Source organism: Juglans microcarpa x Juglans regia, chromosome 4D (genome assembly GCF_004785595.1).
Source record: "Juglans microcarpa x Juglans regia isolate MS1-56 chromosome 4D, Jm3101_v1.0, whole genome shotgun sequence".
NCBI classification, from domain to species: Eukaryota; Viridiplantae; Streptophyta; class Magnoliopsida; order Fagales; family Juglandaceae; genus Juglans; species Juglans microcarpa x Juglans regia.
Window position 1 is genome coordinate 25,859,126 of NC_054600.1, and position 223,203 is coordinate 26,082,328.

The 223,203-nt window shown below is 35.5% G+C and overlaps 22 protein-coding genes, 4 long non-coding RNA genes, 3 other non-coding genes and 2 pseudogenes across 33 annotated transcripts; 13 read left to right on the forward strand and 18 right to left on the reverse strand.

Moving 5' to 3' along the window:
• Positions 1–6,659: 6,659 nt before the first annotated feature.
• Positions 6,660–10,522, forward strand: LOC121260014 (SWI/SNF complex subunit SWI3B; the record flags this gene model as incomplete). Its single annotated transcript, XM_041161871.1, has 6 exons — positions 6,660–6,825; positions 6,941–7,371; positions 8,113–8,520; positions 9,165–9,303; positions 9,738–9,865; positions 10,091–10,522. Coding segments are annotated over 6 exons (1,458 nt in total), but the record flags the coding sequence as incomplete, so codon positions are not given.
• A 593-nt stretch (positions 10,523–11,115) lies between these two features.
• LOC121260016 (psbP domain-containing protein 3, chloroplastic) lies at positions 11,116–13,767 on the reverse strand. Its single transcript, XM_041161872.1, has 9 exons — positions 13,489–13,767; positions 13,277–13,386; positions 13,134–13,199; positions 12,542–12,622; positions 12,378–12,460; positions 12,216–12,291; positions 11,898–12,016; positions 11,744–11,788; positions 11,116–11,348 (listed from the first exon to the last, which is right to left on the reverse strand). The coding sequence occupies exons 1-9, from the start codon at positions 13,713–13,715 to the stop codon at positions 11,322–11,324; spliced, it is 834 nt and encodes a 277-aa protein (XP_041017806.1). The 5' UTR covers positions 13,716–13,767; the 3' UTR covers positions 11,116–11,321.
• Positions 13,768–16,318: 2,551 nt separating this feature from the next.
• On the forward strand, positions 16,319–21,790 carry LOC121260002 (AT-hook motif nuclear-localized protein 10). 2 transcript variants are annotated; one of them, XM_041161854.1, is made up of 6 exons: positions 16,319–16,481; positions 17,064–17,611; positions 18,483–18,535; positions 19,899–20,030; positions 20,751–20,912; positions 21,192–21,790. In XM_041161854.1, exons 2-6 carry the CDS (start codon positions 17,095–17,097, stop codon positions 21,432–21,434), a joined length of 1,107 nt encoding a protein of 368 aa, XP_041017788.1. In that variant the 5' UTR covers positions 16,319–16,481; positions 17,064–17,094; the 3' UTR covers positions 21,435–21,790. The 2 variants fall into 2 exon arrangements, with proteins under 2 accessions (XP_041017788.1, XP_041017789.1); XM_041161855.1 differs by lacking the exon at positions 16,319–16,481 and adding an exon at positions 16,817–16,973.
• A 418-nt stretch (positions 21,791–22,208) lies between these two features.
• Positions 22,209–25,280, reverse strand: LOC121259983 (short-chain dehydrogenase/reductase family 42E member 1). Its single transcript, XM_041161825.1, has 5 exons — positions 24,995–25,280; positions 24,253–24,595; positions 23,550–23,821; positions 23,125–23,321; positions 22,209–22,723 (listed from the first exon to the last, which is right to left on the reverse strand). Exons 1-5 carry the CDS (start codon positions 25,182–25,184, stop codon positions 22,289–22,291), a joined length of 1,437 nt encoding a protein of 478 aa, XP_041017759.1. The 5' UTR covers positions 25,185–25,280; the 3' UTR covers positions 22,209–22,288.
• Positions 25,281–26,718: 1,438 nt separating this feature from the next.
• LOC121260036 (heavy metal-associated isoprenylated plant protein 28-like) lies at positions 26,719–28,021 on the reverse strand. The gene is made up of 3 exons (XM_041161898.1): positions 27,715–28,021; positions 27,350–27,422; positions 26,719–27,133 (listed from the first exon to the last, which is right to left on the reverse strand). The coding sequence occupies exons 1-3, from the start codon at positions 27,718–27,720 to the stop codon at positions 26,937–26,939; spliced, it is 276 nt and encodes a 91-aa protein (XP_041017832.1). The 5' UTR covers positions 27,721–28,021; the 3' UTR covers positions 26,719–26,936.
• A 2,238-nt stretch (positions 28,022–30,259) lies between these two features.
• Positions 30,260–34,235, forward strand: LOC121260029 (increased DNA methylation 3-like). The gene is made up of 3 exons (XM_041161889.1): positions 30,260–30,492; positions 31,693–32,649; positions 33,558–34,235. Exons 2-3 carry the CDS (start codon positions 32,382–32,384, stop codon positions 33,779–33,781), a joined length of 492 nt encoding a protein of 163 aa, XP_041017823.1. The 5' UTR covers positions 30,260–30,492; positions 31,693–32,381; the 3' UTR covers positions 33,782–34,235.
• An 8,537-nt stretch (positions 34,236–42,772) lies between these two features.
• On the forward strand, positions 42,773–46,466 carry LOC121260032 (increased DNA methylation 3-like). Of its 2 annotated transcripts, none has more exons than XM_041161892.1 (3): positions 42,773–43,300; positions 45,452–45,679; positions 45,913–46,466. In XM_041161892.1, the coding sequence occupies exons 2-3, from the start codon at positions 45,511–45,513 to the stop codon at positions 46,182–46,184; spliced, it is 441 nt and encodes a 146-aa protein (XP_041017826.1). In that variant the 5' UTR covers positions 42,773–43,300; positions 45,452–45,510; the 3' UTR covers positions 46,185–46,466. The 2 variants fall into 2 exon arrangements, with proteins under 2 accessions (XP_041017826.1, XP_041017827.1); XM_041161893.1 differs by having other exon boundaries at positions 45,916–46,466.
• A 16,182-nt stretch (positions 46,467–62,648) lies between these two features.
• On the forward strand, positions 62,649–64,986 carry LOC121259977 (probable inorganic phosphate transporter 1-8). Its single transcript, XM_041161819.1, is given in 3 exon segments — positions 62,649–63,167; positions 63,170–63,389; positions 63,819–64,986. Coding segments are annotated over 3 exon segments (1,605 nt in total). The 5' UTR covers positions 62,649–62,686; the 3' UTR covers positions 64,723–64,986.
• Positions 64,987–71,303: 6,317 nt separating this feature from the next.
• LOC121260045 lies at positions 71,304–71,528 on the reverse strand. Its single transcript, XR_005939676.1, has 2 exons — positions 71,444–71,528; positions 71,304–71,360 (listed from the first exon to the last, which is right to left on the reverse strand). It is a non-coding gene; the product is annotated as an uncharacterized LOC121260045 (long non-coding RNA).
• A 1,607-nt stretch (positions 71,529–73,135) lies between these two features.
• Positions 73,136–73,860, reverse strand: LOC121260042. Its single transcript, XR_005939673.1, has 2 exons — positions 73,784–73,860; positions 73,136–73,333 (listed from the first exon to the last, which is right to left on the reverse strand). It is a non-coding gene; the product is annotated as an uncharacterized LOC121260042 (long non-coding RNA).
• Positions 73,861–75,352: 1,492 nt separating this feature from the next.
• LOC121260043 lies at positions 75,353–77,248 on the reverse strand. The gene is made up of 3 exons (XR_005939674.1): positions 77,102–77,248; positions 76,930–76,998; positions 75,353–76,125 (listed from the first exon to the last, which is right to left on the reverse strand). It is a non-coding gene; the product is annotated as an uncharacterized LOC121260043 (long non-coding RNA).
• A 3,903-nt stretch (positions 77,249–81,151) lies between these two features.
• LOC121260245 lies at positions 81,152–84,275 on the forward strand (annotated as a pseudogene).
• Positions 84,276–108,421: 24,146 nt separating this feature from the next.
• LOC121260001 (protein CUP-SHAPED COTYLEDON 3) lies at positions 108,422–111,360 on the forward strand. Its single transcript, XM_041161853.1, has 3 exons — positions 108,422–108,973; positions 109,645–109,919; positions 110,427–111,360. Exons 1-3 carry the CDS (start codon positions 108,772–108,774, stop codon positions 111,069–111,071), a joined length of 1,122 nt encoding a protein of 373 aa, XP_041017787.1. The 5' UTR covers positions 108,422–108,771; the 3' UTR covers positions 111,072–111,360.
• Positions 111,361–113,002: 1,642 nt separating this feature from the next.
• LOC121260039 lies at positions 113,003–114,857 on the reverse strand. Its single transcript, XR_005939671.1, has 2 exons — positions 114,547–114,857; positions 113,003–113,155 (listed from the first exon to the last, which is right to left on the reverse strand). It is a non-coding gene; the product is annotated as an uncharacterized LOC121260039 (long non-coding RNA).
• Positions 114,858–121,376: 6,519 nt separating this feature from the next.
• On the reverse strand, positions 121,377–123,446 carry LOC121260246. Its single transcript, XM_041162076.1, has 3 exons — positions 122,929–123,446; positions 122,093–122,342; positions 121,377–121,523 (listed from the first exon to the last, which is right to left on the reverse strand). The coding sequence occupies exons 1-3, from the start codon at positions 123,444–123,446 to the stop codon at positions 121,377–121,379; spliced, it is 915 nt and encodes a 304-aa protein (XP_041018010.1).
• A 6,614-nt stretch (positions 123,447–130,060) lies between these two features.
• On the forward strand, positions 130,061–133,113 carry LOC121259954 (protein PLASTID MOVEMENT IMPAIRED 1). The gene has a single exon (XM_041161793.1). It carries the CDS (start codon positions 130,298–130,300, stop codon positions 132,893–132,895), a length of 2,598 nt encoding a protein of 865 aa, XP_041017727.1. The 5' UTR covers positions 130,061–130,297; the 3' UTR covers positions 132,896–133,113.
• A 2,318-nt stretch (positions 133,114–135,431) lies between these two features.
• LOC121260003 (protein MULTIPLE CHLOROPLAST DIVISION SITE 1) lies at positions 135,432–138,214 on the reverse strand. The gene is made up of 5 exons (XM_041161856.1): positions 138,038–138,214; positions 137,665–137,931; positions 136,896–137,062; positions 136,275–136,662; positions 135,432–135,845 (listed from the first exon to the last, which is right to left on the reverse strand). The coding sequence occupies exons 1-5, from the start codon at positions 138,080–138,082 to the stop codon at positions 135,645–135,647; spliced, it is 1,068 nt and encodes a 355-aa protein (XP_041017790.1). The 5' UTR covers positions 138,083–138,214; the 3' UTR covers positions 135,432–135,644.
• Positions 138,215–138,306: 92 nt separating this feature from the next.
• On the forward strand, positions 138,307–138,378 carry TRNAW-CCA. The gene has a single exon. It is a non-coding gene; the product is annotated as a tRNA-Trp (tRNA).
• Positions 138,379–141,616: 3,238 nt separating this feature from the next.
• Positions 141,617–142,506, reverse strand: LOC121260025 (RING-H2 finger protein ATL80). The gene has a single exon (XM_041161884.1). It carries the CDS (start codon positions 142,378–142,380, stop codon positions 141,784–141,786), a length of 597 nt encoding a protein of 198 aa, XP_041017818.1. The 5' UTR covers positions 142,381–142,506; the 3' UTR covers positions 141,617–141,783.
• A 2,481-nt stretch (positions 142,507–144,987) lies between these two features.
• On the reverse strand, positions 144,988–147,048 carry LOC121260028 (outer envelope pore protein 21, chloroplastic-like). Its single transcript, XM_041161888.1, has 5 exons — positions 146,797–147,048; positions 146,242–146,316; positions 145,979–146,131; positions 145,703–145,801; positions 144,988–145,192 (listed from the first exon to the last, which is right to left on the reverse strand). The coding sequence occupies exons 1-5, from the start codon at positions 146,887–146,889 to the stop codon at positions 145,109–145,111; spliced, it is 504 nt and encodes a 167-aa protein (XP_041017822.1). The 5' UTR covers positions 146,890–147,048; the 3' UTR covers positions 144,988–145,108.
• Positions 147,049–147,538: 490 nt separating this feature from the next.
• Positions 147,539–159,070, reverse strand: LOC121260038 (dolichyl-diphosphooligosaccharide--protein glycosyltransferase subunit 1A-like). Its single transcript, XM_041161900.1, is given in 10 exon segments — positions 147,539–147,993; positions 148,305–148,529; positions 148,653–148,811; positions 150,012–150,101; positions 150,252–150,320; positions 156,526–156,702; positions 156,781–156,956; positions 157,019–157,652; positions 157,954–157,998; positions 158,924–159,070. Coding segments are annotated over 10 exon segments (1,860 nt in total). The 5' UTR covers positions 159,017–159,070; the 3' UTR covers positions 147,539–147,801.
• Positions 159,071–161,259: 2,189 nt separating this feature from the next.
• Positions 161,260–164,056, reverse strand: LOC121260021 (annotated as a pseudogene).
• A 714-nt stretch (positions 164,057–164,770) lies between these two features.
• Positions 164,771–170,875, reverse strand: LOC121259976 (MLO-like protein 9). Its single transcript, XM_041161818.1, is given in 16 exon segments — positions 164,771–165,440; positions 165,714–165,774; positions 165,880–165,947; positions 166,030–166,065; positions 166,273–166,446; positions 166,518–166,558; positions 166,693–166,742; positions 166,893–166,981; positions 167,063–167,137; positions 167,458–167,546; positions 167,679–167,736; positions 167,995–168,111; positions 169,045–169,064; positions 169,067–169,282; positions 169,423–169,480; positions 170,186–170,875. Coding segments are annotated over 16 exon segments (1,629 nt in total). The 5' UTR covers positions 170,348–170,875; the 3' UTR covers positions 164,771–165,125.
• Positions 170,876–170,962: 87 nt separating this feature from the next.
• Positions 170,963–171,034, reverse strand: TRNAD-GUC. The gene has a single exon. It is a non-coding gene; the product is annotated as a tRNA-Asp (tRNA).
• Positions 171,035–174,060: 3,026 nt separating this feature from the next.
• Positions 174,061–174,132, reverse strand: TRNAD-GUC. The gene has a single exon. It is a non-coding gene; the product is annotated as a tRNA-Asp (tRNA).
• A 2,018-nt stretch (positions 174,133–176,150) lies between these two features.
• On the reverse strand, positions 176,151–182,868 carry LOC121259966 (protein S-acyltransferase 21-like). Its single transcript, XM_041161807.1, has 10 exons — positions 182,373–182,868; positions 181,725–181,838; positions 181,517–181,637; positions 180,830–181,032; positions 179,307–179,375; positions 179,026–179,097; positions 178,765–178,893; positions 177,859–177,939; positions 177,570–177,776; positions 176,151–177,345 (listed from the first exon to the last, which is right to left on the reverse strand). Exons 1-10 carry the CDS (start codon positions 182,415–182,417, stop codon positions 176,449–176,451), a joined length of 1,938 nt encoding a protein of 645 aa, XP_041017741.1. The 5' UTR covers positions 182,418–182,868; the 3' UTR covers positions 176,151–176,448.
• Positions 182,869–188,708: 5,840 nt separating this feature from the next.
• Positions 188,709–196,762, forward strand: LOC121260027. The gene is made up of 5 exons (XM_041161887.1): positions 188,709–188,915; positions 195,338–195,470; positions 195,676–195,772; positions 195,937–196,023; positions 196,329–196,762. The coding sequence occupies exons 1-5, from the start codon at positions 188,855–188,857 to the stop codon at positions 196,461–196,463; spliced, it is 513 nt and encodes a 170-aa protein (XP_041017821.1). The 5' UTR covers positions 188,709–188,854; the 3' UTR covers positions 196,464–196,762.
• Positions 196,763–198,454: 1,692 nt separating this feature from the next.
• On the forward strand, positions 198,455–201,503 carry LOC121259990 (glyceraldehyde-3-phosphate dehydrogenase B, chloroplastic). Its single transcript, XM_041161834.1, has 9 exons — positions 198,455–198,704; positions 198,814–198,927; positions 199,378–199,539; positions 199,646–199,813; positions 199,954–200,114; positions 200,254–200,315; positions 200,434–200,483; positions 200,583–200,989; positions 201,133–201,503. Exons 1-9 carry the CDS (start codon positions 198,606–198,608, stop codon positions 201,266–201,268), a joined length of 1,359 nt encoding a protein of 452 aa, XP_041017768.1. The 5' UTR covers positions 198,455–198,605; the 3' UTR covers positions 201,269–201,503.
• Positions 201,504–205,303: 3,800 nt separating this feature from the next.
• Positions 205,304–210,968, forward strand: LOC121259950 (serine/threonine-protein kinase/endoribonuclease IRE1b). Of its 2 annotated transcripts, XM_041161784.1 has the most exons (7): positions 205,304–205,561; positions 205,749–205,983; positions 206,227–207,169; positions 207,215–207,692; positions 209,294–209,466; positions 209,749–209,995; positions 210,371–210,968. In XM_041161784.1, exons 1-7 carry the CDS (start codon positions 205,401–205,403, stop codon positions 210,819–210,821), a joined length of 2,688 nt encoding a protein of 895 aa, XP_041017718.1. In that variant the 5' UTR covers positions 205,304–205,400; the 3' UTR covers positions 210,822–210,968. The 2 variants fall into 2 exon arrangements, with proteins under 2 accessions (XP_041017718.1, XP_041017717.1); XM_041161783.1 differs by having other exon boundaries at positions 206,227–207,692.
• A 2,648-nt stretch (positions 210,969–213,616) lies between these two features.
• On the forward strand, positions 213,617–215,558 carry LOC121259984 (glucan endo-1,3-beta-D-glucosidase-like). The gene is made up of 2 exons (XM_041161826.1): positions 213,617–215,087; positions 215,373–215,558. Exons 1-2 carry the CDS (start codon positions 213,725–213,727, stop codon positions 215,402–215,404), a joined length of 1,395 nt encoding a protein of 464 aa, XP_041017760.1. The 5' UTR covers positions 213,617–213,724; the 3' UTR covers positions 215,405–215,558.
• A 955-nt stretch (positions 215,559–216,513) lies between these two features.
• On the reverse strand, positions 216,514–221,633 carry LOC121259949 (glutamate receptor 3.3-like). 2 transcript variants are annotated; one of them, XM_041161781.1, is made up of 7 exons: positions 221,476–221,633; positions 220,435–220,885; positions 218,969–220,311; positions 218,608–218,885; positions 217,882–217,913; positions 217,394–217,797; positions 216,514–217,237 (listed from the first exon to the last, which is right to left on the reverse strand). In XM_041161781.1, the coding sequence occupies exons 2-7, from the start codon at positions 220,694–220,696 to the stop codon at positions 216,764–216,766; spliced, it is 2,793 nt and encodes a 930-aa protein (XP_041017715.1). In that variant the 5' UTR covers positions 220,697–220,885; positions 221,476–221,633; the 3' UTR covers positions 216,514–216,763. The 2 variants fall into 2 exon arrangements, with proteins under 2 accessions (XP_041017715.1, XP_041017716.1); XM_041161782.1 differs by having other exon boundaries at positions 220,435–220,824; positions 221,476–221,631.
• Positions 221,634–223,203: the final 1,570 nt, after the last annotated feature.

Genomic DNA, 223,203 nt, shown 5'->3' on the forward strand with positions numbered 1-223,203 from the left:
GAATTGGAGTCGGAGTTCGACTCCGATCGGAGGTTCCGACCTCCTATCGGAGCTCCGACATAAGATCGGAGCTTGACGTGCGCTCGACGTGGCGCTCGAGCGGAACTCTTTCAGAGATGTTCGCTCGACTTCCGCTCGACATGTCGCTCGAGCGAACCTCTCGCTTGACTTCCGCTCGATATGTCGATCGAGCCAATATTCAATACAACGTGTGCTCGACTTGCGCTTGACACCTCGCTCGAGCGCAAGTGTACAGTAAAAAAAATTTCGGAGTCGGAATCGGAGCTTCTTGGAGCTCCGACTCCGACTCTGACTCTGTATAGATATTCGGAGCTACTCCGAATTTCGACTCCGAATTTCGATGACTCCGACAAAGTCGGAGTCGGAGCGGAAGTCGGAATTTTCAGAATTTTGCACACCCCTATGTTAAATTACGTAATAGTTATTTTTATCAGATTACAGTTGTGGTCTGCACTTGGTGCGAAGAGCTATATGCTTGATTCATGTTCCTTAATTTGAATTATGTATTTAAATGTAGATTCGTCTACATAAGTTTAAGGTACTGTTTGAATAGTGAGTTGAAATGAGATAAATTGATATGAAAGTTGAAAGTTGAATGAAATATAGTTAGAATATTATTTTTAATATTATTATTGTTTTTGCATTTGAAAAAATTGAATTGATTATTATATTTTGTGTGTGAATTTGGATAAGTTGTAACGATGAGATAAAATGAGATGAAATACTTTTATTATCCAAATGAGGCTTAAGTTGATCTTTGAGGTTTGATCCCTATGAGAGCCAAACTATAACATAATGTGAATGTGGAGTTATTTCAATACTCACCTTATCATTATAAAATGAGAGTTCCTCTTTGGGTCGGTCCGGCTGACGTTAGGCGTTTAACAACCTCCAATCACAATATGCCACGTATAAAGTTTTACATTAGAGGTAATAAATATGATTTCATCCAATTAAATCACATTATCAGTAAGAAACGAGTGCCTTCCTTCTTTTTATTTGAAACTCAGACCACCATTGCCGTACCAAACCAGGTTCGTCGCCGACACAGCCGGACAACGTCGTCGCACCCACTAATTTTCATCGTCCCCACGAAGCTGTTTCTCTCCCATTTTTGTCCATTAGTGATGCTTGTTGCACTTACTCCTCCTCGATTCCTTCATATTTTTCTTGCAAATCTCTTCTGCATGGCTTCTCTGCCATGTCTTTTATTCTCAAATATTGCTAAATCGCTTCGAGAGATACACATCGGCAGCTTCAAGAGGTTGAACTGATTGACTCTGCAAAATATTTGGTTTGACTATCTCTAGCTTGGGAATCTTCATTCTGAGAGATTTGATTGAAGGCTTGGGAATCTTTATTTTTCTTGTTTTTTCCAGATCTTTCGAGTAATCGCTTCACTTTTGAAGGCTTGGAAATGTTTCCTCTCTATTTGGTCTTATTTGACTTTGAAAATTGTAAAATTCAAGAGGAGATGTGAATGTAGGGACGTCAATATTTTTTAATACCAGACATGGTGGTCCCAAAAGACATCAACAACTTTACTTTCAACTATAAAGCATTTTGAACCTTGTTTTCTCCAGAAATACCATGGCTTCAACTCAACTTTGCAGGTATACTGGCTTTCTCCGTTTGGACCCTGCATTGAAACTGAGAGGCCATGGAGTAGCAAGTTTTTGCACCATGTAATTATGATTAAGTAGCACTGATCCGCGATCTTTGTACAGTACATGGACATGAAAACACTAACCAGACCTGGTTACAATCGTGTGTTCATCTGATATTTTCTGGCTGGATGAGAAGCAAGCAGGAATTCTAATAGCGTCTTGCATGGTTGTTGAGAGATGATCGATTTCAATGGGTGAGGGTGAGATCTTTAACTAGTAAATGTTCTGGGAGAGGGGCTCCGTCGTCAACGGGAGAGGTGGAGGGTGGGCTTTGGTGGAAGAGGGAGAGGGGAAGGGATTTTTTGCACGGAAGGGAGGTGGACTTTCACAACATTATCAGCTGTAGGCAGCCATATTGAATGTGAAATAGAAGAGCTACGTGGCACAAATTTATTGATGGGTTGTTATTTGAGGAATAACAATCGGACCGGTGGGAAGTTTTTCTCATATACTGATAAATGAGTTCAACGGCGGGAATTCAAAGATTATTAAGGCCCCGTTTGGATGCATAAACACTCAACTCATCTTATCTTATCTCATCATTACAACTTTCTCAAATTTTCATACAAAATACAATAAACAATTTAACTTTTTCAAATTTTTCAAATTTTAAAACAATAATAATATTAAAAAAATAATATTTTATTCAAATCATCTAAAATCATCTTATTCATCTCATATAATCTCATTATCTAAATCAGCCTTCAAAAAACAAAAGCATTTGGCCATCTTGCGATATGTATATAAATTAGGGGTGCTACCCGCCCACACATGGGCGGGGTAGCCCTTTCCCCACACCCCTCCATTGGGATGCGAGGGTAGGGTCTCCCACCCTAGTGCCAGGGGGTTGGGGCAGACTCCTCATTCGCCCCGCCCCTACCCACTCCAATAGTACTTATGGCCCACTGGACTCAAAAATTATTCTTAGGTTCAAAAATAACCAAAAAATATTTTTTTACCCAAATTGTAAATTTAAACTTGTAAATATGATCATAATTTAAAAACTAATAACATATTTTTCAAATTTTATAATGCATATTTTATGCAAGTTATAGTACGGCATAGTGTGACCTTTATATAGGAAGAGATTAAGGCAATACAAGTGTCTCACTTAAGTAATGTGGGATTCTTGTCTTGCTTTGACATAGTATGTATATCACATTACTTAAGTGAGATACTTGTATTGCCTTGATCTCTTCCTATATAAAGGTCACACTATGCCACACTATAACTTGCACAAATCATTAAGTAAAAATTATACTTAATACATATTACTATATTTATATATAGTAAAACTAGGGGTGTAAATTTACATCGAAAAACCGGTCCGAACTGAGACCGGTTCGTGTATTAGGAAAATTGGCTGGAACAGGTCCGGTTCAGGTTTTACGCTTTCCCGGACCGGACCAGTTGGAGAAATATATATATATATATAAATTAATATTTTATATATAAATTTTATACAAAATTAATATTATACAAAATGTTTTTTATATATAATTATATATATAATATATAATTATATGTGAAAGTTGTATATATAATATATATATATAATTATATATCATATATGAAATAATTTCATATTATAATTTTATAAATTATAAGTTATAATATAAAATGTTAATCTTAAATATGAACATTTGTAATTTGTTTGATCATATGTTATTAATATAATTATATATAAGATAATGTTATATAATTTATAAAATAAAAGTTTAATCTTAAAGATGAAAATTTAATTGATCATATACTTTAAACATAAAAATATATATTAAATTATATTGTATATAGTCTAATATATTATATAGTTATACGAATATATAACTAATACTAATAGTCTAATATTAATACAATTATATAGTCTAATATATTCTATAGCTATACTAATATATAACTAATACTAATAGACTATAGTTATACTTATACTAATATAGTTATACTAAATCACTACAACTAATACTAATATCATTATAATATATTAGAGTTATAGCATTATATATATATATATATATATATATATATATATAATAGACTAATAGTATTAAGTTCACTATAAGTCTACTATATATAATATGGATGTCAGTATTAATATTAGTATAGTCTATAGTTATTTAGTATAAAGTAATTACAAATATTAATGTAATTAACTAAATGTAATCATATACAAAATGTGAAAACTAAGAAGCTTAATATATTGACAATTAACATAGATTCATAATATTAATACATTGACATACTCTAACTCTAACTTAGTAACAAATTAGCAATTAATATCATAAATATAATTATAATTAACATAGATTCATAATATTAATACATTGACATACTCTAACAGTAAGTTAGTAACAAATTAGCAATTAACATCATAAATATAATTATAATTAATTACTTTTTTAATCATTTAATTAAATAATCCACATTGAATAGTGTACTTAATTTTAATTTTAGTAATTTAAATAATTTTTTTAATTAAATTATGTGCTAAAAAAATAAAAAAATAACACTATACCTCATCTGCCAAACACACAACGACAACCCCGTTTAGTATAAAACAGGACCTAAACGATGCCGTTTAAGTCCGCGGGGGGGGGGGGGGGGGGGGGGGGGGGGGGGGGGGACGAACCTGAGTTGCGTGAAATGGCGTCGTTTCATGCAGCTCAGTTTTTTTTTTTAAAGAATAAGCCGTCTGTTGAAACGGCGCCGTTTGGGTCTAATTTTAATCGGCCTGAATTTCAGCCTGTACCGGCCGATATTTCGGACTATTTTTTTTTTTTTTCGTTTTTTCAAACCACAAGCTTATTTTTTAATCCTCAATTTAGACTAGACTATTTATAATTTATATATATATGTATTTATATATAGATTATTATTTTGAAATATAATTTTTATATATATAATTTATTCATATATCGACTATCCCGAAACGTTATCCCGAAACTCTATCCCGAAACGGTACCGGTACCGAAATATTTCGTTCCAGTGCCTTGACCGGTACGGCGTCCGGTACGGTATTCAAAACATTGCCTCCAACCCCTACGACACCTCCGTGACTACGTCGAAGTTCTCTCTGCAGATGGTGCCTGTCTCTCAGACTCTCTACCTCACTCTCTCATCTCTCTGCCTCACTCTCTTGTCTTTGTCTCTCTGTCCCCTCACCGGCCGTTGCACATAACTTAGTCACAGAACCGCAGCCTACCACTCACAGACCCTCGGCCTCACCTCACCCTCTCTGTCTTCGATTCCTCACGGACCCACGGTAATTTATTTTTGTGTTTTTTAAATTACTTTGAAATCTGGTAGAACTGTAAATGGTATTTGTTTTATTAGAGTTTTTGAATCTAAAATTTAAGATTTTTGTGATTGTGTTTGTGATTGTGTCTGTGTTATCAGGGTTTTGTGATTGGGTTTGTGTTATTAGGATTTTATGATTGAGTTTATAACTTAAAGAAAATGGGATAATTGCATCTGATTTATATATATATATATATATATATATTGTCAATATGTTGTAAATTACAATTAAATGGCATCCAATTGACAAATATTTCGAACATGGTACATACTTCCTGTTTATTTAGCAGTGCCCAGGAAATTATTGTTTTGATTGAACCACGTTGTAACATTTTTCATCATAATCACTATCTGTATAAACAGAATCATCTCTAAGTTTAAATAGGTAACGACAACTGAAACATCTTTAAATGTAGCTCAAAACTATCAAAATCAATTAAGAATCATATAGTAATTTGCATGCACTGACAGATGACAAACTGCCAAACTTTCATTTTAAAAAAACTGAAAAATTGGACTGGACTGGACTGGTAAAGCTGGAAGTATAAGTTTAGGAGGGTAATCGGTGCATAATCGGTTTCGAAAATATAAAATCGGTACATATTGATTCGGTCATAAGTTTTGTTCAAAACTGGACCGATTACACCCCTAGGTAAAACACTAAAACTATTAACATATATATTTATATAAAATATATGTAAGTAGGCGGAGCAAAGGGTGGTGCTGCCCACATCTGATATAAATTTTATATAAGTTTTAAGTTTATCTGGGATTCATATTATTTTAAGCTTGAAGGTTGAAGAATTATATGAATATTAAACAAATACCCAATTTGTTAAAGGTCTTGTTTGGTTACATATATGAGATAATAAATTTGTGAGTAATAGTAAAATAATTTGTGAATAGTAATGAAATGGTTTGAGTTAAAATATTTTATAAAGTTTTAAAAAATTAGAGAGGAAGAGTTAAATAAAAATATTATAAAATTTAAAATAATTAATTTTAAAATATTACAAAATAATTTTATAATATTATTTTGTTTTAAGATTTGAAAAAATTAAATTATTTTTTATATTTTGTTTGAAAGTTTTGAAAAATTGTAATGATTAGATGAAAAAATTAAAAAGTACTTGCATTTGAATGGTATTTGGATGTTGAGATGAGATGAGACGTGTTAAGACCATCTAATCATATTTTTTTATTTAATCATTACAACGTTTTCAAGTTTACATGTAAAATACAAAATAAATTCAACTTTTTTAAATTCTAAAATAAAAATTATATTTTAATAATATTTTAATTTTATAATATTTTTTTCTCATTTTCTAAAATTCAATAAAAATCTTAATTCAAAATATTTTACAATTATTCATTAATTATTTCACTCGTATTCGTAAATTATTTGACTTACTTAGATATTGGTTAATTCAGAAGAGGTCGGTGGCTGAGCCAATTGCCGTACAGATCTAACCTTGGATCCCAATTCCAATTTCCAAGGTCCGTTTCTTTGCCCAGTTGAAAACCCCCTCGCTCTCTCTCTCTGATGGCGGAGGCTAAGACAATGGCGGCCATTTCACCACCGAAAGAGCCCCTCGGCCCCTCCGATGGAACTCCATACAAACCTCCCCTTTCCTCCCAAACCCACTTCACCACCGCAGCCACTACGCCGCCTGTTAAGCCCGAGACGCCCACCACCCCAACACCAACCCCAACCCCCACAACTACATCTCCCGAGAAACCCCTCCTGCTACCACCACCACCACCACCACCTCTTCGAAGCCTCCTGATCCACTGCCTCCGACATCCTCCGATGCCGACGTCGTTCACGTTCCCAGCTACTCCCGTAAGTCCCCACCTTGCCCAACGCAAAAAAAAAAGCTAAAAGAGTTTTCGCCTTGTGAATGTCTTGTATGATTAGGCTGATTTTTATTTGGTTCTGGCTAATTATCGGATCTCAGGTTGGTTTTCATGGCAAAAAATCCACGACTGCGAGGTCCGGTTCCTCCCGGAGTTCTTCGACTCTCTCTCTCGCTCCAAGAACCCTGGGGTTTACATGTACTACAGGAACTCCATCGTCAAGCAGTTCAGGGAGAACCCCTTAAGGAAGCTCACCTTCACGGACGCCAGGAAGACGCTGGTCGGCGACGTGGGCTCAATTCGGAGGGTCTTTGATTTCCTTGAGGCTTGGGGTCTGGTCAACTACTCCCCCTCCGCGCACAACAAGCCGCTCAGGTGGGATGACAAGGAGACCAAGTTCGAATCTAAAAGCGGCGGCGGCAGTGGTGCGCCGCTCGACTCTTCCACGGCAGGTCCCAATAGAGAGAGTTCCAAGGTGGTGTGCAGTGGGTGCAAGCTCGTTTGCAGTATTGCTTGCTTTGCTTGTGATAAGGTGAGTATATGTGCAGCTTTTAATTTACTAGCAATGAGAAAGTGTTCTGCTTTCAATCACTAATGTGCTTTTATCGTTGCGAATTTCATACATAGACGGTAAAAGCTTTATCTAGGAGGAGTTGGATCTCAATCAATCGTTGGCTACTCGTAATGCATCTGTAATTGACCTAAGTTTGATCCTTTCTTGGTGAGGTAGGGTACTCGAGAAGTGTGAAGGTTGTTGATTTCTTGGTGGAGGTTCAGAAGTCATTGTTTACAAATGAACCACTACTATTAATTAGATTTTTCTAAACTGAATATTGATTCTAATTACAGTAGATTTGTAACACTTCGCTGATAGTTGGTGTATACCTACATGCATATTAAGTATGCTTAATTGTGTCTGATGATTCCTTACTACAGCCTCCGGCCACTTTAGGTGGAACCTAAGTGATCTTGTCCCCCCAAGAAAAGGGTTCAGAACAGCATAAAATGTAGATCATTGTCATATGTGGCTTGTAGTGTAAGGTTGGGCCATAATGTTGCAAGAATACGGTGACCCTAGTTGATGCAAAGCATAAAGTTGTGGATGCACGAGATCCTGCTTGCTACTGATCTTTACCGTTCCTTTCTGTTCAGTCAGATTTGTTATGTATCTGTTCACTAATATTGTTCTGTTTTTAAGGGTTTTTCCCCCTTTTAACTGTTTCATGGAATGGCACCAAGTTTGCTGATCCTAAAATATCCCTTTGTTGAGCAGTATGACCTGACTCTTTGTGCAAGATGCTATGTTCGTGGGAACTACCGGGTTGGTGTCAACTCCTCAGATTTCAGACGGGTTGAGATCAGTGAAGATATGAAGGCAGATTGGTCCGAAAAAGAAACTTTGCATCTTCTGGAAGCTATAATGCATTATGGTGATGACTGGAAGAGAGTTGCAAAACATGTTGGTGGCAGAAGCGAGAAGGAATGTGTCAATCAGTTCATTAAGCTTCCTTTTGGGGAGGAATATCTTAAATATCCGGATTCTGGGGATGTTGACAACAAGTACAATCCAGTGAAGGATCAAGTTGCTGAATGTGCATTAGAAAGTTCTGGTGCTTCATGCAACAATAAAAGAACGCGTCTCACACCCCTTGCAGATGCAAGCAACCCAATTATGGCTCAGGTACATTAGTTAAAAAAATGATATGAGGTTTTCTAGAAGTTCAGCCTTGGGTATGGGGTTATTCTTTCAAAGATTTGGTTACAACTCAAATAAACAGGACCTGAGGATTAGCAATTTGGGTCACAGCACCCATAACGAGGGTAACTTTTTCCATGAGCATTGAAGCAAAGTCTTGTCCCTGAGGACATTTCCTTTAGTTGGGTCATTCTGCTATAGGTTTTTTCTCATGAAAGTTCTCTAACAATTAACAATGATAAGGTTTTCATTATGACCCTTATCTGCAGCATGGCATGGGTGCACCTGGGGTTCACTTCTAGTCTACCTATGTTAGTATTATGTCCTGAAGTCTAGATGGATGATCCCTTACTTCATCAGATGGATTGAGATGATGGCTTTTTGAATGAGTGATTTTCTTTAGTTTATGGCTATCTGTTGATATTGAGTCAATCAATACAAGTAGAGGGTTTAATCAAAGATTCAGAATCATCTCTCAAGCCTCCTTGGAGAGACATAAACATTTATATTGATGTTACTTGTGCTTATCCAAGTCAATGAGTTTTGCAGTAGAATGCTTTCTTTACTTCTTTTTGACCAATGTTCTTATAAGGGTCAGTTTTGATATTTATACTTGGAACATATATCAGGCTGCATTTCTGTCAACTTTGGCGGGTGTGGACATTGCAGAAGCTGCTGCTCGTGCGGCAGTTAGGAGTCTCTCGCAGGTGGACCATGGAGCAAGTAGAGAGCATCTTGGTACCCTTGCCAGGAATACAGAATTGCAAGGTATAAGTGGTTCTTTTCAGGAACTTGTCTCAAGCATTTTTTAATTGAATTTACTTATCTGGCTGCATAGGAGTTGGATTGGTCATAATATATGTTAGTGTGTTTCCTTTGTAATTGACATGAAGTAGACCATTTTCCAATTGGTGTTTTTTAAGGGTTTCATTTGGTGTTCAAAAGGTGTTAGCCAAGTGATTTGTGAAATAAGTCGACTGGTCATTTGGAATTATGTTCTGGTTTTTACTAGTATGCACTATATAGCAACATTCAAGGTGTTGGGGTTCTCTAAGGATTACGAAATTTTTGAGACACCTGTTTCCTTTGGTGTATGTGTTGAGCCAAATATCGTGAAGTGTTACTGGGAACCCAAGTTGGGGAATATCCCAATGCTAAGACCAACCAACATTCAGAAGATTAATGGCTTATTTGTACTGTAGAAGCTGATGTTGCATCTAATGGTGATGCCGTACGGAATGCATCAGAAGGAGCTTATGTAGAAGCAAATTCACAACTTCAGAAGGAAGAGCTAAACGTGGAGAGAGTGGTTTCTGGGATTACTCTGCAGGTTTGTATGCTTCTAGATTGTTGTTTGTTTATACACAACTAGCTTTAAAAAATAATAATTATTTTTAGTTTTGAACTATTGATTGTCAGATAATGTGTTTGAATTAAAGTAAAAAAAATTATTTTAAATGCTAGTTGTGTATGAGTTGTACCTATCATTGCTCTTCTTGTTTTACGTTCCTGTAACTAAATTTTCCAATATGTTAAAAATTATGTGTTTATGCAGATGAAAGAGATACAAGATAAGCTTGTTCATTTTGAGGAGCTAGATCTACAGATGGAGAAAGAATGGCAACAGTTGGAGCAAATGAAGAACATGCTCTTTGTTGATCAGCTCACCCTCTTATTTCATAGAAGTTCTGCACCAAAAACTGATGAACGAATGGAACAAAAGAATATAAGAACTGATTGATGTTACATGATTTGTGTTGTCTGTATACATTTTTTACTTCCCCCGGCCAGGCTCTAGCTGCCTATTTATCTGGAAATAGAGCTGCCAAACTTACTTACAAAATCAAATTAGTTTAATTGAAGTAGTTGCAAAGCCTTTTCCCCTGTCCTTGTCCATTTTTAGTGCGGGTGGCAGATGTTTACCCAAAAACCGAAATGTGTAATAAACTGCCCATTGAGATGAAAATGGACTTAGGTGTTTGCTTTCTGTCTTCGCATCTTCCTTTGTTCGGATTATGGGTAGTCTTGCGTGCAGGGGCATTACATAAATCATTTGATATTTATTTTTTCAAGTGTATAAATTATTATTATTATTATTATTATTATTTATAATTCTCTTTGTAGACTTGGGCTCATTAGCTTAGATAGATAAGTTAAAAATTGAATAAAATATTATTTTTTAATATTATTTTTATTTTAAAATTTAAAAAAATTAAATTGTTTATTATATTTTGTGTGAGAGCTTGAAAAATGAAAAAATTGTAATGATTATATGAAATGGATTGGATAACCTAGCTACGACTCAGAGTATCCCTTAATTATTTGTGTAATAATTCGGCACAATGATACTTTCAACCAGTTTTCTTCACTTCTGTTATATGTATATTACTATTTTTCTACTGAGATACAACCGCTAGGATTCATTATTTACGCACTAAAATATTTGGAAGTTGAACTGTTCGTTTGATCAAATTCCAAAAGGTTTTGTTGTTTGTGAATTATATCGAGTGTGCACTACTCGTGTTCTGTTCCAACCGCAAATGGAGTTCTTCGTCTGGTGTAACTGCTTCAGGTATGCAATATTGCAAATCAAGGATCACTTGCATACCAATAGCAATTTGTACACAAATTGAGTCAACATCATTCACTGTTACCAATTAAAAATATATATATATATATATATATATATATATATATATATATAATTTGGTGTTGACATGTTTGATATACAAAGCCAGGGAGCCAGAACTTAGAACCAAAACTTGTTCGTTCTGGCACATATCTTTTCAAATGAACCTGAAGGATCCTACTGCCTGCAAAACCAAAATAATAAGAGATGCATTTCAGTTGTTAATAATAAAGCCACTTTCGCGGATGATGCCTCTGCCCACAGGGTCTAAATGCTTAGACTTTATGTAACTAATATTTGGCAACAGTTTCATCTTATCTCCGAAGCGGTTCGTCATTCCAAAAGCTTCAACAAAAATTCCGTTGAACATTAGGAAAAAATTTGGTTATGGTATGCCAAAACTTTCAGAAATGCTCCCAGATACTTTGGGATGGCTTGATCTAAGTTTCCCTGAGCCACATCCAGCATTGCTGGGCCACGATACAGGCTTTCTTTTCAAGAACAAAAGCCTTAAACCTACTAAGTAAAAACAGGAAAACAATGTGATGTATAGGGAGCTATAGGTCTACATTACTTCACCTTCTCAATTGTGGAGCTGTATTTCTCTGTTTCTTCCTCCAAGAACTGCAGAAAAATATTGAAATATCAGTACTTGGTGTTGACTGTTGAGTGTGCCCTGTGTTCTTTACCGCCAGCTCCATAGAAACAAAAACTACAATGTATCCAGATCTACCTGTCCTGTCACAGTGTATAGTCTGTTGTACCAGCCATTGGATGCCATCCCAATAGCTGTAAACAAATGTCTCCGACTTTCGCCAGGATTTTGTAGTGAATATTCAATGTAATATATACCTGTTTTTGAATGAGATTAAGAAATAAAATCACTACATTAATGTAAGCAATGATGTGTAGTATGTGTGCACAATTGTGTCTAGATGTTGTCGATAACACCATTGGTCTAATCGACCATTAACCAAGTGTAGAAGAGTAATGATACATATAAATTGCAGGATGGAAATCCACCTTTGGCTGCAAAAGGATTAATAATTACCATTTGCAGCTTTACAGTCTATGAGTTTTGCAGCCACACCTGGAGGCCTTTGCCAGCTTCTATCCAATCCATTAACCTGTTAAACACATTTAGGCTGTAAAAGTTGGCAAGTGAGCTGCACAAGCTTTCTACTTCAGTAAATTAGATCATGTGAAATCCCACCAGAGTCTCAGCAAAAGCATCGACTTTGCCCAAAGATTCCATCTGGGTAAAATCTGCTCCAAGACCCGTAATTACGACGCTGACTGCAGCAACCCATAAAGCAATTACAATATAGAGGGATAAAATTCTCAATGATGGATCCATCAGGAAACTCTCGTGTATACCATTTGAATTGGAGGTATCCTCCGGGTAGAAAGCAGTAATTGATTTAAAACCATTAGGCTCTCCTGCACCTACTTGCCAATCTGCATAACCGATATTTCATCCACCATTATGCTAAAATTTGCTCTTATTGCCTTAACGATAAAACAAATTTACCACAAGTATAATTTATGTAGCGCCATTTTTCTCACATAAATCTGATAAAAACTACAATGTTATCATCAAACCATAATCTGTGAAGGAGATGAACCTTTGTGAGCCCTTGACATATCCAAAACTTAAACTTTTGGTCTATTTATATTTTAATCCCTCACATCTTTGCCTTTATATACTCCTGGTCTATTCACACGAGCAATGTCAAGCATAATTATCATTTGGAGCGATGTCCGCTCTATCATTGTCTCCATAAGAGAGAAATTGAAGATTGCAATCTCTTGACTAAAATGATACACGTGAGAGGGAGACCCGGGCCAATGATAGAGGTTAGCATATATCTTGAGGACAAAGAAAACACAGTATTATTCAAGCAATATCAGCAGCAATCATTATTCACACTTATAATATTCTTAGCTCAATTAACAGTGACAAATTCACCTTGGGGAATCAGTATCTTGAACTTGTTCACATCGTCCGTAAAAACGCGAAAATTCTCCGGTACATCTGAAACCCATATTAGATTGAACTTGAAAAACAATTTAGTATCAGGTAGAGATTTAAGAGAAAGAAAGGAACTTTACCGCTCTCAGCCAATGCATGCGAAATGATCGCTGGAAAAGAAAATGCAGTAACTGTTATCTGAAGCACAAACTCTCTTCTTTTAGCACCGCATCGTTCTTGAACCCGAAAACTAAGAAAAACAAACATAAATACAGACAAAATTAAAACCCAGTGAGATGACAAAAACAAACGTGGTTTGAAAAAGAAACAAGTTTTTTTTTTTTTTTTTTACCACGGTTCTTGTTTTTGATGTTGTTCTTCACTGTTCTTGCAACAAAGCACATTATGCTTTGTGCCTGAAGAAACCGAAGTAGGAACCTCAGAAGCTCTGCCTCGTACCAGACCAAGTAAATTAGTAACAGGGTTCGGATTTCGTGGATCTTTCTTGTACGATGAAGCTGTCCAGTGGGAGATGGAAGGTCGCAGGGGCAAAGAATATTGTGAGAAAACAGACGCCATGCCTTTTAGATGGGCTTCTGTTGGCACTTCCCTTTTTTCTTTTTCTTTTTCTTATTGGCTATTTTGTTTTAATTTTGTATGGATCTCTTTCTTTGGATATATTAATATTATTATTTCTTTTTACAGTCTATGGTTAGGGATGCTACCCGCCCTATGGGGCGGGGCCACCCCTTTCCAGCATGGGGTGTTCCCCCGTTCTCTGCTCTCGGGATGCAGGGGTGGGGTGCGGGATGTGGGGCAGATTTTCAATCTATTACACTTCCATCTATTTAAAAAAAATTATTACATTTTATTTGGTTTAAAAATTATTTATATGTTTAAAAGTAATTAAAAAAATATTTTTAGACCTAAATTATAAATTTAAATTTTATAAATATGACTATAATTTAAAAACTATGTAATTTTTAAATTTGTTAGTGTATATTTTATATAAATTGTAGTATATTAGTTTTTAAACTATATAGTTTTAAAATTTGTCTGTGCATATTTTGTGAACAAGTCTAACAAATTGTAATATATATTTATATACACAATTTGTAAAATATAAATATATATTTATGTTTATATATATATATAAATGTAAGCGGGAGCTAGGCTGGGGAAATGCGGGCCGGAGCCGGGCCCTCCCCGCCACCCGCCCCTGCTAGGGGCCCTATGCGGGGTGGGGTGGATGGGGCGGCGCCCTGCTGCCCACCCCTAACCACGGGAGCTCTTGAAGTACCGTTAGTTATATTATCATTTTTTTTATTTATATATATATTTTTTAACACTTTAAAATATTTTTTAAACAAATAAAAAATTTATAATATTATTAAAATATATTTTTTTAATCATTAAGTGAAAAATAAATAAAAAATCACAGCGATAACTCCAAACGGTAAGAATAAGTGATAAAACTAGTATTTTTCTTTGAATTATCCGGACATGTCATTGTGGGCATTTTCTGAACCAAAACAAATAAGACTAATGCTATATATTATTTTAAGATATGCAAATTCCACACATTTTTATTAAAAAAAATGAGGTATACTATTAATAAAGAATTTATTTCATATAAATTGTAGATTTATCAACGTTTTACAGAAGAGTAGTGCTACATCTCCCGAGAGATGTAGCCCGAAAGTCCACCGAACAAGTAAAAGTATTTTTTTATTTTTTATTTATTTTATTTTATGTATTTTTTTAATCATTATAAAAATTTATAAAAAAAATAAAAAATTTACAATATTATTAAAAAATATTTTCTTAATCACTAAGTAAAAAAAAAAAAAAAAATTCCGGAACACATCTTCGGACTATATCTTCTGGACATTTAGCATTTCTGTTTACAGAATGAGTGCAGAGGCTGGTTTGCTTGCATAACTAGAATGATACAAATTATTTTCTAACAAATAATGACTTATCGATTACTCATGTCTCAAATTTCTTTATTTTATTATTTTAAGGAAAAAGCACATTTCCTTCCGAAGTGGATTGAAGCCTAAAGAGTAATTAAAAGTCATATTGTCCATTACTTGTGTCTTCCTCCTGCCTACTAAAAGATTCCACTGTAATCATGACATAAAATAAAACATTAGCTGACCTCAATTTCTTCTGGTCTTTAATTGCAATCACTTGTCCATGGGAAAATCTTTTTCACTTATCGGAAATCCACTCTTTTAATGCATTTTCCAAAAGAAGTATGATTCATTTTTCAAACAAAACCTCTAATTTTGTAATTTACAAACATTGAAAAAAAAAATACGTAGAAAAACTTCTAATTATGACATGTCATATCATAATTAATTCACAATTAAAATTTTTATATTTTACTTTTTTAAATTTTCTATAAATTTACTTTTCTATTTTTTTTTGTTGATAATTATCAAGCGTCAGTGATGTTAAATCTGTTGATAATAATTAATAAAATAATTTTTCTCATCAGTCACTATTTATTATATTATATTTTATATTTTATTAAAAAAAATATCAGATATAAAATGTAAAAATAAATAGTAACTTATGTACAGTAAAATTTTAACCGGTAAGTCAATATAAGTATAGGATGTTAACAACTTTTCTCAGCCTACGATTTTATTATTTGCCTACTGATATTTATGTCCTTTTATGCACCAACTACCCATCACCAACCCCCTATCTATTATTATTATTATTCTGAATACTCCTATAGTTTTTCAATCTCTTTAAATAGGAAAATAATTTTTAAATTTTTTTTTTTTGATGAAATAATTTTTTAAATTGATATTCTAATTCGAAATTTTAACATTTATTTATTTTTATGAAGATAGCTTAGAATGTTAAAAAAAACAGAGAAAAAGCCCAATTGACATAAATCCCATCAATCCATACAGAACTGCGCCTACAGAAAATTTAATACTCGCTCTGGGAGGATGAGACGTGTAGTTCTATCCGATGTCTCGAGCTTATCCCAAACGTGGCACTGACAGCAAGCGAGTATGTTAAAGCAGTACTTATATGGGAGTAGAATTAAAATGAATATTTTATTTTATTTGTTTTGTCCGAAAGCAAATTAGGGGTGGGGGAGGCTGCTTTTTACCTGCCCGTTTTAAATTAAAGCTTCCCTAAGAAGAGGCACAAAAAAAGAAATAAATAAAAATAAATATTCAGAATTCTCGCATTTCCATTTAGAAAAAGCCCTCCGGAGCTCCTTCCTCTTCGTTTCCGTTCAGGAACGCCCTGGAATTTCATCCTCTCTCTCCAATTTTCGATCTGTGCTGTTTTTAATTTTCTCGGAATTATTGGTGAGTTACAGTGATTTTTCCAGTTATTTTTAGGGATTCCTTCATTTTCTCTGTATTTTTTTTTTCTTGCGACTCTTTTAACTTCTGAATTATGAAAATATTTTTTATTTTGCATTTTTATTTTCTCAAAAATAGCTTCTTCCCGCATTATGTCCAATTATTCTTTGCTTTAATCTTTAATTTGAAATAAAATTTTTTCGATCCAGGTTGAAAAAAATTCGAGTGTTTAAAAAAAAAAAAAAAAAAAAAAACCCTTCAGTCCCTAAAATTTATGCTAGTTTTGCAGTAATTATGAGGATATTTTCGTTGTAGCTTTCACTAGATTTTCTCTAAGGTTCTCGTCCAGGATTTTAATGGCGGAGCTCAGTTTGAGCTTTACATTCTTAATCTTACAATTAAAGATCAGTACTTTAACGTTCCCCCACCACTTTCTCTGGTTTAAATTCACTCACAGGACAGGAGTGTGAATTTTATTCACTTATAATGATTATTATCGGTGTGAATCATCCTTATCTTGGTAAATTAGGGTTTTCTCTTTTAATAACCTAACAATAATTTGCAATGTTCATCTCCTTCTGTTTTGCAGTTAGGGTTTGCAGGCAGTATTGTATGGAAAGATGTCAGGATCAGAGGCAGGAGTGATGACGAGTAGGGAGGCCTTCAGCGTCGGGCTTCAGCAGAAGACTCAACCGCTCGTACAGAACATGCGGTTGGCGTTCAGTACCGACGGCGCTGCCTTCTATAATGCAGTAGGCGCCGCAACGTCAGCAACGCCCTCAGTCTCAGCCTCGACCTCGCCCACTTACCAACCCTCCTCCGGCGACGGTGGGTCCGCCCCTGCCGTAACTGCTGTTGGGGCGTTGATGAATGTGAACGTGGGGAGCATGGGCGGTAGTGGTGAACCCGTGAAGAGAAAGAGAGGGAGGCCCAGGAAGTACGGGCCAGATGGCACCATGTCAGTGGGTCTGGCCCCTGCGCCTCAGTCTGTCACCGGAACCCAGTCAAGCGGAGGCTTTTCTCCTCCTGCTCTTCCTGCTCCACCTCCTTCTGGAGGGTCAGCCTCGCCCTCTTCGTTCAAGAAAGCTAGGGGCAGACCGCCTGGTTCTAGCAAGAAGCAACAGTTGGAAGCTCTGGGTAAGCGTTATTTTCTCTGGGAATCTAGATGGGATTTGCTTTGAACTTATGCTGGTTTTTGTTGGGTTTGGTTTCTTTTGCAGTTTATTGGTCTTTCATTTGGTCGGTGTACCTGATCCTTTTGACTTGCTCTCTCATGCTTAATTTGATTATCTGAGTGCTTTACTTCGTTTTTATCCGCCTCAGCTGGCTTTGGTTGGATTTCTGACAGGGAATGAAATGGTTGGTGCTGGTATTGTAAAGGGCACACGACTCTCTAAAAAAAAAAAAAGAAAAATGGTAAACAATGGTCCAATATAGTTATGCTGGAGCTTGGGATCTGTTCTCAATTCAAAATTACTCATATGCCCCTGTGTGGTGTTTGCCGTTTGCTACCCTTGGCTATTGGAATTTTCTTGATTTCCTGTTAATTTCCGTGTCATGTGAGAGATATATTTGTGAGTCGTAATATTTTTAAAATTAATGTTCTTTAATTGCAAAAATTTCTGTTAGATCATTTCTTATATTGCTTTTGAGTATGTTCAGTATATGACGCCATTTTGAGTTTAGTCAAACTTTCTTCTCTGAAAAATCTCTCTCCCAAACCAAAATAATAATAATAATAATAACAACAACAAAAACAACAAAAACAATAATAATAAATAAATAAGGACAGAAGATGCTCTCTAATATTTATACAGGAATATAATATGTCAAACAAAAAACAACAGAAAATAAGGAATCTTTGTTTGTCTAATGGGTTCTTTTTGTGCAATGTATTGAAATTCCCCTTTATTGGTTTCATATTTAGTGCAATGTAGTTTTTATGTGCTATTGGGCTATTAAATTACTGTGTCATATTAAATATTTCATTTAGATTTTCTGTTTGCAGGATCAGCAGGTGTTGGGTTTACTCCCCATGTTATCACTGTGAAAACTGGAGAGGTCTGTTCATCTGTTTTTATCTTTTCCTACGTTTTTTACCTATAAAAAAAATCTTTTCCTACGTTTTCATAGATCTTTACATTCTTTTTTATGTTTCATTCGAGCATCATTGAAGTATGGTCTTTGATTATTAAGTTGCATTGGAGTATGTATGTTGCCCTGTGCCATTTAACTAACTGTTATATGCATCTTGATATGTTTCTTCTAGTAGCTCAGTCATCTTAATTACATCATGATTACTCAACATGAGTTGTAGATGAAGGCTTAATTTATGTGTCTTTTATTTTTTGGAACTAGCACTGACTATATGGAAATGAAGTGATGTGGTTAATACTTGCCCCCCTCCCCCCCCCCCCCCCCCCCCCCCCCCCCACCCCCACCAAAAAAAAAAAAAAAAAGAAAAAAAAGAAATGCAGTGTGGTGAATTGTTTATTTAGTTATTTAGAGTGTTATGTCTTATAGAGTAGGTTGGACTGATAAATATGAGGTGGATCTTGGCAACTTTGAGCAAATTTTCTGTGTACAAATACCAATAAGAAGAAGAAGGAAACACCAGAATACCATTCTGTTGTATCTAGGAATAGTGCAAATTCAGTGTGTAAGTTTCTTTGTATGAGTGGACTATGGTCCAGGACAACTCCTGTTTTGAATCCTTTATAGATTCAACTAGCTCTTGCTTCCCTAACTTTCCTTATATTAGGCTTTCCCTTCTGAATGCCTCCAGTGTACTTGGGTTGTGCCCCTAATGCTTTACTAATAAGTGGTGTTGTTACTTATGGAGAAAAAGTACCATAAAAGTTCTCTCAAATTTTCTCTCTGTATTTGCCACAGTTTCCATGACAGAAAAAAAAAAAAAAAAACTTGCTCAAACACAATTTTAGGAGACCCCACCACTTTTTCTAAAACCAAAATAACATTTCTCAGAAAAAAGAATGTCTCAAAATTTTGCTCTTACAAACCTATTTTCTACAGGTCCCACTGCTTCTACAAATGAATCTAGATGCTGCTAGTTCATGAATATTAGGACCAGTTTTACTAATGCTGGAACCAAGCAAAAGAAGAAACTTGAACCATTCTCTTTGTTCTATCATTAAGGGTATGGTGTTGGTGATGTGATGACCAGATTCCAGTGGCAAGTTGTTCTTGTTCAAGTGTTAGGTGCAAAAATAAATGGGTTTTCCCTAACACATGATGCTTCTTTACATTTCAGAATTTCTTTACTATGCTGCTTGAGTAATTAGATCATACTTCTTCATATATTCCAACTTTTACGGTGCTTGCATTTTGTAGATTTATATATACTTATATTCCTGAAAGATTAATCAATTAGAGGGAATTCAACATTGCATATTTTGGTTTCCAGGATGTATCATCGAAAATAATGTCATTTTCTCAGCATGGTCCGAGGGCTGTCTGCATTCTGTCAGCAAATGGAGCCATATCCAATGTGACGCTCCGCCAACCGGCCACTTCTGGTGGAACTGTAACGTACGAGGTTTGCGAGCTATCTAACAACCTATCTGCTGGCATTTCCCTTAATACGAGGCGGACTTGTGATTTTTAAGTGCCAGCATCTAGACCTGCCAACTATTTCTAGAAGTGACATGAAAATCCTAATATTGATGGGGGTTGGCAATTGCATTGGTATTTATGCTATTGATGACCGGCAAAAAAAAATTAAGGTATTGATGGGGAGAAAGATATAAGACAAAATACATCTCCAAGAGCAGTTTTATCATCAAACCCATTGCTTCTATAACCAAGCATGTTTTACCTGGTAACAATATTCCTCGGTGGTTTTCTATGTGATGTAGATTAGTGTATAGTAGAGGAAAACTTGAAGACAGAGAATTACGTAATATGGTAAAGCACATTTTACCTGGTAACAATCTTTTTTTTTTCAATAACAATCTTCCTTGGGAAGGGTCGCATAGGTTTCTCTGGAAATTCTTGAATACTGTTAAATGAAAATAGAGCACCTATTTTTTTTTTTAGTTTTTTTTAAAGACTCTTTCCCTCATTTTGGGTCCTTCCTGGAATCAAGGTTGAAGTATAATCTTTGATCTGATCTGTTCTACTTAATTGGTACTTTTTTTTTTGGTGGGCTTTTTTTTTTTTTTTTTCTTTTTGGGGGGGGGGGGGGGGGGGGGGGGGGGGTCATATGGCTAGATGAATAGCTTCATATCTTTTGAATATTTTGTTTTGTACCACGCAGGGGCGATTTGAAATTCTGTCCCTCTCCGGTTCATTCTTGTTATCTGAAAATGGTGGTCACCGGAGCAGAACTGGGGGTTTGAGTGTGTCTTTATCTGGCCCTGATGGGCGTGTTTTAGGTGGTGGCGTGGCAGGCCTTCTTACGGCTGCATCACCTGTTCAGGTGCATTATATTTTTGTTTCATTTATTCATTTGTTTCTTAATTCTCAATTGTTGGGGATACTTTGTAAGAAATACTAATGCGGTGCCAACTGTTTTTTAATCTCATTTTGCAAATCATGTGAGACACAAATAACAAATGAGATGATTTTTTATGCTATGCTAATTTGAAGAATTCACACCATTAATAGTTTCTCTCGTTCTATGTGCCCTTATGTACTTTAAGCATATAAGGTCTTTCACTATAAAGGAACCAGTGATATTAAGCCTTTCCCATTGCAGGTAGTTGTGGGGAGTTTTATTGCAGATGGTCGGAAGGAATCAAAGTCGTCAAACCAGATGGAACCCTTGAATGCCCCATCAAAGCTTGCCCCTGGTGGTGGTGGGCCTACTGGGGCTAGCAGCCCACCATCGCGTGGGACTCTCAGCGAATCCTCTGGTGGACCTGGTAGTCCTCATAACCATAGTACAGGAGCTTGCAATAACAGTAACACGCAGGGCATGTCTAACTTGCCATGGAAGTAAGCATCCTTTGTAACTCTCGTATTTCCACTGATTTGTGTAGTAAGCACTAAGCATGGACCCTAATGTTGTGTTTAATTTACTTTTAGGCCTTTAGACCCCAGGCCTTGTGTAGTAAGTTTGGTAGAATAAGGACTGTAGAATGGTTTCTAGCATGGCATCGTTGGCTTTTGCCAGTGCCATCCAGTTAGTGACAGGTGCCCTTTGCACTTTGAGGTTGTAAGTTAGAAATTAGAGGGAAGCTCCTTCTGCTTTTAGGAATTTCTAGGTTAATGTAGTTGTTTGTTGGCCGTAAGTTGTAATTGACTTTCCAGGTGTTTCGTTATTATGGTTATAAAATTGTACCCATTTTCTCGATCTGAACGTGGCTTAGACTCTGCTTTTTATTTGCCTGTCCTTTTGTTTGTGGGTTTGGTCCACGAGTTGCTCGCATCTAATACAGAAGCCTGGCACACAACCACTCTCTACACCATAAATGATGTGTTTGCATTTCAGTTTGTTTTAAGTAGCAGAACTCAATTCAGAACAATTCTATCTGCGCTTATGTGGGAGATAAAACATGCACGTGTCACGAGAATGTACAGGATTTTTCTCCAAAATAGGTAGGAGGAAACTCCCTTCAAATAATCTATTTGTTTAAATTGTCGAAGTGTTCCTTCGTTAAAAAAACATGTGATTCTCACATATTAAAAAGGCATGTCAAATTCCTATAAAAAAAAAAAAAAAAGAGGCATGTCAAATTTTGATGCTGCAACTTTTAAATGTATGTCAATCACGAGAGGATCACATTTGTTTCTATTATGTTTAAAACTAAAGATGTTGTCCATAACCATACGATAACACAATTAAAGTGCTCTTTATTTCCTAGCTCTCTTCAGCAGAAAACGCAATGAAAAGATCCCTAGTACAAAAGTCTGCCAAAACCACCCTCTAGAATTTGCGGGATCCACCCTTTTTGCAAGGTACCATGCGTATATGGCCTCACCGACGTGTGCTGCTGCCGAGAGAAGAAATACCAACCTTACTGTCCTCATTGACCGGAAGAAGGTAAGACTGATAGCTCTGAAGAGTGGCACAGGTCCTATGTCTGGTAGGAAAGCAGCACAGAACAGTGTGCTCATTCCAATAACACAGAATAGCCACGTATATATGGAAGGCCCATCAAGAGTTTTCTTCTTTCTCTCTTGCCAATAAGATATGGTTGCAGACATGCCCTCTCGAGGAGTAACCATTGGAACATAGCCAAGCTCCTCCTTTGCTTTAAGGAAGGAGAAATAATGGGTAACACCAACCTGTCAATGGGCGACAGATTCAGCAAATATGTCAAAATAATATATACAGGCACAGTAACCAAATTCATCATTACTTACTAAACCAAAAAGAAAGGAACTCCATGATATCTTTACAGTTACATATTGAAGAAGGATAATGATATAAACTACCAACATTCAATAGCAATCGATTCATCCAGGCTAGCATAGAATGATGGCCATCTTAAATGCTATACTGAAACAAACTCCTAATCTAGATTCTACCGCATTATGCTTTTATCAACTATATGACCTACAAAGGGAGCCAAAGATGAAGCCTGGACTAAAGAATAGTCAGATCTCATGAAAAGAGTACGACTAGAATACAACATTGGACCCATATACGAACCAGAATTTGAGTACGCAAGAAAGATGGAACAAACCTTGTATACTTCAGCAGGAAGGATCAATGGCTGAGGAAGCCACCATCGATGCAACCATGGATACAATATCGTATAGACTGCCCAGAAAATCTTCCCTAGCCGAAGTGCATGGGAAACAGACAAGGAAGCTTTTGGCAGGTCATAATCCAAACTTCTGAGCAGAGGTTGGAGGAATTCAAAAGTGTTCACCGGAGACCCTGTGAAAAGAGTTCTTCCGTTCACAGTTTAAGCATCGTTCTCATGATCTATAAAACTTAAAGATGCAGTTAAAAAAAAGAAAAAGAAAAAAGAAAAGCTTCTTTAATTGCCAGCTTATGAGAAATTTTCCCAAGGATAAAGCGCTAGTTTACCACTAGTTCTAATTCAGGTGTTGGAGGAACAAAGGAAAAAAGCTTTGAAAGCATAATTGGGTTCTTAGTTCTTACCATCAGATACGAAGTATGGCTGACCAGCAGCAACAGGATGTCTTTCTTTCCCCGGGATGTCATCCAACAGTCCCATGCTTGCCAATATTAGTGCAAGTACAAGGTTATCCACATAAATCCAGTCTGTTTTTACTCTTGCTTCACCAATTTTGAATGGCAGCAGACCTAACTTTGCTAAGGATACTATCCTTGGCAGGTGTCTTTCTTCACCTGGTCCATAGATAGCAGCTGGACGAATGGCACAGGTATAAAGACAATTTCCGTCCTTTTTCCTACACATAAAAAAAACCGCTACTAAGATAAAAGGCTCAATTTAATTGAAGGAATAACCCACAAATGGTAGTAAACATCACATGATATTGCAGAATACTAGCAATGCTACAATACAAATTCTCTCAATTGTTACCATGTTTCTTTCCTACAAATCGATCCACAGCGATATCATCAGTTGATAATTGTATCACCACAGAGTATGCACATTACTTTATAGAGTAATGCTACTTGTAATGCCACCAGGGTAATAGCCAAGTAACACCACTATTGTGACAGGTGTGCATTATCCATAAAAATCTTGAAATGAATATGGCTCTGAAAGTGGTCACATGCCTGCCCGATAGCAACATCTAAATCAAAGAAGCCACACCCATGCACAACTCATGAGGATGTCGGAGAGAGAATTCAAGCATAAAAAAACAAAACTTACTTAAAAGGACGACCATTGTTCTTCAAAACAAACTGTTCTGCAATTGATTTACTACGTCCATATGGATCAACGTGATCATCCAATGGGAAATAAGGTAAGGCCTCATTGCCATTCACAATCTCCTTTCCCCCGAATACAACGTTGTACGTGCTCACATAAACAAGCCTTTTGATCCCATACTCGAGGCAAGCGTCCAAGATATGACAGGTTCCATTTATGTTGACCTCATCGACCCGACCAAATTGTAGCATTTCTTTCCCGGACATGCCGTATGAAGCCAGGTGGAAAACGCAATCCGCACCACGCAGAGCTCTATCAACATCCTTCTTTCGGACAACATCCCCTACATTACCATTATAAACATTTTGGGTCAAATTGAATCGCAAAGACCATAGAGCTATTATTTCATTCAAGTTCAAGAAAACAAACTGTAATCAATTCAGCTTAAAATCATCTAGAAATCTCAAGATAACTCCAATAATTAAAATTAATTAACTCGAAGGTTCAGGTTTTGCTACCCCAACATACAACTTAATCCATATCTTCCTGAATTTTATGAAGTCAAATATAGCCCAGATCTGAAGCATTTAATACCTATCCCGTAATTTTTATTTTTCAAAAAATCGACAAGACGTAAATTTCAAAGCAGTCACTAGTCAATCAACACAGGGCCCCAAAGGACAATTGACGGATAAAGCTTACAGAGAAAAGAACAAGAACAAGAAAAGGCAGAGGATCGGACCCTGGATGCAGTGGACGCCACGGTTGATGAGATGCTGGGACCAAGGGGATGAGGTGCGGAGGTCAAAGGCTCGGACCTGGCGAGCACCTCTTCTCACAAGCTCCAAGCAGAGCGCGGACCCCACGAATCCGAGCCCACCGGTCACCACGAAGGTGTTTCCTTCGATTCCTTCATTCTCGCTCAAATGCATTCTCTCTCTCTCTCTCTCTCTCTCTCTCTGCGAGTTCCGTTTACTCACTCAGAGTGACGGTCTCTGTCTTTCGCTTGTAGACGTGACAAATGGGGGAGCCAGCTGTTGTGTTGTAGACATGCGGCGCCACCTGGCTACTTGCCACCTTTGAAAAGTCGTCCTGGTTGTAGATTTTCGAGTCGAAGTATTAAAATGAGAAAGATAAACGCAACCTTTGGAACAGAAATTCAGCTAAACTAATGAGATTTATCTTATTAATTTTTTATAAAATATTAAATTTATCTTAATTAATTTCATAATTTAAACATATATTTTAATTTATTTATATTTAAATATATTTTAATAAAACTTATAAAATACTATTATTTATTGATCAACTCAAATCATCTGAGATCATATGCATTTAAACGGCAAATGCAGCAAAAATTTATTTAGATCAAAAGTCTTATTTTTACATATTAAAAGGACTACATATTAGTTATGCTAAAAAATATTAACGTTATATTTTTTTTAATTATAATAAGTCATACCATAAGTTATGTATTAATACACTAACTTGTACCTAAACTCAAATAAAAAACTAGTTGCTCAGTTTTAATATTTACAAAAAACAAAAGACTAATTTTACGTTTAATCCTAATGGTCTTATTAGAGTTATTACACAAGAAGAGGGATAGTATGGAGATAAGATTATTATTTCCTTCTTTTGTTAGTCTCGTTTCATCTTTTAAAATGCTTTCTTTGGTATTTTCTTTACTTTTTATTTAATTTTAGAGTAATGTAAATCTCGTTCACTTTCGTAAAAAAAAAGTGAAGTCTATTATTAAAAAATAATTTTTTTTATAAATTTTAAATTTATTCACTTTTTTAAAAAAGAGTGTCATACTAGACTTACATACCATAAAGATTGTTTAATTTAATCTTAATTAAGAAATCTGATAGTTTCTCAAAATGGATATAATTAATCCACAAAATTAAGAATTGTGTCTATTCAAACGAAAGAAGGGACATATTGTATAGGAAAATGTTAGTATAATTTTCAAATGTGCTCACTCATATATTTTAGTTATTTATTTATTTATTTATTTTTTTTTAATGATTAATGATGTTTAAAAAACACTTAAAAGAAAAAGAAAAAAAAAAAGAAAAAAATCATTTGCACTAGTGCACATACTTAGAGTGGATGGTTTGGATAATGAATTGAGATGAAAATTAAAAATTAAATAAATTTTGTTAAAATGTTATTTTTTTAATTTTTAATTTTTAATTTTTAATTATTTATTATATTTTATTTAAAAATTTTAAAAAATTATAATACTGATGATATGACTTCGCATAGTATATATGCATGAGAAAGCAGTCCTCGAAGAACCGGAGGCTGGAGAGGCCAGAGAAAAGGTTGTCCTACGGAAATCTTCTTTTCATGTCTATTCATAATAAAATAAAATAAAATAAATAAAAAATACCTCAATTCCCAGTACATAATTCAAAAGGCTTTTTAATTTAATACCATATCAGGTCTACATCACTTGGCAAAGCAGCAAAACTTGAAGACTTCCATTTCACTCTTACGTATGTATCTTCATTGAACATGGGACAGTTCTTTTGTAAAAGAAAAAGATGACAGATATTTAGAAGAAAAAATGGAAAAACGAAGACATGACAGATAGACATGACCTTGGTATATGATCCAACAAAGAGTATAGAAAAGAAAAGAAACGAAAAGAAAGGAAAATGGGGAATAAAAAACTTCTAAAACAAGTTGAAGTTGTTGAATCTCAAGCTTCCATAACTGGCACTGGCATAAGCACTGAGAAGCTCATTTTGGGCAGACCAGAAGTCAGCTTTCAGACCACCTCTCCTTACTGCTTTAAGGATTTTGTTCCGATGTGCGTATCCTGTGACCACCACCTTATGACTGTTTGCATCAACTTCCACCTTCTCTATACCTATTATTCACATGATCACCAATCAATCAAGCACACGACCCAGATCATTTGATGAACAAAAAACAAAATGGGCAATTAATGATTCATGAAACCAATGCTCGTGGGACTTGTTCTGCTAAATCAAGACTGCAATCTTGAATAAAATGATTGCCATGCAGTTTGATTATCTGCATGATTTGGCTGTTTTCAAAACGCTTTACTGAATAATATACGTACCTTTCAATTTTGACAAGCATTTCCTCAATCTTTTCTCATGTATGCCGACCATATCCACCTTCAATTCTACAGTCTGCATGCAAAGCAATGCATTAGGCTAAACTTGGGCATGCTACAGACACAACAATTGTAAAGGGTATTTAATGCAGTGGAACGTAATTCAAATCAGTGTATGCAAGACCATAATGGCCACTGCAAAGTCTTGAGTGGAGTGACAACAGAAAAAAGTGCATCTACTTGCAAATATGAAGGGAAAATCAAGGAAAACGCTCCTTTCACACACTAGTTTCGCATCCTAGCTTGTATTACATGCATGTAAACTGTGACATAAAATGCTGTGAAACTCCACTTTTGCAATAATTTACCTCCATTCAAAACTCTAGATTGGAAATATGGTAAGTCGATGAGATACTGCAGATGGGAGTGGAGCAATAAAGTGAAACAAAGACAAGGGATTAGGCTTAGGTGGGGAATTAATGAATGAGACAGACAGGGAATGCCAGGGACTTATATACATATAGCAGAGAAGACAAAGGAGTTAAAGTAGTTGGAGTAAACAATAAAGTCGGTCCTGGTTTTGGGGTCTGCTACTAGAAGTCTAGAACTAGGAGAAATCATCTGCTTTGTCTGCTTTGCTTTTTCAAAGAGTGAATGAATCACAACCAGACACAAAAACCAGAAAACAAGAAAACGGTTAACATGGAGAGAGGGTTTAGTAGTACTTGTGAGAGCCCAAGCTTCAAGGCTTTCGCGTCTGCGCAAAGCAATGTGAGTCTCAAGCATTTGAAATGATTGGCTTTGACGGGTCCAACTTCACTTTTTCTTGGCCGGGATCTTTGTCATGGGTTGGGAATTTAGGATTCTTTGTAGGAAAAATGTAAACAAGTATAAACCCACATCTAGATCAGATGCTTCATTCCTGATCAGATGATCTAATCCCTACATTTTAAGCCAACAGATTGGAAAAGTTGCGACTAAGTCATGAAATATGGCACGTCTTCACCGTTCTTTTTGTGATAAAGTGAACTCTTTCCTTGTTGGGTTACACTCAGCGTATGACACACAGTGAATCAGTGATCGTCCACATTGCAAAATGGAAAAAAGGAAAAGGGCAAATCATGAAAAGGAAAAGAGAATAAAAACTTCAACAAGCTCAAGAAATAATAAACTGCACAGCAAGTTTGGTATTTTTGGGTATTGTATGAGTATCCTTAGAAAGCAATGATGAACAGAAGATGATCTCTGGCTCTCTGCATTAATCCCAATGAGAAATAGTCATTCAAACACAGATTGCTTCTTAAAAGTCAGGAACTAAAGACACTGCGCGCATGTACTTGACAACTTGTGTGGGGGATTACTCTTTGGTCTAAGTAACCCTACAACAATCATCGATCAACCTGATAAAATATATGTCATTTCCAGCTACGGCTCGGGATAATATTGATCATCAGAAACATATAAAAAGCTGGATGGATAGGGCCCGACAAAGATTCAAATCCCGAATGCTTGGGAGTTTGGGATCAACAAGAAGAATGAAGGAGTACTTGCTTTAATTTAGAATGAATCTGCGTCTCGAACTTCTATATATACCGACATTTCTTGAGAATCACATCGCATGCATCATCATCATATCATGTTGGTCATACCTTGTGCTTTTTTGAAACGACTTGCTGTCGACACGCCGCATTCTGATCTATTGTGGGGAATGCAGACGAGTGTGATGCACTCCTAAACGAACTAGTTGTAGACAAACGTGGGACAAATTCTTGTAGACGGAAGTCATGAGGTTTGAATATTTCCCGGCGATAAAAGCAATGAGGGTCTAAAGTTTCAATTACACAGTATAGAAAGATTATAATACAAGATAAATTCAAATCCCGGGCGTTCTCGTCAAAGTTTCGTCATGGTTCATGTTGTATGATAATGTAATGATATTTTAAGACCTAAAGGTATTACATTTCCAACGTGTTGAGTCGTTGACAGATGGTCAAGGGTATTATATTGGGTACATTAATGGATGGGCGTTACAGTTTCTTAAAGTTTACCATGTTTCCTAACTCAACTCAATGTGCTTTGAACCAGATATTGGGAACTAACGCTGTCTTCAATTCTATACTCAAATTTGATATTCTAATTCAATGAGAGATGTAAAATACTGGGGGTTGTTTGGATTGTCAGAGCCTCTCGACTCATTTTATCTAATTCTTACAATTTTTTTCAACTTCTACACAAAATACAATAAATAACTCAATATTTTTAAATCTCAAAACAAAAATAATATTTTAACAATATTTTATTCAACTTTCGACTTTTATATCATCTTATCTCATGTCGTCTCAACTCATTATCCAAACCTCTCATAAGGCCTCGTTTGGTTACACAAATCATTTCAACTCATGTCATCTAATTTAATTATTATAATTTTTTCAAACTCTACACACAATAAATAATTCAACATTTTCAAATTCTAAAAAAAAAATTATATTAAAAAATTATATTCTAACAATATTTTATTTAATTTTTAACTTTCATCTCATCTCATATGTGTAACCAAAAGAGATTTAAATAATCTTATAGAATCTAATATTATTAAAAGATATTGTCTATTTGCAAGTCGTGTGGATAACAAGTTTTAATTTGTAATAAAAATTTATTTTTAAGCCGTTTTGAATAACACATAATAAAATACTTACATGAAATAATTTGATTTAAAAAAAATTAAGATTTGAATCTTATAAAGTAATTAATCTAATTATTTAAATAATGTGGATGATATGCTTTGCAAATAACTCATTTGTAAGATATTTTATTTTTAACTTTTTTATAAATTAAAATCATATCATCGACGATGCGTCCTCTGGACCGATTGATGTAAAACTTAGAATAAAATGTTAATCTTTTTCTGTAGACCCGATGGTGAAAACCGCTAGTGGACCGCATGAGGCTCATATGGTCGTGAGTCGTGACAAACCCCACTCGGAAACCCAACTCGTATAGCCTCTGGAGAGACCAAAATCTGTTTGATTCTCGCAGTAAAACAAGCAAACACCCAAGCTTCCCCTTCCAACTTAGCAGCGGGACGAAGACAAAACCGTTCTGAGCCCATTCCGTGAATGCAAAACCAAATACTCACCAATTTTCAGGTTTTCGCGCTATAGATACGGTAAATTTAAGGTTACATATCTCAATTTTAATAATTTTGTACGGTTCTTTTTTATGGTTTAGTTTTGAAATTCCGTTTTATCACTGCAATGCATGGATGTATAGCTAAATGTTGAATTGAAAAGGTTGAGCCCGTTTCCTCTGAGAACTTCTTCAGTTAGTGTACGTACTATTTTGTGTTGGAAAATATGTCTTTTGTATACGGAATTGTGGTCTGTGAAGGGAGACTATAACTTTGACTAGGGAGTTTGGCTTCCACTGAGTTTAGTGCAGAGCATTGTGAAAGCACAACTTGACACTGCCAAGTGAGATAGATTTGTGATAGTTTTATAGACTTGACTAGGTTCATAAGAAACTGGGTTTTTGGTAGGCCAACAGGTGTGTCTTTTAGAAGAAGAGAGGGAGCTGACACTAACATCTGCCCCTATTTGGTAAATTGGTTTGAGTATATAGTATATGGATTTTCATAAAGGAAAAGCCTAAACAGCTAGTGTACCACAATTCATCTTCATCATGGTGAGATTTTATCTAAAGATTACTTATCCATAAAAAGGGAGAGATTTGATCTACGAATCTTAGACTAAGATCATGAAGTTAGTGCAGATTTTACTTCTTAGTGAGACACACAAAAGGGATTGACTTGTTCAAGCCCAGGGCAGAGGATGATGATGATCACAACCATCAAGCACTGGGGGGTAGCTGGTTTTCCCAATCCTAAATTAGCTCCTCTGGCAAGACTTTCATATGTTAAGTACCATCACTATTGTAGGTGGGATCTCACATGGATGGCTGACATTGATTTTCTTAATTCTTATATAAGCGACTACTTACCTGCCTAGGACTGATTGGTTTCTTGCTTGAAACAATAGTAGTACTTACGTATGGGCTAACAGGTCACACTTAGGCCCATGGTTGATACCAAACTTCCCTCTCACCTGGTTGACAATATAACATTTCTTCCATAATTGCAAGATTGCATTCAGTAAACCTAGAGGAATCATTTATGTTAAAGGAGACAAAGATAATCTGCTAGATTTTTGCTGCATTTCAGTTAACAATAATGACAGTCAGAGTCAACATAATATTGACATATCTTGACCAGAAATTGTAATCTTGTGCTTCTTGTCAGGAAAAAAAATACTGATCTTGCTTCTTTGTTTACGTGTTTCACAACCATACAGGAGGTTAGTTCAAAGAATGGGCTTGGAAGAGAAAAATGGAAGTTGTGAAAGCTCAGTCCAACCATCATTCGATGACCAGCACTTTGTGCTTAACTTCATAATGAGCACTTGCTTTGGCCCAGATGTCAAGTCTGATAACCCAAGCTGCTGATTAATCAAAGGTTTAGCACCATATACATTGAGTGATCTGGGTGCTTCATATGCCAGCATTTCTCTATTAGAGAGGTTATATTATTATATCCTGAGGAATGCTAATCCTGGCCTGGTCTTAAAACAATATGTTGCATATGTATATAAAGGGCAACCTTCCTTCATTAAGTCCTGGGTCAATAGAGGAACGGAAGCACTTCACAAGTATTTTTCCTTTGAATCTTCATAAACAAATATGGTTCCCAGCCAGCTTCAGGATTGTGAAAGGAATTGTACTTATTAATGATCCTATTGTAGTACATATGAAAGAGGAGGATCTGGAAAGGTTCAAATACTTATCAGGTTTACATAATTTGAAGATAGATATGGATGAAGCCTTGTGTTACAAATACGAGTACCAAGCTGGCAATGGCAATGGTGAGCAGAATTGCATGAATGGTATGGAGGCAGCCTCAGAATAAGCTACAAAGGGCAATGGTGATTCACCAGTAAGATTTCAACAAAAATGCAAGAGAAGGCACTGCTGTGACCCTCGGTCAATGCCAGCATTTCCCCACGTAATTCCCATATCAAAACATCAAAGTAAAAGAGGAACTCTCCAGAGGACTTATAAACTAGATGGGCCTGTCATGATGCCTCTTCTCTCTATTCCAAATGTAGAAGATTGCAACTCCCCTGCTGCTATTGTTTTGACTGGGACTGCTAGAGGAGGGATGGTTGGGCCACCTGTTGGTACCGTGGACATTGGTACCAGCAAAGATGCTTATTTATTCCGAGTTGCTCTACCAGGGGTCAAGAAGGACAATTGTATGATTGTCTTCTCTCCTCATAGCCCTTTAATTATTCCTGGAAAGATTTAATAATTATGATAGGGGGTAATTTGTATGGGCATTATGTTTGTGGTCATCCTAACAGGGGACCTCCTCTGAACTTATGGGTAAGGGAAAGCCAAAATAATCTCTAAGTGCACCTAGTATAACTCGGGTGCATCAGTGAGGAATTCTTTTTATCCACCATATAGCAATTTAAATCACCTGCTTTCTGTTTCTGCACATTATTTGTTTGATAAATTATGGATCCCTGTGGTTGTCCTGGTGGAGACGTCCTCTGAGGACTCAGAAGGCGAGATGGGACTTGCACCCAATATGTGCAGAGGCTACATTCTAGATTAGTCTGTGTATCCTGGTCAGTGATGCTTATAGTTTGTGGTCAGCATTTCCTCTCAAGTGTTTCTTTTTAATAGAAGAATAAAACATCCTATGGTCAGTCCAATAATGTCATGGGGTTCATATCTAAATATAAAAATCAATAAAAAATAGTCTTTAGTTCGTGACAAGCCCTGAGGGTTTAAGAGGCCTTGCGGGCTTGAACACAGACCTCACCTGTCTCTCATCCCCACACTTGGTGTGAAGAAAAGGAAAGCTATTGCTGATTTTCAATGGATAGGTGTTGTGTGCCTTGTTTCCAGCAGGGTATGGGTGGTATTTTAAACACAACAATTCCTTTTTATGTTGACCATCGTACTGACACATTTCCCTTAATGTTACTACAGCAAGGTGCTTGATGACTCTTCTCAATTCTATTTATTTCCTCTCTTTTACACAATTTCTCAGATTTACTAAGTGAGAATAAAATATTGCCTAGGAGATGAGGAACAGCAGTCCCTGCTCCCATTTCTGTCATGCAGATGCGATTAATATCATTTGTTGTAGCAGGTCAGTTCAGCTGTGAGATTGAATCTAATGGGAAGGTTCACCTCCGAGGGATAACATCGGGTGGAAGAACTATAAAGAAATGCTGCCGTGTTTTCCAGATGGAATTCCAGCAACTATGCCCGCCTGGACCATTCACGCTCTCATTCAGTCTTCCAGGACCTGTTGACCCAAGGCTTTTGCTCCTAACTTCAGATCCGATGGCATTTTTGAAGCTGTTATTTTAAAACAAGAGTGATGCCATGGTTTTAGGTACATGCTTTAGCTCCTGTGGTTTGTGTGCCATAGGAAGATAGAGGTTGCTCGAGTTTTGTTCTCATGTGTAATTACTCAAAGGTATGCTGATCATAGCATGCAAAGTTGCATGGGGACATTGGTTTCAAGAAGGTGAAGCAAAAATATGGAGATTTATTAAAATGCAGAGTGTGCTTACAAAGCCAACCGTAGGTAGTTTGCTATTTTGCATATGATGCAGAAGTTGTAACTTTTCAGTTTTTGCATACTAGTTAGTTATTCGATTATCTCATGGAGATTTTGGGTAAATTGATTTCAACATTTGTGTATCCTTAACTATACCTTGTACTTCTGTTACTGGCTGAACACCTTTGTAAAATTGAAAACGTCACCGTTTTGGTGATTGCCTTGGGAAGTCCACAGCTACAACACGGCCATGATTTTCGACTTGACATGAGTCACATGACATTATCCATAATTAATGTGTACTTCATATTAAATATGGTGACAAAATCTTCTTGATTGTTTGTCGAATTCTAAAGTTTAATTTTAAATAAGATAAGTGTTCTAGCGATTTTATAAAAGTATATTCGTAATTTGATTATTTTTTATGTGATCTGTTAGATCTACTTTATAGTAAAAATAATGTTATAATCTAACGTAGTATACTAAATTATGTCAGTTTGTGAGTTTACTTTTGTGAAATAGTATTTCTATTTAAATAATTGCTACAATATTTAATAATTAAATTTATAATTTTTAAGACAATATTAATTTTGACATGAATATTTTAATAATTTCTTGGTCCATTGAAGCTATTTCATTTTAGAGTTTATAAAAAATATTACATTTCATTCACACACCACAAACTAACATATAATTTATCATTTTTATCCTTCTATTAAACACGCGTACTTACACAAAAATAATAAATTACATATTGGTGCGTGGTGTAGGGCACACTATCCATATAGAGCACACTATCTAAGTCGTTGTATAGAGTACATTATCCATATCACTTATATTGTAAGATTTGATTTATAAGATTCAAATTTTAGAATTTATATTTCAAATAAAATTATATCATGTAAACATTTTACTAAATATACTCTACACACCACTTAAGAATATAAATTTTCTTGGTCTTATCAACAATTAGAGTAACCTCAATTCTAAATATTGTGCTACAAAGTTGTTGGGTGGGTAAAACATCAATTAATTTAATTTGTGGTGATCACTTCCCACCAAGTAGCATCTTTGCTTTGTAAGAATCAAATTTTAAAATCTATATTTCAAATCAAATTATATCATGCAAATATTTTACTAAATATACTCTACACACCACTTAAGAATATAATTTTTCTTAGTCTTATCAACAATTAGAATAACATCAATTCTAAATATTGTGCTACAAAGTTGTTGGGTGGGTAAAATATCAGTTAATTTAATTTGCAGAGATCACTTCCTGCCAAGTAGCATCTTTGGTTTGTAAGAATCAAATTTTAGAATTTATATTTCATATCAAATTATATCATGTGAACATTTTACTAAATATACTCTACACACTACTTAAAAATATAATTTTTCTTGATCTTATCAACAATTAGAGTAACCTCAATATTGTGCTACAAAGTCGTTGGGTGGGTAAAACATCAGTTAATTTAATTTGTGGAGATCACTTCTCGCCAAGTAGCATCAGAGAGACAGACTTTGACGTGGCAAACACTGATTTGTGTTAAGTCCATCCGCTAGAGCTGCACTGACCTATGTAATTTCTCTCCAACAACCCATACTCCTCTCGCGCGCGCACACCTAAGAGATCGTCAATCGGTAACGCAATCGTTTTACCCTCATGCCTTACTCGCCAGTAATATTTGTGACTATCATAATTACTTGTATACGATTCTTCGACCTTCTTTACTTGTCATCATGACCTGCTTTATATTCTCGTTTCTTTGTTTTATTTTAATAAATAACTCAAACAGACCTAGGGTTTCGGTTATATCAAAGCTACTAAATTTAAAGATAAGTGATATTTGTAATCATAGAGTGAATAAGCATCTCATATTTTTTTTAAAAAGTGAGTAATATAGGATCCGCATAAAAAAAATTAAATTTTTAATAATGAATCTACTCTTTTTAAAAGGAATGTACAATACTTATACAATCTTAATTATATTTAACATTACTCAAACCTAAATATGAAATATTTAGAGTATATTTTTATACAATTCCGCTACCTATAGAGGAACTGGCGCACTTTGCGCACCATAGCTGACGTCGGCTTGTTTTATTAAAAAAAAAACAAACAAAAGAAAACACGAAAACTCTTTTTTCCTTTGGGTTTCGTGCTCAGCGACTTCAGCAAAGCTCTTACTACGCCTCCTTCCAGTATTGCTTGAGGCTTCATCAAGACCCCATCCCTTTAATCGAAATAAATAAAAATCAAGCCTTTGAATTGAAACCGAAGCAAACTCCAGAAAGGAAACCCAGAACGAAGCAAGCATACAGCTAATAAGCGTGAAGAGAACGATGGAGTCGTGATCCATGAATAAGAGCAAACAAAACCGAGAGAACGGTATGGTTGGAGAATTGGATTAGAACATAGTTGTTGAATCCAATATTTCAAATTTCTTATAATTATATATCTACATATAAATTTTGATGATAACAAATGAATTTAAGTATAAAGAAATCTTAAGTTCAAGTTATCTACACAATGGAGCCAAGCACATCAATGAATCAAGCATGAATAAGAAATAGAACAAGCTTATAAATAAAGCTCTTAGAGTAATTTTGTACATCTCTTGATAAAATTCGAAATTGGATTAAGGCTCAAAATTAATATTTTCTCATAAAATATCAAATTACATTTTCCACATGTGCATAATTAAAAATATGAAATTTGAATTTTTGAAAGATTATTGATTATCATATTTCACATGTGTATCATGATTAAAAGTTTAAATTTTGAAAATTTAAAAAATGATTGATTGTCATCTTTCACATGTGTATGATTTATTTGAAAATTTTGAAAAGTAATTGATACTTTTTTTTACATATATAAAAGATAGATGATTTTGTTTAAAGATTTTGAAAAGTGATTGATATTCTGTTTGATATATGCAAAAGGTTAAAGGTAGATGGTTTTGTTTGAAAATTTTAAAAAGTAAATAATGCTCATTTTGTCATATGCAAAAAGTAAAAGATTAGATTTGAAAATTTTGAAAAGTTAGTGGTGCTCCTTTTTGACATGTGAATTTTTTTAAATTTGAAAATGAAATCTCATATGCCTATAAATAGCTCAATTAAAATATTCAAATTAACAACAAGAGCATACACACATCAATTGCAAGTTTTACAACATTCATTCAAAGTTTTCAATCTCTATTCTCTAAACATTGAGCTTTAACCTTTATTCATTTTGAGAGAGATATAGTTTGTGCTGTATTATTCTTATTTCACTTATTGAGGAGTATTTTCTGATAACCTACTCACTATCAGCTCTTGTATTAGTAAACGAATGCGTATAACTCTTGTGCGTGTAGAAGGTGCTCTATACATGGAATAGTTAATGTGAGATCTCTAGTTTCACTTGATTTTTAATCCTTATTATTTTGAGGTGTTATTTTATTTTAATGTGTTAATTAAATATGTTATTTGTTTTGGTATTTTATTTTAATTTAATTTAGAGAATGTTATTTTAATTATTTGTATTGTTTTTATTTTTGGACTTGTGTTTATTTTTGGGCTTTTTATTTGCTTGATTATTTATTGGGCTGTGTGTGTGTTTTTCTCTGTGGGCTGTGGGTGTGTGTGTGCATTTTTGGTGACCCGAAATCCGACCCAGCCCAGCAGGGGGCCCAGGCCTTGTGCGGAACACGGCCCAGCCGTGCGGCCCGTGAGAACCCAGTCTCTTCATTGTGAAACGGTGTCGTTTTGATGGAGCCTTAGCTCCATCTTATTTCCTTCTCTCGCGCCGCACTCTGCTACCTTTCTTCCCGATTCTTCTTCTTCTTTTTTCTTCTTCATTTCTACTTCTCCCACCGGATCTTCACGCAGCTGCTGCCGAAAATAGATCCCAGTCGAGAACCACCTCCACCTACGTCTCACTCTCTCGTGTCGTTCGGCATGCACCCCGAAGGTTTGCTGTCAACCTGTGGCATCGCACGGTCACTTGCTCTTCCGCAAGCTCCTCGGTGGCGATGGGCATGGCTTCCGTGAGTGCCGCTGTGCCACGCGTCCGCGAGAGGACTTCTTTTTCTCCACGGCATGTTGCCGTTATTTCCTTCCTCCACCGTGCGACACGCACGCCATGCGAACCGCCATTTTTGGCCTATAAGTAGACCACGGCTTCTCATGGTTTGGGGATCTCCATTGGAGTGTGCTTGGTTTTGCTTTGGATAAATTAATCGGGATTTTTGGTGTGATCCGAGAACAATTTTCTCTTGAAATTTTTGGGTTTTTGGTTTGTAAATCCGTGAGGTGTTGGGATGTTTGCCGAGCTCTTTGTGCTTTCAAAATCTTGTATTTTGGTTGGGTTGTTGTTGAGTTTTCATCTGGTTTAGTTACAACCCGTGAGTTGAGAGAAACGGTTTTCAGCCGTGAGACGCCGTCGCCACTGTTGGCAGCACTTCCTTTCTCGTGATCTTCCAGATTTTTATCAATTTCATCGTGTGTATGTAATTTTCTCTTTATTTAAATATTATTTGTAATTTCTCAATTTTATAAATAAATTGTTGTATTTATTGGCTTTATAAACTGTTGTTTATTTGTACATTATTGGTTTGATGAAAATGTATTGTATTTGTTGAAGTATTGGGCTTTAAATGGTATTGTGGAAAAATGGGCCTTGGGCCGTCAAAGTTGTTGGGATTTTAAATGTAATTGGGCCTTGGGCCGGATTAGCGGATGGGACTATGCGTGTATTTATGAAATTGTGTTTCGGCGTTTATTGAGAACTTGTAAAATGAATTATTTAAATGCGTATTCTAATAAACTGTTGAAAAGCATAAATTATCATTTTGTTAAAATTATGCGGTAATGTCACGAAGTCTGTTGCATATTGATACTGTTGCATGGGTGCGTGTATTTCACGACCCCAAGCCGAGATGAGGCATTATCTCGGTGGAGCTTCTCTGGTCACTCGGAAGCGTAACAGACTAACGTGACATCCTCTGAGTTGTCGCAGGGCGACGACGGGAACGGACGAGACGGTAACGCTCTCGTACCGATTCCGTGACCTTTGGCTGGCGAGGTTAGAGGATGCTTGGCCATGTACGCGCTGGGAGCGGAACTGAGCATCGCTCGTTACGAAGTCTCATGCACGGACGTTACCCGTAATGTGACGAAGAGAGCCAGGGTGTGCGGACGGTCCATAGGGGAGACCGTGGTGCATGCGTGAATTCATAATAAATATGAATGAGACAAAAATAGAATTTTTGAGTGAAAGAATAAAAATGATATTTTTGAGAAAGAAATGTAAGTTGTTATTTGTCCGCATGGGAACACGTGTTTGTATAAATATGTTTTAAATCTCTTGGATGTTATTTTGGTTAATTACTTGCTGAGATGTCATAATCTCATAGTGGTGTTTACCCTACGGTTCCGTTTTATGGTGCCGTAGAGTTTGACGCAGAGCCCGAGTATGAACCTGAAGGACCGACTCTGCCAGAAGCTTAAGTCGCTGTTATGTTGTTCAGCGTTTTGGGACTTGTTTCTATTATGTTATTTGCTTTCTTTAAATTATCTGATGGAAGACTGTAAAATATTTGTAAAGTTATTTTGCTGTTTTATGAACAATTCTGGTACTTAATAAAGAAAGACCCTTTTATTTTCACCGCTGTGAAAATTACTGTACATTTTATGTATGTTGTACACACTTTGAGCACTGAGAGTTATTGGGGTGCGTGATCCGTGTGGTCATCATCCCGGTGTCACGAACTCCATAAAAATAACACGTGGGGGTTGAGGGCGCCACAGTTAAATCTCCACGTGCAATGTGATTGCAAGTATAGAAGGTGTTCTACACGTATTCTTTGTAGTGGTACCGCTCAAAAGTATAATATGTTTCTATCTCCACCTGAAGGAGGTTAAATAGTGAATTCGGAAATCCTCAAGGGATAACTTGAGACGAAGACGTAGGCAGTATGACCGAACCTCGTTAAAATACTGAGTTTGCTTTGTTAAGATATAAAATAAATAATAAAATTTACATTTTTTCATTAGTTTAAACTTTTAGAACAAATAGTGATTTTACATTGTATATAGGTCTTAAGTTGGACCACACGTGAGGAGAGTGTTAAGATAAAATAAATAATATAATCTACATTTTTCCATCAGTTAAAGTTTTTGAGACAAGTAGAGATCTTACATGCTTCTCTCTTACCCGTACTATTTATATTTATTACTGCTTCATATTTTATATTGTGTATTTGATTTATAATTGTCAATTTTTTAATACAACCAAATTGAGGCTCTCTTGTATTAGTCATTTGGGCAACAATAGTGAAGAAAAATAAATATGAATATGTGTCCGTGTACGAGAAACAGGGCAAATCAAGAATACAAGCTATAGAGAAGAGGGGAAACTAAAGTCAAGAGAATAAGATTGGAAAAACGAAGTTAAGTAAAGGCTATTCTTTGAAGACGCGCGTGACGGAGATTTTGTGGGGAGAGGGAAAGTGAAACACTAGGAAAAAGTTTGTGATGGAGCAAAAGAAGGATTTGCTCGAACGCTCACTGAACTGGGCGCTAGCCTTGCAGAGTTTGCTCGTTCATTGGAGTCACTGTTTTGCTTTGCTCGAACTGCAAAATGTTATTCTCGATTCAATAAATATTGTTGTATTCAGATAAAGACTTTGTGACCTCAAAGTCGTAGGAAGACGAGGGAAGGTTCGGCTACGGGAAAACGGACGCGGTTCAGAGATTGGAGAGGGCATGGTTCAGAGATCAGTCCCACGCCAAAATGCAAAGTGCAGCGTTTAATTTTTGAGTAATGTTATGTACAGTCGTGGAATACGCAAGCAACGTGCAATTATTTTAAAAAAGAGTGAGTTTTACTATTAAAAAATTATTATTATTTTTTCATATAAATCTTGTATATATTCATTTTCTTTAAAGTGATTGAGCGGTGCTTGCATACTCACGACTGCAACTGTCATTTCTCTTAATTTTTTTGTTTTGCCAGGTCACATTTCGTGCACAAGGGGTGCGCGAAAATGCTTGTATTTAGACTTTTTCATTTTTGTATTCTTGATAAGTCTTTTACCAAGTATCTTCTTCTGGTCACATATTATGTGAATACAAAAATACTAATCGGTCAAGGGTTAAGTACGTTGAAATTTTATAAATCCCCAATTAATATCAACAATATAATCCGTTTATCATTGCTTTAAGTTAATTATGTGCAATGGTAAGTTATGGTTATCTTTGCATTAAAATTCAGAATTACATTAATTATAGGATATCCTTTTTGTTAAGGTCTCTTTCACTTGTATTTGTTGCTGTTTTCCACCCTTTTGCCACTATCAATTCAAATATTGTATTCTGGAAAAATGAAGTGTATTGCGAAAAGGACTTCAGATTAATCCATATTGTTGTGATGGTCTAATGTTTTAATGCTGACATGATATGTGGTTTGGAGGGTGGGATGAGACACAAAATTCTCATATCATTACATATTTTTTAAATCTCCATACAAAATATAATAAACAATTTAATTTTTTCAAATTCTAAAATAATAATAATATTAAAACATAATATTTTAAACTTTTAAACAAAACACAAAATCTTTGTACGGATACCTAAAACCCATAATTTCTTAAATTTTAACAAAAAAAAAAAAGACTTTTTTACAAAAATCCCTCTCCATCCGATTTTGGGATGTAAACAGTGGCTCATAAATATGAGGAGCCACTATTCATCCATAAATTATTTTTTATAAATATTTTATTCTAATAAATAAAATAAATTCTTATTCCAATTATATGTAATTTCTCTAATACTCATATTTGTTATAATTTTAAGTAATAATTTTAATAATTAAAAAATGTAAAAAAATTATTGTACCCATAAAAAATTAATTTAAATTTTTGTTTAAAATATTCGCTAGAAGTTAATAGTTGAAAACATAAGAAAAAAATAAAATAGTGAGTAGTTAATTTTGTAAATGGAAGTGAGAGAAAAAAATAATAAAGAAATAATAAAAAAATATTATTTTAATAGAATAGAGAAAATGTAGGAAATGAGATATATGAAATTTTTAAAAAAAGAATTTAAGAAGTGTGTTTTTTAACCAAATTTTAAGAAAACTTATGAGGAATCTAAACAGTTAATTTATTATTGTGTTGGGCCGTTGGCTCATTCGACTTGAATATAACCAACCTAGAGTAAATCCAATCCGTTAGAGCACTGGCACTAGCCTATCCAAATTTCAGTTAAATCTAAATTTTAGTTTTTTTGAGTTAAAACTTTTGTATTGGACTAGTTAAATATATATTTGTAAAATTTTGAGTTACAATAATTTAGGATCTCTAGTCATATTTAGAGAGTTATTCATATTTAGAGAGTTATTGTCGAATGACCAAATCAATATTTTATAATTTTTTCATCTAACTACCTCTCTCTCTCTTCTCTCTATCTGTGCTTCCATCCAGTTTTTCTCTCCAGTTACGTTTCACCTCAACTCAAACATTGTTTCCTCTAGGCTTTGTTGTAATTTGGTGTTCGCAAAACCGGTATTGTGTACAATGTGGATTAAATATTAAATTTTAATATTAATACAAAATATTAAATATTAAATATAAGTATATTTATAAAATATTAATTTTTTTAAATATTATTAAAATATATAATATTATATCATTATTTTAACTTTATAATAATTAATCTAATATAAATTAACCTCTTTAAAATTTTTAATTATAATCAAAACCTAAAATTCTAGTAAAACTTTAGACTTAGCCATTGCCACTGCTAGAGGAAAAAGACAGAGTCCAACGCACCGTTTGGACTTAGGGTTCGGTTTTCCCCCTTTTTTTCCCCTACCGGCTACCGCAGGCCTCTCTGTCTCTGTCTCTGTCTCTCTCTCTCTCTCTCTCTCAGCTTGCTCACTCTCCATAACTGCTCTCTCACTCTCCCCACAGATCCCCTCTCTCTCATCTCTTAATCTCTCTCTCGTCTCTACGTCTCCTTGGCTTCCCACCTGTGCGCCACCCAAACCGGCGACACTGTGATGCTTCATAGCACCAGGTCATCGCCATGCTCTTCCGCCGCCACTTCGTCACGCCGTTCGTCTAGCCCCTTTGCCTGGTCCGTCGGCCGGCGCCGCCCATACCGTTTCCAATACTCAGTATCTTCCCTACCGTTGCCTCCGTTCATGCCTTGTACTCCGTCTGGCCAACACGTCGCTGCCAGTCCCTCCGGACCCCAGTGTCGGTAAGTACGACAACGTTCCATCCCGCACCGTTCCATCACCAAGTCCAGTTGAACATCGCTTCAAGCTTAGTGAGGTATCCTCTCTGCCCGTATACATGTCATTTCATCTGTGGTTAGTTTGGCGCTGTTGATTAATTAGACTGTTCTTGGAGTGTGTGATTGAGCTGAACGTGTTATTGGTTTGCTTAATATTGTGGGTTGATTGGTGGTGAGGAGGTCGGTTTTAAGTGTATCCGGACAAGAGGGAAAATGAATTTGTTGGATTGTTGATATTTGGCAAAAATCTGAGGAATTAGCACTGTTGGGAGGGATTTCAGGTGATTGAATGTGTAGTGGCAGTTGTGAATATGTGTAGTTGGGCTATTGTTAAGTTGATGTTTTGGTTGAGCAAGCGTTGAGGATTTTAGTAGTTGTTTGATAGGGTTGAAAATGGTATCAAAGTCTATTCTAACCCAAAATGTGGGACTTGAGTCGTGCCGCCTATGATAGATTGGCCCGAGGAGGACTTCGGGAATATAAGAATGGGAGATTGTGATATCCCATTCTGATAAGTGGGTAGGTGGTGTATGGCCACATTGCTTGGGAATGATAAATTCTTACTCTTTATAATGTTCTAATGTGGCTCTAATTATATTATTGACTAGTCTTTTTAGAGTATAGGCAATGTGGTTTGGACATTCAATTGGGACGTTACAAATGGTATTAGAGCCAGATTTGAGCTGACAACGGACTGGCCCGACGAGGATGTTGGGAATATAAGGGGGAGAGATTTTGATATCCCATTTTGATAATTGGGTAGGTGGTGTATGAGATCCCCCATTGCTAGAGAAAGATAGATTCTTGCTATTTATAATGGTCCAATGTGGCTTCAGTTGTATTATTGACTAATCTTTTTGGAGTATTGGCCATTTGACTTGGATCTTCCATTGGGGCGATACAGTTTTTGTCTCTGTGTTTGTGTCATAAATGTTGTAGGCACCTAAACATCAAATTTATGCTCATTACATGCTAATCCCATCCTCCTTGTACATCACCATGCGACAAGTCTATATGAAGCTAATTTCTCCTTGAAAATTCTCATTCCCATTGATTTGTTTTTGTAGTTGTCTTTAATAGCTAGTATTTTCCCTCTGTCATCTCTTCTTGCAATGGCAATAGCGGTTGCAGCGATGAGGAAATTTGCGCAATTTCTTTCTATCCTATTTGGTAGATATTAGATTAGGAAGGTTAAAGTTTTGCATTTTCCTCTATAGTATATAAAAATCAGTAGAAAAATAAAACATGAAATTATGCACTTATGTACCAAAACGTATTTGCTATAATTCATCCCTGTTTGAATGGGTGGGTATGGTCATTGGACTTATCCTATGGCCCTCCTCCCAATGCTCTCTCCCTAGGTCCAATTGAGGTCAAATAAGGGGGAATCGAATAAAAATCTCCAAACACAATTAAGTTGTGACATCTGTGAATGTGGACTGGATATAGATTAGCGACTGGGACGGATAGCTTGAATCTTCTTGACATCACTGCTGTTGAATATGATGTCTGAATTGTTTGGGTTCTCCATGTGTCAGCTATTTAGATGCAGTGTTTCTGGAACTGGGTTTTTTTCCTAATATTCTTACACTGTTTCTGGAACTCGAGCTGTTCCTAATATTTGGAGATCTCATATTTGACAAGTCTTTGATTGACCTAGCCCTTGCACCCAAACATGATGACTGATTAGTGAATTTTTAATCCTGTCCAATTTGTTGTTACATGGAACGTATAACATAATTAAGAATGGCTTGTGTGAGGCTAAAGTCATATTTAATGTGGTTTACCTATGAGATGAATTGCAAAGTTTTGCTCTCTATTTATTGAGATATTTATTACTGGCATGTCTTTTTCATTGTGCAAGTTATTACTAAAGCAAACTTTTTTCCTGACATATTGTTTATTGGCAAAAACAAAAACTGAATTAAGTTTTTGCACTACTGTGTGAACTTTAAATTTGAAAAGATACTTCAATTTTTTTAAAATGAAAATGATACCATTTCTTATACATGTATTTGAAAAATTAAGATGTTTTACAAAGCTCTTGGAGAACTGCTTGTATATTTTTGAGGGTATGGTAACCATTTGCCAATCTATATAATCGATTGCTTTCTTCTTCTTCTTCTTCTTTAATTTTTACTATTTCCTACTTTTTTGGATTCTTACAATTCACTTACTTTCATCTACAGTTAACAAGTAGATCTTGAGAGAAGAGCTGAAAAGTACAAGAGCTGCTAAATTTGGCAGCATGAATGTACAAGGTTTTGTTGATCATTCACAAATGAAGCCATCTGTTGTTCTAACTGGAACAGCAAAGGAAGGTAGTAATGCGCCTCCCGTTGGTCTTGTTGACATTGGCACAAGTGAAGGGGCCTACCTTTTTCGAGTTGCACTTCCTGGAGTTCGAAAGGATCAATGTAAGTTTCCTTCTTTTTCATTTTTCATGCATAGCTTTTGCCATGCATGTGAAACAAGCAAATCACCATTAATGAAAATCATATTTTTTATGCGTCAGTAAAAGCATTATGAAAACTTACGAGTGCTGCTGTTGAAAAAAAATACATTAGAGCTACTGCATGGCACAAACTCCATTTTTCTCATAAAATAATGTATAAGATAAAGATGACAAACTAGATGATGCTTGCTCTAGCAGGCAAATTAAAATGCGAAATCCAACGTGATGGTCGGGTTCATATAGAAGGAGTAATAACACGTGCAGGAGTTTTGAAAGACACGTCAACTGTATACCAGATGAAAGTCCAGGAATTATGCCCATCCGGACCATTCACCATTTCTTTTAATCTGCCTGGACCGGTGGACCCCCGATTGTCTTCTCCAACTTTCCGGCCTGATGGCATCCTGGAAGTAGTAGTTTTTAAACAAAGAACACCTGCAACAGATGGCAGGTTCCCACCTCCGTGACCTTTATACAAAGAGCTGCATTCTTTTTGCTCTGGGAGGACTGCATAGCACTTAGGTATGGTTTACTTCCGTATTGAGTATTGAAAATTGAAGAAACCATGGGTATCGACATCCACTCTTGTTTTAAGTGGGCGTTCAATTAAAAGCTAATTGAATGACTGGTCAGTGGTATCTGTTATGCATTATTGCTCCAACAATTGTGCTCAAAACGTCATGGATTTGGCTTGTGGTTGTGATGTCAAAGATGATAATTAAGTTCAGATACAGTATAATTTATGATCACTTGTTAGCAGTTTTGGCTTCGATTGGAAGCCAAATTCATCTCAACTTCAACTCATCATTACAACTTTTTCAAATTTTAACACAAAATATAATAAACAATTTAACTTTTTCAAATTCTAAAATAATAATAATATTAAAAAATAATATTTTAACAATATTTTATCATCTCAATTCAACTTAATTCAACTCAGTTCAACATCCAAACGCAATCTTATTAGACTCATTAAAAGTAGTCATTGCACTAAATCATTGTCTTGTAGGAAATTGAAAGTCCAGGTGCTCAATTACTTTTATTAACACACTTTAGGAAGTTTAGTCAATCTTTGGTTGGAAATTCAGCAGTTCAAGGCTTCACAAATTCAAAGTCTGTTAAAGACAACATAAGATTCCTCTAACTCAACGTGATTTGGAAATTTTAGGAAGCACCAAATAAGTTTCCCATTACTCAGTTGGCTCAATTGAAGACATGGGTTTCTCTTAAGTTTATTTTTCAGTTTTATACTTTACATGGGAAAGTCGTAGTTTAATTCAACAAAGTCGGCACAATAAGGATCACATTTTTTCTTCAGAGAAAGGGGAAAGAAAAAGGAAGAAAAAAAGGAGAGAAAAATACAATAGTCGAGCTTACAGTGAGTTTCTAGGGAGTTTGTAGAAGTAATCGAACAAATTTAACACTTAACTAGCAGGGAAACATTTTCATTGCCTAGTGTTAAAACTCGAGTCCAAAAGACGTCTCATTGGGTCTGTTGGTACAGGGAGGGTGGTCTCCACTCGTTCTACCTATAAAATTGACAGCTCCGCATTCCACGTGGATTGCATCATCCTATGTAAGGGTGTGCAACCGGACTGGTTTTTTTTTTCAGTCCCTTCCGGAACCCGGAAATTCAAGTGCATCCGAGCGGTTGTCTGCCTATATCACACCCGGGCAGGTGAGAAGAATCTGGATCCAGTTATGGATCTGGTTCTATCAAATTTTAAAACAAAACTGATATGGTCCATCTCTTAGAAAACGACGCCGTTAGCCCTCAGAAGTCTTTATGTTTATTTTATTTATTTTTTATTATTATTTTTCCTAATCGAGCCCTCATTCTCTAACTCTCAGAAGTCTTCACTGAAGATTGAATCACTCTCGTCACCCGACTACACTCTCAAATCCTCCACCTCAGAAGTCTCAAGTCTCTCGAATCACTATCGTTGCTCGACACCGTCTCACCCTGTCTCTTGAATCCTTGATCATTTTGTTGCCACCGGTGAGAGTTTCCCTATCACTCTCTCCCTCTCTGTCTCTCTCAAATGTCGCTACTATCAGAATGATCATCTCTCTCTCTCTACTCTGTCTTGGTCTTTGGATTTTGTTTGTAAACAATGGGTGTTTAGAGATTTTGTGTTAGAGTTTGGTTGTGATTTTTGGGTGTTTTAGGATTTTTGTGGTTCTGATTGTTGATTGTTCATTTTTTAAGATTGGGAACTGGAATATGTTCAAAAGAAGGAAATTGAAGAGGTGGGAATGACTTTCTACTCTGAAATTACTTTTTACCTTGCAAGTTAGGATCAGAGCTTTAGTGGTAATAGACATTCAGTGGTAATAGCATGCATCGATGTTGCATAGAATTGAGTTTGATTGCTTCTAAGTATATAAAACATGTAGATGTTCTTGAATTGAGTGGTCATCAATAACAAACATGACTTAGAATAGAGCTAGTTGTGATGAAAAAAAAAAAAAAAAAAAACCTCAAAAAATCCTAAAAAACCATACCAACATATGTATCCTTTTTGTGAAGGAGAGATATATATATATATATATATATATATATATTTTCCACTTGTGGTCGCCATAAATTAATGAATAAGGAACTATTTTCCTCTTTATGCCTGCCAAACCCACCCCCCCCCCCCCCCCCCACCCCCCCCCCCCCCCCCCCCCCCCCCCCCCGTCTCCTTCCTTCGGCTTCTCTCTTTCTATTGTTCTTCCGGGTTTGGCTTTTGCTTTTGAGCTATTCAATTCCTATGTTCTTTTGATATGTGAACTAGCAATCATTTCATAGTGATATATTGAAACAAATATTATGGTATTCAGACAGAGAGAGAAAAAAAAAACAAAGGACCACTTTGAATATAACTTTAGTTTTTCTATTTTTTTATTATTGTTGGTGTTTGAAGATGCTGAAGCATATACATTATATTAGTGCTGTAACATATACTTATTCTGAAGCATATACATTATTGTTGGTGGATCTGCTCATATTTCATCTTGTGCTGGAAATGTTTTTTTTATTTGTTGAGCCATGATAAACTCATCTCGTGCTTGAAATGATGAATGAATTTTATATTTTTTTAGTTGTCATTGGTTGACTATGTTAGTTATTGATTTTATTTTTATTATATTTCTTATGTTTAAAACAGATGGAATGTAGTTTTAGTGGTAATGTTGGTGGTTCTGGTTAAGCTTATATTTAATTAGATATGGAGGAAGACACTAGTCCTTTAGTGTCTTCTTTCATGAATACCCCAAACCCCATGCCCTCACCATCTTTCCCCCCAAAGTCAAAAAGAGCCAAGAAGACTACCAACCAATCTCATGTATGAGATCATTTGACAAGGGTTGAACATGTTGATTTCATTGCACCTAAAGCTCAATGCAATTATTGCTTCAAGATTTATGGATGTTATTATAAAAATAGTACTTCATCAGTGTCACACCACCTAGGATATGCTTGTCCGAACTCTCCCATTAGAGAGAATAAAAATCTTGGGAATGATAAATCACCATCATGCACTAGAGTTAGGATAAATGGTAAAAGATCTAATCCTTAAGTGTTAGGACAATATGATCGTGAAAAACTAAAGGTGATGATTTCCAATTTGTTTATCCAGTGTGAATTTCCATTAAAGGTTATAGAAACTTTTGAGTTATTTAGAGCCAAGATACACATTGTCATCCCGAACCACCTTCCCAAAATAGTGTATTGGTTTATACAAGGAGGAGAAGTAAATGTTGAAGGCTTTGTTGAGCAATCAAAGAGTTTGTTTGACCACCGATATATGAATATCGGTGCAAAATAAGAATTATATTTGTGTCATGTGCCATTATATTGATCAAAGTTGGGTATTATACAATAAAATCATAATGTTTTTCAAGATTCCTAATCATAGGGATGAAACCATTGTTTTGATGTTCGAGTCTTGTTTAGCGGATCGGGAGATTAATCGCCTTTGTACTATTGCTGTGGATAATGCTTCCTCTAATGATGTCACAATTGATTATGTGAGGATGAACATAAGAGATAAAACATTCACAATTTTGGGATGCGAGTTTATACATGTGCGATGTTCTGCACATATTTTAAAGCTCATTGTATGTGATGGTTTAAAAATTATATATGATGTTGTAAATAAGATTAGAGAAGCAATAAGATCTGTGAGGTCATCACCGACAAAGCTTGATATGTTTAAAACATGTGCAAATGAGCTGAATATTGTGTGAAAAAATTGTGTCTAGATGTTCCTACTAGATGGAACTCAACATACCTAATACTTAGTGTTGCTGAAAAATACGAAAGAGCTTTTGTGCTAATGGGAGTGAAGGAGTCACAATTTTTGGCGCCTCCGTTTGAAGTTGGCAAATGGCTTGAATTTTTATTAAGTTTCTAAAAGTTTTTTATGATGCCACTTTGAAAATCTCCCGCTCATTGTATATGACCTCTGATATAATTATTTCAACAAATTTGTACAATTAAGAATACTTTGAACAACATAGGTCAAAGTGAGGATGGTATGTTGATGAAGATGACGTCTACTATGAAACTTAAGTTTGATAAATATTGGGGGAACATAGATAGGATGAACATGATTGTTTATGTAGCTTTTGTTCTTAATCGTTGATATAAGATTACAGCCTTGTTATATTGGTTAAAAAGGTGCAAAGGGGATGAATGCGGAGATAGAATTGAGGCCAACGTAAGATTTCTCACGAATTGTTTGATTGGGCAATACCACAAGTTTAATGGGCTAGGTAGTGGAAGATCAAATATGGCCCATAGAGGTTCCTCAAGTATTATTGGTGATGACCCGAATTGTAAAGATTTTGATACAGCTCTAGAGCAATATCTTGCAAAGCAAAAAAGTTCGGTACTTAGCTCGAACATGGATAGGTATTTGTCAGATGTGATTGAACTAAAAGTATCCGAGTTTGATATTTTGGATTGGTGGAAGAAGAACTCATTTAGATAATCACATCCTTGCGGAGATCGCACGTGATGTATTGGTCATCTCTATTTCCACCGTCGCATTCGAGTCTGCTTTTAGCACCAGCGGACGAGTAATTGACCCATACCGAAGCTCATTAGTGCCGGAGATTGTCCAAGCACTAATTTGCATGCAAAATTGGTTGAATTGTGAACCACTTAGTTCTTGGGAGGTAGAGGAGCATGTAGAAGACGTTGAATTCAGCCCGCCAATAGATAAAAATGAAGATACAAATAAAGACCTGCTTGCATTTACTCAGATTTTAGAACACTCCAATTTTGACGCAGAGTTGAGAACATCAATATTGTTACAAAGAGCATTTATTTTAATTCAGATATTGGTACTAACACTAATTTCATGTCCTTCTACAATACAAGTTATACCCATTAAATATTAATCTCCCTTTCAATAATACTTACTTGATCTTCCAAATTCTACTTTGCAGTTTTCGCATCAAGAGTTGTATGACATACAATATTGCACATCTTGGGTTCTCTCATTTTAAACTAAAACAAACAAATTCGGTTAGAAGCTTAGCAATCAAACATAAGAGACTAAACAAGAGGACCTGTAAATTGCCTAAAAAGTCTAACTTATTGCATAAGGAAAGTTTTCAATGCATAGGGTGGGAGTCCATATGTTTAAGTTGAAGGAAGAGAGTTACCTTAAGCAGAAAAAAATGTAGAGGTTAAGTTAAATAGATAAATTAGTAATAAAAAATCAAAATTAACAAATAAAAGTATTTACCTTCGATGTCAACGCCTTCTACATGCTCATCCACCTCCTAAGAATTAAGCGGTTTTCAAGTCAACCAATTTTGTTTGCAGATTAGTGATTGGACAGTCTCCGGCACTAATGAGCTTCGGTATGAGTATATTACACGTCCGCCGGTGCTGAATGCGAACTTGGATGCGACAGTGGAAATAAGGATGACGAATACATCATGTGTGATCTCTGCAAGGATGAAATATCTAAATGAGTTTTTCTTCCACCAATCCAAAATATCTATCTCGAGTACTTTTGGTTTAATCACATCCGACAAATACCTATCCATGTTCGAGCTAAATACTGAACTGTTTTGCTTCGCAAGATATTGCTTTAGAGTTGTATCAAAATCTTCACAGTTCGAGTCATCACCAACAATACTTGAGGAACTTTTATGGGTCATATTTGATCTTCCACTACCTAGCCCATGAAAATTGTGATATTGCTCAATCAAACGATTCATGAGCAATCTTATGTTGGCTTCAATTCTAACTCTGCATTTATCTCCTTTGCACATTTTTAACCAATATGACAAGGCTGTAATTTTATATCAAGGGTCAAGGACAAAAGCTACATAAACAATCATTTCCATTCTATTTGTGTTCCCCTAATATTTATCAAACTTAAGTTTCATAGTAGACGTCATCCTCATCAACATACCATTCTCACTCTGACCCATGTTGTTCACACTGTTCTCAATTGTACAATTTTGTTAAAATAACATATTAGATGTCACATACAATGAGTCGGAGATTCTCAAAGTGGCATCATAAAAAACTTTTAGAAACTTAATAAGAATGCGAGCCATTTGCCAATTTTCAAACGGAGGTGCCAAAAGCTTTGACTCCCATTAGCAGAAAAGTCTTTTCGTATTTTTCAGCAACACTAAGCATTCGGTATGTTGAGTTCCATCTAGTAGGAACATTTAGACAATTTTTCCACACAATATTCAGCTCATTTGCACATGTTTTAAACATATCAAGCCTTGTCGGTACAGACTTCACAAATCTTATTACTTTTCTAATCTTATTTACATCATATATAATTTTTAAACCATCACATATAATGAGCTTTAAAATATGTGCAGCATGTTGCACATGTATAAACTCACCTCCCAAAATTGTGAATTCTTTATCTCTTATGTTTCTCATCACATGATATCCATAATGATTGTACAAAGACGGTTAATTTTTCAATCCGTCAAATAAGACTCTTAACATTCAAGCAATAGTCCCACCCCTATGATAAGGAATCTTGAAAAACATTATGATTTTCTTGTGTAATACCCAACTTTGATCAATATAATGACACGTGATACAAATATAATTTTTGTTTTGTATCGATGTCCATATATCGGTGGTCAAACAAACTCTTTGCCTGGTCAACAAAGTCTTCAACCTTTGCTTCTCCTCCTTGTATAAACTAATACACTTTTTAGAATGTGATTTGGCATGTCAATCTGTGCCTAGGCTCTAAATAATCCAAAAGTTTTAATAAACGTCGGATGCTCTATAACTTTGCTTGGCAATTCATATTGGATAAACAAATTGGAAATCTTCATCTCTAATTTTTCATGATCATATTGTCCTAACACTTGAAGACTAGATCCTATACCATTCATCCTAACTCCAGTCTTATCACCCCAGTCTGATGGTGATTTATCTTTCTTAAGATTTTTATTCTCTAACGGGAGAGTTCGGACAAACATATCCTAGGTGGTGTGACATTGATGAAGTACCATTTTTATAATGGTATCCATAAATTTTGAAACAATAATTGTATTGAGTTTTAGGTGCAATGAGATTAAGGTTGTGTTTGGATGTTGACGTGAGTTGAGTTAAGATGATAAAATATTGTTAGAATATTATTTTTTAATATTATTATTATTTTAGGATTTGAAAAAGTTGAATTGTTTATTATATTTTGTATTGGAATTTGAAAAAGTTGTAATGATGAGTTGATGATCCAAACGAAGCCTAACATGTTCAAACCTTGTAAAATGATCCCATACATGAAATTGGTTGGTAGCATTTTTGACTCTTTTTTACTTTGGGGGGAGAGATGGTGCGGGTTTGGGGTATTCATGGAGGAAGGCACTAAAGGACTAGTGTCTTCCTCCATGTCTAATGAAATATGAGCTGAACTAGAATCACCAACACTACCACTAAAATTACATTCTATCTGTTTTAAATAAAAGAAATATAATAAAAATAAAATCAATAGCTAACGTAGTCGACTAGTGACAACCAAAAAAATATAAAAGCCATGTAACATTTCCAGCACGAGATGAAATATGCGCTGATCCATCAACAATAATGCATATGCTTCAGCACAAGTATATGTTATAGCTCTAACATAATGTATATGCTTCATCATCTTCAAACACCAACAATAATAGAAAAACTAAAGGTATATTCAATGCAGTCCTTTATGTTTTTTATCTCTCTTTTTGAATGCCATAATATTTGTTTCAATATATCACTACTATGAAATGATTGTTATACTAAAAATCCATGGCAACAAATGTAAATTTTTTGTGAACAAGGAAAGATTTGTTGCCATGGATTTTTAGGATATGTTGAGGGTTTTTATTTTTATTTTTATCACAACTAACTCTATTCTGAATCATGTTTGTTATTAGTGACCACTTAATTCAAGAACAACTACATGTTTTATATACTTAGAAGCAATCAAACTCAATTCTATGTAGTCTATTATCACTGAAGTTACGATCCTAACTTGCAAGGTAAAAAGTAATTTCAGAGTAGAGAGTCATTCCCACCTTTTCAATGTCCTTTTTAATATATTCCGATTCCCAATTTTAAGAAATGAACAATCAGCAATTAGAACCACAAAAATCCTAAAACACAAAATCCCCAAACACCCATCGTTTACAAACAAAATCCAAAAACCAAGATAGAGTAGAGAGAGATGTTATTTCGATAGTAGCGACATTTGAGAGGGCAAAGTGTCGTGAGATAGAGAGTGAAGTGATTGGCAAACTCTCACCGACAACAACGAAATGATCGAGGATTTGAGAGAACGGTGTTGAGTGACGAGAGTGATTCGAGAGACTTGAGACTTCTGGGATGGAGGATTCGAGAGTATAGTTGAGTGACGAGAGTGATTCAGGCTGCATTTGGATGTTGAGCTGAGTTTAGTTTTTTATGAGTAGTAGTGAGTTGAGTAGTGAAGGGAGTTATGTGGAGCCCATCTAAAGTGTGTTTGGATGTTAATATGAGTTTAATGAATTTCACTATTTTCAAAAGTTTGAAAAATCCCTTAATGCAACGTTTATTGCTATCATTCCTAATAAACATGGAGCTTTGAATATTGAGGATTTCTGCCCTATAAGCCTGGTTAGTGGTGTTTTTAAGATTATTTCAAATGTTCTAACCAACAGGTTAAGCCATGTGCTGGAACATATTATCTCCAAGCCTCAGAACGCTTTTTTTCGTGGGAGATAAATTCTTGATTCAGTGCTTATTGCAAATGAATGCTTGGACCATAGATTGCGGGAGGGAGGTTCAGGTATTCTTTGCAAGCTTGATATGGAAAAGACGTATGATCATGTGAATTGAGAATCTCTCTTATACTTGCTTGAGAGGTGTGGCATTGGGGATTAGTGGATTTCTTGGATGCGTCATTGTATTTCAACCGTCAGGTTCTCAGTTCTAGTTAATGGTACACTGATTGGTTTTTTTATAGTTCCCGGGGTTTAAGGCAGGGAGATCCTCTTTCTCCTCTTTTGTTTGTCATAGTTATGGAGGCCTTAAGTCGGATGGTGCAGGCTGCTGTTGGTGGAGGTTTCTTATCTGGTTTTTAGGTGGGCAGTGGGTTTGATGGCCCTATCACCACTTCACACCTTTTTGCAGATGACACCTTAGTCTTTTGTGAAGCGGATAATAACCAGATCCAAACCTTACGGGCATTGTTACTTTGCTTTGAAGCAATGTCAGGACTTAAAATGAATCTTGGTAAGTTCGAGATGGTTCCGGTGGGTGCGGTCTCAAATATCCTTAGTTTATTGGATTGTAAGATGTCCTCTTTACTAATGAAATATTTGGGTCTTCCGTTGGGTGCAACTTTCAAGGCTAGAACTATATGGGATGGGGGTGATGGAAAAGATAGAGACAAAAGTTGGCTGGTTGGAAACGAGTGTATTTATCGAAAGGGGGTCGTCTCACTCTTATCAAGAGTACCCTTATTAACCTCCCCACTTATTTCTTATCTCTGTTTCCTATGCCTGCAGGGGTGGTGAATAGGATCGAGAAACCTTTTAGGGCATTCTTATTGAGGGGGTATGGGGGAGGAGAATAAGTTTCATTTGGTTAGTTGGAAGACAGTATGTGCCCCAGTTGTATATGGGGGATTGAGAGTGTGTAATTTGAAAACTTTTGACAAAACTTTATTGGGGAAATGGCTATGGAGATATCACTCAAAAGGAGGATCATTGTGGAAGGAGATTATCGACGCTAGATATGGTACTGCTTGGGGGGCTGGTGTAACACCCCGTATTTTAGTGTATTTTTATTGAAGGATTATTTTTATTAATTCAAAAATTTATTCTCTTGTTTTAAAATTATCGGATATTTTTAAATAGTTTATTTTATGATCTTTAAATTATGAAAATTAATTTGTTATGTTTTCTTAATATTTATTATTGTGATGTATTTAAATTGTTCTTTATTTTAAATTAATTGATTGTTAGATTTAATTATTTTATTTTCATTGTATCATTACGTTTAAATTATTTTATTGTACTTGTTGTTTTGAAATCGTTTCCGTTGGATCATTTTTGTGACCCAAGATGTGAGGACTGAACCTCATTTCTTTTCCTTTATTTTCTCTTTCCTCTCTTTTTTCTTTTTTTCTTTTCCTTTCGTTCTTTTTTTCTTTCTTCCCCTGCTTCCCGCGCGCGTCCCTCTCCTTCTCTCTTCCCGTGCATTTTTCTCCTCCACCCAACCCGCCGCCCGTGACCGACACCGCCCACCGCCACAAGTTCCCCTCCCGCCGGCCATCATCCCCCACCAAGCTCGGCCCCTATCTCGCCGGCGTTCTCCTCCACGCACGGCTTGAAGCCGAGGCGTTCCTTGAGCCCGCGCGCCGCCGTTGCGCCACCTCCGGCCAACATTTCTTCACCACTTCATCCTCGACCTCCCAGCTACCCAATGCACCCAACCCCAGCTCCGATCCGTCACCGGTGAAGCACAACCAACCCCATTTCTGATTTGGGTATTTTTGGTCTTCAACCACCATTTGCGCCGCCACCTACGGCAAACCACCATCACCGCTAGCTTCACCGACATCCCTAAGCCCTACCTTATCAATTTCGGGTCTTCGATTGTCTCCGTTTAAAAATGAGTTTTTGAGACCCATGACCATAGTGTATTTTACACTGTTAAGTTGCTGTGTCCCCACCTTTTACACCTCCGTGATCCTTCAGAAATTATTATATAGCACTGTAAGTATTTTTTCAAAGAACTATCGTGATTTAAATATATTTTTGCACTAACTCATATTCTTGTGATCTGGTTAGACATGCCGGACTGAGTCCGAGGAGTTAGGGTGTCGGATGGATTATGGACGAAGTTGTGTGTTTGGTTTGGATTGTTGGATTGTTGATATGGTGTTGTTCATGTACATGGCATATTGCACGCATGATTTTGTTTGTAAAGGAAACTGGATTTTCGTGTACATGCATTCATGTTCATGTGTTTCATGAAAACTGAATTTTCATGTATTAAATGATTTTGAGTGCGTGTGTATCACGACCCCAAGCCGAGATAGAGCATTATCTCGGTGGAGCTCCTCTAGTCACTCGGGAGCGGAATATACTGAGTAACATCTCCCGGGTTGTCGTTGGGCGACAACGAGATCGGACGAGATGGTCTCGTGCCGACTCCGTGGCCCCTCTGCTAGCGGGGGCTAGAGGATGCTTGGCCACTAACGCGCTGGGCGCATAACTGGGCATCGCTCGTTGGGTAGTGGGTGCTTGGCCACGAACGAGTTGGGCGCGTAACTGAGCATCACTACAAAGTCAGGACGTGCGGATGATCCCTATGGGAGATCATGGTGCATTGGTTAATGGATTAATGGGCTGTTTTCTGAAAAAATAGTGTGTGTTGAGTAAAATGATTTTATGTGATTCATTTTCTGGGAAAATGATGTTTTATTGATTTGGGTCATTTTTTAGAAAAATGACGGGTTATTATCTTTGGGCCAAAATGAGATTTTGGCGTGTGTTGAAAAATATCTATTTTCAGGAAAAATGATATTTTTGGATCTAATGTATATTTCATCATATGCATGCATATTAGTTGCATTAATATGTTTTTATCTCGTGGTTATTTGGTTTATACTTACCTGCGGTACCGTTTTATGGTAACGCAGATTTTGATGCAGATGAGGATGAGGGTGAGCCTGAGGATTCGACTCTACCCGAGGAGTGATGATGATCACTCGTTTATGGTTTGAGACTCGTATATATTTTATTTGGGATAACTGTATAACTTTTTAAAGATGCTTTGTTTTGAATATTTGTATTAAAATTTTGGTACTTAGTTGACTTGTTAAATTTATCCACTGCGTTGTTTATTGTACACTGTTACATGTACACACACTTGGCGCTATCGTTGGGATGCGTGACCATATTGTCATCATCCTGACGTCACGATTCCCATGTTTTTTTTGTACGTGAGAGTCGGGGCGTCACAGCTGGTATTCCAATGAAATGAGAGGAGGGGTATGGTGTGGGTTTGTGGAAGTTTATAAGGAAGGGCTGGTCTTGTTTCGAAAAACAAATTCGTTTTGTAGCTGGTGAGGGCAATCGTATTAGTTTTTGGCGGGATGTATGGTGTGCTGATCATGCATTGGAAAGGGCTTTTTCGGCGCTCTATCGTATTGCAGCTAATATGAAGGCTTCAGTGGCGGATATGCGGTTATTTGTTCATGGTTCTCATCAGTGGAATATTCTCTTTATTAGGAATTTTCATGATTGAGAACTATCTCTTGTCTCAGATTTTTTTAGTCTATTATATTCCATGGGAACTCCTCTGGCACAGTGTGATAGTTTGAAGTGGAGGTCTAATAATCACAAAAAATGTACTGTTAAGGCGTATTATAACATTTTGGTTATATAGGACCATAATCTGTTTCCTTGGAAGAATATTTGGAGGTCTTGTGTGCCTTCTAAAGTAGCATTTTTTGTATGGAACGCCGCTCTTGGGAAGATCTTGACTACGGACAATCTGTGGAAGAGAGGATGTGTAGTGATAGATTGGTGTTGTATGTGCAAAAAGAATGGAGAATATGTGGACCATCTCTCTTACTACATTGTGAAATAACAAGGGTGTTGTGGGATAAAATCTTCCAAATGATTGATGTTGCTTGGGTTATATACCTTTAAGGGTGGTGGATTTGTTGGGTTGTTGGAGGAAGATGCAAGGCTGTCAGCAAGTGGCAGTATTGTGGAAGATGATCCTATTGTGCATCATGTGGTGTACTTAGACGGAAAGGAATGCACGCGGCTTTGAAGATAAGGAATGCTCAATAATTGAGTTGAAGAATTTCTTTATTGACACCGTAATGCTTTGGTTTTCTGCTATTGTATTAAACGGGACAATGTCCATGATTTCTTGTCTTTAATTTATCGTACTTAGAATGTTTTTAGGTGTTCTTCTATATACTTTTTGTGTACATGACCTATGCCTATTTCATTCATATCAATAATATTATTTATTACTTGTCACAAAAAAAAAAAATATGAGTTAAGTATTTTTTTTGGGAAGTTGAAAAATATTGTGAGTCCGACGTGTAAGGAGGTTTTGAGTTTAGTAATTTGAGAGTTGAGTGTTTGGATGTTAGACTCAACTTAAAATTGGATTGAGCTTAGTTAAGTTTTGTAACAAAACGCAGCCTCCGTCTTTAGTGAAGACTTCTGATAATCAGAGGGTGAGGGCTCGATTAGAAAAAAGAAAGAAAGAAGACTTCTGAGGGCTAACGGCGTCGTTTTCTGAGAGATGGGCCGTATCAATTTTATTTTAAAATTTGACCCGTTTATGGATAACCGGATCCGGATTCTTCTTAGTTTGGGTGTAATCCAGGCGGATAACTGTCCGGATGCACCTGGACTTTCGGATTTTGGACTGGACCAAAAAAAAAAAAAAAATGATATAACTCAATATTGATAGTAGAATGTTCAACTTGTGAAAATACATCTCTTTTTTTTTTTTTTTTTTTCTCTTTAAAATTGCTTCAATATTTTTTCTCTTTGCCCATATCGTTCAGCCTAAATCTTTCAAAAAAAAACAAAAAAACAAAAAGAAGCCCCCATTAACAACTGATCATTACAGAGATTATATGAACACAAACAAAATCTATAAAAAGAGTCTTGCCAACTATTAAAATATGAAAAAGTAAAAGAGAAATATTTAAATAATTCAATCATCCGTACTTTCAAAATTAGGAACTTGTGTTCTTAATCTACATAATTTTTTTAATTTTTTCTTATTTTGTTTATGATGATTTACTGTTAAATACCGAGTCCCAAAAAAAAATATAAAGTGACAATGCAGAAAAATCAGCAGAAACAAAAGAAAATAAAATCTAAACCCCAAGATTGCGACATATATAAAAGAGTAATGTCATAAGTTGTGTAAGTTCTGCTTAATCTTTTTAAAAGAGTGAGGTCTACTACTAAAGAATTAAAAAATATATACATATATATGGTATTTCTATCATGTTGCAAGATACATATTGTTAAAAATTAGTGCTTATGTAAACAATTTTAATAATATGATGTTTTATGATAAAATGAGAATGTCATATCATTCGTGATTAGAGGATATCTAATAATTTTTCCATATAACAACTTGTTGTCCCACCACCAAAGTTGATGGATCTATAGTTTTTTTAGTTACTCCCATATGATTTGGTATGTACTAAATCTTAAGTTTGAGTTCGAATATAAGTACGCATGAGACTATTAGTATCAGTCGCCTAAAAATTTATTGAATTACCTAGTGAAATTAGGATCTAAACTATAATTCAAACTCGACTTAAGAGAGCGCTGGTGGCTTTCCACCAACTAATTAATAAGCTTCTCCTATTCAATTTCTAGCAAGTAAAGTGCTACTATGACACATCCAGCTAGAGAGACCATCTATAATTGCCCCCAGCCATTCCTACCCCTTTTTCTCGCTTAAGAAAAATCTCTGAGAGAAAGGGAACACAACGACCTCCTATAAGTGTCAAATTATGAATAGAGTGATATGTGATGAGAGCCATCCAAAAATCCAACACCTTCAACAAATAGAAGCAAAGCAACTGCTACAAGAAATACGAGAAATGAATAAAAAAAATAAAAAAAAAAGGCCAAATAGCCTTAACGGGACCGGTGTAGCTGTAGCATGACTATATATACACACAGGATGCCAATGAAATAGAGCCATGCTACAGCTACCGACATCCTCACTGAGGATGCTTATCAAGAAGGCAATTTTGTTTTTTTTTTTTTTAAATATTTTTTTAGACCCTTCAAAAATTTTAGAAAATAAAATAAAAATAAAAAATTATTTAAAAATACTTACTTAATCATTAAGTAAAAAAAATTAAAAAATTAATAAAAAGCAAATCCATAGAAATCCTCCTAACATTATATCGGTGACTACAGCATTTTCTATAGAAAAAATCTGATTGTAAACGATTATGTGCACTAATACGCACACTAATTTAATATAATTGGTCAAAAAGTAAATTTTATTGAAAACAATGTTAATTTAAATTTAAAATATAAAGGCAACAATATTAATACGCAGATTGGTATGTAAATTTGTTTGCATAGCAAAACTCTTCAAAAAATCCCTCAATAGTCACCACTAACCATATATCCGTACTCCCAAAATTCAGTGGACAACTATCATCCGGGCACCAAACTTCTCTAATAATGTTAAGTATAAACCTTATATAGTAAGTTTAAAATTCTTTGTAAAAATGTGAGTCTTAATAAAAAAATAAAAAACTTTTTTACATTTTTTTAAAGTAGAGTCTATGCACATAATTTATTTATTTGAAGATTGAACGAATCGTTTTTCAACTTCTACAAATAGAATGTTAATTCTTATAAAGTTTTTAGAAAATTATATTAAATCACAATGTCTACATAAAATGAATACGTATATGAGATATGCAATTAAGATGCGCTTTAGATATTGAGTTGATATGAGATGAGTTAAGATAAAAATTTAAATTTAAATAAAATATTATTAAAATATTATTTTTTAATATTATTATTATTTTGAGATTTAAAAATTTTAAATTATTTGTTATCTTTTATATAAAAATTTTAAAAAATTATAATGATGAGATGAGATTTATAAAATTTACAAGGCGTCACAATTTTCTATTTAATATAAATCTTATCAACTTATTATTAAAAAAAATTGACCAAATGCTATCTTATAATACAAAAAAAGGACGTCATATCTGTACTTTGAAAATGATTGCTACCATTTTCTGTTATTTCGTATGATGCAGTACAAAATCGATCATAACGCCATTTGATTCTAAAAGACATGACTAATTGGTCTCCAAAATTTTTATCAGAAAAAATTAAAATTTAAAGGTTTTTCAGGATTATAACAAGTTAACAACGCAAACGAAAATAAAATGAAATAAAAAATTAAAAATATACCCTCAAAACCCAAATTCTGAAATTCATATCATAACAATAAAGAGGAAACATGGGTTCGGTGCGCGCAGTTTGATCTGTTTCTTCTGCCCCTGGCACCAAAACTACGATTCAAAACATTATTAAATATTCATTAAACATTATGAATATTTAATTTTTTAAATATTTAAATGTATTGATTTATTTTTTAATTTTTTAAAAATATTTAAATCTATTCAAAAATGTAAATAAAAAAAATTAAAAAGAATTTTGAAAAGCAATAAACGGTAAAATTGAGCAGAGTAGCCCGACTTAAACATTATTAGAAAAAAAAAACATTATTAAATATGGCAACATGGTTTTTCGATCCGCATCTTCATGGAATCATCGACACAGAGAGTCAATAATCCATATAGATGTGTATATATATATATATATATATATATATAGATTCAACTCCAAACCGACGATGCATTTTTCTTCTTATATATGTAGACAGTCTAGTTAAGCCCGTTGAGCTTTTTTGTTAAAATCTCCAACAATGGCGTTAAAAGTTCTGTCTGCGCTCGACACTGCGAGAACTCAGTTGTACCATTTCAAGGCGATCATCATAGCCGGCATGGGCCTCTTCACCGACTCCTTGGACCTCTTCTGCATCCCTCTGATCATGAACCACATCGGACGGGTGCACTACGAGAACGAGGTCGAGTCCGACGTCGAGAAGTACAGGGTCCCCCCCGCCGTGGCCTCGACCATGGTGGCCATCGCTCTTCTGGGAACAGCAATCGGGCAACTGGTCTTCGGTAGGCTCGGCGACCTAGTCGGGAGGCGCCGCGTGTACGGGCTCGAGTTGACGATCATGGTGCTCAGCTCCATCGGATGCGGGTTCTCCTTCTGCACGACGAAGAGCTGCGTGCTGGTTAGTCTGGGGCTGTTCAGGTTCGCTCTGGGGCTGGGGATCGGTGGGGACTATCCCCTGTCGGCGACCATCATGTCGGAGTTCGCGAACAAGAAGACACGTGGAGCTTCATAGCGGCCGTGTTCTCAATGCAGGGATTTGGGATTTTGGCCGCTTCGACGGTCATGATAGTGGTGTGTGCCATATTTGACCGTGCATCCAATATATTGCCGGAAGATCGAACGCCGCGAGACGCCGATATTGCATGGAGGATAATACTGATGCTGGGTGCGGTTCCCGCTGCTTTTACTTTTTACTGGAGTATGTCCATGCCTGTAACTGCCAGGTACATCAATTAATTAATTAATTAATTAGTTGTCATTTATATTTCATTTTATGTTTTTGTTTTCGTCCAAACTGTTATTATCAACAGAATTATGCCAATTTATAAGATAATATATAATTTTTTTTTATCAGAACATTCCTCTTTATATATATATATATTTCTCTCATATCCCAGAATAATCATAACGCACTAAAATCTCACAATTTTAGCAGTAGAATTAGCAAAGTTTAAAAATGCCAAAGTTTGAGAGTTATTCAACTTGAGCAAAGTACAATAAGTTATAAGAAGAGAAATGTTCAACGGCTCGTGACCTGTTTGACATGTTTTGCTTCAAGATTGAAAAGGGGTCGGGATATGGAGACTCAGATATTATTTAAATCAATGGATAATTGGTAATCTCTTCCAGTTATGTATTTGTTTATCTCCCAGATATACAGCTTTGGTGGAGCAGAATGTGCATCAAGCAGCCAGGGACATGGAGAAAGTGTTGGAAATTTCAATGAATGAGATTTTCGAAGAGAACCCACCGCTCCCAACTCCACCACCATATCCCCTCTTCTCCAAGCAATTCTTTCGTCGCCATGGCCGTGATTTAATGGCTTGCTCCTTGTCATGGTTTCTTCTGGACATTGTTTTCTACAGCAGCAACCTCTTCCAGTCTCAGATATACGAACACCATCTCCCCAGAAAGAAAGATGTTAATGCCTATAGAGATGCTTTTGATGTTGCAAAACTCCAAGCAATCATCGCAATCTGTTCCACCATTCCAGGATACTGGTTCACCGTCTATTTCATTGATATCATTGGAAGAGTCAGAATCCATGCAATGGGTTTTTTCTGCATGGCATTGGTTTATTTAGCAATTGGGATACCCTATGAGAAACACTGGAGGAACGACGCAAATGCAGGTTTCATGATCCTCTATGGCCTCACCTTTTTCTTCGCAAATTTCGGACCAAACACAACTACCTTTATAGTCCCCGCGGAGCTTTTCCCAGCAAGATTTAGATCCACCTGTCGTGGAATTTCTGGGGCTGCAGGGAAGCTGGGGGCGATTATTGGTTCTGTTGGATTTTTGTGGGCTTCACATGACCAAAAAGAGCATGGTTATCCTCGAGCAATTGGAATGACTCCCTCATTGATAATACTTTCCGGAGTTTGTCTTGTGGGATTGGTGGTGACATTGCTTTCCACACGTGAGACAATGGGAAGATCATTAGAGGAGAACGAGAACGATGATGATCTTATAAATGAGATGCCTTTGGGCAGATCTCATTCGGGTACAAGTTTTCGGTCACATGAAGCTCTGAACGAAGCTACTCATGTTGCCTAGAGAGCAAGAAGCTTTAACTGGGGTGTGTGTTTTATCATTGTACGCCAAAAAGTAAAAAAAAAAAAAACGTTCGTTAGGACTCTCTATCATCTGTCATGGTAAAATGATTTGTGTGAAAGGAGCTATAGCTAGCTGAAGTGCTAGAAACTCTCTTTAGAATCGAGCTTCCTGACTGGAGAAAACCTGTTGTTTTGTGTGCAGACAGGAAATTCATGTATACCATCTGGAGTTCCTCGGCCAATGAAATCACTTCGTACGTTTGTGAAACCAATAGTCATTGAATAATTTTAGAACTGTTATGTGCCAATGAATGTCCACCAAGAGATGTAAGCGCGCAAGAGATCAAGATCCTTATCACATATGATCACAGATTAATCTAAATGATACAATTTATCAATGTTGATATATATGAGCTCTCATACTATGATATCTTTCCTGCAGCCTGACTACTCTATTTATAGCAAGTGAATTAAAATCCACACAGATTTTATAATTCTAAAAAAGAGAGATGGTTTGACTTATATTGTTCAAGACAGACTATCCAAAGCCCAATAAGTAAACGATTAAATAATGCATCAAAATAAAATCAAGTCTTTCGCTGTTCCTTCTTTTACTAGTTTTTAGCCAGATTGGGTTATTAGAAGGCATTCTGTTCAGTCCCCAAAGCTCTCCAGGCTTCCAAGGATTTCTATTCACTCTTATATGGCCATTTTAGATTCCTCATTTTAGACCCCACGAATCCTTCAAAATGATGTAACCCAAACTCTTTGATGCTAAGGGCCATCAGATATGCCCTGCAAAGTCATAATTATCTCTTCTATTCTGATACCAAGTTGCCGAATGTGGAGGAGAAAAATCCACTAGTCTATAAATTGGGCCCAGCCCATCAAGATATCACTAGGGACAAAAGAAGCGGACAAGAGAGATATAGGGGCTATGAATGTCAGAGGGAGATAAGAAGAGATCAAGGAGAGCAAGTCAAACATGCCAATAGGACAAGTCATATCAAGGCAGGGAGTTTCAGAGCATGCCAGAAAGAAAGTAGGCCAAAGAAGGAAGCTGACACACACAACAAATGGATATATATATATATATAAAGCATACAGCCAGATGAAAAGAGATAGACTAATGAACGACTTCTACTTCTCAAAGGGACCGAGCTCTCCTTTAATAAGATCTTCTTCTTCAAGCAATCCCTCAAGGAAGACATCGCCCACAACAAGAAGAGCTTTAACCTTCTATATACTGTGAGATATGAGGATCCGTGAGTGATTGTAAACTGATATATTATATTGGATACTTTTCTCCCCAAACCCCCGTGGACGTAGACATATTGTCGAACCACGTAAATCTTGGTATCATCTATTTTTACTTTCACAGCACTTATTTTCCATTCACTGTCATGGATGTACAAAACGCCACCGTACAGCCACACCAGAAGACTGCCGGAGGCTCCAAATAATTCACATCGCGGCACCAGGGGTGTGGATTTGCCCAAGCCCGCGAAACATGACATCAACATTGACATTGTTCAACCGTGTTTGAGAGTTGAGGAGCTACAATGCTGCCATGATTGACTGGTGCTACAGTTACTGACTGGATTATTTGGGATGGTATATATATATATATATATATATATATATATAGAGAGAGAGAGAGAGAGAGAGAGAGAGAGAGAGAGAGAGAGAGAGAGAGATTTTGCATGAGTTCCTGAATTGGACTATTTGGAATGGTAATCAAAGCTGCAACTGATTCCAAATTTAGAGCATAATTGTATGGGATATCATGATTTCTCCTAAAATATAAAATAAAATTAAAATGATTCAAAAATTCAATAAGAAATTAATTACAACGTAAACATAATAAACGTAGAATTTTTCATCAAAAAATTCATGCTAAAAACTTAAAATCATGATCATTTATACATATGCTCATGGCATGCATGACTTATCATAAATTATTTGACTTATCATACTTATCTCACTGACCAACACACTTAACCTTAAATGTGAAGTTCTGCATCGGCCCCAGATCCTATGGCCACAAGGGGAACCGCTAATAGTATTCTACACTACAAGAAATTTAATTTTTAGGGACGAAATTTATTTGGGACAAATGAAATTTCTTCCCTAAAAGTAATTATTGTTACATTTCGTCTAAAAAAATGTCTGAGTTTTTAAATTCCTTCGAACAGATAAATATCCATTTAAACAAGATATTTTGGAACGAATAAAATCGTCTCAAAAAAGCAAAACCGTTCGGATGGAAAAAAATAGATTCGAACAGGGAATTAATGTATGTTCGAATAGTATATAATCTGTTTGAATAATAATCTTGACGGGAAATTAATTTATTTTTCCAGGGAAAAGTTTATAACCATTAGAACTTTAATTTATTTATTCGAACGGACTAGATTTGGTGGGAAAATGTGGCGGCAAGGTTGCTTTACCGTTTGAACAAAAAAAATATCGTTCGAACTAGTTCAAACACCATATTTATTCATTCAAACGACTAATTTAGTTGGAAATTATGTAAAAATTGTTTCTCATAATTGATTTGTGCGTATATTTTTTCTATTACAGTAATAAATATTTTTTCTATTAATTTTTTATCATTTTCAAAGTATAAAAATATTATATATTATGATTTACGGTGAGTTAAAATTTGATATTATATATTATGATTTCAAAATTTGATAGTGATTTGTTTTATGTTACATTTATATAAATATAACTTTAAAGATAGTGTCATTTTTTATATTATCACGAACGGTAAGTAAAATGAAAAAAATAAATAAGGTAGCAAACACGAAAAAAAAACCATACATTAATTACATCTCAAATATATAATGTTCAATACAACATAAAAAAATAAACTAATAACTAAAACTATCTACTTGTTAACTAGATCAAAATCCTCTTGTAACATTTTAATGCGTTCATCAAGATCCCTAAATTTCTCTATGATGGGCTTAACGAACTCCATAAATAGAGCTCGTACTTGATCAAAAGTAGCTTTAAGAGGCTGTCTCTCAACACCGACATTACAACTAGAAGTTGGATCGGTTTGTGTGCCACTAGGTTGTTCTGGTGCAATCTTTCGCAAGTGCCCCTTACTCTTGCTGAATGTGATCTTGTTAGGGGTCCCATCTGTGGTGACCTCTGCTCAGTCCCCGACATTGTAACCCCCGATCGGAGTAGAATGTTAGATATCAGCAGTGCAAATGGTAAACTACCTCAACTGGAATAGTGTGACTCCGATCGAATGTGGAGGAAGAAATACAATGACAGATCAATGGGGTCCCCTCGTGCTATTCGCAACAAAAATCTGGCTCGATCGATCCCGAAAACAGTCTTGTGTTTTGTTGGATCGATGTTATACCTAACAATCAAATTAAGCATTCTGAAAAATGTTATATAGTCGGCATGTTGGATCATCATCAACATCATATTTAAGGGGCCTAGGACGTTGTGTAAAGCCATCATCAACATCATCATCATCATCTCGAGCCAGATTGAATGACAACAAGACTAAGGAATTGAAGGAAGCAACACTTGAGATAAAACGATTGATGTCCAAGGAAAAAGAGTTGCTGACCCGATTAGATCAAGCAACGAATTTAGAGGCGAGATTAGAAGAGAGGCTGCAGTTGAATAACTAAAAAATGTTTGAACAATTCCAGTCAATGATGTCCTAAAATTCTATGCCACCACCACAATCTTAAAATTTATTTTTTCTTTAATTGTCTTTATATTATGATATTCTAAAATATTTGAACAATTGATATTTGAATTACAATTTGTGTAATATTAGAATGATATTATTAATTAAATTCTGTTATGTATGATTAATACTGTTTGAACGGTAAATAACCAGTTCGAACAGTAAATAACCATTTATAAATTCATTTGAACAAAAACAGACCCATTCGAACGACAACTAAGAAATACAGTTCGTACGACCATTCGAACAATCGAACAACATTAATATGCAAAACCATGTTCGAACGGATATAATTTCTGAAAATAAAATGTCTGTTCAAACGGACAAAATTTATGTTTAAATACAAGTACCATGCATTTAATTGGTCATCATATAAAACTTATATTATCTTACACTTGATCATAAGAAAGCTTACATAATTTGATCATAAAAAGCTTACGTATCTTATGCACATGAGATTCATGACATAATATATCTATAATTATAATTTATGAATCTAAATAAGATGCAGAATGACATGATCGTGTGCTATGCTGGATGACATGTTTGCATAAATCGTGACATACGTGGTATGTAAAAATGGCTATCAAGAATTGGCTGTAATAATAATTTATCTAAGCTAACATATGATGATCCTAATTTGTGATCAAATTACTTACCTCGCTGCGATGCTTTCTGAATCTCACTTCGTAACTCGTCACGGCCTATACGAAGTATTTAAACGTCACTAAATCTATCTAAGAAAATGTGTCCTAATATCCTACTTAATTAAATTCATATCGTATAAAATAATCTAATAAATATTCTGTTTAACACGAAAATAAATGAATGATGACATTTTAAATTATTTAAATCATATCATAATTTAGTACAATATTTTGACTATTTTAAATTCTAGTAAAATACGTTGTGAAAGCCTCAATTCTTAAATAGGTTTACTTTCTTATAATTAACATAATTATTCGATTTTACAAGAAATCTAATAAACACTAATATCATTTAAAGATCCTTAACATATTTCTTCATTTTCACTTCACAATTTAGTAACATAATTATAACAAAATCTATCAAAGTAAATAGCAGAATTTTGTTTAATAAAATAGACTTAATCAGATTAAAGCGTTCAAAATAAAATTAAACACTTACTATTTATTACTGAAATTTAAATACTAATATAATATCTAATCTTTCAAATATTGTTAAATATATATTGTTATCTAAAATTATAAAATAGCTGACTAAATATTTAGTTCATAAAATAGATTTATATTAAAATTCTTGAAGACTATTACTATAGTTTAATCATGATTTAATACTTAATAACATATTTTAAACCACTTATGTATTTTAGGTAAAACTAAGTTTATGGGAAACTATATTTATTTAATTAAAACCAAGCTCATGTAAAACATAATATAATGAAGTTTTTCTAAAAATATAATCTAGCTCAAGGTAAAATACACATTTAACGCCTCATTTGTTTTCATAACCATTCTTTCTTTCCTTTTTTTTTTTTTTTTTTAAATATGTCGGGGAACTTCTCCAAGGCAGGGCCCTTCGGACTCACCCCTGCAAAGTAAACCTCGGTCCCGTGCAGTTTTCTCAACCATTCTCGTCTCACCTCATTTAATAATTACAACTTTCATAAATTCTCACACAAGATAAAATAAACAATTAAAATTTTTTTAATCTTAAAATAAAAATAATATTAAAAAATATATTATAACAATATTTTATCAAATTTTAAATTTTTATCTCAACTCATTTCATTTTATCTCTTCTTATTTGTAAAAAATTCACCTAACATAAACCCAACTTAAAACACAATTTCAATTAAAGACCAAGCCCAGCCCAACGATAAAGGCCCATGTAAATCACAGGCTGATAGAATCAATCCCAACCTAAAATACAAGGCCCACGTAAAAACCACAAATCAACATAAAGTATTCTTTCAAAAGAAACGTATTCTGTTTGGCAATTAACTAAGGGCATCATTGTAATTACCTTAGAAAAACCTACCCTTCTCTTGTAACCGACTGCTCCGTTTGATAGTCTACAATTTTTCTAAAAACAAAGCAAGTATCTTGAAGGAACAAAGGCTGAGCGACATATCCTTATTGAGGCATGCGACGGGGACGGTGGCCAAGGCAAGAACCATGGCGGCGCTACTGGGCTTCCCACATGTGGGGTGGAGGATCTTTGAGGAAAGAGAGAGAGAAGTTGTTTTGTGTGGTTAATAGAGGTAGCGCTGGGGTAAAGGGATGAGTAAGGGGACCTTGGCGTGGGCTTACCACCACTACAAGAAATTAGGTCTTTTTCATCGCTTAAAATCGTCGCAAATACTCTCAATAATCGCTACATTTCATCATTTGCGGCGATGTTTAATTTGCTGCATTTTTGAATAAATAAAAATGCCATTTTTGACAAATTTCAGTGACTAGAAAAAATTGTCGCAAAAACTACTATTTGTAGCGATTTTCTTCGTCGCAATTGTCTAAAAAATTGACAGAAATAACCTTTCTGTTTACCATCAAAATCGTTGTAAAAAGTCATTTCCGGCAATATAATTCGTCGCAAAATGTTAAAAAAGCGCCGCAAATAGCTCATTATTTTTTGTAACGATTTTTAATTATCAATGCGATTATTTATTTCCAGCGGATACTTTTCGCCGCAAATAATATTTTCCGGCGACATTATATCGCCGAAAATGTATTTATGCGATGAAAAATTATTTTCGAGGAATTTTACTCGCCGGAAAATATTATTCAGAAAATTAAAAAAAAAAGCACAAAAAGAGAAAAAATATAATATACATCCAAATTATATGTTCTTGCAAAAAAAAAAAAAAATTACACAAATGGGAAACACAAAACTAGACTTACAAATAATCTAAAAACCAATGACTCTTCTCCAACCTAGGGAAATCATGTGAACAAAGATAAAAATTAAAGGAATATGTTAAAGTAGCAAAAGAAACAAAAGAAAAGAATGAGCTAACCCTCTTAGCTTTAAGAACTTGCTCCCTTCTGGTAGGTTCTATTCCTAATCCTGTGCATGAAACTAGGACAAAGTCTGTTTCTTACCCAGTCTGCATACATCAGTTATCATATTAAAAAACTGAAAATATAGCTATAAGTCATTCTCCAAATATGAAGCTAGCACAAAAAGCTCTCATTGCAACTAATTCTTTTGAGAGATTTCACAAATATAGCTAAACACATCCTCAACTCATGACAAATGGTATAAAAGCCAGCTTAATAACTCCATGTGGCTTAGGGTGCACACAATGATCATTCAACATATGATCCACTAAGCATACATCCAACCTCCAAGCCTCTAGGGAAGCAAAATGAAAGAAGATCTTTGTATTGAGAGGCAGCTCCTTTTCTAGAGGGTACTTACCCAACACCCTGCATTGACATATATTAACTTAGAAACTGGAAGCATAAAGGAAAAAAATGGAACTTTGATTATCTACTTTGGTGAACAACTAATATTCCCATCAACAAATCTATAGGGCACCATTTTCTGCATAATTCAATAAATTAAGGACATTCATTCAATAATTAAGCCACACGTAATGTTATAACAGATTCGAGCACACTACTATCATTCAAATAAGTACTAAGTTCTGCTCCTCTATTTAAGCATGATGCTAGGCAGCTAATGGTAGGACAGACAATTACCTTAATGTTATAGTCATCTCTCAGTAATTTGCTGCAAAAGATGTTGGTTTTGATTCTGCATATGATGAATTCTACATATCATCATATGCTTGTCCAATTGACTGAAGAAAAATCAGAACAATAATTATATCAATTTCATGATTGTTAATGGCCTTGTTGAACACCACATTAGATAACATAATTTTTTTTTGATAAGTGAAAAAAAAAAACAGAAAACTAGCCTCAATTTCATATAAGTAAGCCCCATTTTCTTCATTTTTGGATTTTAGAACATCACTTATCCTAGAGGTATTCCTAATCAAAGATGTAAACAATACACTTGGTAAGAACTTTTACGCCATTATCGAGTTTAAACAATCACCACCTAATGCTTCAATATCAGCCTGCAGGTTAATATAAAGCACCATAGATCATTATGATGCTAAATGATAAAAAAAAAATTCATTAAGTCTTCACACAGAATACCAACCAGGCTTAGTAAACTTAGAAATATACAGGAGAACTAAACTCAACAAGAGAATGGGAAAACTCCTGAATCTAGTCCCCAAAAAGTATACGAAAAATATGCTTGATATAATCATCCAATCAAAGGGCTATATTTGAGATCTTTGAAATTGAAGGTTAAGTTTGATCCCTAAAAGATCAACAACCTTAACATTCTAATATCAGCTCATGGTATTCTTCACAACAAAGCTACATTCCAAGCCTTTCCAATTGACAATATATCGATACCCAACCAGTGCACCATCCCATACATCCCTAAATGAAGTTGAAAGGGAAAAACCAACTAATAGGTAGAGCTTCCCAGAAAAACCAACAAACCAATCAACAACTTCTTAAGCTTAGTACAATTGCAGCTGTCTGCGCACTCAAGCAGATTCATAGAAGCCACTTGAATTGAAAATAAACATTAAAAATCATCTCAGATCAACAGTAGCATCAGGTTAAAATAAAATTTTTCAACATGTTCTGTCAAAGTAAATCAAACCTTTTGGAAGCTTCTAATTTCTGCCTCAGCCTAACAATCTCAGCTTTTGCTGTAGCAAGCCTTTGTTGGGATATGGCCTCAGCTTCATTTGCAATCTTGACTCGCAATTCCAAGTTGCTCTCATCAAGAGAGGATTTCAAAGTTTGAACTTGGGCCCAAGCCTTATATTCTTAGTCTCTGGCTTCCATGACATCCTTGCAGATCTTATAAACTTCTAAGAACAGGGACATCATAACACTAAACAAACTAATATATATCACATCATGTGAGCAACCATTAAAAATAATGGAATTGAATGTGCAAAACTTATTTATTTTTATGCAAAATTTAGTTGTAGCATCATATTGACACTACAGAACCAGAACCACATTATGTAGGTGTTATAAAAGAAGATAACAGCATCTTGCAATTTGTGGAACACCATTTATCCATCTAAGAGATTTGGTGGTTTATTTACGTTTAATTACGACAAAAAAGCACACACATTTATCCATTCAAATGTGATGATTGTAGAAAGATTCCTCTTGGCGCATTTAACAACTTTGGACAATACCCAATGGGCCTTTAACAAAGTATATCAAATTAGTAGTTTTTTTTTAAGGTAAAGATACCAATATCATTAGAAATGTGGACAAGGAAAAACAAAGTGTGCAGATTCTCTAACCTTGAATCAGTAAATTCACGTCTATACATTTCCAAAATCAACTTTAACTCCATATCACTTTCCTTCCAATGATGGACCTGCAAGTGAAAACAACCAAACATAATAAAGCCAAATTATTGATAGATTCACTATTTCAATGATAAAGAACATGCAAATTGGACCCTTTCTGAACAAAGATACGATCGATGACCAAGATGCATCCAATATATTTCTCAAGAAAAGAACTCTATTCATGGCATGCAGGCAGGCAGTGGGCGAGCATGTGTGTAACAGGAGATTGCATCAATACAGATAAAAGAACAGAAGGAAAATACATCAATGAAACACACAACCGGGCTTTATATTCTTTTTTTAACAAACCAGGAATATAACCACTTGAGCAGCAAAAAAATAAAAGAAAAAATAATAGAGCTGGAAACTCTGGATTGGCAGGGAACAAAGATCAGGAAAAATCAATTATCATTATATATTATATAATATATCAGGAGTTTGGTAAACCCCATTAATCAAAAACCTCTGTAGCAAGCCAACATTTTCATAAAAATCAACTAGAAAGACTATCAAAAATAAGAGCAGGCAATCATCAAATTAACAAGTCAACTAGTAACAGATCCATATGCAAAATGTTTTCATCGCACACGGTATACACATCTTTTAGGCTCCCAAATAAGGATAGAATCTAATCAAGTAAAAGATAACTAATTCCAAAATTTTCAATGACCATTTTTTTAATAATTGAGCATGAAAAGGGCTTAATGTTTAAATCAATCACAAGTATACCAGAGGTTCATCTCAATCATTTGGAAAATACTGTAACAAGTAGCCATAACAATGATATAAGAACAAATAAATAAGCCACGACTATAATAAGCCATCTGATGAGAATATTCTTCTTTTAGTCCAAGAGAACAAAAGACTCACAAAATCCAAGAAATGCCAAAAAGAGCATGACAACTGCAACAATGATAAGAGCCAGTCTTCTGCATAGCAGAATAGCAATAGCAGAGACAGATAATGGAGAAGGTTAGACCAAAAAGCACAAACCAAACGCAAGGGTTCCTCAGTCATTCATTAAAATAAATAAAAAATTATACAACTATGAGCTAGTACTAGTATGTAAAAATTTGGCATTTCCCAAAAATTATACAACAGTTCTAGGTACTCCTAAAATGGATTTGCTTTGCAAATACATACACATTTTCTCAGAGAAACCAGTATACAATTCACACTTTACAATGGGGGAGACTTTCACCTTGCAAATTGTAGTATTCAGCACTTAAAATGTAACTGACATACTACCATAGTAACACTAGCATGTTGATCTTTTTTTGTTTATGGTGTGTGTGTGTGTGTGTGTGTGTGTGTGTGTGTATTGATAAGTTTGTTATGGTTATTTCAGTACAACTTATAATTGAACAAACATAATCTATAAAATAAGAATTGAAATGATAAATTCTTTTCTTTGATTGATTAATAATAATTTTATTGATGGTAGAAAGTAGGCATAGCCCATGTAAGGAGAATTATTAAACAGTGGTAATGGTTGACAAGCCAAATGAGGCTCGATTGATGTATGAGAAGTTTCAATCTCACCCAAATGTGTAAGTAAGTAAGAACACAAGACAATTCATGTTCAGCTTTCAGGTAACTACTGATTTTCTGTCTGTATTTATGGGTGAAGAGTCAAAGTTACTGAAAGGTTTAAATCTAGCATGGCAATGTGAATAATGAAAGGTTCAAAGTTACTTATGTCAATGCCTAAGAATTATATTTTGTGTGGGCATTTTCTTTTCCTAATCATGGCAAGATTATAGTTTTTAAGTTTAAATTTCCCACCACCAATTAGAAATAGTTGTAGACATAATATGAGGATTTTCTAGAATTGATCACACATAACAAGGTATATTCATTTTTCTTCTTTCCTGTTTCTATCTAATAGTCATTGTCAAATTACAACTCTAACAGGCCATGGAGATGATGAAGTTCACAACAAGCACGCATTTTTAATCAAGAGCCTCTGTATTAGCATAAGGTTCAACCAAATGCACTCGAACAATGTCCACTTATCTTCAAAACTTACTGCGAGGTCGTACATCACAATATGAAAAATTGAAAAACCCCCCAAGGCATTCACAAACTGAAAAATCCATGTAAGCACACAAGAATTTGATGCAACATTTAAGGAAGCACAACCAAATGTTGCCTTACCTTCATTTTACAACTATAGGGATCTAAATAATTTAAGCAATTGTCATATATTAGTGTATCTAGTTTACCTTTGGACCATAGAGCTCGAGCAAGCACTTTTGTCTGCAGATCCTCACCTCTATTTGAAGGCAACGCTGATTTCAAAAAACTAACACATAAGTTATCTATTCTAAAAGATTGACTAGATATAACTTATAATCCGCAAAATGTATTTAAAAAAAATACAAAGCAGAACAACTTTTTGTATGGAGATCTCATAGCAGATAGTCTATGAATGCTTTATATATATATATATATATATATATATATATATATATATAGTAGTTTAATCTATCAATACTTGGAGAAAACTTCTGGAATTTTTTTTAAAAAGTAAATTGCATGTTGGTGGATCACAAAATGGAAAATAAAGCTGGTAAAAATATGTGAAAAAAGATGTAGCAGCAGGACCCAAATTTTAAACCAACCACCCCACCAACTTTTGAACCCTAAAGAAACTCAATTTCACCAATCCAGAACCACAACTCATATGCACAAAACAGACTCACAACACAGATGCACTAAAAAGACTCACAACTCAGATGCACAAAAAAAGAACCACAACTGTCTTCTGTACTAAAATGCCACATCACTAAAACAGAACCACATAACAGTCTCAGTTTGTAGTGTGTGCAGTCACAAAGGCTAGTAGAATGCACAAAACACAAGCTGAAGAGCACTTCTCTTTCTTTTATATTTTCTTTTATAAGTTTTACTAATTTGAAATATAAAATAGATGTTAAACACATGTAGAGCAACTGAAGGCATGAACCTTATTGTTAAAAAAAAGAAAAATGCACTAAACACAAAGAGCAATTACGATCTATGATGAGTGAATCTATGAGTGAAAAAATGAAGTGAGTGTTGCATGAGCAGAGGATAAATGGGAGGGAGATTACCGCTGTGAGAGATTCTCAGCAGCAAACCAAAATCACACAAAACGTAGGAAAAATCCCTAAAACCACGAACTGCACAAGTGAAATTTATTTCACAGAAATTTCATGGGAGTGGCATTAACTTGAAGTGAATGTGGGTGTGTTCGTGAGAAGTAGAGAAGGAGAAGGGCTTTACCACCGATCGGCAACTCAGAACTCCAAGAACTCCCACAAACGCTCACAGCACCAAACCCACAAGAAATCTACAGTTGAGAGAGAGAGAGAGAGTCTACTGTCAAGGCCTTGGGGTTCGAAGCGAGTAAGAGAGAGAGAGAGAGAGGAAGATGAGAACCGTGCGAGAGAGGAAGACAAGATGAGTCTGATTCGGGGGGTGGGGGGGAATAAAACATTTCGTGGGTTTTGCCGCCCCAGACCAAGTAGCGACGATTTTTAGCCCATTGCAAGATTTTTTTTTTTTTTTTTTTTTTGCGGCGAAACAAATCGCCGTAATATAGTTAAAAATCATTGTAAATTAGTCTAACTCCATTCAAATCATAAGTCGCAGTTAAAATGTCGCGACGAATTTCTTTTCGCTGTAAAATGTGACTTGTTGCAGCGATTTTATTTGCAACAAAATAAAAATCGCCGCAATAGGTTCTTTTTCTTGTAGTGCGCAACGGCACAAGGCTAAAGGAGAGTGAACCGGCAACACTTTATTTTCTTGATGGTTTCCGGCGAGGTGGTGGTCGAACCGAGCTTCGGCTTCATGGCTCCCTAACGGGAACTGCCGTGCGTGGGGATCTTTTGGTGCGGCGAAGTGGTGCTCTGGCTTCTAGTGCGTGGGGAGGTTCACGGTGGCTGCATGGCCTCGGCTTGCTTTGTACTATCCGCTAGCAGTTGGCGTGACGATGATTGTAGGTTTGCGTGAAGGAGCATCATGCGGTGGAGGAGAGAGGACGTGCGACGGTTGCTGGGTGAGATGTGGATTGAGGTGAGGCTTGACTATGGCAGGGCTGCTCGTTAGTGAGAGGCTTGCTACTTTGTTTTGATGAGCAAGAACATCAGAGACTTGTGTTCCACGTTGATGGTACATGTAGTGGATTTCACGTTGCTGTTTGGATGAGGTTCACGGCAGGGAGAGGTGCTCCTCCGTGGTGGGGTTTCATAATGACGTCGATCAGGCTGAGGGTTGCTCTATTTCGGTATCGTAAAACTGAGAACGTGGGCGAGGCTTGTGTAGTCCTACACTGACGTGGCTCTCGGTGGATAGATGTGGAGGCCGTTTCACGGTGGTGAGTATGAGTCTCTTGCCGTGATCATGAGGGAGAGGGAATTGGAGGTGCATTGTCGTGAGAGTGTAGTTGCTCGGTTTGTTATGGGTGAGAGGACGGTGCTGCATGATGATGGAGAGAGTGTTGCCGCGAGTATAACTGCGGCAGTTTTTGGTTAATTTCTAGAGAGGAAGGAGAGTTTTAAAAGAAAATGTTGGGTATTAAGAATTGAGAAGTGTTGAGAATGTTTGTGAATAGTAGTGAAAAAGTAATAATTAAATATTAAATAGTAGTAAAAAGTAATAAATAATAGAAAAGTAGGTAAAAAATAATAAAAAAATAAAAAATAATAGTAAAAATACTTGAGATACTCTCACTTGCCAAACAAGCCCTCAGTATATCCGCGAGGACAGTGAAAACGTGGGAGTTAAAAATATTTCACTATACTCAACCTAACAATGAATAAAAGTAACAATAGTAAGAATAATAATATAATATTAATAATAGTATAAAAACATTTGCATTCAATTTTTAATAATATTTTAATCAAGTTGTTAGATCCAACTAGAGAGACCATCAATAATTGCCCCCAGCCATTCCTACCCTTTTTTCTCGCTTAAGAAAAATATCGGAGAGAAAGGGAAAGCCACGACATCCAATAAGTTTGTCATCATAATTATTTTTAATTTATTTTATTTCATCTAATTATTATAATTTTTTTAGATTCACACACAAAATAAAATAACCAATTCAATTTTTTCAAATTTTAAAACAAAAATAATATTATAAAAAAATTCTAATAGTATTTTATTCAACTTTTAATTTTAATCTCAACTCATCTCATATATAAAAACAAACGAGGCCATCATATAGACGCAAAGCAACTACTACAAGAAATACGAGCTATAATAATATATAGAGTAAGTTTATACATCTGCCTCGTAGTTCTCCAACACCACACACCGGTGATATGGCATTTTTTTTTTCAAGTAAAACGTTTGTTTTACCTGAATGTCCTCCACCCAAATGCCATTTGAATTTTTCCCCTCCCTCGCATCACCCCTCTCCTGCGTTGCTGCTCTACCCTCCTTCGCCCAACTTGTACTTCGTTCATCACCGTGTTGTGCCACTGTCAACGCCGACCGACCAAACAAACTCCAATCGTCCGCCACCATCTCACAGGTGACATTTCTCTCTCTCAATGTACATGGTTGGATTATTTTTAGAGTTATTGTCATCAAGAACAGGCCTTGCAAGGTTCTCACTATTTTTCTTTTTTCTTTTTCTTTTTTTTTTTGTTTAATTTGAAGAATTCTTATATGGGCTTATGTTATTCTACCTGATATTTGGTGGGTTTGTTCTAGTCTAATGATATTTAGTGCTTTATCAGTTGTTGGGTACACGACAAATGTATCAAAGAACTCATTCTCTTTATGTAAGAATAAATTTCTGGTTAGCTAATAAACTTGTGGGCTTTTGGTTTAAATGAAGTGATCATGTGGGCTCGTTTCTAGAATCTTTTTCTTAAATCATAGATTTTTATGTCAAAATTTGGTAAAAACATATCTGAGCAGATTTGTACATGAGTCTTTGGGTCGTTAGTGACCATATTCGAGGCTTAAAGGAGATTCCTATGTCTACTTCATATCAAATGTGGTAATTGTGAATGGAGTCTTGAAGGTGTGAGCTTTGCATGTTGAACAAGTTTGATGGTTCAAGTCTTTTTGAAAGACACATGCGTATGACTTTTGTATATTATCTAGCTTAGTCTTTCATGTTTTATTCTTTCACATTTGAGATGGAAGTATTATTTAATAGTCAACCTTTTTTAAGTGTACATGATTTGAATTTACTAGTGGTGAGATAATCAGTTTTAACATTTCCTATTATCTGGGTTTCTAAAACTTCATTATGTGAATTAGGACCCCACCCCCCGCCCCCGCTCCACATATATAATTTTTTTTATTTATATATAAAAATAAATATATTGTATATAGATATATACAATTTATTAAATACTTAAAATTATATTCAAGTCATCGGATTGCCTTAGCCTCCTAGGCCAACCTTTATATAGGAGGCCAAGGTAATATAATAATCATTCTTAAGCAATGTGAGACTTACTACTAAGTCCCACATTTCTTAAAAATAACTATTGTATTGCCTTGGCCTCTTATATAAATATTGGTCTAGGAGGCCAAATCAATCCAAAATTTAACTCTAATGAGTTTAAGTTTTTTTTATATTTATAAATTTTAATTTATTATTTAAATTATATTATAATTTGAGTCTAAAAAAATATTTTTTTAAACACAATATAGTGGCCTAGGCGGGGGGCGGGGCGGATGGGGTGGGTACCCCTGCCTCGCACCATGCTGGTATCACCCCTAATTATAATAACGCAAACGAAAATAAAAATAAAATAAAATGAAATAAAAATGCCCAGATTCTAAAATTCATATCGTAACAGTTTGATTGCGCATATCAAATTATCTTATCTTATCTCATTTTATATAATTATTATAATTTTTTTAAATTTTAATTTTAAATATAATAAATAATTTAATTTTTTAAAATTTTAAAATAAAAAATATATTATAATAATATTTTATTTAAATTTCAAACCTCGTCTCATTTCATTCGGAGGAAACAAGGGTTCGGTGCGTTCTGTTTGATCTGTTTCTTCAGCCTGGCACCAAAGCTGCAATTCAAAACATTATTAAATATGGCAACATGGTTTTTCAATCCGCATCTTCTTGGAATCATCGACACAGAGAGTCAATAGTCCGGTCTTCGTCAGCCATCGCCGAAACTACAAGACTCCATCTTCTGCTAATTTGTTTCTGCGAACCCTACAATACATATAGATGTATATATATATATATATAGATTCAACCTCAAACCCACGATGCATTTTTCTTCTTATGTAGATGGTCTAGTTAAGCCCGTCGAGCTTTTTTCTAAAATCCCCAACAATGGCGTTAGAAGTTGTGTCTGCGTTCGACACTGCGAGAACTCAGTTGTACCATTTCAAGGCGATCATCATAACCGGCATGGGCCTCTTCATCGACTCCTACGACATCTTCTGCATCCCTCCGATCATGAACCTCATCGGACGGGTGTACTACGAGAAAGAGATCGAGTCCGACAACGAGTACAGAGTCCCCCCCCGCCGTGGCCTCGAACATGGTGGCCTCCAAAATGGTGGCCATCGCTCTCCTGGGAACAGCAATCGGGCAATTGGTCTTCGGTAGGCTCGGCGACCTAGTCGGGAGGCGACGCGTGTACGGGCTCGCGTTGACGTTCATGGTGCTCAGGTCCATCGGATGCAGGTTCTCCTTCTGCACGAGCAAGAGCTGCGTGCTGGTGACTCTGGGGCTGTTCAGGTTCGCTCTGGGGCTGGGGGTCGGTGGGGACAATCCCCTGTCGGCGACGATCATGTCAGAGTTCGCGAACAAGAAGACACGTGGAGCTTTCATAGCGGTCGTGTTCTCAATGCAGGGCTTTGGGATTTTGGCCGCTTCGACGGTCACGATGGTAGTGTGTGCCATATTTGACCGTAAATCCAATATATCGCCGGAATATCTGACGCCGCGAGACACCGATATTGCGTGGAGTATAATACTAATGCTGGGTGCGGTTCCCGCTGCTTTTACTTTTTACTGGCTTATGTCGATGCCTGAAACTGCCAGCTAAATTAATAGAAATGATTTGTAAAAAGCCACTCGACAAGTATTATGTAAATTCTTATGAAAATTAGATTTTATTTTAAAAAATATAAAAATATTATTCTTTATCGATTAACGTTTTTATATAAAATTTATGTATTTAAAATTTCTATCTGGCATTACTTTTAATTAATCAATTAATTGTCATTTATATATCATTTTATGTTTTTGTTTTCCTCCAAACTGTTATTATAAACAGAATTATTAGAAATATACAAGATAATATAATTTAATGCAATACATTAAATTTACTTATAACAAATAAAGTTTTATGCTCCATCAAATTATATCAAATTATAAAATAATATATAATATTTTTTTATCTAGACATTTCTCTTTATTTATATATATATATATATATTTCTGTCATATCCCGCCAGAATAATCATAACGCAGTAAAATCTCACACTTTTAGGAGTGAAATTAGCAAAGTTTAAAAATACCAAAGTTTGAGAGTTATTCAACTTGAGCAAAGAATAATATAATATTGTGAGATTAGATGAGATGATTTTAGAAAAAAATTAAATAAATAATATTGATAATGAACCTTTAGCCAGTTTTTCCATTGATTGATTAAAGAATTTCGAAAATTTTTATGTTGTCTTTTATTTCATTCTTAAGAAAAAAAGATGTTTCTTAATAGTTAAAGATAGATCTTAATTTAAATAAGTTACTGACTTGGATTTGTGAGAAATTATAGTTGAATAAAATATTTTTAGAATATTAGTTTTTAATATTATTATTGTTTTGAGATTTAAAAAATTTATAATGATAAGATGAGATGAGATGAGATGAGATGAAATTATTTCTATATACAAACGGATGTAATTAAGTTATACGAATAAGAATGTTGAGATAATAAATATTATTTTATAAACTTGCGTGGTCTGCCATGGAAAGGACAGATAAAGAGAGATCGCGTTGGAATTCTAGGGGATTCAAAATTTCAAATTCATATTAAGTGTAATGGGCAAAAAACTAATTAATCATGAGCTGAATGAAGAACAACACAACCTTAATTTTTATGTTAAGCCCATTTTAAAGTTTATAAGAAACATAGTTTTTTTCGTTTAATGTAGAAACATAGTTCGAAGTGGTGACTAGTAATCTTAGCAAAAATCACGGATGGTTATATATAGGTATCGGTGAAAAAATGAAATCAAACTAAAATGGTAAAGAAATTAGCGAGGGATTAATATCTACGGGACAAATCTATTTGCAGGTCAACGATGAATTTTCCACATATAATGCAATCACTCACCATGATTTAGATATTATTATAATTGTTGTTGAATTCACGCAGCTGAATCAATGTTCATCAAATTAAACTGTCGTTTGCATATATTGCCAATTGACATTTTTTGTTTCAAGATTGAAAAGGGGTCGGGATATGGAGACTCGGATATTAGTTAAATCAATGGATAATTGGTAATCGCTTCCAGTTATGTATTTGTTTATCTCCCAGATATACAGCTTTGGTGGAGCAGAATGTGCTTCAAGCAGCCAGGGACATGGAGAAAGTGTTGGAAATTTCAATGAATGAGATTTTCGAAGAGAACCCACCGCTCCCAACTCCACCACCATATCCCCTGATCTTCTCCAAGCAGTTCTTTCGTTGCCATAGCTGTGATTTAATGGCTTGCTCCTGGTCATGTTTTCTTCTGGGCTTTGTTTTCTACAGCAGCAACCTCTTCCAGTCTCAGATTTTCGAACACTATCTCCCCAGAAAAAAAGATGTGAATGCCTATAGAGATGCTTTTAATGTTGCAAAACTCCAAGCAATCGTCGCAATCTGTCTCACCATTCCAGGATACTGGTTCACCGTCTATTTCATTGATATCATTGGAAGAGTCAGAATCCAAGCAATGGGTTTTTTCTGCATGGCATTGGTTTATTTAGCAATTGGGATACCCTATGAGAAAAACTGGAGGAACGACGCAAATGCAGGTTTCATGATCCTCTATGGCCTCACCTTTTTCTTCGCAAATTTCGGACCAAACACAACGACCTTTATAGTCCCCGCGGAGCTTTTCCCAGCAAGATTTAGATCCACCTGTCATGGAATTTCTGGGGCTGCGGGGAAGCTGGGGCGATTATTGGTTCTGTTGGATTTTTGGGTGCTTCAAATGTCAAAAAAGAGCATGGTTATCCTCGAGCAATTGGAATGACTCCCTCATTGATAATACTTTCCGGAGTTTGTCTTGTGGGATTGGCGGTGACATTGCTTTTCACACGTGAGACAATGGGAAGATCATTGGAGGAGAACGAGAACGATGATCAACTTATAAATGAGCTGCCTTCGGGCAGATCTCTTTCAGGTACAAGTTGGCGGTCACATGAAGCTCTGAATGAAGCTGCTCATGTTGCCTAGAGAGCAAGAAGCTTCAACTGGGGTGTGTTTTATCATTGTATACCAAAAAAAAAAAAATCGTTCTTTAGGACTCTCTATCTTCTGTCATGGTAAAATGATTTGTGTGAAAGGAACTATAGCTAGTTGAAGTGCAAGAAACTCTCTCTAGAATCGAGCTTCCTCACTGGAGAAAACCTGTTATTTTGTGTGCAGATAGGAAATTCATGTATACAAATTAAAATTGTTACGTGCCAATGAATGTCCACCAAGAGCTGTAAGCAAGAGATCAAGATCCTTATCACAGAGATCACAGAATCTAAATGACATAATTTATCAATGTTGATATCTATGACCTCTCATACTATGATATCTTTTCAAGCAGCTTGACTACTCTACTTATGGCAAGTGAATTAGAATCCCCACAGATTTTATAATTCCAAAAAAGGGAGATGGTTCGACTCATATCCTGGACCAAAGATCGAAAGGGCCAGAAATCACATTGTTCAAGACAGACTATCCAAAGCCAAGCAAGTAAACGATTAAACAATGCATCAAAATAAAACCAAATATTTCGCTGTTCTTTCTTTTCCTAGTTTTTAGCTAGATTGGGTTATTAGAAGGCATTCTGTTCAGTCCACAAAGCTCTTCAGGCTTCCTAGGATTTCTATTCATTCTTATGGCCATTCTAGATATTCCCCATTTTGGAACCCACGAATCCTTCACAATGATGTAACCCAAAACTCTTTGATGCTAATGGCCATCAGATATGCCCTGCAAAGTCATAATTATCTCTTCTATTCTGATACCAAGTTGCTGACATTGTTCAACTGTGTTTTGAGAGTTGAGGAACTTCAATGCTGCCATGATTGACTGGAGTTGCAGTCACTGGATTCACTGTGCTCACTCTTGTCTTGTTTCTATTTGACTTACTGGTGGATACCCGTCAGTGTCCTTGTACATTTTATGCATTGTAACTATAATGGCTAGCTGCATATATATATATATATATATATATTTATATATATAAGGTTGTCTTTTCGATTGACATATTATTATTATTGTGGCAGATTTTGCATGAGTTCTTGAATTGGACTATTTGGGTTGGTAATCAAAGCTGCGACAGATTCCAAATTTGGAGCAGTAATAGTACTGGACATCATGATTTCTCGTTGCTTCTCCTTTTGTAAGACAGGTTAAGAGACTTTTGTTGATCGGTAGCAAAGTATCTAATCAACAAGATTTGTCCTCTAATGTGAAGAAAAAAAAAAAAAAAACAAACCTTGAAGTCCATTAAGAAGAACTTTACATATTCTTGCAGCTGTAAATCGATTAAAATCTTTAAGGCTCTGCAAGTACAAAGAAGGCTAGCTGTGGTTTTGAATTCATGATCTGTTCCATCCCACAAACTGTTTAATTTCAGTGAAAATAAGTGTGTACTGAATTTCAATCCTATGTATGTGGGGTGTGCGTAGGTGCAGAAATAGCTGAAAACACTTGGACTGTTGCTTTCATAAATCATAACTCGATGTAATTACTTTGGAACAAAGTTCAAAATCCAAGATAGCAACATATTTTTGCATCTCATCCAAGGTTTGTGAAGTGGATTTGCAATATTGGATGGTTTAGCAATCGATCAATCTACAATGCTTGTTTTGTTCTTTGTACTCATTGCCATCCTCATGACTGTCTCGCATAGAAAATTTTTAACAGTAAAAGTTTGTAAAACCAGAGTAGCACGCTCCAAGATTTTCATCGTGACGTGAGAACAATGGATTCAAAGATCTTCAGTAGGATTGACAGCAAAAGAAGAAGAAGCATGCATCCATAATCATTAAATATGGTGGATCGACAATTGATTAATCGAGAGAGAGCTCCGAAACCATGTAAAAAAAAAGCTAGTTCTTTAGGAAATCACAAGTAAGATACAACATAAGTACTGAAGAAAACCAGAAATTTATAAGAAAAGGGAAAACAGAGTATTAAGCAATATTAATACTTTCCAAGAGGGAACAAGAAAACAGTATTTTGTGTTCCTGTAATCTGACCATACAAGTCGCATTTGTTGTGATTTAAATGAAGTCAGATAGAAAATAGCGAATTTAGGAAATCAGAAGTAAGATTCAAAGTAAATGAGTAAATACGAAACCTACATAAAAAATAAAAAAAAAACCACAAAGTAATAATTAATAATAATAGTAAATACCACACTTTTTCAAAATAATTGTATGACGCTTATGCACTCCAATCTTTTCATCTGACAACCAATCATTTCTTTCAAACGGCTGGTAGTTCCATGATCAAAGCTCTTGTTGCAGGCATTGTTGTAGAGTTTGTCACAATCAATTACCTTTTGGGAAAAATTCAGAATCGGTCGGGTGTCCTTCCCCACTTTATACCAACCAATAGAATCTCACCATGTAGGAAATTTATGTATCTTATAGTGTAGGCAAGTTTATTGTATCAGATTTCCTCTTTGTCTTTATCTTCCCCGCGCCCTCTCATTTCTCCTCTCTCCTGTTCTTTCTCGTCTCCCATCTTTTCCTTTGTCTTTGACCTCACCCATATCATATCCCCTCTCCCATCTTCTTTCCCCTCTTTCCCTTTGATAAACCTATATTTATATCGTTTTAAGCTAAAATATGCACACAAAAATCTGGGTTGTTACTAATTTAATTTATGGTTTTTGTTTCACTTCAAACTTGTTATGGCTATTAATGTGTAATTCTTGTGGTTGTACTCATATGCATGTGAATGCTTTCTGAGGAGTGCTTTTACCTCAAAGAAACATTAGGGATGAAGATGTAAGTCCATTTTTAAATCATGCCCAAGTTTCTGAATGTGCTTTTGAATTCAGGTTAAGCATTATGATGTCCATGGCTATTATTCTTGACATTCTGCAGGTTTAGTCATATTTAAAAGAGGATAACCTTGTTCTATATCTCTTTCAGCATTCAGATAATGTGTGGGTGGGGTTCACATTCATAGGATTTCAGATATCCCACAAAGGCATGCACACATCACTTTAGGCTGTTTCTTTTGTTGCAATGACAGACTTTTTTATTAAAAATTTGTGGGGTTCAAATCTAAGTAATTCAACAGCAGAGGCCACAATGTCTCTCTCGACGACCTTGAGGGCTCTGAAGATCTAATTATGGTTGAGGGGGCAACAATGGGAGGAGAAGGAAGGAGAAGTGGGTAGGTTTGAAGGGTGAGATGAGAATGTTGTATTTTGTTTGAGAGTTTAAAATATTATGTTCTAATATTATTATTATTTTGAGATTTGAAAAAGGTAAATTGGGATTTGAAAAAGTTGAATTGTTTATTATATTTTGTATGGGAATTTGAAAATGTGTAATGATGAGATGAGATGAGAATTTTGTGTCTCATCCCACCCCCTCCCAAACCTGTCGGGATTTCGAAGGAGATTGTTCTTCATAGGAGAGAGAATGCACATTCTAGAGAGAGAGATAGAGACGGGAGGGGGGCAAGTGGGAGTGGAGGAGGAACAAAGAGAGGGAGAGGGAGAGGGAGAGGGAGAGGGAAATTGATTCTATATTTTTTACACAATCAATTGTATTGAATGTATTCTCCATTTTAGTACACTATACGTGATACCTCCGTATTCGGTGGTATAAAAAGAAGATTCACACTCGACCCGCAGGTAGCATTTCCCTTAGCTTTTACTTCCGTGCATATATAAAAACAACTACAAGTACTGCCCTGCAAAAACAAATAAAGTGTGATCCACATACTATATACATATATATTGCCTCTTTTGTACTGATCATGCATGCCATAAGATAATCCTCTTTCGGATTAACTTTTTTTATGTGGATTTTTTTTTTTTTTTTGCTTGGAATCAGGAACATGCTACAGACAGGCAGTCATTAATGTTGCAGGTGTGGTTTCAACTGATATATTTACCTGCTGCACATTCCGACAGAAATATTAAAAAACAAATTAAACTAAAAATTACGCGATAATCAATGCATTCAAATCACTATCATCTTTCTGAACAACTACTGCGGAAGTTAACAATGGGAATCACAGAACATTCTGCAAAACCCGTCAACTATATTTTGTTTTCCAATTTACTGTTCCTGCAGAGGCTTTGCTACAATAATTACACGTCTTTTTAGGAGTGCCGAACACCATAAACACAACCCACCACCCCCCTTTCTCCTCAATGATACGCTATTTTCCCCGTACGTGGTGGTCGGTCTGATAATTAGCCACTGTTTTATAGCTGAGACCATTATTGAAGGAATAGGTTGGGACCAAAAGTTAGTTGCCATTATTAGTAGTTTTATCCACTACATTCATCATCACTTCACCCTCCAACACATCAATCACTGCTTAATTTAAAGAGAGAGAAATTTTATTTATAATTTTGAATAAAAATTGTGTGTATAATTCTATTAACAAATAGAGATAAAAAAAATTATTTTAAAAAATATATTATTATAATTTTAATTTTTTTAAATATAATTATATGAACTTATATAAACCGTTTCCATTTAAAAAAAAATTGGTATGTTGACTAACTCTTTCTAAGAATACGTGAAAAGATCAGTGATGAGTTGATTAAATTCTTAATCAATGCATTGAAACTAAATGGGTGTGGACTAGCTTAACCTTTTCCTTAAAAAAAATAAAAAAATAAATGTCATAAGTGATAACTCATTGTACATTAGTCGCCATAAGCATTAAAAGCTCAGTACCGGCCACTTTCTTCCAACTGTACTGATCAGAGGATTGAATTTCATCGATCATGACTACCGAAAAGAAAACATCGTTCCATGCATGTCTTTTTTTTTTTTTTAAATATATATCTTTTACAAATATGGATAGTAATTGGATTACTATTCATTTACTATATATTTATTATTTATAATATATTTATTTTTTTAATATTCTTAATCATTAAAAAAATTAAAATATATATAATTTTATTAACCATCACTTACTTAACTATTAAGTAAATTAAAAAAAAAATCAAATATAAAAATAATAAAAAATGGATAATAAGAGATAATAACCTATTATTTATATATATATAAATTCAGATATATAGGTGGGTCCACTCTACTATGGCTAGGTACTAGTAGTACTCTCTATCGTCTGAATTGATTGTAGCGGTACAATAAAATGTAATGACTTTCCTCGATCTGCAGCTGGATGCAGTACTGTACTCTTCCACAAACATAACCAGTAAATCGAAATACAGAAAAACAAAAGAAAAAGAGATTTGAAAGAAATGGTATTAAACGACAAAAGGATATTGGCGTGGTCCCAACTCCCAACCTAGCTATGATCCAGGGCTAACCCTCATAAATAATAGATCCCAATTAGCAGTACCAGCAGCCTGCACCGGTGCGTACGACTTCTCCTGTCGTTTTCACCCAAAAGAACCAGTACACCACACTCCGCTAGCCTTCTCACGTGTGCATACATGCTTTATAATGCTTCATTACGGTTCCGGCCTTAATTAGGTACGTGTGTGTATATATAATATATATATATATATATATATATATATAAGTGAAGTGATTATCCAAAAAAAAATAAAAGTTAGAATCCACATGAAAAAAATCTTCGGTCCCTCCCAACACAATCTTTCTCAATTCTCATATTCATGACACAGACGCAGACGGCATGTATATTTGCATATAAAGGTCTAAAGCCTCGTCACAAATCCGAGTAGTATTTATTGCACCCCACGTACGGAGGGTACCCCATGCAGAAAACAGAGAAACATGTTGGGAGGTCGATGATTGAATTGCATTCTTATACGGTATTTTGTTGAATCTTCGTTAATAACGATAATAATGATAATTATAACAAGAAAGGGACACGGCCTCTGTGGACATGCCTCTACATCTATACCCTAATGTCGTAGGGCGGTAGGGAGAGGACTGAGACTGGGACTGAGACTCAGAGAAGGTCGGTGGCGCCTGCAGGCCGCCTGTGCAATGACCCTGACCTTCACCCTCTTATATTTATTGCTACCTTATCTTAGTCACCTGCTGTTGCATGTGCAAACCAAACCGGCCCTCATCCTTTTGTTTTAAATTTTTAATGCTGGCTAGCTCTACTATTGCATGGCATATCCACGAAATATTGTAATTTCAGTGGTGTTTTTGCTCTGCTCAAAAAGCCCCGTAACGAGCAAGCATCCATGCATTTAGCTAGGGCTCTCTCGGCCCCGAGGCTATATTTTATATTTCTATTCAATTCCCTTTATATATGATCTGAAATTCATGTTTTCATCTATATATATCTATATATATATATATTATGCCGTACGTACAATAATTCATGTTTTCATCTAAAATATGCCATGAAGATTATACTTTTGCACGGATAATATTCATCAAAATTGCTTGCACCTGTTTGTCAAAATCAACATTAATATTAGTGCTTTTCTAAGAGGTTCACGATCTAACCCTTCAATATGATAAGGGAAATATTTTAGCTATAAAAAAAATTACACAAAAGTAATTTCATAAATTGATATGGTTTGATGTGATTTGTCAGATTATAAAATTATTTTTATTATTAAATAAATCTAACGAATTAGATAAAATTATATCAATTTATAAGATTATTTTTATATAATTCTTTTATAGATATAACAGTAACGCATATGATAACATATATGTTCGGTAAGATCCTCAAAACAATGGGAAAAAAATGTGATTTAATAATGACTCTAGACAATTAATTGTCCGAGAAAACAAATAAACAAGAGAAATAGCTCATGAAATAAGAAAATAATTTACACACAATATTTTTTATAATATTTTATATAATCATGTTTTAAATGAGAAATATTTTTATAAAATATCTTATAAAACTAACAACATCATTTTATAAAAATATTTTTATTTTAAAATATTACAAAAATATATTTATTTTAAAATATTATCATGTAATATCTCTTCTATTATATAAGTGGCTATTTAACGCCACCTAACGGAAAACCTTGTTTTCTGTTAGTTCTCTGTTAAAGTCACCTTTTTAGGTTTATAATTTTTATTCTTGTTATGCTCTGCAGGTTGAAGCAAAAAAGGAAAACTGTGGACTGAAATGCGTGATAAGTCTGCAGATCCCAGTCCCAAACGAAAAAAGGAAAACGCAAGTCACCTTTCTGTTAGTTCTTTGTTAAAGTCACCTTTTTGGGTTTATAATTTTTCTTCTTTTTATGCTCTGCAGGTTGAAGCAAAAAAGGAAAACTGTGGACTCAAATGCGTGATAAGTCTGCAGATCCCAGTCCCAAACGAAAAAAGAAAAACGCAAGTCACCTTTTTCTTATCCTTATCCTTTTGGCTTTGCAGTTTTGGCAGATAATAGTTATTTTGAGCTTAACTAATTTTCACCTTTTTTTTTTCTGCAAATCCCAGTCCCAAACCAGAAAAAGAAAACACAGATAATAGTTATTTTGAGTTTACTAATTTTCACCTTTTTTTCCTGCAAATTCCAGTCCCAAACCAGAAAAAGAAAACGATTGAGACACTACAGCAAGTGACCTTTTTCTTATCCTGTTGGCTTTGCAGTTATCAGTAACAGAAACAGCAAGCCTATCTATGTCATGAAACGGTCTCAGACTCTGTCATCACAGCAAAATCACATCCATCAATTTGGTTGAAGTAGTGCAAAACTCACGGATAAAAATAAAATCGTTCTCAATGAAAAAGGAATATCAGTGCATGTTTAGTCAATTTTGCAGTTTCATTAGATTATTTTGGGTTTATTATTTTTCTACTTTTAAGTTTTGACAGTTATGTCAGTTCCTCTTTAGTTGTATACTTTTTCTTCTTTTTATGCTCTGCAGGTTGAAGCAGTCCTGCTCTGCAGGTTGAATCAATGTGGTATTCATTTCAATTGTGCTGTTTAAAAACAAAACTCACGGATAAAAAAAAAAATTACATCCTCACTGAAGAACAGGGAATAAGAAGGAATAAGAAAGAAGCAATAAAAAAAACAGAAAATAAAAGAAAAATAAAAATCATGTCAGGAAGATTTTTAAGTACAATACATCTAAGTGGATAAAAAAACTGTACAAAAAAAAAATCATACCCCTCACTAGACACAAAAAAACACATGCATGGGAGGAGAGGGGACACTGCAGTTTATAAATATAATGTGTTTTGAGAGACCAAACCTAACCAAACCAATCCACGTCTATGCAGCCTTTCTTCCAACTAAACAAATTCTGCTCTTTGCTCCTCATGCAACTTCACTTCCAAGTAAACAAATTCTTGTCTTTGCTAAGGATCAAACAAATTGTTATAGGTGAATAAGCAAATTTAGTGTTCATCTTTTACTGGTTGGGTGTTGATCTTGAGCAAAAGTCCTCTTCTTTCTATTTTTTACTTTTGCTGGTTTTTTTATGTTTACTGATGGTTTTTATTGGTGATTTGTTTTCAGTTGATTTCCCAGTTCTGTGAGGTGTTCTTGGGTGTGGATCAACTGAACTTGCTGTGAGTGCATGATTATTCAGTGTAATATTTTCTTATGGTTGTTTAGTATAGTGCTTTCTAACTTTTTTTTTTTTTTTTTATTCATTGATTATTGCTTAGTATTGCCTTTGAGTTATTTTTAGTGGTTTGTTTTCAGAACTTGTTAGTTGATAACTTTCAGATCTGCTGATTTTTACTGCTTCTTTTCTGGCTTGTTTTCAGGTTCTTCTAAAGTGTTCTCAGCCTGAGATTTAAAAAGCTGCAACTTTCTGTTGTTTAATCACTGTGAGTGCATGATTGTTTAGTGTAATATTTTCTGATAGTTGTTTAGTATAGTGGTTTATGACTTACTTTTTTTTCCCCTTTTTATTCATTGATTATTGCTTAATATTATCTGTGAGTTATTTTTAGTGATTTGTTTTCAGATTGCTTAATATTATCTGTGAGTTATTTTTAGTGATTTGTTTTCAGATTTTGGAAGTGTGTTGTTGCTATCTTTCTAGGTGCTGAATGTGAAATAAGAGGGGAAAAAATGAAGTTTTAAACTAACTTAAACTTAGTCATCTAGCAAATGAAATTTAAGCCAAAGTTCATGCCTTACATAGTGAAGATATAAGCTGAAAATGAAGGAAAAATTGCTGCAGCACAAGTAGCAAACATCATTGAGATGGGTTTAAATTGCAGCAGCACAAGTAGTATTTTGGACTCTAACAGGTTGGTTTAAACCTGTTACTTTCGGACTAAAAAGTTTATAATTATTGTATTATTATTACATGCACAGTAACAAATATAATATAAGATATCATTTATTTCCTAATTTTACCAATCCAACTAAATAAGATAATGAAAATCATGTTAAATAGTGATACATTTTGGACTCTAACAGGTTGGTTTAAACCTGTTACTTTAGGACTAAAAAGTTTATAATTATTGTATTATTATTACATGCACAGTAACAAATATAATATAAGATATCATTTATTTCCTAATTTTACCAATCCAACTAAATAAGATAATGAAAATCATGTTAAATAGTGATACATAAGTGTTAGAAAAAATTTCCAGAGCATAAAATTTTTACAACTCATTCTCAAACAATCAATAAAATTGTTTCATTCCATTAAAAGTAAATTTTAGTAGTATAAAATTACTCTACATGAAATCGGATCAAAGCAACCAGTGCAATACACACAATATTCACCCAACAACCAGCAGAAATATATTACAGATGAATGTTAATTTCCCAAAATCAAGTGATTTTTTTCTCGTTTGTAAATCTCCACATATTTCAGATTTGAAATTTGAAAGTAATTTTAACAACACAAGTCTAAACACAAAACCTAATAACACAAACAGAACCACAAAAATCCTAACTTTCGGATCCAAAAACCCTAATTAAACAATTACATAATATCATGAAGCAGATTTGAGATTTCAAAGTAATTTTAAAAAGACAAAAAAACTTACAATGGGGAATCGAAGACAGAGAGTGAGGTGAGGCCGACGGTCCGTGAGTGGTATCACTGGTAGGCTGCGGCTAGGTTGTGTGCGACGGAGAGTGGAAAGCAGAGAGAGGACGTGGTGGTGGGAGAAACAGAGAGACTCGAAAACAAGGGTGGATGAGTTCGGCGAGATGGGTATGGCGGCGCATGGTTCAGCAAGAAGAAGAAGAAGAAGAAGAAGAAAGAAGAAGAAGAAAGAAGAAAGAAGAAGAAGAAGAGATGGGAGAAGGGAGGGGAGGGTTCGTGCGGCACATCAGAGAGCGGAAGAAAAAAAAAGTTTGGGTTTGAGCAAGAAGAAGAAGAAGAGGAAGAAGAAGAGAAGAAGAAGAAATGGGAGAAGGGGATGGCTTCGTGCGGCGCGATATGAGGGTGACGAAAGCGGAAGAAAAAAAAAGTTAGGGTTTGAGCAAGAAGAAGAAGAGGAAGAAGAAGAAGAGAAGAAGAAGAAATGGGAGAAGGGATGGCTTCGTGCGGCGCGATATGAGGGTGAGGAAAGCGGAAGAAAAAAAAAGTTAGGGTTTGAGCAAGAAGAAGAAGAAGAAGAAGAAGAAGAAGAGAAGAAGAAGAAATGGGAGAAGGGATGGCTTCGTGCGGCGCGATATGAGGGTGAGGAAATTATGAAACCCTTAGGGTTTTGATTTCAGATGTGCCAAAACGGCGCCGTCCGAAGGGCTGGGTTACTTCCCTTTACTCTTATACGGGCTGGGCCCGAAGTCACCCACAAAATCTAACTAAAATAAATAACTATAAAAAGCCCACTCTCAAACAAATAAATCACTTATATGGGCTTCCTTTTTTCTTTTTTTCTTTTTTTTTCTTTTAGATCTGAAAAATACATAAGTGTTAGAAAAAATTTACAGCTTAACTATAAAATGTTAAATAGTTTTTCATTACTGTATTTAAATGTTATTGTTGTTATTTAAAATGTTATTCATATTATTTTACTATTTTACAATAGTAAAATAAAATAATGAAATATTATTAGAAAATTGAAGTTTATATCATATATTATTGTGACACAGGAAGCTCAATCTGAAGAACAAAAATAATATATACGAAAACACATTAATACAAAATACACAATAATTTTTGCAATAGTAAAATAAAATTATGAATACAATCATAATAATAATAATAAATTGAAATTAAAGAGACAATAATAGTATAAAATATTATTAGAAACTGAAGTTTATCTAATATATATTATTGAGACACACACAGCCCAATTCCAAAAAAACACCTTAATACAAAATACACAATAATTTTGACAATAGTAAAATAAAATAATGAAGATGCTCATAATAATAATAAAAAAAAACGCACTCTCAAACAAATAAATCATTATATATCCCTTATACGGACTTTTTTTTTTTTTTTTTCTTTATATCTGAAAAATACATAAGTGTTAGAAAAAATTTCCAACCTAACTATAAAATGTTAAATAGTTATTCATTACTGTATTTAAATGTTATTGTTGTTATTTAAAATGTTATTCATATTATTTTATTATTTTACAATAGTAAAATAAAATAATGAAATATAATTAGAAAATTGAAGTTTATATCATATATTATTATGACACAGGAAGCTCAATCTGAAGAACAAAAATAATATATATGAAAACACATTAATACAAAAATAATATATAAGAAAACACATTAATACAAAATACACAATAATTTTTGCAATAGTAAAATAAAATAATGAATACAATCATAATAATAATAATAAATTGAAATTAAAGAGACAATAATAGTATAAAATATTATTCGAAATTGAAGTTTATCTAATATATATTATTGAGACACACACAGCCCAATCCCAAAAAAACACCTTAATACAAAATACACAATAATTTTGACAATAGTAAAATAAAATAATGAAGATGCTCATAATAATAAAAAAAAAAACACACTCTCAGACAAATAAATCATTATATATCCCTTATACGAACTTCCCTTTTTTTTTTTCCCTTTAGATCTGAAAAATACATAAGTGTTAGAAATAATTTCCAACCTAACTATTTAAAATGTTAAATAGTTATTCATTACTGTATTTAAATGTTATTGTTGTTATTTAAAATGTTATTCATGTTATTTTACTAATAAAATAATGAAATATTATTAGAAAATTGAAGTTTATATCATATATTATTGTGACACAGGAAGCTCAATCTGAAGAACAAAAATAATATATACGAAAACACATTAATACAAAATACACAATAATTTTTGCAATAGTAAAATAAAATTATGAATACAATCATAATAATAATAATAAATTGAAATTAAAGAGACAATAATAGTATAAAATATTATTAGAAACTGAAGTTTATCTAATATATATATTATTGAGACACACACGGTCCAATCCGAAAAAAAACACCTTAATACAAAATACACAATAATTTTGATAATAGTAAAATAAAATAATGAAGATGCTCATAATAATAATAAAAAAAAACGCACTCTCAAACAAATAAATCATTATATATCCCTTATACGGACTTCTTTTTTTTTTTTTTTCTTTATATCTGAAAAATACATAAGTGTTAGAAAAAATTTCCAACCTAACTATAAAATGTTAAATAGTTATTCATTACTGTATTTAAATGTTATTGTTGTTATTTAAAATGTTATTCATATTATTTTATTATTTTACAATAGTAAAATAAAATAATGAAATATAATTAGAAAATTGAAGTTTATATCATATATTATTATGACACAGGAAGCTCAATCTGAAGAACAAAAATAATATATATGAAAACACATTAATACAAAAATAATATATAAGAAAACACATTAATACAAAATACACAATAATTTTTGCAATAGTAAAATAAAATAATGAATACAATCATAATAATAATAATAAATTGAAATTAAAGAGACAATAATAGTATAAAATATTATTCGAAATTGAAGTTTATCTAATATATATTATTGAGACACACACAGCCCAATCCCAAAAAAACACCTTAATACAAAATACACAATAATTTTGACAATAGTAAAATAAAATAATGAAGATGCTCATAATAATAAAAAAAAAAACACACTCTCAGACAAATAAATCATTATATATCCCTTATACGAACTTCCCTTTTTTTTTTTCCCTTTAGATCTGAAAAATACATAAGTGTTAGAAATAATTTCCAACCTAACTATTTAAAATGTTAAATAGTTATTCATTACTGTATTTAAATGTTATTGTTGTTATTTAAAATGTTATTCATGTTATTTTACTAATAAAATAATGAAATATTATTAGAAAATTGAAGTTTATATCATATATTAATGTGACACATGAAGCTCAATCTGAAAAATAAAAATAATATATAAGAAAACACATTAATATAAAATACACAACAACTTTTACAATAGTAAAATAAAATAATGAATACAATCATAATAATAATAAAAAATTGAAATTAAAGAGAAAATAATAATATAAAATATTATTAGAAATTGAAGTTTATCTAATATATTATTGTGACACACACGGTCCAATCCGAAAAAAAACACCTTAATATAAAATACACAATAATTTTGATAATAGTAAAATAAAATAATGAAGACGCTCGTAATAATAATAACAATAAATTGAAATTAAAGAGCGAATAATAATATAAAATATTATTAAAAATTTGAAATTTATCTAATATATTATTATGACAAAACAGGAGAAGTATATAAATAATTCTCATATCCTCATTAGGTTTGGGATTAATGAGAAAGTTTTGAATAAAATACTATAAACAAATTTTAAAAATTGTTTAAAATTTTTTGCATCATTCCAAAATGTTTGAAAATGATATATTTGAACAGTCTTTTTGTGCTTATAATAGTGTGTATGTGTACAATACAATCAAAATTTACAATGTATTTTGTGTCTAGACAGGAATTATCGTCGTTGTCAAGAGATCTAAATATATAAAAGACTCTCTACTATTCGTTACAAGACATGTAAGTGCCTTTTTATATAATATATATATTTCTTCTTTTGCTAGACCCTACTTGTACTTTTTAGTAGGTACTTACTAATAGCAAATTAATTGTTTATAGCATTTAAAATGCGACATGAAGGTATGCATTTCGCATTAAGTAGTTATTAATTATTCATTTAGTCTTCGTTGTGTGGAACAGTATCCAACCTTTTGAAGAATTGTTTGCTTCATTAACATAATGAGAAGTGGTAAGATTGTGTTAATAAATTATGTAACATTTATTTTTAAATAGTAATATTAATTTTGTAAAAGTTAAGCTTGAAAACTCTTTTTTGAAGATCATGGAAAACAACCAGCAAAGAAAATCCCGTATAAAGATTTACCAGAAGAGAAAAAGGAAGAAGTCCGTAGAAAACAAAGAGAAAGATATGCTAAAAAAAAAGCGTTTAGAAGCAATTCCATCCAGTTAAAAGATTCAACTTTATTTGGGGATGATCAAATGACTACGTCAATTGATGAACCTTCAAATAATGATGTCCAACATATAAACAGCATTCAGGACTTCGCTGTTCTACAGAAGGTGTCAAAGAGACAACGAATTTTTCGCGCTAATGTTGACATCAATGAATTGACTTCATCTCATGAAGTATGTGTTCCTCCTGGTGTTAATGTCTGTATGGTTGGTTCTGAGGCAACTTCATCATTAAACAATGTGACGAATCATTCTGATTGTCCGAGTGATTCTATGGATTCTCTGATATGCAAATCGGGAAACACATATATAGATGAAACAACCGTCTCTAATCAGCTTTTAATTCAACAGGTTTTCCTGAAAATATTTTTTTTATCTTTCTTATTCAAGCAACCTTATATTCTTTTTCATTGAAATTTGAAAACATCCTATTCAAATAGGCTCCATATGTTATTCGAGAAGAGTCAAGCTTTGAAACAAGTATACCGCCACCGTGTAGGGGTAAGAAACAAGTATAATTATATTATTCGTTCTTCTGATTCTTTTGTCAACTCTTGTCACTCTCCCAATATTGTCCTTAGTCAAATCATTCAAAGAATTCGATGGGTTTACGCCTATTGTCTTGTGTTCATTTTATTACTGAATAGGTGGGGGTCATCGCCGCTCTGTTGGACTTCGACAGTTATTACAAGTCGTGCCATATGAAGCATATTCTTTGCCATATGTCCCTTGTTGCAGACATTGTAAAGCAAAACGATTCTATCACGAGACAAACGGATTTTGTTGTGCTGATGGGACAATTTCTTTGGTCGCAAATGATGTCCCTGATCAGCTTTATGATCTTTTTACCTCCAACACAGATGAAGCCGTGCATTTTAAAACCTATGTTCGAACTTATAATAACAAGTTTGCATTTACATCTTTTGGAGTTAAATTCGATAGAAATCTTTGCAGACGGAATAGAGGGATTTATACATTCCGAACTCAGGGACAAATCTATCACTATATCAATGATTTAGTGCCTTTAAATGGCCGTCCTTCTTATCTCCAACTGTATTTCTATGATACTGAGCATGAATTGGAAAATCGCATTTCTGATTCTGGCAGAATGAATCCATCAATTATAGCTCAACTCATTGATATTCTTCGCATCAATCCATACTCTGTGTTTTTCCGGTCTCTTGGTGATTTGCCAAATTTGGAAAATCAAGTAATCCATATAAGATCAGATGCTGGCCTAGATCAGCGTGTATTCAATGCCCCGACATCTTCACAAGTTGCAGCAATATGGGTTGAAAATGAAGATGCAGATCAGTTGGAAGGACGGGACATTTGTGTCTTCAATCATTCCGGTGGAAGTCATATAGTTCAGTACTATTTTGGCTGCTATGATCCACTTCAGTATCCGCTGTTATTTCCTTTTGGGGATACTGGTTGGCATCAAGGCATTCGAAAGGTCAATAGAGGAAGCATATTAATACGTGATCAAACAACCCAATCAATAGATCCTCACCAATCAATATCAGCAGAAGAGTTGCTTAGAAGAGAACAACGAGGTGAGAGTGTAAATTTAATCTTCCCATTTTGTACTTAGTTTGTAGATATCCAATTTTATAATGTTTCATTCTTCTTCAACTTTTGTAGCATCAAACAGAAAAACGAAGGATCCCATTGTTTCATGTCGTGAATATTATTCCTACAAATTGCAAATCAGAGAGAATGTCAGATCGATTTTATTACTATCTGGTCGTCTATTGCAGCAATTTGTTGTTGATATGTATGTTAAGATCGAGACATCAAGATTAGATTATTTTCGTACCAAACAACAACATATTCGATCTGAGTTATATCAAGGTATTGTTGATACTATAACACTTGGGGAAACTAATGCTTCGAATGTTGGAAAACGAATCATTCTGCCTTCGTCGTTTATTGGAGGTCCAAGAGACATGCGAAAAAGATATATGGAAGCAATGGCTTTAGTTCAGCGTTATGGTAAGCCAGACATTTTTTTAACAATGACATGCAATCCAAATTGGCAAGAAATTTCAAATGAATTACGCGTCCATGAGGAGAGTCAAAATCGGCCTGATTTGGTTGCTCGGGTGTTTCGTGCAAAATTAGAAGAATTAAAGGATCGTTTATTCAAACGACAGATATTTGGAAAAGTTTCAGCATATGTTTATGTTATTGAGCATCAAAAAAGAGGGCTTCCACATGCTCACTTTTTAATCATATTACAGAGGGATTGGAAACTCTATGCACCTGAATCTTTTGATGAGATTGTGTCGGCAGAAATACCTGATAAAAATACGAATTTACACTTACATAATGCTGTTGTCAAGCATATGATACATGGACCATGTGGGGTGTTGAATCCAACAAATGTTTGCATGAAAAAAAATGGTTATTGCAAAAACCATTATCCAAAAAATTTTGCGTCGCGTACAACTGTTGGAAATGACTGCTTTCCAATATATAGGCGTTCTGACAATGGAATAACTGTCAACGTGAGAGGTCATAATTTGGATAATCGTTGGGTTGTTCCATATAATCCGTATTTGCTTGCAACATTTGACTGTCACATTAATGTCGAGATTTGTTCTACGGTAAAAGCAGTCAAATATCTATATAAGTACATTTACAAAGGGCATGATCGTGTTGCTTTCAATTTGGTTTCTGAACAAAATAATCCACAAATTGATGAAATCCAACAATTCCAATCGGCTCGATGGATTGCTCCGCCTGAAGCTATGTGGAGAATATATGGCTTCATTGTTAATGAAATGTATCCAGCAGTGTATAGCTTACATTTACATCTTGAGGATCAACACCAAGTAACTTTTCGAGCAAATGAAGACTTAGTCAATGTTCTCAACTCTGATCGGTCTGCAAAATCGATGTTAACAGAATTCTTTGCATTAAACCGAGTGGACGAGTATGCCAGGACGTTGTTGTATAAAGAATTTCCAGAATTCTATGTTTGGAACCAACAATACAAAGAGTGGACTTGTCGAAAAAATAAAACTGTTATAGGTCGAATTATTACAGCAAATCCATTTGAAGGTGAGAGGTATTATCTACGGATATTACTAAATCATGTAAGAGGGCCTTTGTCATTTGAAAATCTTAGGACAGTTGATGGTGTTGTGGCTCCAACATTTCGTGAAGCAGCGACTATGCGTGGTTTGCTACAGAGAGACAGTGGCTTAGAAGATTGTTTACATGAAGCAGCTCTATATCAAATACCATCCAGTTTGAGGCGACTTTTCGCAACTATATTGGTTTATTGCAATCCAACCAATCCGAGAGAGCTTTGGGAACGTTTTGAGCAAGATATGTCGGTTGATTTTAGGTCAACTGAAGATTCTATGTTCAATATAAGAATGCAAGTTTTGCGCTCAATCTCTTTTACACTTGAATCAATGGGAAAAGACATTAATTCATTTCATCTTCTTGATGACAATATTTGTTTCGATGAAGACCAATTCGAATCTAGAGAAATTGATGATGAATTGGCTGTTGAAATTCCAGAAGAAGATATTGCTGCATTAGAATCCCTTAATAGTGAACAACGACATGTTTATAATGAAGTTTTGGGAAAGGTTTTTTCAAATAGAGCTGCAACATTCTTCGTTGATGGCCCTGGTGGGACAGGAAAGACATTCTTGTACAAGGCACTTCTCGCAGCAGTGAGATCAAGAAAATTAGTGGCTCTTGCAACTGCTTCATCTGGTGTTGCTGCATCTATCCTTCCTGGAGGTCGAACAGCACACTCACGCTTTAAGATTCCATTGGATACTGATGAACATAGCATGTGTTGTGTCAGTAAACAAAGTGCCATTGCAAAGCTATTGCGTGTAACAAAGTTAATTATATGGGATGAGGCCCCTATGTCAAGAAAACAACACATCGAAGCATTAGATAAAATGCTACGAGACATTAATGATTCAGAGTTAACATTCGGTGGAAAAGTTATCGTTTTTGGTGGAGATTTTCGTCAGGTTTTACCTGTGGTTCGTAAAGGAACAAGACAAGAACAAATCGACGCCAGTTTGGTTTCTTCCTATTTGTGGCCTACATTCATCAAGTTTCATTTAACTCAAAATATGCGAGCAAGATTGGATCCAATTTTTTCAGAATATATCTTAGAATTAGGCAACGGAATGCCACCAATCACAGTTGATGAAACTATAAAGATTCCTGATGGTATGCTTGTTTCGTATGAAGATGACTGCACTTCTTTGGATCATTTAATAGATGCCGTTTTTCATGATATTCATGAATATTCAATAAATATTTCAGCTATGATGAATCGGGCCATATTAACACCGAAAAACAGTTATGTTGATGAAATAAATGCATCGCTAATTCATAGATTTCCTGGTGAGCTTAGGCAATATTATAGCTTTGATGAAGCAATAGATGCATCTGAACAATCAATCATGGAGGATTTTTTGAATACTCTAACCCCAAATGGACTTCCTCCTCATGAATTGTTACTGAAGATAAATTGTCCCATCATGCTGCTTAGAAACATCAATCCTTCAGAAGGACTATGCAACGGAACACGCCTAATTTGTCGAGCTTTTGATCGAAATGTCATTGATGCAGAAATCGCAGTTGGACACCATTGCGGAAAAAGAGTCTTTATTCCAAGGATCCCATTCTTACCAACTGTTGATGAAAATAGTGGTTTCCCATTCAAACGAACCCAGTTCCCTATCAGATTAAGCTTTGCAATGACTATAAATAAGTCACAAGGGCAAACGTTGGATTTTGTTGGGATATATTTACCTCAGCCTGTTTTCTCACATGGTCAATTATATGTGGCTTTATCAAGGGCTAAGACTGCATCTACAGTAAAGGTTTTAATACGGCCAGTGTCGACTGAACGATCAGAAAAGAACTGCACAAAAAATATTGTGTATACAGAATTATTAAGATTGGGATGTTCAGATTAATATTATATGGGTAATGATTCAATTGCATAATTTGAGTTTTATATTATATTCTTGAAATATTTATTGTATTCTTTAATTTTCTTTGCAATTTCCTTTCTAAATTTAGTATTGGGTTTATCATACTTATACGTTTAATATATTTGTATGTGAACAGCTTTAAAGATGAGGACGGTTTATACATCGATAAAAGATATCACTCCAAATATAAGAAATTGGAAAATAAAAATGATCGTGGCAGACAAGTCACCCAAACGAACAGGGCAACGCTCGCCAGTAAAGTACCAAAACCTAACGTTGATTGATCCAGAGGTATAATATTTATTTCTATCTATCATCTTTTATTTTTTTCCATATACTAAAAACTTGTAAATGATTTTCTTATTCTTGCATCCTATTTATTAAATTTGTTTATTTGTTTTTTTACTACTGATTTGTTGGGTTTTTTTTTTTGTTTCATTTTTTAAATCGTTTCATATTATATAAATGTAGATGATGTTCCGTTTATTTAGTTCTCTTCCTATAACACATTTAAAAGAAATTATTTTTTTAAAACCCAAAAACAATTTAAAATTAAACAAAATTATTATGCTCAATTATTCACAATAATTTTTTGTTCGTTTCAATTTCTTATACTGTACAGGGAAATCGAGTCCAAGCCACAATGTTTGATAAAGATATTGACTCACGAGATAATACTTTACATCTTTTCCAGTCATATTACATCAGTAATGCATATGTGAAGCCGCTTGATCCAAAGTATAGAATTGAAAAATATGAATATCAATGGATCCTAAATTCTAGAACGATAATTGAGGAAGTTCCGAAAGATGAAGAACAATTGGAGCCACCGAAGTACCAACTCGTTCCATTCAATGAACTAGATGCTTACAAAAATTCAATTGCAGAAATAGGTAATTGACTCTTTATTTTAGAATATTTGATTATGAATATATTAAAAATTTAAATCTTATTTCTCAGATATTTTGGCTGTTGCAATCCACATCAAGCCATGTAGAGAGATAACTTCAGCGCATGGACCTACAACTATTCAGGAAATTTACGTCATTGATCAAAGGTAAAAATATTTTTTTGGGTAGGTTACTCTTTTAGAATTATGTTTCATTCTTTATTTCTTACATATTTTGTTAATTCTTTTTTTTATTCCAATTTTGTAGCTTAAACCCCATATGTTTAACTATGTGGGGTCAATTTGTTCAAGATGAATGCAAAACAATCTCAGAAATAATAAAGACAAAGCCAGTTATACTTGGAACAGGAATAAGAGTTGGTTCTTACAATGGTATTTTTAATAATTAACAATATTATATTTTTTTTATATTGTATATGCTTGCATTAACTATGATCTCTATTTCCAATGAAGGATTGTCTCTTTCATCGCGTCCGAAAAGTAAATTTGTGATCAATCCTGTTCTTCCTGAAGCAACTTCATTGCAGGAGTGGTAATTATTACAAATATAAGTCATTATTTGTTTCATGCCACTTGAATATTGAAATCTCCATATTTTTATTTTTTATGTTGCATTTGTTTTTATGAATTTTAAGGGCGGTGATTAATGACTTATTACTTGAGAGTATTATTGCAAAATGGTTGACATACCCGTCAACATCTCTATCTTCTGTTGGTATTCGAGAAATTATCAAGAATTGTGATGTTGCTGAGTTTATTAAAAGTTTACAACCCATGCAGGTAAAATCCTATTCTTTGTAGCAAATTGAAATATTTATGCAATCAATTCACCTAAAAAATTGTTTCTAATGTAATGTAGAAAGCAAGATTTTGGATAAAGGCGAAGATAATTGTGGTTGACTTGCGCCAGATATTTTTTTACATGTCATGTATTGGCTGCAATAAAGGAACTGGGTATGATTACAATGATACATTCCTTTGTTACCATTGTAAACATCAAAGCATTTCTCAACCACGGTATGTATCTTTCAAATTTTTTGTTTTATTTGATGATTTACGTAATAGATTTAATGTGTAGCTTTTATTGATTCTAACTTAAAATGATATTTCCATCAAATTTATAGTTCTCGAGCATATGTTGAACTCGACGATGGTACAGGAAAATTATCTGCTGTTATGTTTGGTGAAGTTGTAGAACAAGCATTCGGTTGTTCGGCAGTTGAACTCATGAATCACACTGGTGATGTATGTTTTCTTATTTTTCATTAAATTTATTGTTGTTAGTAAAAAAGTTCATCTTAGAATTTTTGACATGTTTACTACATTATCTATGAGCACATTGAGTTTTATATTAATTTCCCATATTTCTGTTCTTTAAATTTTTATTAATCATGGAAGCTTATTAAAAATTTTCTTTACAGGAGCATCTACCATATATTGAAAATCTTGTAGCAGAAGTTTCGCAAAAAGAATGGATGATCCAACTTTTAGCAGATCCCAATCGAATCAACCAGCAGCAATACAAGAATTTCAATGTCGTCTCTATTGATGCAGTAGAAAATGACACAAAATGATGCATCATAGTAAAAATATCAAATGACTCATATTATGAACTGATATTTTAGTTAGTTTTGTAAATATGTGTTTGATTATGTTATATTATAAACTAATGTTTTATAAATATTAATGTTTTACTGAACTAGGCAAACGTGCTTTGCACGTTGTTCCGACCTAGTATTGTATAATATGTTATGCGTATATAATTAGGTTGATTACTCTTGAAATATATTCTATCAAGCTATTATGGTGCAAATCTCGAGGCCAATACCAATCAATGGTCTAAGGTCTAAAGGGTCTCGTACTGTTCAACAAAGTGTGCTAGGTCCCTACCGGAAAGGAAAAAAAAAATGTCAGAGACAGGATCGATAAGTGGTAGGCATTGTAGGCTTATGTAAGATTTTTATTTTAGAGGGTAGAGCGATCCTTGGGCGCTGCTGTTATCTTTTACTTGGCAGAGTCAATAAAAATGTAGACGATTTTATTAATTACCTGATCATGCTACGTACACGTGCAACGCCGACGGCTTTCATTACGTTCCCGTCAAAAGAGGGAGCAAGTTATAAATCTGTGTTAAGTTATTCCTCCTTTTACAGTACTACTACATGATGATCTTTTCGTCTAACAATTTTCCTTTTATCAGCTTAAATAATAACCCGACGCAGGTATCTATCAGCTTGAGCGATCCTGCATGCAATGTTTAACAGCAGGAATAATACATGTCTGAGCAATATATGTAAAGCAGCTAGCTGCTGCTAGATTCTATATAAATCCAACCAAGATTCGATGATTTGATTCAACTCAATCAAATTATAATTACTTTCTTGTTAATGGGAAAAAAATAGAACATCTCTGTGGAAAGATATATGACTGTACAATTTCAATATTCAAGTTGCGCGCTACGACTTTGATCATGATGCATGAGCCAAATAAAATCTTAAAAAATGGAAGAACGAAAAAAAAAAAAAAGGTTTTGGGGCCACTTGACAATGCTATGCTACAGAGTCATTCTAGCTAGTTCAGGTGAAAGATCCTGGAAAGTGTGATGGAGGTATTCCTAGCTAGCTAGCCAAGAAACAGAACCAATTCATGAGGCTTGAGAGTGGTTCAAACGCAATAATGCCTTTTTTTAAGAGCAAAGACCAAATAATATTGTCCTATTTTGTCTTTTTAAAAGGCAAGAAATATTATTCTAAGGCACTTGGGGGCCCCTACAATTGTCCCTTAATATTCCTAATTGATCCAATTATATATCGTGCATGCAACGTCACCGTGTCGTGAAATTACTAATTGATCTATATTATATATATATATATATATCATCCTGAAAGAATCTTATAACTCTCGCGTTGATGGTCAAGTAGTACTAGTCACAATGGTTAGATCGAGATCAGAGTGATAGCTAGCGATATATTAGTGGGTACATGCAGGATCGGAGTTAATTAGTTTTATCATCGTTTGAAGAACATAGATCAGAGCTGAGTGGTACGGACGTACCATTAATTATGTGTGGAGCTCTCACGTCTGGCCAGTAATATAATAGAATGCATATGGATCATATTCGTCATGAATTCTTGAAAACATTAATGAAATAAAAATAAACAAAAATGACTTCAAAGTTTCATGTGAAGGGAATCATGTAAAATGGAGAATGGCTCTCGATCGGCTCTAATTGGCACGGAATAATCATGTGGACAAGTGTGCATTGAGAAGAAGGGCAATTAATCAGAGTCCTAGCTAACTTTGGTCTATCTGATGACGTAAATCTTGTCATATGATCTTGAGAGCAACCACAATGAACTTCTGGCGATACTTTACTATTTTATTACATTTATACAGTAATTATATCATACTTTTTATAGGTGCTGCTACATGACTCCACTGAACCGATTTGGCCAACTTTTTCTTTTTTTTTTATTTTTTTTTCAAATATTTTTGTAAATCCCTAAAACAATTTTAGAAAAAAAAAATTACAAATTCATTAGAAATATATTTTCTTAATCATTGAATAAAAAAAACCAATCGATAGCTTTTCTCGGTCATATTTCTGGGTGGAATATCATTTCCCTATTTTTATTAGATTTAATAATGAAAAGGATTTGGTCATGAAGCTGATGATCATCTTACTGTTCAGATCGAGTGAATGCTATAGAGTATAGATTCCCTTGTGTTACCTCTCGGCTCTCTGAAAGAAAGCCTGACCCTATAACTCCAAATATGCTAACATACGCACGCATAAATCTCATCTCTACAATCAACTTTACAATCAACTTTACATTTACTACACCCTTACATCCACACACACACACACACACACACACACACAGAGTCACACACGCACGTACGAACGCCAAAATCTATCGGTTTATTGCATTTTTCACCCAGCTTTTCAACTTTTTTTTCCCCCTTTCAGGTGCGCCTCTCTAGGTCCCCCCCCGGTGTTACGTCCTTTTATGAATGCAAAATCCATCCCTCTCACGACTCCCTCCCGCAGTTAACTTTCCTTCTATTTCGATTTCAGCGCTCTTTCCTCCTATATATTACGTCTCTTAAGAGCATTTCCCTTCACCTCGTTCATTCATAAATATCGTTCTTTTTTTCGCCACCAAAACATATAGTAGTAGTACTACGCTGTCAAAACCTCTTTGGGAAACATACAAATTTCAACCACTTTTGTGAAAACATGTTGACAGTGGAAGAGATTCTGTGTGAGCTCGCCGGGGAAGACATAAACGACCAAGGTTTTCCACCGGGGTTTAGGTTTCACCCAACCGACGAAGAGCTCATAACCTTTTATCTTGCTTCCAAGGTGTTTAATGGAAGCTTCTGCGGCGTCGATATTGCAGAAGTTGACCTCAACAGATGTGAGCCATGGGAACTTCCAGGTACGTACGCTTGCTATGTATATACGCACAAATAAATATCCCCAGCGTAATTATGATGCAGTACTCATAGCTTTCTTCATGTATATTTCTTGCAAGATTAGCTCCTGATCATATTACCATGAGAGTATTTTGAAGATAATACAGTAGTACTTCTCTAAACTTTTTTTGGTAAGAATAATCAAATGACCAATATATGCTAAGCTTTACTGTCATGGTCTATAGTAACGTCCTGATCTTATTTGATCCTTGTCATTAGTCTTGCAAATCCCATAAAATTGTTCATAATTCGATCGCCCTTTAAGAGCCAACTCTGACCTACTAAATTACTCAAAGACTTTAAGAAACTGTAGAACAAAATATTTGTCTGTAGTTAGTAAAGAGTCATAGCTTAGAGTAATGGTTTAAGACTAGGATTTATTTTATCATTTCCACACACACACATGACCATTAACTCTAAAATCTGACAGTCCCGTTTAAGCAAAATCTCCTACCATATATTATTGGCCAGACCATCTGCAAAACTCTTTCACCTTCTGATACGCATATCTCAACCATAAATAAATGTGCATTAAGAAAGAGAGAAAGAGCTGGACTGAAAGTTAATGCGGTAGCCGGTTATTCAGAACTGTGATTATTAACGTGTCTGATGCGTTGGTTTGTTATTTGTTCAGATGTGGCAAAGATGGGAGAGAGAGAGTGGTACTTCTTCAGCTTGAGGGACAGGAAGTACCCGACCGGTTTAAGGACGAACAGAGCAACCGGAGCTGGGTACTGGAAAGCCACAGGCAAAGACAGGGAAGTTTACAGTGCGTCCAGTGGAGCCCTACTTGGGATGAAGAAGACCCTGGTTTTCTACAAGGGCAGAGCCCCACGTGGCGAGAAGACTAAGTGGGTCATGCACGAGTACCGCCTTGATGGTGACTTCTCCTACCGTCACACGTGTAAGGTATAAATGGACCCCTACCCACAACTTTCCCCCACACGTGCGCCGTGGGAAACAAGCTATCACCCTGCAAATGGGTCCTCTCAATTTTGTCACTTTCTGGGTTGACCTTTTGCCATTTCATTTGTTGAAACTCGTACCAGCATGCATGCCTCTCAGAGTCTCAGACCATGTTGAGTTGGATTGTCTACCCCCAATTTGATGTGACTTGGTTGATTAAACAAGCTCTATTCGGCGTCAACAGCAACAATTTCTTATGTTATGTTATGCCCTAATGTGACTTGCTTTTATTCTATACTGCCGCATTAGACATTTTCATGCTAAAGAACTGAAGCAACATTTTGGGGTTTTTTTTTTTTTTTTTTCAAAAAAAAAAAAAAACATTTTGGGTTTTTACTTAAATAAGTGTGTTGGAAATAAATTCTGGGAGCACCCACCCTTTTTTTTTTTTTTTTTTTTGTATCTTCTGTTTGCTAGCAGTTTACAGATTGTGAAACGGTCATTTTGCAGGAGGAATGGGTGATTTGCAGGATTTTTCACAAAAAAGGGGAGAAGAGAAACACACTTCTTCAAGGACAAAGCTACCTCTTGGAAGCTGCTTCATCGGCCACCAGTGGTTCCTTGCCTCCATTGCTAGAAGAAGCTCCAAATGCATTATTAGAATGTCAATTGCAGGATCTCCAAAACTCTCTTCTGATAAATAACCAAGATGACCTCAAAAGCCTAATACACCCAGTTGTCTCCCAATCCAACCCATTCCCAACAAATGGTTTCCTACCTTCCTTCTCTTCCAGCACCACCACTGCAACAACCAAAAACACAAACACCGACAACAACCCATCACAGTCACCATTACCCTCGATACTCTTCAAGTCCCTGCTCTCACATCAAGATTGCAGTACTTATAAGGAACAGATCACTATTCAGAAACAGTGTAAGACACAGGCAAACTTTTCCCACTTCCAAATGCCAGCCGATGCAAACTTGCAATGGATGGACAGGATTCAAACAAGCACAAATCAATATCAAAATTCCTTGCTCGTTGAAATTGATTGTGGCTTGTTGGGGCTCTCTGCATTTGCTTCTGCTCCTGCTATAGATGCCCCTGTTAATGCCCTGCCCACTTCAGTTGCCCTCAACAGCAGTGGCTTTTAGCTGATGTAGGGTCATCCAAACAGGATCCCCGGAGAATCTTGGGCTTCAGTGCTTAAATGCTTCTAGTTCAACTTTTATATTATTAGTTTAGATATACATATAGTATCTACAGAATCTATCAATCTGATGTGTAAGTACTGTTTCTATATATATGTAGAAAGCCAACTCCATAGTGTCCATCCATGCACACCCAAATGTATTATTGGACAGTTTCTGCAGCTGAAGATTGAGGAGCGCTGTTTTATTACTATTATTGTACAAAAATCGATTCATTTTGAGATTTTCTCCATGTTTGGCTGCATTATAGGTTGGATATTCGACGCCCTGTGCTATATACGTTGGAGTGGGACAGGTTCTGTTTGATGTGATGCATGGATGGGATTGAAGGTGTTCTATATTTGAGTCATCTTTGTTTACAATTGATGATGTGATCAGGTTCCCTCGCATGCGTTCTGTTGTGGTATTTGTTGGCCTTTGATGATGAGGTCTCCTTCAACCGTACGCAACGTAACAGGAGGATTCCATTAACGCAAGATCTCAGTTGCAACGCCCGCATATGGTTATTAGAGACCAGGAATAAGCCCTGGCATAAAGGAAGCGTTTGACCTTTCATTATACGCTTAAAAGCCATGTCTGTAAACCCCACATCTCCACGTGCATGTGTGGTGACTGAAGAGATGGTAAAGGTAACCCAATTTTGGTAGCAATGGTGGCATTAGCTTGAGCACCTAGTGACAAAAATGAGAACATCATTGGGACTTCAAAATAGGGGGCTTGGGTTCCAAAGAAACTAGTGTACATAAATGTGAGACGAGATTAGCTTAGCAGGATCTTTGCTTTTTTGCTGGTGAGTAATTCATACACAATAATATAGTCACCCAAGACATTTTCAGAAAAAGCGTTTGGAAGAATGCGCCCTATGCTTGTCTTGACACCGAAGAGCCTCCTTCATTTTAGTCTGGTTAATTCATCAAGCTGGCACGACTGAACGACTAAACTCAGCCCACTGATTCTGACCCTGATCTATGTAATTGAAATTACGGTTAAGAGATTTGCTCCTTATCATCCCTACATACCACACTTATTTTTATATTTTATTTTATTCTTCCTAAAATAATTAAATTCTTATATTCATCATCCATATACTACATTTAGTGAGAGAAAAATATAAAAAATTATATAGTTTGTGGTGTAAGGACGATGAGTATAATTTTTCTACGGTTAAAATCATCGGTTAGCCTTCCAACCCAAATAGTTAGACTGATTTTCAAATGGCAGGCTATCAATATTCACGACGAATGTGATGCGCTGTCGGATCCAAAAAAAAAAAAAATGCAAAGGAATAAAAATAATGAAAGCACCCCATTCCTTGCATTTTTTTTTTTCAATGCTTCATTTGACAACCCTATTAATTTTTTTTTTCTTTGTATAAAAGGGAAAAAGTTTCCTCCTAAGAACATCCTATTGAAATGAATCCAATGTGCGTCCTACCAATAGCTTTCAGCTAGTCCGAAGTCTGCCACTACCGAATTACATATTCAGAACTCTGAGATCACAGAACCTCAAAAAGGCAACTTGGGTTTGAAAACGTAAACAAAGCTTTATCATTAAGATCGCGGATGCGTCACGTACTAACTCAAATTATGAGGTACTGTTGCATGCTAAAAGTAAAACGGACATATGCACATGCTTCAATTAAAAAATAGTGTTATCACTTATCAGTGGGTCATAACTCATACTCCACTCTGTGTGAGCTATACTTATTAAAATATCAAAGCATTACAAATAATCGGGCCATCTTATATAATTATATATATATATATATATATATATATATATTCCACAATGTTAAAATGGAGCCTGGCTATACCTGTACTGATTGGATAATGCTTAGTTGTGGGAAAAGCAAAGGAAAGAACAAAGATACTTCACAAAGTTCTTCAAACATAAGCTAGATGCGTTCATCACTCCAAATAACTACATTCTAAAGCTCAACAATTATTCTATCATGAAATTATTACATACCCCATTCATCTAAGAGAGTGGACCTTTGCAAGCATGCATGCCAAGTGATGAAGATGACCCTGCAAGAAAGTTAAAAAATAAAAAATAAAACATAAAGAGTCATGAATCATAAACCAGAAATACTTGCATACTTACAAAAAGAAAAGAAAAAGGGACAGCAGCTCCCCACATCCAAAGTAAGAGGCCTTTCATTGTAGAGCAAAGAAGAGATAAAGAAAAATGAAACAGTAAGCAGCAAATAAAAATGCGGTTGGAAAGTGAACAATGCTTTCCATATTCAAAGTAGAAAGACAGTGTTTGAGTAGGCCTTAATCCTAATACAGGACATAATTCCAAAGATTCCAATGGTTCACAGCATAATTCTTGAAATTCTGGATCTGTCATCTGCAAAATATCTTTGCAGGCTATGAAGTACATGAGAACATGATTCTTAAAATGGCTGCATATGCTGCTACTTCTAATGTCTTAATTTCTTGTTATCTAGTATCAACTAGTGTCATGCTCATCATATGAACATGGAAAGCATCTTTTGCTTCATTATGAGATTGTTAGAGCTTTGTGGGATAGATTTTTGGTAGCATTCGACTGGCTTGGGTTATACCTAGAAGGATAGGAAACCTTTTAGCAAGTAGGAGAGGCTATATGACAGCTCACAAATTGCACTGCCTAGTGTGATGCATTTGGAGGGGAATGAAGGGTATAAATTTTGAGGATTGACGATGGAAGAGCTTAAATATTCCTCATCAATACTATGTTTCTTTGGGCAGCTGCTATAGATTTTAGTGGACTTGATTTTTATGATTCCCTCGTATCTTTTCCTATGTCTAATTAGGTTTTCCTGTCGCAATTTTCCTTTTTGAATAAAATCATCAATAACTTATCAAAACAATATTTTTTTACCTTAGGTGGGTTGGCAGGTGGCAACAGAGTTGGGAATGCCTCCTCAACAAAATTTGTCGTGTGTTAAGAAGAAAAGCAAGCATTTAGTCCTATATTATGAACAAGGGCAAGGCAACGCAAATCCTATCAAGTACCCATTCTATGTGGTTCACCAAAACAAGATTATTTCATCAGCACAAGTGTATCGATTATACAGGAAAAAATCAAGCATTTGCGACTATACAGATATATGCCTACAACTTGGGAATACAAGGCATATTGTGAACAAGGGCAACCCAAAATTCTATTAAATAAGCAGCAACTAAAATCACATCGGCTTCATTTCCAATTCTCTACCGATTTCAATTCTTTAGAATCCCCAACATATGTGCGTGTATGCACAATTCAAAGCCCTCACCTTGGGCCACAATATCCATTACCACACAATCACAGCCTCAAATCAATCTAGGAATTAATCAGCAAATGGAAATATTCGCATAATAAAAGTACAACACCCTAACCCTACAGAAGAAGAGGAGGAGATATTAGATAAAGGCAATTAGTGACGCACCGATAGCTGAAATAGAAAAGGGGGCCTGATTTATTTCTGGGACTTGTCGGACTTAGAGGAGGACGCGTAATCTGGAGGAGAGTAGATGAGAGCAGCGATCATGGCTCCCGGAAGAACCACGTACTTGGCCAAAACCGCCAGCTTCGTGACCAGTGGCTCGCCCCTCATAAACGCCATTGCTATTGCTCGCTCTTCCTTCCAAGTTCGATCTCGACTTTCTACAGAGACTTCAGCGGTATTGGATTGGATCAAATCTGGATAGTACAATGCACGCCGTTCCCAAAAAGAAATTAAAAAAATTAAAAGCCCACTTTGAAGCAAAGCCCGAGCCCTTTTCGCGAGTAAGGTTAGGGGCAGGTAACAAATGGACGAGTTTTACGCAAGGTTTTTTTTATGAAAAAAGATAGATTCTACGGAAATGCTATGCCTACCGCTCAGAATGTCCCGCTTCTCCTTTCCGCTATACATGACATGCCACATTGTATATTTTTAAAAATTAAAAAAGTAAAGCTTTTGTCTAATAAATTAGAACAGTCTTCGTCTTTAAGCCAACCGAAACCCATTTCAACTTTCAACTTTCAACTTTCGTCTTCGTCACCTTCGTCTTCAAGCCAGAGGAATCCATCTCAAATTTAAAAATTATAACCTCCTTCGTCTTCGAGCCAACCGGAACCCATTTTAAATCCATTTTAGTCAGCTTCATCTTTTTTTTCAGAGGAACCCATTTCAAATATAAAAATTAGAACCTCCTTCATTTTCAAGCCAACCGGAACCCAGTCCAAGTTTCGTCTTCGTCAGCTTCGTCTTCAAGCCAGAGGAACCCATTCAAATTTTGTCTTCGTTTTCGCATAACACTTCAAGGCAAGCTTTTGTTTCATCTTCAAGCCTTTAGAGAAACCCATTCTGCCCACCCAAGAGAATCCATTTCTCATTTCATCTTCAAGCCAAGCTTCCATTTTTGTCTTCAAGCCTCTAGTTTCAGAACCCATTCTGTCGCCCTCCTTCAAATAGCCTCCATCCCAGTCCCCCTTAGGTCGGCTCCCCTTCAGACCCATTCCGTGGCCTCCCCTTCAAGCCTCTATCCCAGTTTGAAAAGCTTCCGTCGACTCACCATTGTCACGCCGAAAGGGGTAAGGACATTCTAGCTAACATTTTATTTGAAATTTTTGTAATATTTGTTGTAAATTTAAGTGAAGCGGTTGCTCTTCCAAAATTCCAAAATTTGGTTGTAATCTTGTTAGCAATATGCTATTGCTCTGCATAAATTGGTTAATAGTTAGAAATTGAAAATATATGTCATATAATTAGAAATTTCAATATAACACGAAGCATATTTATGGGTGAAAGAATCATGAGAAAATAATTTCCTACCAACGCAGAGCTTTCTCTTGATATTTACTCTGGGAAGTAGCATTCAATCCCCAAGTTGAGTATGTCTAATTTTTGGGAATTGAGTCTGAACATGGTTCTGGAAGGGGAAAAGTGCAAGGACACTAAAACCACAATCAGCAATTTTGACTTGGCGATGACTTGGATTGGAGTTCTAGGTCTTTTGAATCAACGAGTTCTCTAGGCATGCTAATGCCTAATCTGTATAAGCTTTATTTTTTAAAATTTAAATAATGATTTTTTTTTTATGCTGCCCGAAATTCTCAGCTATGGTTTCTGGCAAAATAAAAATGGTGAGATGGGTTCGTATTTCATTAATAGACCTATGGCAAATGCTTGTCTGGGATTGATGATTCAAAGCAAATGACTAGGGAAGGTTCTTTGCATTTGACCGCAACTTTCAACTGTTAATCAGGTACTTCTTAATACATGGTGGTCTGATATTTTTTCTTTTTTCTTGTAAATATATTTTTAGTTTGTTGGAGGTTGAAGAGCAAGTTGTCTCTTTGGGTTTGTCAATTCTTATGCCGGAGTCTTAACTTTAGATTGTCTGTATGCAACCTAGTGCATAATCTTTAAAATCTAAACTTGGTTTTTTGGTGGTGAGCTTTTTGTTACATAAGTGAAAACAATTCAAAAAGTTTGTGTTAAAATATGAAAGTAAGGTACCATAATGGAATGCATTAACCAGTATAATGTTCTCATGCGGCATTTATACCCGCCTATATGCTTGTTTAACAGTTTTGTAGCTCTCTTTTCTGCTTTGCCTTCCCTACTTGGATCAAATTTTGGTATTCCATTCAGTTTTCCAAATTTATGAATGTTGTAGTTGATCATGGCATTCTTATCGCTATAGGGAGTTTGTTTTATTGTGGGTATTTTTTTTCACATTTGTTTCGTCCATAAGTGTCCATTTAGCATGAAAGAGAATGGAGAAGTGGAGTTTGAATGCTGATATTGAGTTTTTGGATGGAAGTTTAGCTAATACACTCAGAATGTTGTTTTCTAATTGCCACGAATGATTTGAAATCTTTTTCAAAAGCAATATGATGCTTATTCATTCCAAAATATGGTTTGTTTTTGGAAAATCATATGGGTAATCTTTGTTTGCTAATATGTGTTGATTGATTTTGCAGGTTGGGCATTCTTGTGGGTTTTTTTGTTGGTATGATCCGGAAATTCTACCATATGGAGAGAAGAGAATCAACCGTTTAAAAACTGAAATTCAAAAGATACAACTTGCAATGGATATCTAAACAAATCGACATCAACTAGAAATAGAGACTGAGAGGTGCAAGAGAAAGTTTGAGAGGTTCAGTGTAGTTTTAGTAATTTCAATATCGTGGGTACTTTGTTTAGGCATGTTTTTTGGGAAATTTTGAAAAAAGATGTTGGTTGCTTGGTAGATGTAATATATGACTATGCTTGGTTGGTTGGTTGGTTACTTTTTGTAATAGTAAAAACTGAATGATGTATAAATTTGTTGGAGTAGATGTTATTTAAATTTTGGATGGTTAAAGGATGTATAAATTTCGTTGGCTCAAGTTCACTAGTTCCTGCAAGCTGAAAGTCAAGTGGGAATAGACTTTGTGTTATTGCACAAATTTTGCACTTCTAACTTTCTTCCAAATAATGGTATCTCATTTCAAAATTAATAAAAAGGAATCAAAAAGAGTCATAGTTCATTAATCAACCAGAATTAGACCATGTAGTCCCTCCTTTCATTAATCAACCAAAAAATAGTGTTTCATTACAAAATATAGAGGAACCAAAAAAATGGAGTGTACCAACCCGATCCTAAGTTTAGGCTATAATATAAGTTTTACGTAAATTTTTTATATAACAATAAATTTATTATTATTATTATTATTATTATGTTTATTTTATCAGATTTTATATTATTAATAGATTGTTAATTTTAATAGAATTGTTATCGTACCATTATTATTATTAGTATTTATATTTTATTGTTATTAGGATAACTCATATTTTTAATTTTCACGTTTTCCCTCCTCTTCGCCCCGCACGTCTCCACTCCCAAGCTCATGCACGTCTCTATTCCTCTAGGTTTCCTTTTGCTTCATTAGAGATATATATAGATTACGCTTATCACTTTGGGATGGAAAGAAAACTCCAAGCCGCAAACTTCAAGCCTTCCCCTCGATGTACGCTCAGCCCCTCTTCCAGAGTATGCCAATGCCACCGTCGACAACCTCAAGGACGACCCGCGCCGCTGCACCATGAGGATATTGGGTACTCCCGACACCGCTTGGAGAGTGTACTGCGAAAGCCGCATGTCCAACCAATAACCCAACGTAGCCACGACCCCTGCACCTCGGTAAGCTGCCAAGTACTGGTTGCACCACCAGCAACCAAACCGAGAACCACCATAAAGCAGCCCCGCCGCACCGCCAGCCGTGAATCATCCCCAACCTCTTGGAATAACTCTGTTTTTAATACCAAAAAATAGAGCAACCCGAACGTCTCCAACGTGAGCACCTGCAGACCACCACCACCACTCGGGAAGCCACAGAAAGAGCCGACCAGCCCAACCCCGTCGCACCCACTCCTTCTCCGACAGCCCATGATCGTCGCCACCCTCCTTTCTCTCTCGACAGCGTTTCAGCGTGACAGAGCACCTTCTCTCCGACTCACATTCTCTCTCTCTCGGCGTCTCACCACCCTGCCCAGACAAAGCAGTCGCGCCGTCAACCACTTCCGGCCGTCCAAAATCGCCGTATCGCGCCGCTGCCCTTGGTGAGTTTCGACTCTGTCGCACGTCCCTCTCCCGAGCCTCTGTTCTTTCTTCTAATAATACATGTGGTGTTTTAAGTGTTCAGATGTTAATTGATAATATTACATATATGCCCTTTTATTTCCATTTATCTAGTACCTTGAAGGATTGTTTTAAGTATAATTATATTTGTAACTTTTACAGATTCTAGTGATCTTTAAATGAACTTGTATTTTAAATTGAGCCTGTTCTTATTTTATTTCAACAACAGTTTTACTAATTTTATTGGGCTTAACATTTTAAAAGTCAGTTTTCTCAAATAAATATATTAGTCAAAGGCTATTTTATAAGGATGTTTTGTGAGTATTTTGTTAATATTCCTTTGTCTATTTAGTAGAATTTAATAAAATTATTATGTTAAGAATTTAATGAAATTATGATGTTAAGAATATTTAATAGAATTTATTAGGTTTCTTATAAGATTTAATAATTATGTTAAGAAATAAAGCTTAGTTTAAGAATTTAAGTTTTATGAATTATTTTAAAATAATTCAAGTATTCATCTAAATTATAAATAAGTATTTTAAGTAATTTAGATACTAGGATTTATTGAATTGTTTAACACTATCTTTTAGATTTTGGATTAAATTAAGTAAGATATTAGTACTTATGTGTTTCCAAACAAATTTAGTGATAGCTATTATTTCATATAGGTCTCAAGTTACGAAGTGTTATTCAAGAAGAAACGCAACGAGGTAAGTAATTTAATCATAAGTTTAGAATCATCACAGTTCAGTTTATAGATAATTAGTATTCAAGCCAGTTCATTTCCAGCCATTATTTATGAACCACTCATGTCATATGCAAACATGTCATTCAACATAGCATACGATTATGTCATTCCGCATCATGTTCAGATTCAGAAATTATAATTATGTATGTATTATGTCATGCATCACATGTGTATAATACACGTAAGCCATCTTAAATTCAAGTGAAAGATAAAATCAGATTAGTTAATCAGATGGCCATTCAGATGCATGGTACCAATGCAGTTCAGTTTCAGGGTGGATGTGCAAGTCACGAACTCAGTCGTGATCCACCATACTATGCCAGAATACTATCAGCGGCTCCCCTTGTGGCCGTGGGATGGGGCCGGTGCACAACCTCGCATACAGGGTTAAGTGTGTTGACCAGTCAGATAAATTAGATCAATCAGATAAATCAATCAGATCAGTTAGTTAATTCAGTTTAAACAGTCATGCATAGCACAAGCATCAGTATGAATAGTCATGAATTTAAACTCTCAGCATGAAAGTTTTTATGAAAACATTATGTTTAGTATGTTTACGTTGTGATGGATTTCTTGCTGAGTCTTTGACTCATTTTTGTTTATTTTCATGTTTTTAACCACCCAGGTGATGATGATGAATACGAGCAGGCAGGTCAGGAGTAGAATGAGCATTAAAATTTTTGTTCAGACTTTCAAAAATAAAACATGTTTTTCTGACATGAATCTTGTTCAGTTTATTTCATTTAATGTTTTTTGAAGACTTTTTATTAGACATTTTCTACAAAATAAATTTTTGATTTCATTTATGAAATTTGAGATCTCTTGCCGGATTTTATTTTTATGAAAAGTACGTGACACTCATAACCTTTGGGAAGGGGGTGTTACATGGAGTAACAAATATATTATTGGTCCCTCCCAAAAAACTATAATTTAATTACAAAATATATGAGCAAATATACCATTGGTCCCTCCCAAAATATACAAAATATACCATTGGTTCCTTTCAAAATATACAAAATATACAAAAGCAATCAGCATTCTTCGAAAAGCATGCCCTCTTCCAATCATCACATTTGCATTATGTATGATTAATTTCTCGGATCATTATCTTGGTCCGAGACATGCAATCCTTTCCATTGTATCTAAAGTCACAAAAATAAACAAGTGTATACTTCATCAATTGTGTCCTAACGGGGGCATAAAAAAAGTTAAAAGTGGTAGCACACTTTTTTATAAAATAATACCAAAAATATATAATCTGTAGTGTGAATTACCTATGAGGGAGGAGTAGTCTATCCAATACCAAAAAATTTCGGATATATTTGATGAGGTGTGTACTGATCATGACATAAAATTGTTAAATGAACCGTGTTAAAAATGTGTGTAATGGATAATGTAGTTTGAATTACCTGTGAGGGAGAAGCAGTCTGTCCAATACCAAAAAAATTTCGTAGTGTATACTTGATGAGATGTGTACTGTGAGTGGCATAAAATTGTTAAATGAATTGTGTTAACAATTTCTGCATCATAATTTAGTTTGAATTACCTGTGAAGGAAGAGCAGTTCGTCCAATGCCAGAATAATCCGCACCCGTCGAAGGAGTAGCAAAACAATCTGGCCCATGTGTCCAAACTTGACTTTATATATCCTATAGCAAAAGTACATTATTTTTAACGTGTTTATATTAATTACAAATCATAGAATTGTGAAAAGCAAAAAATGTACCTGGCTTTGAGGAGCCTCATGACGTGTGCCAGATTTATCATAGAAATATAATATTTTATATACAACATTAATAAAAAAAAAAAAAAGAGCCTCAGGTTCGTCGTGGTGTAATCGTCTTCTTGTACCAGATTTTCTAAGATTCTTCTCAACAGGATGTTCTTTTCTCTTAGACGGTGGTCTTCCTTTACTTCAAACTACCAACGGACTAAGCACTCTATCTGTCATGCCTCCCATGGAAGTAGCTGGATCAACTGTCGTGCCCGCCATGGAAGTAGCTGGATCAACTGTCGTGCCTCCCATGGAAGTAACTGGATCAGGAGCACCAGGGTACTGGACCTTCAACTGTTATATATGGTTAATCAATTTCAAAGTACTGCTCTCGGCCTTTGAAGCATTGGAACACAGTTCATAGAAATAATTCTGGATCCTATCGTACATTCGGGTATCATCGATGCTACTAGTGTCATAACTACTTTTCACGAAGGTGTATTTTCGTTTTACATTCTTCCTCCACTGATCTAAGATGTACTTTGATGCTATTGTATGCTTGCCTAGTTGGGTCAAGATACGAAGAGCGTGCTTGCATAATATGTCTCTAAACTCAAATAATTTACAACTACATTTAACATCAAGGGGATCTTCATCAACTTTGACAATGAAGGTTACACGTTTTAACAAGTCATCACCAATTTGAACCTTATCGGCGCAACTACAAACGTATTTCTACCACCCTCACATCCCACTAATGAAGTAGTCAAATATAGAAATCCTCGCAATTCCTCTTGTACTTCTTTGAATTTAGCAATTGTATATGCTTTTTAAAATTGCTTCTTAAGAGGATAGCGACTGATGCAAGGAATCTCCGTATTAAATGAATTAAAGTCAGGAATTGCTTCATTATCTACCTTCCTCCTAATAGTTGAATCGTACTGGTCAACAAATTGTTTCATAGTTGTTTTAGAATTAACGTAGTCGTCAAAAAATGCATTCATGCTTTCACTCCGTTGTGTCGATGACATACCAGCCCAAAATGTGTCTTTAACATACCCCGGCACCCAAAAAGGGCGATCACTATATAGTGATACCAACCATGCATTCTCATGTAGATCATAGGTATCAAGCATATCACGCCATTGTGATTCGAATTCAGGTTCACTGAAAAAGTCATAAGCGCACTTATATAGAGTACTCTTAATTTTCTCATATCGAGAATGTGATCCAAATTTTTCAGGAAGCTTTTTCATTATATGCCACAAGCAGAAACGATGCCTAGACATTAGAAACACCATCGAAATTGTAATTTTCATGGCCTTATCTTGGTCTGTGATGATTGTCTTTGATGGTTGGTCATTCATACACTTAAACCATAACTCAAACAACCACTCGAATGTATTTGATCCTCATTGGATATCAATCCGCACCCGAATAGGATTGACTGTCCATGGTGGTTAACACCCACAAATGATGCAAAAGGCATCTTATACACATTAGCCAGATATGTTGTGTCAAATGTAATGACATTCCTGATTCATACGCAGCTCTACTTCTGGCATTTGTCCAAAACACATTATTTAATCGCATGTCATTGTCAACATCTATCTTATAATAAAAATTCGGGTTTCTTTTTTGCATATCTTGAAAATAGTTACATAGAGCTGTAAAACCTCCAACCCCGAGGTGAAGTTGTCTAGCTTTGTCAATGTAATTTCGACACTCCTCCCCGAATAGCACATTCTCATACCCCCATGCTTCAACAACCACAATCTTGAAATTTTTGGACAACCATATTCCTGCTTCATCATTAATTTCAAGCCTCTTAGCCACCTGAGGATCAACTTTCTTAAAGCATCTGAAATGCCTTGCCTTTCCCAGACTACAAACGTATGTGTGATCCAAGATTACTTTAGATAGGGTATATCCACCTTCATTATTCAGTATCACATTAATCTTAGCCATACACCCTATCTTCTCTATCTGTCTTGGTTTCATAACATTGACAGCCTTACTCTTTGATGTGCCTCCTCGCACACATGCCAAGCAAATCCATCTAATGTTCCCATTGTCATCTTGTCTAGAATTTCTTTTACACATTCCAAAGCCCTTCTGCTTACCATATTTCATATAGTAAGACAAGACTTCTTCTACAGATGAAAAGTTCATTCCAACCGTAGGTTGTTCAATAGTTTCATCACATTCAATGCTATTATCAATTCCTACCTCATCACACTCACGATCTGAATGTTCTATGTTGGCATCCATTGTACATCCATTCGAATTGCCTACAATGATACAAAAAGATATAGAAAAAAAAATACTACTACTGTCAGAACAAGCAAATATGGTTTGAAATTATAACATCAATTAGTGTCAAAAATCAACTTCTTATATAAACCATAAAAGATATCAACTTGAAATTTGCAGGTCAAAAATCCATATCTAAAGTACAATTTACTTATGGAATGGTGATCAGAGAAGCAAAAAATGGGTCATAACATTCAGTTTCTTTAAAATTTTCAAACTGTAATTAATATGTGGCCACTAAAAGTAAAGGTATCTGGTTTTGACTAGGTGGAGGCAATCCTGTTACAACATCCTGGGATAATTGGCATTGTCATTGATATGTGGCCAAGATGTTCATTTTATGGGAGATACCGTTTCCACTCACAACTGGGAAAATAAAAAGAGACCAAGTTCGAAGAGAAGTTATGTCTCATCTGCAATCATTGCATAGCAATTTATGACCATTGTGTTTCATTTGATTGTTTAGAGCACCACATCTAGATGCTTAGGTGAGGATCTACCCTTGTTCTTCTTGGCCAATGGCACATATATGTGGAAGAAGCAACCTTAGTCTGGGACAGTAAGTGTGGATGGTTTGAAGTGTTGTTTTGGTTATTGTACCAAAATAAAATATATTATTAATCACATATTACTATATGCTTACAATTCAAATTATATAATAATGCAATTCAATTTAAATGAGATATATATGCCTACAAAAATGGTAAACATGCAGATGAATATGATGAAAGACTCATTGGATAATGTTTTGGTCAAGATAATTAAAACATGTATTGTATTAACACATACAAACTATTTTCAAACTGTTTGATACAAGATAATTTTTTGTAACCATTCTGCTCATTATCTTGAGAAATACTTGTGTTCAATCCAATATATAATTTGTGACCAATGCATTATTCTACTTGGTTGTTGCTTTGAAGGTGATGAGAGGTTACTTGTTGAAGAATACATGCCCAATGATACATTAGCAAAGCAGTACTTATTTCACTGTAAGTTTGTTCAACTAACTTTTCTTTGATGTTGTTGCATGAGTTTACACTATATGAAATCCTATATGATCCAGTAATAGCCAAACCCACTACTCATGAGTTGAAACATTTAAAAATAAATATTTAATTCGTACCCAGGCTCAGACATCTTGATTTCCTAATTTTATTACTTATAAAAATATATAAATATTTAATTCTATCTTGCTACTACCTATGAATACGAAGATGGATAACTCTTGTCTAATTGTTGGTTCGAGTGATTTGGTAAAAATCCACAGCTTGATGGTGGGTGGATGATATTGAATGGGTCCTTTCCTCTTTTTTTCCCCTTATGTACGTGCGTGTGTGCTGGCCGGATGGGGGTGGGAGTGAGAGCATGGAAGATGTGAGAGGGGAGATGGTGATGTTTTCCTTCAACAGATACATTTGCCCCCCAATGCCATTTTGTTCCTTCACATTTTAACGTTTCCCTATTGTGATACATAACAGAAACCACATACTACAGAAATAATCATTACCATCTTTTGTATAAAAGAGCATGCTTATATAATGATGTTTTGTATGAAGGATCTCAAGAGAAAGGTATAAAGGAGCATGCTTTTCAAGTATCGCTTCTCATTTTGCTAAAGACCAATGTAAGGAAGTGGGTTTATGCATTTCATTTTTTTAATAAAATTGGTTCAAATGCATTATCAGCGTCTTTTTACATGTTAAAACAAGAATTTTCTTAGCCTTTCACTACTTGAGGCTTGGATTAAGCATGAAGCTCTCTCACTCCACCGTGCTCTGTAATCACATGCATGGTTTTTCATTCAAAATAAACCAGAGTTTGTCCCAATATCTAACTCTTAACACTAATTAGCTAAGAGTACTTAAAGGCTATGGCCATGGAAAGAAGGAAATCCCAAAAGATGGAAAAAATTAGGGAAATGTACCTCTCAGATTGGAGGTTGGACGGAGGAGAGCCGGAAGATAGCACCGGAAATGCCTTGCGGATTGGATGCTGGTGGACGTCTGACGGGTTCGTCGGAGGAAATGAAGGCACAGGCTTTCTTCGTCGGGATTGGAGATTTTCGAGTTCTAACTCTGTAGAGAAAATGAGTAGCAGGAGGATGTTGGGCTGAGTAACAGGGGAGAGAAGGGGGGGATGTTGGGCGGGAGATGATTGTGGTTGTTTTTTTTTTTTTTTTTTTTCTAATACACCTGGCATGCCACGTACAGCGGGAAGAAAAAACGGTAGAAATGAGTGGTAAACGTAGCATTACTCTTTTACGAATAAAAATTAAATTTTTTACATTTTTTTTATAATGTAGTCTACTTTTATATAAGAGAGTTGCACGAAATTTATATATTTAAAAATTATATATATCATTGTTCTTTGTGATATATTTAAATTGGGTTTCAAAGTCACTTTATCATCTTTAAAATATTCATTTAAACTATTTATTGAAAAAATAAATCGCGATTTTAAAATTTCTATCTTTTATAGTATAGTATACTTTTATATGAAAGACCTGTATGAGTAGGGGTGTAACCGGTCCGATCTGGTCTAGTTTTGAATAAAATTTAGGAACAAACCGGTAAGTACCGGTTATGCATTTTTCAAAACCGATTATGCACCGATTACCCTCATAAACCAGTATCTCCGGTTTTACTAGTTTCTGGTCCGGTTTTTCAATTTTTTAAAATGTAAGTTTATCATTAAAAATCTGTTAATAATGTTTACTGCACTACAATTACATATTGCAGATTACACAGATTACAATTACACAAACACAATCACAAAAATCCTAATAAAACAAATACCACCTAACACACCTATGATCTATGTGATCATTACTCATTAGTCAAGTTGGCCCAAATCAAGCACACCTCTGATCTACATGCCATAATTCATCAATAAGTTCACATACATATCCCCCACATACTTTCACTAACAGTCTAACATTGCACTTTTGGGTAATTTCACAGTCACAATCACAAACATAATCACAAAATCCTAATGATTCATATGAGGCTGAGGGTCTGTGCGAGTGTGCGTAGCAGGCTGCGGGCTGCAACTAAGAGGCAAGGCAGAGAGACATAGACGAGAAGCAGAGACGAGAGTGAGGTCTGACGAGAGTGAGGTCCGACGAGAGTGAGGTTCGACGAGGTAGAGAGGCGAAGACGAGAGTGTGGAAGAGAGAGGCAGCCTTTAGGGCTTCTGACTTTATTCAAATTTCGTATGTGTAAACTGGAGACTTGGAAAGGAAACGATGCCGTTTCCTATTAGTATTAGTAATGGTTTGGTTTCATTTTTTATTTTTTTTTAGATGATCATTAAAAAAATTCCTGATGGTTTGGGAAAATTTATATAATTTATATATATTTGTAATCCATTTAATACATAGTTATAGACTATAGTGATTTAGTTATAGTGATTTAGTATAAATATATTAGTATAAGTATAACTATAGTCTATATTAGACTATTAGTATAACTATATATTAGTATTAGTTATATATTATTATAGCTATATAATATATTAGACTATAATAATATATAGCTATAGTCTATATTAGACTATAAGTATAACTATAGCTATAGTGAGTTTGTTAATTGTTATATTAGTATTTGTTAATTATTATAGTGAGTTTAATTTATTATAACTATATTATTGATAGTATTATAGTGATAGTATTAGTAATTTAGTATAGTAATTTATTATGGTGATAGTATTAATATAGTAATTTAGTATTAGTAATTAGTATTACTATATCATTATTTTATATGTGATTACTTAGTATAGTGATTATTTAGCTATATGTAATATATTAGTATTAGTTATATATTAGTATAGCTATAAATAAAATGTTATTAATAATTTAAATATATATTTTATGTTTAAAGCATATGATAAATAAAATTTTCATCTTTAAGACTAAACTTTTATTTTATAAATTATAATAAAATTATCTTATATATAATTATATTAATAACATATGATCAAACAAATTACAAATGTTCATATTTAAAATTAACATTTTATGTTATAATTTATAAATTATAATATTAAATTATTTCATATATAATTATATATTATATATAAAACTTATATATAAAAAATATTTTGTATAATATTAATTTTGCATAAAACTTATATGTATATAATATTAATTTTTATATATTTTTTTTTCCCAACCGGGTTGGTTCGGTCCCAAAAACCATGAAACCGAGACAGGGTTGGGTCCAGCCGGTTTTATGGTTATAAGAACCGGTTCTGAACCGGACCAATTCAAAACCCGTCCAATCGGTCCGGTCCGGTCTTGACTGATTTTTCGATTCAAATTTGCACCAATACGAGACTTGTATATGTCATTTTCTTTATGTTATACTCAAAGTGAGCTTTCAAAGTCACTTTATCATCTTTAAGATATTCATATAAACCATGTATTGAAAGAAAAAATCGTGATTTTAAAATTTCTATCTTTATTTTCCAAATAATCTCTATGATATTGTTTACTAATCTTATATAGTAGTTTATAAAAGCTTTTACAGCTTCGTTTGGTTCTTAAATCCATCTCAACTTATCATTACAACTTTTTCAAATTCCAATATGAAATATAATAAACAATTCAACTTTTTCAAATCTTAAAATAATAATAATATTAAAAAATAATATTCTAATAATATTTTATCATTTCAACTCAATTCAGTTCAATATTCAAACGTAAGTTAATCTGTTTGGACCAAGTTATTGTTAAAATCGGAAATGTTAGATGAGAGATATATGTTTTACAACATGACGCAGCACACAAAATCTCTCCTCCAACAAGTCTTATATTCTAGACTCAAGACCATATGTTACATGAAATTAAAAGGAATAATATCAAACATGTGGAAGTCCAATCTTCATAAATTTATATATTCCATGAAAGTCGACTGCCACCTCCCTCATGTACCACTAAAATGTTGCAACTTCCTCTGGAGGATGATAGGGGCTTTGAATTCGGAGTCCCATGTTGCGTCTTCTCAAGGGAAACACATTAATGTTCACCCTCTTGAACGAGATATCATTAAATTCTCATCATTCCAAAAACAGAGGAGGACCACTCTCCAAATCGCTCTACTTTTACACGTTTTGGGACTAAACTGATCTCAAGAGGCAGCTTTCTTTTGTTCTACACTAACACAATTTGCTCAAGAGGCAGCTTCCATTGCTTTCTCTTGTTTGTTCTTACAACATTCCCTGTGGTCTCTCTACTCCCAAAGTTTTCTGAATTTTGCAACATTTTTAGCTCCCCCCCGCCCCCCAATTAAATTACTTCTCTGGATGGTTAATACAAACTCTTCATGTCATATGGTCAGAATCACAGCATCAAAATATCAATTCTACCCATCCAGATTAAGGGCATGTTTTGATTGTGAGATAAGATGAGATGATTTTTAGATAAAAGATAAAAATTGAAAAAAAATATTGTTAAAATATTATTTTTTTAATATTATTATTGTTTTAAGATTTAAAATTTTTGAATTATTTATTATATTTTGTGTGAAAATTTAAAAAAATTATAATAATGAAATGAAATAAAATGAAACACTTTTTAAATATAAATGGGTACGTAAATTGAAATTAATTTGATTGTCTTCCAAAGACTGACTCCAAAAATCCAAGTTTAGGGACCCGGTTCCATTTTTTATCAGAAAGTTCCTGGCTTTCTGGGATACTGTGCACTGAATTTCAAACCAGTTTAATTAGCATGGCCTCTCGCATCAAGGAGAACAGCATGATTAACTCCGACGAATCCATGTCCAGCAGAAGTGCCAAGATTTTGTGCATTATTCTGAACATTCTATAGGGATCATTATCTCAAGCCCAACACAGCTTATGATTCTCTACCGAAACGAAAGGAAAAGACTAAAAAGAACATTATTTTGGCATGGATGCGACATAAAGTTGTTAAATTAAACACATGGGCATTCATTTATTACAATAATGAATATTTAAGGTTGTTTCAATTGAGAAAATTGTAACTGGTATGGTATTTGAAGGGAGGCTGATCTGGCTGGGTGGTCTATTGCCACTTGATGCAGCCAACTTAGTGTGAACCTCATCTGGAAACCTACATGGATTATTGATTATGAGTGATAAAAAAAAAATTGAAATTATTTAATGCACAGACTAGTCTCCGTTTGAATACAAATTATTTTCAATTTATCTCATTGTTACAATTTTTTTAAATTTTTATATAAAATATAATAAATAAATAAATTTTTTAAAATTTTAAAATAATAATAATATTTTATTTAACTTATCTAAAATGATTTCATCTCATCTCCTCTCATCTCATATCACCTTATCTATTCTCGCGCCAAAGACCAAGCCGATAGGATCCATACAAAACTTTGAACTCCGAAGTAAAGCCCTGTCAAATCAAGATAATTAACACAACAACCCTTGGGAGGATAATAGTGAAGAAACGAAGGAAGCTTCGCTGGAAATATGAGCAAGAAATACAACGCACCAGAAACAAACAAATAAAATGTGTGTGAGGAGATGGCCACTTAATTCCAATCATGTCTTTTTCAGAGAGAGAGAGAGAGAGGGAACGTTCATCTCTTATCCTTCACACAATTTCCTGGTTCATAAAAGAACCAACCATTGCCACATTCATAGCCATTTTTATGGCAGTTTCTCCACCTCATAACCATTCGACCTTCTGAACCGCTTATCTTCTCCCCATTCCAATTTCCAACTTTCTGCTTGAACTTTCAATATCGTCAACACCATCTACTGTTGCATCATCCTCGTCTTCTTTGCTTGCCCATTCTTTAACCATGGCAGCTGAATTATCCGGCGGCAAGAATGCCAATAATCAGCTCTTGGAAGAACTCGAGGAGCTCAGCCAATCACTTTACCAATCCCATATTTCCACCACTCGAAGAACTGCCTCCCTCGCTCTTCCTCGAAGTTCAGTTCCTTCAATTCCATCCGCTGATGAGACTGCCCCGGCTAAAATCGAGGAGAAGCCCAGTAACAAGCTGCGAAGGCGCATGTCCTTGTCTCCATGGCGTTCCCGGCCAAAGCCTAATGATGAAAACGAGAATAAACATATAGCCCAGATAGCAAACCAGCCGGAGGTCAAGAGGTTGGATGAAAGAGCAACTTCGTCGGCAGTGAAGAAGGGAATTTGGAACTGGAAACCAATAAGAGCTCTTTCTCATATTGGAATGCATAAATTGAGCTGCTTGTTTTCTGTCGAAGTTGTCTCAGTCCAGGGCCTTCCAGCTTCAATGAATGGCCTCCGGCTCTCAGTCTGTGTTAGAAAGAAGGAAACAAAGGATGGAGCGGTTCATACAATGCCATCAAGGGTCTCTCAGGGAGCTGCTGATTTTGAAGAGACCTTGTTCGTTAGGTGCCATGTCTATTGCGGTTCGGGGAGTGCCGGAAAGCCGCTGAAATTTGAGCCACGGCCATTTTGGATATATGTGTTTGCAGTTGATGCTGTGGAGCTTGATTTCGGGAGAAGCTCTGTGGATTTGAGCCAGCTAATTCAGGAATCAGTGGAGAAGAGCTACGAAGGCACACGAGTTCGGCAATGGGACACAAGTTTCAATCTTTCAGGGAAGGCAAAAGGAGGAGAACTGGTTTTGAAACTGGGGTTCCAGATTATGGAGAAAGATGGAGGGATTGGAATCTATAGTCAGGCTCAGGAATTAAGGTCAGGCAAAGCTAAGAATGCTTCTTCTTTTGCACGCAAGCAGTCGAAGACATCCTTCAGTGTCCCTAGTCCAAGGTTGTCAAGCCGAAAGGAACCTTGGACTCCTTCACAGACAGCAGCAACGGCAGAACTTCAAGGAATTGATGATTTGAATCTCGATGAGCCAGAGCCAGAGCCAACTCCCTCTGTTCCAAAGTTGGAAGAACCAGAAACAAAGATGGAAGATCTTGATCTTCCTGACTTTGAAGTCGTGGATAAAGGCGTTGAGGTTCAAGAACGAGAGGATGATGCAGACGGGCAATCCGAAAAGTCTACTGAAGCAAAATCAGTTTCAAGCGAGGTTGTCAAAGAGATTGTGCAAGATCAGGTACATCTCAAAAGATTGACCGAACTTGATTCAATTGCTCAACAAATAAAAGCGCTCGAGTCTATGATGGGAGACGAAAGAATTGTCAAGACAGAGGAGGAAACAGATTCGCAAAGACTGGACGCAGACGAAGAACACGTGACGAGGGAATTTCTTCAGTTGCTTGAGGAGGAGGAAACTAGCAATTATAAATTCAAGCAACCTGATGAAATTCCCCCTCTCCAGCTTGAAGGAGCCGCGGATTATACAGAATCCGAATCCAAAGTGTACCTCCCAGATCTTGGCAAGGGCTTAGGCTGTGTGGTCCAAACAAGGGATGGAGGCTACTTAGCTGCCATGAATCCTCTTGATACTGAAGTTGTGAGGAAAGACTCTCCAAAGCTAGCCATGCAAATATCAAAACCATATGTCTTGCCGGCATGTCAATCCACAAGTGGGGTTGAATTGTTCCTGAGGATGGCAGCTATGGGGTTTGATGAACTTAGCTCTCAGATCTTTTCTCTGATGCCCTTGGATGATCTGATGGGTAAAACTTCAGAACAGATAGCTTTTGAAGGAATTGCTTCTGCAATCATCCAAGGGAGAAACAAGGAAGGCGCTAGCTCCAGTGCTGCTCGTACAATCGCTGCGGTAAAGCTCATGGCAACCGCGATGAGTACAGGTAGGAAAGACAGGATTTCGACTGGGATTTGGAATGTGAATGAGGAACCATTAACAGCAGAGGAGGTTCTGGCATTCTCAATGCAGAAGGTCGAGGCCATGGCAGTCGAAGCTCTGAAAATTCAGGCCGAAATGGCCGAGGAAGAAGCTCCATTTGACGTTTCTCCACTCAACAACAAGGCTGCTACTGTTGGAAATGATCAAAACCATCCCCTGGCTTCTGCTGTACCACTTGAGGATTGGATAAAAAAACAGAGCTTGGCTACTTCTGATGGCGAGACAGGAGATGGAGCGGCAGATATCATAATAGCAGTGATGATCCAGTTGAGGGATCCAATAAGGCGGCACGAGGCAGTTGGAGGGCCTGTGATTGCACTTGTTCAAGCCACTGGTGCGGCAACCGAGGCCGATAACTATGATGATGAAAAGAGATTCAAAATAAAAAATTTGTATGTTGGGGGTTTGAAGATAAGGAAGAGTGGGAAAAGAAATGCATGGGATACAGAGAAACAGAGGCTGACAGCAATGCAGTGGCTGGTTGCACATGGATTGGGGAAAGCAGGGAAGAAAGGAAAACATGTGCAGGCAAAAGGGCAAGATTTGTTTTGGAGCATTTCCTCACGAGTGATGGCCGACATGTGGCTCAAACCCATGAGAAACCCAGACGTCAAGTTTGCAGAACAGTAGGAGAGTCTCTTCTTTAACTCCACATACATATAGATCGAGCAAATTCCTTTCATTGCCAATGCCATAATCAGCAACATCGCTTCTTTTTTTTCCCAACATAAGGAATTCGATAAAAATTACAGAGGGTGAGATTTGATGCAGTTTGTAAGTAGATTTCTGTCAAACATTGCGATATATCAAGATCTTCTACAATTTTCTAACTTAAATACTTTCTATAATTTGGAGAGAGATACGCGTAATATATGGACTTTACTGTATTTAATATTGTCTCTTCATTAATCACGGGCAACATATAATACCATAGGGTTTAAAATCTATGTATTTATCTCTCTCAAATTATAGAATTGTTTGAGTCAAGAAATTATAGAGAATCTCAATCCCATTTGATAATAGGAAACACAATCTAGTTGCATTTGTAATATATATAAAGTTTATAATGCACCTTATTTTATGAAATAAAGTGATTAAATTCATTAATATTGAGTTACTCAATAAATATAATGCATATTTTGTGTACTTTTTTTTTCCTTTCTTTTATTGTTAAGAAAACATTTGGCTAGTTTTCGACTGGCTCGTATCTTCATATTCATTTTTATATTTGTATCATATCTCTTCAAATTGGTCTGTATTAGATTATGCATCTTCAAAATTTTGCATAGCTATGAAGTATGAATAGTGTTTCTATAAATTTGAAGAAATAATGTTCACTTTTCAAATATTATTTTATTATTTTTTCTCTCTCCTACCCTTTCTCTCTCTCAATAGCAACGCAAACAAAGAACCCAAAGAAGACCAAACGGGATTGATAATTGCTTATTTGAATCATATCAAGAAAAATTAATTTTAAGAAAAAAAAATAGAAGAAAAATAATAATAATTTTTTATTATTTAGTTTAAAGATACATAATATAATGTGAGAATTTTTCATGATATGTAAAAATCAGTCTCTAAAACATGTGATTTTACATATACGTTATAGAGAAACCAATGTTAGTGAATTTCTAAAACATGTGATTTTACATATACTACAGAGAAACCAATGTTAATGCTGTAACACCCCAACCCGCGCAAACAACTCTACGTGATGCGACCAGAATGCTGACATGTTTGGGAGATGCCATTGTGTTACAAGGCACTAGACGGACATATAATAATTAATAATATCAAAATATATAAGAAAAGCACCTATGCCTAACAAAGTCAAGGGAATGCCCATAATTATAGTCATTTTATCTCTATCTTTTTTTACAGTAACAGAAGAATGAAAAAGATTCTTCAAGAATCTCAAATCTCAAAAGTGTATTAGATCGTCAAGGTATGTGATCTGATTGACATAATTTCAAATCTTAAAAAAAAAAGAAAGTGTACTGGATCATAATTTTGTGGTGTTGACATGAAATCCGAACAAGTACGAGTAAATATCACGACGCATGTGCAAACTGAAGAGAGTTGGAAACAACGTGCATTATGGAGTGTGAACATCGAAGGCTATATATTTTTTTTAGCATTTGGGAATAGGGTTATTGTCCGCATTTTCTTTGCAAAAAATGAAGTCCATTGTTAAAAAGATGGTCGTCAAATATACCTATATATTACGTTATGTGTGGAGGGATATTGGCCATTCTTCATGGATTAACGGACTCGATAAGCTGTACATAGTTAAAAACAGTATTACATGTATTTACAATTTTACATATAAGATCCATTTTATCAGTTCTCATTAGCTAATGGTCTCTTCGACTGCAATAATTCCCTTTGACGGTTAGATTTTCATTTTCCCAGAGCGTGCAGTTGTAGAAACAACCATATTTCTCATGCTCTTTCTTTCTTTCTTTCTTTCATGGACCCTTGAGTTTTCCTTCAATTCAATTGCCAGAGGGCTCATTTACTGTTCTAGAAGTTTACATGTCATCAGCAAATGTTGTCTAAAAATCCACACCAATCATTAATCAATGATATGTAACTTATTTTAAAACTGTGTTTAGATGTTAAACTAAGTTGAGTTGAATTGAGATAATTAAATATTGTTAGAATATTATTTTTTTATATTATTATTATTTTGATATTTAAAAAAATTGAATTGTTTATTATATTTTATTTTGAAATTTAAAAAAGTTGTAATGATGAATTGAGATGAGTTTAAATTCCAAACGCAATCTTAAGTGCTCATCTCCTTTTTACCAAAATCCTCAAATTTAGGAAAAAATTTGAGATGCTTTTCATCTGTCATGTATCAAGCCTGACGGATGTATTTCTGCTGTTTCGTCATGGCCAACGGGCCTTTGGTCTGAGATCTTCCTCACAAGAGATCGTGGCCTCTGCATTGCTCTGTGTGCCCTGGTACGTTGGATTGGAGACATAATAGTTACCTACACATCAACACTCCAGTCTCCACCTCTGTAGATGATTCACACCTTTAACGTGTTAGAACTTTTTAGCCACTTGTCTGCAATACTTTGATACGGAATATTAATTATTTTGTGCAATTGTGCCTACAGGCCCTGTATTTCGTCTCATCGCGGATTCAAACACCAGGTAAGGCTATCAACAGAGATACATTGCAATCCAAGTAGAATAGCGATGAAGTTTCATCCTATTTACAGACCAGACTTCATAAAGTCCAAAACTTGGAAGAAAATTCATAGAAATATCTGGACTTGTCTTGGGTAAAATCTCAGAAATACAATGTTTGCCGCACAGCTACTCTCCTTGGCAAGTGACCGCAGTATTCGTACAAGCCATATGCAACTTAAAGCTTCTGCGTTTCCTCGGAGGATGGGTTGCTTTCAAATGAAATTGGGGCACGATTTGCTTTGGGAGGCATTGAATCACCCGTTTGATTATTAGAGCTCTGTTCTACTTGCTCATCTGACCTTGACTGGTCCTTGAACGGTCTCTCAAAATCTTTAGCATTTCTAGGATCTATCACTAAATTATTGAATTTTTGCTCCTGCCATAAACCAAAAATAAAAAATAAAACAAAGAATCAGAAAGGAACATGGTGGAAGGGCATTTTATGCCCCCTAGTAATCAACGATCTCCCGTCAATTTACACATGCAAAGACATAACGCGGAATAGATACAATTAAATTCAAGTTCCTAGCTAATTAAACAACTTCTATGGTCAACTATACCTATAGATGGATGCTGGGTAGAGCTGTGAGTTAATATATGCATCAAAACATGCTTTTGACAATGGCCATTTTAGCTATTCCTATAAACTATTCAACTACACCTAGGTTCGCAAACTCCAAGATACTGCATATCATTTCAAAATGCAATAGGAAGAAACCATCCCCCTATAGTTGGTGAATCTATTAAGGTATAGAACTTAGAGATTCTCCCTGTTCCTAGTAGTAACATAGTCCTTAGTACTTACCGTTTGTAGTGCTTCAAGCTTTCTCTGCAATGCCTCATGCTCAGCTTGAATACGGAATGGAACACCATGCTTTTGATACACATTATTTTGTGCCAAGTCTTCATCAATGTCGCTAGTTGTCGTTGCAAAAGGATGATTTGCTGGAATCCATCTAATCGTATCAGGGTCAACATCAGGAGGCACCAATTCCCCTTCTTTAAGAAAAATTGTAGGTCTCTTCCACTGGTATGCTCGTGACCTCCTCTTCTGGTGGATAGCTTGTTGCTCTTCGGTCAAAGTTACTGGAGCTAAACGATAAACCTTTCCACACACTTCGATGGTTGAATTGCCCTTCCCAACTTTCACCAACGGATTATTGAATGGATCTTCATATTTTAGAGGCCTTGAACTGAGTGAAATCCACAAGAAAAAGCACACCATTATTTGTGCAAAGAGGATGTCATAACTAGAAACTTGGAAGTAGATCTAAAACCAGCTTATTGAAACATAAAGTTACAGGTACATTTTCACATAGTAAAAACCCTCTTAAAATCACATCCTGCATACCGCTTTTACAATTCAAAGCTCAAAAACAAATTGACCCAAGGGTAAGAAGGAAGGTATTAAGGATTAGGATCATACATGCCTCTTCTATCAGATCTTAGCTGGCCACGTCTGACAAGATCAGCTACAGAGCCAGGACGGCTGTCCCTCGACTTCCTTGTGGCATATAATCTTACACCGATTACCAAAAATGCAGTCACAATACATAAACCTATAGCAAAATTACTCCCTCTGTATCTATTCATCTGAGATCATGAAAGAAATCCTGTAAATGTGTGCACGAATAGCCAATACTTACTCTTCAAAAAGAAAAAATAAATAAAATCTTAAAATGACCGAAGTTCCCATGGCAGAAACTCAATATGAACAGTACCAAGTGCTTCTGATAACACACATGCATAACCATCTCCCTCGAAACTACCACATTTACCAACACAAAATCAACCGACTAGTCACAACCCACTCCATACTTTCAAACAATCTAAAAATTGATCCATTTATTCATTAATTAATAGGGCTGCTAGTATTATAAATTGGATTATGAACTTTTAGGTTTTCTAGGGTAACTTTGTTGTGGAGTTCTTAAAATTATATAAGAAAATTAAGATTTTGACTACATTATAACCTATAGGCATCCCACAGCTGCCTTCTTGGCCACGGCTTCATCTGTACTCAATACCAAGCACAAAGAAACCGGTAACCAGCGCCCTTTAAAGAATTCATACGACCATTAATTCGTGAAATTGGATATTCCAAAAAGGCATGGAGCAGCAACGTTCCTATATTGGTTTTTTTCAATTTCAATTAAAAAGAATTGAAAGCGAAATTGAGAGTGACAAAGTGTTACCACGAAAACAACGGGAGGGGAAGAGCTGATTGTCCCTTGAAATTTGGTTACCCGGTCTTTTACAATCACGGCAATTCTCTGACTCTTAACCACCGCCCCATCTCGGTCACTGTGGTCCTCTCCCCCGCAACTTGACGAATCGGTAACCGCTCTCAGTATAAACAACTTCCGGTGGATCTTTAGTCGGCTTCGGCTCGGCCTACCACTACTTAGCCCAATATCTGCTCTGAGTTCAACTAAATTCGAACGCTTCGAACCCCAAACTGGCTGCTTCGTAGCCACGATTAGCAGAAAAGTTAACCAAATCAGGAATATGGGTTACATTACGAGCGAAATACTCCATAAAGAAAGAAAAGGAAATGGGAGTGCCTACCCGGAAAGAAATGGGATGGAATTGAAGAGTTCCGGTTGATGCCATTTATAAGTTACAGTGCCTATACAGTGATTCAAGGATAGGGTTTCTGAGGATTACCGTTGCCAGTATCATACGAGAGGGGCGACTTGTCCGTCGAGAAAAATTAAAAGATCTCAGAACTATCGATCATTTCATTTTCACTCGTTCTTCCGGAGGAGTCGTTTAGCTAGCGAGAAAAATTGATAGTAATATTTCAAATTGATTAAGATCAAGACCAGACAACAGGTGGATCCGTGGCGCAATGGTAGCGCGTCCGACTCCAGATCGGAAGGTTGCGTGTTCGATTCACGTCGGGTTCAATTTTCCCAATTTTTTTCTAGGTGGGCACTGGGCAGCGGGGCTGCAATTTTTATTTTTTTTTAAATATTTATTATTTTTACTATATATAAATATATTAATATATATTAAGTAGAACTTTTACTTAATACTTTGTGTAAGGTGTAGTGTAGTGGGGTGACCCTTTTATAGATTGTCTTGGCAATACAAGTCTCACACTTAAGTAATGTGAAACTATTGTATTACATCACAACTTATACAAAATATGCACTAAAAAATTTAAAAATTATATAATTTTTAAATTTTAATCATATTTATAAATTTAAATTTACAATTTGAGTAAAAAAATGTGGTTTTGATCACTTTTAGACCCATAAACAATTTTTGTGCCCAAGTAGACTTTAGTCCTTTAATGAAGTGGGTGGGGGGCAGGGTGGATCGGAAGTCCGCCCCACCACCCAGTGCCGGGGCAGGAGTGAAAATCTCACCTCTCAGCCCATGCTGGGAGGGGGTTACCTTGCATCGTATGGTGCAAGTAACATCTCTAATTTTTTTCCCTTAACCCTTAATACATATCAAGATAATAAATCGCCAATTTTGACAACCTATATAATATAACATAAAATTTTAATTTTATTATTCATATCTATTAATTTTACCGATGACCAATATAATAAATATAAATTTGACTTATTTATTGATTTTATTTTTCAACAAATAAATTTGTAAAGTATATAAAACTTGTGATATCTCAAGGTTTCCTTGACTTTTTATATGAAACAAAAATCCATCACTAAATTAATGGTTTAAGAAATGATGGATCTAACACGTTTAATGAAAGTGAAATAATTAGTGGATCGAAGAAGTGTACCAATCAATATTTTTTTAAGCATTTATGTGTGTGTGCTTTTTAGTATATTTTAAAAAAACACACATAAATGTTTTAAAAAATATATATTGATCGCCGATCGGTACACTTTTCGTCCTCCTAGTAGTCCTCTTAATGAAATAGAAAAGATTATCGGCCTCGACGAAATATATAAGAGAAATGGTTGTAGTATTCTCGTACTTATGATCTTTTCAGTAGTTATTAGTTATAATAAAGTCTTATGAAAAAATACATACAATAATTATAAAAAATTAAGGAGAGGGCTTGGCAGCTATTGTCCAATAAACTGAAGAGTTTCCTACAAAAGAAAAGTCAAGAAGAAGAAGCCGAAGAGTCTGCGAGACCCAGAATTTTCTTTTACAACACTAACATCTAAGATAGACATGACGGTCCACTTGAATCGAATCTCTTGTTTAGCCGACTCTATCCTTTTAACTTCGGAGGTCATGATAATTCTAGTAGTTCAATTGTTTTTTTTTTTTTACAAAATAACGCTACAACTAGGGAAAGATTTTATATAAGTGAATTTATAAATTGATATGATTTGATGTAGTACATTAGATCTATTTTATAATAAAATTAATTTTATAATCTGATGTATTACATTAAATTTATTTAGTATGTAAATTTATTTTTATAAAATTTATTTACGGCTAAATTATTTATAGTGGCTGATAAACAAAGGATGACGTGTCAAAATGGATAGAAGTGACTATGTTAACAGAGGCTAGGAGCATCACTAAGGCAAAGCCCTCTTTATAATAAATATATTATTGACATAAATTATAATTGATAAGTACCTTTCGGTCTAATGTCACCGCCCTTCCTTTTAGGGGCAAGACGTCCGGTGATCGAGTTTCCATACAAAAAGAATAAGACCCATATGAGCTTAGAGGATGAGCAAATTGATGCTGGGAGTGATGATAACTCTTCTTTCATATTATTTCGCTAGCAGTGTTTAAATATTGAAAAATATATAATTTTTCCCATTATATGTTTAAAATACATTGAAACTGTCACCATCGTACAGATCACATTGACAGAGTGGGTCTTGAGGACCAGAGCCACCATAACAATAACGTTTTATTATGAAACCATACAACAGAGGGGTTTAGTAACCAACAATATTTCTTAAAAAATAGTTATAAAGTTGTGCTTTGTTGATCACTCGAAATAAAATCCGATTCATAAGTACACGATGCCCATTTAACTGGTTATTAGGGTTCTTGGGTGGCCCACCCATGTTTGTTTTTTGGACGGTCCAAAGAAAAAGGAATAAGAGGTAGATCAATATCTAATAATTATCATTTAGAACAAGGCGGTCCAACACTAACTTTTCTTCGAGTCAAGACAAGAATGGATTTTTGAAAATCTTACTAGAATTATTGGGTTTTTTTAGTAGAAGATAAATTAATAGAGTGATTCTCTTAATATTATATAGAATGCTTAATAATAGTTAAGAAACTCGCATTGAGACCTCCACAATGCAAGACCTCCATTTTATGGAGACACTTCTAAAGATGATCATGAAGCAAATATTTAATGATATCTATAGACTTTAGAGTATTAATTTATTTGTAGTTGGTTAGTGGGTTACAGACCTATGTTACCATCACTTGGTCTATTAAATTAGAACAAATTGGCTTCTTTATGAACTCAAACAACCCATTTTGCTATACATGGCAATATCTACCCTTAATGCATTGGTCATCTTTCAATTTTTCAAATCTATCACACTATAATGGCTAATGTGAAACCTTTTTCCTAAATGCACAATGGTTTTTTGTATCTTTCTTATAGTTATTGCACTTTGGCACTTGGCATATGACTACATTCTAAACAGGAATTCATCATATCTTATGCATAAAGATTGAAGACTTGAAAGGACTTGAAAAAACAACAATAATAAGGATAAAAAAAACACTCCAAAAATAGAATTGGTGGAGGTAAAAGGATTGTGCTTTGACATTTGGGCAAATCCCATGTAGTGAAGAAGAAGTTTTGATGGATTCTTTTAAATGGGTCCCATTTGATTGGCCTTGATTCCATGGCCCTCACTAAAGTAAATCATAATAGGTCATGTATGAGTCATTATTTCCCACCATCATTCAATTTCAATTTCTTTTTCTTTTTGGGCATTTCAATAGCTGATAGTTTAGTGGCCAAAAAAAAAAAAAACAGTTAAATTCATTAGATTAGTCAATTCAATGAAAAATGCTGCAAAATTACCAAAACCTCCATTAATTTTAAGAATATAATCAGGATAAATATCTTAAAACTTCATTAATTAATCAACTTTTTTTTACCCCGAAGAAAACTACTAACAATATTTCAGCGTGTGGGGTGTTGGGGGCTTGAAAGACTGAAACATTGTAGAAACCCTCATATACACCATATGAGTTCATAAAATGCATAGACGCGAATCAAATTATCAAATACAGAGAAATCATGTTGATGATTTTCGTTTGCTAAGTCCTAAAATCCTGGAATATATTCATATTATTATTAGTAATCTGAGCTTAAAAAACCCAAATTAGTATTAAGGCAAGAACCTATTGGCATCGTCTACTCGCTCCTTGAATCTGGCCTCGGCTTGAGGTACACCGCACTTATGACACCTGGCGACCACCAAGATCTGGCGGCAGGAGGGGCAAGAGGAATGCGACCCGAGCCACGTCTGGATGCACGCCACGTGGAAGGCGTGGCCGCACTGAGGCAGCACGAGGATCTCGTCACCGGGGGCGAACTCGGACAGACAGATCGCGCACTCGGAGGAGGAGAATTTAGCGGCGGACTCGGCTGTGAAGGTGAGCTTCGGGAGGGACTTGAGGATCTTCTTCTTGAGGCCTTTGTTGGCCAAAGAAGCCGCCGCCACCGCCGAAGATGGAGCAGTCGACGCCGTTTCGGTTTCAGGCGAAGAAGAGGCGGTGGCGGAGGCGACAGCTCGAGAGGTGGAGAGGCGTCGGAGCCAGGCGCAGCGAGCTACGGCGACAAGGCCTAGGACGCAGATGAGGGCGCAGAGAAGGGCAGCGAGGATCACCACGAAGTCGGAGTCGACAGTGACCGAGTCGACGGACTCGATCGCGGTGGCGTTGGAAGAGCTGGCCTGACCGAGGAACCGGAACGGACGAGTCATGTGATTGTGAAGGAGACGATAGAGGGGAGAGGGAAAGAGTGTGTGTATGTGTTAGTTCAGCTGGGAGTGTATGTAATGTGTGCGCGTAACGTTTTCAATTTCTTCTGTGCAATTATTATGATTTTGGAATGACTTTTATTTTATTTATAGTGAGGAATCTGTTGCTTAGAACTATTGGGACAACAAAAAAATTGGTCTTTTTTTATTTGAATTTTGTGTCTTCCGAATGGACTTCTTTGGTCCAATTTGTTTATGTCCATTGGACTCATCTTTTTAGACTCTCAATTTTAACCGCATACTAAATTCTCTCCCTATCATCCTAAGGATTTCAAACAGATTTGATATAACAATTACTTTAAAAAAATATACAAAGAATATTATTATTTTAGAAATATTGTCATAGTCACAAAAAGATTTTATCAAAATAAACTCATAAATCGACGTGACTTTAATTGATCTGTTAGATATATTTTACAATAAAATATACTTTACAATCTAAAATACCACATCAAACTACGTTAATTTGTGATAAATTCTATTGACAACTAAAACTTTTTTATTATTTTGATCCTTAAAAATATTGATTGCATTAGACTTCCGTTGAATCTCGATTAGAATCAGAAATCTAAAACTGAATTCGAAAATAAGTTTGGATAGTGAAATGAAAATTTTTAGTTTTAGATGAAAGTTTAAAATATTATTATTATTATTATTATTGTTGTTTTGAAATTTTAAAAAGTTGAATTTAAATTTTAAAAAGTTAAATTAGTTACTATATTTTGTATAAAAATTTAAAAAAATTATAATAATAAGATAGAAATTTTGTATCTATCCCACTTGCCAAACATACCAGATACACAGTTTCCTAAAAATATGAACGAAGCCCCTTTCCTATATATATATATATATATATATATATATATATATATATATATAGGATATATAGAACTTTTTCGATCGGCCTGGTTCACGAAGTAGTTGGCTCGGCCACATTCATGACGCCGTCAAATGGTGGCCATGGCAGCACAATGTGATGAAGAGGAAGACATAAATATTATTATCAAACCGGTATGTAGAACATAAATAAGACTCTTTGATATATTATTTTGTTTGTGTTTTTTCTTCATTGAGTTTGAGACGACATGGTAGCGGGAGAGATCAAGGCGTGGAAGTGTTAAAAGACCTTGGACCGCTGGAACAGACGACAAAAATACCTAATCTCAACTACGACTGTCACTCGAACCACTTGTAATTGCGGAGAGCTAATTTTCTTGTTTAGGTAGACAACAACGAGTAGAAATGAAATATTCACGACAACTCAAACAAGAATATTTGAAGCGTCAATCGAACAATAATATATGTACGTACGTTTCTTTGTTCCTTTTATTTATATATATAATATTCACGATGGTGGGTGACATAAAAGTCAAGAGGTCCGAGGGAGGTTGGAGGTCAAAGAATTGGTACATTATATATATATATATCAGAGAGCACCTGATTGCCATCGCCCAAGGTTGTGAACAGGGATTCCCAGAAAGAAGATAATATGCATTGGTCAAAGATTGAATACAAGCACTTTCATACAAAAATACCACTCCCGAATAAACATGTTCCATGGCAGATAATTAGCTTTGATTTATTATTACCAACTATGAAATGATAGTTACAATCGTGAATGTGTAAACACCGTATAATCACTTTGAAAAAAGTGAATAAATACGAAAATCACATAAAAAAAAATAATTTTTTAATAATAAATCCTACTCTTTTTTAAAACGACTGCACGACACTTGCACACTTCACGACTGCATATAACATTACTCCACAATAAGTTATAGTATGCTTACACTTCAGCTTGAAGAAGCAGAAATCTCCAACTCCCTAGTTTTATCCCTCATGTGATCGTGACACATGTCCAGTATTCCTGTTAGTGGAGATCCCAGCTCTATTTGGTACGATGGGAAGGTTAAAGCTGGACCCTAGAAAAAGAGATGCAAGGACAAACATGATTACACTATAATATTTATCAGTGAAGAAGCTTTATGCCATACTAATCCTCCAAAGCAGGAAAGCCGCTTCTAATTTATATTGTCTACTGCAAATGGCAGTGCTAGACATGTACGTGTAGTGCTTCCAAGTCCAAATTCAATGGATACTCTAAGGCCGTGGTGATATATTATGCATAGTGGTTCCCAAAGATGGGACCAAAAATGCTTTCCCGTCTCTTGTGTTGTCTTGAAGTCTTAACTCTAATGATATGCCGTTAATGCGTACATCTAACTGCCCTACATTATTCAATTGCACAATTGAATAACAGCACATACCAACATCAATATCACCATGATGCATGTCCTTGCCAAGGGATCCTATGTGTCTCTTAACTCAATCTTCAACATCACTGTCAATATCTTTCTCAAATCTCAAGGCCCCCCCTATACTGTCACTTTCTAACAAGACCCAAACCTAAAATCTGGGTGACAAGTAGGACCCTTCCTAGATGGGTGGCAAATCCCCAACCTCCACAAACTGTGGCTACCATGGAAGGTTGACATATTGAAAGTGGAAATTTAAATGATTAAATAGGAATAAAGTTTTGATCATTGGGCGTATGAAACTGCAGTTCAATTAATCAATAGTCAGTGTCTGCTTCTCGGCTGCCCAACAGAACACGAAATAACCTGTTATGCAGGTACATTTCCCACCTGCAAAAAATAAATAGTTCTGTTCCTCACAAGTCATATCTCACATTCCATCTACCATTAACATCGGCATTGAATGTCCAATTGTTTTCCCTGATCTGCAGATATGGAACCTGAAACAAAGATTGGAAAGGAAAAAAAAACCAACAGCATCAGAAAACGAATTCAAAAAAAATAACCTTCAAATTTAAGAAAACACATGGTGAAGACTTATGGAAATACATTTGAACCCATTTTGTGCAAAATTATACTTTCAATTGTGCAAAATTATACTTTCAATAGTCAGAAATCTGAAGAAGGAAAAGAGAAAAAACTTCAACACAATCATATGCTTGTTCTGCATCAAGAAATCTACACTAAAAATTGACTCGAAGGAAATAAAACAATCAAGCATGGGACAGAAGAATATATAAAAATGGCATAATTTATGAGAACATAAAAAAAATATTGAGTAAAGAACAAAGCATCAAGAATCAAGGGATAGCATACAGTACTACTGTAAATTCCCCCCCCCCCCCCCCCCCCCCCCCCCCCCAAAAAAAAAAAAATAAATAAATAAAAGGCTCCAAAAAGGTGCACTAGTAACATCCATCCTTGAGTTCCACTAACAAAAAGGAATATACCTTTTCAAGCACTTCATAACCAAGTTTCACCCTAACATCTTGGTCCTTCTGAAAATTGAATAAACTCCAAGTGAATTCAGCAGCTCCAGTTGACTTCCTCTATCCAAAGCATAACAAAAATTGGCGTCAGAAGGACATATTTATCACACCCTATTACTTCAGCAACTATATTGACAGTTCATACAAAGTTTTTTTTTTCCCGATAGGTAACATTTCATACAAAGTTTAGCACCATAATGGTGAAAAAATATCTCAAAGCCTGAATAAAGCACCAACCTCTTTAAATTCGTTGTCCACATCACATCGCCCCTTGATATTGAAGCTTAACAGGCCATTAGTTGTGACAGGAAATGACTTTTTTCCACGTACACTATACCGTAGCTTCTCACGCTTAGTATATTGCAACCCAACGCCAAGGCTGGCTGATAACTACAATTAGTAATTTAAAATACAGTCAATTATCCTTCAACAAAGGAACACGGGTTTTCCATATGAATGATCTTAAAGAAATCAACGCAACAATCATAAAATGAACATACATTTGGGTAGAAGTGTCTCATCACCGCACTAAAATAAGTCGGAGCTCCAAACTTTGTATCTAGCTCTCCATGTATCTAACATACACACGCAGACACACAAAGAAGCCAAGAAAAGAGAGATAAGTATGGTGTAAACACTTTCGCACACTATATACCAAAAACCCATTGTCTGTTGAAAGCATTCCAAGAATCTTAGCTCGATAATAAACCATAACATTATGACCAGATTTGATTGGTCCCAACACATCAAAGGCAGTAAGGCACGAAATTCTATGAACAACTATGGTCCAAGACTTCCTAAAAACGCACACACACGCACAGAGTTCAAGACCAAAGTAAATATATGAAGTCAAAATACGGGTCCAAAAGAGAAAAATATTGATATGTAATTGGATAATCATTAGCACAATTGCTCGCACAAACGGAGAATTATGAGTAGATAGAATGGAGAGGAGATTATTCGAAAGTGGTGCACAAATCAGTAAAATCTCAATTCCTTGCATATTCAGGGAAATCAAACAAAAAAGAAGAGAAAAAGGAAGAGATATAGAGTACCTGCAGGTAGGTTTTGGAGTCGATGGGGAGCTTTTCCTTGGCGTGGATTCTTAGAGCTTTGGAATCTGCACCGAATCTGAGAGAGGTCTCCATTTTGCGAGTGAGATGAAGATTACAATCCAGACCACTTCTGGCAGTAGTTGCTGCAATGCAAAAACCCTAGCCCCGAAGTACAGACTCTAGAATAGAGAAGAGAACATCAGAAAGAAAACGGCCGAGCTTGTCTCGTTCACCCTACCCAATTGTTATTTTATCTTCAAACTACACTCGCACGGGGCCGGCAATGACCATCACGTGCCTGGCTTTGTCCAATCCCATTTTATATTATCAATTTTATTTTTGAATTTCATTGTATCAACACCTAATTTCAATTTTAAAATAATTTTAAAATTCTAACTACATATTAATTTAAGATCTTCTTTACAATTCTATCTCAAACGGTCCCTTTAGAAAATGTAAAACCCACTATAAAAAATAAAATTATCTTGTGTATTCCAAGTGTGTCCACATTTTTTTTAAATAAAATATTATATATCAACTACTATTCGCTCTCACACCTCATACCTATAACTTTTTCATAAGATATAAAAAGATTTTTCATTAGATGTGGGATGATAAATAGTGACCGGTAAGAAAGAATTTTTCTTTTTAACTTTGCAAGAATTACACGTTCTAAAATTGTATATGAATTTGTTTTCAGAACCTAGATATCTTCAAAACTGTAAAACAGGCATGGGTGTGGTGGAGCTTAAAATCCATGGCCAATTAGTCTATTACATAAATATAACATAGTAAACTGTATACCTACATAAAATTTGTTTAGCAAAACGAACTGAGAGAACATAAACCAAGTGACCACGTCACGTCAAAATCCTGACCATTATAACATTTGATCCCAATCAGGTATTTCTCTTGGTCGTATCTTTGTCCGCCAAAAAATAAAACAAAATGCCCCGTAAACACTTCAAACTCGTACAATGATATGCCCCCCCATTTTAATATTTGTCATATCTCGTCAATAAGATCAAGAAGATCATCAACCTCCTGCCTCAAGGCTGTAATTTTCTGCTGCTGCAATGCAACTCGATTCTCAATTTCCCGTCCGCTAGACTTCTTCTCATAGCTGTCTACCACGGCTGAATGTTTTGCCATCATCCTCTCTTGCAAATCTCTCTCCTTGCCAACCAGCTCCTCCACCTATATTAATATAAACAGCCAAAAACTTTGTAACTACCAACAGTAAAACAGAAAAATGTAAAGGTGCCATGCAGCCATGTATATCAGGGTTTGTTCCAACAGATAGATCCAAACATATGGAAGCTTTCCAGCTCTCCGTGCTAGGGTACTAAAACATGGAACCGCTTTATGAGTTGTTAGAGCATTCCAACGTCCAACAAGTTGAGCATTGGACCAATATTTTAGTGCAGGAAAATTGTTACACTAAACTTCACTTTTGAATTGCACAGCAATTGTAAATATACAACAGCAGCTACATATAAACAGCAAACCTTGGGTAAGATCTGAACAGCCTGCTGTGAAGATTGCAAAGATGCCAGTAAGGGCTTCAAATCTTTTGAGAGATCTTTCAACAAACCATCAAATGCTTTCCGAGCAGATTTACAAGCTTGGACATCTCCCGTCCTTGAAAGATCACGTAATGATGCCTCCAGCTTATCATGTATCATTAAGCATCGGTTGATGATATTTCGGACCTGCTGAACGGCTGCTTGCACCTGAAATAATGGCAAGACATATATGTAAACATAACATTGTGTGTCTATATCCATATATATATATATATATTTAACTTCTTTCTGATTGTAAGTATATTACATAGGATGCTACCACCTAGTTACCTCATCCCACTGCAACTTTGCCAAATAAGATGGAGAAGACTTGGAGATTGACAAATCCACATGCATGTACACAATGCAGGCAACGAAAATAAAGAAAAATCCAGAAATCAACATCAGTGGCTCCATAAGCATGGAGAGACTGCTGAACTTATAATAGACCTGCAAATTAACCAATAACAATTCGGAACGATCAGAGAATTTAATAAAAATAAAAAAGGGCACAGCATATACATGGGCGCTGGAGGAGGTTAAATAATCAATTATAACCCAAGCGTACAACACATTAACAGGTGTCTTATCAAAAAAGAAATTATTAATGTCTAGGTAGTTTTAGGCTTGTATGCATGGGCTTTGGTCCAATCCAATTAGGAGTTTGTTTATTAGAAAAATTAGGAGTTTCTAATCCTATCAGGAAATACTAAGATCTAAATATGTTACATATTTTACAACTTATCAAAAATAACTCAGAGTTGAGCAAAAATAATCAATGTTTGGGTTTAGGATAGGCATTTCTTTCTTTCCTCCTTTCAGTCTTTTCCTAACATCTCGCAGGTCAGTCCCATTCACATAATTGTTTATACAGCTTAACAGCCACCGGTTATTCTGTGTTTTCTTCCTGTCATTTCCTAAATCATATCCCTTCTCTCATAATTTTCAAAATCCATAAACCCTAGATTTTTCTCAATTTTTGGACAGTAATTAACCCTTCCAAACCTAGCTTCAACTCCGTAATCGTTGCTGCCAGAAAAATTCCAGCATTTATTTATATATCTATATATATATATATATATATATATATATATATCCCAGCATTCAGTTCTCTAAAATCATAACCCACCATCCATGATCATGAAACACGATAATAAACTGAATAATACAAAGGCCATCCTACGTCAAATAGGTATTTCACCCTTAAAAAACACAAGCTGCTTTGCACAAAGGAGAGGTATTGCATAAACGCTACTAGGCAAAAGTAGCAAGTTATGTTTCTAAGGAGCACACCCTTGGTTAAACTACTATTATATCTAAGTATTAGTTGCAATAGGGCACACTACCACTGTCTCACAATCTATGTTAAGTCAATATCATAGAGAGCAATAAGAATATCGATTTTTAAAGCCATACGTCAATAGGGAAAACTTAAAACAATGTATAATATACACTACTTGATTTGGAATGGTATGGATCTAACGTTTTGATAAGGATAAAATTATAATACTTCCAATATTGTATCTAACCTTTTTATATAAACAAATAATAAAATTCCATGATAGTAACTTTACACCGGCATAGAAGCTTTGTTTGAAATACTAGCATTTTAGGCATTTCATGTTCCTTTTAATTAGGTGACAGTAATACCTGGAAATGCTGATTATGTTCTGGCACAACATTGGTCTTCTCCAGCACAACAACTGGTCTACCAACAAGATCCAAGTGGGAAAATTTTGTCTGTGATGGATTATGTGAACAAATAGATGTAAAAAAAATAAAGAAAAGGAAAGAAAAGAAAATCCAAATAATTTAAAAAGAAAAACATAGAAAACTTAGAAACAAGGAATTAAAAATGGTGGCATAACCAGAACTTAAATCTTATAATACCTCCTGGCCTTGTTTCACAGGAAATGGAGCAGATACTGAGATATCTGTAGAACCCTCGGGCAAAACAACCTGTAGTTCACAAGCAGCTTAAAAAAGACTTTGAAAAAAAAACGAAAGGGAAGGTGTTGGAGGGAGCAGTGATGGCAGCTTGAAATCACCATATGCAATAAGTAAAATTAAACGGACTACCAAAATGACAAACATATGAAAATGGCATGAGATTACAGAGAAAGCGAAGTTGGATGACACCAGCCCCCAAAATTTGTGGCGCTGCAAACAAGTTCACAATGCACTCAGGGGAAGGGAGAGGATCCAACATACTCTCTGCGTGTGTTTTTACAGGTAAATCTATTGCTCCATTCTTGGAAAAGCAAAACCCAACCCAATCACCCACAAGGCCAATGCATGAAAAATCTATGTAACTCAATTTATCAATAGATAACAAAATAGCAGTATACTCCATGTTTAGGGTTAACGTACTTTATAGTTTTTTTTTTTTTTTTTTTTATCCGTAGTTAATGTACTTTATAGTTGAGAGATACTTGAGTCTTTTTTTTTTTTTTATCAATACACAAGATTTTATTGATTGTAAGATAGGCATGAGAGATACTTGATTGTTAAGGCAGCCACCCAAGAAACTCTACTAACCCTACCTCCACTTGTTTTAGTTGCCCATCCTGTACCCACATTGTTTGAGTTCATGCTAGCTTTCGTTCCCAAACACTTTTTTTGCATGAAACTGTATTATGACGGTTTCGTGATAGCTTGAACGTCTGAGTGTTGGTTGTTTGGCTGGAAAGGAATATGTCTCATGTGAAAGCCGTAGCTATTGAACAAAAATCCTTTGAGGTAGCTAGGGAGGGCCGATGGTTGATTAGAACAGAAAAAGGGAGGAAGTTTGTGAAAGCCATGAGAATGGAGTTAGACACAGCACGGTGGTTTAGTAAAGCCCTGTAGGATGGTAGGATTGCAAGGAGGAAAGGGTATTATGCTAGCTATAGGGAAGGGGAAAGGGGCTTCACTGTGCAGAGATGTACAAATATTCAAGGTGCGTTCATGGTGATGGAAGAGTATCGAGGGGGTGGACATCGAAACTGCATTCTTGTTCCTAATGAGAGAGATGGAAGAGGATGGTGGAAGCTGGCAGAGTTGTTACGGGAAGCTGCTTGTATCGGTGGGCAGGCACCATCAGCGACAACGGCACTACTGAAACCTTCTCAACCGTACAAGGAGGCTCTCCATCAACTGAGGCCTCTGAACCTATCCCATCAATCAGGAGGGCTGCTAGTAGGGCTATCAGTGGTGCCGTGTCTGTAGGTTCTCAAGGACGCGAGGAAGATGGCAGGAGAGTTGTTGGTCTTCAAAAGGAAATGGTATTGTGGGTATTGACTGACATGCAAATCAGATGGGGGAGCTGCAAGATAATATCAACTATCTAAAACGGTGTATTGAGGATCAAGGGGGGCAAATGAGGGCTAGGTTTACCAAAGGAGCAGGACATGGGCTGCCTATTAAGGACCCAAGAGACAGGCCCAAGGGGCAAACCAAGGGCAAGGAACCCATGGTCTTCCCTGGGGATAAGGCCGGTCCTTCAAATGGGCCAAGGCCCAGCAAGCTGGTAAACAGACCCAGTGGGCCTGTTTGGAGGAGACGAGGGGCCTCCCTTCCACATCCAGCGGTGGGTTTCGTCGAGGGTAGCAGGGCTCACGATGCCGGAGAAGAGTCTGAGGTCACCGGCGAAGGGAGTAGCACCAATGTCGAAGGATATTCAACCTGTCTCGGGTTTGAAAGAACAGACTGAAACGCTAGACCCGAGGAAGGTTTTCGGGTCGAATCTGGAATAGAACCGGGCAAAGGTTAGCTGCGATGCAAGTGGTGGTCCGGCAGGGCCATCTGCGATGCTGGCAGCAGTAGAGGGGGATTTCGTAAAGCCCAGTGCAGACGCCGAAGGCCTGGAGTTGAGTCTAACAAGGGTGGGAGCAAAACAGGGAGGGGCGATACCCTGTGGGCTGACATAGAAAACGCCGGAGAGGCCTGGGCTGTCGCAGAAATCACCGCCATCCTTGGGCCAGGATCAAAATTGCATTATGGTGGAAGAAAGGCCTTACAATGGGTGAAAGGAGGGAGAAGGGGAGAAAGAACTTGCTGTGTTGGAGTATGAGGGTATGTCAAAGGAGGTGGAGATAGAAGGGGAAGGCTCTTTGATCCTATTTGAGCAATGTAAACACACAGCAGAAGGGGTGGAGTATCCAGGAGAGGATCCTACACCAATAAGTATGATTTCTCCTACTCTTTCGTCTGATTGGGTTATGAAAAAGGTGGAGGAACTTCAAAGTTGTATGGGGATTTCGTGTGAGGGCTATGAGGATCAGTTTAAGGCACTGATAATAGCCATGGAGGCAGGACAACATGGAGTAGGGTCAAAAAGAGAGAAGGAGTTGAAGAGGCTGACTTGGTCCATTAAGTATGAGGGGAAGGAGGAGAGTGCAAGCCGTGGAAGAAATAAGGGGAGGGCTCGATTAGTTGTTAAATGAAGCACAAAATCTTGATTTGGAATGTTAGGGGGCTGAACGAGATCAACAAACACCTCTGAATAAGATCTCTTTTAAGACAATGGAAGATGGATATCGTTTGTCTACAAGAAACAAAATTGAAGCTCATCACTAGAAGAACTATCCGGAGCATATGGAGTTGCCAATATGTCGGATGGTCATATTTATCTTCAAAAAGGGTCTCGAGTGGAATTTTGGTCATGTGGGACAAAAGGGTAGTGGAAAACATAGAGAAATTTGTGGGAGAATTTTCAGTGGGGTGTTGTTTCAAAAACATAGATGATGGTTTTCTATGGGCCTTTGGAGGGGTGTATGGCCCCAATTTAGATTGTGAGAGGCGGCTACTTTGGAATGAACTTGCTGGCCTATGTACTTGGTGGGATGTACCTTGGTGTATTGGGGGAGATTTGAACGTGACTAGGTTCCCTAGTGAAAGATCAGGAGAGGGGCACAACCATGCTATGGTAGAATTTTCGGATCTAATTTTTGAATTGGGTATTATGGATTTACCATTGATGGGAGGTGAATATACTTAGGCTAATAATCAAAGCTGGTCAAGATTGGACAGATTTCTCATATCTCCTTCTTGGGAGCTACAATTTCCAAATTTATGTCAAAAAAGACTTCCAAGGATATGCTCGGATCACTTCCCGGTTATGTTGGATTGTGGAGGCATTCAAGGGGGTAGAAGGCCTTTTAAGTTTGAGAATATGTGAACGCAAGGGTTTGTGGATTTGATTAGACAGTGGTGGAATTCATTTAAACTCCAAGGCATCCTAGCAATGATTTGGCTGGAAAATTAAAGGCTTTGAAGACAAGGAATGAGCAAGTATTTGGTGATGTAACTCTACAAAAGAAGAGTTTATTCCAAGAGTTACAAAGCTTGGAGGGTGTAGGAGATGAGCATAGCCGAAAAGGGCAAGTGGTTTCTGAACTAGAAAGGCTGATCCTAATGGAGGAAATTTCGTAGTGACAGAGAAGTCAAGGGAATTGTGGCTTAGGGAGGGGACAATGCACAAAGTTTTTTCATCGAGTTGCAAACTCACACAGAAGTTTCAATACTATTGAGTCCATGAACATTGATGGAGACACAGCTGAGATAAAGGATCATGTGGTTGGATTTTTTGAACATTTGTTTTCGGAACCACATGAGTGGAGGCCTACTTTAGATGGACTAGCTTTTGAGTCCATTGACCAAAGTAGTATGGATTGGTTGGAGAGACCATTTGAAGAGGAAGAGGTTCAGCTGGTAATCAGAAAAATGAACAGGATAAAGCTCCGGGACCGGATGGTTTTACTATGGCATTTTTAAAGACTTGTTGGGAGGTGATAAGAGAGGATGTCATGCTGGTTTTTCAAGAATTTTACAGTTTTGGAAAATTTGAGATTTTTTTGCACTAGTCCCTAAAAAGGCAGGTGCAATAGAGGTAAGATTTTAGGCCTATCAGTTTAGTGGGCAGCATATACAAAGTACTTTCCAAAGTCCTTGCTAATAGGATGAGCATGATTATGGACAAGATTATCTCTACATCTCAAAATGCCTTAGTGAGAGGGAGACAAATCTTGGATTCAGTCCTTATAGCAAATGAGTGTTTAGACAGCAGAATCAAGTCAGGAGAACCAGGCATCTTATGCAAATTAGATATGGAGAAGGCCTATGATCATGTTAATTGGGACTTTTTGCTCTATCTGTTGAATAGATGTGGGTTTGGAGAAAGATGGAGGACGTGGATGAAGCATTGTGTCAATGGCCCGCTTCTCGATATTGGTAAATGGTGACTCTGTGGGCTTTTTTAATAGTTCAAGGGGTCTACGACAAGGGGATCCATTATCACCCCTTTCATTTGTTCTAGTCATGGAGGCTCTAAGTAGAATGGTGTCGGCTGCGGTAGAAGGGGGAGGGATTCTTTTCAAGATTTTCAGCGGGAGCTACTAATCATGGTTCCATCATTATTTCCCACCTTTTGTTTTCAAATGACACATTGCTATTTTGTGAGGCAAATGTAGGACATGTACAATCCTTGAAGGCTATCTTACTTTGTTTTGAAGCGGTATCCAGGTTGAAGATTAACCTTGCTAAGATGGAGGTAAGTAACATTAGGGGATTGGCGAACATTTTGGGATGTGTGGTTTCTTCATTGCCATTGAGGTATCTCGGTCTTCCGTAGGGGGCTTCTATTAAGGCTAAAACAATTTGGGACGAGGCGGCAGAGAAAATAGAGCGTAGGTTGGCTGGGTGGAAAAGATTGTATTTAACTAAAGGAGGGAGGATCACTCTTATCAAGAGCACTCTATCCAACTTTACCACATACTACTTGTCTCTTTTTCCTCTCCCCACCAGCATTGCAAATAGAATAGAGAAACTTCATTGTGACTTCTTGTGGTGTGGAATAGGAGATGAGTTTAAATTTCACTTAGTGGGGTGGGATAAGGTGTGTACTCCTTTGAGAGATAGAGGATTGGGAGTTCCTAATATGAGGGCTTTTAATACGGCTCTATTGGGAAAATGGTTGTGGCACTTTAATAATGAGCGGGGAGCTTTGTGGAAATGGGTGATCGACATGAAGTATGAAAGTACCCGGGGGGTGGTGTTCTAGAGAGGGGAGGGGGGCATATGGTGTGGGGTTATGGAAGTATATACGGAAAGGTTAATGCTCCTTTCTTTGTCATACTCGGCCGTGTTTGGGAAATGGCAATAGGATCAGCTTTTGGTATGATGTGTGGGTGGGAGACATGGCGTTGAAGGAGGCTTATCCCACTATAGTCAGAATTGCACGGGACAAAGAAGCTATGGTGGCTGACTTGCGGGTTATAACTCATGGCACACAAGAATGGAACATTAGCCTTACTCGAGATGCACAGGATTGGGAAGTGGCAGAGCTGATGGAGTTTCTTAATCTGCTGTATAATGCTGATATTGCTGTCACAAATGAAGATGAGAGGGAATGGAGACCCTTTAGGAAAGGGATTTTTTCTGTACACCCCTTCTATGAATCATCTACCATGCAACATCGACAGAATTTTCCTTGGAAGAACATTTGGAGGAATAAAGCACCTACAGAGGTTGCTTTCTTTGTCTAGACAACAGCTTTAGGGAAGATTCTGACTATTGCTAATCTTAGAAGACATGGTCTTATTATCACAGACTAGTGTTGTATGTCTAGAAATAGTGGTGAATCGGTGGACCATCTACTCTTACATTGTGAGTTTGCAAGAGAAATCTGAAATTATTTCTTCAGTAGAATGAGAATTGCATGGGTAATGCCAGGAAGGGTGGTGGACCTACTAGCAAGTTGGAGAGGGATTATTGGGACATCACAGATAGCAGCTGTGTGGAAGATGGCTCCTTTATGTATTATTTGGTGCATTTGGTGTGAAAGAAATGATTGACATTTTGAGGATCATGAATGCTCCTTGGAAGAGTTTAGGAGTTTTATGTGGAAGAATTTATTTATGTTGGCCATTGAATTTGAATGGTCTCAGCTTCCATGATTTCCTTGTAACTGTTTTTAGTTCCTAAATAGGTGTATTCACATGTATACCTCCAGTGTACCTGAGCTATGCCTACTTTCTGATAAATAAAATATCTTATTACTTATAAAAAAAAAAAAAAAAACTTTTCTAAGCTGGTAGCTATACTTGCCCATGCTCTTCCTAAACCAAAAGGAAAAATGTGATAAAGGGGTCACAAATAAATCCCAAAGCATTATTTTATAACTTACCTTCACAATGAGAGTGTCAATGACCACCTCATTCACAGGGGAACCAAAAGAGATGTTAACGTAGCGCTTTCCCTCTGACTGAAATAAGAAGTCCTGAAGTGGCAAGCTGTATCCAATGGTAAAAGCCGTTCTCCAACCACCAAACATTGGATACCTAGGTTCAATTACCATTTCCGTCTGCAATTAGAGAGATAACTACAGTCAACATCAAAAAGAGAATTCAAATGATCAATCAACATGAGTGGAAATATCAACCTTCTTATGGTCACCCCATAAATTAGAGGTTGAAATGTTACCAATTTCATCCCTATAATAAATAGAATGAACTCTTGGAGGCAATTTTGCAACAAGGTGCCTAATGGCTGATGCACCTCTTACATGGGGCCTAGCCTGAAAGTCAAGCCTGCAGCAGAAAATAATTCACAATCAAACTTCTAACTAACATAGGAATTGGAAGAAAGCATACAAACATAGAAAGAAAATGTAGGCATACCTAGAAAACTCCCCTTGCTTTGAGCACCGCCATGGACAAGATTGTAATGCTCTGTCACCTGCACATTGCCCCAGTGGGAAATCTCGATCTCCCGTACCAACTCCTGAGCAATTGCAAAGGGTTGATTTGCCTCAAAATGAACAACTATAGGTGAGTAAGAAAAGGGTGGAAGATTCTCATAAGGACCGTACTTAATCTCAGAACCATGGATCTTTGTGTTTTCTATTTTTGTAAAAGATTCAATTCTTGCATCGGGCAGTTTTACACTGAGTGATTGGACCTTAACCACATAAGGAGAGAGATAGTATGCAGTCTCGTAGAAAACAACGAGCTGTATATCAGCCTGAGTAATTTTCTCTGGAAACGGTTGCAATGCGCCCTTAAAAACCGCCAAGACATCCAAAGTTAAGATGTCTCCCTTACCCAGACCCTTAGGTAAAGATACTGAGTAGAAATTCAAGGCAGGAGGCATCCCTTTGGGGTGGACAATTTCAACAGGGAAGCTTACAGCAGACCCTTTTGCTTTTCCTTTCCCTTCAGTAGATGATGCTGACAAATATGCCAAATGTTTTGCCTGGCTATCAGGAAAGGCCAATAAAACCTCAGAAACCAAATCACTCCCTGCATTCTCCACCTGTAAAACATGGAAGGAGGGGGTAAAACGTCAAATTTATAAAATCACCTGTACAGACAAACATTTATTTATTTATTTAATCACACATATGTCCAGGTTATCTTAGGACGCCCCCTGTTTTTTACAGGATTTTGTCTATTTTTTGCAAGGCAATATCGCGATATTCAGAAACATATACTGCCAATCTCTAACACATTGCTAGACAGAAAGAAAGCAAGCAGAAAAAGTAGTAAACTTTAATTTTTTTGCTTGTGATTATATCAAGGAAAAATACAATGAAGAAAAGGGGCATATCTGGTACCTTTAATGTTGAAGTGATACGCACAACTTGCGATGTCAAATCAATCTGCAAACAAGAAACAATTTTTTTTTATCAGTAAATAATAATTTTATTAAAAAGGTGAAGCCAAGTACACAGACGGGCAAGCAAGAAACAAATATTCTCAATAGTGGGTGTCAATATTTGATACCGGGAAAAAAAAAATCATAGAAATAAACTAACTAGGATATATAGGTTCAGTCCTCGGCAAGGCATGAGTACTTTGTTATTACGGAGATTAATTGTTGCACAGCCTGGGAAGACAAGCTGGATATATGGATATTTAAAAAACAAGGGAAAAAAAACAAAAAAAAAAACAAAAAAAAAGCAAAACCAGACTGCTAACTGATTTACATTGAATTGTACCTTTGAGAACTACCTTCATGACCTAAAAACCTCAAATACTCTTTGAGCAAACGGACTTGATGCAAATCTATGTAACTAAATCAGAACATAGAAACCTCTCGAGGAACATAACAATATTTTTGGAATCGCATTAGCGAAACTAAAGTTAAAGGCCTAAATAACAAGTTTGAGAAGGTGCTACAGCAGCTGTTTTTAGGAATCTCGTCCACCAAGGCCCTGTTCGGTTGTCCTTGAAACTTAAAGGGCTCAACTAGTAAATCTCTATATCAATTTGAAACAAAAATCTTTAACAAAAGTCATCATTGGCAAGAAGATAATAAATAAATATAATTTAAAAAAAAAAAGATTCAATGCTATCCATCAAATTTTTGCGCCGATCTTAAAATGTCACATAACCTTCTAAACACAACCTCGTGCACGAACCGGCATTGCAATCTTTAATTTCTGATTCCACAATTCAAACCCCCTAGAAAGAGATCCTAAATCGAATAAAAGAAGAAAGACCACTCAAAACCCTAAACCCCGGAAAACTGCCAAATTAAAAAAATTAAAAAATTAAAGAAAGATCGCGGCGCGAATGACTTACGCGTCTGTCGACCCTGGACAGGATCAGATCGGATAGCACGGGGACTGATAGTAACGCGATCGTAAACAGAAGCAGATCGGACCTAAACCCCATGTTCGTCTTCGCCTTCCCGTGTGGGGTTCGAGGGCTTTAAATTTGGGAGCTACGATTCGCAGTCGTTTGACTTCGTGGATTTTCAATTCCTACGGATTTTTTTTTACATAAATTAAAAAAATAATAATAATCCTTGTAGTTATAACTTATGTCGCATAAATTTTCATAAAAACTACTATTTAAGTTTTGTATTAGTTAACCATTTATAGCTTTTTTATCATAAAATAGGCTGTTTTCACTTTATTTGCAAGTTTCTATAAATCAATTTTGAGTTTTTAATTTATAGTAGTGTTATATGTACTTATAATTTTACATATAAAATTCATTTTGTCAGTTTTCTTTTAAATTTTAAATTTTATAATTTTCAACATATCAAAAATTAATATATGAAAAAAATAAGATTTTCATAATTTTTTTAAGTACAATTTTAATTCGTACCTATATATCTCAAAGAAAAATTCTAAGCATAAGTCTCACGCTTCTGCACATCACTTAAAAATATATAATTTTACCCTTTTACCTTTTATGAAATATGAGAATAAAAAAGTAAAATCACATATTTTTAAGTGGTATGCAGAGTGTAAGGCTTCTGTGTAGCACGACTTATATGTAAAAACTTATTATTTTAAATGTCACAATTTCCTCTTATTTGAGCCAAGTTTATACATGTTTGACTTATTTAACAAAATAGTAATGTTAGGGACAAGTCGAGAAGCCTAAACTTATATATTTGGAATTTGTATATATTATTGTTTGTAAAAAATGTCTAAATTTGTATTCATGAGAAATGATTAATACAATGTAAATTTTGGACGCTCTCTTTGAGAAAAAAAAATAAGACAAATCTAAGATCTACATGAAAAAATATATTTTTTAACAGTAGATCTTACTATTTTCAAATAGAGCGTGCAATGCTTGAAACCTATGCCTAAATCTAACGTTACTATTTGTCAAATTTAATTTGTTTATCAAACAAACTACACTCTTGTTGAGTTTATGAGTAAAGTCAAGCAATTCACCAACAACCCATTTCAATTACAACCCCAATATCGGTAATTAAATTTTCACAATTTAATGGATTTCATCTAAACTTAGTTTTTAAGTTTAATAAGTTCGTGAATTTGACTTTTTTCATTCTAAAATCACTTTTTAGGAAAATATTAAATAGGTTTAAAAGAAGCTTTTGCATATATAATCGGAAACTTCCAATTTGGAACTTGTGGAAGTTTGAACTGTCGAGCATTCTTCCCACTTCCAAATTGTTCCGTTATTACCGCTCCTTTTCTTGCCAAAAGTAATTCTTGCACAGATTAGATTAGATCTCGTCTAGTTACACAGAAGAGATAAAAAATCTATGAATAGTAGTGAGATAATTTATGAATAGTAATGAAATAATTTGAATTAAGATTTTCGAGGGATTTTGATAAATGAGAGAGAAAGTTGAATAAAAAAATTATAGAGTTAAAAGAGAGTTAGAATATAATTTTTATTTTGAAATTTGAAAAAATTGAATTATTTTTTGTGTTTTGTTTGAAAATTTGAGAAAATTGTAAGGATTAGATGAAAAATTTAAAAATTTGAAATTGGTGTTTGAATATTAAGATGAGATGAAATGAGATAGGATGAGATCAAACAATTTTAAAGATTTGTGAAACCAAACCAGACCTAAGTTTAAAATGTTGGGATGCTAACAAATAATCCACAAATAGAACCAGACATGAAAAATGGAAGAGAGAATGTGAATAATATATTATATTTGCAATGGATGTGAAAACTTCTCACGTTGCTTACACTCAGGCAGTTTAGGCATGCAGCTGCTCCACACATTTTTCCTTGTGCCAAAAACGACCGTGTATATTGCAAAGGCAGATTTAAGTTGCTAGGTAATTCATCCTCTTTCTGAAGCTACAAATGTAAAGTCCCCATCCCCCTACCCCCAAGCCCCCTAGAAGGATAACACTGTTGGCGACATTGCATCAGCATCAATGGCTTTATAACAAATTGACACTTCTAAGACAAGTTAGGAGTTCGTTGTTCAAAATAGCATGGATACAAGATTTATAGGGCTGCAGATCAAAGAGATTCCCAACCCACCTATGGAGAGTGCAGTTGCAGGGTTGTGGACACAGCAGCACTGCGACAAACTCAAGCAAATATGGAGAAACTAAAGGATTAAAGAAGCACATAATCAGAATTGCAGTAGTTCAAACTCATGAAATTAGGATACGTTAACAGTCAAAAAAGGAAAGTGAACATTCAACCTTGGTATAATGCATGAGAAAGAAGTTCATAACCTCTAAGTGATGGTGGTAATAATCGATTAATGTTAACAATATTAACATGGAAACTCAATCAAAACCTTATGTGGTTACTGCTATGGCAAATTAAAACAGTTATCTCAACTGAAAATAGAAATTGTAGGGGAGCTGAACCGGTGGCGAAACAATGCTTCCTCATAGAAAATAATCATTAGCTGAAACTATAACCATTTCCAACAAAAATGATGAGAAACTCAATTACCATGATCTTTACATACACAAAATCAGCTCACTTTCCTTCAGGCTGTAATACTTGCAAAAGCTCAACATTTAGTTCAAATGTGGCTCCAGGCTGCAAAAGTTCACAATAAGTTTAGGGAGCCTGGCCAAGACATAATCATGGATTTTTCTTGGCTAGACTGTAAGAAAGAATGTATTTTTAATATAAGAATAAACATGAATATAATATTGGAAATACTCAAAATTTCGAAATAATATGGTGAGGTGGTTCTGAAGTGGGCAATGAGGTTTAAACTTTATATGCCACGAGCACTTTGGTACTATTTTACTTGGGTGCAAGTCTTTAAGTACTTAATTTAAGAGCTCGAGGCGGTGCAGGATGCCACTTTAAATTGGCAGGTGAGCTAGCATTTTGCTTTAGTTAACCTTATGCAGCAATGCTAAACCAATAGCATAGTATTATGCAGCAATACTAAAGGCAAATTGATTTGCTTTGTTTCTCTGAAACGACAATTTTTTTATTTCACTGCCAAACTTCCTGCGTCTTAATACACAATGAGGAAATTTTGTGTAATGATAGAAACCATGCCCGTGTTCCAGTAATAGCCTTTTTTGTCCAAAATTATGAGACAAAAAATTAGAGTAGAAGATAAATTAAAGCTGTCGACAACAGAAAAACAATAACAGTATAAGAAAATAATGCTAGGCTGCTAGCTATAGTATATGCATAAAAGGATAGAAAGGGTAAAGAAATCAATTAAAGAGCTTACTGGGATCTTGTTCATCCCCTTTTGTCCATACCCAGTCTCTGGAGGAACAATCACAGTTTGCTGCAATACGAGATGGTTTCGAAGAAGGAAAACAAAGGGTCATAGGTTTAGCAGTGCTAAAGAAGACAAGAAACTAAATTTAAAATCTGGCTTCAGAGATCTTATGGTTATAAAAAATGGAAAATGGGAGGATGTTATCACCTTTCCCCATACTTTCATTCCCTCAGTTATCGAGTACATAGCCAGTGGTGGTTTTGGTACAGCCTGCGCAGAAAATAGACCATTTGGGTTGTCTGCAAATTCACGCTTCCTTTCTTTGCCTGGAGGAGCTCCAACTTTGAATTCATATGGCTAATTAAAGCACAAGGAACTTTGCATTAGTGATCCTAGCTGTTTGATTAGGAAAAGCTGTGTTCTCGCTTCCCCCCCCCCCCCCCCCCCCCCCCCCTACCCCCCCCCCCCCCCCCACCACCCAAGGCAAAGATGAGAACCTGGGAAATAATACGGTTTCCAGCTAATAGTTTCGATTCTCTACTTGACACGGCTGTAATCCCACGGTACATAGTCAAAGTGCACCTGTGAAGTATAAGCCAAATATACATGAAGACTAAACACCTTCAACTTACATCATAATCAAACCCGAGCTGTTGATCCCTTTTCAGCTATTGGACCCTTCCCCTCGACCACATCATAGTACTTTAATCCCTCAGCTGCTTCAAAGGAAACAGAAAAGCACAAACACAATAAGTTCAAATGTAACTAGGAATGCTCACAACTGCTCCTTCCCATAATTATTGCAGCTATTAGCACATTAACTCATGCAAACTGATGTGTTTCGATTGGATATGCTTAGTTCCTAACAAAGTTTGTCACATGATTAATATCCCAGGCATGAGAGGAAAGTATTTTTTGTTTCACTTGAAATAAAGCATTTAGTACAAAGAGATGGCCCTCCGTCGCCATCAATCCTACAATCTTCGTTGTCATCAAGGATATTCTAACCCCAATGTTCTTATCCTTGCCCCTTATGTTTTTACAACTCTTTTTAACTATTTTGAATATTTATATGATGAAAGTTATGAAACATTTAAAATGTAAAGGAGTAAAAAAGTTGAGACAAAAGTGAAACCTCGCAACGGAAAACCCCTTGAACCCTAAGATCCTCTTATAAAAATTACAAAGAGATTTACAAATCCATTGCAAATCAAACTTTTTGAAGCAATGAATCCTAGCATGCCACAAAATTCTCTGCAAAACACCCAAATGTACTCACAGTTACAGCTCAATTGCCTATTACTTTTCGATTAAATTATTTTTTTCACAATCACGACATAAATCAGACTTAAAAATGTTAAACAAATACGACTAATCACGTCATACTACATCACCAGCATTTGAATAACTACAGAACTGCTACCAGAAACGAAAGCAGCACATGAAGACGGAAGACCCGCATATACAACAACACGTCAAAGATTGATAGAGAGAAAAGATGAGTAACTAACGGCTAGTGAGGTAGTCCTCAAGAGGGATGGTCTTCTTGTTGCGGCGCTCTCTGGCCTCTGAAGGTGGAGAGTGTGAAACGAGGAGGCCGAAAGGCAGCGAGGAAATCAGGATCGCGGACCTTCTCGAAATGGGTAATGGAAGAACAGCTTGCTTTGGAAAGTATGCCTGGTTGCTGATGGGTTTTGCACAGAGTTGAAGAAGATGAGTAACGGTATATTCGTCCAAGCTCTTAAAGGAAGCCATTGCCGTTGAGACAAACAGGCCGAAGGTTACGTTTGGATATTAAGAGTATTTAAATACTCTTATTATTATTTTTTATTTTATTATTATTTTTTATTTATTTTTTTATTATTTTTTATTTTTTATCTACTATTTATTATTTTATTATTACTTTTTTATTATTTTTTTATTATTATTTACAAATATTCTCAATACTTCTTAAATATTCTCACTATCCAAACGTAGCATAAATCTCCCAATGCCTATATATTCCTATCCCGTTCCCTTCGACGAATATTAACGTTGGGTGGTAAAAAAGGAAAATTATTATTATACGTTACATCATTTCATTTGATTTTTTTTTTTTAATTTTTTTATGGACATTTGAGAAACTTGAAAGTATAAAATTTTACTATTTTTTTTTTGTCTATATCGTTAATATTTATACTTTATACAATTATTATAACTGCTTTTTAACTTTAATTCAAAATTAATGTTCATAGGAGGTTGGAATAACATTTTCCATGTTTAATTATGTTTAATGGGCTTCGGTTACTCTTCTACTTCTTCTACGTACCTAGCAAATGGCATATTCCGTGTATACTATGCAAGTTTCATGCACCAAAATACACACACGTATAACATGCCATGGGTTCCTATTGATTCACCGAAAAAGTCATGTGCAATCTAATGATGTTGGCAAAACCCCCTACGGTCAATTGCCAGATATACCAACAGAGCATAAATGAGATGGCAAACAAGTATGAAATTATGAGCATTTCATTGCGAGTGGTTATTACCCATCAAACATGGCAGAATTGACACTTCTAGGGTGTGACATTAATCCAGCAAGGCTATTAGTCTACATGTATACAGAAGGTTGAGAAAGAAGAAGAATTCTACACAGTAGGAAGCATGAAGTTTTGTCTACATTTGAGCTATGTTAAATTTAAATCAGTCATGCCAATATGGCCCTCTGGCCCTGGTGTTGCAGAACATTTGCCGCCGCCTATTGTTTCGTTCCAGTAAAGGCCCCATAGCATGCCATAAACATACAGTCAATATTTTTCTCACATTTTTCTCATCACATTGACCATCACAATCACTAACATCCGATCATGGTCCACTTAATAGGTCACCGAAGCCATCATTATTGGTGGATTTCTGTTCCCTAGAAAGGTCCACGCTTGCCATGATGTCTGCTGTTTTCTTAGAAGAAGGCCCGTCTGCCTCCACATCAGAAAATTGGTTGCCAGGATGCGCATGATCATGTGGGGAGGGCAAAGGCGAGTCACGAGGGGTTCCACCCAAAGTCTGAGGTGGAGATGATCCTTTCCCGTCATTCTTCTTCTTTACAGCTTTTTTATGCCACTGCTTTAGGGCCTTGGAAGTTTGTTCATCAAAAATTGACCTCTTCATGGTTGATCCCATCTAAATATCCCCCACAAAAAAGTAAGAACCCGTTCATCACCACTTTGAAAATATGGTAAAAAGTTTACTGCCAGTTGCTAGCATGTGGATGGATGGATAGATGGATGGATCGATGGATGGACAGAAATAGTAATGGGTGAAAGCAGCGTTAAGGAAGATTAGCCCAATTATAGTTTACCAAAACTAGAACATATTCATAACTTTCCGAAAATTTCTACATTCTGCAAGTTGCTACTCTTAAATTTAAGCATGTATTTAATTTAAAGAGTGTACCTGAGTAACAAGGGCATACAGAGGAAGAGTGATGTAGCTGCACATAAATTGGACTCCCACCCTGTCAAATTGGAAATTTCATTAACTAATTTGGGCAGTCCAATGTTAATTATCTGTCCATGAAGGAACCTTCTAGGAAGAATGATATCTAAGAGGCATTGCTTACCCAAGGACAACTCTTAGAATAATAAGATTGAAATCCTCATGAAAACAAGATCTCAAGCCAAACTCGTACTGCACCAAGACTAAGCAGTCAGAATTCCAACAGGGAATGATAGAAATAATTTGAGGAAGGTGAAAGAGAGAAGTTTGTTACCCATATCCAAAGGAAATATGTTATCTCGAATGCATTCTGGACAAGAATCAGCTAGTTAGAAAATCTCAATAAATCTTAACATGAAAAGTATGCAATTTCTCAAAAAAAAAAAAAGTTTAATGTCACTCAGAAAACAGTAAGCATGTGCTCTAATCTACACCCAGCTGGAATTTACAAAGCTGTAACACATATGGTTACGTAGAATATATCATGCAAAAAGAATAGAAGGCAACTAGTTAGTACCTGGAACAAGACAAAATGGATGAGATAAAGAATTAATTGAGGCCAACCGAACCAAAAATGCTTGTCAGAAACTTGTACAAGCGGTATTCCTTGGACTACAGCATGCCTTTCTATGATTTCAAGAGCCATTTCTGTTATTATAGCTTGAAGCTTTGTCCCAACTGATAATACCATCTTTAAACCACCCAATCATTAGTCATGGAATATAAACACATATTCATATAATTTTATGACAAGTTTCTTACAACTAGAGGAAGTATTGACACCCAAACCATAGCATACGATCCTGAAAAGGATAAGATCAGATCAATTATATCAATGTTAACTTTGAGTGTGAAAAATGAAAATTATTTGATATCATTCAAGAAAAACAGCTCCATTGCCAAAATTAAAAAATAAGTTGTAAGAAGTAAGACTAACCATTAACATTAACTAGCATAAAGAACACCATGGAAGCCCATAATAGTGGACTGCAAGGAGCATGAAGGTAAAGGTCAGAAAAAAATCGGAAGGAAATACGGACAAGATAAAGAAAGGATTATTCTCAGGTACCTAATCTCAATGCCAGTAAAGCAAATCGCTAATTACCAACAGAATGTTAACAAAATTTGGCACTTTACCTGATTCCCACGACTACCTTAAAGTCATCTTCTAATGACCTTTTTATATATTTTTGAAAGTCAAACTTACTTCCAGGTGCCAAATGAACCTATAAGGAGGAAATGAATTAATTTATGAAGAGTTACCATATAAAGATGACCTTAAGATTCTTGCATCTGAAGAAACTCACAGTAATAAATCCATGTCGCAAAGTCAAGTAGTCAGCCCTACGAACAGACCTGAAGAATTGTCGAAAGAAGCAGACCTGAAAGATTGGAACATTCAAGCATTGCATCAACAATTACAGGTTTAAAAGTAATGTTAAAAAACTTAGAAAAAAATAATGTAAAAAGAACCGTAACCAGTATGGCAAATTTAGAAGATTGTGACACGTTCTTTGTTTTTTCTTTTTTTAGGTCGTGCTTCAAACTTGACTGAATCATTTTCATGCTCACCACAAATAATTATGCCTAGAAATTACAGTAGCATGATATTGACTTCAATTCAATCTTGAAAGTAAATGACATCATTTTTTTTATAGGTAAAAAGTAAATGACATCATTGATTAGAAGACACATTTCTTACAAAGTAGAAGGAGAACGGTGATTTAGTCCAGAAACTAGTATGATCCTTTACGAATGATGTCTCATGAGTAAGCCTGAATCTTGTAGGATCTGAACAATCAGCACACACCAAGACAGCACTTAGAAATAAGTAAACACAACACTTTAATAGACTAGAGTTTCCATGCTAAAATTTTGATAGCAACAAACAGCAGGCAATATTTTCATCATTCACTAATATACCATTCATGAATTCAGGGTCATTAGTACTCTCCCGTTCCCAGTCCTTCCACCCACGAATCTGAAAAAATAGAGAACTGTAAGTAATCAACTAGGTTTATGTTGGAACCACCTATATAAATTGATTAGCACCTATGGCTCTTGAAAAGTGTAACACCATCCCCATGAACTGGAAGAGCACTAATATTACAAGTTTATCCCCAGAGAATACTTTCCTCCCTGATCCAAAGGTCCTTGTGCCTCTTGTTTCCAGGTGTTCATTATATGAAAAATTTAGGAATTACAAAACAATTATGTACAAACCTGAATGTGAACCCACCTTTAATCTTCCCAGCAGCATTGTTATGGCACTGTATATCACATGGAAGGCTGCTAAAAAGAATATGAAGATGTGTAACTGATGTAAACCATTCACAGATATAAGTGGCACGTGCCCCTACATTATGAAAAATTAAGAATTACGTCAGTCCCTATGACCAGGAAAGGAATGATTGCGGAAATTTAAGAATGATTGTTCACAATTACATCGGTCATTGGATTGAAAAGATAAAAGCTGGAGGGGTTTATCAATCTGCCTGCTAGTGTAAGATTAATTTTAGAATGTAAAGATTGACAACAATATTGAGTCATGCTTTGTATTATATATCCTTCAACAATTTACATATGGAATTAAGATTATGGTGTGTAGAAACAATAAAAGTCAGAGGTATATATGTTTTGATTGTATTTGAATGATCAGTATATCTTTTCTAATTCAACTTTATCTAACCTTCAGCTTCCTGAACTGAATTTTTTATCTGATATTATCTTTCCCTAGTACCTCTCTGATTCAATCCCAGTAATTTTTAATTGAAAAGTTGTCTTCTATATTATTGTACACATTGATTTCTAAAGCCCAACTTTCTGGTCTTTAGAACAATTTTAGCCTCACTAATTCATAAGGTGAAATTCCTCTTCTAGCTAGTTTATAATGGGATGGTCATATCTAACCCATGCACTGATGGAAATATACACTTCATCAATCTACAATTAGATCAACAGAAAAGATCATTTCCTCTCACAATATAATTGATAAGCCAAACATGCTCTTCAATTTTGTCTCGTTAGTACTAAACATATAGTTATCCAAAGTGCAGGTTCATGGAATTAACTCCACCATAGCAATTCATGAAAGCAATGGATTGATAAAGAACTAACCCTGCACACAAGGAACGTGAAGTCCATAATAAAAGATCAAGGATGTAGCTTTTTCTTATAGTGGATAACAGATAAATGTATCTGCTAGCATATTAATTTGTAACTGAATGTTAAATGAAACCTACCTGACCAAATTCAATGCTCAATTACATTCTCAAACTGATATACTTACCAGCTTGCAAACTGGACCTGCGCCCCACCAGCTAGATGTCTACGCTCATGCCATAGAAGCCTGCGACGATGTTCCCCTTCTCCCATTTCAGGCTCAGGTTTTGGTTTCTGATGGTCACCCCCTCCTCTTAGGGGGCACGGTAACATTGTATCTGCAAACTTCATGGGAATACACATGCTAGAAATGAAGCTTTGCCCGAATGTCAAGAGTAAAGATATAAATCCTAAAACCATAAGCTCTGCAAAAATTAAACAGGAAAAGAGATCTTGATCACTAGGAGACCCAAGAAATATCATTGGTCAATATTTCATAAACCAAACTTATAGAAATATATAAAATCAATAAAGAAACACTAACAAATAGGATTAATGCTTTTACCGCCTTTTATTTTCTCGAGAGCTTCAAACAAAGCTTTCTTTTTTCTTTCTTGAAACCACTGAGACAAAAAGGACAGATTAACTGTTCAGAAATGTTATTTATATAGAGACATAAATACATAAAAAAAAACTTTAAAAAAATGAACATGGCGGCGTGTTAATGGGTTTTAATATTAGGAAGTTACAAGGAAGCAAGTTACGTAATGCTAGACCAATATGCAGCCATGCGAATTTTCTTAAAGATCAATTCAACATTCAAACCAAACCCCTTATCTCAAGGATCAATAACAAGACTATCACACAACACAACTCGACATAGTAAGAAACCTTAATTACACAAGCCAACCTAAACATTTCCAATCTCTAAACTGCCGTGTGACTGCCAATTACCGCAGTTATAAATCTCAAACTACAATCTGTAAGAGCGGTTGTGACTGTTTCTATGGAACTGCAGCCAACGACGATTTCATAAAATGTTGCTAAAAACTGTGACTTATGCAGTGCAATTAAATTTACAACCATCGTATGAAACTGAAAAGTTCACCTAAATTTATCTATTTAGAAAACTAAATCACGAAAATCATAATTGCATACCCTTACAGACCACAGAAGATCCAGCTCATTGGGCAAATAACTTTTTTACTCCCAACGAGATCAAATTGCCCAGAAAGGTTTTTTGAAGTAAATATACAGATTACAAAACAAAAACATAAATTGGAAGGATTGAACCTATTTTCTTTCTCATGAATCAACCTTGTTATTACCTCTCCAACCATATGAAGAACTTTCTCCAAAATTATTGAAATCAAAATGATAACTGCGCAAACTACTGCGACGGCCCAAGTGGGCGTCTGATCGAGCTCCCTTGCAGGAGTGATACCTCCGCCTCCGCCTCCGCCTCCGCCTCCGCCTCCGCCTCCGGCCATTTTCAAACAACAAACTAGCCCTTAGAACTTATGAGCTTCAAGAACAATACTATTCCAGACAGTGAAAAGCGACAAGTCATCTATCTACTCCATACGCCGACGATGTAACACATTCATCGTAAAATCTCGAGAAAGTTAAGGAAAAAGAAAAGGTGTCTGTGGGCAGCGATGCCGAGAGGGAATCTAAGATTTGCTTAGCATTGTGTGGGAGGGAGGAAGGTTTGTGATTTCTTGGTTTCAACTTTAACGGTATTGAACCGGGAACGTACGGAGAGAAAAGAGAAACGGTTGGGATTCGTTGGAGATGGCCCATCACCATGAAATATATTTTCGAGTTTGCCATTGCATGAACCGGACTTAATTGGCGAGAGAGGGAGAGTAGGGATTTTCACCTAAAATTGAGGTTAATGCACGGTCACAAAAGCTTAGAACGAAACCTCAACCAAAAGGCCATTAGGGATTTGTTTCAGCCAAACAAATTCTCCGGATGTAGAGACGATGGCTCGAAATTTATCATGGAGGATCTGGGTCAGAATTTTATTTTATTTTTGGCTGGAAGGTATCTTTGGGAGAGGAATAGAGGGCAAAATGACTGAGCAAAATATAAACAAATAGCGCCGTTGCCGGGGATCGAACCCGGGTCACCCGCGTGACAGGCGGGAATACTCACCACTATACTACAACGACTTGTTGATAAAACTTTACGAGAAATGCTAAACCTCCCGAATTCGGGACAAAAAGTATTCCGAATGAAGTTTTTTTTTTTTTTTCCTTAGTGATTAAGAAAGTTTTTTTTTAATCATATTGTGAATTTTTTTATTTTTTTAAAAATATTTATGATGATTAAAAAAATATATAAATAAAAGAAAAAAATATGCTATTCGGGAAGTAAATTCGGGATTTTTTTGGATAAATGTAGTACTACTCAAACTTTATTTATATTTTATAAAACCTACTTTTTTTTTTTAATGTTAACGGCCGAAAACAAAATGCTTATGTATTTTTCTATTCACTAATGTTTCCTTTTATTATTGAGGAATACTTGAAAAAATTTAGAATATATAAAATAATATGCGCGCTATTCTATTTTAAAATTAGTGTATAGAACACATCATCTATATTATTTAAATGATAAATTGATTTGATTTTTAAGATTTAAATTTTAAAATTTTTCTTCTAAATTAAATTATATTGTCTACCAATTTACATAAAGTTTGAGAATAGAATTTTTCTAAGCGAAATATATTTTATTTGTTTTGCTGAAAAGTTGTGTTTTTGTCAGTTTTATTAGCATTGTTTTCATTATATAATGCACGATTCTTTTATGTTGTCACGGCAGTGATCACTGATCTACACTGAACCGAAGGAGCACACGTAAAAAATAAAATAAAAAATTCTAGCGATAAGAATTGAAAGTATTATTTTCTTTAAAAATATAACCGTAGAAAATAAATTTTTAATCTTCAGTTTTTTAAAAAGTTCAGTATGAGGTATTATACCGTAGGAAAACTCTATGTTCCCGTTAGGAAAAAAAAAAAAAAAAGATGCTACTCATCCTTCTACATTACACATTTTATATATTTTAATATTTTTTATTTTTTATTTTATTTTATTCTTATTAAACTAATTGAATTGTTCTATTTATCATCTATACATGACATATTTATTATAAGAAAAATGAAATAAAATTAAAATATGTGTAATATATGGTGTGTGAAGATGATAAATATGATTATTCAAAAAAAAATATAGCCTCAACGACTGAACAATAGTTTTTAGCTTTGCCGAATTTTCTTACGTACAAGGAGAGAAGTTTTATAAAAAGGAAAAAAAAAAGGTACATATTTTTTTGAGTAGTTCTTCTAGAGACAGTCGGGGCGCGTAGTCGGTGGGGAGACGGCTGACATCAGCCATTATATTTAAAAAAACAAAAAAACAAATCAAGGAAATCTGAAGAAGAGATTCAGAGTTCGCATTTCGCTTCGCGTGGTCTTTAGCTTGTTCTTCAAACAGAGATTGTTCTTCACATCTTGCGTTGGCTTCATGTGGTCTTCGGCTTGGTCTTCACAGAGATTCAGAGTTTGTTCTTCATAGGAATCTTACCCATCAAAATAAACAAGAATCTTGTAGGCTTGATTTTCTCAGTCATCCTTAAAAACTTCTTTTTTATAAGTCATCCTTAAAAACTTAATAGAGGATAGATATGAGAGGCTCCAATTAACTAGAAAGCTTTACTGATGATACAAGCCTAATGCTAAATTAACATAAGAGGGAAAAATGTAAACTTAATTAGAGACAGTGTCATGACAACATACCACCTATCCTGGGCCGACAGTCAAAGGTGGCCTGAATCTATACATAATAGAGAGTCTCATATATTAAACCAAGCCAAGTCCCATAGACATTTTAGACATGTGGAGGATTTTTTTTTTTTTTTCAAAATTATGTGAGAAAACCATAATTTTTTAAGGACTAGACGATACTATCACATTCTTCCCAGCGACCAGGTTCCAGAAGCACCATTTAATTGCCTAATAAAAAAAATTGCTGTAAACAATCGATCAGACCAAGCTTAAACACAGTCTATCTCATAGTTCTCTACACTACACCTCTCCCCTCTTCCTTCATTGCTCAAGTCGATTTAGATCCCTCATCCTCACATCCTTTCACTCTCATCCCTTCCCCCTTCTAATTTTTCGGATGCAGCCCCATAATATCACGGCTAGGCCTGATTATTCCCCTTCAGCACTTGTTTAGTTAATTCAAATTTCACTAAGAGTGCAGCTCACTGTGAGAGCTGGAGAGCTGGAGAACTGACGAGTTCAATTTCATAAGGAAGATGAAGGGAGAGATACTAGAGATACTGAAGAGTTGGCCTGAAGAAGTGACTTGATTTTGTTGGGGAAGACAACAGAAGGAAAGCAAATGTAAAACTCATCGTTTTGTCACTATATTAAACGAATCGTTTCATTTCTACGGAGGCAACGACTCCCCCACAGTTACGCAGGCCGACTGCGTTAAACATTTTTCTTTTTCCAAACAAAAGAGATGTGCTCTTTAGGTGGAGTTATGGGTTCTGCATAGTTGGTTCGGCCTATACGATAATTAGTTAAGTTGTTGTATCTTGAATAATACAAATTAAGAGAAGGTTTGTTATACCGGTTCATTTGAAATTTTGTATATCTTAGAAACCTCAAAACTCTTTAATGAGAACAAGATTTTTATACTTCTTGGACATCACTCGACAATTCTTACCGCGTAATTGTTGGCATTTAGTATTTGATCAGATAGAGTTCGGAAGAGTTTTGCTACTCATTATTTCCACACATTACATTTATTTAATTTTTTATTTATTTATTTTTGTTTTATTCGTTCTAAATTAATTAAATTATATAATTCATCATTTATACATTACATATTTGATGAAAAGAAAAAATAAAAATTTATGTACACTGTGTGGCGTGAGCTGTATAATGAGTAGAATTTTTCAGTTCAAAATATGCATGTTAGATCTAGATTTGATGATTAGAAGGGTAATCAAAAAGTTGAAGGAGGACATAAAATTTTATTTTTCGGTTTTCAAAACATGCTCTCTCAATCCAGGTTCCGATCGAAGAGCCAACAATGCAACATTCCATTCATGCATCATACGTACTGAAATAGGAGACTGAATGGAATGAAAAGAGTTTGAGACTTAAAAAAATAAAAAATAACGCCGTTGCCGGGGATCGAACCCGGGTCACCCGCGTGACAGGCCGGAATACTCACCACTATACTACAACGACTTGGTGATGAGGAGTCGCAACTTTTTATATATAATTAATAATCAGTCATATAGAATAATGTTTTGCCATAAAGTTCTAGAACCTCAGAGCTCTGAAACCTAATTTATGTACCTCATAATATCGTTATTTTTCTTCTAAATTGGTTGTTTTCATCTACCAAGAACAACGATTAATTTTTTTTTTTTTTTTTTGTTAAAAGAAAACGGTACTCTAATTTTATTTGTCTCTCACTTATAGCAGAGAAATATTATATTACAAGCAAACATAGAATTACAAATGTTTCCAACCAAGGTTCCAAAAAATTCCTATACTGGCCTATTTGGCTATCTCATCTCAATTTTTTTAAATTTTTACATAAAATATAATAAATAATTTAATTTTTTTAAATTTTAAAATAATAATAATATTAAAAAATAATATTCTAATAATATTTTATTTAACTTTCAACTTTTATTGCACCTTGACTCCCTATCCAAACCGCACCTAAGTTTTACAATATGTAAGCAATGACAACTGTAACTATTTACAAAAATCAAGCCTATATAATACCAAAACTGAAACTTCTATTTCCATCTAAAGTTTGGCATACCAAATCTCCGTCCTATGTGCAAAGCATGATTATAAATTTAACTGTTTGCAGTATAATTACCCCATAAATAAGACTTTGTCAAATTACCTACCATAGTTGATTTTCAATAAGCCAATGAAAAGCAGAATAAATCATGGCTATGAATAACAGTTTCAAAATAGTTTCACGTTTTGTATCTAATTTACCTCTCTTTGGTTAACTAATTCCAAGTTCTACATATAGCACGACAAACATAACATAATGATTAATGCATGATTAATGCACATGGTTTATTATGATATAATGATTAAAAGTTTAGCCCAAATAAATATCCTAGCCATTAGACTTTTGGATAAATGTTAGACCTTTGACATTTAGGTCCGTCTATATTCGAAACTCACATCAACTCATCCAAGTGCAGAATTAGGATTTGGTGCGTGGAAGGCGATTAGTAAAGTGTGTCGTATGTAAGAGTGAACAGTAACCGATATTTAAGATAGTAAAGTGTGTCATTGATATTTAACATTAATCATATAAGATTGTTATCTAGGAACAAACTAAATTATTAAAGACACATTTAAACCTCTCACTTGAGCTTCATCGGACTCAAGTGAAAGATAAAAATTAAGATAGAAATAGTTATATAATATTTTTTGAAGCAAATGATAAAAATTAAATAAACAAAGATAATTTTTTTTGTTAAATCTAAAATTGAATATTGTAAAGTCTCTATTATATAAACAGAAATAACTATGCAAGATGTGTTGCATTCACTCATAATTGTTAACTTGATGATAGTATATACATACTTACTTACAAAACTAATTCAAACAAGCTAGCTAGTGGAATACTTAAAAGAAAAAGCATAAATAAATAGAAAAAATGAGGTTGCAAATTTACCAAATAGCTTATAAAAAAAAAATCAAGATATTTTATTGCCTCTTATGAGATGTTAAAATAAAAAATAAAAAAAAAAAAAAAAAAAAAGAGAGAGAGAATTTGAGATTTTATTAATGACAAAAAATAGGTATAATTAAGAAAAAATTATTAAAAAACTAAAAGAAACTTAGACAACTAAGTACCAAATGAGATTTTTGAAAATATTTTGGGGGGGTAAATTATCTTTATATTAGGATATCTTTGAAAAAATCATATACCAAATCATATTTTTGAAAAATTTTGGGGGGGCGACAACCAACGTAGATCGGCCCTTAAACTTATCATTATAATTTTTTCAAATTCCCACACAAAATATAATAAACAATTCAACTTTTTCAAATCTCAAAACAATAATAATATTAAAAATAATATTCTAACAATATTTTATTCAACTCATTTAAAACCATCTCCACTCACTTCAACTCACCTCAACTCATCTTTGAATCCAAATGGAACCTTAGCATCCAGATAGAAACTATGACACGAGTTCGAGTTACATAAAGACAACCTATAAATTGGATTAAAATGTCCTGGCATTATGAATAGACATAGTGTCAAACTATGGAATATAGAGTGCCGCCATAAGAGAAAAAGAGCTACCATCTGGCCAGTATATGGAAACATTGTGAGCATGGGAATTAAAACCCTCATAAGTCACACCTCAGAATGAATCAGTGAACATGGCATAGGAATCCAAGAGCTGCACAAAATGGTAAAATCAAAATCAAGTTTGAAAAACAAACCTACCAAAAAAATAAATAAAACAGTTTCTAGATCTCTATATCAGGCAAAAGAAATCCGTGGCTTCCTCATGGCAATTTGGAAGAGAACTGATTTTGCCGGGAATCACTCGGAACAAATACAGGAAGCTGGCCGCCCCTCTGTGATCTCTGCTGATAATAACTCGATGTAGAACCTCTATCCAGGCCAGCAGCCACTGAGCTCAAATTTCTTGTCCCTCTGATCGGCTGTTCATTCACAACAGGACCACCAAAGAAAATGGATTGACCTGTGTACGACAGCTCTGTTCCAAGACCTCTGGAAGATGAGGAAACAAAACGGCCCACTTCTTGATCCCAGAAGACTGATGATCTTGAGTTTTCTAAAAGACCCAAGTTGTTATTTCTCAAAGGGATTTGTGCTACATTCTTACGAACTGCATTTTCGTTATGCTCACTTTGTTTTGTCGAGCAAGGAGATTGATCTGCTGATGATTGATAAATAGGATTGAAGTGATCTCCGTGTACAGTTTGCTGCTCCAACAGTGAAGGCGTGATGTTGGAGAGTTGAGGACTGCTAAGGTTGCTAATACTTTGATTGCATGTTTCAATATCTTCCTTGCTGGCACGACTAGGTGGATATGAGCTCTTAGGAGGAGATAACCTCGATGCCCCAGCTCTAGCATTTCTACGGTGAAACCCTTGATCAGTGCTGACTGGACTGGTTCTTCCACTCACAGTACTACTGGACAAATGATCAGCATCGTATGGATGTTGTCGAGAACTAACTGGACGAAGCACTGATGATGATGCTCTAGCTTTTGCAGCTGCTTTAATTGCCTCATTAGAATCCAGTTTAGCAAGTTTCCATGCACTGATTCGGATTGGACGCTGGGGTAACTTTTTCCCCATGTCAGACAGCTGCACTGCATCTGGATCCACTGTGGATGGTAGGCGTCCTGGCTCCAAATGAGGTATAATTTCATCCTGTTCATTAGATACATTTTAATTCAGGCACAAAATTCACTTTACTGAAGGAGGACAACTCAAACAGTCATGTCAAAACATGCCCAAAACTTAATTGATTTGCTTCTCAACAAATTTTTGGATAACATATTCATGCCTTTAGCTTGAAATAATTTTTTGAAATATAATCAGAGAGTAAATTTAGATCCTTCTCTTCTCAACTTGAGAAATAGAAGTGGTCATACCTGGTGGTCCATGAAGATTCTTGGAGGGGTACACCAGGCACCTTTATATTGCAAGCCCATTCCAAGAGAGCTTTTTCCACTTAAGGCAGTGACAGCAGAACTAGTTGGTGATGATGCCAGACTTTGTTGATCACCACCTTCTATAGAAGGACCAGGCGGTTCGCTTTGTGTTCTCATGGCAACAACATACTCGTATGTTGTAATACCCTGCAGCAAAAACAACAATGGTTCTCACCACAAGCATGTTTAGATGGGTAGAGAGGGATGGTAGGTCATTCAAGGAACACACCTTTCGAATCAGAATGATGTGGAAAAAGAAAAGTTCTCCCAAAGGCACAGTAGCCAGAAAAGAAACAGCTGTGCACAAGGCCTGAAATCAATATAAAGTTCATGTTTCAGACTTTACAATTCCTTCATCACCCCCAGTGTGTAAAAACTACTTTAATTATTCATAAAAACTAGTGAACTATAGCAGCAATATACTGAAATCGAACTGAGAACATTTCGAAAAAACTTCAAGCAAAACCAACTCTAACAGATGCAAAAAGTTGTCACTAATCAATACCCCAAAAAATAAGACAACAAAAGGAAAAAGTAATCAGTGCAAGATTAATTCAGCTTGCTTTATAAGGTAGAAGTGCTGCACACATTACACACGGATCAAGCCACATGAACTCATATAAGGAGAAACAAACCAGCGAGCTTCTTTTTTTGTTTTTGTTTTTGTTGCCAAGTACAAACAGCCAAACTATGTACAGTTCCATTAATAGAATCTACAAGTTGGACCTTCCATGTGGGTAGAACCCAGTAGGATATGAGAAAAACCCAAAATACGGCTCACTTTATCTGGCTGATAGATTCCATGGACAAGAACTTAATATGTAATATAAATAGATGATCTCTACAGTAAGTATTTTCTGATTCTTCGCCATTTTTTGTATCAAGAAGAATCCAATATCTAATTTTAATAATTCAAGATAAGAAGAATCGAGCAGATATGTCCTATGAGGTACTTCTTGGCATGGACGATAAGTTCCAGGCCATGGCAGTTCTCAAAAGGCCAAAATATAAATTGAAGTGCATGTACATTGTACTACATTAATAGGATCTACAAAACCCACACCAAGGATAAACTCATAAGTATTTTCCTGTAAATGTAAATCAATATTGAAGGCACACAAGTTAATAAACATACCACCACTGTAGCAAAGGGGGCCCTGGAGAATCCAACTCCAAGTTTAACGGCAATGTGATTCTCTGTGCCCTTTTTATCAACAAAGCATCGGACAAGAACAGCAATGCCAACACCGCATTCAACAATAAGCTTTTATGCACACAAACAAAGGGTCCAAAGAGAATAAATTTAGTTCAGGTAAGATGATTTGAACAAAATAAATCAAGGGATAAATGTAAGGGAAATGAGATTTCCAATCAAGATTTTTATCCTAAAACTTACCCAAACGAGGCTCACTGCCATGAGGCACACAAATGTCATATAATTTTTTCTCCCCACACAGTTATTCAACCACTGCACCAGAGTTGAAGATAATTTTAGTCGTGTCAATGCAACAGTAGAGGATATAGGCAGGATAAGATGGCAATTTGTAACATAATTGTAATCATCCAAGCAGTAAAGTCCTTTTCAGACCCCTCCTAGATGTTTATACATATTTTGAGGTCTTATAGTCAATAAAGCCAGAGACACAAGAACAAAGATTAGAAAATTTTAAAGCTTACCCGACAATGATGGTCAAATCCATCAACACATTTGTCACAACTTCTACAATGTTTGCTGAACTTGCGTACCTATAAAAAAGACATAATGTGAACCTCGTAACAATTCTCTCCTCCGTGATTTTGTTTGTAAATTAAAATTATTTTAACTAAAGGTTCTAGTGAAAAGCACCATGCAACTAATGCAATACACATTATCTCCTTGTACAACAGTATAATTCACCCACAAACATTAAAAAACAAAAACAAAGGTTGAAATCTGTTTTTGAAAGACCAGAGTATCTAATTGAAATTTTTTCATGCACGAAATGTCTATGTGAAGACGTGTATACCTTGCAAAGCAGAGTAGAGGTGAGGCCCCAAACAATCCTCGAGAGGCAGATATCAACCAGGCCCCAAAAGGGGGAAAAGGGTAATTAGATGCACAGGAGAAGAAAATTTCATTCCACAAATTACTAAAGGTATAACCTTTCTTGTCAATGCTATCAACTTTTGCCACTTTTAATTTAGGTGAGATTTGGATAGTGAGTTGAGATGAGATGAGTTGAGATGAAAGTTGAATAAATATTGTTAGAATAGTAATTTTTAATATTATTATTATTTTGAGATTTGAAAAAGTTGAATTTTTTATTATATTTTGTGTGGAAATTTGAAAAATTCGTAGTGATTAGATGAGATGAGTTGAATCAACTCTAAATCCAAGCGGGGCCTTAGTGTGTTCATATGCACACGACACTTGCAGTGCACACCTTGATTTGTTTCTTCAGCGCATCAAGTACATTGTTGTGTCACCTTGCTGGCAGGGTCTTGGGAGGAGTAGAAGCAGTGCAGTAGCGTGGAGGATGATCCCCTTGTGCCTTTGGTGCCTGATTTGGTGCCTTTGGTTGGAGAGGAACGGAAGGTGCTTTGAAGACAGTGAACATTCCATGGGGGAACTTAGGGAGTTTTTCTTTAGTGCTTTAAGTTTTTGGGTGAAGGATCTAGTTCGTAATGGGAATATTTGTAATGTGTTGTTTTAGTTGTGTTCTGTTCTAGTTTGTATTTAGGTGTATTCATTTGTATACATTCTGTGTACTTGGGCTATGCCTATTTACTTGGAATAAAATTCTCTTATTAATTAGAAAAAAAAAAAGTACATTTGTGTCTTAATGCATACCCCAAATGGCTAAAAACAGAAACCATCTTAAGATCACCTCCTTAGATGGATAATTTTAAAAGTGTTAAATCAACTTAAAAAAACTTCAAATATAAGCAACTAACTGAACTAGGTATGGGGAGCTTACCCAAGTCGCTGTTCTGTATAAAACCTTTTCTTTGCTTTCTTTTATTTTATTTTTTCAAGTTTTTCTCTCCTTTGTGTGTGCTTTTCTGGGTGCATGTTTGGGACAAAGGAGATGGCTATGTTTAAACAAACCACGCATCACATAATTAAAACGAAGTTGTTTTCTGCCCCCCCCCCTAAAAAAAAAAAAAAAACGGAAAAAACAACAAATATAAAATAAGCCTCTCCAGTAAGAATCCTGTACCTCAGCATTACACAATGTGCAGAATAAAGCATCCTCGTCTCCAGATTGTTGCTGTAGAGGATCATCGCTGCGGCAATCTTCTTTTACAAGAAAACCACAAAAGAAGTGTCCAACTTTCGAACAACAACTCGGACCCTGCCTATCAGATTTTCCTCCATACTTCAATTCTATCTTGCTGGGTTCTTCAAGAGATGTAGCATTCCCTGAGACAATAGTCACATGCTATGCAGCTTGATGAGAAATTGCAAAGAGCAAAGGCATAAGGAGGTTCACATCCTAAATTTATCTCATTGTATACCTAAAAAGAAAATTGGGATCACTCTCATTAAGGAGCAAATCCACTTCTGCCATTAAAGTAGCAAAATATCAAACAATTGACGTCTCAGCAGTTTTCTACTTCAGACGAAAATGGAAGGATTGGCTTCATGTAGGATCAGACTATTCCCTCGAGACAATGTTCAAAAACATCAATCGATATTCCTTTCTTCTAATGTTCCAATATGTAAATGCAAGTGGGTTATAATTTTCTAATTATAAATCCATTCTACTTGAAAATTCTAGTTAAATGGTGGACCTTATCTAATGATATACTTCTAATAACTGTAACACATTAAATCAGGTCCACCATTTAACAAGTATTTTCAAGTACATTGAAACTAAAACTAAATTGCACTGAAGAACACTAACCATGTAGATTTGTGTCATTAGGTGATTTACCGGCAGACGCCTTGTCAGCTTCAAGCAGAATTCCAGGATCAGCAGGGTCAATAGCTGTGCATCGAACATAGAGAATGAACACAGACAGCGCCTGAAATATAATCAAGAAGTAAGAAAAGTATACCCATCATGGAATTATGAAGGTAAAAGGATAAACATATTAGGATTGGGTGCTTACCAAGACAGAATAAACACCAACAGCCACATATTCGTATATTTCCTTTCCGAGAAACGGGGCAAAAAAGGCATAATATGCGACTGATAGCAAGAAAAAAACTGTTATAGCCACAACCTGTACAGAAGAAGAAAATGAGAATGGGTCGAAAAAAACAGAACAGGTGCAGGCCGTGGACCAACTCTCACGGCTTCCCAAAACATGGATCCAACAAGCCACCATCTACATCCTACCGTGAACAGTTAAATCAGACTACTTCTGCAGATGCAGTTCCACACATTATGAAAGCATAGCCGACCCAAATTTTCCGTTAAATTTGACCTTACCTTTTTGAAAGTGCAAAGCGACATAACACACGAGATCAGAAGATTTATCTTCTTAGAATTATCAAATTTACAGAACCCGGAACTCTTTAACTTCAACATAACTCAAGAGACAAGCATAAAAATTATAAAAGAAAAAGGGGAAAACGGTTACAGAATTAAATGAAAACAAAACAAAACAAATATTAGCGACCAAATAATCCATAATTAGAAGTCGCCCCAAAAAATTCTGACGAAAGAAAGTCCCCAACAAAAGGCATTGGCTTTATACACAACAAAAACCTCCCCATTCTTTCATAACCAAAACAAAAAGAAAGACACCCCCCACCTGAAATGTGTGAGCTGGTAGTTGCCATCCATGACGCCGAGCCATGACCAAAAATCCAAAAACTCACTCCAAACTCGTCAAGAAAAAACCCACATTAAAGAGAAACAAGCCACCTCAACCCCATCCAGCCCCGGAATGTAAATCCAACTCACAGTCCCCTGTTCAGGACCGGTCCATTGTTGGACTTCTTTTCTCAAAGCAAATCCAAGATTTCGAACCGTTTCTTTAAGTTTCAATCGCTACCCAGACGGTAAAAACGGGTTTTTAGTCAACCCATCGAGTTGGTTTCGGTGGTTCTAGGGCTTGTAAGGTCCGATTCATAGCTCAAAAAGCCCTTGGAAGAAGAAGAAGAAGAAAGCTGGACTAAGCAAGAACAGAATCAGACTATAAAGTTTTGTTTTAAAACGTGTTTTCACCACAGCATTTTTATCCTACACTCTCTTCTCCTCTTTGACAAACACTGTATGTGCCGGCTGGCGTACTACCAAGTTTATTTAAGTTCGAGTATGAATTTATGATTTATCATGTTCTTGGTTCTGTTCCATGATAAACATAAAATACTATTAAAAAAACGGCAAATAAATATTAACAAATTACAAGATATTGTCATATTGTCATCCAGGGATCAGATCCCAGTATTTGTTCAAAAATTAAAATTAAAATTAAAATTAAAAAAAAAAAAAAGGCCGTCCCATTTTGATTTTTGAATTTTTATCATGATCACGACAAATCAATGATCGCAAATATTCAACTTTCTCGGGAACCATCAGATTGTAAATTACTAAATTTATCTTTTTGTGGGATGAGATTGATCAGCCAGGTTGGTATTGGTAACTCCGTTGATATAGACATTTTAGAGGCAATCAAAGCATCTTTCAGTTAAATGGTCAAATATTCCAAGATATGGTCCCCCCAATTTGTGTGACCAATTTCATCTATTTATTTCTTTCATTTCCCCTTTTTCTGTCCAGCTCTGTCTCTTATTTCGACCCATCATATATTTAACTTTTTTATTTAATAATTAAGAAAATAAATTTTAATGTATTAGTATATTTTTTATTTTTTATAAATATTTAAATATGTTTAAAAAATATAAAAATAAAATAAATAAAATATAGAATTTATACTAATGAGCACGCCCAACAATCGTGGATCAAAACTGGGCGATACACTAACATCACTCTTTTATTAATAATGATTTGGATAATTGCAGTAGGTTAAAAACTAAAGAGCAAAGAAAAATCAGTATTAACTTAAATAAGTAATGATATACGCATAATCCTTTTGCAACTACACAAGATTGGCAGATATTTATTAAAAAAATGATATTCACATATTGCTGGTTGAAGGATAACGTTTGTTCATATTATAAAATAATTTATACAGTTATAAGGTACGCAAGTCCTGTACACTTTTTTTAAAGAAAGTGCAGGACTTGCATACTCTACTATTTTTTTATATCACTCTAAAACTGTATTTACTATTTATTATTCTGTTTTTTTGTAATACTGAACTTTCAGTATTACTCTATAAAAATCTAAATAACTTAAATAAAAATCTAAAAAATACTTATCACACAAATTTGATCCAATCAATTCAATTATACATACTTGCTTTTACAAATTCTAATACAATCGCTAAAAATTCAAGAATCATAAATAAGAATTACATAACAATCCGGCTATAAAGTAAGGCATTTGACAGAAGTAATACTCTATTTTTCTCTTTAGATGGATACAAAAAAGTCTATTTAAAGAGAAAGAGGTAAGCAGTTAAGTTACATCGCATGTTTAATTAACTCATTTGTGACATTGTTAGTTAGTAGAGTAATGCTAAGCTGTCGTCCAGTAGTAATTGTTGGACGTGCCATTTAGGTAAAATTTATGTATTTTATTTTTTATTTTCATAATTTTTTAACATCTTTAAATATTTTTAAAAATAAAAAAATTAATATTTTAATAATTCCTTTCTTAATTAATAAATAAAAAATTAATTATATAAATCATCAAAATAATGAGAAGGTAAAATAATATTATTATAGTTAGAATGGAGCCAAATTGATGATGATGCTTTCAATCATTATATAATTAATGTGCATGCACATTGACTTTCAATTGAGTTGCCTCGGATTTGTAGTGTAGTGTCATAATCGAGACAGATCAAGACATGGATGTACGTTTTATTAATTTTGTTACATTTTTCATCCCCAAAACAAAACAAAATAAAATAATGCACTTTAAGGTTCTTAAAATAGGTGCTCGAAGAGTCAAGTGAGGTGCATCGACTATTGAAAGAACTACCATAATATCTTATTAAATCATGACTGTTTTTTCTATGATGGAATTTGATTTTTGTCCATATGCTTTGTGTCCTTATGTTGATAAATCTCTTTTTTGAGTATTTTTTTTTTATTTTTTTAATAATCTAGTGGGCTCTAAATATGAAGGATGGATGCATTGTGTAGCTAATGATTTAGAATCTTATTTGTTTGTTTAATTTGAAGTTTCCTTCCTTGGAAAGCCACTTGAATTAAAATATTCCATTGATTCCCATATACGGTTTTGCTTTTTTTTTTTTTTTTTTATGTTATTTTTTTATATTATATTATATCTTATTATATTTATCTTTACTACTAAGATAGACTAAAAAGTAGTGGATTCAAGTGTATGTTACGTTGATTAGAAGCATGGTATTAAATAAATGTAAGCATATATAGATATGTGGTCACTCAATTGCATTTGGAGTCTTAGAAAGACTAAAAAAAGTGGGTGAGTACAATAAAAATTATTTTATGAAAGGTTTGGAAGTAGCTAATACAGTGAATCTTGACAACCCCCCACCCCCCAAAAAAAAAACTGTTTACCCGACCTGATAATCAAGTTGAATTGATCCACGTGTTAAGGCCGATTTAATTAGCTTATAATTTGGAGTCGTTGAGTTTAATGACAAACTAAAATAATTAAGAATTGTCTGATATTATTAAGATTTATATATATATAAAAGGTAAGTTGAGAATTTCAAATCCAGATTTTTCATTTAGAGAATCGGATCATATACTATAAAGCGATCAGGAAATTTGATTGCAAATCAACTAGCAAAGTTTGCCTTACACCAACAAGATGATCATTGCTGGATGGAAGAGGATCCTGATATTATTTCTAGTCTTGTTTTGAAAGACAGATTACGTAATCTTTGGTAATTTTAATGAAAAATATGCTCTATAAAAATAAAAAAGAGGACTCGTTTATTTTTTAAAAAGTGGTCACCTTATATACAATTATTAAAAAATAAAAAAAATTTAGATTTGGTCTGTGAAATGGACTAGACTAACTACTTGTTGGTTTAACGGTAATTATATAACCAAACACTACTTCTCAAAATTTGGGCAAGTTTTTACCCTTTATAAAAGAGAAAATAATCACAAGAATTATACTTCAATTCATAATAGTGGATATGAGTTAATCTCCAAAATAGTCTGTCTGTAGATGTTAAAAAAGCAGCCCTCCAATAAGTGACTTACATATAGCCTCCTCACCTTTCCTATCGTGTGCCCCCACCGCACGTACGTTGATCCTTCATCCCCTCACTCTCTCCCAGAAACTGAGATAGAGAGAGAGAGAGAGAGTGGACTGTGAGAGTGAGAGGGAGAAGAGAGAGAAAGCATACCGAGAGAGGGAGATGGAGAGGCTAGCGGCAAAGCTTATCGAGGGGGAGGAGCTCAAGGTTGTGCTTGGCTTTGGTCAATGGCGCTAAGCTGTGTCTGTGTGGAACTGAGCATGTAGAAGATGATGAGCTACTCTGTTTCGGGTTGTGTAAAACAGGGGCTTATCTTGTATCGGTGGGTGGAACAACAAGGTTCTTCATCTTGTATTGGTCATGTTCTTCAAGTTTTAATGACTTATTGTTCCAATTCTTCGCTTGGATTTTTTAATTTTCTTGATTTTGGCTCATATTTTATTTCTAGTCCGTGACTTGTATTTTGGAAATCAGAGGTTAATGTTGTTTTTTTACTGTTGGAGTTCGAATCAGTTTGTGTTGGCTTCAGTTTTGTTTGGTTCCTGAGAAAATGTTGGAATCAATAAGGGCACCACTGAAATATGTGTGATTTGATCAATTTCTTGTATTCTTCTTTCTCTATTTTCTTTGAAAGTAAAGCTATATTACATTAAGGTACTATGTTCCGATTTGTTTTTTTTTCTTTCTTCCTGAGTTTTCTTGGCAACTAAGCAGACATGGGTTTTACTGTGATTTTGGTTTGATTGTGGGTTGATTTTGGTTTGATTATGGGTTGATTTTGGAGAGGAGATGGAGATGATCGACGGAGATGGGGAGATCGGCAACAAAGATGGGCGGCGGCGGGGGAGATGCTCGGCAATGGCAGCAGAAGAAGACGAAAGGATTGAGAACATGGAATGTGAGGGTTCTAGGCTCATACAGATGAATAATCTAGTGTGATGCACTTGATTGGCTTAATCTAAAATAAGTGAGGTGTCAAAATTTAATTGGGGACTGTTTATGGGTCACAACAAACCGACCGCTCCAAAGCGGTTATGTTGTTGATATTTTTGTTGTTACAATCGGATTTCAAGAGAGTAAGGCTAGTTTTATTTTTATTTTTATTTTTTGATAGAAGAGTAAGGCTAGTTTTAGATATTAAGATAATTTCAGATAATTTGTGAATAATGATTAATAATTTATATATAATAATGAATAATTTATAAATAATTGTAAAATAGTATAAGAATATATGATAATAATTATATTTTCAAAAAGACTTAAAAATAAAGAATACACATGCTTGGAAGAGGATGCTTGGTGAACAAACCTAAATATTGTTGGGTCTAAAGTAAAGAGGCAAAACCAAGGCCCATTGGTTTAAGGTTCCGATTCAATATACGGGCCCAATCCCAGTGAAATTCGTTAATGCAGATAAAGATAGAAGGGGGAAGAAAATATTAACAACCCAATCAACAGTAGTACACCTGGTGTAAAAAAATAAAAAAAAAAAACATATTAACACATAAGAAAAGTTTTAGAATATTTATTCATTTGATTTGAGTACAATGATAAAAATTAAAAGTGGAATAAAATATTATTAAAATATAATTTTTTAATATAATTTTTATTTTAAAATTTTAAAAAATTAAATTATTTATTATATTTTGTATGTAAATTTAAAAAATTATAACGATTATGAAGAATTTTATTTGTAAATCTCACACATCACACACTATTATTTTTGTTATTTTTTTAATTTTTTTACTAAATGTGTGATATATAGATGATGAGTATAAGAATTCAATTGTTTTAAGAAGAATAAACATAAATTTTTATTTTAAAAAATAAAAAATTGTGGTGTGTAGTGTATGAGACTTATAAATAGTAAAACTCAATGATTATATAAGATGAGATGATTTGATTTATGTAATCAAACCAAACCGTATTATTGTTGGAGTCTCTTGACATTGTTAATGATGCGTTTAGATGTTGAGATGATTTTAGATGATTTAAATTAATCTGTGAATAGTAGTGATTTTAGATGATTTAAGATGTGTTTGAATGTGTGAAGTAGGTTGAGATGAGTTTAACTTTTTTATAGAAAATTGAAAAAGTAGTAAGTCCCATTAATGAATCACTTTAACAACCAAACATAGCCATTATTTTTATTTATAATATAAAAAATTTACTTATTATTTTTTACACCACACATCAATTTATTTTATGTCTTTCTTTAACTTAGATAAAAAAACTCTAATGTAACACAATACCAAAACATATAACAAGAGATGAAAATAAAAGCTTAACCATTGTAACCAACGAATCCTAATATTACGTTGCAGAGTGTCCATTGTTATCCGTACGGAAAATTATTCTCGCCTCGAGTACAAATATATGTATTTAATAAAATATTTATATAACATAATTTAATCTAAAAAATTTAAATTTTATAAATCAAATCAAATGTTGATGATGCACTCTAATGATAATAAAATAAATCAATTAAATAAATAAAAAAATATTTATAATTTTAAAATATGACTCCCAAATTTTATTTTTAAAAAAATAAATATAAAATTTATATATAAAAAAGAGAAAATATATTTATAATCGTAAATTGTGTAAATGTCGCGTAATCGTTTTGAAAAAAATAAATAAAATATGAGATTCACATAAAAAAATTAATTTTATAATAATAAATTTTATATTTTTTCAAAACAATTACGCGATATTTATATACTTTACATTTGTATATAAAATTACTTTAAAAAAAATTATTTTAGAACCACTTACGTACTAAAATAAAATAAAGTATATATCATCACCTATTAATAAAAGTTTCCGCCTCAAAAGCTTAGTAATCATCGAACCCAGGGGCCAGAAGAGCTCAAATTCCTTTCCTTTCACACTTATCGAAACCGTCTCGGTCCATTCCCGCTCTCTCTCTCTCTCTCTCTCTCAGTGCGTGTTTTTGTTTTCTGAAGATGGCTGCTATTTCGAATTCATTGATTTCGATTAGAGATCCCCGAACCCAATTTTCTCCTGGTAAGCTTTTCAATCCCATTTCTTTCTTTCGTCGACTGTATATTTAACATTGTACGTGTTCCTTCAGATTATCACGCATCAGTTGCTTCATTCTGTTTCGTTTTATCTTTCTATATCTCTTTCTTTGCTGGTGTTATTGAATTTAATAAATCTGTCTGAAAGATCTTCGATCGAGGGGAAAGGTTTTCATTAGAGCGATCATCCATTTTGTAAGAATAAAAAGAAAAGCAAAAGGAAGAAGAAAAAGAAGAAGAGAAGGAAGGATTGCCAAGAGTGAAAAGTTGATGAAAAATGCTACAATCTTTCCTTCATGCCGTGTGCTCTTTAGAAGGTACTGCTATCTATATATAGCAAGTAATCTAACAAACTAACAGACTAGGAATAAGAATATTTGTACAATTTACTATCTAATCTTGTAAATACAGAAAAGTACATGATACCTCATCCATTTGAGGGACTTTCTAGTAATTTATTTACAAAGGAATCTTCACTTGTTGTTGCTGAATGTAATGGCACCTGCAGCAACACTGGTGCAGTGTTGTTACCACGAGTGAGGATTCTGATCCTGCAGCTCCAAGGTAGTGGAAGGTGGTGATGCATGCTGCTCCAATAACACCCCCGCAAGATGGTGAATATAAATTTACTATTCCCATCTTGGAAAGGTGTAAGTACAGAAGATAAGAGGGAAAGGATTTTGTGAATATGTCAGCAAGTTGAGAATTTGTTGAAACATGAGCAGTCTTGACGCTGCCTTCAAGAATTTTGTCTCTGATAAGGTGACAGTCCACTTCGATATGTTTGGTTCTCTCATGGAAAACAGGGTTGGCTGCTATATGAATTGCAGCTTGGTTGTCACAATATAGGTCAACAGCTTGTGGATGAGGTATAGAGAGGTAAGAAAAAAGTTGTCTAAGCCAAGTAAATTCTATGGAGATGGAGGAGGCCATGGCACGATATTCTGCCTCAGCAGAAGATCTAGATACAACAGTGTGTTTTTTTTATTTCCAAGAGATGAGGGAGTGGCCAAAGAAGATGCAATAACCAGTGATAGATTTTCTTGTGTCAGGGCAAGATGCCTAGTCTGAGTCACAATATCCTTTAAGGTGGATTGAAGATGTTTAAGATAAAAAAATGCCTTGGCCAGGAGCATTTTTAATGTATCTGAGAATTTTGTAGTCTGCTGCAAGGTGAGTGGAAGTGGGATGATCTAAAAACTGACTAAGAACACGAGTGGGGTAGTAGATATCTGGTCTAGTTAATGTTTGGTATAGCAATCTGCCTATGAGGCGCCTATAAACAGTGGGATCATGTACAGGAAGACCAGAGGACTTGCTAAGTTTGTGGTTTTGTTCCATTGGGATTTTTAAAGGTTTGGAGGCTAAATGTCCAGAATCTGCCAGGATGTCTAATGTATATTTTCTTTGGCGAAGATGGATACCAGATGGTGATCTTGCAACCTCAATGCCAGGAAAATATCTTAAGGGCCCAAGGTCTTTGATTTTAAAATGGTGATTGAGAAAAGCTTTGAGAACAAAAATAGAATGAAGGGAATTACTAGCCACGACTATGTCATCCACATAGACTAGAAGGGCTGTGAAAATGTCACCATTACTATAAGTTAAAAGGCTATAATCTGCCTTAGATTGAATGAAGCCAAACTAAATGAGGGAGTAAGAAAACTTGTCATACCATTGGCGTGAAGCTTGTTTGAGGCCATAAAGACTTTTGAGCAGTTTGCATACTTGATTTGGAGAGCCATTGTGATAGCCAAGGGGTCTTTTCATATAGATTTCTTCTTGGAGGTCACTATGGAGGAAAACATTGTTTACATCAAACTTTTGAAGGTGCCATCCTTTGATAGCTGCTAAGGCAAGAAGGGGTCTGACAGTAACCATTTTCACAACTGGTGAAAAGGTCTCATGGTAGTCTATACCTTCTTGTTGAGTGAAACCTCTAGCAACTAACTTAGCCTTTTTTCTCTCGACAGTACCATCTGAGTGGTATTTAGTTTTGTAGACATATTTACAGTCAATGGGAATTTTTCCAGTGGGTAGATCAGTGAGGACCCAGGTTTTGTTTAATTCTAGAGCCTCAATCTCAGTCTCCATTGCCTTATACCAGTCAGAGTCTTTAACAGCTTGTTTATAAGTGGTGGGATTAGTGTGTGAAGAGATTGGGGCAGAAAAGAATGAAAAAGTAGGTGATAATTTATCATAAGAGAGAGATGCAGATAAAGGGAATGAAATACCCGAGGAAGAAGGCGATGAAACCAGTGATTGAATAGGTGAGATAGAAGAAATCTGCTGACATTGAAAGTCTTGAAGATATTGAGGAGCTCTTCTGGTTCTTGTTGATCTTCTGAGAGCAGGTGGAGAGGAAGAGTTTAAAGGTGGTGTAGAAGAGTTAGGGGCAAGGGATGGAGGTGATAATGGAGAAGATGGAGGAAGTTATGGCATATAATTGATGGTTGTTTGAGGAGAAGTCAGAGAAGATAAAGGGATAGGATTAGAAGAATATGAAGGAGAAAATGAAGAATCATTAAAAACTGGCATCTGGGAAGTGGGTGAGAAAAAATTTTGATGATGAAAAGGAAAGATATGCTCATAAAAGGTGACATCTCTAGAAAGAAAAATTGCATTGGTGTCAAGATCAAGGAGTTTATATCCTTTGACTCCAAAAGGGTAGCCAAGGAAAATGCATTTCCTGCCTCGAGGATCAAACTTTTTTTCTGTTTTGAGATAGAGTTGAGGCAAAACATAAACAACCAAAAATTCTCATGTGGGAATAAGTGGGAGGGGAATTAAACAAGAGCTCAAATGGTGTATTATTGGACAGCAATGGACTAGGAACCCTATTAATAATGTAGGCTGCAGCAAGAATGCAGTCACTTCAATATTTTTGTGGGAGATTGAACTGTATTTTGATGGCTCAAGCAATGTTTAAGAAATTTTGGTGCTCTCTCTCTGGAATGCCATTTTGTTGTGGAGTCTCCACACAAGTTTTATGGTGTATAATTCTTTTTTTATTGAAAAAGTCTGTCATCTGAAATTCAAGTCCATTATCACTTCTTAGAATTTGAACTTTGGTAGAAAATTGAGTTTCTACTAAGTTGCAGAAAGCTTCTATACAAGGCCTAGTATGTGACTTGGTTTTGAGTAAATAGATCCAAGTACTTCTAGAAAAATCATCTTCAATGGTTAGGAAGTACTTGGAACCATCATAAGCTGTAATTGTGTTGGGTCCCTAGATGTCACAATGTATGAGCTCAAATATTTTTTTGCTTTTATGAGTGCTAATGGGAAAATGAAGTCTATGATGCTTAGCAATTGGACATATAAGACAAAGTTTATCACTAGTGATTTTTGATAGAGGAATCTAAAATTACATGTAATTTTGAAATGGGTGTGTGGCCCATTCTACAATGCCAAATTTCTGAAATGGAATCAACATTTTTGAAATTAGTGGAAACAGAAAAACTTGTAGATAAAGGAACAGAAAAATGAAGGAGAGCTGTTGGTGGAACTGCAGCAGTAACCAAATGGTATAGACCATTCTTTATCTCACCCATGCCAATCGTGGTCCATGATAAAAGGTCCTGAATAAAGCAAAATTGTGAGAAAAATATGAAGCAACAAGAAAGGGAGTTAGTCAATTGTTTTGCTAAAATCAAGTTAAAATTGAAAGATGGAACACAGAGCACACTGTGCAATACCAAGGTGTTGGTGAGTTTGACAGTGCCTATGTGAGAAACAGATGCTGTGTTACCATTGGGAAGTCTTACCGCAAAGGAAACATTGGAAGTAATGGCTGAGAGAAATGATGTGCTACAAACTCTGTAGCACCAGTGTCAATTATCCATGGTGTTTGATGTGCTTTGTTGTGTGCTTGAGTAGATGAAGTGAGGCAAAAATGAATACCATTCTTGAGAGAAGGAGAAGAACAATCTGTTTGGATAGTGTTAACTGAGTGGTTGGCAATGGAGGCCTCCTTTGACTGCAATAGAGACAATAGTTGCTGATATTGGTTCTTTGTAAATGTCAGTTTCTCATCTGCAGATGCTATTGGTTCAACTGAGGTGAAATGAGCAGATGAAAAATTGGGAGAGTTATTCTTAGTATGCAATTTATGCCCAGGTGGATACCCATGAAGTTTATAGCATTTATCTGCCATGTGACCCGTTAAGTGACAATAAGTGCAGAGAGGAGGTTGTCCATTGCCTGCTTTGAAACAGTTTTCAAGAATATGGCCTTGTATTTTGCAATGTGTGCAAAATGGTCTATCACATTTGTATGAGTTGGGTGGTTTGAAAGGTGTTTTGGATGGGATGTATGGCTGCCTAACAGCAAGTGCCATAGAGTCAGGGGAAGGCAAAACAGAAAGTATGTGATTCTGCATTTCTTGTTGCTGAATCATGGAGAAAATTTTGTTGATGGGAGACAAAGGTTCTAACAACATGATTTGGTCACAAGTGACATGATAAGACTCATTAAGACCCATGAGGAATTGTATTACACAATCCCTTTGATATCTATTAAGGAGAACAATGAGCTTTCCACAAGTGCAATCAGGCAAAGGATCATATATGTCGAGTTCATCCCATAGTGTCTTAAGTTTGCCAAAATAAATACGCACAGAATCATTTTCTTGGTTCAAACCTGTCAAGGCCTTTTTCAATTGAAAAATACGAGGGCCATTTGTTGAGTAAATCTATCCTTGAGCTCAACCCAAATCTGTCTAGCATCATCAACAAGTGCAATGCTAGATTTCAGAGAGGAGCTAATTGAATTTTGAAGCCAAGAAACAACAAGCTCATTACAACGCTCCCATGCATCATGTAGAGGGTCAGTGGGGTTTTGTGGTTTTAACAAAGTGCCATTGATAAAACCAAGTTTATTTTTGGCTCGGAGGAGCTCTGCACATAGCTCTGAACCAGGTGGTGTAGTTTTCTGCGGTGAGGTGGTCTGGAACAAAAGGAATAGAAGGGTTGTCCCCATGGTCAAGTCTGTAAGGGTTGATGATGTTGGTGAAGTCTGTAAATAAGTTGTTTGAGTCGTCAGCCATGGAGAAAAAAAAAATTCACTCTTATGGCTCTGGTACCATGTAAGAATAAAAAGAAAAGCAAAGGGAAGAAGAAAAAGAAGAAGAGATGGAAGGATTGCCAAGAGTGAAAAGTTAATGAAAAATGCTACAATCTTTCATTAATGCCGTGTGCTCTTTACAAGGTACTGCTATCTATATGTAACAAGTAATCTAACAAACTAACAGACTAGGAATAAGAATATTTGTACAATTTACTAACTAATCTTGTAAATACAGAAAAGTACATGACACCTCATCCATTTGAGGGACTTTCTAGTAATTTATTTACAAAGGAATCTTCACTTGTTGGTGCTGAATGTAATGGCAGCTGCAGCAACACTGGTGCAGTGTTGTTACCACGAGTGAGGGGATTATTCTGATCCTGCAGCTCCAAGGTAGTGGAAGGTGGTGATGCATTCTGCGCCAATACATTTTATCGAATTTGCTGGTGTTTACTTCTCTCAGCTGTAGTCCTAACCATTAAGTCTTTGTACGTCTTAGTGACTTTTGAGTTTTGATCTGGAAATCTGCAACTTCAGTTTCTTAAATGGGTTTTTGCATGCTTAGAAATTTAGTGTGGTTCTTGGCGATGAGATAAAGAAGCCAGAGGATTTGATAGAGTGATTTGTATACCGTACCGTTGTTGTGTCGGATAATGACTTTGCTTGTCTTAGAAAGTCCCACTAGAATGGCAAACGTCTGAATTTAACTTTTCATCAGAAAGCAAAACTGGGTCTTAAGTGTATCGAGCCCTTGGTAATATAGCCTGTTCTTTGCTGGAGATGGGGATTTTGGCATTTGCACCTTGAGTTTTAGAAATGTAATTCAGTTTTCTTTCAGGCTTCTGAGGTTCTTCAGGGTCTGCCTAGGGTAGTTGGTTGGGAAGTTTATTTTTACCTGTCTTTTCCATCTAACATGCTGGCATCGCCCCCTCTGGCCTCAATCTTATGATACCATCTCAGACGTATAAACACACTTTACATCTAATATTGTCATGATCTTGCTATTTCAGAAACAGTTGAATATGCTATTGCTTCTTTTTTTTTTTTTAAACCTTTTCATGTCTCGTCCCAATGGGAAGCAATGGCTCTTGAATATAGATGGCTGGCATACTTGACAGTCAATGGAGGTTCATTTCACTAGGGAATAAATCAATTCAAACTGATGTAAGAAGGTTTTACTTTGTTTTGGATGTTTCTTTTTGGGATTATATGTCCCTCTTGGACCATTGTCTCTGGCTGTGAAGTGATGGTTCCTGCACTGTTGAGCGTGATTTCTGTTCAGCTATCATGTTTGGTTTAAAAATGTTGTTTACTTATCTCTTCCTGTGTTCTCTTTTCTAGGATTTTCTTTAAAGCCAATAAACCAGTTTCTTGGAAATGCTGCCCCCACCAACTTTTCACTTAAAACCAATCGTACAGGGAAATTACAACTTTATACATCCAAAAGATCAATTGTAGTTCAAGCTGGGTACAGGTAATATATTTTCCATTTCTACAGGATCCTAATATGCTACTTATGGCACAAAAGTGCACAATACTTTTGATTTTGTTAGTTTGAAGTGAGTTGCTTCATTCTATATTATTATTGGTTTTGAATGTATGTCTTTAATTTTTTTTTTCATTTTTTGTATAAATGAAATTCTTGAAGCCAACATCAAGCTTATATTGTGTAATTTCAGTGATCATGGAAAGCCAAGCAGTGCAAGCATCTTTGTAGGTGGTTTCATTTTGGGAGGACTGGTAGTTGGAACACTTGGTTGTGTATATGCACCTCAGGTCTGGTGCTTATTTACCTGTAACTTCACTTGCAAATGGAAGAAATCATTATTAGTAGTGGATCCCTATGCTTCTTTTTTTTTCCAGTTGCATGCGGCAATTTAGGGTTTTTTTTTTTTTTTTTTTTTCTCACCATGTTTGTGGTGTTTATTTATCTCTAATAGATAAGCAAAACACTTACTGGAGCTGACCGGAAGGATCTAATGAGGAAACTGCCCAAATTCATATATGATGAAGAGAAAGCTTTGGAGGTGAAAAATTGCTCTGAACTCTATTTGCTCTTTGTCTATGATCAATTATCAGGATAAATCTTTTAAAAGCCTTTGCTTTACTCGTTCTTAATGGATAATCATTTAACATCATTGTTTGCCACTTTACTTGTATTTCTTTTCACTTTGGTAATTTTATAGTCTGTTCTGCTGACATGTTTTCCCTATGCTCAATTTTCATATGTTAAATTGTTTTGTCTCTAAAATAATGTAAACTGCTTTTGTTTCTTTTCTGAAACCTTGGTCATCAACGCCAAACTGATTATGAATAACCCTTCTTTTTGCAGAAAACGAGGAAAGTATTGGCGGAGAAAATCGCACAGCTGAACTCTGCCATAGATGATGTTTCTACTCAGCTCCGATCAGAAAACGAACCAAATGGTGTTGAAGTGAACTCGGATGAAGTTGAGGCTGCCATGTAATTATCTTAATTACATTTTGGTATAAATGGCCTTCCCTGCCAGTAACTTACAGATTAATAAATAATAGTTTAATTTCGTTTAGTTGTTTCTTCAAACATGGTGGCTTTTAGTTGGTATACATATTTTCTCAAGTACCATTCTGGTAAAAATTGTTCTGCATTTGTGTCCACTTGAAAACAATATGATTCTAAACGTGTGTTCCAAATTTCCAATCATGTGTATCAACTGCTATTTGATATGTCCATGATATAGTTTGGGTACTGAGAATACTTAACAATACCTCACTACTATTTATTATTTTATTATTACTTTTCACTATTATTTAATATTTTATCATTATTTTTTTCATTGATATTTACAGAATATTTGAGAATACTTTACTACCCAAACGCAACTGCTACAAATTTACGTTTTTTTTTTTTTTTTCTTTTTTGTAACTCTCCCAAGTTAACCTCTTCGCCGGTTAATTGTGTTTTGTTGTAGTCTTGAGGGACCCGGGTTTGATGATATCTACCCCGTGAGTATATTCTATAAGATTGTATATCCTAAGCCTTTAGATCATAAACAGATAAACCCATTTTTCATGTTGTTGATGGTTCGTAATTCCATACGCAAAGAACCCAGAGAGAAAAAAAAATCCATGTTTGAGCCTATTTACTTACATATACAGCACACGAATAATGTGGAAGTCTTCTGTATCAGCTAGCTTGTAAAATGTCGGCACCAATTTATACTTAGGTGGTTCATTTTGTCTTTTATTGTTCCATTTTTGTTAGTTATGTTTTATCAAAACAAGCAGGGATTTTTAACAAATTACAAACTATACTAATTCTGCAATATATTCTTACTCATTGCAACCTATTAGACACGGAAATGTTGAAAATGACTTGGGAGATCTCTACATTTTAAGCATCATCGATGTTTAAAATGTTGCTTTTCGTACAATAAATAGTTGGCTCATGTGGTTGAGAGACCTTTTAGAGTTCACTTCACAAACTTTCACGTGGCATTTTTAATGGCATCTCCAGCAGCATCAACAAAATGACAAAAGATGCGTCTTTCCCCCCTTTTCTTTCGTGAGAAGATCATAATAATTTCATTGTTTCTTAAAACAATCCCAGCAACATTAGACGAGGTTTGGGACATCTTAATTAATTGAAAATACAAGGGTGTGAAAGTTAGCTTGGGAAAGGTAAAATAAATTAAAGAATTCGATAAAAGATTTAGGCAATAAAAACGGTTTTATTTTATCTTATTTCATTATTATAATCTTTTAAATTTTCACACAAAATATAATTTTTCAAATCTCAAAATAATATTTTAATAATATTTTATTCAACTTTTAATTTTCATCTAAAACTATCTCATCTTATCTCATTATTTAAATGGTGCCTTATTAATTAGTGCATCAAGAAAAGAAAAATTATTTTTATCAGCTACTATTCACTATCCCATATTTTATACTTTATAAAAATTATTTCCACATCTTATAAAAAATATCTATACATCTTATAAAAAAATTATATGTGTGAAGTGTGAAAGTGAATAATGATCGATGAGTAATACTCTGAAGAAAATAGGTGTTTGAGTTTTTATCGATTTGGATATTATAAAGTAGGATGAAAATAAACGCACGAAGTGGATACTATAATATTTATATATTTTATGTTAGACTCAAATTTATCCGAATTTGAAAGTAAGAACAAAAAAGTAAAAATAAAAACTCGAAGAAATGTCAATCCGGTGGGTCATACTATCAATCAGTTGCTTCGTAGATTGAATGACACAGATATAATCCATTGAGTTGAACGTTGTCCACGACCAGCCATGAATGTTGTACCCTTTGAGAAATGCAAGGGCATTGCTGGAAGAAACTAACGGGTGATCAATCTGTGGCTCAGATTATGAAGTTGCAGACTCAAACAGTACCTTATCTAATATATCTTCGTGTACCCTTCTCACCACACGTTCCTTCAACTCACTTTCGATCATAATTTTTCTTTTTCTTTTCCTTTTTTTTTCGTGATTAAAAATGAACTTAACAATGACTCTGTGCATGAAATTTAATTTATTAACTAAAAAAAAAATGATTCTAATGTATAAATAGAAAGGAAATTGTATCATTCAGCTTTAGTTGCAGACATGGCCAGCCACGCAGCTCTAGCTTATTCAAGAGTACCAATCAACACAAGGCTGCCCTCCAGGAACTCCCACTCTGTCCCCACCCAATGCTTCTCCAAGGTCTCTCTTGATCTCTCTCTAGTGCATAGAATTCATGCTAGAGAACGTTTTTTTTTTTTTTGTTTCTTTATGGTTTTGTTAGGATTCTCAATTCATCTTGGTTGTGCAGAGGCTTGAAGTGGCTGAGTACTCTGGCCTTAGAGCCAGTACATGTATGAACTACGCCAATAATGGAAGGGATGCATCCTTCTTCGATGTTGTGGCTGCCCAACTTACTCCCAAGGTTCTCTTATATATTACTCCTTCTGGATTGTTATGTGTATGTTTAAAGATTAGACCTGATTAGATTGTTGTTTTGAGTTAATAATCCATTCATAAATCTCTGATTCTTTCTGGTATCACTTCACGCCTATCCTGTTATAAGCCCCAAAGATGCTTTGTTTAACATGTTATAAGCCCCAAAAATGGTTCCTTCTTGGCTTAATTGAAGAGTTCATCCTCAAACTTGCGTAAGCTTTATTTGAGCTTTTCAAAGAGTAGAGAACCATACCAAGTTGAACCAAAGTATAGGCTGCTTGACTAGCAACTTATGATTGAAACTATTTTTTGCCAAGTTCAAGTGGCTTAGTTGGTTTTACAACCTTAGTCCCCACCTTGTGATACGCAAAATCAACCTTTTTCGCAATTGTTTTTTCACTAATAATTAATGCTTTCGACATATTCTTGAAATCAGACAACTGGATCAGCTACAGTCAGAGGAGAAACAGTGGCAAAACTGAAGGTGGCAATCAACGGATTTGGACGCATTGGCAGGAACTTCCTTCGATGCTGGCATGGCCGTAAAAACTCACCTCTTGATGTTATTGTTGTCAACGACAGTGGTGGTGTCAAGAATGTAAGATACTTAGTTTATTTACAAATTTTGGATGCCTTTATTGCCATGCTTTTGGGGAATAAACTTGGTTAGTATTACTGAGCATAATTTGTCATTGTAAATGCAGGCTAAACACCTGCTAAAATATGATTCTATGCTGGGGACTTTCAAAGCAGATGTGCAAATACAGGACAATGAAACCATCACCGTTGATGGTAAGCCCATCAAGGTTGTCTCTAACAGGGACCCTCTCAAGCTTCCTTGGGCTGAGCTTGGCATCGACATTGTCATTGAGGTATGTCACATTCAAATCTCAACTATCAGAGTCTTCTTAAGTCCAGTATACAATACTTTTTGTAACTCAAGTGGAGTATTTTTCAAGTTGGCTCTTCTTTGGACAGACCTTATAAGTTTAATGAATAATTTTCCCTACAGGGAACAGGAGTGTTTGTAGATGGCCCTGGTGCTGGGAAACACATCCAAGCTGGTGCTAAGAAAGTCATCATCACTGCTCCAGCTAAAGGTGCTGACATTCCAACCTATGTTGTTGGGGTAAATGAACAGGATTACTCCCATGAGGTTGCTAATATTGTAAGGTCAGTATTCATGTAGAGAGTCCTATGAGGGTATGGAAACAATTATGATTTGGCTTCAGCTAGTTGATTTCTTATGTTACCTCTTATAATGGTATACTCCAAACAGTGGTTAACTTTCTTCTTTTTTTCCCTTTTGCAGCAATGCTTCTTGCACCACAAACTGTTTGGCTCCTTTTGTGAAGGTCATGGATGAAGAACTTGGTAAGGGTTCATCAAATTAGGCTTCATAAATCTAATAAAACCCTTATCGGCAAAACCTCTGTTGCACTTTATACTCCATTTTGTACAAATGCAACTTTAATGCTGCCCTATGTTGCAGGCATTGTCAAGGGAACCATGACAACCACTCATTCCTACACCGGAGACCAGGTATACAATCAAACACGAAGTCCTTCACGTACTTCCTGTAACAAATCCTATCAAGTTCCAAGTGTTATATTCATTTCAACTACATTGTGTATCTTTCAGAGGCTCTTGGATGCTTCACATCGGGACTTGAGGCGAGCCAGGGCTGCAGCTCTGAACATAGTCCCAACAAGCACTGGTGCAGCCAAGGCCGTGTCTTTGGTGCTACCCCAGCTGAAGGGCAAGCTCAACGGGATTGCACTCCGTGTGCCTACACCTAACGTGTCAGTTGTTGACCTCGTAGTGAACGTTGCGAAGAAGGGCATTTCAGCAGAAGATGTCAATGCAGCCTTCAGAAAAGCAGCCGAGGGACCATTGAAGGGCATATTGGCTGTGTGTGATGTCCCTCTTGTTTCAGTAGACTTCCGGTGCTCTGATGTTTCTTCCACCATCGACTCTTCATTGACCATGGTCATGGGTGATGATATGGTTAAGGTGGTTGCCTGGTACGACAATGAGTGGGGATACAGGTAGGGATACTCAAATCACACGGACTCATACTCACAACTTAGCTTGCTGTATATTGATTTCGAATTCATTTATATATGGAAGAATCGATGAAGAGTCTGAGTATGTGATTTCGTTTGGTAACTTTGATTCTGTTGTTTTACAGCCAAAGGGTTGTTGATTTGGCTCATCTGGTAGCAAGCAAGTGGCCAGGTGCAACTGTAGCAGGAAGCGGAGACCCATTAGAGGACTTCTGCGAGACAAACCCGGCTGATGAGGAATGCAAAGTCTATGAAGCTTAGATGACTAGCTGCAATGCTGCATCATCTTTTTGGCTTATTGACTTTGGCTGAGGTTTCATCGATCGTTCATTTTTTTTTCCAGTTCTGTTGTAATGAAAGTCAAGGGAGAGGATCAACAAAATCATCGAACAGTAAAATATCAAGCCAGTTCTCCCACTCTGTAATAATCTTTCAAAACTAACGATTGTCAATGATGAGGTGTGTGAAAATGCTAATTCAGTAGTTGTACCAATAATCCATGTGTTGTTCTATGACCATTTAAAACGCAAGCAATCACTTTACTTTCCTTTGACATTCAACCTCTAAGGGCTCATACCTTTGGTAGGGATAAAAAAAAATAGAATTTATAGAAATTCTTGGAACAATATATAATACGCAAATCATGAATAATGCTTAAAATCATCAAAGTTTTATGTCATCAGCTTGGCACCTCTCACATTCCTTGTAGGGAGAGATTTCCATGTGCTCAAAAGGATTCGACCCATGGATGGTTGGATGAAGTTAAATGTAGATGACAAGTGAAAACCATTTGGGAAACCCAGGCTCTTGTGGAGGAGGGAGTATAATCTGAAGGGGTGGCTTTTTCTTCCTTTTATGGGTACTAATATAAAAGCTGAACTAGGAGATATTCTCCATGGTTTGCATACAGCATGAAGAGTTTTTGTTCTTGGCATGGTTTTGAATTTTGATAGTGGTGTTTCTCATACCCTCAGGAGAGCTAATTAATATAGGTCCGTCCAATTTGGACAGTAAAAGTATTTTATTTTATCTTTTCTCGTCATTATAATTTTTTCAAATTCTCACATAAAATATAATAAATAATTTAATTTTTTTAAATTTTAAAATAATAATAATATTAAAAAATAATATTTTAATAATATTTTATTCAACTTTTATCTTTCATTTCAATTCACTATCCAAAGGACGCGATAACTTTGGTCAGGGAAAAAAAGAAATAAAAAAGTACACTTTGAACGAGTTAAAGCAACATGAAGTTAATTTGTATAATATGAATTTACGAAGATAGTTTATTTAATCGAAATGAAGATATACATGTAAGAGAAATGAAGACTAGAGAATACAAAATATAAGCGCAAGGATCGACATTCTTAAAGAATTGGACAATAGAATTAAATTGTGCAATTCTTGTTTCTCTTAGTTTTAAGGAAAAAAAAATTGCATAAATTTAAATTTAAATTTTATTTTTCTTAAATGATTGGTAAATAATGGGTGATACTTAGGTTACCCCTCAAAGCTTAAAAGTGCCTCTAGTATATTTGATTTATTTTTAAATGTTTAACAAAATAATACAAGTTTAGTGCAAAAATAAAAAAAAGGAAAAAAATACAAGTAGTAACTTTTTTAAATTTATGTTATATTTGGATGTTGAGATGATCTCGTATGATCTGAGTTGATATGTGAATAATAGTATTTTATAGATTCTATTGATATGTATTTTAATGTAAATAAGTTGAGATATTTGTTTGAATGTATAAAATAAGTTGAGATGAATTTAATATTTTATGAAAAATTAAAAAAATATTGAGTTCTATAATGTAACACTCCGTATTTTAGTGTATTTTTACTGAAGGAATTATTTTTATGTAATTAAAATAATTTCTCTTATTTTAAATTGGTTGGATTTTTAGTGAGTTTATTTCTATGATTTTTATTTGGTGAAAATTATTTTTATATGCTTTCTTAATATTTATTTATTGTTATGCATTTAAATTACTTTTAATATTTAAATTAATTACCGTGGGATTTAATTATTTCAATTTGACTTTATCATTACGTTTAAATTATTTTATTTAACTTGAGGTTTTGAAATCGTTTCCGTTGGATCATTTTTGTGACCCAAGTTATGAGGATTGGACCTCATTTCTTTTTCCCTCTTTTTCTTTCCTCTCCTTTTCTTTTCCTCCTTTTTTTCTTTTTCTCCTTATTTTCCTTCGGTTTTCTCCTCTCCCGCGCGATCTCTCTCTCTCCTCTCCTCCGCCCGTTTCCAACGTCCCCTCCCAGCGCCGCCGTCCGTCGGCGGTGGTCGACACCGCCCGGTCCTTTGCGTTCCCCTGCCGCCGGCCGTCCTACCCCACCAATATCACCTCCGTTCGTGCCGCCATTAGCCTCCACGAAGCCCCCGAAACCCACGACGCCGCGGCACACTTTCCGCCATTGCGCCGCCGTCGCACCGCCATTGGCCACCATCTTCCTACCACTTCATCCCCGGCCTCTTGGCAACCCATTGGATCCAACCCCAGCTCCGATCCGTCACCGGTGAAGCCCCACCAAGTCCATCTCCGATTTGCACATTTTTGGCCTAAAACCACCCCTTGCGCCGCCACCCACGGCAAACCACCACCACCACTAGCTTCACCGACCTCCCTAGGCCCTACCCTATCAATCTTGGGTCTTCGTTTGTCCTCGTTGAAAAGTTGGTATTTGTGACCCACGGCCACAGTGTATTTTACACTGTGGTGTTGCTCAAACGTCGCCTTTTTCAACTTCGTGATTCTCGAAAAATTATTATATTGCACTGTAAGTATTTCTCCAAAGAACTTTCGTAATTTAAATGTATTTTTGCACTAACCCATTTCACTGTGTTTTTGGCATGCCGGACTGAGTCCGAGGAGTTCGGGGGTCGGATGGATTTGTGATTGGAGTTGTTTGGTTGATTTGATTGAATTGGATATTGGTTGTTGATGGGTTGGTTGGATTTGTTGGTATTGTTCATTGATGGATGTTAGATATTGTGTTGGTACATGTGCATTTCATTATTTCATGCATGATCATGTTTGTAAAAGAAAACTGGATTTTCGTGTATTGCATTCATGTTCATGTGATTTGAAAAGCTATGATTTTATGTGATAATATTTTCGGTGCGTGTGTATCATGACCCCAAGCCGAGATGGGGTATTAACTCGGTGGAGCTCCTCTGGTTACTCGGGAGCGGAATATACTGAGTAACGTCCCTTGGATTGTCGCCGGGCGACAATGGGATCGGACGAGATGGTCTCGTGCCGACTCCGTGGTCCTTCTGCTGGCGGGGACTAGAGGATGTCTGGCCACGTACGCGCTGGGCGCGGAACTGAGCACGGCTGCGAAGCCAGGACGTGCGGATGGTCCATAGGGGAGACCATGGTGCATATGGAAATAATGCATGGTGCATTTGGGATTAATGCACTATTTTCTGGGAAAATAGTGCGAGTTGATTTTTGGGTAAATCATTTTCTGGGAAAATGTTTTACGGATAATTTGGACCAAAATGAGATTTTGGTGTGTGTTGGAAATTTATCATTTTCGGGGAAAATGATGTTTTGTGGAAAATGCATGTTTTCATGTGCATGCATGTTAGTTGAATTCAATGCATTTTATATTACGTTGTTGTTTGGGTTATACTTACCTGCGAGACCATTTTGTGGTATCGCAGATTTTGATGCTGATGAGGAGGAGGAGGGCGAGCCTGAGGAGACGGCTCCGCCTGAGGAGTGATCTGGGATCACTCGTTTGTACATTTAAAACTATTGTAAATTATTTTATGGATGACTGTATAACTGCTATTTAAATCTTTACTGATGTTTGATTGTAACTAAATTCTGGTACTTAGTTGACTATCCGCTGCGTTATTTTATTTGAACACTGTTGCATGTACACACACTGGCACTTCGTTGGGATGTGTGACCGTGTTGTCACCATCCTGGCGTCTCGATCCCTGTGTATTTTTATAGGGGGATTGGGGGCGCCACATATAATATTTAGATGTTAAATTGAGTTGAACTGAGTTAATATGATAAAATATTATTATAATATTATTTTTTAATATTATTATTATTTTAAGATTTAAAAAAATTATAATAATAAATTAAAATGAGTTAAAATGAACGTAATATCCAAACGAAACCTCAATTTTAACGACCAACCACACTCCAAAAAAAAAAAAAATAAATAAATAAATAAAATGCGGCACTTTTGGGGCAAATTAGTATTTTTCATAATCAATTAATCATTAAATTGAGAAGTGAAGCGGATTGTTAATTATCGAGGGTCCACAATATAAACGCACGCCTTCCCGTAAACAATTTCCTGTCCAGTCTCGGAATTAGGAACCCTAATCAATTCGATACAAGATCTTATGTCCAAATTGAGAATCTCAGGAATGAGACGCGCTCTGGTATTTCTTCCGTTATTGGCGGGGATATATTTATCTTCAATTGGCGTTCTCTGCAGCTCGGTCATCACCAGCCCATCTCTCAAGGGTTTCAACGTCCTCAAACCTCTTTTGCCACCCTTGCCGTGAGTACCTGTCATTTTATATAGATTCGTGTTTTACATTCACTCAAGTAGATGCAAAGATCAGGGATTTACATACGAATGCATGGATATGTACTTAATATAGGTCAGAGTATAAAGGGTTTAGGTATGTATATGTGCCTTCTGAGTTTTCCAATTGATGTGTTGGGTGTTTGGTCTTTGATTGTAGCAAACTCGAGGTAGCAATAGTGGCGGATTTGGATGGAACCATATATTGTTTGGACCCTGATTCAAGGAAAATTCTGTGGTCGTTTGCGTCGGGCCGGCCGACTTACTCTTCATATCAGGCATTTCTCGAGGATGAAGATGGTAAAAGTAATGTTTCTGACCCAAACAATGACTTCTACATTGACTGCGACGATGATTGGGCACTCTATCTGCATAGCAAGAGCTTTGGGAAAGTGGTACGCAAATTGCCCTTTCTATGCATGATGTTTCTTGTTTGATGGTGCATAGAAGTTCCCGTTTTGAGTATCGGGGATATGTCAAACTTCTCAGTTGTCATGTTTTCATTTGAAAGATATCATAGAAAATCTTGAATAAGAAGCCCGCCTAGAGGTGCTTTCATTTGCGTGAATGTGAAATTCTTCCTTTTGTTCTGGTGTGATTGAATTAATGATGTACGATCATTTTCTTTTGTATTCCAGAAGCTTGCATTCAGTGCTGAAGAATACGTTAGAAATGCTCCATATGTATCAGAGGATGGAGGAGTCACATTAGGAACAAAGAAAACCACTGTGTTCCTTGTTGATTTCAAGTCCGGAAAAGTAGTTTATACATATAAGTTGAATGAGTCTCCTTCCACATCAGGGGTTCGAGGTGCGGAAGAAAACCCTGTTTTATCGGAAGAAGATGCTGAGGAATTGGTTGAGTCTGGTGCTTTGAACTTGGAAACTGTTGAGCAGCCGCTTTATATTAAGAGGATAGATTATGTATTGCAGCATTATTCTCCACACAATGGCAAAGTTTTGTGGAATTTGGCATTTGCTGAATTTGATGCTGCTTTTCGGTATCCAAAAATTGAGAGTTCTTATGGTGGGATTTCTCCTAAAACAGGGAAAGAGCTTAGTGAAGAGTATGGGGGTGATGTCGATTCGCAAATGCTTTATCAGTTAGCACCAGTTGTCTTTCGAATTCGCGATCATAGATTGACAGAATCTCTTTCTGTATTTGATAGATTAAATGACAATTCTGGAGGTAGACCACTCCCTCTGCCTGCTCCCGGTCACAATTCTCTCTCAAGGGTAATTGACCGATTACAGCTGCCTCCTCACGAAAATGAAGGCACACAAATGCTCACTTTGCCCACTCCTGAAAATAAGAACTCTGTGATCATGGTTGTGCAAGATGGAGATGCCAATGAATCTACTATCTCGAGAAAACCTGCTGAAATTATGTCTAGTTCTCATACGAGTTATATTATTTCCTTTCTTCTGGCTCTTATATCCATTATGGGCTTTGTGTTTTATCAATATGTAGCCTTTGGAGAGCAGCTTAACTCAAATAAGCATGGGGAGGAACTCAAAGTACAAGCAGGGGCTCCCAGAAAAAAGAGAAGTCGGAGATTGGGGAGCAATAAAAAACTTGCCATGAATCAGAAAATGCCAAAAGACATCTCATACATGAATAAGGTTGGAGAGACTAAAGGAGTTGTGCTAACGATTAATGATATTGTAGATGGTCATGTAGAGGGACGTAGGATCGGTAAGTTAGTAGTTTCTAACAAAGAAATTGCTAAGGGAAGCAATGGTACTGTTGTACTTGAGGGAATTTATGATCGTCGTCCAGTAGCTGTTAAACGCCTTGTGCAGACCCATCATGATGTGGCTTCAAAAGAGATTCAGAATCTTATTGCTTCCGACCATCATCCAAATATTGTCCGTTGGTATGGGGTGGAGTATGACCAAGATTTCGTCTACCTCTCTCTGGAGCGTTGTACTTGTAGCTTAAATGATTTGATTTTCTCATGCTCTGAATCTTTTCAAAGTCAAGTAATTATGAAGGATCAGGATTCCAACTTGAATGAGTTTGATGTCCAATTACAGTCGCTGAAGGATATTGAATTGTGGAAGAAGAACGGAAACCCTACACCCCAGTTGCTGAAATTAATGAGGTTAGTTTAATGCCTGCCTTACCTGCCCCTTTTTCTTCTATCAAAGTTTCTGAGCTTTGGAAAATTCTATACACCACACTACCATCCCACTTTCATCCTACTATATAAGATGTGATACATTTATTACCATTGGACGATCTTTTATTGAATGCTTCTTTATCATCCAATAGTGACAAATGTGCCACATTATACATGGTGGGGGTGAGAGTGGGGTGTATAGTATTACTCTAAAATGTTTTAAATTTTCAGTAGTGCTCTTTCAATAAATAGCAACTAAACTCCTAGTAAGCGTGAGTCATCAGCTCGCGTTGACTACATCCCTGCCCTTTAAAAATGAAAAACATCTTATCAAAAAATAAATAGCAACTAAACAGAGTAGGAAATATATACCTTGCTGAAGACGTTATCATTACATATGGTACTTCAAGTTTTTTTCACATGTTTCTACAACGATTGGTGTGCAATATCAGTTCTCTTACCAGTGTGAAGGTTCCAACAATTTTTGCAATGACCCCCTTTTTCCTATTCATGGTTAAAAACCAGGCTCAGAAGAAAATGGTGACAACATTGAACTTTTACGTGATATTCATTGAATTAACTGCCCCATTAACGTTTTCTGATTCATGTATAACCCTGCATTCAACCATCTCAAACATCTAACTTTGAGTTAGATGGCCCCACTTGCTCTATTCCCTTATTATAAATGATGACATGTAGTATTTTTGGTTGTGGTTGAGTGCGATTTGATGAAAGAAATGCTGCTTTTTAACATGTGCAATGAACTCATTGTGGGATCTTATGAAATGTTACTTAGAAATGATGATTAACAAGTCCCTGATGAAAGCAGTCTCAATTTTTCCTCAATTGCTTTACTGACTATGTAGTGGTTTTGCAATAAGCAGTGGCATAACCTGGAGTTTATTCTTTTCTTTGATTTTCTTTCCTTTTTTTTCTTGGTGGAAGGGGAGGGAACTAGAGTGTGATGATAAATTCTTTTTCTTCTGTGTCTTTGCCGTACATGTGAATACAAAAGGTTTATAAAGGCTAAAGTGTCCTATTAAGTCCATAGTGATGCTGATTATGTTTCATGACCATTTTCCTCCTATTAGAGGATTTGGAGGGAAGATTGCCAACTGGGTCTGATATTGGAACGGTGAACTGTTTTAGCAGTTGCTTTTTTTTTTTTAACAAGTATCTGTTTTAGCAGTTGCTGGACTGATTAGTTCTTAAAGAATGTCAACTTGGCTAGTTCTGATCCTGAAAAATTTTGGAGACCCACAAGTGACCGTAGGGAACTGTATAACAAGATCTTGATTTATTTATTTTTAAGGTCACAATCTTACTTTGCTTAAAAGTCAGACTTTTGATTGCGTGGCTTCTGTGGATGTGCTCATTACATGTGAATTGCCTCCAGCTTCACAAGAATATTCCTTTCCAATTATAATTTTCTCCTTGGACACATGAAAACTAAAGCCCCCATTTTTTTTATTTATTATAATTACTTTCCTTATGAAATAAGAGTTGAATAAATTACATGAATTGCTCAGAATCTGAAAAGTAAAGAAACTGCTCAGAATTTGACGCAATTGTGATTTTTGCAGAGATGTGGTTTCTGGGCTTGCCCATTTGCATGAGCTTGGAATTATACATCGAGACCTAAAACCTCAAAATGTTCTTATAATAAAGGAGAGGTCCTTCTGTGCAAAGCTTTCAGATATGGGTATTAGCAAACGCCTTAGTGGGGGCATGTCTTCCTTAACCCAGCATGCTACTGGTAAGAACTTTTAACTAGTTTAACTGGTCAGCACCTGAAACATACATATGCTTGATATGGTTGTTTAGGAATACAATTAGCTGAATGTCACTAGTAAGTGGTGTGAGTTGAGGAAAAATGTGAAGCTTTTGATGATTCTACAAACTTTCAGAATTAGCGTTGTGTCATCAGTGAAGCATTACAACAAGCCTCTCAATTTCCTGTTGTGTTTTCTTCATTTCCTAATGGTGCAGGCTTAGCCTGCTATTGTTGTTGTCTAATTTTCTCTGTTGCTAACAATAGGTTGTGGGAGTTCGGGTTGGCAAGCACCTGAAATACTTCTCCATGGGCGCCAAACACGTGCTGTGGATTTGTTCAGCTTAGGCTGTGTTCTCTTTTTTTGCGTCACAGGGGGTAAACACCCCTATGGTGACAGTATTGAACGTGATGTCAATATTGTGAACAAGCGCAAAGACTTATTCTTGGTGGAGAATATACCAGAAGCTGTCGATCTTTTCTCTCATCTCTTGCATCCCATCCCAGATATGAGGTAAGGCTTTTATCTTCACACTTCCAAATTCAGAAGTTTTAGTGATTCTATCATTAGCCATTAACCTGAGAAATCTAAAGAGCAATGTTATCTGCAGGCCTTCATTTAAGCATTTCACTCTTACACACCCTATCTTTGACCAGTAGGAAATATCTTGTTAGTTTAGTGAACCAATGACTGTGGGATCCTCTGTTTGCATGTTTTGGTGGTGTTCAAGTTCTTGATTTGCTGTCTGTATTATGGATGTAGAAATGGTTGAATACCTACTAGTAGCATAGTTCCGTTTGCTAATCGCGACAATATCATTGATGTCATTGGAACGTGAAATAGGGTATTTCAATCCTCTTATGATGTTGTGGCTGCAATATTTTGCAGGCCAAGGGCTATGGACGTATTGCATCATCCTTTCTTTTGGGATTCTGAGATGCGACTCTCTTTTCTTCGAGATGTTAGTGATCGTGTTGAATTGGAAGACAGGGAGAATGAATCGGAGCTTTTAAATGCATTAGAAAGCACTGCAGCAGCGGCATTGAAAGGGAAATGGGATGAAAAGATGGAAACTGCATTTGTCAATAACATTGGCCGCTACAGGCGATACAAGTATGATAGTGTTCGAGACTTGTTGCGCGTCATAAGGAACAAATTAAATCATTACAGGGAGCTTCCTCAAGAAATTCAGGAAATTTTGGGGCCAGTACCTGAAGGGTTCGACAGTTATTTTTCAAGCCGATTCCCAAGGCTCTTAATTGAGGTTTATAATGTGATGTACATGTACTGTAAAGAGGAGGAATTCTTTCGAAAATATATAAACGAAAATCTAATTTAATTAAGAAATATATATAATGTGTATATAATGACTATTTAATTTAATTGCTACTGCTTCACTGTCAGTTTTTCCTTCTTCATCTGTTGTATTTTTTAGATTTCAACTTTCCACAGTTGTGAATATAAAAATACGATCATATCTCATACAGTTAGGTATGTGAAGTGATTTTGCATATATATATATATATATATATATATATATATATATATATATATATGTTTATGTCTGATTCTGATTTCTCTTTCAAGTTAGCTCCATGCGAAAGCTTCGAAGTCAGTATTCAGTAAGGATGGTCTTGAGGTCAGGGGTTCATTTGTCAATTAGATGTACTATCTTTTCTTATTCTAAATCTTAAAAAGCATTTCTTACACTACTTAATTTTCAAACATCTTGATATTTACCTTTGTAATTTTTCATTGTTTGGGGTCAACTTTTCTTGTTGAAGTTTTAAATGCTGTAGAATCTTTTTGAATTTCGTTCCCTTGATTGCTTAACGGGCGCCGGGTTAAAATCAAAGAAAATAGTGAGAAATTTATTATTTATTAGGGTGGAATGTTATATACAGTTATAGAGTATATAAGTATTGTATAATTATTTTATAAAAGAGTGAAATTTACTATTAAAAAAATATTTATTTTATATAAATTTTGTATTTATTTATTTTTTTTAAATAATTATACGGCGTTTGCATACTTACATCTATAACTATTATTTCTCTTTATTAGATGCTTACGCATGTTACTCTAGTCTTATCGTAAAAGATCTAGCAATTTTAAGGTGAGTAAATTCTACGTACTTTTTGAAAAAAATAGATAAATTTAAAATTTACATGAAAAAAAATCATTTATTTAAAACGATGGATCTTAATTTATTTCAAATAAAGTATACAAGATTTGCAAGTTTTAAAGTTGTATTTGGCATTATTTTAAAAATTAACATTTATATAAATAATTACATAGTATGCAGAAGAACAACACATTCATTTCGTATTTAAGTTCAACCTCTCCATCTGAATTGAGTGGAGATTGTCAAATGATAGCAGTTTGAACCGAAAGGGCAAGTAGTGCAGTAGCTGACAGTGGCATGTGAACTGTAATCCCTTCAAATTTCCAGACATACTTTTGCCTGGTAGGACCCAAAAACCTATTTTTATTTTCAAACCTAGTAAACCTTTCTTTCCATATTTTCAATAATTATGTCTGCATGAAATGAAGGCAGGTATAAAGAAAAGAAAAATATAATGTTATTTTTTTTTTTTTATCTAAAATCTTATCTATCATTTCAAGTTTTAAAATAATTTATACAATTTATTTTATTTGTACCCCAATTATAATAAGATTGGCACCTGTAGTACCTACCCTACCCTACCCTTTGAATGCAAAATAATAAAAAGGGCGTTCATTTTTTTTTTATCTTAAATTTAAAAAAAAATTACTATATATCAATTATTATTTACTGTCACAACCCACACATCAACAATAAAGGTAAAATAATGAATGTGTAGCAAAATACCTTGAGAAGCAGTCAAGAGTCATGCATTTGGAGAGCCTATGTTCTCAAAAAGATTCCTGACAAATATAATGTACCTCCCTTGACTGTTTCTGCTAATCGTTCTACCCTCCCCCTCTCTTTTTGCATGACTCTTTTTTTTAGCTATGAATTTTTGACTTTTTGTGTTATTTTTTTTATAAAATATTTAAAATATAGGTTATTGTAAGTGGATTATAGCTACGAGAACTACATATATATACAGAACAATCTGAAAACGCGCTTTCAGGAACTTTAGGCATTTTTTATTTAATTTTTTGTCCTCTTTTCAGTGATACACATGAATATATAGGCAAGGCAATCATCATCATGATCAGCCGCATCATCATTTACACTGTAAAATTGCCACCTTTAATCTGGACTTTGAATTTTAGTAGTACCGTTCCATTCTCTGACAAACTATACACTACTGTTTCTCCTTTGAAGTCTTTCCCTGTAGGGTCGACCTTTCCCATTTATGCCACATTATTTATTTTATTTTTTCAATTACTGTGACCTCACTGCCAAAGCAGGTCATGTAGGCCTAACCCTCTCTCTCTCTCTCTTATCATTTTGTTTCCTAAAGTATGCCCCAAAAAACAGGGCCAGGAAAATATATAAAAATCAGTAATAAGAAATTGGCATAAAGTGGACGTGGTACATGTTCCGGATACTAGTATGTTTTAATTTAAAGAAAATCTCATACGAGATCATGATTAGAATACAATTAAAGAGAGAGATCATCGGTGCATGGGAGTGAATATAATTCATGTCACATATTTATATATTTGATCCACGTACGTACATATTATTAACATCGATTTAAGACCAATTTACATCCTTAATTCTTTATGTTTTTTTAACTGACATCTACGTACGGATCATTTATAAAATATATCTGTATTAAAATTGACAAAAATCTGTCACCTACGTACCACAATTTTAACCGATAGACTTGAATATTGAATCATATATGGTACAAGACAAAAAAAAAAAAAAAAAAAGTAGTTTGGAAACTAGTACTCCAACATTAAATAATATTGTGAGTAAAAAGGTATATGTAATTTTCACCCTATATTCATTATTCTGTATGAATTCAAGCAAAAACATGTGAGATAAGTGATTTTTTTTTTTTAAAAAAAGATGGTATTATATTTAATCCAAAAAAATAAAATAAAAAAGAATAGTCCAATCGTAAGATTCTTGATCTATATATATATATATATATATATATATATATATATATATAAATATATATATTATGTAGATATGTAATTATCAGAATTGTGTGTCCTAGCTAAGAGGATATATCTCACCTTCCCAAACCAAAATATTCCACACTACTGCCGAGTACTACCACTTGCTCAAACTAAGCCATGGCCGCAGCCCACCTCCAGCTTCCTCTCTTCCTCTTCCTCCTGATCCTTCTCAACCCTTTGCTAACCGTTTATGGTGTCGGTATAAACTACGGTACCCTCGGAAACAACCTCCCCTCACCCAAGAAAGTAGCCCAGCTCCTCCAATCTACCCTCATTGACAAGGTCAAAATCTATGACACCAACCCTGAGATCCTCCAAGCCTTTTCAAACACAGGCATCGACCTCATCGTTGCCGTCGAGAACTACCACGTAGCTAACATCAGCTCCGACGTGTCCACTGCAGACGAGTGGCTCGCCTCCCGTGTCGTGCCCTTCATCCCCGCCACTTCCATCGTCGCCATTTGCGTTGGTAACGAGTACTTAACCACGGACGATGAGAAGCTCGAACCTAAGAAGTTGGTCCAAGCCATGCAGAACGTGCATGCAGTGCTAGTAGCCAGGGGGCTGGACCGCAAAATCAAGGTCACGACCCCACATGGCATGGCTGTTCTTGCTTCTTCGTTTCCTCCCTCAGGTTCTACTTTTGCCCTGAATCTCATGCCAACGATGACCTCCATAGTTGGCTTCCTAGCGGACACGGGTGCACCCTTTCTGGTCAATGCTTACCCATATTTCGCGTACCGGGACAACCCGGGAACGATCAGTTTAGAGTATGCATTGCTGGGAAACGCAACCCACGGCGTCCGTGACCCTAAAGGTTATGTTTACGGAAACATGTTGGATGCACAGATTGATGCTATTAGGTCAGCCATCACTGCTTTAGGGTTTGGAAACCAGACGATTGATATTACGGTATCGGAGTCCGGGTGGCCGTCTAAGGGTGACCACGGCGATATAGCGGCCACACCACAAAATGCAAAGACTTACAACACTAGGTTGATAGAGCGTGCCCAATCTTATAGAGGGACACCCATGAAGCCTAAAGACAAGATTGAGATCTTTGTGTTTGCTTTGTTCAATGAGAACAAAAAAGAAGGGAGTGTGAGTGAGAGAAATTTTGGGATCTTTAATGGGGATGGATCTAAGGTATACGATGTGGACCTGAGCTGCCAGTTTTGTAGCAACGGAGGGACATTTGGGTTTGGTGAGAAAGTTTCCGGTGGAGGAGCCAGAGGTCCATCGGTCTGGTGCATTGCCAAGCCGCATGCCGATGAGAAGGTACTTCAAGCTGTGCTGGATTTTTGCTGTGGGCCTGGTGGTGTGGACTGCAGGGAGATTTATGAGAGTGGAGATTGCTCTGAGCCTAACAAGCTTCTTGCACATGCATCATATGCCATGAACAATTATTATCAGATGCATGGAAGGAACTACTGGAACTGTGACTTCAAGGGCACTGGGCTTGTTACCTTCAGTGATCCAAGTAAGTACATGATCAGATCGATCGAGCTACATTTTCTTTTTATGATGATCACTTTTTTTTTTCTATTTTTAGTTAGTTCCACCACAAGATTTTTGATCGTTGATCCAACCCAGATCCGACATTAGTAATATATTTCTGCTTCTTGCAGTTCTACTAATTTCTTATGCTATGCCATTATAGATGAATAAACAAAGCATCTTTCTTTCTGATTTTCATTTAAATATGATTTCTGATTAAATATGTAGTACTGACTGTCTTTCGGTTTGTTTTATTGTCACTGGTTAGGTTATGGAACATGCCGGTATCCTCAACAGTGATTCAAAGACCAAGGAAAGACAGAGGTGTTAATTATGTGGTTGACAGCTTTTGTTATTGTTTAATTGCTGGTACTATCGGTTAAAGTAAGATGTCAAATATGTTATATGATCATCAGCAGGAATATTGATTGGATTTGGCTTGATTTAGAGATCACTACGTACCAAACTTCAAAAGAATCGGACTACGCTTTGATCTTGTGGGGGATTTTGAATATTTGGTTTGGTTTGTGTGTCAAAACAAAAAAAAAAAACAAAAGAATGGAGTACTGCTATTCAATCAAAAAAAGAGTCTTTTCATTGGGAGAAGAGAAAGATGGATGCATGCACATGGTTAAAGTTGAGGAAAAACGTCTCCCCAATCAAAGGCTTTTATGTTTGAAAAAGATGTCGCTCTTTTAACGGAGTGGAATCTGTTCGTTCTTGTTCACATCTACAAGCTGTCTAGGCCTGTTCTTAAACAAACGGTCGGTCTGCCTATTTAGAAGTTAACAAAACGGGATGGATGTCTCATTTTTCCCAATCGAAACGCGCGCGAAGAAAGCCAGCTGACTCCAACACACACAATATAACGTCCTAAACTCAATGAAAAAAACGTACATTCCCCTAATGTAGTAAGGGAAAGCTTCCAGCCGGATGGGTATCAAACTCATTTTTGCACCAGCCAATAGATGAATGACACATAGGCATTCTAGGAAAAATTATCATGAACTCACGTGCATGCAAGACCAGCTCTTTTCTTCTGAAATCTTCCTCCCTCCGAATCGTTCTCCCTCCCTCCCCCATCTCTGCACATCGTTTTGCTTCTCAGAAAAATCTTATTCTACATATTAATTCCATCAAAGGCTCGAAGCGTTTCACGAGCAGTACTGATCACTCCTCGTGAGAAGTTCAGCAGTCTCCAAATTTTACGGTAATACCTTATTTTTTTAAGAACAAACACAGTTATATTAGGTCTCATTTTTACTGCAACATATATATATATATTTATATATATATATTGGGCATGCATGCATGGAAGTGTGTATCTTTTTTATTTTCTCAATGTGTGCGTGTATAGCTAACCATAGACATTATAATAATGTAACGGATCTTTAGACCAGATCAAGTACTGACAGTCGGAAATCTGAAGTGTATTTCGAAATCAGCTTTACATTGGCATATCGAAATCCCTTGAACCAAAATCGTGGCACGCAAAATGCAGCAGCTTCCAGCTAGCACATGATTATATATTCCTATAAAGTAAAGCACCCTTTTTGGTGCTAGAAAAAAAAAAGAAGTTATACAGCCACATGATCATAAACAATTATAATAATCTAGTCACTCTCATGTAATGAAAAACAATATTGTCAATCCCTCGAGCTAGCTATTAATGTTGGTCCCAGAAGCCATTTCTGTTTGCCTCCTGAGATTGCCAGTTCCCAGCTCAGTGCCCTTATCATTGGCGGAGACTGATCTTTCCACTTTCCTTCTTTTACTTACACTATTTGAGGGGTCTTCCTTCTCGTCCATCAACGATAACAATCTCCGGACACGCCTAGAGACCGACTTACTTGAACCAGCTGAAATAGAATCAGAGGGAGCAGTTTGGCATAACTGCTGTATTATCTGCAAGAAATAGATTAATAGAGCAAAGAAACAAGCTATCCCACAAATAAGAAAGAGGCCCCAGAAGCTTTTAAGCTGAAGCTGGTCTGATTCAATTTCAGTAGTCTCTAAACTGCAAGGGCTTCGCATCAGCCACTTATCATGGATACGCTGGAGATCACCATTCTCAGACAGTTGTAGAATTGCAGTTGACATGTCAATTGCTAAGGGAGAGTCCCGTGGAAATGCCTGTTACAAGAAAGACAAGTAAATAACATTTTTCAGTGACCATATAAAGGGAGTGTTTTGCAGCCCTTTCTGATTTCTTCAACATATCTCTTACTATTTTAATTGAAAATTTATCGAACTTTTCATTAAAAATGCTTCTGCAGAACAGATACTCACAAAACCCCAGCCGCTTTTCGTGAACTCTTGACCTACAACCCTGAATTTGCACTGGCTAGAGAGAAATAGTTCTACATAAGGACGTTCATCAACAATTGCTGCAACACCACCTTTCTTAGGACCTTGCAAAAGGGCTGAAGCATATTCTTCAGGTGATCCAAGGGCAACAAGCCTAGATTTGGCTATGCCAAGTTCCTCCAAATAATGTTCTGCAAAGGAACCCACTTGGTATCCAATTGGCTCACCACTCTTCTTCAAGCTTTCAAGCCCTTTAATAGGAGAAGACAGCTGCTGCACTGTGAGGATTGATGTCAGACTAGCTGTATAGCTTGAGTTGATAATCAAAACCACAAAAAGCCAAATGATTAGCACCACTCGACCAAGGGTGCTCACAGTGTTTTCTCCTGCAAAAGGGATAGAGAGAAATTATACAATAAAAACACTGCACTAAGTTTATGAAAGGAATCAAGGACCTGACTTCTCCTTACTATGGGCGAAAAACAGGGTTGAGAGGCTAAACCTGAAAGTTTAGTAAACAAGAGACTGATCAGAAAAAAATATTTAGATTACAATGATGTTCTATGTGTTTAGAAGGTGACTAATCTAAAACATTCTATAAAATTGTGTGGCATAAGTTAGAGGACCCTTAATACACCTCAATGGTATTAAGAGAGAGAGATTAGCAATTTAGCTGTACAGCAGAAGGCAGGGTAAAGAAAAGGAATCCACTAAACCCCACTTCCCAACATCCAAGACACCTACATGAAATTCCATTATACTGGAGCCTTTTATATGTATCAGAAATCGAAAGTTCTCAGTCTAATGAACAATTCAGCTTCCCCAGATCTCTACATCTTCAGAAAACAGACCAATTTTTCACAATATACATGGCCAGACAAGGTGAATGCATCTAGTAAGGTGAATGCACAATAAGTGTATGCAGAATGTGGCCACCCAGACCATCCGCCCAATTGATGTCTTATGTCTACATATTATCTAGCAGATATGCCGAATAGATGTCGTTATGGTGTTGCGCAACATTAAAATAATATTTATGACCAACTATTCCCTCCAATATACCGCTATTAAGAGCTGTGCTCTCCTAATTAATAAGTATTTTTATGTACATACGCAATTATGCATGTACGTATATATAATAATATATACATTTATTATATGGACATCTAATTAATATAGCACTGAAAATAACTCACCATAGAATGGTTATAAGTTGTTTTCTAGGAGGGCCCCTGAATTCATCATTTATTCTATGCTCCAGAATCCACACAACAATGCCAATGAAAAGGAAGAAACAAGCAGTGACAAGCCACATATTTCGACCAAATGGCCGCAGGAAAGCCCAAGCACCAGTGTTCATTTTTTTGAATGGGGCGACAACAAGAAGTCCAGATGAAGCAAATGGCTGTGTAAAATCCACAATCTTTGTCCGATTTGTGACAATTGTAATGTCACCAACAGCAGCATCAAAATCCTGCAACGGGGAAATGAGATTCAGCCAGCGAAAGAAAAAAAAAAAAAGTTTATATAATTTCAGATTTGTAACATCATACTCACACCAGTTGTGATCAAATTTACAAGCTTTGTGTAGCTTGGGTTTTCATGGCCATCTCCAAAAGAGATAAATCGATATGGAACAGCATATGGTAACAAGTTTACAGCAGCTATAAATACATCTATGCAAAAACCCTTGAAGATATCAGTCCCTCGCACTTTTGATACAAACTCCCGGTAACTAGCTCGATTAGGTACACCAATTCTCAGTTGCTTCCCATTATTAGGGAAAACCCACCCACGGGGCTTCAATGATGTCTCTCCTGGCCAGATAACACTGTATAGTTGCTGGTTTGCAATTGAACGATTAGGAGGCCTTGCATAGAGCATCTCAGGAGTCACAACTGATAAGCCAGAATAGTTTGACCAGTAACCAATCCTTCGAAAACCAGATCCTACCACATTTATGATGTCATATGCAGGAAGAATAAGAGACCTATCTGTGTTAAACTTAATAGGACCTGTCAAACCAACAAGGTTACTCTGCAAGATGCTCTGCAATAGAAGAGCTCCATCATCAAAAATGCTCATTGCTTCAAGGTGGAGATTATCACTTCCCATAGACTGCAACCTAGAATCATTAGAAAATGAAATAACTCCTCCCTGGTTAAAAAATGCATCAATAGCATGAGCAACCAGCCAAACTGAATCATAAGCATAAAGCCCATACGAATGCAACCCCAAAGAACCACCAGTTAACTTTCTCCACCTAGAGAAGAAGGCTTTTTTTCTATCTGAATCTGCTGTATGTTGGCGCAAGACAAGAACTCCTTGCATTGAGTCCATGGTGTCTGATGAAAGGGGAGCGGCAGAATCTAGAACAGATGAGAGCCAGTCTGTAGCTATCCATACATAACCATTTCCCATCATTTCAAGATATTGTGCTACAGAGAAAACCATGAATCCTGCGTCACGATTTACATGCAGAACAATAATCCGAGATTCCATTAGTGCAACCTTGATCAGAAGATCCATAATGTCACCCCGATTAACTCCAGACGCAGGGCTAATTCCAGCCTTGTAGGAGATTTTACAGCGCCTCTCCGCTAGTTTATCATCTAATGCTGACACCCCACTCCGTCCGTAGTCATCATCAATGAAAATGGCAATTACGTCCTTCCAGCCATAATAATTAACAACCTCGGCTACTGCTGTCATTTGGTACAAATCGCTCTGTGTTGTTCTGACGAAAAAGGGGAACTGAAGGGAAGAAAGAGTGGGATCTGTGGCGCCAAATGATAATAGAGGAACTCGGAGTTCATTTGTAACGTGGGATATAATATGGGCAACTACAGAAGATTGCGGGCCTATGATGGCCACTATATCAGTCTCCATAAATTGCAAAGCTGTAATTCAAACATAATAGTCAGGACATCTGATTAGGATTATTAGATTATTCTCAGAATTGAATACGTGCCTATAATAAAAATAGAAAAAAATAAAGCAAGAAACTTGGTAAGATAAAGTACCTTCTACCATGCCCAAAAACCCACTGCAATTGGAATTTTGCATGGTTACAACAAGTTTTGTGCCATGGAGAATGCTGGAATTAGAGTTGACATCTTTCACAGCTTCCTCTATGGCAATCTTGGCGACTCTTCCAATGGTAGAGTCAAATGTAAAAATAGCTCCAATATTCACAATAGCTGGTCTTGAAGAAACATTCTTACTAAAACTAGATGGGAGCCCGGAATAGATAAACAGTGACAAAATCAACCAAATAAGATTCATTTTGATCAAGCACAATAATTTTCTTCACCTGCCCAAAGATCGATCTTAAGCAGAATTTCCGCCACAGAGTTTGTGCAGAATTGAGAACAAAGAATCACCCATCAGAGCTCAAAATAATTGATTCCCATCTGAGAAAGAAAACATATGTGTGCAGAACCATATTATAGACCCAGAGACCAAGCCTCAGTCCTGACAGAATATAGTCAGAATATAGTAAAACAAACAAAACTTAGCTAGCTAATTCAACATTGATGCTTAACTGGATTTTCCGGGAGTCAGCAAGGGGAAAACGATGTTCAATTCTTTTTAAATATAATATCTATCCTCATTAGGGACCCAAAGGGCCAAAACACCTCAACTCAACTAGGCGCAACACTGATACATGGTTAGGTGGCAAAGGCTTTTCATTTAGCTTCCATCTGAAAATCAGAACCAAACTGACCCATATACTTCAGAAATTCCCGTTCCTTCAGTTTCATCACCAATCAATACAACGATAAAAAAAAAAAAAAAAAAAAAAAAAGAAGCCCATCAACAACAACAACAACAAAAACAACAAGAAGAAGCAATAAAAGAAAGCTAGCATCTTATTATTTAAATAAAATAAAATAAAAAGAATCGGATTCTCTTCCTCGAACCAAAGCCTAAAACTAATAAATTACTGGAAAAAGAAAAAAAAATTACCCATTGAGCCAAGTACCATAAGGCATAATCCCCAGAAAAATAAAAGGAAGAAGAACGATAGAGGTGAAAATAAAGACCCAGATAAACAATCTTACCCGAGAAGGATAAATGGAGGACCAATCACCAATCTCACCCTCTGCAAAGAAATATGAGTTATGTTCGGATTAACGACAAGAGAGTGTATTAAAGCACTGGTAAGAGTAAAAGGAGAAAGCGGCCAGAAGGACAAACAGATATCGAGCTTCACGTGGGAAAAAAGAAGAGCTAGGAATTTACTCGGAAAAGAGACGCACGCTGCCATCATACCATGGTTGGCAACTTGGCATGACAACAACAGTGTTGGGCCGAGAGATGGCCGCCGTTCGTAAGATTCGTGATTCGAGGATTTCCACTGTTTCAGCGATTCTTTGATAGCGTGCACTGCACGTGAGAATATAGTAGCACTTGCTAAAGCACCCGCCGTCTTCAAATTTTGTAAGAATCACCCTCCGAATTGTTCTGCCACTCATTTTCTTTGATGGTTCTTTATTTTGGAAACCATTTTTCATTATATTTTAATCTTTGACCATTTATTTTTATTATCTTTATAAATGATTATCCCTGTATTATAGATTTTTAAAAAACACAATGATATATGTTATGGGTATAAAATATCTTATGGGTAATTTATTTATTTTAGTGAATATTAGTGAAGTTTTAAGCACCATTTGAATACATAAACGGTTTTATCTCATCTTATCATTACAAATTTTTTAAATTTTTACATAAAATATAATAAAAAATTCAATTTGTTCATATATCAAAACAATAATAATATTAAAAAATAATATTCTAACAATATTTTATTTAACTTTTAATTTTTATCTAAAACTATCTCATCTCATCTCACTATCCAAACGACCGTTAGATTGGACAATTGAGATCTTTAAATTTGGAGTTTGAAGTATTGGCAGGTGGTATCATGTTTTTTTTTTCTCAACAAGTTAAGCATTGTATAGATAAACTAAACGATTACAAGGATACAAAATTTAGTGAGGTGGGAGTTCTTAACAATCATCCCAAACACAACAAAAGCAGCATCTAAAATAAAAATAAAAAGGCGGGTTATTAAGCCAAAAACTTGACTCCAACCCAATCCTACATGGGGATGCCACTTTAAAGCGGTTTTAATATAATCTGATAAACATGCTATAAACCTATTACAAAAAGCCTTAGTCGAGAGATGTGCGCTGTATTTTGTTGATCCGGTCTAACTGTAAGAGACTATCACGATCACATCATCTTAATCGTTGGTTAGGAAAAGCAAGAACATAAGAGAATAACAATCTAAAGATGATCCGATATACCGGTGGTGGCACGTGTGGGACACGCACCACACTAAGAACAAAACGAGCACGCGGATCTGAAAGATTGGAAGCCGTTGGCCTCAGTGGCGTCGCGCATGGCAATAGGAAACTCCTTCTGGAGAGGTGGTGCGTGAGGCTCACATGCACTGTAAGCCGCGCATGTGCCACAATTGCCACTCGTTTGGACACACTTCTTCCATCGTCAGATAGATTGGCGGCTGGGATTCCTTTGAAGGGACGCGTGATGGCCGGATATGGCTGGCAAGTAGCAGATTGGAATCTCTTGGCACTATCACTGGAAAAAGTAAAGGAAAATCGAAAATAAACCTATACAGAGGACCTGGGCAAGTAGAGGGGAGGAGGAGACGAAGTCAATGAACGCGGGCTGGGAGAGAGTTATCCCTAGTTTTTTTTTTTTTAAAGAAAACATTCCATAACTTTATAAAGATACTAGAGGAAACACGATTACATAGGTGG

Excerpts from the sequence above, each read along its gene's own strand:
- LOC121260016 (XM_041161872.1), bottom strand. The coding sequence starts at position 13,715 with ATGGCGTCTGTTTTCTCACAATATTCTTTGCCCCTGCGACCTTCCATC. Across the intron at positions 13,387-13,488 it reads CATCAAAAACAAGAACCGTG|TTTTCGGGTTCAAGAACGAT; the intron begins GTAAAAAAAAAA and ends TGTTTTTCTTAG. Across the intron at positions 12,461-12,541 it reads GGATACCTCCAATTCAAATG|TCAGCGTCGTAATTACGGGT; the intron begins GTATACACGAGA and ends GGGTTGCTGCAG.
- LOC121260002 (XM_041161854.1), top strand. The coding sequence starts at position 17,095 with ATGTCAGGATCAGAGGCAGGAGTGATGACGAGTAGGGAGGCCTTCAGC. Across the intron at positions 18,536-19,898 it reads TCACTGTGAAAACTGGAGAG|GATGTATCATCGAAAATAAT; the intron begins GTCTGTTCATCT and ends TTTGGTTTCCAG. Across the intron at positions 20,913-21,191 it reads CGGCTGCATCACCTGTTCAG|GTAGTTGTGGGGAGTTTTAT; the intron begins GTGCATTATATT and ends TTCCCATTGCAG.
- LOC121259983 (XM_041161825.1), bottom strand. The coding sequence starts at position 25,184 with ATGCATTTGAGCGAGAATGAAGGAATCGAAGGAAACACCTTCGTGGTG. Across the intron at positions 24,596-24,994 it reads TGGCGTCCACTGCATCCAGG|GGGATGTTGTCCGAAAGAAG; the intron begins GTCCGATCCTCT and ends ATGGTAATGTAG. Across the intron at positions 22,724-23,124 it reads TTCCTGCTGAAGTATACAAG|GTTGGTGTTACCCATTATTT; the intron begins GTTTGTTCCATC and ends GCCCATTGACAG.
- LOC121260036 (XM_041161898.1), bottom strand. Across the intron at positions 27,134-27,349 it reads ATGCTTGTCAAAATTGAAAG|GTATAGAGAAGGTGGAAGTT; the intron begins GTACGTATATTA and ends TGTGAATAATAG.
- LOC121260029 (XM_041161889.1), top strand. The coding sequence starts at position 32,382 with ATGCCAGCATTTCCCCACGTAATTCCCATATCAAAACATCAAAGTAAA. Across the intron at positions 32,650-33,557 it reads AGGGGTCAAGAAGGACAATT|GTCAGTTCAGCTGTGAGATT; the intron begins GTATGATTGTCT and ends TTGTTGTAGCAG.
- LOC121260032 (XM_041161892.1), top strand. The coding sequence starts at position 45,511 with ATGAATGTACAAGGTTTTGTTGATCATTCACAAATGAAGCCATCTGTT. Across the intron at positions 45,680-45,912 it reads TGGAGTTCGAAAGGATCAAT|CAGGCAAATTAAAATGCGAA; the intron begins GTAAGTTTCCTT and ends TGCTTGCTCTAG.
- LOC121260001 (XM_041161853.1), top strand. The coding sequence starts at position 108,772 with ATGTTGACAGTGGAAGAGATTCTGTGTGAGCTCGCCGGGGAAGACATA. Across the intron at positions 108,974-109,644 it reads TGAGCCATGGGAACTTCCAG|ATGTGGCAAAGATGGGAGAG; the intron begins GTACGTACGCTT and ends TTATTTGTTCAG. Across the intron at positions 109,920-110,426 it reads CCTACCGTCACACGTGTAAG|GAGGAATGGGTGATTTGCAG; the intron begins GTATAAATGGAC and ends GTCATTTTGCAG.
- LOC121260246 (XM_041162076.1), bottom strand. The coding sequence starts at position 123,446 with ATGGATGCCAACATAGAACATTCAGATCGTGAGTGTGATGAGGTAGGA. Across the intron at positions 122,343-122,928 it reads GTGGTTGTTGAAGCATGGGG|TGAACCTGAATTCGAATCAC; the intron begins GTATGAGAATGT and ends TGACTTTTTCAG. Across the intron at positions 121,524-122,092 it reads ATTCAACTATTAGGAGGAAG|GTCCAGTACCCTGGTGCTCC; the intron begins GTAGATAATGAA and ends TAACAGTTGAAG.
- LOC121259954 (XM_041161793.1), top strand. The coding sequence starts at position 130,298 with ATGGCAGCTGAATTATCCGGCGGCAAGAATGCCAATAATCAGCTCTTG.
- LOC121260003 (XM_041161856.1), bottom strand. The coding sequence starts at position 138,082 with ATGGCATCAACCGGAACTCTTCAATTCCATCCCATTTCTTTCCGG. Across the intron at positions 137,932-138,037 it reads TCCATCCCATTTCTTTCCGG|CCAGTTTGGGGTTCGAAGCG; the intron begins GTAGGCACTCCC and ends GCTACGAAGCAG. Across the intron at positions 135,846-136,274 it reads AGCTTGAAGCACTACAAACG|GAGCAAAAATTCAATAATTT; the intron begins GTAAGTACTAAG and ends GGTTTATGGCAG.
- LOC121260025 (XM_041161884.1), bottom strand. The coding sequence starts at position 142,380 with ATGACTCGTCCGTTCCGGTTCCTCGGTCAGGCCAGCTCTTCCAACGCC.
- LOC121260028 (XM_041161888.1), bottom strand. The coding sequence starts at position 146,889 with ATGGAGACCTCTCTCAGATTCGGTGCAGATTCCAAAGCTCTAAGAATC. Across the intron at positions 145,802-145,978 it reads TGGACAACGAATTTAAAGAG|AGGAAGTCAACTGGAGCTGC; the intron begins GTTGGTGCTTTA and ends TGCTTTGGATAG. Across the intron at positions 145,193-145,702 it reads GTTATGAAGTGCTTGAAAAG|GTTCCATATCTGCAGATCAG; the intron begins GTATATTCCTTT and ends TCTTTGTTTCAG.
- LOC121259966 (XM_041161807.1), bottom strand. The coding sequence starts at position 182,417 with ATGGCTCGGCGTCATGGATGGCAACTACCAGCTCACACATTTCAG. Across the intron at positions 181,033-181,516 it reads TAATGACACAAATCTACATG|GGAATGCTACATCTCTTGAA; the intron begins GTTAGTGTTCTT and ends CTATTGTCTCAG. Across the intron at positions 179,098-179,306 it reads GATTTGACCATCATTGTCGG|TGGTTGAATAACTGTGTGGG; the intron begins GTAAGCTTTAAA and ends ACTCTGGTGCAG.
- LOC121260027 (XM_041161887.1), top strand. The coding sequence starts at position 188,855 with ATGGCTGCTATTTCGAATTCATTGATTTCGATTAGAGATCCCCGAACC. Across the intron at positions 188,916-195,337 it reads CCGAACCCAATTTTCTCCTG|GATTTTCTTTAAAGCCAATA; the intron begins GTAAGCTTTTCA and ends TCTCTTTTCTAG. Across the intron at positions 195,773-195,936 it reads GTTGTGTATATGCACCTCAG|ATAAGCAAAACACTTACTGG; the intron begins GTCTGGTGCTTA and ends TATCTCTAATAG.
- LOC121259990 (XM_041161834.1), top strand. The coding sequence starts at position 198,606 with ATGGCCAGCCACGCAGCTCTAGCTTATTCAAGAGTACCAATCAACACA. Across the intron at positions 198,928-199,377 it reads CTGCCCAACTTACTCCCAAG|ACAACTGGATCAGCTACAGT; the intron begins GTTCTCTTATAT and ends TCTTGAAATCAG. Across the intron at positions 200,115-200,253 it reads GAGGTTGCTAATATTGTAAG|CAATGCTTCTTGCACCACAA; the intron begins GTCAGTATTCAT and ends TCCCTTTTGCAG.
- LOC121259950 (XM_041161783.1), top strand. The coding sequence starts at position 205,401 with ATGTCCAAATTGAGAATCTCAGGAATGAGACGCGCTCTGGTATTTCTT. Across the intron at positions 205,984-206,226 it reads GCAAGAGCTTTGGGAAAGTG|AAGCTTGCATTCAGTGCTGA; the intron begins GTACGCAAATTG and ends TTTGTATTCCAG. Across the intron at positions 207,693-209,293 it reads CAGTTGCTGAAATTAATGAG|AGATGTGGTTTCTGGGCTTG; the intron begins GTTAGTTTAATG and ends TGATTTTTGCAG.
- LOC121259984 (XM_041161826.1), top strand. The coding sequence starts at position 213,725 with ATGGCCGCAGCCCACCTCCAGCTTCCTCTCTTCCTCTTCCTCCTGATC. Across the intron at positions 215,088-215,372 it reads TGTTACCTTCAGTGATCCAA|GTTATGGAACATGCCGGTAT; the intron begins GTAAGTACATGA and ends GTCACTGGTTAG.
- LOC121259949 (XM_041161781.1), bottom strand. The coding sequence starts at position 220,696 with ATGAATCTTATTTGGTTGATTTTGTCACTGTTTATCTATTCCGGGCTC. Across the intron at positions 217,798-217,881 it reads AACCCTGTTTTTCGCCCATA|GAGAAAACACTGTGAGCACC; the intron begins GTAAGGAGAAGT and ends TCCCTTTTGCAG. Across the intron at positions 217,238-217,393 it reads CGAAAAGCGGCTGGGGTTTT|GCATTTCCACGGGACTCTCC; the intron begins GTGAGTATCTGT and ends TTCTTGTAACAG.